At 41.0% G+C, this 266,407-nt stretch overlaps 1 protein-coding gene and 1 pseudogene across 2 annotated transcripts; both read right to left on the reverse strand.

Moving 5' to 3' along the window:
* Positions 1-35,474: 35,474 nt before the first annotated feature.
* Positions 35,475-153,889, reverse strand: LEKR1 (leucine, glutamate and lysine rich 1). Of its 2 annotated transcripts, XM_070403653.1 has the most exons (13): positions 153,824-153,889; positions 150,261-150,350; positions 136,335-136,549; positions 107,316-107,435; positions 99,995-100,170; positions 94,964-95,149; positions 80,123-80,204; positions 70,517-70,594; positions 69,977-70,180; positions 60,395-60,488; positions 55,444-55,608; positions 50,133-50,432; positions 35,475-38,026 (listed from the first exon to the last, which is right to left on the reverse strand). In XM_070403653.1, the coding sequence occupies exons 2-13, from the start codon at positions 150,306-150,308 to the stop codon at positions 37,622-37,624; spliced, it is 2,073 nt and encodes a 690-aa protein (XP_070259754.1). In that variant the 5' UTR covers positions 150,309-150,350; positions 153,824-153,889; the 3' UTR covers positions 35,475-37,621. The 2 variants fall into 2 exon arrangements, with proteins under 2 accessions (XP_070259754.1, XP_070259755.1); XM_070403654.1 differs by lacking the exons at positions 136,335-136,549; positions 153,824-153,889 and having other exon boundaries at positions 150,261-150,347.
* LOC139004562 (U6 spliceosomal RNA) lies at positions 52,038-52,137 on the reverse strand (annotated as a pseudogene).
* Positions 153,890-266,407: the final 112,518 nt, after the last annotated feature.

Raw genomic sequence — 266,407 nt, forward strand, 5'->3', positions numbered from 1 at the left:
GCCCCTACACGTCTCCCCCTCCCCCCAGGTCTTCACTACCCTATTGCCTGTGTTCATGGGCTATGCATATAAGTATATAAGTTGTTTAGTTTATCTCTTCTTGTCCCCCCAACCCATATCAAGGTATGTTAGTCTGTTCCATGCTTCCCTGCTTTGGCTCTTGTTTTGTTGGTCAATTCATTTTGTTCATTAGATTCCACAAATAAGTGAGATCATGTGATATTTGTCTTTCTCAGTTTGGCTTATTTCACTTAGTATAATATTTTCCAGGTCCAATTCTGTTTTGTTTTTTGGTGTGTGTGTGTGTGTGTGTGTTTTAATTTTAATTTTAAAAAATCGTTATTGTTGAAAGTATTATATATGTCCCCCTTTTTCTCCCATGGACCCCTTCTTCTGTTTTGAGTCTCCCCACTGGGCCCCTGTGGTCTGTGGCCATCTCGGCTGCTAATGTGACCTCCAACCTTCCTCGCCTTTCTGAGGGCAGGGGCCTCACTTCGCCTCCTGATAAAGCACTTTCAGTCAACTCTTGGGTTTCTTCATGGCTGATTAAACTGTCTGTGTTTATTCAGGACCTTGCTCCACATTCTGTGTCCGGCTGCTGACCTCTCTGTGAGTTCATTGTGGAGGAGAAAGCTCACAGGGCCGTCCATCTGACTGCTTGCTGGCGGCTCTGGTGAAGATTGGATGCCGGTGAATGTTTAGGCCATTGAAATGTTGGTACATCTTTAAAGCATATGACTTTTTGCCCAGTTAGTTTTCTGAGTACTGTGACAGGGCAAGGCGAGAGGCATGTGAAAGACAGCAGCACGAGGTGGCCTGTGAGTTATAACCACCAGCATCTCCCTTGAACTCACCAATGTCGATCATCTCCCCATTAAGCTACAGGGCTTCAAACGGTCTGTGGCTCCTTTTTTTTCTTTTTCAATTACAGTTGACATTCAATGTTATTTTATACTCGAGGCCCGGTACATGAAATTCATGCATGGAGGGGGAGTTCCCTCAGCCCAGCCTACATTCACTTTAATTGGGGACCCTTCAAAACCTCTCTGCCTGCCTGCCTGGTCACCCCTAACTGCCTCTGCCTGCCTGCCTGATTGCCCCCAACTGCCCTCCCCTGCCAGCCTGGTTGCCCCTAACTGCCCTCCCCTGCTGGCCTGATTGCCCCTAACTGCCTCTGCTTGCCTGATCACCCCTAACTGCCCTCCCCTGCAGGCCTGATCTTGCCCCCAACTGCCCTCCTCTGCCGGCCAATTTGGTTCTGATTGGTCAGTTTCTATGCCAGTCAACGTCAAAAGCTCCGCCTCCTAGGCAGCCATTGGCTCCTTATATTCACCCAGATTTGGTTCTGATTGGTCAGTTTGTATGCCAGTCAGCATTTCTGAGCCTATCAATGGGGCCTGATTAGAAAGGTGGGACTGATCAACAGCCCTGGTGGAGGCCTGGAGAGAAATGGAGGTGCAGCTGTTGGCCAGGCTGGGAGAGAAAGAGAGGCAAGTTCTGATCAATGGCTGCCATAGGGGCTACGGATCAGACCCTGCCTCTCTCTCTGCAGGCCTCTCTCTGGGGCCTGATCTGCAGCCCCCTAGGCAGTCAGTTCTGGGTTGGGGTGCCCGCAGCAGCCCCAGTCTTCCGGTATGGTCCAGTATTATGACCCTGGCTCATTATTATATAGACTAGAGGCCTGGTGCACGAAATTCGTGCACTGGGGGGGGGGGGGGGGGTGAGGTAAGTCCCTCAGCCCAGCCTGCACTCTCTCCAATCTGGGACCCCTCGAGGATTGGGCCTAAATTGGCAGTCGGACATCCCTCTCACAATCTTGGACTGCTGGCTCCCAACCGCTCGCCTGCCTGCCTGCCTGATTCCCCTAACCACTTCTGCCTGCCAGCCTGATCACCCCCCAACCACTCCCCTGCCAGCCTGATAGACACCTAAGTGCTCCTCTGCTGGCCTGATTGCCCCCAACTACCGTCCCCTGCTGGCCTGATCACCCCCAATTGCCCTCCCCTGCAGGCCTGGTCACCGCTAACTGCCCTCTCCTGCAGGCCTGGTCGCCCCTAACTGCCCTCCCTGCTGGCCTGATCGCCCACAATTGCCCTCCCCTGCCGGCCATCTTGTGGCTGTGGGCACCACTATCTTTGAGGGTGTGACAGTCAATTAGCATATTCCCTCCTTTTTGGCTGTGGGCGCCGCCATCTTTGTGATGGCGTGAGGGTCATTTAGCATATTCCCTCTTTATTAGATCGGATTAGTTTCAGGTGCACAGCGTAGTGGTTAGACATTTATACGACTTACAAAGTGATCTTCCCCCAATAAGTCTAGTACCCACCTGGCACCAGACATAGTGATTACAATATTATTGGCTATATTTCCTATGCTGCACTTTACAGCCTTGCAACTATTTTGTAACTACCAATTTGTACTTCTTCATCCCTTCACCTTTCACACCCAGCCTTCCAACCCTCCTCCCATCTGGCCACCATCAGTTTGTTCTCTGTATCTGTGGGTCTGTTTCTGTGTTGTTTGTTCATTTATTTTGTTTTTTAGATTCCATACATAAGTGAAATCATGTGGTCCTAGTATTTATCTGTCTGACTTATTTCACTTAACATAATAATTTCTATGTCCATCCATGCTGTCGCAAATGTTAAGATTTCATTCTTTTTTTAAAGTCCATATTTTTATTGATTGCAGAGAGGAAGAAAGAGGGAGAGAGAGAGATAGAAACATCAATGATGAGAGAGAATCATTGATCAGCTGTCTATTGCATACTCCACCCTGGGAGTGAGCCCACAACCTGGGTATGTGCCCTGACCAGGAATTGAACCATGACCTCCTGGTTCATAGGTTGACGCTCAACCTCTGAGCCACACCGGCCGGGCAGATTTCATTCTTTTTTATGGCCCAGTAATAACCCATTGTATATACGTACCACATCTTTATCCACTTGGCTAATGATGGGCACTTGGGTTGTTTCCATATCTTGGCTATTGTAAATAACGCTGTAATGAACATAAGGGTGCACATATCTTTTGGAATTAGTGTTTTTGGATTTCTTCAAATAAATACCCAGAAGTGGAATTGCTGGGTCATAAGGTAGTTCTATTTTTACATTTTTGAGGAACCTCCAAACTGTTTTCCATAGAGGCTGTCCGTGGTTCTTAATAAGAGCAGGTCTGGTCTTACTGCTTGGAAAGGGGAAAGAGAGAGAGAGAATGAAGCACAGAGAGTTTTACTGAGTGACCAAAAGACAAGCCAGGACAAATGCCTTAAGCCAGAACCCCTTTGACAGAGATTCTTGTCAGCATGACAACCAACCCCTCACCCATAAGCCTGGTCTGGGGCTCCCAGGCAAGCTCAGCTTTGCGCGCCCCCCTCCTCCCCCCGCACCCCCTGCAGCACCACACTCCAGGGCTTGGGTCAAATGCAAGTCCTACTGTGTGCAGGCGATGGTTCCTTTCACTGTAACATGTAACTAGCTGTGCCTCTTAAAATCACATTCTTCTAGTTTGCTTATTTGTGCAGGAATCTTATCTCTCTGACTTGACTGCGAGTGCTTAGACGTGGGGACCGTGCCTCCGAATCTGTGCATGCCTGGGAGCACGCGGTGCATATTTCAGTGAAAGTAGGGATGAATGAGGTGCAGATGGACGCTCTCTCCAGGCCTTCTCTTACATTCCTTTAACGCCACCCCACTCACCTGTGATAACTCGATCCTCCCTCGCCATTTCTCACAATCCCTGCTGCTCCCACTTGCACGCCTGGAGTGGCCTACTTTTTCAGTTTTCCTGTTTGCCCATCTCACCCTTATATCCCTGCCTCGTCTTTACTAACAATCTCATATTGTAAACCCTCAAGGGGCTGGGGGCTCTGTTGAACCTCCTTTGCTTGTCACTTGATAACACAGTCAGTGGCTTGACGCTCAAGGGACCTCAGAATATGGTGCCATAATCAGAGAATCACTGGAGCTGATCACTGGTCCTCTTGCAACCAACGCTTACTGCTTTGGGACTTGGTGTATGTGCTCCGTCTCTATTGTGACTGTCCGGTGATGGGTCCCCCCCAAACCTGTTGTTTGGCGTAGCTGCAAGTGAGTTGGTGAGAGAGGAGGAGGATCTTGGTCCGAAGGCAGTGCTTTCAACAGCGGCACTTGGACATCTAATTCTGTCATGGGGGCTGTCCTGTGTGTCATAGGGTGTTTAGCAGCATCTCTCATGTCTACCCCACCAGATGCCAGGAGCATCCCCCAGTCGTAGCAACTAAACAGGCCTCCACTGGGAGGGACAAACACGCTGGCTGGGAGGCACTGCCCTGAGGGCTGGAGGCTAGAGGCCCCAGCCACAGTGGGAAGGGGTGAGTGTCATAACTAGGTTTCTTCCTCTCTTTGTTTTTGTTTGTTTGTTTGTTCGTGTGTGTGTGTGTGTGTGTGTGTGTGTGTGTGTTTTAGTGTAACCAGCATGGTGTTCTGCCCTGTTCGGTTTGGGGAGAGTCTCAAGATGCACTTAAATTACATAGTACTTCACCACTTGGCCTCTTTCCACCTCAGGGGCCATATCCTCCCCCCCGCCCCCCCCCTCCCGCCCCACAGTCCCCACCATTACCAATGGACTGGACTTCGCTTTCTGTGGATTGAGTCCATCTTGTTTGAAGAATCCCACTGGCTTCTGAGGGGCACACGATGAACCGATAGGAGAGGCAGCTGGCGGGAGGGACCCCGCAGAGCTGCCTGTTGTCCCCAGGCCTGGACACTGCGCCGCGAGGACACCGTGCTTGGGGATTTGCTCCTCCACTTTGCCCATCCAGGAACTAGATCTTTCTCTCTTTTCTGGGCATTAATAAGCCACTGTGAGCAATAATTCACACAAACAGAACTCTCCAGAAACTAGGCTACAAAGCAGACAGTGACAGTCTGGCTTTACAATGCACAACTCCCCGGAGCTCTAGCTGGGGCTTGGAAGGCGGGGCGGGCAGCAGGAAATGTGGTCCAGAGGGCACGAGGGGCCCCAGGCCAGCGGGCTCCAGGCCTCGCTGGGTGTCTGGCTCCTTCTGGCTGTCCCAGCTGCCCAGGGAGCTGACGGGGGGAGAGAGAGCTGAGGCTGGGATCTGAGAGGACAGTGAGAGCTGAAAGATGTGCACAGTCTTCAGGGATCATTCACAGTTTCTGCTTCATTTAAATATCAGTGTCCTGAGGCCGAGTAGACACCTCTCCAGCATGGGCTCCTGTCATCAGGAGGCCGGGAGGCTGCAATGGCTGAGGCTGACGTAGAATCGGGTCATAGGGAGTCGGGGGACTCGAGGGACATTCTCTCTGGGCTGTGGAAGAGCCTGATGAAACAGCCCTGCTTCTGAGGAAAGCTCGTCTCCTCAGGGATGGGAGCCACCCCACCGCCCCAGGGGAGTTGCCCTGGCAGGAGGCCAAGCACCCTGGCAGCTGTGGTTCCCCATCTCTATTTTTTTGGTTAATCCTCACCTGAGGATATTTTTTCCATTGAGAGAGACTGGGGAGAGGGAGTGGAAGGGGGAGAGAGAGAGAGAGAGAGAGAGAGAGAGAGAGATGAGAGAGACACATCTAGTGGTTGCCTCCTGCCTATGCCCTGGAACCTGCAACCCAGGTACATGCCCTTGACCGGGAATCAGACCTGCAGCCCTGGGTCAGAGGGCTGATGCTCTACCACTGAGCAACACTGGCCAGGGCGGTTCTCCATCTCTTTGCCCTCCTCCCCTGTGAACCCTCCTCCTCTGTCACCACATGCTGTACTCAGGGTCTGGCCACCACATTGGCTAACACGGAGTCTTGACATTCTGTGCACAGCTTCTAGAACCCAGGGGTTGGTAGGGATTTCTCCTGAATGGAGCTGCAGCCCAATGGCTGTCCTAGGCCATAACCCCAGGCCAGACCCCGTGGGACACCCCTTCTTAGGAGATGTCTTCTTGACCATAGTCTAACTTTGATCAACATTTCTGCTGAGTGGACAGTGAACGCCATTGTCAAGTTCATATTTCTCCTAATAGAGGGGCAGAGAAAGGTGAAGACATTGTGGTCTCCATGTTTTCAGCCAATGGAAGCAGAATGCCATCTCTCTGTCCATGCCCTCCAAGTGCCTGGCGCTGTCTTCTGAGCCCCGTTCATCAGAGGCTCTCTGGCTCGGGTCCTGGCCGGGCATGCAGCTCCGCTGGGCTGGCAGCACGTCCCTCTGGGTGAGAAATGCAAGGGCTCCACCTGCTTGCTGGTCACGAATTGTGGGTGTAATCCGCTCACCACACTGAGAAGTCCTTTTTGCCACTTGAGTCATTCTCACTCCCATTGCTGGGCCTTTGTCAGAGAGTCCTTTGTCACCTTTGAGGATGTTATTTCTAGGAAATAAAAGAACCGTATGGTCATGGTGAGTGTCACTGGTGAGTTCTATTACTTGAGGCACACTCACTGTAATAGAAAAATATGAATCTGATGAGTGTGTTACAAAGCCTATCACTACCACAACCATCGTCTTTGTCCCCAAACACCACGGTACCTGCACTTCAAAAGCATGTTCTTCAAAAGCCATTGTGTGGGAGAAATGGGATGAATGGTGCCTGTATGACGCTGGTTTCTTTTAAAAAGGAGAGAGAGGAGAATGAAAAAAAAAAAGCCACGCAGTTCCTACAGGGCTCCTGGCAAGTGTATCCCACTGGTCTGGTTCATTGCTGATTTGGTCAGACGTGGTCTGTGTCTTGTCTGTGTATTTCATCTGCGTGGCTTCTTGTTCAGCCCAATCTAAGTCAATGCTCTTCACACTTGCTGAGGCTACATCTGCCTTTCCTTTTGCAGGTGTCTCATCTCAGGGCTTTCACATTTGGTATGAACAGCCCGTAAGGACATAAAAAGGGGCCTGGACACGGGGTCCTGGGTCCTCAGCATCCTATAGAGCTGCTTTGGGGATCTCTAATTTTGCTCACGGACTTCTGGGAAGTGTTTATATGTTACATAGCGATGTAACAATGGAGTCGAGTGCTCAATTGGTGTGACTTTGAAAGATAATGCACAAGGCTTCAGAACACATTTTATGCTTCTAGCAGGTGCCATCGCCACTCCCTCAGACTCCTGAGTGGGTGGCATTATGGGTTGAGTTGTGTCCCTGTCAAGTAAATGGAAGACCTAGCCTTAGCCCTTGAACCTCAGACGTGAACTTATTTGGAAATAGGGTCATTGCAGATGGAATTAGTTGGGGTGAGGTTATGCTGGAGTAGAGTGGGACTTGTAAAAAGAGGAAAATTCTTCAGAGAGAGAAGGCCCTATGAACACGGAGGCAGAGATAGGAGTGATGTGTCTACGGGCCAAAGAATGCTGAAATTTGCCAGCAAACCACCAGGAGCCTGGGGAGAAGTCTGGACCAGATCCTTCCTCACAGCCTCCGAAGGCACCAACCCTGCTGATGCCTTGATCTTCTTGACTTCTGGCCTCCAGAACTGATTGGCAGACCATTGTGTAAGCTACCCAGTGAGTGGACTATGTGCTAGGGGAGCTCTGAGCAAACTCCTCCAGGGTGCCAGTCTTTTTTCTTGCTGGGGGTTTTCACTGGCAGAGATAGAGAACTGTGTGGTGGCAAGAGCTCAGTGTTAGGGTCTGACAGACCCAGCTGTGGATTCTGGCCTTGCCACCTACAAGTTGTGTAGCTTTGGGCACAGATCCAAATGTCCCCATGTGAGGATTACCCAGAGGGTGGGACCGGCAGCCCGGTGGGTTCTCCATAAGATGTTGTTCTTGTCTTCCCTTTCCCTTCTGACCTTCCTGTCCCCAGAGGTCATTTTGTCTGAGAGATGAGGAGTTCAGAACCTGGAGAGGTAAGATGACTTGTCCTCAGTCTCACCACAAGCTGGTGCAAGGCTGGGTAGCAAATCCAGGCCTCCGGCTCACACCTGTACCGTGGTTCCCCATGATGTTGTCTTTTGGGGCTCTCCCTATTATAAAAATCCTCCACCCACTGTCTCCCACAAACAGTTGTAAGAGCGATGACATAGCTGAGCCTCTAGGCCCCACCTGGTGAGAAGACCTGCTACGGAAAGGTTCTTGCACTACCCAGAAAGCCTTCTGAACAGAAGAAATGCCTGCTACTTTATTGTTTACTTTATTCTGCTCTTGACATATTCTTAACATGCAATTGTTAGCATGACGTAATTATTGCCTCATTTAAAAGGGAATATTTTATTCAAAAGTGTTTTGCAATGTTCATTACAGGAAATAAAGGCTTGGGCCTTTTAAGAAGGAACTAATTAGAGTCTGAAGGCCGATCGAGGTTGTAACCACTGCGGAGGCCTGTCTTGCAGGAACACAGCCTGCTCCGTGATCATAAGGAATTAACAGGCAAGACGATGAGCACATTGGATGGTGATGACTAATTCCTGGCACAAGATGGCCCAAGTTCTTCCCCCCAGAACAAAGGCATGGGGGAGAGATGGACTTGCAGATTGAGGAAGGCTGCCTAAGCTTTGACTTAGGACTAGTGAAGGTCAGGCGCTGAAGATCACAGACCCCGCCCTCCCCCAGGAACTCAGGCCCCCTCCGGAGAAAGCGACAGGCCGCCTCCCCATAACTTGCCCAGTGCACCTCTGCTCACAGCATTGCAAACAATCACAAGGGTTTCCCTTCTTCCTTTTACTCTGAGGTCCCCAACCCCAGGTTAAGAGCCATTACCTTCTACATTAGTGGGCCCTTGAACAAGCTAAGGGACACTCATAACTTCTTTTCTATTTAATGACTAGAGGTCACCTTGAAGAAAGCTGTCCAGCCTGGAGTAAAGACTAGTTATCAGTATACTGGTATTGGTGGGAGAGACTAAAAATCAAAGTTTACTGAATGAAAAGAACAGGCAGAGTCAGGAAACCTGGTCGGGTCAATGCACACTCATGTGGCTCTGAGTCAGTTGCCAAGCCTCGCTCAGGCTCAGTGTCCTTGTGAGCACCCGGGGAGAGGACAGTGCTCCCCTCACAGCTCCCCTGGGAGCAGCCAACAGGATAATACCCTGGATCACAAATCCCTATGTAAACTGACTATGAATAGAAGGTGGTATTAATATAAAAAAATAGACGTAGTGACAAAAATACCTAAGCCTTAATACTTTTAGAACTTCATTCTGAATTTGGAGAATTTTAACACAGTCTAATAGAAAGTCTATTTCACAGGGGGTGGGGGGGGGGGTCCCTGTTCTATCCTATGTTTGAATTTTTATATCTAGTGGAAAGCCTAACCTAGAAGTTGCCAACCAGCCCACAAACATGTGTTGTTTTGTCTGCAGGGTGTTAAACAAGTTTTGTTTTGTTTCTTTTTCAAAATCCATTACCAACATTTAAAACTAGAAGATTTCCCATAAACAACAAAACCTAGATTTCAGCTTCTCTTGGGAAAGTAGACACAGAGCTGCTTCTGCTGGCAGAGCTGGTTGGGGTTTCCTCACTGCTCCCCAATCCTGGGCAGAATGCTCCCCCACAACAGTCACACCCAAGGCACCCCAAGGTGTCATTTTCCCACTGGGAGGCCTAGAGTTTCAAATAGCAACTTCCTTGATAGGTGCTCAAACCGGGGTATCAGGTCTCCTACCTGTAGCTGAGTCTACCTGGCCCAGGGGTGGTGAACTTGAATTTATTTCTTGTAAAATGAGCACAGGATCCTTGTGTGGATTCAATTAGATGACACAAGTAAACACCTTGCAAGAATCAACCCTTGGTTGTCAGCACATGTTAGCTCTGAGCAGGAGCATTCCAGACCACTTAGGGCATCACCGAGATTCTGATGAATAATCCACACTTCAAATTCCGGGAGTGGTAGTCATAGTCAGGCTTGAGGTCCCTGTAGCAGCTGAGCTCCTTAGAGGGTCAGGCTGAGGAAGAAGGCTCTTCCTGATGTTATTGTCATAATTAGATGGTTAATTTTAACAATAGGAAAAGAGCAAAGGGGAGGCCAGACATTATAAGCATGGTCATCTGGGCAGCTTCACCAGGAAGCAATGGCTTCATGCTCCCCGGGGAACCAATGGTCCATTCCCTGCAGATCAGTGGGGGAAGGGAACCAACAAAAGGGGAGATAGGTACATGTGCAGTGAAGTCGAGGTGATCTAGGGAAGATGCTTATCTGTCAGTCTAGCCTCAAATCCACACAAGGATCCTGTGCTCATTTTACAAATGTTGGTAATTGATTTTTAAAAAAGATCATTGGCAAGGAGGGTGGTGTCACTGAAAGAGGGCAAAATCTTGGAAAGTTACAATCCCCAAGGAGTTCCCTCTCTCTTGCTTGGGCGCTCACTTGCTCTTTCTTGACCCACATTTGCCTATGCACTTGCCTCCACAGCCATCTGGCCTTAAGCAGCCTCATGGCTCATGGCCATGCAGACTCCACATGCAGGATGCTGGACTGGACTGGACTTTAATATGGAGCAGAAATTCTGGGAAGTGGTCTTCTTCTGGGCCTGCTGAAGACAAGATTGGACTTTTCCCGTGGTGGGATGGATAGAGATGGGACCTGGGAGGGGAATCTCCTCAATTTTAAATAATTGATAAAGCTTTCCATGAAACTCCACCCTCCATGGGGGCCTCAGGAAATTCTTTGCCTCGAGGAACCCCAAGAACTCCACTGCCACTGATCACACTGAGACCATGACTTCTGAGAACAAGTTTGGAGCACTCCTCCCCTTCCAGACTCTCACAAGAAGACCTGGAACCCAAGGTGGAACAGACCCTTAGCATAACACAGATGCCCTGTGCCTTCACTGAATCACTGGGAGTGCTAGAAAAGCTGGCAAAATGTCACAGGCCAAGAGATGTCTCTTTGTTTTAACAAGGTCACAGGTAGCAGATTTGATAAGTCCCTACATCTGCTCCAATGAAACATTAACCAGCGGCAGCTTGGTGCATTTGTTCTGAGCACCCACTTCCTGTGCAAATACACAACTGACTTCCTGCAGACAGCCAGTGGCCAGGAGCCTGCAGATTTGTAGGGTGGCCTTGGCTTCTGTGGGGTGAGAGGGAGGCAGCTGCGGGGCATTGCTCTCACCCTGATTGGCGTTATCTCTGAAGATATCACCAATACCTAGAAGCCAAGCCCAGGAAGGAGCTCACCGCTTTCTTCTCCCTGCCAAGGCTGCCACCCTAGCCTGTTTCGTAGGAAATCGCCTTCTTTCTTCTGAGCAGAAGGGGAACCATCCCTGGGTCCAGCAAAAGATAAGTAAATGATTACTGGCTGCCATAAAAGGATCTCATAAAACATTATGTGGCACCACAAAACGCATCTGACTTTTACACATCTGCCTTTAGTTCATTGGTTGCATGTAGAAGGTTGACTTTAGGGTAAGGCTTGCTTTAGGAACTGGGCTAGCTAAGGATTTGGGATTTCCCCATAGTTTCCTTCTTCATCTCCTGACCAGACAAAAGAAACTCTCTGAGTCACACGTCAAGTGGACTTGTATTGGGGAAATAGTCCAGTTGCTATGATAACCTAGGAGGGTCCTTTAGAATGAAAACCAGGGCTCTCTCTGGTGAGGGCCCTGCCCCAGAGTAGGGCAAAGGGTGGAGTGCAGACCCCACATCAGAGATGTTAAAATGAAAAGAGGTGCATTTTTGCCAAGGAAACTCAAAGTCATCTCCATTCAAACATAACCAAAGGCAGAGATTCTGAATCGGTGGGAGGGTCCCCAGGGAGCCTGGATTTAGAGAAGTCTGGGCTGGAGCACTTGGAAGACTTGGTGGCCACAAGCAGGGAGGGTCCCTGGGGGAGATCCCCACCACTCCCACCGAAGGGAAGCTGTCTGCTCTGCCAAAGGCCGGGATTTCCTAAAATGGCTCCGGTCTCTAGAGTCCCTGGGCAGACACTCTATCCGGATGGACTTTGACTTCTGACTATTAACAATCTTGACTCTTGTCCACATCTGCTTCTAGGAAATCTCACTGGCTTGGATCCCTCAATTGGTACATAAATGAGGACACCTCGCCCCCATAAATCCTAAGCTTGAATGGCTTCCTATTGCCTTTTAGGCTTCCTTACAGACAAACACACACACACACACACACACACACACACACACACACACTGCTAAGATTACCCCCTTGTTCTCTGGGCAATCATCTCTGGGAAGAACCATTTGAACAATGGTTACTGGCACACCTCAAAATCTGGAGAACTGTACCCCTTAACCAATGCACTGATAAAAAACATGCTGCCATTTAATACAGGCTTCTTCTGTGTCTGAAATGTGCAGACATGTGACTGTCTCATGTGCAACATGGTGGTAACCACAGCTTATCTGGCCTAGACTGGACAAAACCAAACCTTACCATTTCTTGAGGTCATTCCCATCTCTAGAATCCATGATTTTGAGGTCCTTCCAAATGTATGAAGCATGGCTCACATGAAATTACTAGTGACTGAACCAAGTGCAGGATCTTACTTAGTTCTGGCCCCAGAAGGAACTTTATAATTTACTTTTTGGGTGAAAACTCTTTTCCCCTTTAAACACTGCATCAAAATGGCAAGATTCTCTACTGAATGTTAATGTTACCACAGCGAAGGAAGGGGGAGGCCATGAAAATATGAAATGGAAATATGTGGTGTGTTATGTAAAGAAAGTCAATGCAACAAAAAGAAGAAGTCGGCCTCATCCACCATTCTGATGCACCATTCAGCTTAGGACCGGCCACCAGCACAGCCCCTTCGGTCCTCTCACACCCTGCAGACTCTGTGTGTCTTTGCTCAGTCTTCCCCAAGCCTTCGGTACCACCCCCCCTCCCACCCCCGCCTTTGTCAGCTGAGGTTTCCTTGTTCACAAAGTCCCTACAGTGCAAATCCTCCTTCGGAAAAACTCTTTGCAGCTGGGAAACTCCTTTATCTCTTCCTCTCAGGTCCTCAGCCCTTCTTAGCTGAGACAGCTCTCTGGCTTATGTTCATTACATTGTGTAGTTTGTACATGCGTCTGACTCCACCGCTGGACTTAAGCTTCTGGAAGGCAGAGATGCTATCTTATCTGTCATTGTTCCCCCATGGGCACTTGCATGGGTTAGACACATTCCATACATTTTTGCAAAGTTTAAGTGAGGAAGGGTGACAATTCCCCCAGTCCAGATGTGTTTGTGTGTATACCATAGATGACTTGGAATGTCATGTGATGGTGGGAGTGCCTTATTTGATGTCATCAGGGGTTTCTCAACCTTGACACTGTTGACATTTGGGCTGGACCATTATGTGTCTGTCCTGTGTATCGGAGAATGTTTAATAGCAGCCTACAGCAGATGCCGGCAGCACTCCCCCACCTCCCTAGTTGTGATGACCTAAAATGTCACATGACATTGTCTGTGTCCCCCTAGGGCAGAACTGGCCCCAGCTGAGAACCTGATGAAGGTGACCCCGAAGGAGGCTGAGAGGAAGTATCAGACAGCTTGCCCAAAGAGGATCCTACACACATGTGCTCCTTACTCCAGTAATCATCATGTGAATGCATTAGCATAAAGCAGCTACGTATACCATGTGGCCAGATATTTTACCCTGATAGCTTGTTACAGTGCTTGTCAAACACTGGAATTTTCTTAAATGGGGTGGGGAAAGAGAACCGGGTAAGGCTCATCCCTTGGGAAACACAAATACCTTTTTGGGAAAGGTCGTAGTCTTGGAGACAGCACAACGGCTACTAGGAGGTGCCTGAGGCCACAGCAAGAAGACCACAAAGGCAGAAAATAACAACAAAAGCTAAAATAAAAAAACATTTTTTCTTAGCAGGTTGTGGGGGATCATCACTGCTTAATAAATGAACATGCACAAACCCAAGAAATGTGCACACTGATTTTGGCACAAGCCCTGGAGCTGTGGGAGTAGATGGTTTGAATATTTTGGTGTGCACGGAGGTAACCCCCACGTATCGTCACCAGCTTCCTGGGGTTGGGGCCATCCATCAGCTACAGAGCATCCCACAGGCAGGTGGAGCTGTGAAGAAGGTCATTTGCTTAAATATGGCAAGTGGTGTTCGAGCAAACCACCCCCCTGCTTTTCTGTGAAGCTATTACACTCTGTCATGTCTGTGAGCTGAGTCGGAGTGATGCCCAAGTGGCCAAAATAGACTCCTGGTCCAGGGCCTGGGGGAGCAATGGGATTGCTTTTTCCCCGCACCGAGGCTGTAAAGATTGATTTTTCCGGCAGTGACTGAGGCATTACGCATTAATGACTACACAGGGACTTTCATTTCACATATTGCACTCTGACAGTGGAAACTGGGTCTGTTATGTAAGGCGTTGGCTCGATGCCCTTCCATGCATGACTCCTTCCTCATCTCATCACTTACCTGCCCGAGGCCGAGGCCTGTGGAGTCCTGGGATGGTTGAGTAAGGGCCCGTGGTTTGGTACAGAGCATCTCAGACCGAGATATGAAAAGGACTGAGGCAGCTGCTGAGGTGAGGGGGTCTGCCTGCCGTGGTAATAGCCATCTGCCTGCTCTCACCTTTAACTTTGTGTTGGCTGCGTTGGGGAACCAAATGGGGGCCTCTGATGAGAAAAACCAAAGATTCGAGGCAATAAGCGGGTGGCAGATACCCCATTCTCCTCTCCGACCCCAGGAGAGACGCTCTCTTAAATCCCTGCAGGAGATCAGTTGAGCTTTGCAAAGCACTGTTTCATCAGAAGCCAAACGCTGAAGCAAGGGCAAGAATGACAAGAATGACAGAGTCTGCTCTGACACACAGGTGTTGACAGAGGAGGCATTTCCCACATGGAGTTTGTTCTTCTAAGGACAAATCTGCAACATAGGTATCAAAAGAGACATGCAACCTGTGCAAGAAGCAGCAGCAATTTGCCGCTCACAGCAGCCTGGAGGAGTCTCTCCCAGCAGAGGTCACATCAGCACAGCTTTGGCCTCTGCCTGGCCACATGGTTGAAGAATCACTTTTAACAGCAGCTCTTCGCTGCGAGGCCCTGACATTAGCATGAGCTAGTCTGCGCGCTTTTATGTGCATCTTCCGGGGAGAGGGTCAGCGCTCTCACTCTGTTCTCCAAGCTTACAGTTACTCTTAACAGACTGAGAACCTTTGCTTTAGAGCAGGGGTGGGGAACCTTTTCTCTGCCAAGGGCCACTTAGATATTTATATCATCATTCTCGGGCCACACAAAATTATCAACTTAAAAATTAGCCTGCTCTATTTGGTCAAACATTTAATTAACTTACCCTTAATGCCTTGGCAGGGCCAGATCGAATGATTTCGAGGGCCTTATATGGCCCGAGGGCCGGACGTTCCCCACCCCAGCTTTAGATAATGTGTGAACCTGATATATAACTGCAAACATGCCCAAATGAAGCTATTATCAGCAAAGATTTGGAGGGAGAAAGGGGCACAGAGGAGCACCTACTATGTGTTCCCGACTGCACGGGGCAGGACTCACAGGGAAGTAGGCAGACAGGAACTTGGCCTCCTGGAGCATGTAGACAACATGGGCTGAGAGTCAGAAGGATTTAAGTGACCCCTGTCCCCCTTAAATTTGGAAGTGGGAAATGAACTTCCAGCGGTTCAGGTGGTAGGATTTAGGGCTGGGCTGGAGGGAGGGTGGCTCCCTGGGGACAAGGGCTGGCTGTGGGCAGAGCCTGCAGGTGCGCATAGACACCCTGGAATGTGGGGACCCCTGAGCAGCACTGAGCCTGCCAGGACAGACACACTTGTGTCTCTGGAAGACAGGCCTGTGACTCACAAGTTCAAGGCAGGAAGCCTGTGCCTCTAAACTTAATGCTCCTGTGGTGCGGCCAGGCTGCCTCCGCACATTAGCCAAGACCCTCTGATGGGGTCTCATGGTTACCCCCCTTAGTTACCCCAAAGCACACTGAGCAGACAAAGCTGGGACAATGGAACTAATTTGATATTTCAGAACAAATGATTGAAGTGTCCAGCATGGGAAAAATCAGAATACATCTCTGCACTTATCCTACGGCTGCAGTCTCTAAATTCTGCAAGGGGTGGGGCCACTGTACCCCTTAATGTGTGGGGCTCCCTTGGGTCCTGCTATGACCTTGGCCTCACTGATGGCAAGGCCAGGGTCCTCAAACAAGTGGGCCTCCCCATGCCCTTCCAGGTGCTGGAAGGCCTTTCTCAGGAGCTCGTGGGGTCTTGCCATGGCCCTGCAGATGTAAAAGACCCCATAGTTCTTTCCAGAATGTGATCTCGATGGCAAAAGGTGACTAGTGAAGAACCACTCTCCCCACCTGGTGCCTAAAGCCCACTTCCCCCATTTCCCAGGGGGGCAAGCCTACCTTCTGATCTCTCTCTGGAATTTTTTGATCAGTCCCATCTGCCACACCCCAAGATGATTACAGTAAGGGAAGCAAGGGGACCTGAGACCAGGGCTGCTGGCCTCTTTCCAGAAAGAGCAGACTCTGCCATTCCCTGGCCTTCCCTCTTGTCCTTATGGCACCTCTTTCCCTTTATGACATTCTCCCACCCAAGGAACGCCTCCCTGGCCCTGTGGCTTTTCATGTCCCCCAAGTGCAATGAGACTGTTACCTTGCTTCAGTCCCTGAAATTTACCTGCCCCATTTTCCATCCCATCACTGCCTGGCTGAATGATGGGGGTTCGGAGAGAAGTTCAGGGCCAATGGCCTTATTTTGATTTACTGGCATGAGGAGTGACTCCTGTCCACTGGCAGGGAGAGACAGGGATCTCCGCTGGGAGATCACCAAGGGAAGCCAGCCTCCTGAACTTATCCCATGTCCTGACCTATGTTCAGTATTCCTCTCTAATAAAAATAGGTGACGATATTTTTTGGTTTCTCTCTCTAACATCATGCTCACCAGGTGGAGGAGTGAGCTCAGAGGCAGCTGGTGGGCCCTGGTTCTGGTTCTCATCAAGACTCCTTCCAGCCCAGCTAGTGTGGCTCAGTGGCTAAGCATCAACCTATGAACCAGGAGGTCATGGTTTGATTCCTGGTCAGGGCATATGCTGGGGTTGTGGGCTTGATCCCCAGTGTGGGGCATGCAGAAGGCAGCCAATTGATGATTCTCTCATCATTAATTTCTCTCTCTCTCTCTTCTTTCTCACTCTCTCTCTCTCTCCCTTCCTCTCTGAAATAAATAAAAATATATTTTAAAAAAATACTACTTCCAGTCCACTTGCTCCCTGGTTGTTTTTAATGAGTTAAAGCCCAGAGTTCCAGATGAAAAAGAAGGGGAGAAGTGAAGAGCCAAAGACTCAGTGCAAGTTAAAGCAGGATTATCTATTTTAATGAGTTATTCATACCTACTTCCAGCGTAGCACCTTACACATTGTGGCTCATGTTTAGTTTCTCATTCATTTCTCATCAAAGCCTAACAGTCCCTGGTTCTCTATTCATTCCCATAGCACCCTACTTTGGTGGGGTGGGGTGGGGAGGCAGGGATTCAGTAAGGCAAATGAATGTGGGCTCAGGGATTAACAATAGTTAAGTATTTGTGCACCTCCCCGGCCAGGTAACATGGTAGATAGTTTTTTATTTGGGCTGGCTGTGCCCTGATTTACCTCTGAGAATTACTTCTCCCACCTATGGGAAGCTGTTACAGTGCCTGCCTGTCCCTGGCCCAAGGGGAGGCATGAGAAACTGTTGAGGTCCATCAGACCCCCCTTCCCTGTCATCTGAAATTTGAGCAAAGTCATCACAAGAAACCTATTGAGCTCATTCATTATTCACAGCGCTGTCTCCAGGTGACCCTGGGGAGGGGTTCTGTGTCTCAGACCCTTGATTCTGTGCTGCTTCCTGCCCATGGAGCTCCCAGTTCCTGCCTGTTCTGTCCTGGTTGCTGAGCCTTGTTCCCACGCCACTGAGAAGTCAGTGCATTTCTTTTTGGTCTACATTAGCCGGGGTTGGTTCCTATTGCTTATCACCCAAGGAGCCCTCACTCACGCCACACTGAACCTGTGCTTCTGAGTGTCCCTCAAGTCACACTTTGTTTCAGAATGTTGCCCCAAAGCTGTGCTAGAAGCCACTGAAGTCTTTCATCTACCCTGACTCTGCAGTAATTATTTCCTAGAACCCGCCTTTTTGGTTGCCAAGCCTATGTAGTGATTGGTTGGTTGTGGTTTATAACATGGCTTTTGGCTTTTTTTTTCTTTCCGGATTTTTTTAGTTCAATTCAGACTGAGCCAGTTCTCTCCACCCTGTCCCGGGGAACAGCCTGGCTTCCCAGGGGCTCCGCTGCTCGATGCTCCTCACACACACGCTGTGGAAATGCAAACGGGGACAGCAGTTTTGCAAACCAAATTGGAAGACTATAATCAAGAGCTTCTAACATCTTTTCCCCTGCATTGGTAATTCAATAAATTCAGGAATTTATCCTAAAGAGTTAGACAAGTTTAAAAATGTGTAAGCATATTTACTACAGTATTGTTTTGTAGTAGCAAAAACTGTCCAGCAACTGGGAAACGGTTAAATAAACAATGGTCCATTCATATGATCCATTAAAAGAATACCCACAGTTTTGTAGGAGATTTAATACTGTGAAGAAAATCCTCACACTCTCTTGTGCACCCGGGGGAAACAAGCAGCACACAGTGTACAGGGTAACGTCCATTTGTTTTAGTCCAACTGTGCAGGACTGCGCCAAAACGACAGTGGGACCTCTCGGTGGGGTGTTATGGGTAGTTTAGTAGGTTGTAAACAACTTGAGGGTAGGAACTGTGCCTTAAGATTATAGCTTTAATTCCTAGCTCAGGTCCAGGCACATAGCTTTCTCCCAAAATAACGAATGAGTTTCTTTAAGTTTTTTTCCATAGTATTGTTTTAAATAATGTACATTCCACATAAAATCAGAAAAAAACAAACCCACTTGAGGTAATAAAGCTTTAGTGCATGAGGCTTATTGAAATCCTACTCATGCTTCAAGGTCCTGTGACAGTTTTTTGTTGTTGTTGTTCATCCTCACCTGAGGATATTTTTCCTTTGCGTTTTAGAGAGAGTAGAAGAGAGAGGGGAAGACAGAGAAATATTGATGTGAGAGAAACACATTGATTGGTTGCCCACTGCATGAGCCCCGACCAGGGCCCGGCCGGGAGGAGCCTGCAACAGAGGTACACGCCCTTGACCAAAATCGAACCTGGGACTCTTTACCGCAGGCCAACACTCTACCCACTGAGCCAAACCGGCTAGGACGTTTGGCAGTTTTAAAAGGTGGCAACAAATATTTGATTACTCCTTTCAAAGAGAGGTGAGGTCTGGGTCCCTTCCCTTTATATGGAACTGCTTCCAGCAGTGAGCACAGTGGAAATTGTGCTCTGTGACTTCTGAGGCTAGGTCAAGTAAGTCTATGCAGTTTTCACCGCTTTTGCTAAGAACATGGGTGTGAAAGCCCTGACCTCCAAGTAAGAGGTCGACCACCTGAGGCTGCTGTGCTGCAAAGGCCATCTGGGGGCGCTCTGGTCAACATTCCAGTTGTGTATGTCCTTCATCCCAAGCAGCTGGCGCATGAATGAAGAAGCCATCTGGGCCCTGCCACGGTGGCCCAGTGGTTGAGCATCGACCTATGAACCAGGAAGTCATGGTTTGATTCCTGGTCAGGGCACATGCCCAGGTTGCAGGCTCCATCCCCAGTAGGGGGCGTGCAGGAGGCAGCTGTTCAATGATTCTTTCTCATCATTGATGTTTCTATCTCTTTCTCCCTCTCCCTTCCTCTCTGAAATCCATAAAAATATGTTAATTTTTTTTTAAAAAAAGAAGCCAGCCGGAAAGTGGATGCCTTTAGCCCCCTGTCCTTTGTGTCACTTCCTGCCAACTGGGGTTCAGACAGCATGGAGCGGAGGCAAGCTGTTCACATTGTGTCCACCCAAATTCCTGACGCACAGACAGCCTGAGCATTATAATATGGGGTGGTTTCACACCACTAAGATGGGAGTGGTTTGTTAGACAGCGGTAGATACCAAAACGGTCTTACTCAAATTTCTCCTTCTCTGAAACCGGCCCTGATCCCTCCTGTCTTCCCACAATCCTAAGCCCAAAATTAGAATTAGTCATTCTTGTCTGCAAAAGCCGTTTTTTATACCTATGCCAGTGTCCTGACTCATCTTGTCTTTCTCTAGGCGATGTGCTCCTTAAAGGAAGCAACTCCTTGAGACATTTTTGTGTCCTTAAAGCACCCAGCACAGTACCCAGCACAGTGAATCTAACTGAGGGTCCTTCTATTCTCTTTATGCCACTAGCATAATGCACGATAGAGATGGAAATTGACAGAAAAGCCAAACTGGTGTGTACGTCAGGCGTTCATGGAATTCTGGCTATCTCCATGTTTCTGGGCTACAACTGGATGTCACCGGGGGATGGCATTATGCCTGCAAACCCTCCCAATGCCTCAGTCCATTTGGGCTGCCATAACAAACTACCACAGATTGAGTGGCTTCAAGGTCAGAAGTTTATTTTCTCACCATCTGGAGGCTGCAAGTCCAAGATCAGGGTGTTGGCAGGGTTGATTTCTTCCGAGGCCTCTTTCCTTGGCGTGTAGCTGGCAAGTCACCTCACTGTGTCCTCCCAGGGTCTTTCCCCTGCACATGCACATCCTTGTGTCTCTGCCTCTCCTTTGGAGGACAGTGATCTTATTGCGTTAGGTCTTACCCTGATGACCTTATTTAAATTTACCTCTTGAAAGGCCAGGTCTCCAAATGCTGTCACATTAGGGATTAGGACTTGAACATCTGGATTTGGGGTGGTGGGCAGGGGGCACAGTCAGTCCATAACACCAAGGGACACAGTGAATTCTTGGTGATGTTGACTGTCCCTGTCGTTGTAGATGTCAGTGAAAGAAATGAATGAGCACAGCGATCCAAATTCTATCCGCAGACACGTTCCTGGTTGCAAATTCCAGGCTTCTGCTATTCTTGCTCCTGTGCCCCTTTAAATAACGGCCTGCTTCTGTAATAGAAGTCTGTGACAACCTGCCCTTCTCGACAGTCAATGACAAGATCTAATTTCAGGTGGGTTTTGTTCGTTAGCTTGCTTTTTGTTCGGTGTTCAAGGAAACCGCAAACAAATCTTCTTCAGTATCATTGTCGGCCACAACACAGCGACGGTGGCCAAGTGACGCAGGACGTGTCGCTGTGTGCAGGAGGCATTCATCCATCACAGCTCTGCCGGTTTACTGAGGCTGAATGAAGTGCGTCGGGAAAGGAGACTGGGAGAGAAATTGCTGTAAGCAGTGGGAGGATGATTTAAGGACATGCAGGAGTGCCAAGAGCTAGGGTGACTAGTAGCTGCTCTTTATAATTTTCTTATCAAATTAATTCCTAGCAACTTCCTTTTTCGTCAATGTCTATTTTTATCATTTTATAACATATTCTCAAAACGAGAGAGAGAGAAAAAAAGAGGGAGGGAGAGAAAGACAGATAGAGAGAGAGAGAGAGAGAGAGAGAGAGAGAATGAGAAACATAATCTCCTACTGAGTCTAATTGGATTGGGGACTATTTTATGCCCATATCTGTGAGCTACACGTGCTGAATAAAGCATGGAGCAAATATTCAAGGTCACACACTTACCCTTTGCAATTCAAATTCAAGTGCACCCATCTTGCATTTTTTGCCCCTTGTTTTCAGCTGGTCTTTGTCACACTACCTTATTGTCAAACCAGCCCTCTCCCACCCCTCCCCCCACCTCATGTGACTGCTTAAGGAATGAGAAAACATTTCTTGTTCAGATCCATGAGATCACGAATGCGCACGCTCCACACGGATCCATCAGCTCTCATTTTCACATAATGTAGCACATTGACACAATTACCACCGGCCGGTGTGGAGTGTTCGAACATTAAAAAGTTCTTTAGGTGAAAATCAGTCCTGAAATACATTTTATCTGCCAGTTGAAACTGGAAAGACTTCTGTTCCAATCTGTGAGAAGTCTCTATCCCTGCTCAACACTCTAAAGCCCTTAAGATTTTATCTTCCTTGAGCCGTCTAAAGGTAGGAAGAGATCCAATTTGCTAAAAGTCCTTGTCTTTGACACAAAGACAAATACCCACTCCTGCGCCGTACTTCACCAAGCAATGATTCATGTTAAAAAAAAACCTGTCAGGATCATGAATTCTCCAGATAAAGTGAACTTTCTTCATTCATTTCAGTGTGTTCTCTCTCTCTGCGGCTTCGCTTCAGAAAAGAGGTATAATTACTATCTTTATGAGTCAGACTCACAGCCCTGCACCTGTTAGGAAATTAAAAAACACTTCCCCCACATCGCATTACAAAGGGAGGCCCATTGTTTTCTTGCAGTTGCGGGTGTTCACTCCTGTGACAAAATGACTATAGTGGAGGCTTTAAAAGACATAGTGGTAATGAGGAACAATGATAGAGACATTTCCAAATGCCAATACATAAAGATAGCAACTTGAACTTGGTAAACTCTGATTTTTATTTTTTTAATTGTTCATAGATTAATAAAAGAGGGTCTGTTTCTCCCAAGCATGACAAAGCAGAAGATGTAGGTAGTTCAGAATTGTTCTCTTGGAACAGACCTCAGGTAGTTCCTTAGGCATTAGATATGGAATTCAGTGCATGCTAACTAAGGAAGGAGATTCAATATGTTTGAGTCTGTTATTGACATAAAGATTAAAGAATAACTGTAAGTAAAACTGACATCATGACTTAAAAACTATCCAGCTCAGGAAGGGGCAGGGTGTGATAAAAAAAAATTACCCAGTAATTTCTTGTCTAAATGCTGTATAAAGAGATAGAGGTCAAAATACTATTGTTCTGCCGATGACAGGTGTAGTGTTTGATCCTGACTCCAAACAAAAGACAGCTTTACAGTGTCAACTCTCTCAACCCAGCCACACTTTCCCTATGACTTCAAAGGGTGTTTCTGTATGAGACTAACTTGAAATGCAGTTTGCATTAGAAATACATGTTGCACAGTCACAGATTGCTGGGGTACTACAGGGAGAGCTCTGCTAACACTCACCCCAGCCCAGCTTACAGGTGACATTTCCAGGCCTTCCATGCACACCAACAGGGAAAAGCAAACAGTAGAGAGGTGGTACTTGCCCTTGGCCAGTGGTGGTAGAATAAGGGAAACAGAGTTGGAAATGCCTAGAAAATTAAGGATAGTGATACAAGTTTTGCCCTTTTAATTTGGGCTTTTTTGAGTGAAGTTTTTTCCTAATTGTTTTCAATCTTTTTTAAAAAATTGATTTTACAGAGAGGGAGAGAAGGAAGGAAGGAGGGAGGGAGGGAAAGAGGAAGAGAGAGAGAAAGAGAGAGAGAGAGAGAGAGAGAGAGAGAGAGAGACATTGATTAATCCTGTAACTTGGGTACGTGCCCTAATCAGGAATTGAACCCCCACCTTTCAGTGCATGGAATTTTATGCTTACATCTTTATAGGAACTCTTTTTAAAAATATATTTCATTGATTTTTTACAGAGAGGAAGGGAGAGGGATAGAGAGTTAGAAACATCGATGATAGAGAAACATCGATCAGCTGCCTCCTGCACACCCCCTACTGGGGATGTGCCTGCAGCCAAGATACATGCCCTTGGCCGGAATTGAACCTGGGACCCTTCAGTCCGCAGGCCGATGCTCTATCCACTGAGCCAAACTGGTTAGGATTAGGGCTATAGGAACTCTTTGAGACCTGGGCTAAGATTGCATTCTTCCAGAAAAGATTTGCATTTGCTCCTCCCAGTTGATCATACAAACATTCTGGGAGCAAAAAAACACACATAGGCACACTCTGCTCCCCCCTCACCCCCAACACACACACACACACACACACACACACACACACGAAAATAAAGCACCGTGAGCGCTGGCAGAAACAGTAGGCAGCAAAATCAGATGTGTAAAGATGATCAGACACAGAACACAAAATAAGCATGTTTGATATGGTAAAGAAATAAAAGTTTGGGAACAAGGAATAAGAGAGAAATTTTAAAAAATCAAGCAGATTGAACACAAGTTGAATAAAATTTTCAACTTTTTCTATTTACCTTTTTAAGAGGTAAATTTAAATAAATTCATCAGGGTAAGGAAAGAGGCCTCGGAAATGATAGAAATGAAAAAATGCAGAAAGATTATGAGGCCGAGTGGAGGAAGATCTGAGATGCAAGAATAAATGGTGAGCAAAGAAACTGATAAATATGTTGGGTAAATCTAAAGAAGTGTTTACTACATATAACTAATAATAACAATGTCTAATTTGTAAGGTTACACAAGCAAGATGCAATTCAAATACTAGTACTGGTCAAAATACAATAGAAATTGGAACGGGGTGAAAACTGTCATTGAAATGTTCTGAGCTTCTTGCGTTGTTTGGATGGAGCATCAGAAGTGAAGTCAGCACAGGGAAATGTCTAGGGTAATTCCTAAAAATAGACATAGAGATCATTGTTTCCAAAAGAGCACAAATAGTGGAGAGAGAAGGAATAATAGGCAAAAGAAGAAAAGAAAAAAAATAACATCTATTCACAAGATGGCAAGAAAGTGTGGGGGGAGGGTAGAGAAATGGAGAGCACGTAATACGATGGAAGAGCAAAGATGGTATTAAGATCCTCTTCTCTCAAACAAAACAATGGGAGTTTGTACTCTCTAAAATGATGGGTGTTAATTTCATCCTGATATTAACAATGGAAAATGAGCATGAGTGACTTTTGAGAATAAAAGGCTTTAACCCACAAAGCAACTTTAAGTTTTGAAGACCTACACCTCAAAAAGGGACTTTTATAAGGCAATTTCTAGGAGCACTCTGATGATTACTAAATTTAGAACATATTTTTATTCTCGTAGATTTTGGCCTTGGACTTTATCTGGAGAGTTTTTTCCTTGTGAATGGCTGCATCATCTGTTCTTTCTCTTTCCTTTTGTACCAGTCTTCATACTTTTTCTCCTTTGTATTTAGAAGGACCTGCTTTTTAAAGGCTACAGCTAGGACACCATATTCTAGAAATAAATCAGAAAGCACAGGACCTAAAGACTTAATACAGAAAATGACACATTTTGGAAAAGGGTTATAATATTCTGCTTCTGCAGGATGTTACATAGCTTCCCAAAGCATCCTTTTCAGAGTCTGCATCCATCCTTCATGCAGGTCTGTTTTGTTTTCCTACCTGATGCTTTCTTTCCTTCATTCTATAATGCTTTATCCAGAGGGTTTAGATATGATGAGATGAATGAATATTTAATGTTTCCTTTTACAATTAACAAAAAAGAAGTAGATGCACTAAAAAATAATTGCTCTTATTTACTTTTTATTAATAGGAGATAGAAAACATTAAACATTTTGAAATGAAGTAAGATGATGATTTTTACTGACTATATCTGAGTCATCCTAACTAATAAAGATCGAATATGCAAATCGACCATGACACCATCACAAAGATGGTGGCGCCCATAGCCACAAGATGGCGGTGCCTAGTCCCTCAGCCCTGCCAGAGTCCCCCAGTCCTTTCAGCCTGCCAGGGTTTTCCCTCTTCATTTTCCCTTGATTGCTCATCTTTAAATGAGGCCAGATCTTAAGGTCAACAGGGTACAGGGACACCTCTCAAGTTTGCTGTTGGTTGAGGGTCACATCCCTTCTCAGAGAGGCAACTGGAAGGCAAGGTGATGGGCCTGGTCCCCAGTCCAATTCACAGCTAGTGGTGTCTAATAAATATACCAACCTCAAAGGGTCTTGGGAGGATTAAATGAAATGATTTTAAAGCCCTTGGCACTGTGCATTGCCCATCAGACAAAATAAATATCAACTATTATCATTGTTGCTACTGCTACATGATTGCTGTTGCTGCTGCCGCTACCAGTATTTATGCACCCTTCTCACAGGCCACACTCTGCTGGTGCTGCCGGGCACTGATCCGCGGAGCCACTGCTGCCCTCGAGAGAATTTCTCTTCCTAACATATACCCCCCACTGCCCTCTCTCCCACCCCCACCACTCACTCATACAAGCTCCTTCTTTAGCTTTGTTTTAGGACCTATCATTTCAGAATGTTCCCAGCAAATTGGCCTTGAGAAGTAGCATGCACACTACACAGCAATGAGGGTCCAGGTTATTGTTGTGACTTTGTTCCCCATGTGCTATGTATATGACTTTTCTTTTCCTTCACAGGGTTTCTGAAGGGATATTGGAAGGGCCTGCACCGAGGCCTGTTAGTGAGATGCCACACCATTTGCACCAGAAATCTAGTCCCTGCTTTTAAACCGGGAACATGAAGTGAGGGCATAAGCCTGATGCCTGTGAAGACGCCCTTTCACCAGGCAAAGAGGGCTCCACACCTTCTCATTCATGCCCCTTGGCAATGAAGGGAACTCCCCCCGTCTGACCTGCAGCGAGACCCTGACCCTAACCTGAGTGGGCTAAGGGAGTATATAGCCCCATTTTTACCATATTTAGATAAGTTCGAAGATCTGAGGTGAAATTACCCTCTCTGGAGGGTTGAGATTAATCCAAAAATGGTCAAGAAAAATGCTGAGACAACATCCTTATCATGTTTCCTGGAAAATTCAAAACCTTTATGAGAAGAGTTGTATACAGAAACCCATGGAATTACATTTGGACTAAGGTTTGTATTAATCCTTTAATAACTGAGTTTCAATAGCATATAGATACATGGTTTCTCCATTAACAGCTTTTACATGAAGGAAGGCCAAAAGAGGCATACATAATAAAAATAAGTAAATGAATAGTTCATAAAGATTTTGTGGATGAGATATAGTCAGGATATAGTCAGGCACATGCCTTCAGACCCATTTGGACACACACCCTTCCCTGCACCCCTCCAACATCTGTCCTGTGTTCCTCTAGGCATGAGGATGGTTGCAGGAACTATGGGCATCCCTGGGCCTTTCATAACTAAGAGTGCACCTATGAAGTTAGCACCAGGAACATTAGGACTTCAGTAACTAAGAATGGTAATATAGAATATATATATATACATGTATACATATATATATATATATATATATATATATATGTGTGTGTATATATATATGTATACACACACATATATATATATATACTACTGAAATGCATCATGACCGATTTAAAGTATCAAATTAAAAATGGTTTGACAAACATTTTCAAGAGCCTTTAATCCAAACTCTAATACTGGTTGTATGACCAGTACAATGGGATGGAGAGATGGCCTTACATATTGGAAGGTTATATTTTTCCATGTTTTACTGTTATTATTCACTAGAGGCCCGGTGCATGAAAATTCATGCACTGGAGGGGGGTCCCTCAGCCTGGCCTGCCCCCTCTCACAGTCTGGGAGTCCTCAGGGGCGGGAGGCAACCCGGCCATCAGGGGAAGGCAACACTCCTATCACACTTCTGCTGCTGCCACTGCCAGCAGCACAAGCCTCGGCCAGCCCTGGTTACCTGAGCCTTGGGCGGCCCTGGACTGCTGGGCAGCCAACATCCTAGGGTTGCCTGCACCTCAGGCCGACCCTGGGCAGCTGTGGGGCTGAGGGCAGGTCCAGCCGCACTGCGCGCCTGCCACCCCCCCCCCACCCCCCCCCCACCGCAGGCTGAAAGGACTGGGGGACTCCGGCAGGGCTGAGGGACTGGGCACCACCATCTTGTGGCTATGGGCACCACCATCTTTGTGATGGTCTATTTGCATATTCGATCTTTATTAGTTAGGATGACTCAGATATAGTCAGTAAAAATCATCATCTTACTTCATTTCAAAATGTTTAATGTTTTCTATCTCCTATTAATAAAAAGTAAATAAGAGCAATTATTTTTTACTGCATCTACTTCTTTTTTGTTAACTGTAAAAGGAAACATTAAATATTCATTCATCTCATCAAGAAATGCAGTGTTGCCCTAACTGGTTTGGCTCAGTGGATAGAGCGTTGGCCTGTGGACTCAAGGGTCCCAGGTTCGATTCTGGTCAAGGGCATGTGCCTTGGTTGCAGGCACATACCCAGTGGGGAGTGTGCAGGAGGCAGCTGATCGATGTTTCTCTCTCATCGATGTTTCTAGCTCTCTGTCCCTCTCCCTGCCTCTCTGTGAAAAATCAATAAAATATATTTTAAAAAAAAGAAATGCAGTGTCAATACAATTTAACTTTTATGCTTAATAATGGCCAAATTTTGTAATATATTTATGTTTTAAATAGTAGTATATTAATAATAACTCAATCTAGAAGAACTTTATAAAGTTATTCATGTGTTTTGTAGTAATTTAAAATAAGAGATCAATAAAAGGTTTACAATCATAAAAATAAATTAACAGTTTTATTTTCAAATATCCATATTCATAATATACTGGTTATCTTTACAACATCCTTTGCAACCATTTAAATTTACAATGAAATGTTTTAGATGTCAACCTAAAAATGTGGAAGAAGTACATGGTTAAAAAATGTTTTCAGGACACATTAGCAAAAATACTGGCAATTCTGGAGGGAAAATGTGGATGAAGCCCTTACCTAACAACTTATTAAATGAGGTAGTGGGTCCTTTTCCCCCTGACCCACTGCTCTCACTAACCTCAGTTTTATACTGAGTACTGTGCATCCCCAGGAAAAAGAAAAAAGATTCTAGTTTTGAGATCCTATGAGAGCCCAGCTTCAACCTCAAACATTTTTTTATAGAATTCTTTTTTATTTTTATTTTTTATTTATTTATTTTTTAAAAAATATATTTTATTGATGTTTTACAGAGAAGAAGGGAGAGGGATAGAGAGCTGGAAACATCGATGAGAGAGATCGATCAGCTGCCTCCTGCACGCCCCGCAGTGGGGATGTGCCTGCAACCAAGGTACATGCCCTTGACCAGAATCAAACCTGGGACCCCTGAGTCCGCAGGCCGACGCTCTATCCACTGAGCCAAACCGGTTGGGCTAGAATTCTTTTTTAAAAATATATCTTTATTGATTTCAGAGAGGGAGGGAAAGGAAGAGAGAGATAGAAACATCTATACTAATAATAGAGGAATATGCAAATTGTCTGGGACTCCATCACAGTAATGACAGAACAGTAGGTTGTGTGGCGCAACAAGGCCAGCAGGGGGGTTAGTGAGAGACGACAGAACAACAGGCTGTGTGGGGCGACCAGGCCGGCAGAGGGGTTAGTGAGGGGGGACCAAATGACTAAACACTAGGCTATGTGGGGTGACCAGACTGGCAGGGGAGTTAGTGAGGGATGACTAAATTACTGAACAGCAGGCTACATGGGGCGACCAGGCTGGCAGGGGGGGTAGTTGGGGGCGACCAGGCTGGCAGGGGGGGTTAGTTAGGGGTGATCAGGTAGGCAGGCAGATGAGCAGTTAGGAGCCAGCAATCCCAGATTGTGAGAGGGATGTCCAACGGCAGGTTTAGGCCCTATCCCCAGGATCGGGCCTAAACCGGCAGTTGGACATCCCCCGAAGGTCCTGGATTGGAGAGGGTGCAGGCTGAGCTGAGGAGACACCAGCCCCCCCAGTGCACAAATTTCATGCACCAGGCCTCTAATCAATGATAAGAGAGAATCATTGATTGGCTGCTTCCTGCACACCCCCTACTGGAGATTGAGCCCACAACCCGGATATGTACCCTTGACCTGAATCAAACCTGGGACCCTTCAGTCCACAGGCCAAGGCTCTATCCACTGAGCCAAACCTGCTAGGTCCAACCTCAAGCATTTTACAAGTCTAGTAATAGAGAATGGAAACTTGGCTGCCCTGGTTATTAAGAAATCTGCTTTAAATCCATGAAAAGAAGTCACTTGAATCTTGGCAGTGACTTTAATTCCTTAGAAGTTTTAGGTTACAGATAAAACTTTACAACCTTAGAATGTATTCACTTTAAGAAGACAGAGGGCAGAAGGTATCTCTTTAGATTAATGTGTTGGACCATATCAAACTTATTGGGAGAAAGGGTGTATTTGACAATGGTACATAATGCAAAGCCAGATGTTCGTATTTTTCAGAAAACATCTATTCCCAGTGTTAAATCTTATGAAAGCCTCTATTTAAGAATATTCCAATATTCTAAATTATATGTCTCTTTAATTCTTGGGTTTGAATTATTATTTATGAGAATAATTAATAGTGGTAACAAACAACCATACAAGCTAAATATCAGCAGTACTTATGGTAATAAAAGGTATTAAAAAAACTTTTTAGTCCAGTGGCAGGGCTCAGTAGTTGAGTGTCACCCTATAAATCTGGAGGTTATATATGGTTCAATTACCAGTCAGGACACATGCCTGGGTTCCCTGCTCCCCAGTTTGGAAGCACGCAGGAGGCAGCCTATCAATGCTTCTCTCACATTGATGTTTCTATCTCTTTCTTCCTCTCTGAAATCAATAAAAATATATTTAAATATATATTTTAGAAAATTTTTAATGGCAAACGAATCAATCCCTTTTATAATTTTCTGAATTCAAAAATTTTAAAGAATGTGGCTGCCCTCTGGTATGAGATGAACTGACTTAATGCTCATAGGCGAGTGAGCATAATGTCTTACTGTGTTAAGTACAGACTTTGAAATATCTGAAACAAGTTCTCATTCAATTGCTCTTAGTTCTACCTTAAAAAAAAAATGAATTGCTCTAGGTATAATACTGTAAGTTACAGTTTTCTATTTAAGTAATTAAGAACTATTTTTAGGGGGAATAATGGTACTCTAATATTTACTTCATAATTCTAAAAAGTTATCTAACGTTCTAAGTTTCACAGGCCTCAAAAGATAATCAGTATTATCAAATTTTCTTTTGGGAATTGGATATCCAATTATGTACCTTTATGAGATTAAAAATTGCAATTATTCAATGAGTTGCCAATGAACAAAATTAATTTTTTTAAAAAATCCTCACCTAAGGACATTTTTCCATTGATTTTTAGAGGGCATAGAAGGAAGAGAGGAGGGGGGAGAGAGAGAGAATGAGAGAGAAACATCAATGTGAGAGAGACACATTGACCACATGCACCCTGACCTGGGCTGGGGACTGAGCCTGCAACCAAGGTACGTTCCCTTGACCTGGGAATTGAACCTGCAACCCTTTGGTCTGTGGGCTGACACTCTAACCACTGAGCAAACTAGCTAGGGCACAAAATGCATTAAAAAATAAATAAATCTCCAATTCTTTGCAGGCTCAGAACCTTGGGTGATGATATAAGGTATCACGAATATTAATTGAATGTAGATTTCCTTGAATTCACTAGTTTCCTGGAGAGCTGCAGATTCACAGCCAATAGGTGAAGAGATAGAATTTGAGTGCTTAGGGAGCTGAGGCCTTGAATGGGCCTACATGTGGGGGTGGGAAAGGGTCTCAGAGCAGCACTGTTTCAGTTAGGCATCAAGCAAGGCTACTTCTGTTTAATGCTAATGCATAGTTCTTGTCGGGCCAATGGCACCACTGTGAGCAGTGATTCTCATTCTTTAATGCATACACAAATCCCCTGAGGATCTCATTAAAATCAGATTTCATCCAGTAGGTTTGGGCATGAGGCCTGATGTTCTGCATGTCTAACAAGCTCCCAGGAGACACTGGTCCTGCTGGACCACCAGGAGTAGCAGAAACTCAGGGCACTGACACTGTTCTTCCAGTCTAGCAACGTGATGTGTGACCAAGAGTTGGGGGCCCAGGCTCTCTCATCTCGTCTCCTATTAAGCAGCTGTAAGACTGGGAAATTATTTAACCTCTGAGACCTATTACCTCCTGTAAAATTACAGGTCTGCACCAGATGGTGTGTCTGGTACCTTCAGAACTATATAGGATTCCTTATTTTTGTCTTAGCTGTGATCTTCTATATGTCCCCTCATAAGTGGCTAACAAACATCAGAACATTTTATTGCATTGTATTATTCCCCAAAGTCACAGCTGTGTTTTGTGTTTTTTGACCCAAGATGATAGCTGTTTTTTATGTCACTTTCCACATTCTTTTTTACAAAGCCACTGTTCTCAAAACTGCCTGGTACTGGCACAAGAACAGACATATAGATCAATGGAATAGAATAGAGACCCCAGAAATCGGCCCGAACCAATATGCTCAATTAATATTTGACAAAGGAGGTAAGAACATACAATGGAGCCAAGATAGTCTCTTCAATAAATGGTGTTGGGAAAATTGGACAGATATATGCAAGAAAATGAAACTAGACCACCAACTTACACCATACACAAAAATAAACTCAAAATGGATAAAGGACTTAAATGTACGACAGGAAACCATAAAAATTCTAGAAGAATCCAAAGGCAACAAAATCTCAGACATATGCCGAAGCAATTTCTTCACTGATACAGCTCCTAGAGCAGTTGAAACTAAAGAGAAAATGAACAAATGGGACTACATCAAAATAAAAAGCTTCTGCACAGCAAAAGAAACCATCAACAAAACAACAAGAAAGCCCACTGCGTGGGAAAACATATTTGCCAACGTCATATCTGATAAGGGCCTAATCTCCAAAATTTATAGGGAACTCATACAACTTAACAAAAAGAAGATAAACAATCCCATAATTTTTAGAACACTATTCAGATTTGCTTTTTCATTTGACTTTAAGGAGACTTTTAATGAATACTGAGTCTGTGAGGTTAGTTCTCTGTTGCCCAAATGGGAATGGAGTTCTTGTTATTTCACATTTTTCAGAGAAGCTGTAATATTTTTAAATAGAGGGTGATCTTTAATGGGAGCCAATCTCCTACATTGCACCCCTGCTAAGGGCAATGGCTGGTAATGATTTTAAAACATTTAGCAGGGAACACATTCTTCCCTTTCTCTGAATAGAATTTGAGTCAGCTGCTTCCTGTGTATTCCCATTACCAACACTTTATTCAGAACTTGATTAATTCTTGTCTGGACTACTGTACTAATCTACCAACTGGTGTTCCACTTCCAGCCTTTTCAACTCTGTAATTATTTCAATACACTCCTGCCAGACTGATGTTTCCAAATGTCCATAAAGTGCATGCCACTTCTGGCCAAAATCCTCTCTGGGCCCTTATTCAACCCCTTCATGCTATGGGGCCGACCTACCATTTCAGGTTCCCACTGCTTCCCATAGCCAAGTATTTTCTACATTTCCCATATCCATGACTGTTTATACATCTCCTCTACCTGGTATACCTTCCTCTGTGAAAACCCACTAAATTCCAGTTCTTGCTTAAAGTGTTCCCTGATCCTTCCAGCAAGAAGATGAACTCGTAAACACCCTGCTTTTGATTCTCTTCTCTACTCAACACCTGCTGTCCTATATTGTAATTTCTTCATATCCTTCCTCACTGACGTCTACTGCACAATTCTTAGGCATCTGTAGTGTGTTTTAATGATCTCTGTAGATTGCACAGTGCTTTTTAAATTTTTTATATCTGTTGAAATGAATGTATAATGAGCTTCAGTATTAATCTACAGATCAAATGTTCAGAAACTGAAGACGTTTAAAAATTATTCATCAGTCTTATCTAGAATTTATTTTGGGGAAATTAATTCCTGTGGCCCAGTATTCTCTCTCTATATATATTTTGGGGGGATATTTAGTAATTTTTTTTTGTACTCAATGAATAAAGCAGTACGCTATATAAATGCTGGAGAAGGGAGAAATCTTTTGACTTTCTGGATCATGGTAAATATTGTCATAGGATATGTGTATTTCAGATTCAACTACTGTGTTGTTGAGACAATTTTATATGTGAATTCAGAATATATAAACATGATATACTCATACTTAAGATTCTAAAGATTTAACACAGTTACATTGGCTTTATAATTTATTACTACACAGTGTTAGTATTTCAAAAGGAAAAGTAGAACTTCTTCCTTAAGGTAACATGGGCACTGCCTTAGGAATTATCCCATTACTGTCTATCATGGTTTGGGGACCATTAAAGGTGTACATTAATTATTTTCTTAAAACACAAAAGTAAAAAAGTTTTAAAAATCCACAATTATTATAGGATTTGTGAATCTTGGGCACATACCAAATCGATTCCCAGTGCCCCATAAGATACAACATGTTGACTGGGAATTTTCAGCTGCAGTGTATTAATCCTTTAGGATACGAGGCTGTTCTACCAGTGCAATGCTGGGATAATCTTAAGAACTGTAAAACTAAAGCTTGAGAAGACAAACGTTCCATAATCAAAGGAATTAGCTATAATTTATCTGTTACGTTACAAAAACTTTTTAGACTAATAGAACATTAAAAAGCTTAGTTTATGATGGGTGAAAAAGGGGAAGGGGTTAAAGAAGTACAAACTGCAAAAAAAATTGTAGTTACAAAAGAGTCATGGGTATGTAATGTACAGCATAGGTAATATAATCAATAATACTGTAATAACTATGTATGGTGCCTGGTGGGTACCAGAAATTTGGGGGGGACCATTTAGTAAAGTATGTGACTGTCTAACCATCATGCTGTACACCTGAAACTAATAAAAATAATATTGAATGTAAACCATAATTGAAAAATAAAGTTTAAGTAATTCAAAGCTACTTACAAAGTGAAAAAACAAGAGTAGATAATGGTGGGTGTGGAAACCTATGAATCTGAACATTGTTTCACATCTGAGCAACAAGCTAATCATTTACCAGCTTTGCTCCCAAAGATGTAAACTACAGTATTTTCTCTTTAATCTTGGAGTATAGTTTTATTTGCTGCTAAAAGACTTTTGATTTCTTCCACCAACTTCTTGTTAGAGTGGCACTAGTCCTCAGTAATGACTGAAAATAGAATTGCAGGAAATATGTATGTAATTCACAAGTCTGTCTTACTAAATTACTTTAAGTTGAGCTGCGTAAAAAAAAAAAAAGGAATTAATAAAAAGGACATTTTAAATCATTGAAAAATACTAAAAAATCTTAGTCTAACATAATTTTTAATATTAATGTGTCTTACAGTCAATTCCATTGTCTGAAAATATAACTTTAAAGCAGTTCTGACTAACTATAAATATAGTAATTTAATTCAAGACTTTTAAAAATTGCTTGAAAAATCTGATAATTACAGAACTCTCCCATCTTTGCCCAACTATATTAGTTTAAGAAGATGAACAAATAGGGTTACACTTCTCTAATAAATATTTTCTATAATATTCATTTTTTGACACCTATAAATCCTTCCATTGAGGTCGTAGAAAATGCATGTCTATAAAGAAATTAACACTTTTAGACTTACTATCCATTATATGCATTTGAGAGCCTTATTTTGCCATAATCACTACTTTCTTAGCATTGCTGATACTGTTTCATGCTTAGATTTTGTTCATCATGATGAGAAAATTAAGGAAAATTTGAATGTGTTCCTAACCCCCAGTTTACATACTCTAATGTTTTTCTTGTTTCTTTAAGTGTCTTTCTTTAAAAGGTATAAACACAGTTTAGACTGTACCATTCAAATCATCTAGGCTGAAATAAATGTAAATCTTGTCTCTCTATTTATCATGGAATTACCACTCTGATATACTTGTGGAATATAACACAGCCTTACTTACTACAGATCATGACTATTCTCAACTATTATTTTCAGAATTACTCATTGTAAAAGCAAGAGCGTAACAACAAACCAAGAAACCAAGTTTCACACTGATAGTCTTTACATCGCTTTAGAAAAGCTTGTGTGTGTCTTTATTTACAAATTTAAATACATTCATAATTTAGCAAAGTGTATCCCCATGGTTCCTGAAGAGAGAGCTGTAATTGCACAATTGGAAGAGCACATATAATTGAATAACAAAGATTGTTGCCCCAAATATTCTCTTATGCTTTTGCTAAAGCTTTCACTAGCTCTTGCCATTTCCCTTAATGATGAGTATTTTCAATATAAACAGACAGACACCAGATCAGAAACACTGAGGTCTAGTTCAGTGGTCTCCAGAATTGGCATGACTACTGACATTATACAAGGTGATTTTAAAGGTATACCAATGAATATTTAGTATTTTAATAGACACACATTTATTTTAAGCATATTAGAAAAAAACTAGCAAATCAATCTCATTACTTTAAAGTTATTCTTCCTTGGGTCGTGTTTCCTTTTTACATACATGTAAAGTTTAAAATGTGAATGCATTTAGAGAAAACATTAGGTAAATTCAGTGTAGGTGTTTCTGACAAAAGTCATGGTGGAGGCCAGGGAATCTTTGGAGAGGGGGAAAGTGAGGTGGGAAGGTTGGGGTCAGGTAACAGTGGTTCTGGTTCTAGCTCTGTAACTAACTAGCTGACAAGTGAGACCTCTTTGGGCATCTAAGGCCCACCCCAGCACCACTATTCTATGACGCTACATTCTCTTGTCAAATGTCATTATAGTGAACAGCAATCTCTGTACAACAAAAATAAGCATTCTAAGCTTTAACACAAAATGTGCTCATTTCAACTAGTCAGGGAAATTAGAGGACCTAATGTGGAGCTTTCTTTGAGGTTAAAACAAACAAACAAAATCTACTACTGGTAGATTAGACCAACCTTTGGATGGTTGGAGATAAACTTGATTTTGCTTAGTAACTTTAGTTTTTTTTGCCCAGGGAAGGGATTTCAAGTACCCCTATCAACATGAAATCCTATCAACATGATAGCCAAATACCAGAGGGTTTTGCCTGCCATATTCACATGTCATATACCATTCTAACCTGGGAGTAAGAAGCCTGAATATCCATGATGCAGTCTGATGGAGGATTTAAGTAAAACCAGTCTTGGAAGAAAAATACACTTCTGGTAGATGGAGAAATAGATAGATGAACACTAGCTTAAGATAGAGTTATGTTTTAAAAAACAGGCAGAGCCTGAAGGTTCAGGATAACTTAAAATAGCTTGTCTTGTTTCTGGTTTAAATTTCCACTCTGGAAATAGAAAACATATTAACCAATTACCCATTTTCAGGGGTAATAAATTTGGAACCTCGATTAAACTGTCTTGAATTAGTTCTCTTCTCAATGGCTTGAGAATACAAGTTCAAATCAAAGCCTAGCTCTGATGCCAAAAAGCATTCAACGTAGAAAATCTCTATGGAGCAATTGTTTCGTGGCCAGGATTACTATTTTCTAAAATAATCTCTATAGCTTGAAAAGTAAACTAGTTTTTCCTTGAATTGGAGTTGCTTGACCCCCCCCTTTTTAAATATCCCCAGACTCACAGGGAAGAATGTCTTCTTAAAGGTTACCTGTCATTTCTTAAAAGAAATCAGATTACAATTAGACTGAAAAGAAAAGATGATGATGATTATGATAATGGTGATGATGAAGAACTCTGTGAATATTTGAACTAAGCACTTTGGAATTTATCTAATTAAGGACCAAAGTACTTTTATTTTCTATTTGGAATACTAATTACATCTATTTAACCCATTCAGCTTAGCAAACAAATGAAAGAACTGCAATGAAACCACTAAAACCCATTTTTTTGTGTGTGTGGAGATATCTCTGCCTGTAATGGTGCAAAAAAAGAAAAAAATGTTCTGGGTGAAAATTTTACCATTGATCTCTGAGAGGGTGTATTTGTAGAGCACATCTGAACATACTTTCCATAAATATAGAAACTGGCCTCTGGAATCACAACAATTTCATTATTTGCTGCAATTTCAAAGGCCTCTTGGAAAATGTGGCTTCCCACCTCTAGGTTTTTTTTGTTTGTTTGTCTTTTTGTTTGTTGTTTTTTTCAATTCTCTTGTTAAGAATGTCTGTAGACATGCACTCTTAATCTGGGATAGCCACGTGATCTTTGTCATCCTCAGCTACATGCACGTTGTGTGGATCTATCTGCTCCTGACTCCAGGTCTGTCACGGCTGATTCAGTCTCCTCCGCAGAAGGGCGGCCAGTCTCTGTCTGTTCTCATTTATTGAAGATGCCCGGCCCCTGGGCGGGTGCGGTTGGAGACTGGGCAGACCTGAGCTGTTGGCCCTCTTGGGCTGAGCTGAGGTTGGAGAAGAAGTGGGTTTCGACACGATGTTGAGGCCTGGGATTTTGGTGCCCTTTTCAGAGTTTGGTTTTGCAAGGCTTCTCTCTCCCTGATGACTGGCTGCAGAGGCGGCGAGGCTGCCGGGGCTGAGGAACCGCGGGGTCACCGGTAAACTTCCACTGAGCCTCCTGAGCTCCAGGAGCTGTTCTCTGGCCTGACTCAAAGCCTCCGTCAGTTCAAAGCGTTCTTCACACTCTCTCCGTACTGTTTCCTGAAGAAAAGTGTTCTGAAATGAGAAAAAGGGGGGAAGCATCCCTGGCTTTAATCAGTGTACCTATGGGTAGTTCTTGGCAATATAAACAGAACTGAACTGGAAATCAGGGGTCTGGTTTCTTTGACTATCTTTGTGGACACTCTGCCACATGGGACAGAAAAGTAAAAAATGCAAATGATTTGTGAAGCTGGAAAACACTTGAAGAGAACATTCATTTAACCCTTGCAGTTTGCAGATGAGGAACAAAGAGCCAGGGTCACTCAGATGATAGAGGTGGGGCTGGGCTGGGGGCTGGTTCTGGGTTCCACTCTGTCCTACCTATGTGATGCCTAACAGTTAATATCTGTAGTGACATTAAATGATTGAACATTGACAGATGAACCAGGTGCTCAGGGTTCAATTCCTGGGTAGGGCACATGCCCGGGTTACGGGCTCAATCCCCAGTGTGGGGCATGAAGGAGGCAGCTGATCAATGATCAATGATTCTTTCTCATCGCTGATGTTTCTATCTCTCTCACCCTCTCCCTTCCTCTCTGAAATCAATAAATATATATATTTTAAAAAGTTTGCAACCTTGTAAGTTTGAGAAGAGTTGCTTTTTATGTCCTTAAGAGAATCTGGAGGCAAGGGTGGAAGCCATGGGATTTACATCAAGCAAGAATTTGAATAGCTAGAACTCTCCAAGAGGATACTCTGAAGCAAGCATGTCAAACTCAGGGCCATGGGCCACATGCCTCATTTATTTGGCCCATGTTAGTCTTTGAGTTTGACATGTTCGCTCTGAAGGGTCAAATCTCATTTGACTGGGATATATCAGAGCAAATTTAAGCTTCACATGTGTGACTGGACTAGAGATCATTAAGGTCCTTACAAATTCTGAGGCTCTACATTTCTAGCTGAAGAGTTGCCCATCTTTCATCTGAGGAATTCACCAAAATTACTTCAAGGCTCATGGTAAGAATTGGGTCGTGGATCAGCCTAATGCCCTGACATTTATGTCTGTACCTTGTCAAAAAAGAGTCTAAAAAGTAACAATTCAAAGTGGTATCTGAATACGTAAACACAATTACAATGATTGTGGCATGAGATTCTTCGACTGAGAATGAACTTCGGTCAGGTTAGCTTGTTTGTAAAAACAGCCGAGACATTCCCGCGTCTGACTCTCAGTGGAAAGCATCCTCCTAGGGGTTTCATGACTAATCTGCTGTCAGTGGAACTAAATTACAGACCATCAAGGAAAGTGCGCCTTCCTGTATTTGAGTTTCTTGTGATTATGGTTAGAACTCCATTCAATTCCAAATTTGGTAATCCATAGTGAGGAATGTGGAGCAATTCCAGATTAACAGTTGCCCTGTCATCTTCTATGAAATCAGCGTCATGCCTGGGTCACACGAAGCCTCACATGTACATATATTATTAACACATGTACAGGATTCATATATGCACATATTATTTTTGAAAACCATGAGGGTTCATCATGTGATTCTAGTTAATTTCTATTCTATTTTTTTCCCTTTGAGAAACAGGAGACTAAGGATTGTGTCTGTGGCATTATCATCTGGGTCTCATGAACTCTACCTGAAATACTTGTTGAAAAAGCAAGGGAAGGAAGGCTGGAGAAGATTAATATGGTGCTACGTCGGGTATCACCTCATTTCCTGCTCCCAAGGACTACGTTTGACAAAGAAGCTCACACTGGTTATGTAACTTGCTGAGAGTAACCCAGCTCCCAGCGGCCTATGCCTAAGTTAATTGTCAAATTAATTATATCAACCATGCAGGGGCCATTGTGTTCCAGGACACTGAAGCAATAAAAAACAGTAAGACATTTAATTTGGTTTTGCCCAAGTTTTCTAAACTTCATGTAAAATGATTAGATTTACAAGTCATTCAATACGGGGTAAATTAGTATGAAAATTTCCTGGATTAAGAAAGCTATGAGAAAGAGTTAATTTTATTTGACAGTAAAAAGACAAAAAATGGATAGCAGTTAGCAATGAGGTCAATAAATTGGTGCGATGAATAATAGGTGCACTAATATAGAAAGACAAAGTGATGGGTGATATGATGACGAGAGTTCTCATTTAAAAGTAACATAAAATTTGATCCAGTTACTAAAATTAAATTCAGATCTCAAAGGAAAGACACAGTGCTCTACAGAAAACATCCATAAAGTAAATCACTTAAAAGCTATCCCAGGCAAGTGACACTCCACTAGAGGAGGAAGTAGAAAGGCAAAATGAACCCCAAGATGTCCCCACAGCAAGTATAATGGAAGCAAAGTGCCCGTCAACTCCAGACTGAACTTGGAAGGGCTGCTGGCCAGCCCAGTTGGGGGCCCACTGCTGTGGAACTCATCCTTCTTCAAGGCTATCAGCTTCCAGAAAAAAGGATGAACGCTCTTATTTCCCACACTGGGAGGACCTCTGAATGAAAAACAGGATCCAAAGTTAGGACTTTTATTTTTGTCTGTTCTGCAAACACTATGAAATCTCAGGTGAATCCCACAGTAGCTGCATATCCTCTGCCACCATTACCTCCTCCTTTAAAACTGAGATTATAATTCTGTGTTGTGCAACAAGCAGCTCATATATTATCACTCACTCACTCAAGGAGTAAAAAAAATGGAAACAAAACACATCAAGTTTAGGGGATTGCTATTTCAGGGGTGGAGTGTGTGTGACAGGGCATGACCAGAGCACACGTGGATATGGCCAGAATCAGTAAGACACATTAATGGAAAATTCCATCATATGTGGAAAAGAATCATTCACTCGTGGTTGGATTGCTTTCAGCAATCGAGGCAAAATGTTTGTCTCTTTTTTAGTTGTCTTTTTGGAAGGTTGTGTTGTAGCAGAATTTTAATATGTGCTTTTATTGAACAACATGGGAAAATGTGTGAGATGGAATATCTTCAGTAAGCTTGAAAATCATGGGCAAGCATGAGAATAATCAGTGAAGCTATAGCATTCTCAGTGTTTCAGGCAGAGTTGTCATTGGCCATATTTTAGTGTGATAAAATAGCGTAACTGGATTGCAACTAAACGGAGTCAAGATGAAAAGGGAAGCATGAGGGAGGTGAAGAAGGGACGGTGGGGTTTTCCAGGCTGAGTGGGCGTGAGTACAAACACCTGGCAGTGGGAGTGGGAGAGGCACGTTTTGGGATGACACATGGCTTAGAATGACTCAATTGCAGAGTGTGCAGGGGAGGAGAGACCAGGACTGAGGCAGGGAGGAGTGAGCAGGTCAAATCAAGCGCAGTTTTGGTAGCGTGCTAATACTAGAATTTTGTTTGTTTTAAATAGAATCACCTAGTAGCTTCTACAAATCCCTATACCCAATGCCAATTAAGTAAGGATCTCTAGGGTAGGGCCCAGCCATCAGTACTTTTTTCTTAATTCCCTAGATGATTCCAATATACCGACACTTAAATTTTTTTTTAAAATTTATTTTAGAGAGTGGAAGGGAGAGGGAAACAAACATCTTGATGTGAGAGAGATACATGGATCAGCTGCCTCCTGCACATCCCCTACTGGGGATGGAGCTGGAAACCTGGACATGTTCCTTGTCCAGAATCGAACCTGCGACCTTTTGGTGCACGAGAGGATGCCCAACCGAGCCACACCTTTCAGGGCTAATACTAGAGTTTTAACTTAATTCTGGGGGCTATTTGGAGTGATTGAAAGGTTGATTTTAAGCAAGGAGCTGGATGGTCAAATTTAGATTAAAGGAAGATCCCTTTGCCAGCTCTGTGGAAAATGGCCTTGAGTGGGGCATGATGGGAGGAAGGGGGGACAGCAGGAGGCCAAAGTTTTCAGGGAGAAGGTTCCTACCCTGAGTGGCTCTTGGTTAGAGGAGGGAGAACTAGCATTCCTGTGTTATTAAGCCATGTGGATTGGTGGAGAGCATTATCTATACATATGTGTACAACATTTTCAGATAAAGGCCGCTTTCAATGAGCTTAAAAATATGGCTCAATTGTACTCCTACTGGGCAAGTAAATGTCAAAATAAAAATATAAATTGGCTCACCATCTGTTGGAAAGTTTTAATATGGCCAATTTTCTCCAGTCTTTGCAAAGTAAGGATGGTTTATTTTTATGTTTGTTTTCATTTTTATCCGTAGAGACAGCTGGATTGCTTTCAACAGTGGAAGAAGCAAGAGAAGGCTTTGCTGGGTAACTTGGTCATTCTGAAGGTGAGAATCCTGTTTGTGATAGAAATGGCTACATCTGGCATAACTTGGGGGAAATGTGCTAGGAAAGCAAGTCCTCATTGAAGAATAAGCACAGATTGGCATTTTGTTTATGCTTTACTAGAGGCCCCGTACATGAAATTTGTGCACGGGAAGGGTCCCTAGGCCTGGCCAGTGATCAGGGCCGATCAGGACCTTCTGGCTGCTGGCCGGGGCCTTCCTTTGTTCCGCGCCACCCCCTGGTGGTCAGCACGCATCATAGCGAGCGATCGAACTCCCGGTCTCCTGGTCAAACTCCCAAGGGGACACTTTGCATATTAGCCTTTTATATATATAGATACCCAGTGAGGTCTGAACCAGTGAGATTACAGTTTCCAACAACCCAAACTAGATATAGCCCAGGGCGAGGGGATGGCCAGCCAGCTGGGTGGGGAGTTCGGTGAGAGGAAGCTCTGTGGAAAAGGTGTGGAAATCAGAAAGAATATGCCCAAATTTCCATTTAAGGCTTCTGCTCAACTAATATGATCAGCCCAAAATACTGCAGAAAAACAGTGAAAATTGCCCTTTGGTAAGGCAGGAATGAGAATCTGAATAGATTTCCAGGAGAGGAGGGGGATGGACGTCAAGAAAGTTATTCTCAAACTTTTATTTGTGTGCTTGCAAACATAACGAACACTGTGAAATAACTATGGCAGACATACCAGAAATGGCAATAGTCCTTGGACTGATCTCACTGTTTAGTTTTCTAGGTGTTGATTACTAACTTTTTACCAAACTACTTACTTAAGTGTGAATGTCCTCTCAACATGTCTCAGTACTCCATCTAACCTATCAGTTTTTCTTTGATCTTAGAGACATACTTCTAAAAACCCTGCATTCTTTTGCTGACCCCATCCTGGCTCTCTAAATCTGTCACACTGTCTGCTGTAATCCTTGGGCCTGGGGATTCCCTCCACCTCTTTCCTGTGTTGGATGGAACTCATTTTCTGATTTCTATCTCTTCTTCTTTCTTTGTTTACTCCCTCAGTGCAGTGTCCTATATCCTTTAAACAGCTTCCCAAGTAAGGCTGCAAGGAAAGTATCATTTTTGAGGAATGTATGTCTGAAAATATCCTTACTTGACCCTTGTACTTGGTTGATCCTTTGGCAGGATATAGAATTCTAGGTTGCAGATAATTTTCCTGCAGAATTTGGAAGCCATTGTCTTCTAGTTTCTGTTGTTGCTGTTAATAATCCTGATGCCATTTTTATTATTGATCCTTTCTAAGTGACTTTTTTTTTTTTATTTCTGGAAGCTTTTAAATAATTATGTTTATTATCCTGAAGGTACTGACATTTCATAATGAAGTGCTTTGGTGTGTTTTCTTTGCTATCCATTATGCTGGGTGGGCCATTTCAATATAGAACTACATGTCCTTTCTGTCCTTGGAAATATTCTTGAATTAGTTCCTCGATAATTTCCTCCCTTCCATTTTCTCTGCCTGGAATTCCTATTAGTGGGGTATTAGATATCCTCGCTTGATCCTCTAATTTTCTTTTCTTCATTTCTTTGCTTTTTCTTATACTTTCTTGGAGATTGCTTCATCTTTATCATCTAACCCAAATGTTGAATTTACTGCTTCAGCTCAGTAATCATGCTTGTCCTTTTTCATAGCCTCCTATTCTTGCTTCATGTATGCAATATCTTCTCTTTTCTTTCTAAGGATGTTAATTATGCTCTTTTTTGAAATTCAGTTTTGCTTCTCATGTTGTTTTGTATGTACTTCACCTAAGTTCTTTTTTTTACTTATTTGTTTGATCCCGGCTTCTGTCTTTCATATTAGAGATGTTCCTCAAATGTTTGGTGATTCTTGCCTTTTTGAGTATCCAAAATGTTACTGAAGTTCTGTGTGCATAGGGAAGGCCTTATTGACTAGTATACTTCTCAGTGAGCAGAGTGGTCAGAGATATAGCCATTTTACTGGGAGACCCCACTTGTTAGTATCTATAATTCTTTTCTTTTGATACAGCTCATTTCTCCAGAGAGAGCTCTTCCATTTTCCTGGCTATCCTATATAATAAAAGGGTAATATGCAAATAGACCGAATGGCAGAACAACCGAACAACCAATCAAAGTGTAATATGCTAATGATATGCTGAGGCTGCTCAACACAGTGCTATGATGTGCACTCACCACCAGGGGGCAGATGCTTCAACTGGTAGGTTAGCTTGCTGCTGGGCCCAGCTGATTGGGACTGATTGAGATGGGCCGGACACACCCTGGAGCCCTCCCTTGTCCCTCCCCGGCTCAATCATGCACTGGTGGAGTCCCTCAGCCTGGCCAGTGCCCTCTCGCAATCCGGGACCCCTCAGGGGATGTCAGAGAGCCAGTTTCAGCCTGATCCTGTAGGCCACTCCATTTGGGAGGGCGCAAGACACGGGGGTCTATGGCTAGCAAGTGCTGCTGCAGCAGCGCAAGCCTCTCCTGATTGGGACCGATTGGGCACGAGCCCACAGCAGGCACAGCGGGGCCCAGATGAACGGGAGGAGAAGGTAGGAGCTGCAGGAGGCATTAGACTGCAGGTTTCGGCCCGATCCCTGCAGGCCAACCAGAGGGGCCCCCACCCGTGTACGAATTCATGCACCAAGCCTCTAGTTGATATATAAGCCTGGTTGTCTGTATTCTGGGAAGTGAGGGGGTAAAGTAGAGTAGAAGGTCTCACCCTTTAATATACATACTTTCACTCTAGCCTTATCCCATACTCTGCTGTATCCTTAGGTCCAAAACCCCTCACATTTTTTTTCTGGAGTGTAAGCCTTTGGTACCAGCCAGGATAGTGGGTAGGGGCAACTTGGGTTTAGGGAGGGCATCTGAGCATCTCTCTGCTCCTTTTATAATCATTCAAACAGTCCTATTTTCAAATCCACTCTTCTCTCCCTCTTTCAGAGGTATCTGGTGTCTCTAATTCCAGGGCCATTACACTGCCATAGCACATAATTGGGTTTGGTCCTTTTAGGATTTCACCCCATTCCCACATTCTCCCGAGGCATTAGGTTTCAATGTCCTATAGTCTGCTAATTTCCTTTCACCCATACTCTGCTTTCCATTTTCCAAAATGTAGTTGACATCTTTTTCATCTGGAGTCAACTCCTCTCTTGTTTTCTTTTCCTTATGAATTTATTCACTTTTTATTAATTTACTGTCATTTTAGTGGTGTTTTGGGATCAAGTAGAGATAAACATATGTATTCAATTCTCCATGTTTAACAAAAGCATCCCTTTCTATTTTTGAATATCTTTCATCGTCATTAGATGGCACAGGAGCTGGTAGAATTTAAAACTTCTGCCCCTTTGTTTTCTTTATCTATAGCCTTAAGACAACAAAATATATTGAATTCTTTGTACTGGTTTTCCTTTGGTGGTTATACGTGAACTGAGATTTTTTGCTTTGCTTTTTAAAATTTACTACATTCTTTTTCTGGATCACAACAAGGCCCATAACAGTGGGGCCACACTGTCCTGACAGGGCTCACATGGAGCTAGTAGGAAGGAAAACTGGCAGCGAAAAGCATGTGCTCTATTTTAACCTGCTTTTAAGTGGTAATGTCCTATTCTCTAACACTTTATGTGTTGTTGTTGTTTTTTCTGACTTCCCTTTCTTTTTAACATTGTGATTTTTTTATTGTGAGTCCGCACCCTCGGAGGAATTTTCAGGGCCCCCTTTCACATTTGCATTTCCCATACAGTTTTATTTTCCATTTTCTCTCTTCTTATTGACCTGTAGCTTTGTGGCTTCACCTTCCTGACCCTTGTTTCTGTGGCTGCTCTCCCATAATCCCCGCTCCACACAGGAATGCCCATTTTGGCTTTTAGAAGCTACGGCTTTCCTCCTATCCTTGAGAACTTTCTTCATACAATGAAAAGCAGAGTCCACCCATTCTCTGGCCCCTTGAGCGAGAGCAGGACTTTCCTCTCCTTAATTAGCTTTCTTATTAGAGCACTAATTTATCTTCATTCTAAAGGGAATTTGTTCTCCACTTAAATGTGGCTTTTCTTCTCTAGGACCTAAGAAATTTCAAGTGTCTGGAATGCACGGCCAAAATAGTGGTGCTTTTCACTTTATATGCTGCAACCTCCGTTCTTTCTGGCCAGTAATGCCAATCACTTTTATTGGCTAATTTCCCATTTTTATAAGAAATTTTGGATGGTGGCATGCTTAACCAGAGAAGCAGTCTTAATTATTTACTCTTACTGTTCATTTATAATTATTTAACTTCTACTGGAAAATCTAGCCTCCTCTCCCCTCTCTTCAATCCAGGAAAAGGAAATTTGCCCCCCCTGGCATGTCCTTAGATAACTTTCCCTGTTGGATGATTCCTCTCTACTCCCCAGTAATGATCTATAATCATTTGTATACCATCTCAGCCTCCTGTATCTTTCAAAAGTCTGCTTTATATATTTTTAAATCTTTATTGTTGAAAGTATTACATATGTCTCCTTTTCCCCCTTGACCCCTTTCTAGCCCTTCCCACCCTCCGCCCGAGCGGCTTCCTTTTACAACTAATGAGCAGGAAGAGCTCCAAATGTAGCTCCTTTTGTCTGAAAACGACATTCACTGTTCACTTTTAGTCATTTCTCTTGCCAAAATTACCTCCAGGGGCCCTGAGATTGGTAGCCCTAAAATGGCCCTCTGTGCCTGCCTGCCTGCTGTTCTCACTCATGTGCAATCCCTTTGCTCTGACTGTGGGCTGGGCTTCTTGACTCGTTTATGATGAGTAGAATTCAGCAGAAGCAATGGGATGTCACTCCGAGATTAGATTACAAGAAGACTGTGGCTTCTCTCTTGGGCACCCTCTTTTGCACTCTCTCATTCTTGCTCACATGCTTGCTCTGAGGGAAGCCAGCTGCCCTGTGGTGAGCTGCTCTATGGAGAGGTCTATGCTGTAAGGAACCGAGGGAGGCCTCTGGCAAGGTGCTGAGACTCTGAGCCCAAGAGCCATGAGGAAATAAATCCTGCTCACAACCACAAAGTAAGCCTGGAAGTCAGTCCTCCCCAAATTGAGCCTTTGAAATGGCAGCCCCTGACAACCTGATAGCAACTTCATGAGAGGCCTTGAGCCAGGGGCACCCAGCTAAGCCACATTCAGATACTTGACCTACAGAATTTATCTATACTAATAATAGAGGGATATGCAAATTGTCTGGGACACCGTCACAGTAACAGTAATGACCAAATAGGCTGCATGGGGCAACCAGGCTGTCAGGGGGGTTAGTGAGGGACGACTAAATTACGGAACAGCAGGCTGCGTGGAGTGACCAGGCCGGCAAGGGGGTTAGTGAGGGATGACCAAATGACTGAAAAGCAGGCTGTGTGGGGCGACCAGGCTGGCAAGGGGGGCACTTGGGGGCAGCCAGTCCAGCAGAGGGGGCAGTTGGGGACAACCAGGCCAGCGGGGGGGGGGGGGGGGGGGGGGAAGCAGTTAGGGGCAACCAGGCCGGCAGGCAGAGGCGGTTAGGGGTGATCAAGTCTGGCAAAGGGGCCAGCTAGGGGTGGTCAGGCAGGCAGGTAGGTGAGCAGTTAGCCAGCAATCCCAGATAGTGAGAGGGACGTCCGACTGCCGGTTTAGGCCCAATCCCAGTTTCCCGAGAGGTCCCGGATTGGAGAGGGTGCAGGCTGGGCTGAGGACACTCCCCCTCCCCCGTGGATGAATTTTGTGCACCAGGCCTCTAGTGAGATAATAAATATTTGTTGTTTGAAACCACTGAATTTAAGGCTAGTTATTTTGCAACAATGGAAAACTAATATAGGTCCTTAAGGACAATTTTTTAACTTTAGTCTATCCTTTTTATATGGTAAGTTTCTGTTTAGGCCATTCTTTCCTCTTGATGTCAATTTAATTACTCAAAATTTTCTTTAAAGTCCTCTTTGAGAGCAGAGAATGGCTGTGTCAATCTTGTTCATAATGGTGGATCTAATACCCAGCACAGGGTAGATGCTCAATATATATTTTGTGAATTTGACCTGTCTTTTTCTACTTGTCCTAGTTTATAAATTGTTCCTCACTTTCCACATTGTCATTTCTTTGGGGATTCTTACAATTCTAGAGCCTAGGAAATTAGAAAACCTGCTGGTCTAGATGCCTTGACCTTTCTCTCCTTTAACCTGCTGTCCCTCCTCTAGAACTTCAACACTCCTGTCTCATTTTTAGCAAAATTGCATCACCTCTCTCCCTCTCAGGGTTTCTCCAGTGGAGCTGAGTCCTGTGTGCCTCCCCTCACCCCTGCCTGCACTGGTGAGGCGGCTCCTTTACTAGGGATACTGTGCTGCCCTGTTCCAACAGGAGACACTCAATCATCTGATCCACTAAGTATCTGGCAGAATAAGTAGTGTGTTTATTGTCATTTTAAAGTAAAAAAAAAGAAAGAAAGAAATGAGGCTTGGAGATGAGTGCTAAGACCAGGGGTCACGAAACTTAGAAGCAGAATCGCTGTTACTCAGGCTTTCCTGAAAGAGGAAACACTTATCAATGAATGTTGGCTCCACCATGCTGTGTGACCTTCTAGAAGTTATTCAATCTTCTTGAGTCAGTTCCTCATTTATAACATGGAAATAATTTCTACTTTTTAGGGCTCTTTAGGCATTGCTCTTGACCCAGCATTCTGTCCATTCCCATTTTGACTTACTTTAATGACTACTTTGCAAAAGATTCACTTTACGAGTATAATGATGGCATATACTTTTTACTTTGCTTGATAATTTAAATACAGCAAGAACATGGTATATTTAGTTGTTAATAATCAATGTTATTACTAGCACTTTCTTTTTATTCCTTTAGTAAGATGCCCATAAAACCAACAAAAATATTACTTGTCATTAACATTCAGAACCTTCCTCCATTTGCCTTTATTTGCAATACTGTCATACATGGGATCACATATTCTGATGTGATATAACTTTGGTGATTGGAGAGTAGATTAATTGCTCAACTGTCTTAGTCAGTTCAGGTTGCTATAACAAAGTACCATAGACGGAGTGGCTCAAACAACAAACAGAATTTAGTTCTCATAACTCCAGAGGCTGGGAAATTCATGATCAAGTCACAAGCAGACTTGGTGTCTGGTGAGGACTTGCTTCCTGGTTCAAAGGTGTTCCCTCCCGTGTCCTCACATGGTGGGAGGAATAAAGGAGCTCTCTGGTTCTCTTTTTATAAGGTCACCAATCCGTTCATGAAGGCTCTACCTTCGTAACTTAAATACCTCCCAAAGTCCCCGCCTCTCAATAATCATCACATTGGAACTTAGGTTTCATGACTTTTTAAGGGACATAAACATTCAATCTATGTTTGTTTCTGCCTAGCAGTTCAGAAATCAGACTTTTGTTAGAAAAAAATTAATCAAAATATGTCTACTCCAGTTTAAATAAAAACACTGCTAAAATAATTATGCATACATAAGAAAGAAGACCAACACATGTAAATTACCTCATAAATTTAGATTGACAGAAAGATAAATCCTTAAAGAAAAAGCACATGTAAGATATATTGTCCAAACATGATCTGAACTAAAAGCAGCAAGTGCTCTAAAAGTTTTTTTTTGGCAAAAATTTAATGTCAAAACCAGCAAGACATATAAAGATGACTAGTCTCAGATGTTTTAAAAGGTCGTTTGCAACACAGTAGAACTGGGTGGTGAGAAAACCTTAGCGATTATGTAGTTCGATATGTTCATTTTACAGAAAAGGAAGCCAGTTCCGAAAGGTTAAGTGACTGTCTAGTTAAGGACAAAACCAGGATGTGATCCCAGGCCCCTGACTAACAGTCCAGAACTTTTTTGCCTGACACCAAGCTGTCTTTTATGTTTGTGTTTGTTTGTTTGTTTGCTTGTTTGTTTTTTGAAGGAACATGTGCTCTCTCTCTAACAGCAGTGGTGCCGTGGTCTGTCCTACCTCTTGCTGGGACTGCTGAAACTGCCGTGTCAGCTGTGTCTGTTCCAGCAGCACTCTTTCCAGTTCAGCAGACTTCTGTTTCATTTCCTTCCTCAAGTCCGCTGAAGCGCAGTCACTATTGTCAATTTCCTTCTTCAAGCGAGACTCAAACTCTGCAACCAGATTTTTAAGGTTTTCAATTTCCTTCTCCTTTGACTCAGATTCTTCAGTATATTGGACATGGGATTCATGGAGCTTTTTTTCAAGAGCGGCCACTTCCAGCCTTAGATCTCTGGTAGCGCCTGCGATTAAGTCTGATATCTGTAAGATAAATCTTGTATTAGTTTTTAGGCAGTATCTCTAGGTAGACACAGAGTTCTGATGGTTTTAAGAGGCTTATTTTAAATAATCAGTTACTCTGCTGATCAGAGGAAAACAAACCCTATGACATATGTAGGCCTCCGAGATTTTCTTTTTAAAAGTTAAGACTAAAACTTTTATTTTTATCACCTTGAATGGATTGCATCAATCATTTGGGCATCCTTGGAAATATATAAATCTCTGTAACTGGATTAAGCTGCCAAGAACAGCTTAAGTTTTTATCTGGATTCACTGTAGAGTGACTTTGTAATGAAAAATGCCCAATGCTTGGGGACCCACGAAGGGGAACACAGCCATTATATTTTATTTGTATCAGACCAGTAAGTTTTCCTTTGAGATTGTTTCCTTTCTTGTCTATAATGACTAGAGGTAGCTCAGAAACTACACCTTCTAGAGCAGCGGTCACCAGCCTTTCGGACCTCACTGACCACCAGTGGTCTGCAGTCCACCGGTTGGCGAATGCTGCTCCAAAGGTTTCCTTAAATTAGCGGTTGCCAACCTTTTGGACCTCATGGACCCACCAGTGGTCCTCGGACCACCGGTTGGTGACCGCTGTTCTAGAGCATTACTGCCCACTCGAACTCTCTGTGATGATGGAAATATTCTGGGATGTCCAATAGGGTACCCACTAGCCACAGGTGGCTATTGACAGTGGTGTGCTGGTAAATGTTTAACAACCGACTCACAAGCACACACAAGCCAGGTCTTATGTCATCTCCACAACATAAACACCCTCACCATGACCAGGTCCAAGCTACCAAGGTGGCATCACTGATCGCTGAGCTAGGAAGAGATGCGCACAATAGGCTCTCACTTGCCAGTACCACTCAATGAGCATTGGAAATGTGGCCAATGTGACTGAGGGACTGAATTTTTCATTTGACTTCTATTTAATTAATTGAAATTTAAGTAGTCACATGTGGCTACCACAGTATACAGTGCAATTCTAGAGGATACCAGACTACTGTAAAATATACTGCTTTTCAAGGTGGTGCCTCTAGGTAAAGAGAAGAGAATGACAGTCTTTAGAAGGGAAAAGACTGCTTGTTTTCTCTCGCCTTGAAAAACAAAACAAAGAACAGAAAACAAAGCAGGAAGAGAAAGCTGCTTCTGATGAAACATATCCTTATTGTTTATGCCACGGATATTGTCAAGTAATACATATTAGGACAACAAGAAACCAATCCATGGAGAATCGGGAAAACATTCAGAGACCAAAGTTCCAAGGATTTTGTGAACTATTACTTAAGAATTAAGTCTCCAAAATTTGTTCCAAATGTTAAATTTACATTAAGAATAACTTCTGCAAGAAATCTATTCACCACACTTAGTAATTTTATAAATTAAATTAATATTCCATGATCTCCAATTAATCCAGGAAGGAAGAGGGTCACTGCTAGTCCTGGACAGTAGTTTCCATCACCCAGAGGAGACATGGCATCAAAACAGAGCAGGTTGTCCCTGGGAGGCAGGCTCACATGGCCACAAGTGTGTTCCGATTTTTTAAAAAGGGAGTCAACGTTTAAAATTCAAAGTGTTTACTTTACAAATCTGGATTTACGAATTTGCATGTTATCCTTGCACAGGGGCCATGCTAATCTTCTCTGTATTGTTCCAATTTTAGTATATCAATAAAAATATATTTTTATAAAAATAAAAAGTAAAATAAAATGTAAAAAAGCAAAAAAAAAAAAAAAATATCTGGACTTACAATTTCTCCTGAAAAACTGAAACCCCTGGCAAGTTGGGGTCTGCCTTTTGACATTCCCCTGCAGATGGGACCCTGAGACAGCAGTCCTGAGGTGAGGGGGGGTGGTGGTAGGGCATGCCAAGGGGAGCCAGTGGTAACCTGGGGGGGCGGGGGACAGGGGCTGGGAAGCAAGAGGACTATTTGGGAGAGAACCTGCCTCAGGGAGGCGGAATCTTTGGTGAGCCAAGGCTCCAAGTTCCCCGCATGTGCCCATTGTTCCAATAGGACTTCACTTATATGATAAAACACAAATTGAAAGATAAGATTGAAGAGTATTATGCTAAGGGAACTAAGCCAGTCAGAAAAAGACAACTATACATGATTTCACTTATATGTGGAATCTAATGAACTAAATAAACTGACGAACAAAATAGATCCAGAGACACTGAAGCATGCAACCAACTGATGAATTTCAGAGGAAAGAGAGGGGGCAGGAAGAGATTAACCAAAGAACTTATTTGCATTTGAAAATCATGCACTGGGAAAGGGGGGTCTCAGCCCGCCTGCACCTTCCCACAGTCCAGGAGCCCTTGGGGGATGTCCAACTGACAGCTTAGAGCCGGCCTAACACAGCAGCTGGACATCCTTAGCCCTGCCACGGAGGCAGGAGAGGCTCCCGGCGCCACCACTGCTGCGCTCACCAGCCATGAGCCCAGCTTCTGGCTGAACTGTGCTACCACTGTGGGAGCTCACTGACCACCACGGGGCAGCTCCTGCATTGAGCGTCTGCGAGTCATAGCGACCAGTCGTTCACCGTTTGGTTGGTTTGCATATTAGCCTTTTATTATTTACTAGAGGCCCGGTGCACAAAAATTTGTGCACTCGGGGGGGAGGGGGGCCCCCCAGCCTGGCCTGTGCCTCTCGCAGTCTGGGACCCCTCGGGAGATAACAACCTGCTGGCTTAGGCCTGCTCCCAGGTGGCAGAGGGCATGCCCAATCCCTAGGTGCAGCCCCTGGTCAGGCTCAGAGCAGGGCCGATTGGGGAGTTGGGGCGCTGCCCCCCGTCATGCACAGAGCAAGGTGGATCGGGAGGTTGCGATGCCACCCTCAGTCACGCTCAGGGTAGGGCGGATTAGGGGGCTGGGGCACCATCCCCTGTTACACTCAAGGCAGGGTCGATGGGGAGGTTGCAGCGCCAGCCCCTGTCACGCACAGAGCAGGGCCTATCAGGGGGTTGGGGCGCTGCCCCCTGTCACTCACAGAGCAGGGCCCATCAGGGGGTTGGGGCGCTGCCCCCTGTCACTCACAGAGCAGGGCCCATCAGGGGGGTTGGGGCTCCATACCCTGTCACACACAGAGCAAGGTCAATCAGGGGGTTGGGGAGCTCCTCCCTGTCATGCACAGAGCAGGGCCCATCAGGGGGTTGAGGAGCTCCCCCCTGTCATGCACAGAGCAGGGCCGATCAGGGGGTTGAGGAGCTCCCGCGGTCACTCACAGAGTAGGGCAGATAGGGGAGTTAAGGCACCGCCCCCTGTCACACACAGAGCAGGGCGGATCAGGGGGTTGGGGAGCTCCCCCCATCAGGCACAGAGCAGGGTTGATCAGGGGGTTGGGGCGCCTTCCCCTGTCACAAACAGAGCAGGGCGGATAGGGAGGTTGTGGCCCCGCCCCCTGTCACACACAGAGCCATAGGGCGATCAGGGGGTTTGGGCACTGCCCCCTGTCACACTGATCCCGGTGCCGGAGCCGGGAGCCTCGCTGCTCCGCTGATCCCGGTGCCGGGAGGCATATTACCCTTTTACTATATAAAATAGAAGCCTGGTGCATGGGTGGGGGCCGGCTGGTTTGCCCTGAAGAATGTCTTGGATCAGGGTGGGGGTCCCCACTGGGGTGCCTGGCCAGGCTGGCTGAGGGGCTGAGGGCTGTTTTCCGGCTGGCGAGTGACTGAAGCTCCCAACCACTCCTTTTTTTCTTTTTTTTCTTTTTTATTCTGGGCCAGCTTGAGCTCTGAGGCCTCGGCTGCTGAAAACATTGATACAATGTTGTGGTCAGGCTGGCTGAAGCCCAGCTGACTGAAAGCCGGTTTCTGGGGTTTTGTTTAGCTTCTATATTTGCAACATAGTTGCTTAGAGTTGCAGCTGAGAGGCTGGCAATTTAGGCGGGGAACGTTGGAGTTCACCATCACTGGAGCAAGCAAGCCTCCCTGCTTGCTTCAGTGCGTGGCTGCCGGCCGCCATCTTGGCTGACAGTTAATTTGCATAAGGATATGCTGATTAGCCAATGGGAAGGGTAGCGCTAATTACCATGTTTCTCTTTTATTAGTGTAGATAGGATATGCATAACCCATCGATAGACAATAGTGCCATGAAGGCCTAGGGAGGGGTGGGAACCAGGTGGAGGGGGACAGCTGGGGGAAAAGGGATATCTGTAACACTTTCAACAATGAAGGGAAACATTAAGAATTTCAAAACAGCATCTGCAGAGCATTACACCCAAACATGAGGCCTTTCTGAGTATGGAGCCCTGTAATACTGCATTTATCATACAATCTTGTAGCCGGGCCTGCCTTTGAGAAGGTTGTACCATATCCCCTGTATACCAAAGCAGAAGCCATCCAATCCCATTTGATGCTTACTTTACACAGACTGTTAATGATTTTATTCAAAATATTGCTTTCCCCACTGCATCTTGGTTAATACACACACACACACACACACACACACACACATGAACACATGCATACTACTACACTCAGGCCTTATAAAAACAGGGAAACCTTAACAAAACTTTAAAGTATATTTAGGACACATTCTTTCAGAAATTATGGAGGTGGTTACATTTTAAAAATATTTCCCTTTAAAAATAGTTGGAATTGAAAATATTTACAATTAATGAAGATAGGCTTTAGTTGTTAGAAAATTTTTAATTATGCCAAACACCTCCTTATCTTTTGATGTTTGATATTTGATGAGTTGGAATCGCTAACGATGCTAATTATTAGTTACATAATTTATGCTGTTTTAAAAAATAAGTTTATTTTTATAAAAAATTCCACACATAGCTGGATTGCATGCTTGTAAAATTTATATCAGCTATTCATCTGGAGAATATCCAAACCATTCTATCTATGTGGCTAAAACAAGGCACAGTGACTATGAGGAAAACTGCTGGAGTTATAAATACTGTAGTGCTCTCAGGAGGAAATAACCAACATCCATAGTGTTAAACCCATTAAGTAATGTGATCATCAGAATGACAGACCTTCATTTGTAGCTCCTCTTGTTCTTTCTTATACTTTTGGATTATTTCTTGGTGTTTTTCCTTTTCAATATCAAGTTCCAGTTTAGCTTCTTCCTTAAAGAGAAGAGCTTGCTCCTCAAATTCAACTAAATGTTGGGCTCTTTCCTTGGCGAGTTCAGCTTCAATCTAAAAAATAGCATTTAACACTCATATAAAGCCATTTTACCATAAAATAAGCAAATTAATCTTATTTTCAGGCTCCAATTTTTTTAAATCCTCACCTGAGGATATTTTTCTATTGCTTTTTAGAAGGAGTGGAAGAAAGAGGGAAAGACAGAGAGAAATATCAATGTGAGAGAAACACATCAACTGGATGCCTCCTGCATGAGCCCTGACCAGGGCCTGGGCTGGAGAGGAGCCTGCAACCAAGCATCTGCATTTGACCGGAATCGAATCCGGGACCCTTGGGTCTGCAGGTTGATGCTCTATCCTCTGAGCCACCACGGCTGGGCCAGACTCTAATATTTTTTAAAATTCTAATTCTAATTCAAAAGATTAATCTAATTTTTAAATTCTAGTATTTTTTAAAAAGTTGACTCAGAACTTAGGCTAGAAAAATTGACCTTGGGTCAAATATTTCAAGATCTTCTAAGACCTGAAAATAAGTAGAAAAGTTAGAACAATATATGATTACAGTTTTGAGAAATACTAATAGCTTTGTCTTCTGTACATTTATACTGTAAACACAGTCCTTGCCAGCAATCCTATTTTTTTAAAAAAATTTGAGGCCCTTAGACTAACTTCTGTTGAAAGTCAGAGGGATATAAAGTACAAATGTTGAGTTTTTAATGGTTCTTTCTTGATGGAGACCATAGATGATCATTTTAATGTGATTGTGGCCAGAAGGCTGTTTAAGGAAAACATGGGTCAGTAATGCCTGTATCCATATTTTGACTCAGATAGAATCACAGTGCTGGAAGGAACCATAGAAATCCCTTAGCTCAATTTCTCAAGCTTTTATGACTAGTGGAAAGGATAAACAAGGATTTTGGATTTAGATAGAGTTGAGTTTAAATCCTGGTTCTGACACTTTCCAGTTGTATGCTGTTAATTGTGACTATACTTTTTCCTGGTGGGGTTATGACTAAAGTTCCCTTCGGGGTCCTTATGAGGATGAAATAGGATGAAACATCTAAGTGAAGCTGTAGCATGAGCAGGGTTATAATAGTCAATGGAGATTACTTCTATGCCCCGATCCCTCAGTCTCTACCATGGAATCCACACCAAATGATTGTCTGCTCTGTGCCTCTACCATAGAAACTGTAAGTCACTCCTTTCCCAGCAGGGGTTTCCATTTTCAGACAGCACTAAGCATTAGGCACTGCTTCCTTTAGCTGAGCCAACATCTCTCTCCCTGTGGTTTTTAACCACTGTTTTTGGCTCTGCTACTGGAGCAAGAGAGAGTCCTGGATTCCTTCAGGCCTGAGAGTTCATCTAGTGAGATTAGAGAAGGGATCCCAGTGACAGGCTGGCTCTGGATTTACACTGTGCCATGATTCTAAATTCTCAGGGGGAGTTAATGCCAGATAACTTGGGAGAAAAACTGCCAAACCTGATTTAGTGAGACTCTGTGGTTGAGGTCACCGTAAGAAGAGGAGAGCTGTCAATCTGCATTTCTCAAGGGAACACTGAAACCAGATTACCAGGAAACAGAGAGATTGCTAAGAAGGTTTGTGGGAAGCCCTTTAAATGAAATAAAATGCAGACAGAAGCCTAGCTCCAGTGTGGGGTCATTGGGTTTACTGTACTGGGTACAGGTCTGAGCATTTGCCCCAAGGCAAAGCAATTATATTTATATTCACTGCAATAAATTCTTTTGGCTCTCTCAAAATCAATTTCTGGATTGTTTAGGGAAAAGGATGCTGGTGATCATTTAGAAACATATAGGGTTGTTCAAATGTGTTGCTCTTGGACTACTAAAGACAAGGAACACCTTAGGGCAGTGGTTCTCAACCTTGGCTGCACATTAGAATCACTTGGGAGTCTTTTTAAAATCCTGATTTCTGGGCCTCATCCTCCAAAATTCTGTTTCTTTGTTATGGGGTGAGGCCACAGCATTAGTAACAAAGAAACAGAATTTCCGGAGGATGAGGCCCAGAATTCAGGATTTTAAAAAATTCCCAGGTGATTCTAATGTGCAGACAAGGTTGAGAACCACTGCCTGAGGGGCACTCAAAAAAAGAACAGATGTTCTTGTGAATTCCAGGTACTTACATCCACCTGCCTCCTGGTAGCCATTTAGGAACTTCACAGGTGTCTCAAATAAAGTGTCTGAACCAGAAATCTGGATACAGAAACCTGTCTCCACCTGTTCTGCCCCCAGCCCTCCCCATCTCAGGACTTAGAACCACCATCCATCCAGTTATTCAAATCATTCCCCTCTCTCCCTTACCCTCCACACCCAGTCCAGCATTAAATCCTGTTCATTTTGCCTTTACAAAATAAAAACTGGATTCTCTTATTTCCTCTTAGTGATTTCTCAGTGCATTATTATAAAATCAAAAGGCCTCTACATGATTTTCTATAAGGCCACTACTAGCCTATATGACACCATCATGTGAATTAACAACGCACCCCTTCCTTAGATGAATTCAGCCTCATGCCAGGCACAGTACTTGGTGAGCAGAGCACAGGCTGGATTGCAGCCCCCTTCTCTCCCTTGGCCTGTGTTATTGTGCAGGGCACAACCCAAACGCCGTCTCTGGCAGCCCTGGACTTCTCCAACCTAACTTTCCCCACTTGACCACTGTGCTCCAGCCACACTAGGAAAGATAAGTCAAGAACACATGAAAGAAGGAAATCAAATGCAAAACATTTGGAAAGATCGCAAGGTATGACTGTAAGAGTTAACGGCCCACCAGATACCCTGACAATATTTTAAAAAACCCAACTAAATAACATTTTTTTAGAAGCTCAAGAACAATGTTGAACTATTTGTTTTTAAAAGATCTATGTACTATTTAAAACTAAGTCAAATTAGCATTCCAGCTATAGGAGATTTATTAATTGCAGAATTTTCACTGAATAGTAACACCATTGTGCATTCGGAACCAATTTTAAATGTTCAGCATGCACATTAATTTTCATTCTTCACATCGAAACAACACTTCAAGTAAACAAAAATCCATGGCAATTAGTAAACATATAGTTATTTTCAAATGTGCCATCCTTGTTGCATAGCAACAGTTGATTTTGTTTTGTGCTTTTTACGTACTCTAAAGTAATTAAGCACAGGCACAAATGGCTGTCTACATTTTTTAATGATAAAAGCACTTTAGTTAAGAAGTTAATTCTAATATGTGTATTATATATTTATAAAGGGAACACTATATTCCTACACAAAGGCACAGTGACCCAAGAAAGAGATGACAATGTCATATTAGTGATTCTTCTTTCTCATGAGAGGACTTTCAGGGAACTTTTTATTCATAGCTTTAATAGCTAACACAACCAGGACATAATTATCATATCTTGGCTTTACTGATCTGGATCTTGATTTACTGCTAAGCTGAATTATAAGATTTATTAATAAGAAGTCATGCCCTCTCAACAAAATGAAATGTTATAGAAAATTATACCTGCCAAAATACACCTATGATGTAATTAATTTATTAGAAAGATATCATGGTTTTAGTGAGAACTTACAGAATCCTATACAGGTTTATTTTCATCATCAAATTAACAGCATAAAGCAAGATCATAATACTCTTATATGGTCAGATGCCAACACTAACTTGGTCTACTGGCTGCATTAGCACCTCAGGGACAGAACACAGTGTTCAGTAATACTAGAGTGGATCATGAAAGCAAAGAGTTCACAGGAGACTGTATCTGAAAGTCCTTCCTGGGGTGTGGCTGAGGAGATGAGAAACTTATACACAAGCAAAGGCAGGAAAGTTTACTCTATCAGTCTAAGACAGTGATGGCGAACCTATGACACACGTGTCAGAGGTGACACGCGAACTCATTTTTTTGGTTGATTTTTCTTTGTGAAATGGCATTTAAATATATAAAATAAATATCAAAAATATAAGTCTTTGTTTTACTATGGTTGCAAATATCAAAAAAATTTCTATATGTGACACGGCACCAGAGTTAAGTTAGGGTTTTTCAAAATGCTGACACGCCGAGCTCAAAAGGTTCGCCATCACTGGTCTAAGAGGAGCTAAGGAGCTAAGGGAAGAGAAGGATCTGTAAGTCTCTATAATACTTTCATGAGTGAAATTTTTGAGTCAAATATGGGATTTACAATATGTCTTCATACATACTGCCGAACTGCTGTCAGAAACGTTGCTGTAGTTTCCAGTCCCATAAAGAATATGAAACATGATCTCACTAGTCCTTCAGTGCAGTGCAAAAACCACTCTATCAAGTGATTGTGTGAAAAATAATCTCTCATCGTTTTAATATGGTTTTTTTATTGTTAGTTAGGTTGATCATCTTTTTGTTTTTTTAAACATGGATCAGTAAAGATGGGGGAATGTGAATAAGAATAGATTCACCAACTGAGGACACGGAGACTAATAAAAATTAGAACTAATTAAAGAAATATGAACTTTAGCGAAGAAAGAAAAAGACCATGCTACAAAATGAAACAAAATAAGAATGAGACACTTAGAGCAACTTTAGTTCATATTCTCAAATTCAATTGTTGCCCATATGAATCAATTTAAGTCATAGCCAGAAAATCAAGGCAAGCAGTTAGTGCTAGCAATAGGTACCAGCTGGGGAAGAAAAAGAGTTGGGAAGGCTTCAGTGCACTGTGCATTGTGCATTGGTCTAGGAAATTCCAGAAGAAAACAAATGTGTGCATAGAAGCAAAGAAATCTATTTGGAATAATCTTCTGGCAAACAAACAGAACTTTAAAGAAGCAAATAAGACACATGCTGATGAAAGCTACATTATCATTACCTTCTCCCTCCAGTTGGCATCATCCAGCCGCTTCTGTCGAAGGGCTTCCTGCAGCTGCTCAATGCTCTTCTGATGTGAAATCAGCATCAGTTCCCTGAAAACCATAAACCTGACAAATGAGTCAAGTCTCATCCCTAATATTCTAGGTTGCACATCTTGGTTCAGAGAATATAATTTCACAACTTAGTCTGTTTATTCTCTTTAGCAATATAGATAGATAGATAGATAGATAGATAGATAGATTCTACTAGATATGATTTTAACTGTTAACAATAATTCACAAACACTGCATAGTAAGGTATTTTCTCAGGCTTAATTTTTGTGTAATAAGTAATGCTATTTTTGCATGAAATAGTAACAACATATATGGATTCACAAATATAGTAAAATGTTATACATTGTGGTTCTAAAGTTTATGACTAAATTCTAACACTAGACAATATTTTGCTTTGCTTTGGTTTTTAAAGGAAACTATGTTGGGATGTGCCATAAAATCAGCACGTTTGTGGTCTCCGTTAGATTTATTTTTCTTTTACTTTCTCAAATGCTGATTGGAACACACCAAATCAAGTGGAGGGTAAATTCTGAGGTGTGATATGGAATAGTACAAAACATTAGAAAATTGAAAACACAAAGGACATTTAACATTTTAATTCACATAAATGGATCCCAAAGCTTAGTTTGTGATCCTCCGGGTGGAGGTAATGTGGGGGATTTGTGTGAACCTTTCCCAGGGGCACCCAAATTAGCATTTGACTATCACAGGTAGTGGCAAAAGCATGCTCATTGCTTAGGGTTCCTTCCTGTTTCTATAATCATGACTCTTCTTACTTTCTATGTAGGAGATTCTTCTCTGTTCCTTATTCCTCTTCCTAAGCCCTTTGTTTTCCATCACCAACCTCTTCCTTTTACTCTGATCCCTTTTCTCAAACTCGTGACTTTCATTTATAACTGCTGCTGGACATCTGTATCCTAGTGATGCATCAACACCAAAGATTTCACACATTAAAACGAAAATTCACCATCATCTCCTGCAATCTTGCCTTTCCTTTTGACTTCTGAAAACCTTTCTTTAACAATCAAAATCTTTGTTTGAAATCCCTGAGTCATCTCCGACTCTACCTTCTCCTTGTTCTACCACATCCATTCAATAACAAGTTCTATATATTCCACTTCCGCCTTGTCAGACTATTTCTTCCCTTCTTTTCCCACTACCAACTTCATTAAGCTTCTTGACTTTATCTTCTGCCTAGAGTATCATAATATACCCTCAATCTATCTCTTAATCTCTATTCTAGTCTCACTCACAGTATTAAAAAAATTTTTTTTACTGTAATGAAAATAGTGCCTACATTTCTAGTCTAGAAAATTTTAAGAACACAAACATAAGAAGACACATTTAACTTGGTAACCAGAAGTATAAATATCACTTGAAGGAAACTGAGAAAGCAAAACTTTCCAGACTTCTCTTTCCAGAAAATGTGTTGGACAAGGTGCCTTTACACTTTTCTACTAAAAATAAATAAAATTATTTTTTATTATAGAAAATATAAAAATTCATCAATTAACTGGACAAAAGTGAGAAAGATAAAGAGGACAAAACTCAAGTGAAAGAATGGACAAAGTATCAGTGGAAAACTACTGAAATCTGAATAAAGTCTTTCGGTTAATTACATTATACCAATGCTAACTTCTTAGTTTTTTGCAGAAAAGTGGCTATGCCATGGTTAGGAAAGATAGGCTAAATGGAAAACATCAACTCTCTGTACTGTCTTTGTGACTTTTATATAAATATAAAATTATTCCAAAAAAAAGGTAAAAAAAAAATGAAATGAATTGGAAGAACCCCAGCAATAAGTAGAGCACTGAAGCTAACTCTCATCTTGAAAGTACTTTCCAAATATGATGAAATTGAGCTTTAAAATTTACAGCCATGAAGGGCACAGGAACAGGATTGACAAAGGAAGAGTCTAAGAGGACATTCACCTGAATGAAGTTGCATCTCAAAGAGCTACTTACAGTATATGTGTGAAATTCACGCTCAGTATGTGTAAAATAAAAATAATATCTCCTCTCAAGGTACAAAAAGGAAACTATTGGCTTTGAATTTGGGTGCTAAGTAGAGGGGGAAATACAAATATCTCATAAGAATTTGTAGACACAAACCAACCCTAATGCAAATTTGTATCCTGAATTCATATTACCTGAGTGGTCCCAAACACTTCATGTTGAAAAGAAAACTTAAAGTGGTGCTAGTTAACCTTGCCTCCAGATGCCTGGTAGGAAAAACACCAATATTTTGGGGAGAAATCTATCTTAAAACTGGGGCTCAAAGAATTTCTACTGATAAAGATATAAGACTTATGAGATCATAGTGTTAAAAAAAATCACAAAACTACTTTTTAAAAGCCACTAACAGGAAGAATGAATAAACACAAAGGTAGCATAATCAAACTCATGAATTCTAAAGTATTAAATTTTCCTATACAGGATATAAAATAAGGATGTTCAATACAGTAAAATAAAGAAATGAGTGATTTAAATGACTAAGTTTGAAAAGAACCAAATTGAACTTGTAGAAATGACAAATATGGTAGCTGAAATTGAAAACTCTGTGAATGGCCATGTAGCAGATTATTCATAACTGAAAAATGAACTGATAAGCTGAAAGGGATATTCAAAGAAAGTATATAGAGTATGGTACAGGGAGTCAAAAATATAAAAGAGAAGTGGCTATATTGAAGACAAATTGAAAATATCATATATATATATATATATATATATATATATATATTCATTATTTCAGAAGCAAAGGAGAAAGGGAAAGGAAGAAATATCTGAGGAAAATATTCCATATTGATGAAAAACAACCACCCACAAATCTAGAAGCTCAATGGATTCTAGTAAGATAAATAAAAATAAATCTTACATCTGAGCACCTGGTAGTGGAAAATTAAGAACATCAAAGTTAAAGAGATCTTAAAAGCCAAAGAGAAAAAAAAAAACTACATTATCTTCCAAGGAACCCAAATAAAATGAAAGCTTATTTTCCAACAGAAACAAAAGAAACCAAGAACAGTAAAATAATATGTTCAAAATCCTATGAGAAAATAACCAGCAACCTAAAGTTGGGTACCTAGCAAAACTATCTTTAAGAATGAGACTGAAATAAAATATGCTCAGATAAATAAAACCTGAGTGTTTAGCACTAACTAAAGGACCTTTACTAAAGGAGCATGAAATAATATGCTTTGCAGAAAGGAATATATTCAGAAGCAAGGTCAGACATGCCAAAAGAACTAGTGAGCAAAGTAACTGACAAGCACACAGGTGTTAACTGTAGATGCTTTTTTATTCCTAGTTCACTGAGAACCACAAAATGCAGGTTGGTGGTTTCCTCTGTGGGAGAATGCAATGCAGTGGAATTGAGGAGAAGCACAAGGGACTTCAAAGTTAATGGCAAAGTCCTTTTTCCTAAACTGAGTGATTGATACATAGATGTTCATTGTGTTGTACTTCTAAATACTTTACACCTATATAAACCTTCTATGTATCTACTCAATATTTATAAAAACAAATGATAAAACCTGAATATGGAATAGAATGTGTATGTGGAGGAAAGAGAATTAAAGGGAGAGACCAAGGTAAGGGAATGAGCAGGTTAGTAGTACGGTGGGGTTTACTGACCACTCTGCACACTAGGAGCAAGGCGGTGTCATCAGGCCTTGGAGGGACAGAGGTGACTTGGGAAGGCAGGGTCCCTGTCCAAAGGGTGCTCAAAATCCATCAATGCAAAAGGAAGCTTTATCTTTGAAGGTTCTGATGCTTGCTCAGCAGTCTGTAGGCTGGAGAACGGCAAGTGACACAAAAGGAACAAAGGAGGAGGACACGGCCATTCCTGTTTCCTCTGCAGACTCATCTTCCTCTACTTGTCAATTAATACTTGTGTTCTCAGCACTTTGTCCTGGCCCTTTTTACTTGCTTCTCTTTCTCTAGGTGATCTTATCTACTCTTATAATTAAAATGCAATAGAGATGCTGACAGCTCCCAAATTTTATCTCTAACTCATATCTGTTTGATGCATCTTACTCATGTATCCAACTCCTCACCTGACTGCTCAAATTTTGTATTTCAGAGACATCCAAAACTTAACTTGTTGGTAATCTCAGAGGCTTACAGTACTAGTTTACTTTTTGCTTGTTAGGTGTCATCTGCTGCTCTGCTCTACTTTTTGTTCCAGGATGCAGGCCAAGGAGCAACTCTTACCTGGAAATGTTGATTGTGTGGTTTATAGAAAAGAAAACTTACCAAAACATAAGACCTGTTAAAGCTTCTGCTTAAAATGATACATATCACTTCTCTTATATTTCAGTGTCAGGAACAAGTCAAACAGCCATGTGTGATGTCAAACTAATGTGGATAGCATAGTCCTCTCACTGGGAAGTGCACAGTAAGCCACCTGGCACTAAGTGGAGTCCATCGCAACTCTGAGATCCTACTGGAAGCCACTATGAGGATTCCCACCCTGGAGGTGGGAAACATTCTTTGCTTAGTCTATGGTTCTTTCAAGTAGAAGTGATTTCTCAGTCCAGTTTTCTCCACAGCTCCTGGCTTTCTTCTAGGATATGTACTGGTCTATGTTGACCACATTAGAAGAGGGCATTAGAGATTCTGCCCTGTTGGGAAACAGCTTTCTTAACTCTCATCCTCTCCATAGATTATTTGCCTTATATGGCAAAAGGGACTTTGCAGATGTGATTAAGGATCTTGGGATATGGAGACTATCCTGGATTATCTGGATGAGTCCTAAGTGTAATCACCAAGGTTCTTTATATGAAAGAAGAAAGTTAATGTGGGGGAAGATGATGATGTGACGACAGAAGCAGAGATTGGATTCATTGGTCCAGGACCCAAGGAATGCCAGCAGCCTCTAATCTAGAAAAGGCAAGGAATGGGTTCTACCCTGGAGCCTCCAGAAAGAACCAGCTTTCCTGACATCTGGATTTTAGTCCCTGAACACTAATTTGGTTTTCCAACCTCCAGAACTATAACAAATTGGTGTTGTTTTAAGCCACTAAGTCTGTGTTAATTTGTTATAGCAGCAATAGGAAACTAATACAATGGTCTGCTTTCAAGTGATATTATGAGACTTCAGGTATAAGATTAGTATCTATAATAGTAAACTTGGTCAAAAAAGGAGCAGCAGTCAATGGAAATAAAGCAGTACTTCACCTGGTTTCATAGAATGTCAGTAACATAGAATGGATGTGGCTGGCCGTATGCTTGTTAGAAGTGGCCTGACAGCAGAGTTCTGGCCATTTCATTCACTTTTACGTATTTCCTAAGCCAGGTTTCCTATTTGAAAAGAGGTCTTACTGATTAGAAAATTCCAAGAAGCATTTTCAGATGGGTGCCTGTGAGTACTTTATAAGTTATATTTACTATTAAAATGGATGGTACTGAATATTTGAGATGCTTGAATTTCAGTCTCCCTGGAGATAGTTATAATTTTTTTTTTCATTAATCCTCACCCGAGGATATTTTTTCTACTGATTTTCAGAGAGAGTGGAAGGAAGGGGGAGAGACAGAGAGAGAAACATTAATGTGAGAGAAGACATCAATTGGTTGACTCCTGCACGCACACCGACAGGGGTTGGGGATTGAGCCTGCAACCGAGGTATGTTCCCTTGACCGAAATCTAACCTACAACCCTTCCCTTCAGTCCGTGGGCCAACACTCTATCCACTGAGCCAAACTGAGATAGGTTTGATAGCTGAGATAGCTATAATTTTGATACCACCAAAAAGTAGAATGCATTTCATATACTTTCCTCTGATGAACCCAGTACAAAACACCCCACTGTTAAGTGTATCCTTTTAGAACAAAACTGGGAAAGTCTAGTATATTAGGAGAGCTAAAATACAGGCCAAGGTTGGAACGATGTTAATGAAGTATAACTATTCACTGAAGTTTCAAAGAATTATTAAGTTCCTTATGAACTTGTGCAAAATATAAGGTGTTTTGAGTGAACTGTTATAAAAATTATAAATTTGCATTTGTGATGGTAAGTTTGCTTGATCTGACTACAGAAATAAAGATGTTCATATGTCTTTGATTCCTCATAACTCCAAAAGCTCTTCAGTGTGAGTCTTCCGTGGGACAAGGCAGAAAGAATAATTCTATGTGATATTACAAACAGTTAACTGTCCTTGATTTACATGCATATAAATTTCCTGGTTAACCTCTCCCTACCCACCTCCCCATCCCCTGGACAAGGTGCAAGCTCTTCCATAGTGTGCTATGTAGGTGTGGTTTTTATTTTTGGGGTCATGAGTATCTTTTTCATGCATATAATCATCTCTATATGCACTAGTCAGTGCCTGTTCCAAGCTAATCAAGGGTGGGTGCTGGGTGGAGAGGGGTCAATGGGGAAAAAAATCCAAAGGGGCATCTGTAATACTTTCAACAATAAAGATAAATTTTAAAAAAGAAACTGATAAAGAAAAACAATACTGATCTGAAAGAACCTATAAAGAATCAGCTTGGACTCTAGTGGGCCTTTCTGCTAGAAGTGTAGAGGAACGATAAGAAATGAAACACAATTGTTAGAGACATAGTCCATCTTTTCCATGTTATAAAAAGCTGAAAATGTTCAGCTATTTTTGGATGTCATGCAGCTATCCAATTTCCTCTTTAGAACCAATGCTACAGATATTGCTGCTTTAGGTTTATAGGAAACAACACAAAATTGGGTCCTAAATTTGGATTGACTTAAGAATCCAATCAAGAAGATTTTCACTAGAATACAGAATTGAACTCCCAGCTCTGATTTTTGGCAAGTCAGAAACACTCTGAGCTTGAAACACTGGGGGCTTCTGAGTTTTAAATCCTGTGATTAGTGGTTTGATTGGGTTTACATTCATTCCCATCCACACATCCAATATTTATTGAGTGTCTACCAGGTGTCAGGCAGTTTTAGTCTCTAGGGATACAGTAGTTTTTTCTTGCCAGTCTTTGGAAATACATTAATGCAATTCCCAATTTTTAGAAGAAATGAAGATCCTGAGTGGTCGGTGTCTTTCTGAAGTGGTATTATTCACAGGAGGCAGAGCTGGCTCCAGCTCATACCAGCCTAGGACTGTCTGCAGTATGTAATGCTGCCTTCACTTTTCATATTTGGGAGAAGGGCTGGCCATCTGTAACATTCTACCCTACAATTTCACCAGATATATTTAATGTTTTAGGAGTTGGCACAATAGGCAAACTAGGATCTACTCACAATTAAGATTATTTATTTTTAAAACTTTAACTTTTAAGTTCTTAGACCGAAAAGAAAATGAGAACCTAATTTCTTGCATACACACAAACATCGAGATTCCCTTAATTGTAGTTAAAAACGTAACTGCAAACAAATGTCAAACCATAATGCCAAATGACAGCTTTCAGTTCTGTTTCACAAGTTGTTCTAAAGGAGATGTCTTCACATTTTCAATCAAAGAGATAATTTTGATTTTGTCACAACTCCTGCTCCGTTAAAAGCAGTAACTCTGTGATATAAGAAGTCAGCCTCTTGCTCTGAGAGCTGTTGATGGAGAGGAAATCAGAGAAAGAAGTGAGTCTTGGGGGGAAAACCCCGATGAGGTTTGTTATTTTGGAATGATATTCCTGAGGACACTTCATTTCATAATCCTTTACACTAATAGGATAGCATCCAAATGGAATCACTCCATGGACTAATAATCTCTATAACTCTAAGAGTAAGGCAGATAATCTTGAATTCAACAGACACTTACTGAGTATCTACATCACAAGTGCAGGGTATAAAAATTAATAAGGTATGATCTTTGAGGGGTTAGCAATGTAAGCAACGATGATAGGGAGGGAACTAATACATTTTGAGCACCGACAATCTACCAGGCGTGATACTAGATACATTAATCTTCACAAGAAGACAGCTGTTACTAATATGCCCATTTTACAGATAAGGAAAATGAACCTTTAAGTGGTTAAGTTGTCTAAACTTGAGACTGGTCAAGGTGAAATACACACCTATGTTTGCTTAACTCTAAAGTCCATTTTAAAAAATACTAAGCCACCCTACCAAAAGCTCACAAACCTTAAAACATTGCTTCCAGCTCCCTTTCTATATTCTATGCTTCTTATTGCTTCTAGTCTCCATGAAAATAGGACAAGCCTCAATGAACACAAATCTTCTCTTCCTCTATAATGTGCTGTGAAATGTTTGTAAGCTCCACTTCTGATTTTACCTGAGAGTAGAAGACAAAACTTACCATGCTGTATTTATTTATAGTGGGTGGGAGAATCCTGAAAGAGTGCAAGGGTGGGGGAAGAAAGCAAGGGGTCGGGGGAAAGGGGACACCAAGGAGGTACCCTCGTTTTTTTTTGCTTTCTGCAGGGCTGGGAGGCCCCTGAAGACCATGTTACAACATGGTTGAGAAACAGCGGTCACATGGACAAAAGCTGACAAAATCGGGCCTTTTAAGGCAGATGCTGAGAGAATTGTGCAAACTGTAGGAGAGGCAACATGAGTTATAAAGGTTAGACACACGAATCCTGAGCGAGAAATTTACCTCGCTTAACCTATTTCCTTATGTGGAAAATGTGCAAACTCACACCTGCTTCACAGGTGAGGGCCACAGCTCTGTGAGCCAGTGCAAATTTAAAACTGACTTCCCCTCTGGGTTGGTGAATCAGGAAAAGTGTTCCTTTTAAGTTTGATGTAGTCCCATTTGTTTATTTTTTCTTGTGTTTCCCTTGCTCAAGGAGATATATCAGAAAAAAATGTTGCTATGAGAAATGTCCTAGGTTTTACTGTTATGTTTTCTTCTAGTATTTTTATGGTTTTGAGTCTAACATTTGATTCTTTAATCCATTTTGAGTTTTATTCTTGTGTATGGTGTAAGATGGTGTAAGATCTAGTTTCATTTTTTTATTGCACGTATCTGACCAATTTTCTAAACACTGTTTATTGAATAGGCTATCTTTACCCCATTTTATGTTCTTGCCTCCTTTGCCAAATATTAATTGGCCATAAAGGTGTGGGCTCTCTGTTCTATTGGCAAAAATATCTAGGAAGGTTGGATGAATATGTTTCTTAGCATCCTTGATACTACCTCAACACCAGAGGTAACTGTGCTTATGGCAAGTCCTCAATAAGAGGTGTTGACAAATAACAAAGAGAAGAAAAGTAGAAATCAATAAAAGAAAAAGTGATATAAGAAGAGTTTTCTCTACTGGAAAATGCCAGACTCTACCAGTGATTGGTCCAAGTAAAATTCAGTAGAGTATCACACGTGGTCTTTTTTAATCTTTTCAATAAAAATCTAACACCAGTGTGGGTTCCAACTCTACTTTCATTAGCTAACTGTATGACTTTAAGCAAGAAATTTAACAAATTTAAGCTTTAGTTTGATCCCTGTAGAGTGAGGTCATGGGATATAATAACCTTTCAGGTGAAATACATCTTTAATCCTGGGATTTCAGAACCTCGCTGTTTCAAATATATATGGAACACTGGCATAAACATTAACTATTTTTGGAAGAAATTATTCTTCACTGCACCTTTCATTTTTCAGTGTTATGACCTCTTCCTTTGTCTGGTTCAGAAGAGTTTTGGTTGTCTCTAGTTCATTTTCTGCAAGGTTAATCCTCCTTTTTATATCTTCTTCTTGCCTTTCTTTTGCAGTCAGTTCTTCCTGTAAAGTTTTATGTAGTTGTTGACAAGCTATTAAAGAGTCTTCTTTCTCTTTAAGCAATCTAGTATGCCTAAAAAAAAAATTAAAAAATCCATCAATGTGCATTAGATACTACATTTTCATGTTTATCAAAAGTATGGAAATTTTTATTTGAGATTATAGATTATAACTTTAACATATAGAAATTAAGAATGCTAAGGAAATAGATCTGTTATTAAAATTTTCCCATCTAGATAGAAGCAAAAGTCAATAAACAGCTTCAAGATATTATAAACTTGAATTAGGTAATATATATGTAAACAATACAATAAGAAAGCCAAAGTACATATTAAATAAAATGTTATTTAAAATGTGGTTTTAAACTCAATTAGTAAAAAATATTAATTAAAATATTTGCAATGTATACCTTGATTCAAAAATAACGGATTCAAATTTCAGTTTTCTAAGTTCTCTTTGACAGTCATCAGCTTCATTAGACTTTTTCCTAAAATAACACAAAAGTGGTTCAAATATTTTATTTCAAAATAGTTAAGGTATAACTGTTTTCCCTTTTTTTAAAAAAAATCTTTAACCAAGGACATGCTTAGAGAGAGGAAAGGAGAGAAAGAGAGAGTGAGAGCAAGGGAAGGAGGAAGGGAGAGAGGAACACTGATGTGAGAGAGAAACATGGATTGGTTGCCTTCCCTCTGCTTCCTGACTGGGGATCAAACTCACAACCCAGGTAGGTGCCTTGACTTGGAATTCAACTAATAACCCTTTGGTACAATGTTCAACCAATTGAGCCACTCCGATTGGGCTGTTTTCCTTTTTGTAAAGGTGTTTTTCATTTATTACTTTTCTTATCTTTATATTCTATTTGTGGTTACATGTGCAGATTTCCTTGAAATTAGAAACATATAGTCTAAGGATTTTTCCTTGCCAAAATAAATCCAATCTGTTGGTATGACTATAGGGTTTTTCTTTATTATTATTTTATTTAGAAAAACATTCTTAGTATCTTCATATTATTTCTTCTTTTATGGCCAAGTAAGCTCCTATCAGACTGTTCTCCATTTAAATAAAAGTCTAAACTTTGGGTACCATTTTTGAAAAAAATGAAAAACCCCTATGTGAAGGTATCGGAAAGTAACCAAGCAGGCAGATTCTGGAGGGATATTAACACTCGGAGTGAGGTGACAGCATGGTTTTTACTTGTTTGCTTAATGATTTTACACTTGAGGACAGGCCCAGTCTACACGCACCATGTGGGGGAAACTAAAATTCTGATAGAAAACTGGTAGCAAATTCACAGTCATTCTGGCCTGAAGAACTAGAGCATAGTGTTTGGGGAAACCACAGCTGCTGTGAAGGATAAACCCTGAATAGGAGAGAGCCAGAGAGAAGGATCCCAAATGCTGCATAGAAACTCTGCCCACATGTCTGGCTGAGCTCAGAACTACATGTGCACAGGGCATATTCCAACCAGCCTAGTTAAAGATAAAAGAACAGAACTATGAGGCCAAAGTAATTGTCTGATAAAGCAACAGCATCCTGCCATTATTTGGAGAAATATAACAGAATCTAGAATCTCCATAACATAACATTCACAATGTCCAGAATAAAAATTGCTCATATAGGAGAAACAGAAAAGCATAGCCTATTCTCAACAGAAAAGATAGTTAATAGGGAATGACTCTGAATTGAACCAAATATTGAAATTCACAAAGATTGTTAAAGGAGCAATTATAATTCTGCTCACAGAATCGACTCTAATTAATGAAAAGATAAGAAAAATCTTAGCAGAGAAATAGAAACTATTGAAAAGAATCAAATGGAAATTCTAAAACTGAAATAAACATTTGTCTTGATCTTATATAATTGGTTTTGTAACAATACTAAAAAAGTTAATATATGAAGAATGATTAATATTCCAATTTAAATTTATATAAACTGTTCATCAAGTCATTATCCGAATGTACCTTAAAATAGCTTATACTGAACAATGAAATGTTACTTAGATTATCAATGGGTTTGCTCTACTTGCAAACCCATTAGTTTCCAAAAAATGATTTTAAAACATCATGCACATGAATAACATTCATTTATTTTTAAACCTTTTTTATAGTAAAATATGATAAAATTGTAAGATATATAAAATTACATTTAAAAATACATAATATAACAAATTATTATTAAGAGAACATTCTTGTAACTACTATCCAGGCCAAAAAAATAAAACTTTACCAGCTACCCTAGAAGCTTCATATTCCTGGTCCCAGCAAAGTCCCTTCACCCTTAAAAAAAAATCCTTGTGAATTTTATGGCTATCACTTTGATTTTCTTTGGGGTTTTATTACCCAAATTTTATTCCTGAACACTAATATGCAAATTGTCCCCTCAGGAGTTTGACCGGGAGAGTGGGAATTTGATCACTCGCTATGATGGGCAACCAGCAGCTGCAGCCAGGCGCTGAGGGAAGGAGGAGGCAGGGAGGCGGGGAGGCCTAGGGACCCTACTCATGCACAAATTTCATGCACCAGGCCTCTACTTTCCAAATAAAATGTTAGGAAAGAAGGAATCAGGAAAAAATTAACATGCCATTAGTAAAGTGGGCAAAGGCTCTGCTCAGGCAAGTCACAAAGGAAAGAATACCAAAAGCCACATATGCAGGGATACAATTTTTTATCAGTTAAACTAGCAACTTTATTTTTCTTTTTTAGTTATAATACCCAGTGTTGGTTAGGAGAGATGGGTATTTACAAATACTGCTGAAAGTTTGTATAATCTTTTTGGAGGACAATAAGTCATTATGCATTAAAAACCATAAAAACATGACATTTGGTTCTAGCAAAAATCCTAAGGAAGTAATTGTGAGTAGAAAGATTTATCTATATGAATTTCTAAAAAATTTACTTATAAAAGTGAAAAATTTGGAAATTCTAAAAAACAAAGGATTAGTAAATAAGTTATGATTCATATGTAGATTGAAATACTATACATCCATTTAATAATAATCAATAAATGTATCATGTAATGATGTGGGAAAGATCATAGATCACTAAGTAAAAATATTTTTAAAATTATATTATTTAGAAAAATGAACTATAAGGCTATATCATAATATAACTACAATGTTCTTTTTTATATATCCCTGTATTTTCCAAGTTTTACATATTTGATTTGAAATCAAACAAAAATGTTACTTCAAAAAATGCTTTGAGACTCATCAGCCCCAGCATGACTTTCATTCTGGGTTCAGACTCTTGTACACACTTTTCCAAATCCAGAGGCAGGGACAGTGCAATTCCTTTTCATGGTTACTTTATTAACTATGTGGACAATTGATCTTGGCTGCATTTTTTTTTAATGCCTGCTCTTTAGAAAGCCTATCATCCCAAGAATTCCCCTCACCATGGTCCGCTCCCACTGCCACTCCAGTTAAGCCATTCTTTCTATGGTCTACCCTTCATGACCCAATTGTTATCTTCACCTTCATTAGGATGGGAGAAATTGGAAGGACTAGAAAGAATGCCTACATCTCTTTAAACACTACATTCCTTCTTTTACTCTCAGCAAATAGTGTTAATCCTTTCTCTTCAAGTGCTTTGAATGAGCCTTCAGAAAGGCCCCTAGTGCTCCTGCCAATCAAAGCAAAGGGAATCAGATGAAATAATTGGATATTTTCCCCTAATCTGAAAGGCAAGGGTCAATACCACTCCACTCCTTTATATGAAATAGCCATTCTCAAACTGCCTCCTTGATATTTCTACTTTGCTATCCAAAGACATCTCAAACTTCCCATATCCATATCTCTTAGAGATTTTCTCACTTCAATAAGTGGCACCAACACAATAATGATACTGAAAGGTAACACTTTATATGTCTAACATAACCCTCAAAGCAGCCCATTTTCCCTTCTTAAAGTTGAGAAAACTGAGACCAGAGAGATAGGTAACGTACCCAGTTGGCAGTGCTGGGATTTGTACCTTAGCAGTCTGGCCTAGAGTCTAGGCTCTTAGTCACTATACTCTATTGCAGGGGTCCTCAAACTTTTTAAACAGGGGGCCAGTTCACTGTCCCTCAGACCATTGGAGGGCCGGACTATAGTTTTAAAAAAAACTATGAACAAATTTCTATGCACACTGCACATATCTTATTTTGAAGTAAAAAAACAAAACGGGAACAAATACAATATTTGTATTTGCATGTGGCCCACGGGCTGTAGTTTGAGGACCCCTGCTCTATTGCCTCTCAGCTGTCTGCCCTGATGCTGAAAAACCCCAAACACCATCCTTTATTTTCACCTTTCCATTCTAGTTCCCTTCGTCCACAGCTGCATCTACTCCATCAGTAAATCCTGTCAGACTGACCTCCAACATAAATTTCTCTTTGTCTCCACACTATAGCCTTACACTAACTTCACCAGTCACATTCACCTGTATGAACGCACAGCTTCCCACCTAGTCTCCCTGACTGCTTTTGTATTCCCACTCCAGCCCATTCTCCATGTAGCAGCCATACTGACTGCTTAAAACAAATCTGATCAATTCATTCGCTCGTCCAAAATTCTCCAACAGTGTTTCATTGCCCTCTGAATAAATCCAAATTTCTCACTAGGCACTGGCGTATTAATTTCTTACCGCTGCTGTAACAAATTACCACAACCTCAGTGATTTAAAACCACCCAAGTGTATTATCTTACAGTTCAGAGGTCAGAAGTCCTTAAATCAAGATGTCACTAGGCTATGTTCTTTCTGGCGGTTCCCAGGGGAGAATCTGTTTCCTCCCCTTTCCGGCTTCTGGAGACCACCTGCATTCCTTGGCTTGTGGCTCCATCAGATTACATCACTCAAGCCTCTCCTTCCATCCTCACATCTACGTTTGTGACTTTGACCCTCTTGCTTTCCTCTTATAAGGACCTTTCCTATTACACTGGGCCAGCCCAAATAACCCAGGATCATCTCCCAATTGCAAACTCCATAATTTATTTTTATTTATTTTTTATCTTTAAATTCTTTATTAGTTAAGGAATTACAAATATGTCATCATCCCCCCATTAACCCCCATCCTCACCCCCCCACTCATGCTCTCATCCCCCTGTTGTCCATGTCCATTGGGCAAACTCCATAATTTAATCACACGTGTGAAGTCTTCTTTGACATGTGAGGTAACATACTCATAGATTCCAGGGAGTAGGACATTAGTGTGTCTTTGGAAATCACAGTGTGTCTACGACAACTGGCCTTCTTCATGTTTCTTGAATTTGTAAAACTCACTCCAAGAATTTAGGGCCTTTGATCTCTCTGTTTTCAGATATTAGCATTTTAGTATTGCCAGCTCTTTCCTGTTACTCAGATCTTAACTCACAGGCCATCTGCTGAGGGATGCCACTCCATCAAAAGTATACCACCGTCCCCATTACTCACATTCCAGTATGCCTGTTGTATATTTTGTAGTCCTTAACATTACCTGAAATTACCTAAATAGCTCCATTGGAGCTTGTCAATCTTGTTACTCCAATATCTAGTGCCTGCACACAACGGTCATGCCACATAATCACCACTCAGTAAGTATCTTGCATTGAATGAATGAATAATGAATGAAGTGAAGTTAGCCTGTTCAATTTGGGATCATGCGAAAAGAAGATCTATACTCTGACAGACACTGGATGCCACCAGGCCACCTATTTGGGAGGCAAAAAGTTTTCAGGAATGACCAGAGAGGTAAGACGAAAATCTAGAAAAAGTTTTTCTTACTTCCAAGGAGACACCAGCAAAACAGGCCCTTCCTGCCTCTGGGTTGGTTACATATGGATGTGGCACCTGGAACTGCAGATACTTCGTGGTCACAAGGGACCCAGACTTGGGTGATGCCAGGCTGAGGGCAGCAGGATGAGGACAGAAGGAACAGCAAGATCTTGGAGATACTGCTGAGCTGCTGGACCAAATAAACTTGAAACCACTACCTCTGTCCCTGTAGCCTAAAGCATCCTAACTGATAAAATTTGTTTTCCAATACATAACAAGTTCTTATAAATACTGGGATATAATTTCTTATATAAAGGAGAACCTCAAGTTCATCTGTTTAAAAACTGCCTCTCTCCCTTAAGTAAAAATACACAAAACATATAAAAACATTTAAAATCTTTAAATGACAAAAGAACCATCTTAAGTTGGATATGTGAAACCCATTCCCACCCCTATCCCTCACAAAGGGTGAGGACTGAAATTTTAAATGAACCTGATTTCACAGTACCTCCCAATTTCTAGAAGTTCAGAAGGTTTGGAGGTATATATATATATATATAAAACCTCCAGTTCATTTACAAATTGTATGTCAAAGTTTTTGAGTGAATTCTTTGGACTCCCAACTAATTTATCATAAAACAATGGCCAAGTCACAAATCTGCCTTTACTCTGCAAATAAAATAGTACTTATATGTGCCTGGGGACCTCCTGAGCTCTGAGCGCCCTGAGCAGTCCCAGGCTCCGATCCTAAATGCCCACCCTACTGCACTTCGTCCCAGGGGTAAAGGAAGGTAGTGGCATAGAGATGGAAATGTTGGGAACAGCCAGCACGGAGAAAGGTTTCCAAAAGTTGGGACCATTTAAGTGGCTCTGTCTTTGATAACTCAAATTTTCTAAAAATGGACACTCTTCCTATTCTCTCATTTTAAGAAGTTCTTATGCAGGCAGGAAGCACCCATTTTATAAATTGAGACAACAGCATCAGCATTTGTGCAATTGTAGAGTGATTTTCTCCAGGTAATTCATTTGATGGACTTTGGTGAGATTATATATTTCTCCCTCCAACTCTAATCTCCTCTGACTCTTACTATTTCTCAGCACTCACATTATAAATTATGTTAGAAACACAATGAACAAAAAATACCACCACAGCATGTGTTCATATTAAGTGGGCAGGCTCCTTGAATATATAGAGAATTCTGTGCACACTTATTTGGTAAAAATCAATGCATGTCACAACCAATTAGCTTTATTCCTTGTCCTTGGTATGTTTATTTCTGTGTTTATCTTCTCTACTAACTTCCCAGGACTCCACTCTGTCTGCTGAGTTTGGTTTGTTCATAAATTCCATTTCAGCTGGTAGGTGCCAGCTCTACCTCTCTATTCCTGCACTGTTCCCTCTTCACTTCATGAGCTCCAAGAAACCTTCTCTCCACAGGAGGCATCCATATGGCCAAAGCCCTCCCTGATGTTACTAGAGGGTGGGGAAAGATGATTTTTCTTCTGGCAATCACTACCTTGTGTATCTTTTTTGTGTTTCTTCTCACCTAGAAAATTACTTCCTGGATCTAGTGAGCCAAGGACCCCCCTGTCCACTCATACCTTCAATCTTAGCCACCATGCACAGAAAGCGAACTATTGTATTTTCTGTGCTATTAATCACAATGTTATAAAGCATGAATATTTGTTTTTTCTTATTTTACAAAAATAAATTATTTTGTTACAAATAATCCAAATATACATTAATTTGATAGCACATTTTTGGAATTTGTTTCTCCTTATGTTGTTAGGAATTTTATTAATGGGGATTGCATTAAATCTGTGTATTGCTTTGGATGATATGGACATTTTAACTAGGCTGATTCTTCCAATCCACAAACATGGATTGTCATTTTCAATCTCTTTAATAATGCTTTATAAGTTCCAGAAGGTCCTACACATCCTTTGTTAACTTTGTTCCTAGGTATTTCATTCTTGTTTTGTTACAATTGCAAAAGGAATTGATTTTTTCATTTCTTTTTCTGAAATTTCATTCTTAGTATATAGAATACAATGAATTGTTGTGCATGGATATTTATGTCCTGCAACTTAACTATATATTTTTTTATTGTTTCTAATAGTTTTTTTTTGTCTTTAGGGTTTTCTATATAAAGAAACATGTCATATGCAAAAAGTGACACTTTTACTTCTCCATTCCCAACCTAGATACCTTTTATTTCTTTCTCTTGTTTGATAGTTAGGAATTTCAGTTCTCTGTTGAATAAGAATGGTAAGAGTGGACATCCTTGTCTTGTTCCTGTTCTTAGAGGAAAAACTTTGTTTTTCACCACTGAGTATATTAGCTGTGGGTTTGTAAAAAATTGCCTTTATTATGTTGAGGTACTTTCCTTCTATACTCATTTTATTGAGTGATTTAACATATTGTTCTTAGGAGTAGTCCATGGTCAATACAAAACATTTGGTTGCTAAGCAATCTAAATATTTATTTTTCTGATGAGGTTCATCTCTAAAACATCAGAACTGAAAACCAGAGCTATCATATTATATACCACAAACTAAAAATATTTACTTACTCTAAAAGATTATATGAATTCTATTTTAGTGTTATAATTATAGATATGCTATATTTATACTGTAAAGTAGTTTTTGAAATTTCTGAAATTCATTTTTTAAATCTTTTTTTATCTATTGAATTTATTAGGGTGACATTGATTAATAAAATTATACAGGTTTTTTCCCCCCACAAATATTTTTATTGATTTCAGAGAGGAAGGGAGAGGAAGAGAGAGATAGAAACATCAATAATGAAAGAGAATCATTGATCAGCTTCCTCCTACATGTCCCACACTGGGGGTTGAGCCCGCAACCTGGATATGTGCCCCAACCAGGAATTGAACCGTAACCTCCTGGTTCATAACGTGATGCTCAACCACTGTGCCATCCTGGCCGGGCAAAATTATACAGGTTTCGGGTATACAATTCTATAATACATCATCTGTATACTGTATTGTGTGTTCACCACCCCAAGTCAAGTCTCCTTCCGTCACCATTTATCCCCTTTTTACTTTCCTCTACCGCCCTCCTCCCCGCCCCCCCCGCCCCCCCCCCCCCCGTTTCCCTTTGGTAATTACCATACTGTTGTCTGTGTCTATAAGTGTTTTTTGTTTTTCCCCTTCTCTTAATCCCTTCACCTTTTTCACCTAGCTCTCCAACCACCCTCCCCTCTGACAGCTGCCAGTCTGTTCTCTGTATCTACTAGTCTGTTTCTATTTTGTTCGTTTCTTTTGTTCATTAGATTCCACGTATAAGTGAAATCATATGATATCGTCTTTCTCTGACTGGCTTATTTCACTTAGCATAATGTTCTCCAGGTCTATCTATGCTGGTGCAAAAGGTAAGATGTCCTTCTTCTTTATGTCTGAGTAGTATTCCACTATGTAAATGTACTGCACCTTTTTTATCCACTTGTCTATTGATGGGCACTTGCGCTGCTTCCAAATCTTAGCTATTGTAAATAACGCTGCCATGATCATAGGGGTGCATATATTTCTTCATTTTTAAACAAAGTAGTGCTCTGAATATTTTATAAGGGCACTTTCTTATCATTTGTTTGCCAATTATTTTATTACTTATATAAAATGTAAGTACTCCAACATTTCAAAAATTTTCAACTATCTTTTGGAACCTAAAATTGGCAATTTTTTTGTTTTGTTTGTTTTAAACATATTTTTATTGATTTCAGAGAGGAAGGGAGAGGGAGAGAGAGATAGAAACATCAATGATGAGAGAGAATCATTGATTGGCTGCCTCCTGCACACCGCCCGCACTGGGGAACTAGCTCACAACCTGGGCATGTGCCCTTGACCGGAATCGAACCTGGGACCCTTCAGTCCACAGGCTGACGCTCTATCCACTGAGCCAAACCAGCTAGGGCTAAAATTTGTAATTTTAAGAAATAACTTCAATATTGTTTCTTCTGGGCAGGTAATATAGAGACAACAATAAGAGAAAAACCTCAGAGACTCTTTCACATGAAGTTACTAATTTGAACGACCAGGGAAAGCTTTAATACATGGATGGATAGGTAAATTTCTTACTGAGGGAAAGAAACATTTCATGTACTTAAAAATATTTACAGGTCCTTCGATATACAATCTAGGCCAGAAAAATAGCTGAGAAGAGCAGCGGGTGACCATACCCACACAGCCGAATCCCTGCAGGAGTCACAGGGGACCCCTGGGGGGCTTTCTAAATTCGTACAGGTGGTTTAAAGTTCACCATCTTACATGAACTTTTCTTTATAGCTGTCCAGCTCGGTCACTGCCTTCTGAAGTTTTAGCCCGAGTCCCTCTACTTGACTTTGCAAATCTGAAATGACACAATATATTCATCTGATTAGGACATTTTAAGTGTCCAGATAGCTTCATAGGGTAAACCACACTCCTTTGGAGTTGCCACTCAGCAGCTCCCAAAGAATCGGGCAGTTAACTGTTGATTCCACTTTGCCTGGATGACCACATGCAGCTTGTCCCTACTCTAAAACCCCATGGAGTTAATGGGTTGTGACAGACCCAATTTGTTGGCCTCTGTTTGCCACAACATCATGCTTATTTTCAAACAGCTAATAGGCTGAATGTTACTCATGTTTCCCAAGGAAATTTATGTAGCCAACACACATATGAATTCCTGACCATGTGGCTCACTTGTGAGACTGCCTAAGCTCCTCTTGTGGCCTGGAACTGAAGAGTATTGCTGAGGCCTCCTGGTAGAACTGAACTAGACAAACCACGTGTGAGGCTCCAGGTAAAGAATTTAACTCTGGGTAGCATCTAATAGGCATTTTAATGACTTTCAAAGCCAAGGAAATGCAAGCAAGAAATTGGCTTCCACAGTCTTGAACTGCAGAATTAAAACAGAGTTTAAGGAAGATTATTCAAACAGCCGTGTCTAACATGTCTGTGGATGCAGAACTGAAACTAAAACACAGGAACAAATGCTTGAATTCTCTGAATCCTGCCATTAGGCTGTGTAAGGGAACTGTGATCTGAATCCCAGCCTCAGAGACAGCCCTTGTCAGCACTTTTTTTTTTTTAATCCTCACCCAAGGATATTTTTCCATTGATTTTCAGACAGTGTGTAAGGGAGGGAGGGAGGAGGGTGGGGGTGGGGGATAGAGAAAGAGAGAAACATCAACATGAGAGACACACATTAATTGGTTACCTTCCACAGCACTCCAACTAGGGCCTGGGATTGAACCCACAATAGAGGTACATGCCCTTGACCAGGAATCGAACCCTCAACCCTTTAGTCTGCGGGTTGACACTCTAACCCAGGGGTGGGCAAACTTTTTGACTCGAGGGCCACAATGGGTTCTTAAACTGGACCGGAGGGCCGGAACAAAAGCATGGATGGAGTGTTTGTGTGAACTAATATAAATTCAAAGTAAACATCATTACATAAAAGGGTACGGTCTTTTTTTTTTTTTAGTTTTATTCATTTCAAACGGGCCGGATCCGGCCCGCGGGCCGTAGTTTGCCCACGGCTGCTAACCACTAAACCAAACCAGCCAGGACTTGACGGCACTCTTTTTGGGGATAAGGTGAAAAACAATATGGAGTAACTGGTTTCTACAAAAAAAATATTTAAAACACTGGAATGATAAAATCCCTATGTTATATCTTCTTGGGTGTTTTAATAACATATTTTTAATAATAAACTTTAAAGTCTTTATGCATGCATACAAATATATATATTCAATCTGCCTTAACTTTGTTTTAGAAAGGAGAGCCATTTTCTTAAATCAGAAAATAAATTCACTCTAAACAAATGTTTTAATTAGAATTTATCAGATATTGGCATAAATTTAGTGTACCCAGTACTTTCACAGACAGTATTTAATTTTATCCCTGAAACTGCCTTGAAGTTGCTAATAGCCCCATTTTCTGATGAGGAAAACATGAGATTCTCTCTGATTCTCTTGCCTGGTATCTTACAATGAGTAACTGCATTAGCCTACAGAGAAACTCAGTAAAGATTTTAAACACTGCTGAGGCAATAAATTTGAGAAGAAATAAGATTCAACAGGACTTACTTGGTAGATAATATTTGTGGGGTACAACTTTCCATTTATCAAGTGATAACACTATATGAGAGAAAATATAAAATAAATGGAGAATTTATTTTTCAGTATAACCCCAATTTGGAAACATAGCAATCTCAGAAATATTGTGTGATGTGTTTTCCTTGTTATTAAGCTCATGTGTGCTTGCAGAGGGGTTCTAGTCACATGGGCACAGCTCAGAGATTTGGACCCACCCTCTGAAGAATACGCAGAGAGGAAGTTGGTGACTGTTGGTGGTGTTCCATGTCCCAGCACAGTGTAGAGTGCTTTCTCCTGTATAATTTCATTCACAGTCGCAACTACCGTGACAGACATCTACACGTTTTATTTTTACCAGTGAAGACTCTGAGGATCAGAGTAATTAACTAGCTTATCAGAGGTCAGACAGCTGGTTAGACGTGATCTTGTGATTCAGACTCAGCTTGGCCTCATTCCACAGTCCTTATTTTTCCAACTCTCTTACACTGACTCAAAATACAAAAGCTAGAAGGGAATATAATATTTCTCCAAGAAAGTGTGGGCAGCGTAGGTTTAGACTTGCCTAGCATATCCCAGAATCTCTAAAGAGATACGTTTTAAGGCAAGTGAAAAGTATTGTTTTATATAAAATATGTAGTAAATCAGTGAAATTTCTAACTCCAACAGGCGATTTATATTTTAATTTTTGAAAGTTTAAAAATTAATGTATTATAATTAAGGAAGATATTAAGACAAAGTGGTGTCATTATGACCAACTTTATGAGACTAACATTTACGACTTCCTGTTAAATGTCCGTTGGTGGTTTGGCAGGATATAATCTTAAACTAGATGAAGCATGGGTCTGAGGCCATGTGACAAATTTTGTTATTACTTCTAAATGCTATTGTTAAGGGGGAGAATTGATTACCTTAAAAATCCCAAAGAATTGATACTTGATATGTGAATTTGACACACTTAATTCTCAATTACCTGATAATTAGAAAAGACAGTAAAACTGGCAGCTAATTCAAAACCATTTCTATAACACTGGAAGTATCCTTAGGCTCACATTTGAATATACTTGGTCATCACAGTTCCAGAATTTACTGGGTTTAATGGAAAATAAACTACACAATCATATCCAACTCCAGGAAAAAAAACAAACCTATTATACTCTCCACTATTCATCTCTCTATATGCCCACCTAAATTTCCCTTTCTCCCTATTTCAAGATAAACACAGACCGCTTAGTCTTTAATTCACAATACCCAATGATTGGAGAAGCCGCTTCCTGCAGACTATTCACTATGTTTTTATAGCATCTCTGAGTAAAAATAAGGAAAGCAAATAAATGTTTTACTTCAAAACACAGAAACCTCTGAAGAGACTGCCATGTGAAGTAAATAGAAACAGGAAATATAAGTAATGTCAACAAATAAACCATATAAGCAGAGAAGATATCACAGATAATTGAAAAAATTATTCATGATGTGGATGAATATCTTTTCATAGCTGCTTTTTTCTTTATTTCTTTCTTTTACTTTTGGTTACATTTTCTCTAGTAAAGGAGGGCTAAGGATTGTTTTAAAAATGCCACAGGCCATATGTTTACTGTCCTGAAAGAGGCGGTAAGCATCCTATTGGTTTATAATTGGTTCTGGTAGACTAGTAGGGTCCTTTTGTTTTTGCAAGCGGAGTGCCCAGTTCCTGTCCTTAATAAATAAAGGAACACAGTTAGGATAAGCAGCAGAGAGATTAAGCCACCTGCACTAGACAGCGCCTTCAGTTCCCGAGGCAAGGAGTTCTTAAATAAGTGTATTGTTCTGTGCAGTCCTCCTCTGTGGTTAAATAAATTCAACTTCAATTTTCTGTCATTCACCATGACATTGGATTATGAGGCAAAAGGCCCTGAATGCCTACAAGAAGAAAAGAAGCATTGGCTTTAACCACCATGCAGATGTAAGGCGGAACCCATGGAAACAATCCAAAATTCACAACATCAAACTCTACTAAGATGGGACGGCGCTCTTTGCAGATATTAAATAAAAAGCAAATGATTTTCAATGAACAAGACAAAAAGAGCTCTTAGCCTCTCTTCATACAAAGCCAGCTGCTTGCTGGATAGCATTACGCAGGCATCAGATCTGGGGTAATTAGTCATTTAAGAGAATCCTGTTATTCTGAAAGGTTTCTAGAACCTACAAAAATACAAAAGGTATTCTTAGTTCTTTTACAGAAGAATATAAAACTTTACAGTCATTTGGAGGGTATATTAAGTTAGTGTAATGTTTTTCTTAAAAAAACAATAAAGAAAACCTTTACAGTGGGAAGATATTTTGAGCTTAAAACTTTCTGGTTATTAAAAATTAAAAACCTGGTTCAAAGTGCTATCTGGAGGAAATGGATTTCAGGTTCACGTAGCAGAATGGAAGAGCAAGCAGGCAGAGGACTGGCACCCAGAGATCCAGGGGAATTTTTTTCAATGAGTAATTGAAAGCACCATAATAATATAAATATTATATTATTCTTCAGAGGGAATAACTGAAGAAAAGGAAAAACAAAAGCCCACTCTTCTTTTAATACACTCCTAAGACCAGATAACATCAAGCTGTTGTGCATAAACTTTAAAGCCAAAATGCCTTATTTCAAATTCTGGCTCTGCTTCCTACTGGCGATGAGAATTTAGGCACTTGAGTTTCCTACCAGTGGTCGGCAAACTCATTAGTCAACAGAGCCAAATATCAACAGTACAAGGATTGAAATTTCTTTTGAGAGCCAAAATTTTTAAACTTAAACTATATAGGTAGGTACATAGTTATTAACTTAATTAGGGCACTCCTAAGGCTTAGGAAGAGCCACACTGAAGGGGCCAAAAAGCTGCATGTGGCTCGCGAGCCGCAGTTTGCTGACCACGGACCTATACAATTGTTATTATGGCAAAAGATTATTCTGAGAATTGAGTGACCTAATATATGTAAAGAGGTGAGCAGGAGCAGGCACATAATGAGAACTAGTCACTGTGAGCTCTTATAACTGGTGGTGGCAGTAACCACCTACCCCTGACTTCTACTCTGAATTTCATCACTTGTCACCTTGAGGAACTTGTTGGGGCCAGTGTCACCGATGGTCATCTTTGTATGGGAAAGAGGAAAAATGAAGGTTTTAACTGTGCATTTTTCTCTAACAATCTACAGAGCAGTTATGGCAAAATGTTAAAACTAGTTAAATATAGATGATATCACACATATTTGTTATAGTATTCTCTATATTTTATGTATTTTACAGATAAATTATTGAAAGTGAGGTCTTGCTTGCGCTGGTCAAGGATGACAGCATGTACTGCACTGAGTCTAATAAACTCAGTTCTGTGTGTCCAAGACACAAAAGAAAACAAGGGGCAGAACCTGGGCGGAGGGTGAGGAGTGAGCTTGAAACAGCAATGAAAGGCAGCCCATTTGATTCTGTGAATAGGGTGCAGCGAGAATCAATTGTAGCTGGAGAGGGATGTGGTAGAAAGAGGGTTAATTTTGCTTTAAAATACGGGGACATGTTCATTTGCATTTGGGAATCCATTCTAGAGGGCACCCACCTTTGTGTGGGTGGATTTCATGTATGCCTTCTAAGATGCTTCTTATGTGTGAATAAATAGTACTTTTTACAGGTGTTCAAAGAAAACGGCAGAAGTAAATAAATCTCACTTTAATTCTTACTTTTTTCACTGCGTGTTATGTGTTTTGAGACTCATCCATATAGCTATACATTAGATATGATTCATTCCTTTCTGACATTTAATCATGTGCATATGCCACATTTTACGGATCTACACCTACAGTCACGAACCTAGGTTGCTTGCAACTTTGTGTCACCACAAATGATCCTGCTGTAAAGCCTTTTACTCATCTTCTTGTGTACTTACAGGGGAGTTTTTCTGCAGTATGACCTCAGAGCGAACTCATGAGGTCACAGGCATACACATAATTAAATAACACTAACTGATTCCAGGACAGAGACTCCACTATCCCCCCACCTCAATGAATGGAGGTGCCTGTTTCCCTAACACTTACTAGAAAGAGCTATTTTTTTTTCTTTTTATCAACCGATAGGGTACAAAGTAGCGTCTCATTGTTGGCTTAATTTGCAGTTTTTCTGCTTACTATTGAAGCTGATCGTCTCATTTTATATTTCTTAGTGATTCATGTTTCCCTTTTTTATATTTGCTTTTTCCGCAGTCTCTTTTCTATCCACTCCAATGGAGCTTTATTCTTCACTCCTCCACAGAAATCAGTCTTCTTAAGGTTACGAATGACCTTCTTTCTCTATTGGCAATTCCAACATTTAATTTGGCACACAGTATACTTCCTCTTTGATACATTACACTACATGCTTTTGTTCCCTCCTTGGCTATTGTTTTTCAGTCTAAATGGATGATTCTCATTCTAAATGTTGGGAAGCATCAATAGTTCAGCCCTAAGCACCTTTCCTACTTGCATTTTCTCCTTAGCTGATATCATCGTCTCATGGCTTTGAATAGCATTTATATACAGGTGTCTCTCATCATCATCATCATCATCATCATCATCATCATAGCAATAAGTGTTGGGTACTTACTATGTGCCAGATACTATATTCTAAGTGCATTATACTCATTTAGTTTTCACAGCGTAAACTAACTAGAATGTAAATTCCCTTAGAGCAGGAACTTTGTTATATTCATAGAGTTTGAGACATGGAAGGTGCTAAAAAATAATTCTTGAAAGAATGAATGCAATTTTGTAGATATTAAATGAAAAATCCAAGCAAATAAATATTTAAAATTGTGGTTAAACTAAACATTTAACCTAAGATTAAATTGCATGGAACATAAAGAGTTGTGCAGTTTTCCTTGATAATACTAATATGTATTTTGGCATTACACTTCAACTATATTATAAACATGTTATTTTATTCCAGTAAGACACTTATGGAGTACATACCTATTCTGTTATAGGTAGGGTCCATACTAATTAGATTCAGTGTATAAATATCAATAAGATAGATTCCTTTTCCTTAGGGAAATTATAATCAAATGCCTCACTTTGCCTTCAATAATGATAAATTATGTCTTAGATAACAATCCAATACCTATTTTAAACTTAAACCTGTTTTATTTTCCACTATGTTAAATGATTTTATTTAGTCAGTTGGTTAGTTAGTTAATTATGTGGCTGAAATGGTGGGATTTCTGATCAGATATAATTGATGTGAATGAACATAATATGCTGCATTTAGATTACATTTATATATACTGGTATATGTATTATTGTACCACAAATTGAAGAGGTTAGCCCTTTACAAAAGTTATATTCTTAAATGAGCAGAGGAAACCTTTGCAGATGTAAGAATATATACCAATAATAGAAGAAAGTTCTTTAATGAGTATTCAACTATATCAATTGCAAATTAACACACTGAAACTTCAGCCAACATTTTACAAAGCTCAGATGGTGATATAACCATTTGGAAAATTCATTCATTTTAGAGTTTATATTTCAGATTTTTAATTCACATCTATTTTGAAACAAGTATACTTGAAGTACATTAACATTTTCTGCATAATGCCAGAAGAGACTGAAATATCATTTGGTGATTTTTATAAATCAGATGCTAGAACAGGTGTGAATATATGTGCTGCTACAAAGTTGCAATTTAGTCCAGATGTAGTTATATGAAAACCAGAAAATTATTAGCTTGGTTTGTGTGAAGAGAAGAGAGTGGGGAAGTGAATTAAATCAAGCTAAGGAGATAATCAGATACTTAAAATTTGGAAATAAATTATACTCTAATATTAAAGATCAAGAATTTACTTCACGTGCAAAAAGAAGGCTTCTAAACCTCCACTGTATTTTTTTATTCTGAACATTAAACCAACCCACTATAACATGAAGATAACTGTAATTTATAGGGGCTTATAAAATATTGCAAATTATGGATGAATAAGATAGGAATCTAAAATTCCATTTTTTTACCCTTGTTACATCATTTAACCACTCTTCTCAAGTGACAAAATTAAGATAATACTTTTTCTATCTCAAAGAAACAATCCTCATGGATTTAGAAATTTCTGAATACTTTAGAACAGTTCTTTGTTTTCTGACAAATATGTACAAATAAATTCACAAAAATATATATTTCATAATAGATTTCATGATAGAGAAAATGGCGGTAGAGATGATAAAACGTTATTATTCAAGACAAAAAAATACTAGTAATGTATATGGAGAACCTGGAGTTAATTAAGTAGGAAGAGACAGTGATTTATAATGAACTGAATATTAGCTGAAAATATTTACGTGATAAAAAAGAAAAAGAGCCGAAACCAGTTTGGCTCAGTGGATAGAGCGTCAGCCTGCAGACTGAAAGGTCCCAGGTTCGATTCCAGTCAGGGGCGTGTGCCTTGGTTGTGGGCACATCCCCGGTGGGAGATGTGCAGGAGGCAGCTGATCGATGTTTCTCTCTCATCGATGTTTCTGACTATCTCTCTCCCTTCCTCTCTGTAAAAAATCAATAAAATATATTGAAAAAAAGAAAAAGAAAAAGACTTAGGGTTAATAATAAAGTAAATAAATAAATGGAAGATAGAGAAGTTTAGATCTAAAAGTATTTACATTTTCAAATAGTCACATCCTATATAATAAAAGGGTAATATGCAAATTGACCAAACAATGGAATGACCGGTTGCTATGACGTGCACTGACCACCAGGAGGCAGATACGCAATGCAGGAGCTGCCCCCTGGTGGTCGGTGCACTCCCACAGGGGGAGCGCAGCTCAGCCAGAGCAGGGCTCACGGCTGGCAACTACAGTGGCAGTGGTGGGAGCCTCTCCCGCCTCCACGGCAGCGCTAAGGATGTCCAACTGCCAGCTTAGTGGGCCTAAGCCATCAGTCAGACATCCCCCAAGGGCTCCCAGACTGCAAGAGGGCGCAGGCCGGGCTGAGGGACCCCTATCCCCCGCCCCCCCCCCCCCCCCACACACACACACAGTGCACGAATGTCATGCACCGGGCCTCTAGTAGCCATATAAACATCAATGTTCTTTAATGAGCTGGTGTGTTTTATCATCAGAATGCTTACAGAGATCCCTGTCTGAGGACTAATTTTATGCAAAACTGCAAAGGGGATGGAGTGCATCTTCAGCCACACAGAGTACTATTCTTCTCTCTGTACCTTTCTCCTTGTGCTGGGTGGCAGTAAAATAAGCAAAGGGCAAGAATTTCTTCAAAGAGTGCTTTCATGCTACAAAACTCCTTTGTGCTAATTGCATTAAAAACAAAAAACTCTACCACTCAACTCCATAGTTTAAAAGTGTTGAGTAAAAAACAAAAACATTTTATAATTTTAAGACTAAAGAGCTCTGAAAGCAACATGGAAATGGGAAAAGATTTATGTTTATTACAGCATAATTTTAACAGAAAAGTGAAAACAACTGTCCCAAAATTGGGTACAATTAAATAAATTATGATTAATACAAAATCAGAACACTAGGAATGTTTTTGACATAGAAAGGTTTCATAATAGAGGAAATGGGGGGGATAGAGATTCTAAAACTCTATTAATCCATTTTTATAAAAATATATATATTCCAGCCTTGAGCCTGGTGTGGCTCAGCTGGTTAGAGTGTCGTCCCATAGACTGAAAGGCTGCAGTTTCCATTCCCAGTCAGGGCACATACCTAGGCTGCAGCTTAGATTCCTGTCAAGGTGCGGGTTTGAGCCCCAGTTGAGGCGCATAAGAGAGGCAACGGATCAATATTTCTTTCTCTTTCTCTTTCTCCCTCCTTCCCTCCAACCTTGAACCCTCCCTCCCTCCTCCCTCCCCTCCCTCCCTTCCTCTCTCTAAAAATCAATGGAAAACGTATCCTTGAATGAGGATTTAAACATATATACAGATATCTATATAGATATATAGATATAGATATAGATATATAGATAGATATATAGATAGATATAGATATAGATATAGATATAGATATAGATATAGATATATTCAAAACTGAAAGTCTTGGAGGATACACAGCAAATGTCTATAACTGTGAATGTTGGAATTTCCTAACCAATAGTAAGCATGGCTTTTTCTTTTTGTAATAGAAAACGAATGAATCATATAAAGTAGCTTAACACTGAACCATGTTAACATACCTACACCCATCTTATATCCCACTTCATAACCTATTGATGGCTGTTCCTGCTCAAGCTTACACTTCATCATATGATAGGTGCCTAATAATATTGCTGAATGAACAAAATAGGTGATTGGTGACTAAATGGGCAGAAGAAAACTTATGTTAAGGGGGTGGGGAAGGGGAGTGAGGTTATATCACGCCACATGTACAGAATGGGAGCAAGAATGAAAGAGCAAATAAGCCCATAGGGCTTTTCAAGAAAAAGAAAAGAAAAGGTGAAGCCTAACACTTACCCCAAGATCCTGAAGGGGATGGTGCAAAGAAACGGCAGAGAGAGTGGCAAGGCTTCCATTTAGCCTTGAAAGAGGAAAACCATGCTGGAGGGGAAAAACAAGGGGAGGAGAGGTGGCAATGGCATGGGTGAGAAATGAGTAGAGAATACACCCGAATTACAGCCGCCCCAAAGGAGGGAGAGGAGGCTCACAGGTGAGACATCCATCCCGAGTTGTGTGCACTCAAGATCACTGTAGAAAATTCCTCTAAGATTCAAACATTTGTAAAGTGAAGATAATACAACAATAGAAGTAACTTCATATGAAAACTTAAAGTTGGGAGCAAATAAAAAAGGAAAAGAAGATAATCTTATAAGATTCCACTGACCAAAGACCAAGCGGCTTCCTACCAGAGACCCCTGCATTAGATCCCATATTCCAATGGTGGCCTGGTCCTATAATGAATTCTCTGGGTTCCAGTCAGGACTATCTGTCTTGCCACTTGTCTACTAATCTTAGGAGAACCGTGCATTTTTTGGTGTCCCCTTGCTTTGGGGTACAGAAGCAGCCCACAGCATCCCAATACCAAGCTGGTCTCTTTCAAGGGCTGTTGATTTCGTGTAACTAAGGATCAGTACAAACCGCCTTGGTTTTCTGTTTGCAATATCAGCACTTCTCCCCTTTTATTGGAAGCCCAAGTTACACTATTCCTACTGGAGCCCAAGGGTTGAAAGGAATCATAAAAACCGGCCAATTCACCACAGTGAGCTCCCTCTGAAACTTCACGCCTGCCAGGAAAGGTCAAGTGGAATTCTGTTCATAGATGCCTTTATCCACCACTCCATAGGTGATACCAATTAATCATAGCCACTCCTTTCCAACAACCTGTTCTAAGAGCAGACAGACTGCTGACTGTTACAGCTAACCAAGGCTGACCGAAAGATACATTAGGGGAAACAATTGAACCTTTGGGTAAACAGGAATTAAAATGTATGGTTTTTGCCTGGCTGGCGTGGCTCCGTGGTTAAGTGTAGACCTATGAACCAGGAGGTCACGATTACATTCTAGGTCAGATCACATGCCCAGGTTGCAGGCTGGATCCCCAGTCGGGAAAGTGCAGAAGGCAGCCAATCAATGATTCTCTCTCATCATTGATGTTTCTCTCTCTCTCTCTCTCTCTCTCTCTCTCTCTCTCTCTCTCTCCACCCCTCCCTTCCTTTCTGAAATCAATAAAATTTAAAAAAATAATAAAATGTATGGTTTCCCTTTGTTATTACAGGAGCACTTAAGGAAATTCTAAAACTTTGATCCTAATTATAATAATTTAGTTTGCTATTACACCAGGAATATGCAGTATGATATTTGTATACTTATTTAGCGGTTCCTATATTTTGTCTTGTTAATTCTCCTATTGCTCTAAGGTAGGCAGGGAAAGCTACCATATTTCCATTACCAATGATGTAACTGAGTCAAAGAAATTAATAACTTGTCCAAATGGGCTGTAAAAGGTATAAACAGGGCTAGAAAGCAGAAGTCTTTGACTCCTAGATCAGTATTTTTTCCTACTGAACATTGCTCATTCTGATATTTTTCATTTAAATAAAGAAGCTATTAACTAAGGAATATAGTACTCATACATGCAAAACATGGATGAATCTCAGAAACTTTATACTAAGTCAAAGAAGCCAGGCACGGAAGAACACATATTACATGGTTCTTATTATATAAAATGTCCAGACTGTAAATCTATAGAGACAGAAAGTAGATTAATGATTGGGTGGCAGGGGGCAGATAAATAACAGTCACTGTTAATGACAGTGAGTTCTGTTCTTAGGTGACAGAAATGCTCTAAGATTACATTGTGGTGATGATTATATAACTATAAATATACTAAAATCACTGAATTATATACTTAAAATGGGCGAATTTTATGATATTCAAATTATTTCTCATGAAAGCTATTTTTTAAAATTCAATAAAGACGAAAAAATATTATAGGCAAAATAATGTCATTAAAATATCTGCATAGTACTTATTATACCAAAGAGCATACTGGGGGGAAAAAACATTGAAGTTTTTTTCACTTGGAACAAATTTGAAAGTTGGTCAAATAAGTTTCTGGACAAAAATTAATGCTGAAGTAATTTATCTGAATTCTGTCTTCCAATATTTGTGACTGCTGACAAAAGTAAAGGACACTTTATTCTATGAGGTGGAAGGAAACCATTTAAGTGGACTGATTTGTGGGTCACAGTGACCTCTGAGCTGAATATTGTCAACTGAGATAAATTGTGCATTTTGGAGGTTATATTAGTGTGACCTAAACATAAAATTACAAAACTTATGTAAATAAACCTTTAAAAGTAAATTTAGTCTTTAAATTTTTATTTCATGTTTATTTTCCTATGAAAAAGGATTAAATCTTGGCATTAAGAGTCAGACTTCTATCGACAGTCTATTATTCACTCCTAAACCAGTATTAAACCATATGCACCATGGTTATCACTTGTATTTAAATTTTTAAGTGTCTATATTTCAAAGAATAAATAAAGAGAAAGTGTGGGGAAAACCAAATTAAAAGTATTTTATATAGAAAATTAATGATCATAAAGACTATATACCTGAATCAAAGTTGAAATTGTTCAAGGTTGATTTAAAATGAAAAAAAAAAAGAACATTTATTTAACTTTGGAAATGAAACAATTATATCAGAATTGGAATCAGAATTACAGTGTATTAAAGCCTAAAGGGGTCTCCAAAGACTATAAACACAGTGTATTATAGTCCAACAAATCAGTTGCCTAGGTGTGAACACATTATTCATCAGGGCTAAGTAGCATGTCAGAATCATCTGGCTAATGTATGTAGGGTCATCATCTTCTAATTCTTGGCCTAGAAAGCTTTCAATTAGTACCACATTATTGGGGGCAGAGGCTGGAAGACATAAAAGAAGTATACTTATATAGCTTAAAATAGAGAAAGATATTTATTCTAATAGTGAATTCTAAAAATAACAGGTATGAGAATAAAATATAAATTAAAACAGTATATAAAATATTAGAAGAACTTTAAAAATGTATTTATAAGAAAACACAACGATAATATAGTATTAAACATAAGTTTAAAGTTTCAGGGTATAAAGATTATATTTCTCCAAACTCATTTTACTAGGCCACCATTACCCTGATACCAACCAGATAAGGATACTACAAGAAAAGAAAAGAATGGGCCAATATCACTGATGAACACAGATAGAAAAATCCTCAATAAAATACCAGCAAACAGGGATTTGTTCCAGGATGCAAGGATGGTTCAACATCCCTAAATCAACCAATGTGCCCTACCACATTAATAAAATGAAAAATAAAAATTATATGATCATCTCCATAAATGCAAAAAAAAAGCGCTTGACACAATGCAAATCCATTTATGATAAAAAATTCTCACCAAAGTTGTTGTAGAGAGAATGCACCTCAACATAACAAGGGCCAAGGAGATGAGCATAAGTGTTGGTTTGCTTTCACTCCCTGCCATTTACAAGCTGGGGGGTTGAGGGGACGGACAGGCATGTTACCTTTCTGGCCTTGATTCTCTCTTCTGTAAGACATGATACTTATACTGGCTTTCCATGGTCACTGTGAGAATTGACAGAATTATCTTATATACAGTGCTAGCATGGTGACTAGTACATGTTAGGTCTTTAAAAATGTTCTTATGGTTAGTCTAGAGCCATGATGGCAAACCTATGACACGCACGTCAGAGGTGACACGCGAACTCATTTTTTTGGTTGATTTTTCTTTGTTAAATGGCATTTAAATATATAAAATAAATATCAAAAATATAAATCTTTGTTTTACTATGGTTGCAAATATCAAAAAATTTCTATATGTGACACGGCACCAGAGTTAAGTTAGGGTTTTACAAAATGCTGACACGCCGAGCTCAAAAGGTTCGCCATCACTGGTCTAGAGGCTAACCAATAAAGACATTTTTTAATTATTTGGCTCCAATCACTTGATATTTGGAACACCTAAGCTATTCATTGCTAATAGCTTAGTTTTGCTAAACCACTGCTTTTATCATATCATTCTCATGATTATCCATTCTCAGTGATTCCACACTGCCTTCAGGAAAAGATGCATGCTCCATAGCCTTACTGCCAAGACATCCATTCCTCTGAGGTAGAGAGAAACAAGGTGCCCAAAACACAATTTTAATCTTTTCCTTTGGGAAAATGGAGTGCCTGAAAACTTGGATTCACTTTGTAAACAGCATATGCTGTATTTTCCTTCAGTGCTCTAAGCCACCGGTCCACTGGGATAATGACACATTAAAGTAAATTCACTTTGTTTTCCTGAAGTCTTAAAACATCTTTAATATCCCCACTTGCCTTACCACTCTAAACAGACTAGGAAGAAAGGAATGACAGTGAACATTGATCACAGACAGCCATTGGCATAGTTACTAATAATTAGGCATATTTGCAACACAAGATAATAAAAAAAATAATTTTATTGTGATTTTAAGAGAAATAAAAATTTAGACATTTATTATGGACAGTTGCTAACATGCACACACACACACACACACACACACACACACACACATCTTTTACCTAGAACATCCTTTTGTAAGTCATGGCATCTGGTTTGCAGGTTCACTTCCTGTTGTTTAGACGCCTCAATCTGCTGAGACCTCAGAATGGCTGCATCTGACAACAACTTCAGGTTTTTCATTTCCTCTTCTAAGCATACCTTATTTCTGTGGGACACCGCCAGACTTTTATTTAGTATCTCTATTTCTGCAAAGAAAATTCAGAGTTTACAAACAGACAACACTGAATTATACTGTTCAAAAAGTGACTATTTTCTTTTAGAAAGTTAAAATTCATATTTGAAAGCCAAGATGACTTTTTCTGAGAGCATAATGACACCAAATCCAAAGCTTTTGTGGTTATTCTGAAAAAGAAAAAGAATTGTGTAGCTAAACTATGCATTATACCTTTTAGGTTGTTCGGGATTTTTTTTTGTCTTTAAATTGTACTAAATGGCAATTTGGCCTGCTTTTTAAATACTGACATAAATGAGTAACATATCTGTGTAATGTTCTGGATTTTACTGAAATTAAATTGTTTTCTTGGCAACATGATTCAGAAAGGTAAATTTAAATGTGCTAGCATGAGCTGGCTGGATGGCATTTCTAGGAGAGTAACTAGGATACATCTATACAAATTGAGTAAACTGATGAACAGAGAGGATCCAGAGACATGGAAGCATGGAACAGAGTGCAGAATCTCAGAGGGAAGGTGGGGGAGGGTGGCTGGGTGGGAGTTAATCAACCAAAGACCTTGCATGTATATATGCATAACCCATGGACATGGCCAATTAGGTGGTGAAAGTCTGGGGTGAGGGGTGGGGTTGGAGACATATGTAATACTTTCAACAATAAAGAATTTTTTTAAAAAATCAAATTTTGAAAAAAGATAGCAAGGGTGAAAAGGAATAAAAGGATGCAATGTCCAAAACTAATGAATTTATGGACATAAAGAATTAGTTAATATATTGTAAAGATTTTCACAATACTCTATCCCCTCAAAATGAGACCAGAATCTCATCATAGCAATCATTTGTCATTCTCCTATCTACTTAGATCAATAAAAATAGGCCTTCACAGCATTATGTAGATTTAAAGGTACTAATTTCATATAATTTCATGAGAAACGCATGGAGCATGTTATCCTTCAGAATGATAATTTATTATCAAGCTATCTTTTCATCAGCCTATTTAGCAATGCTGCCTTAAATCACAGTATTAAGATATACAAACACACACAATAATGACAAAGTACTACAAAATTTGTACAACCACAATTAATTGAAATGATGAATACGTGAAAATCTGGACAGCCTGCTTTTCCAGAGAGTTCATTTGGCATTCCTTTCCTTGCTTAGGTCATTCTGGGCCACATGATGGGTGTAACGTGTGATAAGATGTCAAAGGAGGTTGGCTGGGTTTATTTGGTTGTAGAGCCATTACAGCAAAAATAGCAGCCCCACGGGCCAGTGAGGACCAGAAGCAGAGATCAATGGGACAGATCCGCAGCAGGTAATATGGCCAGGAAATGCTGACAGGAGAAGGAACGCAGTATGCTGGAACAGGGAGCAGAGACCAGGGCACTATGTAGATTAAAGGAGGGGGATGAGTACAGTCAGGAACATGGTCCAAGGAGAGAGAAGCAAAGTGTCTTTCTGTGTGGAAAACGTTTGTCCGGAAGACAAAGTGGCATGTAAGACAGACTAGGTCAGTGATGGCGAACCTATGACACGCGTGTCAGAGGTGACACGCAAACTCATTTTTTTGGTTGATTTTTCTTTGTTAAATGGCATTTAAATATATAAAATAAACATCAAAAATATAAATCTTTGTTTTACTATGGTTGCAAATATCAAAACATTTCTTTATGTGACATGGCACCAGAGGTAAGTTAGGGTTTTTCAAAATGCTGACACGCCGAGCTCAGAAGGTTCGCCATCACTGGACTAGGTCATGAGCACAAAGGGTCTGGCACCTTCTGCACTTTTAATTCTTGCTCATAATGGAAAACTGGAGAAATAAATTGGCAGGAGCCATTGGGGTCTACCATATTCCAGTAATTACATAAAAATATTTTTCCTAAGGACACTTATATGCTTCTAAAAACTTACAGATGCACACACATTTGTGTGAGAAAAACTAACACACTAGTACATAGAGCTTTAGAAAGAAAGAATGTTGTAATTTTTCTTCAGATCTGAAAAGTCTTCCTGCGTATTTTTATAGCCATAAAGGTGGCGTCTTGTGACTAACTTGTTTGTACTGTACTCTAACCATCTATGCTTGAGTCAGCATGACACTGCAGAGGGGCACACGCTGCCAGAATGATACCGCTTAGGCTAGCAGGCTGACTGTTAGTGGGCACGACTGTCTGGCTCTAAACTAACTACTCATGTCAACATGGCTTTCTGTCTGACATTAAAAGAATAAGAATCTGCAATGCAGATTCATTTGTCAAATATATTCCAACACATGGGAAAGTACAGCAAGATTTCAAAACTAACAAGAGCTTCAATGTTTCCAACATGGAATTAAGAGAGTAAACTCAAGGGAGGTGTATTAACTCACCCACAGAGAACCACATATCCCTGTGGCAATCTGGTGTCAAATATTCAATCCTACCTTCGTCATTAATACAATTTCATGCTTGTCAGTCATGTGTCCCAATTTGGGGTTCAGAAATTATGATCTCCACCAGACCAACCTATTCCAGTCATTGTTCCCACCTTGTGCTTTCCTTGTTTTAGGACCACCTTCTGTATCTGTCTGAATTTAATTATTAAAATTTAAAAAGATATTGGTCATATACAAACTCATTTCTTGAAGGCATATATCATGTAACAAAATTAGGAAACTGAAGTTCTATGGTTAAAATTTCTTTTTTCTAACATTACACTATATAAAAAATTTAAAACATATAGAAAAGTGGGAAGAATTGTACATGAACACGAATATACACACCATGTAGATTCTTCAATTAACATTTTACTATATTTGCTTTCTCACATAGCTACCCATCTATCCATCTATCATATTTTATGTATTTCAATATAAATTGAGCCCTCAGTATACTTCACTCCTAAATACTTCATTCAGCATGCATATCAATAATTATCACTCAATATATAAATTCCTTACTTTTGAGTATAATTTACCTACAAAGAAATACACAAATCTCAAATGCAAAGTTTTTAACAAATGCACCCACTGTGTAACCCAAACCCCTATCAAATAGAGAGCAACACCACCATAGCAGAAAGTGCCCTGGTGCCCCTTTTCCAGTCAACCCTCCACTCTAAGATAATTAATGTTCTGATTTATCTTCCTCTGTAGAACAGTTTTGCCTAGTCTAGAACAGCCTATAAATGGAATCATACAATATGTGTTATTTGTGTAAGGCTAATTTTCAGGAAGTACAATATTTTTTAGATTTATCAAAGTTAACTCTATTATCAGCAATTCATTCTATAGTTCATCTTTTAAATTTTCTTTATTGATTAAGGTATTACATATGTGTCCTTATCTCCCCCTTGCCCACCCCACCCCCAGCTCATGCTCTCACCCCCCTGGAGTCTGTGTCCATTGGTTATGCTTACATGCATGCATACAAGTCCTTTGATTGATCGCTCCTCCCTACCTCCACCCTCCCCCTACTTTCCCTCTGAGGCTTGACAGTCTGATCGATGCTTCTCTGTCTCTGGATCTGGTTTTGTTCATCAGTTTATATTGTTCATTATATTCCACAAATGAGTGAGATCATGTGATATTTACCTTTCTCTGACTGGCTTATTTCGCTTAGCATAATGCTCTCCAGTTTTTTGAATATTTTATCTGTCTGTGACTTACCATTCATTTTCTTAATGGCATGTTTGATGAGCAGAAGTTTTAAATTTTGATGAAGTTTAACTTATCAATTTTTGTTCTTCTATAGCTCTTCATTCTATGTCCTATCCAAATAACTTCTATTGACTATCAATTTATGAAGACATTTTCCTATTTCTTATAATTTTAGCTTTTATACTTATGTGATTTATGTTGAATTAATTTTTACCTACTATGTGATGTAGAGATTAAGGTATATTTTTCCATATGGGTGTTCAGTTGTTACAGCATAATTTAGCGATAGACTTTCTTTTTCCCATTGGATTGTTTGGTGCCTTTGTTAAAAGTGAAATAATCATATAAATAGGGGCCATAATCTACCATCAGCATCCTATATCAGAGTGGTAAATTTCTCATAACCCATGAATCTGCACTGACACATTATTATCACCCCAAATCCACAGTTTACATTGATATTCACTCTTGCTGTTGTACATTCTATGGGTTTTGACAAATGTATAATGACATGTATCTACCATTATAGTATCATACAAAATATTCACTGCCCTAAAAATCCTTTGTGATTCATTGCCCTAAAAATCCTTTTTAGGTCTGAGGGAAAATTATAGCATTCTTTCTTTCTAAAGTTTTATGTACTTCATTACAACCTATCTATTCATCCTTCCCTCAAACCCTGGCAATTACTGATCCCTTTTCCATTTCCATAGTTTTGCCTTTTCCAGAATGTCATTTAGTTGGAATCTTACGGTACAGACTTTCAGACTGGCTTCTTTCACCTAGGAACATGCCTTCTCTCAATTTTTGACATTTTCACCATATGTGCCTTGTTTGGGTCATTCTACAGTATTTTGGGATAGTTATTTTGTCCCAAATTTATCATTGTTATCTGTGGGAAGGCTGACCTAATATAAGCTACTCAGCTATTAACAGAAGAAAAAGTTTTAAAATGCAAATCAGTACATATAACAGAAATAAACAGACTTCTGACCACAGCTTAAGAATAGATGTATCACAGCTTACCTTAGACCAGCCTATATTTACTGAATTTCAGGGTTTCGGTAAATCATAATGACCATCTAGTCTGTCAGCCAATAACAAGTTTAAAAGTTCATCATAAGTCCCATCACATAAAATGCAATATCAGTATTTCATTACTCACTACGTACTACTTACATAGAAAAAAGACAATTACATTATGTATGTAACAAACCTGTCAAGGCTGTTTTACTTATGTATTTAATTTGAAGAAAAACTTCTCCTTTCAGTGAAGTCCAGTTTTGAAAATGGTCATATATTTCATTTTTAATGCTGGTTATTTCCCTTTTAGTAAAAGTAAGTAATGAAAGAGTCTTATTCCAGAAATATTTGTATTCCTTCAATCTTTGACTGTAAGGTAGTAAAAACAAAAGATTTTAAAAATTGCAAGCACAGTAACAAATATTTCTTTGAAAAATAGTTTTCTTTAAAAAAATGGGTTTAGAGTGACTATAATCTACTGTCTAAATAGGGACAATTTTGAAAGTGATGTGCTGTTTGTATTTTGCTGAGATGACAGATAGAAACTGGAAACATCCCAGAAAGCCTAAGGTTTTCCTAACTCATTTCCATTTTGTTATCATTTTAACTATAAAGACCACTATTTTTATATGCAACTAGAGGCCCAATGCACGAATTTGTGCATGGGTGGGGTCCAGCCGGCCCGGCCCGATCAGGGCCGATTGGGTCGGGCTAGAGGGAGGAGACTAGGGAGGTTGGCCAGCCCCAGGTCGAACTCCCAGTCTAACTCTCAGTTGAGGGGATAATTTGCATATTAGCTTTTTATTATATAGGATTATTATATAGGATGATTCTATTAATCTTTTAAAATTAATTTAACAGCAAACATTAAGTGAAGAAAATTAGGTCAAAAGTGACTTAGTCATAGAGCCTATATGAGAATGTTGTGTTCCTAGATAGCATTCTTCCAGCATACCATGGTTCCACAGGCAGTTTAAAACCTGGGGTAATAATAACAAAACCTTTAAAAATGACTAATCCAGTGCTGCTTCACGAAATGCCATAGCGCAACATAATCACAGTGATTTTTTTTTTTAAACTTCAGATGTCCTGGCTATAATTTACCTAAAATCAAGGAAGATGCAGACACAGACCTGGGAGTTATCACCAAAAAGATAATGAGTGAAGCCATGGAGCTGTAATTATTTGGTTATTATTTATCCCCCTGAGTAGACTAAGATCTATGATGCGAACGCTATATATGTCTGTCTTGTTCATCACAATCTCCCTAGCACCTAGCACAGTACATGCTCAACACATATTGACAAATAAATAAATGAATGAAAAAATAGATGACTCAGTTGGAAGAATGAAGAAGCAAGAACTGCTGAGGATAAAACAATGGACAACACTAACATTTATGGGACTTAAACAGAAAAGAATTCCTCAAAGGAGACTCGGGAGGCACAACCAGTGAGTTAGAAGAAAACCAAAATAATATTATCAGGAAAGACAGGGGATAAGACAATTTAAGGGAGAAAGTAGTGGCCAGTGTTTGAGGCCCCAGATAAAGGCTGAAAAGACTCTATTGTATCTGGTATTAAGGGGGCATTAGGTGATCTCAGAGAGAGGCATTAGGTAGGAAAGAACTGAACAGCAAAGCAGAAGTGAGTAAACAGGGGGCTATGCAGTAGCTACAATTCAGAACACTGACTGAGGCACCAAGAAGAGAAAGAGGACGATACAGAGCAGAATGGTGTGTTAGAATGGGGGACACCTGCACGTGTGTACACAGCTGGGCACAGTATTTGTGCAGTCACATAGGCTAAACAGACAGGAGATGCACTCATTTCTTGTGCAAAGTCCTAGAAAGGACGGATGTAAAACAGAGACTAAAAGATTAGCTTTTGCCAGGAAGAACAGGGGTGGTGTGATTATGGGTGGTAATGAAGGCCCACCTAGTGATCAGAAGCCACAGGGGACGCCGCAATCAGCAGGCAGAGCTGGGAGCCGAGAGAGAAGTTGATTTCAAAAAAGGACAGAAAGAGTCCAAATAGACCACTAACTGAAGAAAGCCAAAAGTGAGGATGGGAAACCTGAATGTGGAGCCAGAAACGGGCAGAGGCAGACAAGAGCTATGAACCACGTCAAGGTTAAAGGGCTAATGGGCCTGGTGTAAGGCAGCTGCTGGAAGCAGGCCATGTACAGGCTCTCGAGTGATACAGAACAGACTGGATGAGGACGCAGGTGCCTCTGTCGGGAGAAAGGCAGAAAACAGAAAATTCAAACTTCTTAGTTAAGAGCAGATCCATTTTTGTGAGGCCTAAATCTTATATGATTGGTGGTGGGTGGGGGGAGGGCTTTCTCGAAAAAAAAAGAATACAAAAAACGATGACGTACAAAATTAGGTTTAAAAGTGTGTAATTAGTTATAGAATGAGAAAAATCATTAAATTTAAAAATAAGAATTTTAAAGTTGATAAATTCCATCAATATCACAAAATAAAGGAAAATATAATTTTTTAATAAGTAACAGTTCCAAAATACTTTTGCCTATAATTTTTTGCTTCATGCTCTATAAGTACCTCTTCATATGAGAATCATTTTATAATAATATTTTCTATGGAAAAAATATAAAGATTATACAGCCTTTCATCTAGCATGGCCATTAGCTTTTTATTATTGATAGTTTAGAAAAATTCTTTCAGTTTCATAGCTAACTATTGATAATGTCATTTAAATACTAATTGCTGTCATATTTGGAAAAATCCTTATCAAAATTTTTCATAGATGATTATAAGATTTTTGGCATTTCAAGTTTTTTGGGAAAATAACTAGTCTTAAATTATCTTTGAAAGAATGAAATGCACCCTAGCTGGTTTGGCTCAGTGGATAGAGCGTCGGCCTGTGGACTGAAGGGTCCTGGGTTCGATTCCAGTCAAGGGCACATGCCCAGGTTGCAGGCTCAATCCCCAGTAGTGGGCGTGCAGGAGGCAGCCAATCAATGATTCTCTCTCATCATTGATGTTTCTATCACTCTCTCCCTTTCCCTTTCTCTCTGAAATGTGTGTGTGTGTATATATATATATATATACACACACACACACACACACACACACACACACACATATATATATATATATATATATATATATTGGCTTAAAAAGAAAAAGAATGAAACTCATGAACCAGTTTATCTTAGATGTCCTTGATGTGGTATAATATGACTTTTATGTTATATTCAGTGATGTTAGTAGTTTTTGTCAAATCAGCAAGAAATGTAAATATTTCTCCAAAGTATTTAAATAATTAACTATTCTTCATTAAATGGATTATGAAATACTCTAAGAGCTCTTATTGAAAAAAGTATTTCTCTTAATTCATTTGCTTGTGATGTAACATGAAAAAGCATCATTACCATTTGTTTATGCCAGAATAATTTCTATTGCAGAAATTGCTTATTTTTATTGCTTTTATTCCATTAATTTTTAAAAATTCATGAATATCCAAAATTTTAGTCTGTAGTTCCTTAATTGTGCTATTGAAGCATTCTAAAATGTCTTTCTAAATGGCAGTTATAACAGAGTATTCCCAACTCATCTTTCCCTTACAGCCCCCAAATGCTTATGACTATTCCAATGGCATATTGATGTTAGAAGTGTAAAAGAGGAGAAATCAGAGTAGAAAAAGACAGAATTTTTAATCAATTACTATCAAACTATCTTACTTTGCTGGGGGCCCTTCAAGAACCTTGAAAGGGGGTCCTGAGTAAGGGGTTCTGAAACTTAAACATTATTTCATTCACAGTAAATCTGCACGTTGTGATATCCTTAGTTTTCTCTGTGAAATATGAGGCAAGACAGAGCTACTGAGAGATGCGTAGCACCGGGAAGTCTAAACAGAACAGTGAGGATTTAGAATAGTATTGGAGGGCCTGGTGTTTAACAATCTGTGCATTAGAATGAAGACTGAGGGCTTTAAGGATAATTAAATGAACAGAGGTAAAAGGAGTTGAAGTATAGTAAACTCCTCTAGGCAGAAACATCCTCTATGTAGAAACATTCTCTATGGAGAAGCATCTTCTATATCCTATACACACACACACACACACACACACACACACACACATACTAAAACTAATAAGTGGGTTCATCAAAGTCACATGCATACATGATCCACATGCAAAAATCATTTTTATGGCTGCATAACAGCAATAAATCCCCCCCCAAATTTAAGAAAACAATACCTTTCATAACCAGATGAAAGAGAACAAAACACCTAGAATAAATTTAGTAAAACGAGTGCAGACTTGTATATTAAAATCAAACATTTCTCAGAGAACTAAAGATCTCAATAGAAAGACATACCATGTTCATGAATTAAGATTCAATATTTTTAAGATGAAAATTAAATTGATCATCAGAATCAATGCTATACCTATCAAAATCCTAGCATGCTATTTTGCAAGAATGAATAAGCTGATCCTAAAATGTATATGGAAGCGCAAGGGACCCATAATAGCCAAAACAATCTTCAAAACAAAGAAATTTGGAGGACTTATATTTCTTGATTTCAAAATTTTCTAAAAACTACAGTATTCAAGAGAGCGTGGTACTGACATAAGAACAGACATATAGATTAATGGAATAGAATAGAGTCCAGAAATAATTCCCTACATTTATAGTGCATTTATTTTAGGTAAAGGCACCAAGACAATTCAATAGGGAAAGAATAGTCTTTTAAACAAATGATGCTGGGACAATTGAACATCCACATGAAAAAAAGATGAATTTAGATCCTTGCCATACATCAGTCATAAAATGTAAGAGCTAAACTATAGAAGTGTCAGAAGAAACTACAGGAGAAAATCTTTGTGACCTTTGGCTAGTCAGAGTTCTTAGATACATTATCAAAAACATAACCCATTAAAGAAAACATTGATACATTTTATTTTATTAAAAATAACTTTTCCTCATCAAAATAGACTGTTACAAAAATGAAAACATGAACAATAGGCTGGGAGAAAATATTTGAAAGTCATACTTCAAATAAAGGACTTCACCCAAAACATATAAAGAACTCTTACAATCCTATAATAAGAAAACAGACCATTGACAAACTAGGCAAAATATGTTAATGGATATTTTACCAAATAAATACGCAAATGGTTAATAAGCACAAGAAAAGGTGCTCACCATCATTGGTCATTTGGGAAACACAAACCAAAGCCACAATGAAATATCATGTCACACCCACTAGGATGGGTATAATAAAAAAGACAGACAATAAGACGTGTTTGCAAGAATTCAGAGGATCTATAATCCTCATTCCTTGTGGGACTATAAACTGGTGCAGCCACATGGAAAATACTTTGGCAGTTTCTTAGAAAGCTAACTTTAAATTTACCGTATAATTCAGTAATGCCACACTTAGGGATTGACCCAAAAGAAATAAAACATACATCCAAAGACTTGTACGGTAGCATTATTCATAAGTGTCAAGTGGAAAGAATCCAAAAGTCCACCAACTGGTAAATGGATGAGTAAATTGTGGTATATCCGCACAATGGAAACGATTAAAGCAATAAAAACAGAAACAAAGTGCTGATGCATGATACAACATGAATAACTCCCAAAAACATAGTGATAGAAGCCTGATGTAAAAGACCACATATGATATGATTACACATATCTGACATGTCCCCAAAAGTGCAAATTTATAGAAACAGGAAGAAGGTTGCCAAGACTGGTGGTAAGAGCAGAGATTAAATGCAAATGGCATGAAGATCTTTGTGGGTTGCACAACTCAGTAAGTTTACTAAAAATCATTGCATTGCCACTTAAAATGTGTGGATTTTATAGTATGCAATTAGGTCTCAATAAAGCTGCTTTTTAAAAAGTCAAGTGATTTAACTATGGGATTAAGACAAGAAAAAAAAAAAGCCAAAAAATGGTTGGGAAAAATCAGAGAAAAATACTGGAAACCTTAATGAGGCTGAAGAGTTGACTTGAAAGTAAGAGAGCAATGAGGAGAGATTTTTGGGAACTGGCATGAAAAATTTCAAAGATGACAGAGTCTAAATAGTTTTGCAAATAAAAATGACAAGTACTTTATATTTCAAACAATTTTTGAAAGATTAATAATAGGAATCTTTTAAAAGTAAATATAGGTAACTTAGAAGACTTGTGCCAAAGCTATTGTAGAAGCCAAGCTTGAATACTGATCATCCTGATGGAAATGGCGAGTTGGGTTCAACTGCTGACTCAATACTAGATTTCTAGGAAACAGCAGAGAAGACAAAAACGGTCACTTGTTTTGTGAGTAGACTCATTTATTATTCAAAGATTATTTATTGCACATCATGCATGTGCAAGGCATTTATGAAAGGTAAATAGCCAGCAGGTTATCACCAGGTGGTGTGTAAAAAATTATTAGCCCAGCCCTGGCTGGTGTGGCTTAGTTGGTTGGAGTGTCGTCCCCTACACCAAAAGATGGTGGGTTTGATTCCCAATCAGGGCACATACCCAGATTGCAGGTTCAATCGGGGCACATGCAGGAGGCAACCAATCATTATTTTTCTCTCACATGGACGTTTCTCTCTGTCTCTCTCCCTTATTCTCTCTAAAATCAATTTTAAAAAAAATTATTAGCCCCCCACTTTAAGCAATAAAAAAAAATTTAAAAAACATAGATGTTGTATTATAGAATTGTACACCTGAAACCTATGTAATTTTATTAACCAAGGTCACTCTAATAAATTCAATTAAAAATAAATAAATAAATAAACAAAAATAAAAAGTCAAAAAAATTATTAGACCCCCAAATTTTTGAAAATAGAACAATGTTTCTGGCAATAAGTAGTAGATGAGAAAAAACGAAAAAGAACCTAATGTTTAAAACATTCATCCAGCATATTTTTTAGTCATCCTGACCCTGTGTCTATTTGTAATGTTCACTTAACTTACTTTCCTTTTCTAAGAGCTAAAAAGTTACTCAATTTAAAAATTCATTCTTTCTAATATTCTCTATATATTCAATTCCCTTTAAGAGTTAGAAAAGAAAATGTACTTTAGAACACTGGATTTTAACTTTAGGTATCATAAACCTCCAAAGACTATACACAAGCAGAATTAATATCATTTATGTTGAAGATTTCTAAATTTAGCATTTTTATTACTATATTTAGAAAGTTTCACTATTCTATTATTTTTTTATGCCAGGAAATAAAACACACCAAGAAATACTGGTCAAAGGGAAAATGTATTATTTACTGTGTTTTCAATCTGAAAGTCAGTGCAAAATAAGAACAATGTGTTTGCCTGATTTAAATTTTATTGGTAAAACTATTCAGTTGTGATCATGGTAAAAAAAACAAAACAAAACAAAACAAAAAAACAAGTGAAGTTATTTCAACTTTTTTCAACCACACTGAATATAGAAACTATACTACTACATGGTGTTTGAATGTTTATAAAGTTAGTATTAAATGTATCTTTTCAACCTTTATAATTTTCAATTAAGTAAAGATAATCTTACCTGAAGACTTGTGATTGTCTCTGTTTAATATTTAACTCATGTTGTAAATGATTCAATTCTTTCTGTAGTCTTTGAATTTCATTTTGCTGATTTTTTAACTGCATGCTTCCAGCTTGGATTCTAAAATTTAAACAAACACATCTATTACAAGCCTAAGTATTTCCTCATGCATACTTTCTTAAATTAATATTTAAGCCGAAACCGGTTTGGCTCAGTGGATAGAGCGTCGGCCTGCGGACTGAAGGGTTCCAGGTTCGATTTTGGTCAAGGGCACGTACCTGGGTTGCGGGCACATCCCCGGTGGGAGATGTGCAGGAGGCAGCTGATCGATGTCTCTCTCATCGATGTTTCTAACTCTCTATCTCTCTCCCTTCCTCTCTGTAAAAAATCAATAAAATATATTTTTAAAAAATTAATATTTAAATACACTTTAAATAAAAATAAATAAAAGAAGAAAACTGTGCATCTCTCTATATATTTAATGGGTGTATAGAAAAAGTATGGAGAGACACATATCAAACAGCCATTACCCCTGGGAGGACAGTAAAACTGATGGGCAGTGGACAAAGAACACTCAAGGGAGGTATAACTTTTACTATCTTTCTTTTGTACTGTTTGAATTTTTACAATGAACACATATTTTTACTTGAAATATGAAGTTAAATGTAACTAAAGAAATATAAACCTATTTTTATTCAAGTAAGACATAGATAACTTAAAATGTCAATTATTAGATTAAAAGTTTTAAGAAAAAAGTGATCCTTGACCTTTACCCCAATTCCCACTGCCCAAACCAACTACTTTAACTTTCTTCCTGTTTATATTTACTTCTATAATTAAATACTATGCTTGTACTGTTATTTATTAATATTTCATTTTAGGTATTATCTAGTGAATTGCAATTTAGTTAAGATATGGTTCTGCTACATATAACTGAGACCTGAATATGATGGCTAAAGATACAAGAGTGTATTATCTTGCATAAAACCAATGTACTGGTAGCCAGTCTAAAGTTGATATGGTAGCTTTATAGTGCCATCAAGGCCTCAGGATCCTTCCAACTCTCTGTTCTACATCTTTGGTGCATGTAGTTTATTTTCATAGACGATGATAATGGCAGAAATTCCATCAATTACTTTCCCATTCCAGACCACTGGCAGGAAGAGAATAATGGCCCACTCCGTGCCTTTTAAGGAGATTTCTGGAAGTAGCATTAAATACTTCTGCTAAACTTAGACACATGGCAATACCTAGCTGCAAGTGAAGCTGGGAAATGTAGTTTTAACTGGGAAGATTAGTCCCCAAATATATATCCACAGTTCTATTACTAAGGAGCAAGGGAGAATGAATATTAGGGTAGGCAGCCAGCAGTCTCTACCACAATCCTAATGAAAGTTGACCTTCCTACACATATCTACACACCTCCACTCCTGTACATACACACGCAGCATTCCTGTCCTCATCCTCCCAATAATGATCAATCTTTTATTCAGTAATTACATTATTCTTCACTAATGAGCCACATGTTATGCCATGATCACATTTCTTTTCTTGTACATGTTTTGTTGGCCCCATGGATTAAAGACCATCTCCTTTTCTTCTTTCTCAGTTCTCTGTGTACCTACCACTGATACTTCTTGCGAATCTGACAGGTCTGATTCTCTTCTCTCAGCACCTTGACAGCCAGTAGATAATCCTTCCATATCATTTCTTTTCCAGAAGACAGCCTTCCTAGAGCTCTCCATTCCCCTGCTCTAGTCCGGGTTATGCTCTGGTTAGACTATTCAACTGTCATCAGAGGACTCCACTCCCATATCATTTCAGGGACTCTTTCATGTGAGATCTGCATTCTGGTTCGAAAGTCTTCCTTCTTGGTTTACTCCTTTGAGGTGGAATAAGCCCTCGAGGATCGTTCTGTGCATTGGGAGATACATTTGAGACCTTGAATAACTGAAACTGTCTTTCTTTTATCTTAGACTGGACACTTTGGCTGGATTCGGAATTACAAATGAGAAAAATATTCTTCTATATAAAATTAGGGCACGGTTCTACTGTTTCCTAACTTCCGCTGCTGCTTCTGAAAAGTCCAATGACGTTTTAATTCTTGCTGCTCTGAATGATACATGGAAGGCCCTTCATATTCCATATCTACCTCGATTCAGAAGCTTTGAGATCTTTCTCTTTTACTTTGTATTGTAAATTTGATCATAATATATCCTCATGTTAGTCTTTTGCCATCCTCACTGTGCTGGGCACATGGTATTTGCTTTGAAAACTGATTTCTTTAGTTCCAAGAATTTTCTGCTAGGATGTATAATTCCCTCCTCCTCCATTTTCTCTGTTTTCTTTTTGGAGCATTTTTATTTTGTTTTGGGTCTGAGATCTCTTGGAAATATCTTCAGATTTTCATAACCTTTCTTTATCATCTTACCAATTTTGACATTTTGTTCCACTTTCATTATTTTCCATCCTGCCTAAAAATTTTAATTTCAGCTATCATATTTTAATTACAATTCTTAGTAAGGTAAGGTTGCCATTTTACTACCCCTTGTTCTTACTTTGTGAGTACAATTTCTTGCCTTTTTGAATATACAGTATATTAAGTATAGTGTATTTTTAAAGTTTTCTGCAGCTCACCACATTGTTTTTTTCCTTTGTTTTGCTTTTGTCTTTCAAATCTAAGGCTTCCCTTAAAAATATGAAGATCCTTACTTAAATGAAAGACTTAAACCCATAAAACTACTAGAAGAAAAAATAGACAATAAACTCTGACATTTCTCTTAGCAATATTTTTTTTTCCTGATATATCACAAACAAAAGAAGAACCAAACAAATGGAACTACATCAAACTAAAAAGTTTTGCACAGTAAAGGAAACCATCAACAAAATGAAAAGAAGACCTAGTAAATGGGAGAAGATATTCGCCAGTGATAAGGGGTTAATATTCAAAATTTATAAAGAATTAATACCATTCAACATCCAAAAAACAAACAATCCAATTTAGAATTGGGCAGAGGACCTGAACAGACACTTCTCCAAGGAGGACATACAATGGCCAATAGACATATGAAAATATGCTCAATATCACTAATCATCAGAGAAATGAAAACTAAAACCACAGTGAGATATCACCTCACACCTGTCAGAATGGCTATCATTAATAAATTAACAAACAAGTGTTGATGAGGATGTGGAGGAAAAAAAAACCCTTGTACACTGTTGGTGGGAATGCAGATTTGTGCAGCCACTGTGCAAAACAGAATGGAGGTTCCTTAAAAAGTTTATAATGGAACTGCCTTACAACCCAGCAATTCCACTTCAGGGTATATATTCAAAGAAACCAAACACATTAATTTGAAAAAATATATGCACCTCTATGTTCATTGCAGCATTTACAATAGCCAATATATGGGAGTAACCCAAGTGCCCACCAATAGACAAGTGGATTTGAAAAAGTGGTGGTACATACATAAAATGGAATTATTACTTGGTCACAAAAAAAGAAATTTTACTATTTGCGACAACATGGATGAGCCTAGAAGATATTATGCTAAGTGAAATAAGTCAGACATAGAAAGACAAATACTATATGAACAAAGTTAACGAACAAACAAATTAAAACAGACTCATAGACACAGATAACAGATTGATAGCTGCCAGAGGGGAGAGGGCCAGGTGAAAAAAAGTAAAGACATTAAGAAGCACAAATGGGTAGTTACAAAATAGTCACAGGGATGGAAAGCACAACATAGAAAATATAGTCAATAGTATTGTAATAGCTATGTAATAGCCAGGTGGGTACTTGAACTATCAGAGGATCACTTTGCAAATTATATGGTTGTCCAACCACTATGCTGCAGAGCTGAAACTAATATAAAATAATATTTAATGTCAACTGTAACTGAAAAATGAAATTTTAAAGAATCAAAATAAAATTATAGCTGTAGAAAAAAGCCTGAAGATCTTTTGTTGTCTATTCATATTTATGAATGAAGCATTTAAAGGACAATTTATCCAGTTTCTATAAGGAATGTATAAAATCAAAGTTCAGGAAAATATATACAAGACAGATGCTTCAAAATGATGAAATATATATTAATATTAATAAATAGCAAAACATTAAATGGGTCAACCCTTTCACTTTCATAAAATTTCCAATCCACCAAGAAAAATGATAATCATGAACTTTTGTATACCAAAACATACTTCAAAATATGTAAAGAAAAGTCCAATAAAAACAAATTAATGAAGATATATTAACACATTTCTCACAGAAATGGACAATGACATGACAAATAGTTAAAGATATTGAGGATTTGAATAACCTAATTAACAAGCTTGATGTAGGGATATAACTGGAACATATATCTAATAATTATTTTTTTCTAAACAGATAATCATAAAAATTGATAATGTAATCAGCCACAATTGAAATTTTAATATGTTCTCAAAAAGAAAAAATATACATGTCCACATTCATTGCCCACAACAAAATTACAGGAAAATTTTAAAACGAAAAGGTAGTAAAAATCTATATACATGGAAACTGAAACATATATCTAATAAACTTTGGGCCAAAGAGAAAATAAAAATGGAGATTATAAACTATTAAGCAATAAATGATAATGAAAACACTATATATTAAAGTATCCAGAGGAAAACATACCTTTAAATGCATTTATTTTTAAAAAATGAGTGGATATTCTGAATGTCATGATCCAGGAGAAAGGTACAAATGGCAAAAACAATGCATGTTCAGAAGCAAGGCCACCCCAGTAGCAATGAGCATATCCACTGTCTACATCTTGGTTTCTCAATACCATTCTCCAATCAGAGAACCCAAGCCATAATTAGTGTCATTATAGGGTTGGCATGGGAAAAATTTAAGATGAACCTAGAATATTTTATGGTGCCAGGAAGTAAGGAAGAGCCCAGAGGAACACAGGGACATGTTGAAAGGATATAAGTGTCACCTGAGAGGACTACTAATGGCCCAAACTGGAATAATTGCACAACAGAATAAATAACTATAGCACTGGATTATAACCCACAAAATAAAAGTGAATGAGTTTACATGGATAGTAATAAATAACTAAATAGATAAATAAATGAAAGAGAAGGAACTGCTCTTTCTCACAGAGAAATTTCAATTAATAAATGTAGAAGAAATGAAAAAGAAAACCATCATTAGAAGAGCAAGTAATAACTAATGCAGGCAAAATCTACTGATATTTGCTTAAAAGGTGGGCGAAAGTTTGAGGAGAAACAGAATATTTGAATATTCTCAAAGTATCTACCTCAAGATATTTGTTAACTGAAAAGGTGTTTGCCAGGTTTGTTAACAGTCAAAGAACCTGGCAAACACCACCTTAGACAAGTGATCAAGGTTAAAATCACCTGTAATAACATCACCATCACATACATTCTGATATGGTACACTGAGAAGGGCACATCACTTCCGTGCCGTTCTCACCAAAAATGAATAATCTCATTATGAGTAAACAACAGGCAAACCTGAATTAAGGGGTGTTCCACAAAATAACTGACCAGTACTTCTCAAAAGCCTCAGGTCCTGAAAACAAAGAAAAAGTGAGGAACTGTCACAGATCAAAGATGACTAAGAAGATAGGAGCTCTAAAAGCAATGTATGACTCCAGATTGAATCCCAGACTGTAAAAAGAAATGTTAATGGCAAAACTGATAAAATCAAAGGAAGTATGTAGTTTAGTTGATAGTATTCTACTAGTTTTAATATTTTAGTATTTATAATTGCACCATAATTATGTAAGGTGTTAACATTAGGGGAAGCTGAGACTATGGGAAATCTCTGTGCTATTTTTGTAACTTTCTATATGTCTAAAATTATTTTAAAATAAAAAGTAAAAAAAAAACACTTGTACATATTCAATGAATGATATGTACATGTAAAATGTATCTGTAGTATAAATTGTGGTGTAAAAAGGTTGGTGTATTTTTAAATTTGGAAGCTATGCAATATTTTAATAGCAAAAATAAAAGGAAACAACCTTCATTAATACTGCAGTGACATTTAAAAATTCCCAAAGAATTTTTTTGACAAGATATCACATGCTTTTCATTTAATCATTCAAAGAGAATAAGGAAAAGTAACGTACTGGTATTTATTCAAAATTCAACTTATTGCCTGCCATACTCCAAGAAAATTATCAAATATTTTTCAACTACAAATTTTAAATCATATAAAAAAATAACCATCGAAATATTCTTACAGTTAAGAACCCTACACTACTTTTGGCCAATTATTTCTGCTATTAGTCTTTTCTAGGATTTATATTAAAATCCTGCACTGCCGTTAGGAAATGTAATGTTAATATTTTTCTTGTGAAAGATCAGCAAGGCCACACCAAAAGATCCACGAAGGGAGCTGCTAAACATTGTTTTCTCATAACAACAACCTGGCACATTGTCAAATCCATAGAGTCTGATGTAGCTCATTTTCAGTTGTCTATCAAGCTGCCCCCATCATGGCCTTCAAGAGCCATGGACAAAAATTACAGCTCGGGAAGTTCTTCCTCATGCCATTCCTCCACCAGGGTCTGGAAGACAGAAACTACATTATTTCTTTCAGATTTCTCCCCTCTCCAAAATACAGAACCTGAAACCTCCCCTGACGGCAAAGGCATTACTGGGAATCCAGAGCCCCTGAAGACAGAGACTCCCCTATATATTCTGACCTTACAAGGCTCCGGTTTCCCACAAAGGGCTCTTTTGAGAAACAGAAGCCAGCTGAGGAAGACGTCTTCAAAGTTTTTGGATGGCTCCTCCACTGCAAACGGGAAGCAATCATTAGTAGGCCCGAGGCACTTCAAACAAGCTGACCGTCAAACCAGGCTAAATCTTAGCAATAATTCTCTCCACTCAGAGTCTCATCTGAGTCATGCATTGATTCATTCATCAAAGAACTTCAGTTACTACCAAAAGCTGGTTGGTGTGTCAACCAACACTAAAGGTAAGTCCTGCAGGCATGCACAGAATTTGAGTACAGAGGTCTCAGTCAAGGAATATGAATGGTAAAGGATGAGTTAGGGTCAGTGGGAAGCAGAGGAGGGCATAACAAGCAAGGGATTCTAGAGGAGCATTAGCCAAAGCACAGAAGCTTGAGAGAAGATGGCATTTTTCTGTTTAATTCTCAATGGTCCATGCAAAGTGACAAGAACTGAAGGCAAATGAGATTGTGTTGAGCCATGGTATGTATTTGCACTTTTCCCTTAGTGCTACGGAGCCCTGGAGGATTTGAAGTAGGAACCAGATTTGCATTTTAGGAAGATTGCTCCGCCAGAAATTACCTAAGAAACTTCCACCAAGACTTAGGCCCAGGAACATTTGTGTCCCTGAGACCTCCCTCTCCCATCAGTCTGTTCTCCCACTGAGTCCCCTCCCTCAGAATGCTCCATTTATGGATGCTTTCATTGATTGCGAACATCAATTAGCTCCCCTCCGCATTGCAGTGCTTATTCTGTCTCACAGCTATGGCCATGATTTCCCCACTTGGTGACTCAACCTCTTGCCTTTCTTCTTCTGTCTTCCCCCCTGCTTGTTAGGACCAATTCTGACTTCAGGCCCAAGTTCAATAAGCCCCTGACCAACTCTCTGCACCAATTCATTCTTGTTGATTTTTTTACTCTCCTTTAATAAATAGGCGTATGTCTTTTTTTTTAAAAAAATCTTGTATTCTATTGGTAACCCCACCTGAGATTAGATCCTTAATATTCTCTTTCTAGGCTAGGACCACAGCCTTGCAATTCAGCTTCTCTGTCACTAACTGAGTGATTAGACTTTTGTATCCTCCAACATGAGCTCTGCTATCCATTGAGGTAAATGATTAGTGCTTTGCCTTAACTTTTCTTGTTAATGACTTTCCCAGACATATCAACCCTCTTGAAATTTCAAAAGGTGTGTGTATGGGTGGGGGTGGTAGTAAAAGACTATACTCATACAGAACATAAGGCTGAGGCTGTTTTCTTTAGCACCCGTCCTAGCCAATAGATGGGTATAATTCTAGGTTCCAGCCCCTTCCAGTAAGCAATGTACTTGTCATAAGAAATCAAGCCATGTTCAGTGGAGTTCAAGGAGGTGGTGAGTAAATTTATTCTAACAATTCTCTGATGATAACCTGGTTCCTCAAATTGATCATCACTGACATCTAATCTTATATTGCATGCCATAAAGCAATCACCTTTTGCTTCTGTCTTAATAACCTTTAAGACTTTCCTTCCTTTATCTAGATTAAAAAGATTCATAAATCTTTCCATTTTTCTATTTTTAGAAACTAAACAGTTTTGGGACTGTCTTGTAGTATTTATAATTTATTGAGTATAGAATTGTGTAACCCCCAAAGATAAATGTATATACTTTTTGCTTACCCTTAAGTAATCTTGGGTTGTACTCCCAAAACGAAAATTTTCCTGGAGTGTAGTAGTGTAAGCAAACACAAAGTTGCTTATCTAGCGTCCCATAAATACTTCAGTTCTCTTTGCTAAAAAGAAGCATTGCTTTTAGAAAATAACTGCCCATATCTAAGGTTGCTGCCTCTTTTCTCAACTACCCGTCCGTCAAAGTCATGCTGATCATGCTGAACTCAACTGACAGCAGAGAAGCCTCAGAGCTGCCTGGGAAAAGGAAGGCCGTAGTATTACAGTCTGATTGATTCCAAATATACAACAGAGAATTCCTGATAGAACTAAAGGTTGAGCTAAATTTTGTCTACATTATGTCTGATGAAAATATTAATACCTGTTTACAAGCATCAGAAAAAATATTTAAGTATGAATTATTTGTATTTAAAAATAATTAAAAATTATAATATTAGCTTTAGGAGTTTATTAAAGCAAATTCATTATGTATTAAACCGCACAGTGCTCTGTTGTCCTTTTTTTATTAATTATATGTACTTAAATGAATTAAAACAGCATTTATATAATATTTTATCACTTAGATATTTACTCATTTAGATTGCTCTTGGCAAATAATGCTGAAATGTGAGGTCAAACTGCATATATTGGGTCAATTATGTTTTAATGTCTCAGATTTTACTTATCTTTATTTTGGCATTTAAATAAATAAATTAGGTCAGCATGCAATTTTATATGTTAGCATTTCATTGATATTACAATGTTATTTCTCAAGATCATATTTTCCCACAGTTAAGAAAACTTTTATAACAATGATAATGATAACAACAAAAATAATAATGAACTCTGCTGAGCATTTACCAAGTGACAGACACCGTGTTTAATAATTTAGATGAGCTGTCATATTTAAACATCACAAAATCCCTATGATGTAGATCAATTGTCAGCCCCATATGACAGATGAGGGGATGGAGAAGCAGAGAGCTAAGCAAGGTGATTGGGGCCATGCAAACAGCAAGTGACAGAGCTGGGATTTGAACCCAGGCAGCCTGACTATTGTCCTGCTACTAATGTGCAGTCGACTGTACTTTGCTCTGCCTTTGTACTTTTGATTCTTTCTTTGCACATAATTTTAGAAGATGAATTTTTATTTGCATTTTGTACTTTGAATTCTGCCTTGATTAAATTGATACTTAACAGGGATTGACAGGAATTGAGGAGTGTGGAATGGCGTTACAAAGAAAGGGAATTGAGCAGCAGTTAAAAACCACAAATGTATGCACTGAAGAAAAGGTAAGCAGAAGATTAACTTTATGCCTATTTCCAAATATTTGTGTGTGCTTTTTAGCATCCCCTCGCAAAACTCAGAGGTTCACAGAGAGAGAGAGTTCCGTGGTAATTCTCACGAACCTTTGTTTTCATGGGCTTAAAATGTTTTCACAATCAGCCCCAGTTAGTCTCTGTCTTTCAGCATGGTAAGAATTTGGCATGCTGCTCCTTTCCTCCTGAGAGCGCAACCCGAATGCTTGCCAGAGCACTTAATATTCTAGCTTCCACAGCAAATCGCTTTCATCTCCTTCTAACTGCCTCCAAACTGACTTCAGATTCAGGCAAAACAGAGAAAGGCACTGAAGAACAGAAGCACAGGGGTGAATGTCGTTGCTATTTTTTTTTCCACTGAGATAAACAAAACATGCTTATAATTATGTGACACATAATTTTTATAGTATAATTCTTGCTGTCAACCCTAGAAAGCTCTCTAGTTGTCTTCCCTTCCACCATAGCATTGAATACCGGGCCGGTATTATGGTGTAAATGAGGTACTAAATGATTGGCAGTAACTCATGGGCAATTTTGAGTTTTATTTCATTAGCCAACTTTTATTTTTCCTTTAAAAGAGGATAGAAAATGGAGAAAATTATAATTTAATCTTCTAGATATAAAGATATGAGTGAGTAAAATATCTGGCCAAAGAAAACATTAATAAAGAAGTCTATGACTTCGCATTTACAAGAAAATAAACTTTCTTTTTCAGAACATAAGAGCTATAAGGTTATGGAAACAATTTATCAAAGGCATAAATGTAACATGCTATGTATTTCAACTCATAGTCTAATTACTTTTCATTAAATTTTTTTAAAAAAGTAAAGGAAAACAGGCTTGTGTTTGGAATGTGATGATGTGACACTGGTGAGAAAGACCTAGAACACTGTTTATCCAGACTTTATCGTCTGACACAGAAGAACAATGGTGACACATATTCCCCAAAAATGTTGCTTTTAACAGACACAACACAAAATAAAGACAGGCTAAAAGCAAAAGGTTGGAAGAGAAATAAACGTAAGCAAAAGAAAAGGGGCAGCAGACATAGCACGTTTAATTAGTTGTCTCTTTCCCCAGATGAGCAGCCCCCAAATACACTGGACACTCTTAGTAAGCATTTCAATCCTTTTATTTTTGTTTCTTTCTGTGCTTCTCCAAAATCTTCTAGCTTAATACCAGAGAAAGCCACTAGCTTAATTTTACAAAATTATTTATTTTGCAAAAATGAAATTACTAACAAAAGGATAAGTCTCCAACCTATGTATGGCTCTGTAAGAGAGTGCTGTGGATTTGGCATTAGTTCTGCTTCCAGGCTTGAGTTTTAAATATTTTCTGCTATTAGAACTGGTCATAAACACTATCATCTCTCCCAACTGTACATTTGCACTTTAACAGAAGTGTTGGTCAACTGTTTTGTTTTACTTTATTTTCCTTTTCCTTATCTCAATCCTCTTTCCACTCCTAACTCTCCTAACTTCTTTGACCATCTCTTACGCAATCACATTCAACTGGATAGTTTCATCAGACACAGTGAAAAGCTACGTGAACTGAGACCACACGTTAGACAAAATTACATGTTGAAAACATAAACATTCATTCCCTCCCCTGATTATATCATTATGTTCACTGTTATCATTATTGTATTTGCATATTTAATGACAAAATATGGACTGAAGAACTCTCTTGAGTTTGTTAAAATAATAACATGAATGATAAAAAACATATATAAATAAATATTCAAATGTCTTTCTCAAGATATACAAAGTTAAGAAATAATATCATTCATGAATAAATGAATGAATGAATGAGTTAACTTAAATGTTTATCTACAGATTTTTTTTAAATGATGGGGAGTTGTCTAGAGTGGGGGAGGATCAGAAGCAAAACTCTTATCCCAGCAACTTAATACAAATTTATGCCCCATTTTTTATTTTAAAACTTTCTCATAGATACAAATGACTCTAAATTAGATAAAAAACAGAATTAAAACTCATATGATTATATGAGTTACTGTTTGTTTTCCCCTGAGCAATTACCAGGGGACAGTCATCAAAATACCACTAATGCAAAACGTATAAATTAATCATTCAAATATCTTTCAAAAGATAATTCATAATTCACAGCTACATTCTGATGCCCACACAAAATATCTAAAAAACAATCCACAATATTAATGAATAGATGTTACTAAATATGAACTCTTGCTCCCTGTTTTTTTTTTTTTAAATCAACCTGTTATTTAATAATATAAAATTTGTGAAAAAAAAATGTTCTCTGTACAGTATAAGTCTTTTGAACACAAAGGGTCCTGAAGGGAAAATAAGCTTTAAAAAATGTTTGTTAAACTCATCTACATAATCATTGGCACAACAAAAATGTATAATTATTGCAGTGTGAATTTCTTTTTCCTCCTCCTCTGAGCCTTGATTATGTAAAAGCTAATACCACATTTAATATGCATCTCCCTTCTTCCCAGCTTCATTGCCACACTGCCCCCCCAGCTAGGGCAAGGAAAAGGTTAGACACCATTTTCCATTCCTCCTCTTTTTCTGTCTTTTTGCTTCCCTCGGGCACAGTGTCCCTAGGCATAGCGCCTGCTGGCTGGCAGCAGGTGAGCTACATCCCTCCTCTTCTGAGAGCAGATGATTACAAAGCCCAGGAGTAATCATACAGTGACAAAATTCAATATAAAAACTCATGTCCATTAATGGAAAAATGGAATATAAACTCCAGGAAATTATTATGATTCAGTATTTTAAATTATATTTGAATGATACACTTTCCAATGTGTCTTTGACATTCATCTAAAATCACGGAAAAGCAAAGCCAGAATATCTTTCACAGCTCTCTAAGCACTTATCTGCGTACAAATATTAGAGGATTTAGCACGAGGGAGGTTGCCTGCTGAGAACAGAAACTGAAATGCCAGGAGGCATATTAAAAACCAGTGTAAATGATGCAATTCATGGCAGACAGCCATCTCTAGGCCTACATGCATTTATTGTTAATAGAAAACAGAGGTGGCAACAAGAGATACATATTCCACTTCTCCATTCTTGACATACATATCATTTATAATATAGAACAACACAGAAGCATGATACCTTCCAGGAGATGTGTAAACATTCTTATGTTAATACAGTGGTAAAATCAAAATGAAATGTCATATGAAAACCTTGACTTCAAGATTCATTTCATGTTTCAATCACTCAGTATATTAGCAAACACCTACCATGTACCCATCATGGTGTGAGGTCCTATGAGTAATACAAGGGAAGATAAAGGCAGTTATTGTTCTCAAGGATTTTGACGCATTAAAAAAAACAAGACTTGCCCTGGCCAGTGATACTCAGTGGTTAGAGCGTCGGCCCACACACTGAAGGGTCATAGGTTTCATTCCTGGTCTAGGGCACATACCCCTGGTCGTGTGCAGGAGACAACCAGTTGATGTTTCTCTCTCTTTGTCTTTCCCTCCCTCCCTTACTGCCCCTTCCCTCCCTCCCTCTTTCCCTCCTTGCCTTCCACTCTTGCTGAAAGCAATGGAAAAAATATCCTCAGGTGAGAATAACAACAACAAATAAGGCAAGACTTAAGTACAAACACCAACAAAAACACAAAATAAGACAGTACATACTTAACTGCTAAATGGTTTATTGAAAAATATAAGTGCTATATAATATCAAAAAGATCATTATGGATTAGAGTAACTGGAGATAACATCATTTAAAAAAGGATCTTAAAGAATCAAAATTATATAACCACAAAGGAAGAAACAGAATGGGATAATGGAGGGGAAAACCACATACAAACACAGTGAAATGAGAATGGCCTCAGGGAGTTTTATACTAACTCAAATCTATATAAAAATTATATGGGGTGGTGGACACACAAGCAATATACAGATAATGTATTACAAAATTGTACACCTCGAACCTATATAATTTTATTAAGCTATGTCATTCCAATAAATTCAATAAAAGGTAAAATTAAATAAATAAAAATGAAGTCCAAGAAAAAAATGTTGCTGGGAGGAATAACTAAGATAATATAAAAAGGAAGGTCACACAATTACAGCAACAGGAAAAAAATTAGATATAACCAACAAATTGTTTAACCATTAAACAATTTTGTAATTTATTGCTAAAAAGAAAGACTACAATAATTTGAAAAACTGTAAATGTAATTTGTCTCTGTTGGCATGGAATAGAGAAAGAATACTCTCAGGCCTGGCCACAACTCCAGCTGTGGCTCCGACTCTGAGGAGACAGCCAGAGTGAACTTGCTTCCAAGTTGTGGCAAACATTAAACAAATAATTCTAAGTATAAAGAACACTAAGGCCCTAACCGGTTTGGCTCAGTGGATAGAGCGTCGGCCTGCGGACTGAAGGGTACCAGGTTTGATTCCAGGCAGGCAGGCAGAGAGTTTAGGGGTGATGATCGGGCAGGCAGGCGATCAAGGGCATGTTCCTTGGTTGCGGGCACATCCCCAATAGGGGGTGTGCAGGAGGCGGCTGATCGATGTTTCTCTCTCATTGATGTTTCTAACTCTCTATCCCTCTCCCTTCCTCTCTGTAAAAAATCAATAAAATATATTTTTTAAAAAACACTAAGAAATGGACAACAATGTCATGGAACCCCTGCAGGGTCAGAAAATACCTGTCAGAGGATGTAACATGTAAGCTAAGACCTGAAAAGGGCAGTAGGGAAAAGATAGTGGAAGGGTGAAGAGTCCCCAGTAGAAGATACAATAGTGCCTTTTAGGAACTGAAAAAAAAGTCTAAGGTGACTAGATAAAAAAGAGTGAGGATAACCAAGGGCCAGAGATCATACACAATCTCAAATCATAAGGCGGATTTGGGACTTTATTCTTCTAAGAACAATGCAAACTGTTGCAGGTAAAGTAGTGGAGTGTAATGATCAGATATGTATTTTGACACAATCACCTGGGTTGCAGAGTAAAGAATAGATTAGAAATAGGCAACAGGTCATGTAGGGTAGGTAGATGTTCAAACAGAGAATGAACCAGGATGATGTCTATATGGATTGAGAGACATATGGAGAGACTCAAAAATATCCAAGAAGAAGGTGACAAAATAGGAAAAATCAAGCATGGTGCCCAGGATTGATGATGTCATCATAATTACAGTTTGTTATATGAGGAATTAAAATATTATATTAAATTTACATATATATATATATATACACACACATATATATATATATTTTAGAGGCCCGATGCACGAAATTCATGCAAGGGGCTCGGCCCCTGCTGCCATGGCTTCATCAGTAAGGATGTCCGGTCTAATTAGCCTATTAAGCTTTTAATATATCTATAATAATAAAAGCATAATAGGCTAATTAGACCAGACAGCTGAACAACCTTTCAGACAAAGTCGCAACAGAGGGGGCCAAGGCAGAGGTGGTTAGGGGCGATCAGGCAGGCAGATGAGTAGTTAGGGGTTATCAGGCAGGCAGGCAGAGTGGTTAGGGGTGATTGGGCAGGCAGGCAGGCAGAGTGGTTAGGGGCAATCAGGCAGGTGAGCAGTTAGGGTTATCAGGAAGGCAGGCAGAGGGGTTAGGGGTGATTGGGCAGGCAGGTGAGTGGTTAGGGGCAATCAGGCAGGCAGGCAGAGGGGTTAGGGGTGATCAGGCAAGCAGGCAGAGAGGTTAGGGGTGATGATCGGGCAGGCAGGCGAGTGGTTAGGGGCGATCAGGCAGGCAGGTGAGTGGTTAGGGGCAATCAGGCAGGCAGGCAGAGGGGTTAGGGGTGATTGGGCAGGCAGGCAGAGTGGTTAGGGGCAATCGGGCAGGTGAGCAGTTAGGGGTGATCAGGCAGGCAGGCAGAGGGGTTAGGGGTGATCGGGCAGGCAGTTGAGTGGTTAGGGGCAATCAGGCAGGCAGGCAGAGGGGATAGGGGTGATCAGGCAGGCAGGCAGAGAGTTTAGGGGTGATGATCGGGCAGGCAGGCGAGTGGTTAGGGGCGATCAGTCATACAGGCAAGTGGTTAGGGGTGATCAGGCAGGTAGGTGAGCAGTTAGGGGTGATCAGGCAGGCAGGCAGAGAGGTTAGGGGTGATCAGGCAGGCAGGTGAGTGGTTAGGGGCAAACAGGCAGGCAGGCAGAGGGGTTAGGGGTGATCAGGCAGGCAGGCAGGCAGGTGAGCAGTTAGGAGCCAGCGGTCCCAGATTGCGAGAGGAATGTCTGACTGCTGGTTTAGGCCCGATCCTGCAGGGTCTCTAGTGTGTGTGTGTACACACACACACCCCTCACAACAACCCTATTTAATACTCAGAATAACCAAGTGACGTAGATAGTATTATTATTCCCATTTTATAGTGTAGGAAACTGAAACAAAGAGTATCTAGAAATTTGCCCAAGTCCACACCACTTATGGAGCCAAGATTCAAATTCAGGCAGTGTGTTGGCAGAACCCAGACTTTCAACACTACCTAATGCTGCATACTGGTGATGGGGAAAACATTTCCTGAAGTTAAGAACATAAGAGTGGCATGAAAATGAAGAAAGAGCTAAAGAAATAGCTAGCATAAACTTCAGATTAAGTTTGTTTGTTTGGAGAGTCTTGAGCAAATGTTGTTGGAAAGGAAGGACTATCTAAAGAAAGAGAAGGTAAAAATATTCTAGAAAGAGGAATAATAGTATCAGGTTCTTGGAAGCTCAAGGAATTATCTCCTGTAGACCTGGAAGCTCAAGTACAGAGTGTGGTTAGTTGGAGTTATCCACATTAGGGGTTTTCCAGGCTGATATGATGGAAGGATAATGGGACAAGGAACTTTAAGATATTGTCAAGGGAATGGTTGACATCATAGAGCCAGGGGTGGGCAAACTTTTTGACTCGAGGGCCACAATGGGTTCTTAAACTGGACCGGAGGGCCAGCAAAAGCATGGATGGAGTGTTTGTGTGAACTAATATAAATTCAAAGTAAACATCATTACATAAAAGGGTATGGTCTTTTTTAAATTTTATTTTAGTTTTATTCATTTCAAACGGGCCGGAACCAGCCCGTGGGCCGTAGTTTGCCAACGGCTGTATAGACCATGGAAACTAAGTTGGACTTCAAAAGAAAGTGGTAACAGAAAGAGACAGAGAGATGGTAGAGGCATCAATAGATTTCAGGCCGCAATGAAACTGATCAAGTTGGAAGGTGAAGCGTGTATGAACAAAGAATGGGTGCCCAAATTAGTAATTTCAGATATGGAGCCACTTTGGCTAGTGGAAAGAATTTTCCATCCTCACCACATCTTTAGTTTACTTTAAAAGCAGGCCAGTAACACATGAAGACGATTTCTGGTTGAGTTCTTCACATTGTTTCCAGGGACAGCTTCCCTAACAGTTCTGTGAACTCAACCAACCTGTCTCTTGTTAATACTGGATGGCTTTTTGTACATTTGGGTTTCCTCACTTGAACAAGCAAGGGTCAAGATCTGGTGTGCCCTGTCCCTTCAAAACAGGTCTCCACTGGATGGCATGAGAGTCTTCATGCCATCGCTTGCCATAGCCACATTTGTTGGGTATCTTCAACTAGTCCATAGTGACATTACAGAAAAGACAAAAATAAAGAATTTCATAAGCTGTGTGAGCACTATTGTTTAATCTTTTTGTTTGTTTAGCCATCTATAAAATAGATATAACAGGAGTTGCTGATCATACCTCACTCAATGAGTTCATTCATTTCCCCCAATTTGAAATTGTTCCCATTTAGAAATACATAAATAATAAAGAATTTGAGAAAAAATAAACTGCACACTTTTTGAAGATGTATTAATTCAAACCTGCAGCAAATTAAAATAACATGATCTGACTTGTTTGTTCAAGCCTGGTGGTAAGTGAAGCAGTAAGGAGGTGGGTGGAGAGAAGAGGATGGAGAGAATGCTAGCAGAAAGGCAAGCCGGGGCTGTGTTCTTTGGAACCATCTTACTGCCTCCTCAATGAGCAGCAGCATGGAGCCCAGCATTAGAGAGGCAGCCATCTATTGCCCATTAAGATTTGCTTCAGATACACAGATCATGCAGGTTCTCACTAATGCCTGACTGCCCTCCAAATTATCTCCTGGAGACCTCTTGCAGATTCCTTCCAGAGCTAAGTCAGCCTTGCTTACATAAACACATAAACAAATTAAATAAATAAAACACACTTCCCAACCCCTGCTCCCTTCCCACTCCTACAAAAAGGCTGTGAGTACAGAAGTGCCTGGAGCGCAGGTAAAAGGAATTATAGGATTGACACATTTGGTTTCTTGATTTTCATCCCAACACCACTCTCCCCTTTCCCGCCTATGTTGTTAACTTTATTAAGGCCTTTTAAAATGCCTCATGTCCTTTTTGGAAAGAAATGGGAATCTTCTATATATATAAAAGGCTAATATGCAAAGTGTCCTCTCAGGAGTTCAACCGGGAGACCGGGAGTTCGATCACTCGCTATGATGTGCACTGACCACCAGGGGGCAGCGTGGAACAAAGGAAGGCCCCGGCTGGTAGCCGGCAGCCGGGGAAGGGAGGCCCTGGCCAGTAGCCGGAAGGCCCCGATTGGCCCTGATTGCTGGCCAGGCCTAGGACCCTACCCATGCACAAATTTCATGCACCGGGCCTCTAGTAATAAATAAAAAGTAACAATTAAGTTTTAAAGTTAAGCTTTCTATAACATCTCTACTCCCCTGAGCAGAAACACAGGGTGCGGACCTAATCAAAGTTGGGCTTGGCATTTTAAAGCCCCAATTAAACTGGAATTAATTACTGTGGTAGCACTGAAATTGGGATATTTCTTAGACCCAATAATTTCCCTTGTGATATTAGGCAATATTTAGAGATCCAAAGTAGGTGGGAATGTGATACTATCTATGGGGGGAGAAACTGTATGCTATTAACCTTAGTTAACACACATGGAGGGGCGTGGGGGTGAAACATAACTAACTGGATTCCTGCCAGGCACAGAGTAATGTGACTATCCTTCCTGTAGCTGCTTCTCTGACCATTTTATAGACAAGTAACAAAAGTACAAAAAGATTTCAAGACAACATCATGGGGCTAGGTAATAGCAGGGCCTCCACTGTTTAACCATATCAAATACTGCTTCCCTTCATTCATTCTCATAATTCCCACTAGGATTTACTCCAATACAAATTGTACTTTATGTTACAGTGATAAATAACGAATCATAACTACGGAAAACCCAAGGGTGAAAGATAAATAGAAAGACTACCGAATGTCTGGGACTGAAACTCTACAATGCCCATTTAAAAGCTTAGGGGGGAAAGTTCTCCTTTAAAAAGACAAAGCAGAAAAATATGTACCTTGTTTTGGTAACCATGTTGCTATAGCAATAACATAATGATACACAGAAGGGCTTTCAAAGTTATACTGGTAATAAAAGATATACATGTGTACATAGGTCTATCAGTGTTGTTGACTAAATATCAATCTCCGTATCTAGTAACAAGGAAACCCATGTAAACATTATTTATACCAATAGGAAAAACACTCGTCAACTTCTGTTTACGGTTTGTATGTGTCCACAGAGAGAAGGAATAAAGGAAAACAGTATCCTCTATACCTAAGAACTTTGGTCTGAAACGTAATCTAGCTGGTGTGGGAGAATAATGAAAAGATGATAGATAACAGGATTAGCTGGTCTTACATGGTGTGAATAAAACTTGCTAAGGTTTCTCAAACTTTAAGTAGCGCCTAGTACAAATATCAATATAATAAGTGCATATTTATACTTCTAGACTAAGAAAAACATGATACAAACTTCTAGGTTTAATTTATTTGTTAACAACCCTGTGTCCACTGGAGGCATTTTTCAGAGGCCTGAAAAAAAAAATGCTTTTCCAAATGGTCCTCAACCTTTTTCCTGCCTTCCCCACGTGCCCAATCACACTCCCATCAGCAGCAGCTCTCGTTTCACTGCAGAGATTCTCACTCTTCCCCAAAAGGGACAATGAGAATTTCAGAAGAGAGGTGAGGGTTTGAAAAGGCTCCCAGAGATTTGAAATGATTCCCTGAGAAGTATCCCCCACGTGATAAGAACTCTACTTCTACACTAGTTCTTTGTGCTGTAAAATCTTGGTTATTTAAAATTCAGTTGTCCCAAACATTTTTGACATGTCTGCCTTACAATACTTCCGAACACAGCAGAATACTGCGAAAGTAGACAAAGCACGGCCTGGACAAAGACATGTACAAAAGATATATATTTATTTTTTGAGATATCGTTCTTCTTCCTCTCAAGGAACTACAGTCAGCATGTACATGTGATTTTCCAGAGGAAAATGTGATGGTCAGGTGAGGCAGGCCCTGGAAGCGTCTTCTTCCTGACAACAGAACCTGAGATTATTTCAGGAAGCAATGAGCCAACTCCCTGCAGTCAGTTCACCACACTGCCCTGCAGTTGTGGGAGAGCCTTGGATTTCCTAATACAGGCCTTTCCTCCGACTCCCCGCTTCGTATTCCTGACTTCTGGCAGTGCACGAGCCATTGTGAAATCATGAGAACCAGCGCGAGGCAGAAGGCCTACTCACTGAGAAATGCAGTGAGAGATGGGAAGGGGCTGGGTTCCTGGTGACATGGCTGAGCTGCCTATACCCCTTCTTCTTGATTTAAGAAACAAATAAACCCTTGTCAATTTAAGCCTCTTTCTGCAGATCACATTCCTAACTGATATAACTGGTCTATGTGGGAAATATGTCTGGCAGGGGAAGATAATAATTAACAAAATCTCCCTTGTTTTCCCCATCACCCTCTACCCTAGCCAGCTACACCTATTTCCTCCAACTCTTGTTTATAAACTCAGAGACACTCTCTGTGTTAATTTTATCCCAAACTGTGGACTCAATCTGGTTCTCTGAACCCTTCCATGGGCTGATGCTCCCCACCTGACTTACGTGGCTCACCCGATTTGTGACAACAACTAACTATGTCCAGCAGAACTCTTAAGTCTGGTTTTTCATGGAAAGGTCTATCCTGCTGCTCAAATTTCCATGCACAGTCTCAATTTGGCATGAGCAGAGGAGAGGCCAAAGAGGACATGTTTAGCAAGCATAGAGAGATGCATTTATGTAACTACTGACTTTTGTGAACTACCTACTGACATATGTGAGAATTGAGTCAAGTATTTTTTTTAAAAAAAGGTCTTATTCAAAGCAATATTTAATTTGCCAAAAATCAACCCAAGGTCACAACCAAAACGAAATAGCCCCAATTACTCCTAGGTCCTCCCTCTTAAAACTACAAAATCCTGATCATAACACACAAGCAAAGGAAGACTCTGAAAGATGGAAAGAAGGCAGGTGGCCTTGGGACTTGACAAATACCGAAGCAAGGAGATCCCTGCGTTTCCTTATTGTCTCTCATATGTCCCAGGCAGGGTCCTTCAAAAGTCTCCAACCCAGAACTACCTACACGCCACACTAAAACACACACACACACACACACACACACACACACACACACACAAAAAACATTCTCCCAAAAATGTCTGATCTACTTAGCTTCTCAGGAGAAGAGTGGCTCAACAACAGAAAGCATTCTTTGCAATATCTTCTCCAGCCAAACATCAACTGTAAACTGTACCTCCCCACTTCATAGCTTCATCCATAGCTTCATCAGGGCTGCAGCTGAGCAAGGAGTTAATCTTCCACACCATACCACCCCTGCCCCACAGAAACAGGTAGTGCACCCCCATCCACCTGGCTGGTGTGTCAGTGGGGTGAGTTGGAAGCTGATTTTTCATTCTCCTATTGCAGAAGTAAGCTATGTTTCCACTCCCCAAACAGAATAGTGTCAGCGAGGCCAGTGGGGAGTTGAGCCTCCATCCAACCCTGCACCAATGAGTCTAAACAAAGCAGTACACGTTGGTAGAAGTAAGTACTCCACTTTCCTTCTATTCCTTGTGTCAGTGAGGTCCAGTGGGGAACTAAGCCTCCATACCCAACTGGCAGCAAAGAGGCCAAATGAAGCTGTGAAAACCAGGACTAGCAGCACTCCTCATGCTGCTCCCCACCCATATCCTGTCAGAGGGTCTCAGTAGAGAGCCTCCAGCCCACCCTGCACCAATGAGGTAGAATAAGGTGCTGAGAGACAGAGGAGTCAACACTCTGCTTCCCTATCACTGGTGCCAGTGAGACCAGCAGAGAGCTGAGCCTCCACTTGCATCTGGCATCAACAAGGAAGAATCAAATGGGGGAAGGCAGTGCTGGTTGGCATTTTCCTATCCCTTGGTGTCAGCAGGGCACAGAGAGGAGCCAAGCTTCTGCCCCTACCCTGCTGCAACAAAACATTATGAGTCAGTCTTCTGATTCCCTGCCTCCCTGGTGACAGTAAGCTCAACAGCAGGGAGCTGATCTTATATACCCCTGCAGAGACACAGGCAGTGCAAGCTGCTGATCTACTTTGGCTGGAAAGATGTGAATGAGGCCAAGGGGAATAGGTGACCTTCACTCCACCAGTCTGATACAAGGCAGTGTTGGTAGGACAGTAGGAAGCTGAAAAAAACATACCCACCTGGCTATCATGCTATACCTCAACAGAGGGAGTACCTGCTAAAAATGTATGTATTCAATAGGATCCAAAGTCTCAAAGGATAACCTCCAAAATAAACAGGATTCAATGGAAAATCAATCATCATGACAGAACCAAGAAAATCATAACACTAATGAGAGAAGACAATCAACAGACCCTACACTGAGATGAATCAATGTTGGAATTATCAAACAAAAATTATAAGGCAGCCATCACAAAAGTTATTTTTAAAAGTAATTAAATTTTTCTTGAAAGAAAACCTCAAAAAGAAAAAGAAGTTACATTTTTTTTTTAAAAAAGAAGAAATTATATAACTGAAAAAAACACAGTAACTGAGGGGAAAAAACCTCACTGGATGGGTCAATAGCTGAGTATAATGACAGAGGAGAGAATGACCAACCTTTAGGATAGATCAGCAGAATGCACCCAGTCTGAACAACAGAGAGAAAATAGACAGAAAAATAATTAACAGAGTTTCATGGACCTGTGGGATAATAACAAAAGAGCAAATATTCATAAGTTAGGAATCTGAGAAAAAGAGAGAGGAAGTAGCTCTAAATAATATTTAAAGAATTAATAGCTGAAAACTCTCTAAATATGACAAGAGTTATAAACATAGTTTCAACAATCTTTGGGAAAGATCCTATTCTATCCAAAAAGATAAACCCAAAGAAATCCATGCCAAGACACATCATAATTAAACCACAGACTATGATGTTATGCACCTGTATTGCAACCACTAAGAAACCTATACAAAGCAATATACTAAAAATCACTATAAAGAAATCAAGCTATAACCTTAAAAATGTTCAAGAAACCAAAATAAAGGTAAGAAAAGAGAAACAGAAGAAGAGAACCAGAGAGAACAAACTACACACAAATAATAAAATGGCATACTTAAATCCAAGCATATCAATAATTACCTAGCCCTAGCCAGTTTGGCTCAGTGGATAGAGCAATGGCCTGCAGTCCCAAGGGTCCCGGGTTTGATTCTGGTCAAGGGCACATGCCCAGGTTGCGGGCTCGATCCCAAGTAGGGGCATGCAGGAAGCAGCTGATCAATGATTCTCTCTCATCATTGATGTTTCTATCTCTCCCTCTCCGTTCCTCTCTGAAATCAATAAAAATATATGTTAAAATAATAATAATTACTTTAAATGTGAATGGTCTAAATACACCAATTAAAAGAGACTGGCAGAGTGGATTTAAAAACCCATGATTCAACAATATGCTATCTACAAGACTCACTTCCAATTTAATGACAGAGGTAAGTTGAGAGTAAAAAAATGGAAAAAATACAATGTAAACAGTTTATTAAATATGCAGTAGTGGCTATATTATTATCAGATAAAGTAGACTTCAGGACAAAGAAAAATACCAGAGAAAACCAAGTGCATTATATGACTAAAAAAGGATCCATCCACCAGGAAGGCATAGCAATCCTAAATGTGTTCACACCAAACAACAGAGCTACAAAATTGTGAAGCAAAAATTAAAGAACTCTAAGAGAAATAGACAAACCCACAGTTAGAGTTGAGGACTTCCAATACTGTACTCCTAGCAACTGATAAAATCATTAGACAGAAAATCAGTAAGGACATATTTGAACACAACAGCAGCAGCAATCAACTGATCTAATTGACATCTATGGACTACTTCATCCAACAGCAGCAGAATACACATTCTTCTCATACTCACATGGAACATTCACCAAGGTAGACCACATTCTGGGCCATAAAACACATTTTAACAAATTTTTAAAAATTAAAAACATATAATGTCTATACTCAGACCACAAAGGAATTAATCTAGAAATCAAACAGAAAGCTGGGAAATCCCAAAATACTTGGAGATTAAACAATACACATTTGTGTGTGTTTTATTGAATTTATTGGTTCACACTGGTTAACAAAATTATATAGGTTTCAGGTGCACAATTCTACAACACATCATCTGTACACTGTACTGTGTGTTCACTACCCCAAAGCAAGTCTCCTTCCATCACTGTTTATCCCCCTATACCTTTTTCTACCACCCCCCTTTCCCCCTGGTAATCACCATACTGTTGTCTATGTCAATGAATTTATTTATTTATTTATTTATTTATTTAATTAAATCTTTATTGTTCAGATTATTACATTTGTTCCTCTTTCCCCCCCCCCATAACTCCCCTCCTCCCAGTTTCCACCCCACCCTCCGCCCTCACTCCCCACCCACTGTCCTCATCCATAGGTGCACGATTTTTGTCCAGTCTCTTCCCGCATCTCCCACACCCCTTTCCCCCCCAAGAATAGTCAGTCCATTCCCTTTCTATGTCTCTGATTCTATTATAATCACCAGTTCATTCTGTTCATCAGATTATTTATTCACTTGATTCTTAGATTCACTTGTTGATAGATGCATATTTGTTGTTCATAATTTGTATCTTTACCTTTTTCTTCTTCTTCCTCTTCTTAAAGGATACCTTTCAGCATTTCATATAATTCTGGTTTGGTGGTGATGAACTCCTTTAGCTTTTCCTTATCTGTGAAGCTCTTTATCTGACCTTCAATTCTGAATGATAGCTTTGCTGGATAAAGTAATCTTGGTTGTAGGTTCTTGGCATTCATCACTTTGAATATTTCTTGCCACTCCCTTCTGGCCTGCAAAGTTTCTGTTGAGAAATCAGCTGACAGTCGTATGGGTATTCCCTTGTAGGTAACTGAGTTTCTTTCTCTTGCTGCTTTTAAGATTCTCTCTTTGTCTTTTGCTCTTGGCATTTTCATTATGATGTGTCTTGGTGTGGTCCTCTTTGGATTCCTTTTGTTTGGGGTTCTCTGCGCTTCCTGGACCTGTAAGTCTATTTCTTTCACCAGGTGGGGGAAGTTTTCTGTCATTATTTTTTCAAATAGGTTTTCAATATCTTGCTCTCTCTCATCTTCTGGTACCCCTATAATTCTGATGTTGGTACGTTTGAAGCTGTCCCAGAGGCTCCTTACACTATCTTTGTATTTTTGGGTTCTTTTTTCATTTTGCTTTTCCGGTTGGGTGTTTTTTGCTTCTTCGCATTTCAAATCTTTGACTTGATTCTTGCGCTCCTCTGGTCTGCTGTTGGGAGTCTGTATAATATTCTTTATTTCAGTCAGTGTATGCTTACTTTCTAGATGGTCCTTTATCACACCATCGAGGGTCTCATTAGATTTCCTGTACATCTCATCAAGTTTATCGACAGACTCTAGAAGCCTCTTGAGAGACCTCAAAAGTGTGGTTCTGAACTCAATATCCTCCCTTGATAGTTTTGTCCTGTTTCTTTGTCTCCGCATTTTTTACGCTTTCTTGGTACACCCCCTAGTGGTCTTTGTGCGCAGTCTTGTTGTAGTTAAGCCTTGATTGTTGTAGTTAATACTAGAGGGACTTGGCCTCCACGCCGACTGGCTGTGATAATCAGCTGTGTCTGCAGTGGAAGAACTTGTGTCCTCTAGGGAGGTGCTAATCTAGCCTTTGCCTGAGGCTATCCGGCAAATGCCTCTGTGCAGGGCTTGGGCGGGGCGGGTCCCACGGGATCAACAGGGCGGAGGAGGGAGCTGTTATGGCTGCTCTCAGTCCGTCCCCAGGGGCTCTGCCTCTCTGTCCCAGCAACTACTGCAAACCTCGGAGGGACCGTAGCCAGACAGTCCTGCTTCTCCCGTTTGAGTCTGGGTCCCTAGAGACTCGCCCAGATCTGGAGCTCAGAGTCTGAGGCTCCCTCCGGATTGAAACAGACAACCGCACCCTCAGCCACCAGCCCGCGCCGCGCGCACTCCGCACCTCTCGCATTCCGCACCTTAGTATTTTACTTCAGCACTGCGCCTCCTCTGATTCTCGGTTCCTCCTAGTTGTAGAACTTCCATTCAGCCAGCCTTCCTGTGGTTCTGGATGATGTCCGTTCCATCTTTTAGTTGTATTTTTGAAGTGGCTGTTCGAGGCAGCAAACTCTGGCGTTAACCTATGCCGCCATCTTGGTTTCTTATTTATTTTTTAAATCCTTACCTGAGGATATTTTTCCATTGATTTTTAGAAAGGGTCAAAGCGAGAGGGGAAGACAGAGAGAAATAACGATGTGAGAGAAACACTGATTGGTTGCCTCCTGCACGTGCCCTGACCAGGGCTCAGGCCGGGGAGGAGCCTGCAACTGAGGTATGTGCCTTTGACAGGAATTGAACCCGGGACCCTTCAGTCTAAAGGCCTACGCTATATCCACTGAGCCAAACCGACTAGGGCCGTGGTTGGCAAACTGCGGCTCGCGAGCCACATGCGGCTCTTTGGCCCCTTGAGTATGGCTCTTCCTAAGCCTTAGGAGTACCCTAATTAAGTTAATAACAATGTACCTACCTATATAGTTTAAGTTTAAAAAATCTGGCTCTCAAAAGAAATGTCAATTGTTGTACTGTTGATATTTGGCTTTGTTGACTAATGAGTTTGCCGACCACTGGACTAGGGCAATTTTTTTTTTCCTTTTTTGTTTGATCCCTCTACCCTCTTCACCCAGCCCCCACATCCCTAATAGCTGTCAGCCTGCCCTCTATCTATGAGTCTGTATCTATTTTGCTTGTTAGCTTATTTTATCATTAGAATCCACATATGAGTGAAGTCATATGGTACTTGTCTTTCTCTAACTGGCTTATTTCATTTAGCATAAGGCTCTCCAGATCCATGCATGCTGTCACAAAGGGTAAGATTGCCTTATTTTTCTGGTCGAGTAGAATTCAATTAGATAAATGTACCACAGCTTTTTTGCCCACTCACCTACTGATGGGCACTTGGGTTGCTTCCAATCTTGGCTATTGTAAATAACACTGCAATGAACATAGGAGTGCACACATTCTTTCAAATTAGTGTTTCAGATTTCTTCAGATAAATTCCCAGAAGTGAAATCACTGGACCATTAGGCAGTTCTATTTTTAATTTTCTGAGGTAACTCCATACTGCTTTCCTCAGAGGCTGCACCAATTTGCATTCCCATCAACAGTGCACGAGGGTTCCCTTTTCTCTGCACACTGCCAAATTTGTGTTTGTCGATTTATTAATGATAACCATTTTAAAAACTACATGGCTTATATACACTGAGTGGCCAGATTATTATGACCACCTGACGTTTGTAGGCAAATTAGCTATAATTTTCTGCTGAAGTTGCTAGAGGGCCAGATCATTATAAACGTCTGAATAGCACAACATACCTAAGTATCATTGCTGATCAAGTTCATGCTATCATGTTGATGGCGTATCCCAATGGAGATGGCTTCTTCCAACAAGACAATGCACCATGGCACAGTGCTTGTATTGTGCAGGAGTGGTTTCAAGGACATGAGGGAGACTTTGCCTTGCTTAGGTGGCCCCCACAATCACCAGATCTCAATCCAATTGAGCATTTGTGGGACGAAATTAAAAGAGCCATCAGGCAGCTGGTTCCACAACCATCAAATCTCACAGAACTGGACAGTGCTATTCATCAGGCATGGTGTCAGATTCCTCGCATCACCTTTCAACATCTCATGGAGTCAATGCCAAGAAGAATCGCAGCAGTATTGAAGGCAAAAAGTGGCCCAAGGAAGTACTGATGGGGTGGTCATAATAATCTGGCCGGTCATAATAATATGGCCACTCAGTGTACATTACATACATTAAATAAATGTATCTATAATAAAGGTAAAGGCACAATGAAAAATATGCACCAAATCATTAAAAGTGGTTTTATCTCCAGCAAAAAGCAATCAGCAGGATAAAAAGGGACTTTCTTGCCTTTTCTCCCATATACATCTTTTATTTTAAGTGTTTATGTACTTAAACAACACATAAAGAAAGTAAAGTGTAAATAAACACCAAACAAAAGAATCTCTGACAGGCAAGAAAACCACCAAATTTTAAATTGAATACTTCAAGTTTTTTTTTCCACTCAAATAGTATGAAACACTTTGTTATTCAGATTTGAAATTTAAAAAACTATAACAAAATTTTCTTGGTAAAGAACTACAAAATATTGGACTCAATTGACATTTAATGTAATTATTAAAATTGTAATAAAATGTAATAGAAGTACTTAATCCTAAGAGATTTAAGAAAGTTTCTATTTTTGTAAAGACATGATGATATTCATTAAATTCATTAATTCAAGGTTTACTAACACCAACTGTTGATATTTTAAATGGAGAAATATTCATTCATGGGAAAAAGGTAAAGCATAAAACTCCAGAAAAAAACCTTCTCTTAGAAGTGTCTGTACAAGTTCATTGAAGTGTCTTGAGGCAGACTAAATGGATTAGATTTGATAGTGTTAGGAACCTATTATTTAATTTTTTTCCCAATTTCCGTGACTTAGAATCACATGCCACATTTAATGTCCTGGCATCCTTTTCAAGTCATAAAAACCTTATCCTGAAATCTAAATATTCAAGGCCATTTAAAACAAAGGTTAGGCATCAGAAACTGCCAAAACTCACCTAGTTTTTGACAGACAAATCTTAATGATAAAATTAAGATATACCTGGGGAAAAATAAAACTTAACCTATCTCAACTTATGGCTACTAAATTAATTGGTTTCTAATCATTCTGAGAATAAATATATGTCTAAAAGAATGCTCAAACTATAATTAATAATTATATTTATTAATTATTAATAATTAATAAAAACTAACATGTATTCAAGTATAAATTATACCTAATACAGAGAAATTCTAGAAGAACATTGAAAGTCTATTTATTGTCTGTACTTTTCTTCAAACTAAATAAATAATAGAAAAGAATAACATATTCCAACCTTTCTGTTTTGGAGTCATTGTCAATTTTGTATTGTTCAAAATCTTGGCTAAGAGAATGTAGCTTTTCTTGAAGTTTCTTTTCACGTTCTACACTTCCTTGATAAAATTTCATCTCTTTTTCCATCGCTTTCACTTTTTCTTCCATAGCTTTAAACTCATGAAGAATTAGATAGCTCACTCCACAGTACTTACAAACTTTTTCTTCAGGGGGCATCTAGAAAATAGAATATACATTTACTAAAATGGTATTTTTAAATTCTGAAGAAATGAAGTCCAACAGAAGATGTTATTGCAACTATGCTTGTCAAATGAAGTAAATGTATACTGTACTATGACATGGAGTGATAATTATGACATTGCTTATATCTGAATACAATTTTTTAAATTGCCATGATATTGATTCTGACACAGAATCTTGGAATTAGAAAAGAATCCTTCAGAGTAATTATTTTTCCATGGTATCTCTAAGAAAGACTTGCTCTTGAAATATTTTCCATAAAATAAAACAAAAATGATGAAAACATCGTTACAATTCTTGTTTTAAGATGAGTTTTCCATGGAGTGGGAAGAAAACACTGGCCTTTCACTGCCAACTGCACCATGATTCTGGAGATGCCTCTTGGCTTTTTCCGATCTTACTTTCCTCATTTATAAAATTAGGCCATTGAAAGAAATGAACTCTCAGTTCCTGTTCAGTGTTAACATTTTATGATTTTTGCAGAGTTTTACATTCTATCATAAAACCACAAAGAAAAAAATACTTTGGACCTAATCTCTTCTCCCTAAATTAGTTCTTTCCCCTCAGGGAGTTATGGTTGTACTCATTTTATAGATAAGGAAAGGGAGACTATTGAAGTTTATAACCAGCTGGTAGGTGGAGACGTGAGGATTAAACTCAGGTCTATTTAAAACCAATACCCACGTCTGTAACCATTTGTGTCATATTTATCTGCAAAGTGGATGTCAGCTAAATCCTCTTACTCTCTTCAGATATAATGTCCACATATCTCTAGACAACACTGGGGAGGTGAAAACTAGAATTTTAGTAAAGTCAAAAGAGAGGTAATTATTTTTTCTGTCTCAAGTACATAAATATTTTCAAGTAGCCTTTACTTGTCTTGCTATTCACAAAGGAAAAGAGACAGCTTCATTAAATATTTGCTCCAGGGCACTAAAAAGAAAACAACACTTGGGTTATAAGAAAAGTACTTACTCCTAATTAACCTCCCTCAAGACTGTAGAAATGACTCCTGTAACCAAGAGTGAGGCCACCTTGTCTGCTTATCAATGCTATTACACAAGACTAGGTGAAAACAAACTAATAATAAATTTTTATACAGTAAAATTTTGCACATTTAAACTTTAATGATAAAAATGTCAAATGTTAGAATGGTTATTATCAACAAGAACAAGTAATAACAAGTGTTGGAGAGATTGTGGAGTAAAAAGAACTCTCATTCACTGCTGGTGGGAATGTAAATTGGTACAGATACGGAAAACAGTATGGAGGCTCCTCAAAACATTAAGAGTATAGCTATCTACCAAAAAAAAATTGAAAACACTTATTCATAAAGATAGATGAGCCCCTATGTTTATTGCAGCATTAGTCACAGTAGCCAAGACAGGGAAACAACTGAAGTATCCTCCGATACACAATGGAATACTATTCAGCCTTAAGAAAAGATGAAATGCTGCCATTTGCAATAACATGGATGGATCTTGAGAATATTGTGTTAAGTGACATAAGTCAGAAAAAGTTAAGAACCATATAATTTCACTCATGTGTGGGATATAAAACTGAAAGCAACAAATGAACAAACAAGAAAAACAAACAAACAAAAACTCATAGACACAGATAACAGTATGGTGGTTACCAGAAGGAAGGGGGCTGGGGGACTAGTCAAGGTTCAAGGGGGTAAAATATATGGTGATGGAAGATTATTTGACTTTTGGTGGTGGGCACACAGTGTAATATACAGATGATTTATCATAGAATTGTACATTTGAAACCTATATAAGCTTATTAATCAATGCCACCCCAAAATATAATACTGTAGAAAACCAATGAATGACTTCATCAATCATCTAACTGCCACTGATACCAAAAGTGTAGATTTAGAAAAGAACAGGTTTGAAAAAAATCATAAAGATAACCTGGTTCAAGCCCTGGATGCGTTCACTGAGTCTACTCTTACCTAGATAAGTTTTCAATACCCCAGATGATGGAAAACTACATTGTAAAGCAGCTTGTTGCATCTTCTGACAGTTTGTCTGTCAGGAAATTTTCTCATGCTGACCCCAAATCTGCCTGCCTAGAGTGTCCACTGGCCCTAAACCTCCTAGTAACCATGTGGAACAACCACAGGCCTCTTTCTTATATTAGAAGACAGCTATAAGGAACATTCCCTATCTTGTTTTCCCAGGTCAACTTCCAATTCCTACAGCTGTTTCCATTATGACATGGTTTTTACTTTCTTTCACATTCTAGATATTTTTCTCTGAACTTGTTCGTGGGTTCTACATCTGTTTCAAGTATGGTACCCAGAACTGCCTACTTCAGAGTGGCTTGTCTCACTGAAGCAGAATAAGAGAGTACTCAAACTTCCCTCTTTCCAATAGCTCATTAGTAGTATCATTAATAATATCTTCTAATGCAACCCTAGATTATAGTGATCTCTTATATTTTTAGCAATTATGCTACTACTAGAGGCCCGGTGCACAAAATTCATGCACGGGAGGGGAGGTGTACCTCAGCCCGGCCTGCACCCTCTCTAATACGGGACCCCTCGGGGGATGTCCAACTGCCGGTTTAGGCCCGATTCTTGTGGGATCAGGCCTAGACCGGCAGTCGGCCATCCTTCTCGAAATCCGGGACCGCTGGCTCTTAACAGCTTGCCTGCCTGCCAGCCTGATCCCCCTAACTGCTCTCCCCTGCCAGTCTGATTCCCCTAACTGCCCTCCCCTGCCAGCCTGATCCCCCTAAATCGTCTCCCCTGCCAACCTGACCCCCCTAACTGCTCTCCCCCATCGGCCTGATCTCCCTAACTGCTCTCCCCTGCTGGCCTGATCACCCCTAATTGCCTCTGCCTTGGCCCCACCACCATGGCTTTGTTGGGAAGGAAGTCCGGTCTAATTAGCATATTACCCTTTTATTAGTATAGATTATATACTATATCTGTCTATTATGTTAAATAAAGCCCATTTTTAAAAATACTGCAGTGCAAAACCATGTCTCGTTATACTGAATATACCAATCCACTCCTTTCCAGCTTTCTTACAGATCTACCTTCCACAGTCCTGGCTGTTCTATGTGGTAATGTGACTAAACGCCCTCCGCTCACCCACCCTACCCAGGGCTGGCAGGTGGAAGAGGAATGGACATCACACCCAGAAGAACTAAGCCCTAAGCTGGGAATGATCCAAATAGGCCTGTAAGTGTTGAAGACACAGACATTTAGGAAACCTTTAGGGCTAACTACCCAATTATCTTTGCAACCAGCCTACATTTATTCATATTGTCTTCAGGAATATTATGACAAAATTTGTCATATGCCTTCATAAAATCCATATATTCTGTGGCTACTCCAGTTCCTGGATCTGGTAACTCTAGAATTCATGGATAAAAAATGTTGACTATGACAAAGTTGAGGATATAAGTCCACATCATATCTATCTCCATGGTTGATGCTGACACATTACTCAGCATATTTCGGGTATAACTCTTCAACTTGTTATTCAACTACCCAAATATCTTTGTAAGCAGCCTATATGTATTCTTATTATCTTCAGGAATATTGACAAAATTTGTCAAATGCCTTCAAAAGGTCCATATATTTGATGCCTACTACTGTCCCTGGATCTAGTAACTCTACACAAAATGGAATAGAGCAAGGTCTACCTTCTGGTTGTCCTAATGAACATAAAATTGGCCCAATTTTATTAGTTCTCTAATACATCCTCACAAATCACCCTTTGATAGTATATTTGGAATCCTGCCTGAAATTGAAATTGAGTTCACTGGTTGTAGCTTATGGTTGTTTTATACATTGAATAGCATTTGTATGTTATCCTCTTACTCTCTGTGTGTCCTCAAATCACCTAGAGTGGTTCTGCAATCCCATTCAAAGGAATATAACTCATCCACATCAAGAGACCTAAACTAATTCAGAGCAGATGGATATTTTTTTGCAATCCCTTTGCCCATTGTGAGTTTTGGTTCCTTCTCATCAATCTGAAAATTATATTGCTTACTCCAAGGCACCTTCATCCTTAACCTTTTGCCTATTAATCACAGTTCTTGCCTTACTCCTGGCAAAGCAGCCTATCCTTAGTCTAAAGAAAACTCTTGCTGGGTGGAGCTTCTTTGCAGCCTGATGTACAAAACAGAAATAGCATAAACTTCACAGTTGTGAAAGCAATTAGAATGTTATTCCACCCTAGCAATTATGGAGGGAAGCTAAAATAAATGAAGTAAAATATTTTATAGAACAGGTCTTCTGAAAGTTCAGCAAAGAAAGCCAAAAGATGGTATCATTATGATCTAGGAAACAAGACAATCAAATTCTAAAATACTAGGCCCATATGAGTGGCCTCCAGACTTCATCCAGTACAACCTGAATCACTAAGTGATCTATGTTAAATAAGTATAATTAACAAAAGTTTTCAATGCTATTAAATTGTAAGTAATTTTCTGTATGTAAAACTGCAACAGGAAAAAAAAAGTAATAACACTTTCAAATTCTTGGTGTCTATAGAGCCTAATTACTTAGGGCATTTCTGTGAAATTTGAGAAGATATGATGTACTATAATTATGTTCCCAAATGAAATAAAAGTTATATTTTTTTTGTGAAATATAATTTGTGCTTCTTCCTTATAACTTGGTGTTATATCATCTTGTTTTGTAAGTAAAATAATGACATGCTGTCATTCTTGACAAAATGGCTGTTATTAGCAGGATATCTTTGCTTTCTAGAAGCTGTACTTTGGAAGAGCATTGACAAATGCAGTATATTAAGCAAATGCAGAGCCATTTAAAAAATAAATTTTAAAATAAACTTCTCAAATGCAGTATTTGTACTTCTTAAATTATAGTTATTTAATACAAAAATGCACCTTTTTTAAAAGGTTAAATTATGCTTTGAATCCTTTTCAAAACTCCTGTCTGTGCTTCAACTAGAAAAGGCACCCAGTAACCCCTTGCTGCCCAGTTGAGGCATTCTCTGCTCCAACAATTGTTCCTCCCTCTTTTGTCCCACATGTCCAATGCTTACAATGCTTGGTTAAGGAGAAAAGAAACAGTAACAGCAATATAAACTGTTTCCCCTTCCAAGAGGATCTGCATTACAAAGATGCCTTTACTCAAAAACAGTGAATGTCTGGCTAGAGAATTTCACTCAGATTGGGAGAACCATTTTGAGACAGAACAGTGGACTTTTTGAGCCACACAGAGCACCTGACCATTTCATAAGCCCATTAGGATCCTTTGTCATCAATAAGTCAACTTGCTGTACCACAATTTAAAAATCAATTCAGTAAAAAAGCATCTATAAAACCCCCCACACCTGCATTACACTTAATGGTGAAAGAGGGAGTGATTTTTCCCCTAAGATAAGGAACGAAGCAAGGATATTCACTCTCTCTGCTCTTACGCAACATAATGCTGGAAGTTCTAGCCAGAGTAATAAGGCAAGAAGAAGAAATAAAGGGCAGACATATCAGAAAGGAAGAAACAAAACTTTCCCTATTTGAGATGACATGATTGTTAACCCTGAAAATCCCAAGGAATCCTATCCTATATAATAAAAGCCTAAGTAGTGTCACGCCCTCATGTGAGGTCGCCACAAGATGGCTGCCACAAGATGGCTGGCAAGGGAGGGCAGTTGTGGGCGATCAGGCCAGCAGGGGCGGGCAGTTGGGAGGGACCAGGCCTGCAAGGGAGGGAAGTTTGGGGGAGGACCAGGCCTGCAGAGTAGGGCAGTTGTGGGTGACCAGGCCAGCAGGGGCGGGGGGAGGGGGCAATTGTGGGCAATCAGGCTGGCAGGGGAGCAGTTAGGTGTCAATCAGGCCAGCAGGGCAGCTCTTAGGGGCAATCATGCATGCAGGCAGGCGAGCGGTTAGAAGCCAACAGTACCAGATTATGAGACAAATGTCCGACTGCCGTCAAACATCCCCCAAGGGGTCCCAGATTGGAGAGGGTGCAGGCCGGGCTGAGGGAACCCCCTCCCCGTGCACAAATTTCGTGCACCAGGCCTATATAACAGCCTAATATGCAAGTTGACCGAACAGCAGAACCACCGGTGGAACGACTGTTATGACACGCACTGACCACCAGGGGGCAGATGCTCAACACAGGAGCTGCCCCCTCCTGCAAGACCCAGGCCAACCAAGGCAGGTGCAGTGGGGGCCCCCCCCATCGCCCTGCCGGTCGCCCCACAGGTGGGCCCTGATCACTGGCCAGGCCTACGGACCCTACCTATGCACTAATTTCATGCATCAGGCCTCTAGTTCACATTAAAACTCCTGGAACTAATAAGTTCAGCAAGGTCGATGATTCAAGATAAACATACAAAAACCAATTGTAGTTCTATATACTAACGATGAACATGTGCATGATGAAATTAAAATTACAATTGCTCAAAAAATGAAGTGCTTAGGTATAAATCCAACAAAACATGTACAGGACTTGTACGCTGAAAACAGATGGTAAGAAATCAAAGATCTAAACAAATGGAGAGACATATTCATACTGTGTTTATGGGTTGGAAGACACAAAATATTGAAGATATCAATTCTCCCCAAATTTATATATACATTTAATGTCTTATCAAAATTCCAGCCAGATTTTTTTTATAGAGAGACAGGATTGTTCTCAAATTATATGGAAAGGCAAAGAAACTACAAGAGCTAAAACAATCTTGAAAAATAAGAATAAAGTGGGAGGAATCATTTTATCTGATTTCAAGACATATAATGCTACAGTAATAAATATTGTGTGGTATTGGCAGAAGGATAAACAAAAAGATCAATGGAATAGACTAGAGAACCCATAAATAAGTCTATATAAGTATACTAAATTGACTTTTTTGGAAAAGGTGAAAAAGCAATTTAATAAAGAAAAGATAGCCTTTCAACAAACAGTGCTGGAATAATTGGATACCCATAAGTTTAAAGAAAAGAACCTCAACCTAAACCTTACACCCTATACAAAAATTAACTCAAAATGAATCATGGACTTAAGTGTAAAACATAAAAACATGACTTTAGAAAAAAAAAATCTAGGGTAAAATCTTCAGGATCCATATGAAGCAGAGTTCTTATACTTGACTAGAGGCCTGGTGCATGAAATTCATGCACGGGGGGAGGGACAGTCCCCTCGGCCCAGCCTGCACCCTTTCCAATCCGGGACCCCTCGGGGGATGTCTGACTGCTGGTTTAGGCCCGATCCCAGGTATCAGGCCTAAACCAGCAGTTGGACATCCCTCTCACAATCCGGGACCACTGGCTCCTAACTGCTCACCTGCCTGCCGGCCTGGTTCCCCCAACTGCCCCCCCCCCCCCCCTGCAGGCCTTGTTGTCCCTCACTAACCCCCCTGCCGTCCTTGTCGCCCCACACAGCCTGTTGTTCAGTCGTTTGGTCATCCCTCACTAACGCCCCTGCTGGCCTGGTCGCCCCATGCAGCCTGCTGTTCAGTTGTTACTGTAAGGGCATCCTGACCAATTTGCATATTACCCTGTTATTAGTATAGATACCAAAAGCATAATCCATAGATGGAAAAACTGATAACCTAAATTTCGTCAAAATTTAAAACTTTTTCTCTACAAAAACCCTGTGAAGAAAATGAAAGGATAAGCCACAACTGGGGGGAAATATTTGCAAATCACATATCTGACAAAGGACTACTATCTAGATTATATAAAGAACTCATAAAACTCAACAGTAAAAAAAAAAATCAAATTTAAAAATTGTCAAAAGACATGAAGAAATATTTCACCTAAAAGACTATACAGATGCCAAATGAGCACATGGAAAGATACTCAACATCATTAATCATTAGAAAAACGCAAATTAAAACCACAGTGAGGTATCACTACACAACTATCAGAAAAGCTAAAACAGAAACTAATGACAGTGCCAAATGCTGGTAAAGTGCAGAGAAGCTGGATCATTCATACACTGCGGATGAGAATGTGAAATGGTACAGCTTCTGGAAAAGTTTGGCAGTATTTTAAAAAACTAAACATGCAACTACTGTACAAGCTAGCAATTGCACTCTTGGGCATTTATCCCAGGAAAATGAAAACATATGTTCTCATAAAAACCTATACGCAAACATTTATAGCAGCTTTACAAGTAATTGCCAAAAACTGGACAAAACCCAGATGTTGAACAGGTTAAATAAACTGTAGTACATTCATACCATGTAATACTACTCAGCAATAAAAAGAAATAAACTATTGATACATGCAATAACCTGAATAAAGCTCCAGAGAATTACAGAGTGGAAAAACTAATCCCACAAGGTTACATCTTGCATGATTCCATTTATGTAACATTCTTGAAATGACAAAATTATTAGAGATCAAATCAGTGGTTGCCAGGGGTCATGGATTAGGCCTGGGGGATAGAGTGGTGTAGGTGTACGAAGGGGGAGGTTGAGGTGAATGTGGCTATAGAAGGTCAACAGGAGGAATCCTTGTTGTACAGAACTGTTTTATATCTTAATTGTATCAATGTTGATAGCCTGGTTGTGATACTGTAGTATTGTTTGCCAAATGTTACTTACCATTGGGGGAAGTTGGGGGAAGAGTACATGGGATCTCTTGGTATCATTTCTTACAAATGCATGTGAATCTACAATGATCTCAAAATAAAAAGTTTAATTTAAAAAAATAAGCAAAGTTTTAAAAATCAATATGGGACTGAAATACCAAAGATTATTCCATAAACAAATTTTATTGAGCAATTTCAAGAAATGTTGGCTTCATACATAAACACACCTGTGTTTATCTACATATACTTCCAAAGTATATTTCCTCCAATACCTACTTTTCCACTGGGAAACCCCACCTTAGTAAACTCTGTGACCTTCCATAGCTAGCCAACAAAAGTATTTTGGACTATAAGTTCACAAATGCAAATTTGTTTCAAGATTCATAGTCACATTTTTTTAAAAACCGTTTTTCCTAATAACCTATCTTGGATAACAATATCCAAGTGAATAGTCTCTCCAAGAATTACACAGCTTCCTGCTTCTTCTCTCGTTAGGTTTTAAAACCGCAGTTGCTTAAAAACACAGCATACATACCTCCACACACATATACACATATCATTACTTTTCCAGAACAATAATGTTAACAATTCTATGACCATTTTCTCATTTTTCCCCCCTCTATTTTAACTCAATACAAAATCTGGCTCTAGCCACAGTGGCCCAAAATGACCTGGAAAATTAAGTTTATTTTTCCTGGCAATGACAATCTGTGCTTGGAAATATAAAACTGTTATTCTGAATAAATTTCAAAGTTTCAAAGTACTAAAATTACTATACCGAAACAGGACAAAATGAGCTGTTGCTGCTAGAGAAACGGACTGTTATCCCAGAAAGAGCAGTGTGCTCTCCAACCACTTCTGTTTTATAAAATAAACAACTCTGGTCTCTTTATTTTACTTTGTGTCCTCCGGTAATAAATATCTTCCCTGAAGCTAAATTCCCATTACAAATGCTCATTTTCTCACGAGAGAGAGAGAGAGAGAGAGAGAGAGAGAGAGAGAGAGAGAGAGATCAGTTTTACTTTGCAAAATAACTGATTTTTCCACTCATTTGTTGCAGTTGTTTTGATTTCTGTGTATGTCCCCAGGCAAAAACGACAAAAGGAAAGTTGTTCACTGCTTTTTTTCTAAAAAAAGGGAGTCCCCTGTGTCTCTAAAATAGGTAGACATTCGAGAGAAGAAGAAATATAGAATTATTACTTTGCTGATCTGTGTTTTAATTGTGGCAATAAAATCCTAAACATAGAACTGTACTCTCAATACAAGTGCATTCTGCTCTCAGCAAGCTGGATGAACATTCTAGCAAAGCTGCTAGCTTCCAGAGGTCAGAGACAGGTTAAGAGTCAGCTCAATCTAGAGGGAGAGCAGATTTAAAGATCTGATCTAAGTACACACAGAAGGAAACTGCAGAGTCTGGCAGCAAAGGGGATGAATGTGGTCTTGCTATCCAGCCCTTGGGCCTGTTTTACATTTTGTGCCACCTGGGGAGATAGAAGTCTGAGATGTATTTTATGCTCAGCCAGAAATTGTGATAAAAAGCAAAAAGACCTAGGGATGAAAGTCAAAAGATTACCTTATTCTTGCTTCCCTATGATTCGCTAAAAAGATGAGATCAAGAGGTAGCCGATTTTAACAATTTTAGTCTTCTAGTCGGGTAATGACTTCTCTAATTATAGCTTATCATCAGAAGCAGCATTCTTCTCTATACTTTCCCTTCGGTGGCCATCTGCTCCACTACCTCTAATTTTTCTTGCAACTTTTCTACTACTACCAATTTTACTAGTAATAGCACAGTGTAGTGCAGTCATTTTCATGTTCTTTATTAAGTACCTTCCATGTAAGTTATCAATCACCCTATTTCCATATCACGTAGCAAAAAATAAAGAGGAAGGGCTCCCCTCACCTTCTCTTCCCTGATTTCTACATTAACCTTCCTTGCATGAACAGAGAAAGAAAAGAAGAAAAAAAGGAAACACACAGCAAGGGTTTCTCTAGAAAGAAGAACCAGCATAAAAACTAACACCAAAAAAGTTAACAGAAGAACAAGGTAGGGGCACTGATCCACCCGCCTCATATTCTTTTTTTACCCAGTAAAGAAATGGAGCACAATTTCCAAGCCACAATGAAAAAAAAATTTGTTTTCTTCATTTTAATAATGAAGTATCTATACTAATAAAAGGGTAATATGCTAATTAGACCAGATAGTCCGGATGTCTTCCAGACGTCCTTGTGGACGTCCTTCTGGACAAAGCCACGATGGCGGGAGCCAAGGCAGAGGCAGTTAGAGGCGATCAGGCCGACAGGGGAGAGTGGTTAGGGGTGATCAGGCTGGCAGGGGAGAGCAGTTAGGGGCAATCAGGCAGGCAGGCAGGCGAGCAATTAGGAGCCAGCGGTCCCAGATTGCAAGAGGGTGCAGGTGGGCTGAGGGATCCTGCACGAATTTCATGCACCGGGCCTCTAGTTAGTAAATAATTCTAATCCAAAGTATTCTTATTACCACTATATGCTATATGCAGGGGGGCAAAAGTAAGTTTATAGCTGTTAGTACACAAAACAGAGTTCATTCTTGTATTATTTATTAACTAGAGGCCCGGTGCACGAAATTTGTGCACAGGGGGTGGGGGCGTCCCTCAGCCCGGCCTGCACCCTCTCCAATCCAGGACCCCTCGGGGGAAGTCCAACTGCCGCAGGGATGGAACCTAAACCGGCAGTCAGACACCCATCTCGCAATCCGGGACTGCTGGCTCCTAACCACTTGCCTGCCTGCCTGCCTGATTGCCACTAACCACTCTATGTGCCTGCCTGATCATCCCTAACCACACTACCTGCCTGCCTGATCACCCCTAACAGCCTCTGCTTGCCAGCCTATTCACCCCCTATCTGCCCCCCTGCCGGCCAGGTCGCCTCCTAACTGCCCCCTGCCAGCCTGGTCACCCCTAAATGTCCAGAAGGAAGTCGGATGTCTGGAAGATGTTACCCTTTTATTAGTATAGATTATTGTATTATTTTCCATATGAACAACTGTAAACCTACTTTTGCTCCACCCTGTATCTATTTAACATGATTCTGTTTAGAATGAAGTATGCAAGCTGACTACATACTGCCTGATCACTAGACAATTTAACAAGTACGTTATGGGCAATCTAGATAAATCAAACATAGTTAAGAAGTTGTGGAAAACAAATAACTGACTTATTCTTAGACGGTGCTTTAAGGGGCTGTGGGCTGCATGTACACATTTTGGTTGCTTCATAATCAAGTACCCAGAACAATGCCTGGCACATATAGGCACTGAGTGAATATTTGTTGTAGAATTGTATCTAACTTAGATTTGAAAAAGTGCAAAGCTGCACTTCATATGGTAAACATTCAGCAGGACAAAGGTACCATCAGAACACTTGTCCAGGGCCTTAGGCAGCTGCGCTTCTCCTAGACTCACCGCTTCTCTGCACTGCATGGAGAGCTGCTTGCCATTCCTGCTTTGAGAATATAACTGCAGATTTATGAAATGCTTGGTTTCAGCATCTTTAAACAATTTACTTATAAAGTACCTTAAACATGGAAAAAAACATTCTACAACTCTCATAAAAACCTTGCCAAAATAAATATATACTTTCTCATATATTCAAAATATTTACATTGTTAAACATTCTCTAACTTGGCCAGCTTTTTCTCACCAGTAAGCTGTTCCCTTAGCCTAGCATGCTCTATTGCCTATCTGTCTATAGCAATACTCTGCCTTCAAGGACCAACCCCAGTTCTACTTCCTGCATAAAGCTCCTCCCTTGTCTATCCCAATACTTGGGGATTCCTGTCCCTACCTCCTCCTTTCCTATAAGCTACTATCTCATATGACATTTAAATTATACACTGTCTTCTGGAGTTGTTTTTTTCATCTCATTATAGATCCTCTTCCTGACAGATGACTGGAATCTGAAGTATGGGAATTGTTTCTTGCAGATGGCTTTGTTTTCTTTTCATCTCTACCACACAGGGTAGTATATGGAAGGAATTCAGTTGAGGGAGAGAGGAGGGACATTCCATGTCTACAAACACATAAAAGCAGCATTTCTCAGGTAAGCATAGCATAGCTGAGCTCTCTTTGTGCTTTCTATCTCTTACATCTAACTTGAAAGGTAAAGCAAATTAAATGCAGAGGTTGAAAAGGTCTTTTCTGGTAATTGGACTTCCCTTCCAGTTCCTGCAAGGCTGCAGTTTATATAAATCTGAAGAACCTACAGTAACAGTAAGCATCAAGTTAAATCAATGGTAACAGGAAGCCCAAAGCAACATGAACAAAGAATAAAAGCATATCTGAGAGCTGACTGCAATTTTTCAATTAAAAAATAACAGACTGTTAAGAGTTGACTGTAGATTTACTGAAAAACCTGAATGATTAATGATAGCTAAGGTCTGAGATTTAATTCACAATTTGTCGATCAGTTTCAAAAAGATATTTTTAAAATTATACTGTTAATAATATATGCAATGCCAAACTAAATATAGGAGTAATGAGTTTGCCTGAGGACAGATATGAACTAACAGGGAGAAGAACAAGAAAATCTGAAGAATTGTTAACTAGATTAAATGAACTGATATATATATATGAAAAGGCTTAAAACAGTACCTCGTGCAAGAATTAAGGTGAAATTGAAATCGACACTAATATAGAGAGACTTCAAAACTTAGCATCATAAAAAACTACAAAGCTAACTATAATTTTTGTGGTGGTTTATTACTAATTATTTGTTTTGCAAATACAGACTAATGATCATTTAAAATTTTAAACAGACTCATTGATTTCAGTTTGGTTTTTTTTGTTGTTGTTTTTTTTTTTTTTAAAAAAAACAACTTCTTTCTGCAAAGCTGCTAGAAAATACCTAAATATTACTATCAGGCTCCACAAACACCTGGTCAAATACTGTGCTGAAACTGTATATCTGCCTTTGTTCACAGGTCAAATACTCTGCACTGAACTGAATTCCACAATTCTGACCATTAGGATTATTCCCTTCCCCACTCCATCAATTCATTACAGATGCCCTGACCAAAATAAATACAGAACCTCTGAATTCACTTGCCCAAATTTTAGAATTATCTACCTGCTCACATGTTTCCAATGTTGTTTTGTAATAACACAATATAATATCATACCTTTTGGATTTCTTCAGGTAATGCATGCATGGGAACGTGACGATCCATAATTTCCCAAAATACACTGAAGGAGCTCTGAAGTAAAATAATCTAAAAATATTGATGGCAATAGTCAGAATTGAATAATGTAAAAAAATTCAAATTAAGAGATATAAATTCTTGGTAGTATTGGAAGAAGAATGGTGATAACTCTTTAAACAGATGTTTATTTCATCAGTGTTAAACAGTACAAGTGGGGTCTTCTGTTCTATTAGGCCAATAGAACAGAAAAGACCTACAGAGACTGCTGATACTAGCTGCAAATATTTTCTTTCTTTAGAGACATATGCAATACTTTCCACAATAAAGAATTTAAAAAATTTTTAAATGTATACACACTTAACAAAAAAAAAAGAAATTAATAGTTCAATCGTAATTTCTGTGGTGGTTTAATACTAATCATTTGCTTTGCAAATACAAAATAAGGATCATAAAATTTTAAATGGAACCATTTATTTCAAGAATTTTTTTAAGTTTTTTTTCTGAAAAGCTACTAGAAAAATGTGTAAATATGGTATTTTAGTTTGGCAGACAAGAAAAGCAACTGTGACATGAATGTAGTTTAAAAAAATATATGATCAGCTTAAATATGATATGCAGGCCCTGAACAGAAGAAACATCAAAGTATGAGAAGCCAAGTGTCAATTTTAACTAAAAATTAACATTTTTATTATTTTTGTGTAGGTATTTTACTTTTAATAGATTTTCATTTTATAATAAAATAATCCATATATATAAAAGCCTAAGCGACTGTTAAGACTGAACAACAGAGGAGCTGCTCAACGCAGGAGCTGCCCCCTGGTGGTCAGTGCACTCCCACAGCCAACCTCCCACAGCCAGTCAACCTCCGCTGGTCCCTCCCCCCAGCCAGCAAACTTCCTGTGGTCCCCCGGCTGCAGCTAGCAGGCCCCGCCTGGCAGCCAGTAGGCCCCCAGGCCCTGGCTGGCAGCTGGCAGGCCCCGCCTGGCCCAGCCCTGATTGGGACTGGGCAAGATGGTCCCGATAGGCCCTGATCGCCAGCCAGGCCTAGGGACCCCACGTGTGCATGAATTTTGTGCACTGGGCCTCTAGTTCTATATAACACTCTATCACTACATTCATAAAACCACACAGAATGGGAGCATTTGGGTTTTGTGTGTGTTTTTCTAATCTTTCTCAAATATGGAGGAAGAATAGACAGTCCAATTTCATGAGTGAGAGATGTTTATACATACCCAAGGAGTGAGGGGGGGCAGCAGAGTAAAATGATATAGGCCCAATTCCACAGCAGGGAACAATGCCTAGGGGCCAACAGTTGTAGACCAAGAACAATCTAGGAGAGGAGTATTAGTGAAGGCTCCTGAGGTGGTTTGCTTTTGATCAGGGTAAGATTTTGACAGGAGAGGCCAAGAAGTCTGAGATAGCAACTCCAGCCTTTCCAAGGTAGCAGGTAAATTGTATGTGACAAAAAATTTTATAGTAGCAGTATTTTTTGTTTTAATTATGCAACTATTGGTAGAAAATAGGATTCCCTCCCTATCCCATTAGCATAAAATCCCTTGTTTTAATGAGCTGCTGTTTATAGCAAATAATTAATGATCTGTCTTCCCATATAAATATAGTGTGTGTGTGTGTGTGTGTGTTTGGTAAAGTTAACTGCAGCTGGCTGTGGGGTAAAGTTAACTGACATAGTTAACATTGGCCCACATGACCAAGTACATAATAATGTGATGTTTGGCAGACTGTCACCGTGATGTGGCAAGAGCTCATTATTCACAAAAGGCTCATTATTCTCATTTCTGCCATTTTACAATGTACTCACCAATAGTAAAATAAGATGGCATCAGCTTAATTAAACTCTATTGGGAGAATTTCTCCTAAATTACTACCCACAAAATTCCACCCACAAAATTATTTGAGAGCATGGATCTAGTGACAGTGTAAACAAGGCAGTTTTGATTTAGAACCTTGATTGTTTGTAAATTTTTCCCAACTTTGTGGTCTTATTCTACCAAAGGAGAAGAATTGGCAGGTTCTGATTATTGAGGGAAAATTAAAAATAAAATATTCTGCTAACCCAGAAAAATCTCTCTGTAGCAGATAGCAATTTCATTATTGAATATGCATTTAACCAGACTGTGAGGCACATCATAATCTATCTGCTAACGAGATTACAGAGACAGAAAGAAATTCCACTTTTTATACAACCAAGCAGATACAATCCATTACAGTGCCAGCGGTTCTCAACCTGTGGGTTGTGACCCCTTTGGGGGTCAAACGACCCTTTCACAGGGGTCGCCTAAGACCATCCTACATATCAGATATTTACATTACGATTCATAACAGTAGCAAAATTACAGTTATGAAGTAGCAACGAAAATAATTTTATGGTTGGGGGGTCACAACATGAGGAACTGTATTTAAAAGGCCAGAAGGTTGAGAACCACTGCTTACATGCTTGTTCTCAAGATAAATGGTAACTTGTCCTCAATACAGCTTGCTATACACTCTCTAATAGTTCATTTAAAATCACCTGGTAACCCAAGTAGCCATCTATTCTAGCTAATTGCATCTGTTCTAAGGAATGCAAATCTCTATGACAAAGTAGGTGGTAGCTAGAAGGCACCTAAAGTAAAACTCTAGGAGATATGGAAATAGGGGAGTTAATTTCCTTGATATTTACATTTTAAAGAAATGGCTCCCCGGTCCTCAAGGAAAACATGATGGGTCTTTAAAAGTTTTGCATGCATATTAAAGGAAGAGAGGGAGCATTCACAAATAAGAAGTTTCTCCACATCGGGAGGGGAAAGGTCTCTTTCCCTTTTGGCCGCAGGGAAATTTGTTCATTTTAATTTTCCCTTACATTACTTTGCATGTTTTATCAAATGAGCCCCTTTTATTCTTTCACTTTAAACTCGTGTCGGCTGCCCGTTGGCAAAGGTGCAGTGATGACTGGCAGCAGCTATGTAAGGTGTCTCCGAACCTGCTCTCTCTCTCTCTAACAGGGTCACGAGGAAAATGTCAAAAACACAGCAATGCTCTTGACTGTTCACTTCCGATTCCCTTCCCCACGCCAGGGTCACGATGGGCCGTTAGCTCCCGTCCCGTTTCCAGGCCGGTTCGTACAGAACTATCCCCCTGGCGTGAGTCACCCAAAAGGAGCAGGCCAGGGTCAGGTGAAGCGGGAGTTGTCCTAAGACTTTCTTGTGCGACGGACTTTCCCAAACAAAGACCAACTGCGAGGCCAGCCAAACTGCTGGAAGGCCTGTGAAATGTGTCCCTGTCTAACCCCGTTCCCGCGGGACCCGCCGCGGCAGGAAGAGGAGGCGGAGGGCGCGGCGCGGAGGCCGCCACGCACTGCGGGGGGGAGTGGATGCCGGGCCAGGCGGGCGGGCTCGCGGGGACCAGCCAGGGGCACAGGATGGGACGCCGCGCCGCGCCCCGCTTTCCGGCCCTCTCCCGGTGCCGGCACGCCTCCGCGCCGGAACTGCGTCCCGGGGAACCGGGTCCCCCCGCGGTTCAGGAAGCCATTCGCCGTCTCTCACCTAGACCTGGACGCCGCCGGGTGCGAAACGGCTTCCCCAGTCTCCTGGGAGACCGCGCTGCACGTCGGCGTGACGTCAGGGCGCGGTGACGTCACGGCCCACGCGAGGCCCCTGGCTCGGGGCGGAAGCGGGGTGTTCGCGTTGAGGTCCGGGCGAAGGGCTCATCTGACGCTGATTGCGCTGGAGGCCGGACGGCGGGGAGGGCTGCGGGGTAGCGGGCAGCTGTGGTCGGGGGTGGCGACCGGAGGACGCGGGGAGCGGGCCCAGCCCTGCCTCCTGGGTTGGGATCCTCGGTGGGTCGACCTCTCGCCCTGGTCCTGGGCCCGCGTGGAGGACGCGGCAGTCCCTTTTCTTGGGCGGAAAGGGGAGCGCTGCCTATAGAGGTCAAGGGTGTGCAGGGGACTCGCTGGTCTCTGAGTGCAGCGGAGGCGAGTTAATTGAGAAGACGTTGGTAACGTTTTCGTCCTAGTCCAGGAGTAGTGGAAATGAGAGGTTCCGTTCTAAAGCTATCTTGGGGGAACTTAGAGGCATATATGCAAAGCCCATGGACACAAACAATTTTGTTGAAGGCCCGGGGGTGGGGGTTTGGGGGTGGGGGCAGGATGGAGGGAGCTGATGGGGAAACAGAGGGAGGGACATCTGTAATACTTTCAACAATAAAGACATTCTTTTAAAGTTATCTGGAGACCCCCTGGTCCACAACTTATTTCTTTTTAAAAGACTGCCCACCCACACACGTGTCTGACTTTCTTTCCTTCATTCATAAAGCAGGTATTTGTTGACAGCCCACTATGCGACCAGCACTACCTACCAGGATGGGGTGAAGCTCGGGGACTGACTAACCCACACAGGGGCAGACATTGGTATGATTTGCAGGTGACTCATTCATGTCCAGATCTCTCCCGTTTTGAAGATTATATGAGGTCCAAAATGCAGCTCTTCCAAGAAACAAAATATCCACTACTCGCTCACAAGGGAGGGAGGCTTGTCACTACTGAATGAAGGTTGAATGAATACAAAGAAAATTCATTAGAAAGTAGATTGAGAAAAATGATCAAATGTTGCAGAACATTGCTGGAACAGGAGTCAGACTGCTGATTGATAGCTATTATTAATGAAAATGACAGCATGACGTTCTGAACACTTCTAAAAGCCTTGTTCCTCAAAGCACTAAAAGTCTTGGAAATAACGTGTAATACTATCAACAATAAAGATATGAAAAGGAAAAAAAATTAAATTCTTGGAAATAAATGTATGTACCCTGTACACTTTAACCTGACTGTTATTTTTGCCCCAATGCCTACCAGCAACTTTCTGTTTATACAGAAAGAGAACATCTTTATACTCAAGCATCTTTCTTCATCTGGGGGAGAGAAGCACAGAGGACTGGACAAAGAATTAGGAAGGCGGAGGACAGCCAGTGAAGTGGTCAAGTACAGCCTGCTTATTGGCCTTGAGACCAATTTTCCTTCCCTTGTAAATGTCCCTTAGACCGGCACTGTCCAATAAGAGAGCCACATGCGATTATTTAATTTAAATGAAGTACAATAAAAACTTACATTCCTTTTTGCAGTAGCCATATTTCAATCTTCAGTAATTATAAGTTGCTACTGCGAAAGACAGCACATATGTTTAGAACTTTCCATCATCAAAGAAACTTCTGTTGAACAGTGGTAAGCACTATAAGAATTTCAAGGATAAAGTTGATAAATTGTACATAGCTTTTGTTAAAGAATAGCAGTTAAAAGATCACAACATGATGAAGAGTGTGACAGAGTGTTACAAAATAGGCTTATTAAAAAAGTAATCCAATAAGCTTCTCCCCAGTGTTGGTGTGTGTTTTTCTTGGCTCTCAGTTGGTGTCGGTTTCTCCCTCTGTCAAGGTTTCTTTCCCTATCCTTTTTCTCTTTCCACTTCTTTCTCTCACCACATTATTGGCCATATTGACTGAAGTAGAGTTTAAAATATTTCCATTATTGGATATATTGAATAAAGTTTTGTTTTATCCTATTCTTCAATTTTTTCATTATCCTGTTCTTAAATTTTAAATCAGCAGTTTCACTTTTTTAAAAAAATATATTTTATTGATTTTTTTTTACAGAGAGGAAGGGAGAAGGATAGAGAGTTAGAAACAGCGATGAGAGAGAATCATCGATCAGCTGCCTCCTGTACACCCCCAACTGGGGATGGGCCTGCAACCAAGGTACATGCCCTTGACCAGAATCGAACCTGGGACCCTTCAGTCCACAGGCTGACGCTCTATCCACTGACCCAAACCAGTTAGGGCAGCAGTTTCACTTTTTACCATATCTTTAAAAATAATCCAGGGAGAACCAAGTTACATTTAACCTCTTCTGTGACCCTTTATTATTTTCCCGTGTGGGTCAATGACCTCTGAAAAAAATGTCCCCTAGTTTGGGGAACAAAGTCTATAAAATTACTAAACTAGGGCTTTCCACGTGGTCTACAGACCTTTGTGTTTTAATATTAAAATGTAAATACAGTGTCTGTACTTTTGTTTCTGTTATGAATTTACCTAAGATATTTATCCCGCAGGGCATTGTCATTCATCCCATTCATTTTAATTCATAGTATACTTCCTCCTCTCCTTTCCCCCTTCCCTGATGAAAAGCATGTGAGAGAATAGGTACTTTATCTGCAAGTCCGATAAAAATACAAGGAAATCTACCCAAGATTGCTAATTTCAAAATGAGCCCAGAATTGTACAAAGGGAGCATAGCAAAACTACAGTTAGCTCACCTTATTTTCATCCCGTGAGTCAGAACAGAGTGCTATCCCCTCAAAAGTTTGAATAAGCCATAACCGGTTTGGCTCAGTGGATAGAGCGTCAGCCTGCGGACTGAAGGGTCCCGGGTTCGATTCCGGTCAAGGGCATGTGCCTTGGTTGCGGGCACATCCCCAGTGGGAGGTGTGCAGGAGGCAGCTGATCGATGTTTCTAGCTCTCTATCCCTCTCCCTTCCTCTCTGTAAAAAATCAATAAAATATATTTTTTTAAAAAAAGTTTGAATAAAATGGTTGTAAGCAGGCCTTCCAGGGTGGCAAACACAGCTTCCATTGCTACTTCTGGGTTCCATCCAATGCAAGTACAAAATTTTTAAAAAGCTAACATTTATTGGGCTCATTCTATCTGCCAGGTACTTCATACATGTCTTACTTATTGAGAATACTCCCAAACATAACTCAGTCAGATCCTACTTACTGCTTATTTTCGCCCAAAAGATAGAAGTGGCCAAATGCATGGCCCAACCCATGAGCACTGAAGTGGACTTGGACTGAATGTGAGATTAAGCAGAAGCACATGGGCCTCGTGTATTTGTATTTAGTGGACTCTGCCAGCCAGCCAGTACCCACAGGGCATCAGCCTACTGTGGATTGGTAACATATGTAAATACCCAAAATGTGTTTAATTCTGGAAACTTAATGTTGTCTTAGACTTACTTTCTTCGTGTCTTTTCAAACACAGCTTCCAGTTTTCAAAAAAAGGGGTCAACTACAAGTAACCACTTGCTTTGTTGTACTTACCCCAACACATGTTTCCCACCAAGATGTAGACTGGGTTTTCTTTCCTAGTACTGGTATGTTTTTGTAACTGTTCACCGACATTTAAAGTTTTGGATCTCTGTATAAAGCTACTTTGTGTATTTTGAAATCCAAGTAACTGGTCTGGATGGGCTCTGACTACAAAATACTATTTTTTGGTTTATACGCTATATTATTGAATCCATTCTGTGTGCAGTGTAAGCTTGAGTACCTACTAAAATGAAGGTAAAAATGTTTAAATAGCATTTCTAAGAGTTCATATGTATTGTCATCTGTACAGGAATGACTTGTGTACTGAATTATTTTTGGCCCTAAGAATATGATTATTGAACAAAATTCCCACTCTCTACCCGATAAACACATGTAAATTAGCCCAACTCCAGAAATGAACTCAGATTAGTTAAACCCCCTGCCCTGGCCCTTTACTGGTGGTTTAAATGGAATGGACTTATGACCCGATTCTGACCAAACCAGCTCCAAGAGAGGGTTGCTGGAAGCCTCTGGAAAAGTTCTTTCTTCTTAATGTTCATCACAGCCTTGTTTATAATGTTTAAAAACTGGAAATACCAAAACGTAAAACAAATTGGTTTATCAAACAACAAGACGTGCAGCTATTAAAAATGTTGATGAATGTCCCAAGTAGATTTTTCTGTGGAAAAAAAGCAAGTTAAAAATAACATCATTGTAAAGTGTATTCCAAATACGATTATAAATATACATTTTGTTAATTATTTCTATCAATGTATATTTTATTAGGATACCAGAGTACCTCACAGAATCAACAGAAATGCTGAATAACCCAGCTTCCAGAAAGCAGGAAACAGGACTGCCTTGAGAACGTCACATAAGAATTCTGGAAGTCTAAAAAGCCACAGAGACTCTCAGCCCTTTGAGTCTATTGCTCTATGAAAGTTGGTCTCCTCTACAGTCTTTGCACATGGCAGGTCAGTGGTGGCCGACAGTCCAGTTTTGCCACCAAGAGAAAGAGAGGAGGCTTCTGTTCACTCCCAACCTACAGTTAAAAGGATGTCGGGAAATGGCTGGCACCTCTTGGGTCACACATCAGCTCCTTGACCAAATCCCGGAAGCCAGAAGGAGGCAGGTACATGCCTCCTGACCAACTGTGGGAACCAGGGAGGCCAGGCCACACATGACCACGCCTCCCTTCCTAATTACATGTCTAGAAAAATAGGGGCAGAGTCTGAAGAAGAGGGACAGTTCTGTTCCAGAAGGAAAGAGTCCTAGACCGACAAACATTCCTACATAAACTTAAGTGAGCATCAGAGTTAGCCGGGAAAACATGTTACAATTACACAGTGAGTTTTGCTCTCTCTTTCCACACAAACTGGGAGGCAAACATGTGTATTTTACAGTGGATACTAGGTATCCTAACCCCAGAGAATCCCCCTCTTCAATAATGGTGTGTTACTTGTGTAATAAATTGTGCCTGTGTGTGTGTGTGTGTGTGTGTGTGTAGCTAGGCATTATAGGCTTACGGGTAATAATAGGGAAATAAGAGCATAGATCCACCAAATCAAAGTTTAAACAGAAAATAAGCTAATGTGGAATTTTGCGAGCTTTCAGTTGCCTGGAGTGGTTTGTACGATGAATCTGTCTTGGTGTTCATATTTTTGTCTTGCCCTCCAAACTTATCAACAAATCTCCAAACACTGGAATTATATAAATAATATGTCTGAGCAAAGTACACATTTTGTTTATGGGATCTTGTGAAAGAACTTAGATTCTGACACTTTATACATAACATCTGTAACTTTTTCTTTCATTTTTTTAAATGCCCGTGGGACTCTGGAGTCGCCGTTTCAGGGAGGTCCTCGCCAGTTCCTGTGCCAGAGAACTGAGGCACCTCTGATTTTAAAATAAAACACACTGGGAAGTACGCTTGCAGGAGGCATGACAGCATGCACGGAGCCATGCCTGTTATTAATAAGCTTCGTGCAGAGGAGACAAAACTTGCGTGCCCCGAAGCCGGCAGCCTGCGCTCCGGTTCCCTTCCGTGCGAGTTTGCCACGCCAGCCGCACCTGCGCGCCCTGCACGCGTAAAGCTGGCCTTGGACCGCCTCCCTGGCCTGGCTGCTCACTGACCGAGCAGCTCTGCTCCCCGAGCGTTTCACACATCCTGTCTGAGCGGGTTTTATGACCGAGTGTTACCCACGCTCCGATAACAAGGAGACGCTGTGTCCTCCCCGGGAACTCACTCCCCGTCCCAGAAATATAGCGTGACTCCGCGCCCCGCCGGCCCGTAAAAGTGGAAACCGGCGCCGCCCTCCAGCACCTGCGCCTCCCGCCCCGCGGCAGCCAGGGCCGCCCCGGGCACGAAGTGCGTGCGGCCGCCAGGCAGGCAGGTCACGCAACCCCGAGGCCCCGCCCCCGCCGCCTGCTCTCTCCGCTTCCGTGCGCGCTCGGGCTCCCCGGGGGCCGGAACCGCCTCGCGTGCCGACCCGGCCTCCTAGTCCTGCCAGGATCCCAGACTCCGCTCCGCCCCCCGGCGCGCCGCGTCCCCAGCCAACTGCAGCCCGAGCGGGCGATGCCCCCAACTTAATGCCGGAAAGTTTCCACCTCCGCTGCTGCAAAGCAGACACCTCCGGGGAAGGAGGGCGGGAGGGCGGGGAGACGCAGGCGAGGAATCGGTCTCGCCCCGGGGACCCCACTCAGCTCCCTTGGCGGCTCTGCGCCCGCCGTGCCCGATCGCTCCGTCGGGGGGTCCCGGGCCGGGCGGCCGCAGTAGCGTGGCAGCCTCGCGCCCCGCCCTTTTGCGCAGGAGGGGGCGCGGGCGGTCCGCCAGCCCCCAGTAGGGACACCCGGGAAGAGACCCCCCACAGCGCCCCGCCGGGGGTGGGGGTGGGGGTGGGGCTGCTGCCGGGAACCGGGTGCGCAGCAGCCGAGCTGCGTTGCCAGGCGACTGACCCCGGCGACCGGGCGCCTTCTCCTGACCTCGGGGTGGGGTGGCAGCTGTGCCTCGGGGGCGGCGAGGGGCAGGGCCCGCGGGGGCTGAAGGGTGCGAAGGCCGCCGCTTGCAGCGGGGCGGGAGGATGAGATTCGTGTTTGACGTCCGGGGCCAGCTCTCTGACGGCTGAGAACCGGCGCTGCCCGCGGTGGAACGGGCTTCTGCTCTGCGGGGCCGGAGGGCGGGCGGGCTGCACGCAGCTCCCGGGTGGGCCGGGCCGCCGGCGCCTCTCACGCTACGCCGCGTGCAGCAGAGGAAGCGCGTGTCGTGACGCCCGGCGATGAGATCAGTCTGAGTTACCGCCGCGTCGGGCCGGGAAGGGCCGCCTGTCACGCAGCTGCCGCCTGGGCCGGTGCCGGCTCTGCCCGGGTGGCGGCAGCGGGCGCACCAGCCCTTCCAGGCAGTGGCCGTGGGGAGCGTCTGAACGCTTCCCAGGGGCGGCGAGGGCAGGGGAGTGGAGCAGAGGGGGCAAGGGCGGGGGCGGGGGGGGCGAGGGCTGGGGAGCTAGAGAAGATGTGTACAAAATTCGGCTTGCACAGTTAGGGGAGTGGATGCTATGAGCAAACCGGTTTGCGGTTTGCGAGGCACACACGGAAAATGACCCCTTGTGAATCAGTGTCTTGCACTGCGCCCAGGAGTAGGTAACTGTCTAAAAAGCACTGCAACAGGGAACTCAGAGGTCCTGGAATGTGCCTTGAGCTTGTTGCTATTACCTCGTGTAAGAGGCGCTGCACACGGCTTGCCTATACGTGCATGAAATTGCATTTATACAGTGAAGTCTGGAGGCAGGCTCTGGCGAGGGGGATAATTGTGAATTCAGTAAGGGAGAGTACAAACAGTAAGGTTACTGAAAAGGACAAATGAACTGAAAAAAATTCAGACCATGACACGAGGAAGCCATTACATTCATCTTTTCATGGTCTTGAACATCTTGTACGAACTCAGCTATAATACGCAGCGGAAACCTCTAATTAGACACAGAAAACGCAAGTATTTAGCTGTGCCAGGCAAGCATTGAAAACATAAGCTTTATGGACACATGATTAAGATCCATAGCATAAGAGGGAAGTACATCTTTTTTTAAGTTCTCTTTTTATTTTTAAATATATTTTTATTGATTTCAGAGAGGAAGGGACGGGGAGAGAAAGATAGAAACATCAATGATAAAGAATTATTGATCGGCTGCCCCCTGCATGCCCCCCTCTGGGGATTGAACCTGCAACCTGGGTATGTGCCCTGACCGGGAATTGAACGGTGACCTCCTGGTTCATAGGTCGATGCTCAACCACTGAGCCATGCCAGTTGGGCGAGAGAAGTATATCTTTAAATTTTTTTGTATTTCAGTCATTTCCTTAGCATACATGTGACTCACTGGTAGGTATGAAAGTATGAAACAATTAGGATTAATCATTATGTGCAGAAAAACCTCTGCTCTAAATTTTAAATAATTGTTATGATCATTTTTTTTACAGATTGTACTGTTTATATGATGTGAGTTCAGTGAGGAACTAGAGGCTGAGCCTAACTGCCTAACGAACTATGTCAAATGTTGAATGAAAGGAGAGATGAGGGAAAGAATGAATGTGTAGCCATTATTCTTTGATGGATTAGAGCCGTGAACGAAAGTGTCATGCAAGAGTAACGCCAGCCCTACCACTGACTCATGTGTGACCCAGTGCAATGGGAATAATGCTGACAGCATACCTACTTCACCAGAGGGGTGGGAGGACCTATCCTTACTCACCAGGTGCTTGGAGATCTTTGGAGGGAGATGATCTATTCATTCACTATCAATAATACATCACTGTTATGACAACCATATATAAAATAGCAAAAGTGTAAAATAATGTTTAAATACAACTGTGCCACCACATTTTTTCATGTGTAGTCTATCAGGTACTGAAATACAGTGTGGGAGGCTGTATCCTTTCATAAAATATTTGGCTTATAGACATTTCAATGGTCGGTGGACAAGTAGTTCATGATGTGCAATGGAAGTTTGTAAAAATAATCCTTATTCGAGTAGTTTGTGGTGATGGTATTTTATGAGGATTGAAACCTCTGGACTGTGAAGTACCAAAGAGAAAACTAATTTATGATAGATTCCTAATTTGATTTGTGTTGAGAGACCTTCTTGCTATAATCTCCTGTTGCTCGATGACTGAAAGTCTAGGATTAGAGATTAACTCAGTCAACATTTTAAGAGACCTACTGTGTGTCAGGCATTGTTCTATGTTTGGGATAGAGCAGTAAATAGACAAAACTGGCTTAATGTTTCAATGTTTTTGGTCTCTAGTTAAATACAGATCATCTTAGGAATAGCAATACCTTACGTACATCTTTGGTTCCTGGTCTTTCCAAGAGACCCCTTGAGAGGGAAAGAAAAAGTCACCACAGAGTGATACATGGTATTAACTTGAATCAAAAGGCAGTTACCATCCTTAATCAGTCTTCTTCTATTTAAAAAATCATAAGAAAACCATGCAATACTGTCTGTTTTCATCATTCTCCATATTAAAGTTGCCCTCATCTTTCTTAATGTCCTCTGCAATCATTTTAAAGTTATAAAAGCCGCCATTTGTTTGTTTTAACCAGGGTTCCATACACTTGCACAGTTTGTTGACTGTATGTATGATAGCACCTGGCAGAGGAGTTGGGTAGGCATTGAACTCTAGCCTCTAGCTTCACCTGCCAAGTCATGTGTTTTAGGGCTGAGGAAGGGGTGTCTTTTTCTGATTTGAACAAAATACCACAAGGTTTCAGTGGTTCTCTTTGTTCTTCCAAGTTCTCAGGCAACTAGCTCTCACTGCCCCTTGAGATGTATTTTCCTGTTGTATTTAATAGCATTGCTGTGTTATGAGTAGTAAGACAGGGAACATTGGGGGACGGGGAATAAGTGAACCAACCCCTATCAGCTTCCAAGATGTCCAATGAATATCTAGATAAATGAAGACTAGCCAATGCATGTTGCCCTGTGAGATGTTCTGCAGCAAAAGGCAGCACTGATAGAGCAACAACTTGCCTTTTCAGTTTTAGCAAACTTGGAAGAACTGTCAACTCACAATAGGTTGCCTCCATATTGCATTGCAACTAGAGAACATGATAAGTCAGACAGTATGACTCAACCCTTTGGCCAGGCTCATTTGTAGAATTTGGTATCAGATGATTTGATATAGGATATATGTCCTGCTGAACCCTGGGGATGGCCTTGGGTATTAAAGCATTTTCCTTTTCCTGTTGCTCACTTCCCCATGGTCTGTTGACATTATGTCATGTTACAAACAATGAGTGGTAGGGGCTGCAATGTCAGGATGTAGTGACCTGATTAGTCCAAACTCCTGCAGGGGAAATGTGCAAATAGATGAGCCCTAACAGGACCTGAAGAACCATGTGGTTTTGAAATCCTGGGTGCATGAGCCACACCCTATATACACCTTAAAACTCTTGGTGCTTTGAAGATATAATTATTGCTCAACAACTCCTAAGACAGAGTTAATTAGATCTTTGTATGATTTGATTATAATAAAATGAGTTTAAATGCAATACTGAAATGTGCCCATGTGTGCATAATATAAATATATTTTAAAACTTGGAATTGATATCATATAAGAGCATAAAAATGACCCAACTGCATTAACACTTTTTAAATATAGTTTCTTTCTAACAATAGTTAAGCAGTTAGTTTTGTAGCTTAATATATAAGTCTAAAGCAAATGAAACAAATGAAGGGATATGAGTACTTTGCACTATACAACTGATCCTTTCACTTAACAAGTAAAGATTCCTGTAGTATTTCTTAATTATTTATTATTACTTACAAAAGCCTTTAGAGAGTATTGCTTCGAATTTTATGCAGCTTCAAGGTGGGGAAACAAAGAGAATAAATAAAATATTCCATAAACCCTATACCTACCAAAGATAAGAATTAAAAGCAATTGTAGAACCTTAGACATAGAAGACACTTGGTAAATGTAGTTTATTACTGTAAACTGATTAATACAATTTCCTACCTCAAGACGATAAATGCAGCATACAATAGATGGTTTCCTGTTGGAGGACAGAAACTGCTGCTTGTTGTTATTTGCATTGCTAGTACCACCCAATCCATGATGGTTGAATGAATCAATTAATGAATGAGTATGAGAGAAAACCCATAAGAACTAACCTCCAGGTGCTCCACTCTAATCCACGGGCCCTCCCAGTTTCTCTCTTGCTAAATGCCTTCCTAGATTATTGATGTTTTGCATGAGCAATCAGGAAAAAGGAAGCAATCCAGATGGGAGGCTAGCTGTGGTCAGATGCCTCTGAAATGAAAAAAGTATTTGCAGATGTTTCAACAAGTGGAAGGGTCGGGCTGAGTCTATACTACAGGAAACAACTTCCACACCTTGGGGCTACTATAATAAAGGTGTCATCACTCACCAGCACAGTATTCTGTTGGAAACTTGAAAAGGCATCCAGGGTTGGAATGCTGCATGAATCCAGACTTGCCCCAGGAATGCCACAAGTGATCAGAACTAAGTATAGAAATTAATGTGATTTGTAAAAATAGCAATAAGGATCATGGTTATCTGAGAATCAAATCCTTTAATCACCTTAGACAGAACTAATGAAACTAGAAGAAACCATCATTGATTTTGAGAGTCTCCTTCTAAATTAGTTGGCCTTTGGCTTTTGGAGAGCAAAGTTCAAATTCCAGTTCCTGTCTGACAGGAAAATAAGTCAGACACAAAGTAGACAGATAGTCTTTTAGACTCCAAACTGAAACAGCAGGCCATAAAGGAGATCTGAGTCTTTGTTTTTAGAGTTGCTGAAATCATTCAGCTAATGTGGTAGTTTTCACTGTGCCCTTTGAGACTGTTCAGTTTAGATTTAGCATATTTGTCTTTGTTGGCAAATCCGTTCAAATGTAAATGAGAAATGTTATCTTTTCTAATGAAAAAGTTCTGAATTCTATATTTTGTGCATGCCCTCATCTGGAGCATGAAAATTTTTTAGCTTCATAGCAGATGTTGTTGCACCTGGTTAGAAATACCAATCGCTTAATAAGATAATAATAAGATACAAAGGCACCTTTAAAAAGTGCTCAGAACTAAGCTTAGCAATTTACTAGCTCTGTCTCCTGGTCATATTAGTACCTGAGCCTACTTTCTCATTCTAATATGGTAACAATTGAAGAGTGGTTTTGTTTTTGGCTTAGTGGGCAAGGAAGAGATTATTTTCTAAGACAATAATCTGACTGCTTGGTGGCATTAGATTTGTTCCATAAAATTATAAACTTTTAGCTGGCATGGCTCAGTGGTTGAGCATCAACCTATGAACCAGGAAGTCATGGTTCGATTCCCCATCGGAGCACATGCCTGGGTTGTGGGCTGCATCCCCAGTGTGGGGCATGCAGGAGGCAGCGGGTCAGTGATTCTCATTATTGATATTCGTATCTCTCTCTCTCCCTATCCTTTCCTCTCTGAAATCAATAAAAACATATTTTAAAAAAATTCTAAACTTTTAAAGTGAGAAGATCTTATAGTAGCATAGCTATGGACACTTGCCTACTAGAGATAATCTATATATCACATGCAAATGAAAGTTTTTTTAAAAAATTATAAGGAGTGGAAGAAAATACTGGCACTATTACTAAAATTGACCAGGATATTTGGGGAGAAGAGAAAAATTAATTAACCCTAACATTATTAGAGAATTATACCATGTTACTATTCTAATGAATTCCCCTTGTTCAACATTGGATTTCATTATACCAAGACTAAATGCCAATGTTGGCAGCAAATCCTAGTGTCTTTTTAAAAAACAAAAGAACAAAAACAGGTGTATCAGACTTGCTGAGTCTCCCTATTGTAGAATTAGCTCATTAGAGTGATAAAGAAATTTAAATGTCAACATCAAATTCCTCATTTTATGGATGGCAACAAATTCATATAATTAATTTATTAGAAAACGTTGTTGTTGTTGTTGATATTATTATTACAGGTGCTATGCAAGGCACCAGTCTTGGTTCTGGGGATTCAGCGGTTGAGAAGACAGATGTGATCTTTTGTCCTGAATCACACAGTTAATGGAGGAGCTGAGACCAGAAATCAGTCTGTGGATTTCTAATTAAAAGAGCTTCCATTAATCAAGTACCGGCTCTAGACCAGGCCCCAAGTGTTTCACCTATGTTAAGTTATGTAATCTTTCCTAACCTGAATTTCTTTATATATGGGGCATGTCTTTCCACTCCTGGTATCTCCTTCAACGTGGAGGGAATTCCACTAATGTGATAATTCTGGCTCCTCTGGCTGCCTTATTTACTCTGCCCAAGAGGAGATAAAGTGACTTCTGAGTTTGGAAAGAGTAACAGTGCATGAGTAGCCCAACCCCACTCCTTCTCTTTCCTTTAGACCGAGCTGCCTGAAGGGAATGCTTGTTCTTCTTTGCTCTTCCAGGCCCAAGATGAACAGAGCAGAAGAGGGCTCTTCAGGTCCTGTAAGTAGGGAGACAAGTCTCAGACTGGGGTTTTAAATTAGGAAGCCCACTTTCCCACAGGTCTCAGCTCTTTCATCAATAAAATCTCTGTGTGTATGTACAAAGAGAGTAAATTACCATGCAGAAAACAGCCCAGTTCTATCCAGTGTGCATGTCTGTGCCTCACCTTCTGACCCACCTGCCACAGCATCCAGGAAATAATGTCTTGAAATAATATCAACATCACCTTCTGGAATCACATGTCCACGAAGCAAAACAGCTTGCACAGCAGCCTGGACCTGTTGCAGATGGCACATAACATTAACCAGCACACCTTCTAAACAGATTTGGCCCAATTTCTAAAACTGTGAAGGTTTGCTATTGGGCTTTTTTGGGAGACAAAGTGGTGAAATTAAAGAACATGGGATTTATAGAGTTAGAAGACTTAGATCTGTGTCTGCTCTAACTATGAACCTCTGTTTTTCCTCTAAATTACAACCCAGATTACCTTACCGAGCTCACACGGTTGTTTGAGGCCCACAGAGGAAATGGATATACAAGTACTTTGTAAACTATAAAGAACAACATCAACAAAAAGGCTTAAAGGGGAATTCTTTAACAGTTCTCATTTTTACTATGGATTTTCAGCTTGACTTCATATACAAGTGGTCTGGTTGTATGGTTAGGTGGTTGACAGTGGTCTCAATGGTTATTTGAAGTCTGAGAACCACTCTACCAACTAAGCACTCTCCTCTCCCAACCAGCATCATTTACTTACGTAATGTAATTAAAACTAAAATCCTCTCTTGCATTGTCTGCATTTGTACTGTTAGCCTTTCCATTTGGCACTACCTCACTCAATGACCTCCTTTGAATTGGAACAGGTTTGTAAAATGCTTTCCCATTAGGAAGCAGCAGCAGTACATAAAGGAATTGGAGTAGAGCTGGGGAAGGATAAAAGAAAGGATGAGGGCAGATAAAAGGCAAAGAATAGTAGTAAGCTTCAACCGGCTGTAAGTTTCAACCAAAAGAACTTGATAAGGGAACTGAGGAGGGAGCAGAAGGGGCCAGGAGCAAGGAAACATTGTTTCAAAATGGCATGTTTTCCTTAGATTGTTTTAAGGCTTGTTCCCTCTGATCAATCTGCCATACCTCAACCTGAAAGTCCGAAGAAATGGATTCCAGCACTGATCTGTGACCATCCAGCTGTGTGACCTTGAGTATGTAACTTTGCCTCCCTGGGACTCATGTACCTTATCTATAAAATGAAAGCTTTGGACAACTGTTCTCTAAAGCTACATGAGGAATATTCTATAATGATAGCAAAATCCCTTGATTTCCCTCCTCTTTCAACATTTCGATCTTATCTTCCCGCAGGGAAAAAATTATCTTAGAAATGGACTGAGAAATAGAGGTGTATGTGTTTAGACGCCAAAGTTATGTCAGGACATCTTAGGCCAGAGAGAAGCATTTCATAAAAATTAAAAATGGCCGAAACCGGTTTGGCTCAGTGGCTAGAGCGTCAGCCTGCGGACTGAAAGGTCCCAGGTTCGATTCCGGTCAAGGGCATGTACCTTGGTTGCGGGCACATCCCCAGTAGGAGATGTGCAGGAGGCAGCTGATTGATGTTTCTCTCTCATCGATGTTTCTAACTCTCTATCTCTCTCCCTTCCTCTCTGTAAAAAAATCAATAAAATATATTAAAAAAAAATTAAAAATGAAGAGTCATCCAGCTATTGCACACTATCATATTTGAACCATTTCTCTTATGAACAAAGAAACTCCCCAATAAGTTGTTCCAATTATATTTGTAGCCAGACATGCTCACCGTTCAGTTTAAACACTGTCGCGCTCTACAAATCATACTGGAAATACTGAAGAATACATACCAGCATTTAAAGCAGGCCTCCATTCCAAAAGCAGACAGGCTTCTTGACAATTGCCTCGAGTCACTAAGAGAACAAATGGATAAAATATGTACCATAGTTGTTAAATCCTCAAAACAATACATTTTTCTCCTGTGTGTGGAGGAGGCACCTTCATGTTTTTCTGCATGGTGATAAGTCTGTTCGCTGCAGAAGTAGGCTTAAGCAACTGGAATAACAGAAAGAGGTCAGCTATACGACCTTGGGCATTCAAAACAAAACAATTTGGAGAGGAGGATTCACTGGCTCGGTATTCATCCTTATGAGAATCTGGTGGAATCAAAGGCATTCCTGTGTCTTTCATGTACTTTAATAAGCTGTTAATAACTTTGGCATGTATTAAATAAAATTCCACTCTCAGAACCAATAGATAGTAATACTGTTGCCATTCTTCTTGTTTATACAGATGACCTATCCCAATCACTCCTTTCTATTAAACACGACTCGTGCTTCCAGAACTAAAGACTATAAGCATGGCTATGTGGCTGGATATGGGAGACCAGAGAAAATGAATAGATTTGGAGATGAAAGAGAGTACCCAGGAAAGACCATGGTCTTTCAACTGAGACTTGGACTCGAATCCTGGTTCCACTAAGTCTAGGCACTTAAGCTCTCTGGGTGTGATTTTCTTATCTGTAAAACAGGATTACTCTGTACCTCGCAGTTGTGAGAAATCATACTCCATGTGAAGCACTTAACAGGCTCTCATTACACAGTGGCTGTTCTCACTATTCCTTTGTCTCAGTGGGGCCAATAACGCTGTCCTCCTTGTTTTACATTTGAAATCACACTCCTTCCAGGTCTTAACACCTACAAAACTGTGCTATTTTAGGAAAATTATATAATATTCTTAAGATTACCTGGGAAAATAGTGATGGTCTTTCAAATAGAATCTATCTTCTGATATTTAAAAAGAAAAAGAGGGGGAAGGAAAGGACTAAAGGAAAAATAAGAAGTCAAAAGAAGGAAATGAGTAGAAACAAAAGGAAAGAAGAAAAATAAAAGAATGCACTGGCATGTAGCCACAGTAAAGGGTTACTGAAGTCCCCTGATGGCTTTTATGAACACCTCAAGGCTTCTCTTGCTTGACTCACCCAGACGTAATTGTCTTTTGAGTTGAAATGCCTTTTTCCAGACTATCACATTTCTAATCATCCTTCCAGGTTCTCACAGGATCTCACCAGGGGACACCCTATGGGCCCAGCATCTTGGTAAGGGCTTTATTTGAGTTACCTCATTTACAATGGACAGTAGCTCTGAATAGTGGATAATATCAACCCTTGATACAAAGAGGCAATGAGGAATTTCGTCACTTAGCCAGACGAGTCAAGCCAGGAATGGATCCAGAGCTGTAAGATCCGAAAGTCTTCATTTTGTTCTTCTCCATCACAATGCACATGTCCCTGACCTTCTCCATCAGAATTAATAGGCCTTTTCTCCACTCTTGTTCTGCACGTGGCTAATCCCTCTATCCCAATGATTAGTTCACTCCATTTGGATTTTAACTTACCACTTTTATTATCGCTTCTGCCAGTTCTATACCATTTATCAAATGTCTGTCAAACATCATCTAGAAAAATACTGGATTATATCCAAGCACTAAGTAAACTGTAAATATATATAATTGTAGCTGGTTCTTTTTATTATTACTTTGTTTTTAAATTGTGGTAAGATAAGACATAACATTTACCATCTTAATCATTTTAAGTGTAGTTTAATACTATTAAGTATATTCACATTTTTGTGCAATTATAAATTATTTTTATGAATGTTGGTAATTTCCATAGTGCCTAGCACATGTTTGCTGAATGAGTCAGGACTTTGCTGCCCAATCCCAAAACTGCCAGTCCCCAAATTTCAATGTTCCTGAGTCCATTGTGCCCTAAGGGATCCTAGGTGACGCTGTTGGCAAGGACAGAGTCAATATTTCTAAGGCAAATTTTAAAAAAATATTCCCTACCTAAGAGCTGTCATGTATCCCAGATCTTTAATTTATTTACTAATTTTCAAAATAGGTCATAAATTCATATGGTTCAAAATTCAATAAGTATAAAAGAGTGTACAGTGAAAATTCTCCAATTCACACCCCCAGCCATCCTTGCCTGGAGACAATCTTTATTATCCTTATCATTTTAGGCATATACAAGCAAAAACACATTTGCTCTGCCCCACATGTTATACAAATTGCAGCGTACTGTCTACATTACACTCTTTCGTACCTTGTTTTTTCAGTTAACATATTTGAAGGTCATTCCACTTAGTACATTTATTTTTTTTACACTTTATGGATACATGCTCATTAATCACATAACTTAATAATTTCCCTACTAGTCAACGTTCAGGTGGGCTTTTTTGGCCAATCTTTTGCTAATAGAACGTTACTACAATGAATAGCCGGCATATGTCATTTTGCCAGTGCGCAAGTATGTCTGTTGGATAAATTTCTCAACTCGAAATTATTGGGTCAAGGGTGTGTACGTTCGTGGTTTTAGCAGACATTGCTGGAGATTTTTATGTTGCTGCTTCCCCTCCCCACCCCCTAGCAGTTGAGAATTACCGCAGTGTAACGACAGATGTTACTGACAATGGCAGTGTGTGTTCCACATGTTAACAGTGTGAAGGAAAAATAGAATCACTACCCACCCTGGCTTCTTTTGGTCACTATTTCCGATTCGTGAAAGAGAGAATCTGCTTGGCCAGATTTGTCATGTCCAGCCAAGTCTCATCAAGGTCTCGCAGAGTCACCAGCCCCCCGGTTACTTAGCACGGATCACGTGCTCAGCTACACTGCAGTCTAGGGGCTCAGGGTCAGCCTCATGAGCTGGGGCTGCCTCTCCAGCAGGGGCTGGGGACAGAACAGTATCCCTTTGGAAGGAGCCTCAGGCAGGCAACACTGGGATTAGGATATCTATAAAGGGAAGATAATCCCTATTTGCCCAGGAAGGTCCCAGGTTGTGTCTGTCATCCAGCATAATTATCAATCATGCTCCCTTTCAAGCTTAAAAGCATCCTAGTCAGATTATAATTGACTAAAATTACATAAGGCAATGCTGTTCATACTGTGGGGTTTGTAAAGCCTGTGGAGAGATGTTCAGAGGGAAAGGGAGAGGCCAAGCAGGTGGGATTCAGGTCCTATTGCCACTGACTACTGTGACTAATAGGGGTTTAAGCTTATAATAATGAACACATTTCTACCTAATAGTAGTTACGTGGCTCTCAAAACTTTTAAATCAGATGCACTTGTCCTCTGTCTACTGACACATATGTACTATTGGGCATTTTCTCCACCAAAACAGATCATCCACAATCTCTTGAGGCAGTAATCCCTTGACCTCAGGAGATAAAACATCTGCACTTACTACTTATTTGACAGTGCAGAAGGGGCAGGCCTTGAACTAATGGACCACGCACAGCTTTTAACACGAGCTTCCCCGGCAGCACTTTCACCCCAGACAGTCAGAACACGGAGTCTGGTCTAGGTGAGAGGATGGGCAAGAGTGACATTGCGAATACAGTTCAGAGATGCTGCTCTTTGATTCATTTCCAAAGCGGGATACTTCAAAGCAAAGAATAGACATGAAGGAAGTCAGACGCAGCTTGCCACTGCCCCTTGGGTTTTTCCCAGAGACACCATAAATTTGATGGTCTTGGCTGCCTGAAGAGAGTGAGACATCTAAGAGGTCAGGGGAGCCCCAAAGTGTGGTCTCACTATCTTTCAGACCTCCAACCATATTAGCAACCGGAAACACTTTATGCTACCATATAAGGCCAAAATGTAGTTAACTTAGCAAGCTGTTTCATTCAGGCGAATATCCAAACACTAGACCTTGAAATGCTTGCTATGCCCAGCCTGGGGCAACCTCTCCTTATCTACACCTGGGCGGCAGGGTGGAGGAGTTTTTCACTTATTTTGCAGGCAGGCCCGGCCTTGGTCTACCACAAACATATTTAGCCTTTAAGTTCTCAGACAAACTCTGGGCCTTCTCCTGAATTAACACAGGCTAAAGGACATCTGTGTTGATTCTGATCGTCTAACTCATGCGCCAGGTTTTCCATTTTGTTAATCACTTTGCCTCATCTCTTGCTGATTACTCGTGATTGCAAAAGCCCAGCTCTTCAATTGCTGCCTGATTCTTGTCCTGCAGAACTATTCCTTCTGTGCAACAATTCATCCCTTACACACATGCAACTCTCATCATTTTCTCCTCATTTAAAATGTTTATTCTCTCCACTTTTGTTTCCATCATAGCCATATGTCTTCTTACTAGCTCATCCAACTATCTCACAGCCTTTGTACTTTCTGAACACAAAGGAGTCAAGAATGTTCATAAAGTGTCCCAAATCTGTGCACCATCACGACAAACATGGCCAGTGATGAAAAATGACACTGACAACTGGTAATGTCATTAGTCCATGCCACGCAGGGCAGACGATCTTTTTCTCTGGAGCATACTTTTGTTCTCATCTATGGAAATACATTGGTTTAAAAAAGTAGCTTCTTTTCCTCTTTCTCCTTGTTTCACTTCTTTCTTCCTTTACTCAATCCCTCAACCAAAGATGGTTGAAGATCATTTGTAGAGTCCAAAGAAGCTGATTAGGGCTTAAATGACAGAAAGAAAAGAAGTATAATGGGCAGTGAACACATAGGCTGCAAAAGGAGCAGTCCACTACTAACTTGGATTTTCTAGATGCCTAACGTTAGAATTCAATTTGTATCACTTTGAAAAAACAAATACAAGTCCAGCTCCTCCCTACCAGCCTCTCCCAATGGGGAGGACTATATTATAGGAGGAATTATAATAAGAGGAGATTATTCTTCCCACACTTCAATATTATTAGGTTTGGCTTTCTGGCTTGCTTAGACTAATGAATGTGAGGTGAAGGGACATGTGGCATTTCTAGAGAAAGCCTTAAAAGCCATTGCATGGTTTTGCCATTGCTTTTCTCTCTGCTAAAAGGTGACCAATGTGTCATAGGTCGATCTTGCTTCTTCAGTCTAAGTCCCAAAATGAAGATGATGTGGAACAGAACTGAAGCTGACCTGCTGATAACATGAAGGAGAAACTGAAATAAATCAGAAAACAACTTTTGATGTAAACCACAAAAACATCAGGTGGTTTGTTATTGCAGCATAATTTGATCTGACTGATAAAGCTGTGAATTCCAGAAAGCAGAGAGAGAGAGAGAGAGAGAGCAGCAGTAGGGATGTTTGGGAGGGGGAAAAGTCAAGGAGATTGTGGCACAATGAGAAAGGAGGGTTAGGTGCCAGTCAGACATCAAGAAAACCTCCAAGGAGAGCAATATAGGCTCTGACAGGAAGATATAGGATCAAGGAAGCAAAGAAAACAAACCTGCACAATGACTTTCCTCCAGGAAACAGAGAGAAGAAAGACACAATTCAGAATGCATTAAAGACCAAAAGTTCCTTATTCCTGTTGTCTATAGAGCAGAAATGAAATAGTCTTTTAGGGCACCGACTAAGAGAAACTCCAAGCCTTTTCTTCCCTCTGGGCCAACTTTGACTGCCTGTGGTGTGATTGAAAACCCCAGATGGAATTCTTCTGTTATTCCACACAAATCTCACAAGGAAGAGTACCATTTTAGAGAAAGCATGGAAGTTGTGGTAGTTCGGGTTCCCTTGCTGCCTGGGCCCAATTTCCATGGTTACATGCAATCTAATGAGCTTGCAGAGCTTGGTTGGGAAGCCCAGGCCCTCATTGGTCTATGGCTCAGGGGAAGGTGCTTTTAAGGTACTTTCCCACTTTTCTGTATTCTTCATTTCTTCTGTGATTTGAATTTCAATTGATGTTGAAAGCCAGGGTTTTTTGTGTCTCTCTGCAGCTGAGAGAAGTGTACTCTTAAAGGCCATTTTCCCCACAGGTTGAGGATGTTGTATTCATTGTTAACATTGTTACGGATATAGATAACCCCTACCTGTACCAGGTACAGAACATGACATCCCAGACACAGGTATTGCCTAAGTCTCTGGGATGCGGGAGGGCAGGGTTCCCTTAAGGGTGGTTCTCAGAGCATCAGTAGCATCTGGAAACTTGTTAGAATGCAAATTCCTGGGCCTCATCAAACACCTACTGAATTTAGAATTCTGGGAGTGAGGCCCAGCGAGCTGTACTTCAGCAAGCCCTCCAGGGGATTCTGGTGCACACTTACATTTGAGAACCACTGCATTAGGGACACGTCTTTCTCAAGACAAGTCTTACTAGCCCCAGGCTAAGACTCAGATCAACTGCACACCCTTCTCGGAGCTTATGAAATGATCATCCGCTCCTGGTTGCCAGCTGGGCCTCACTATCTTCATAGCACATCTCAGAGAGGAGGAGGCAATGGGACCTGAACCTTCCTGTGCCATGTTAAGCACCTTAGCCAGCACCTCTTAGTCAACCCAGCTCAGGTCTAGGCCAGCTCTGGGAGCCACAGGCAAATATAGCCTTAACTGCACTCATGTCTGATGTCTACATAAGCCAAAAGAGGCTGCTGATAAAATCGACCTTGTGAGGTCCCTATTATCTCCATTCTACACACAAGATGTGGATATGTACATAACTTGCCACAATTGCAAAGTTAACAAGTGATAGAGTTAGGATTAAAATCCAGTCTGTCGAACTTCAGAATCCGCTGGGAAATTGTTTGGAACATTCTTGGATGTGCACTTCGAGAAGCCTGCTCTGAAACATGCCATCTATGCCGATTTGACAGCAAACGTCCAATGTGTCCTCTCGGATCAACCTGCTGTCACCAGTCATTTGGTTTTCAAAATGAAGCAGTTGATCCCAACATGAATAAATGAAGATCTATTTCAAATTTCAAGACAGATGTCTTGTTATTTCTCTTCAACTGTTTGCTCTTTAAGTTTTTCTCCAAACCAAGAGGCAAAAGATGCCAACTTCCCCTGAACTCCAAACTCTACACATCCCCCTGGAATATCTAACGGGCATGTCACACTGAGCACATGCAAACAGAACTCTTCATTCCTCATCCCCCACCTGCTCCTCCTCTGCTCTTCCCTGTCTCAGTAAACACATCGCAGTGCAAGCCAAACTCTGTAGAGCCATTTCCTGTTCCTTTCTCTATATCCATCTACTACATCAGCAAGTCCTGATGGTTCTACTTCCAAAATATATTCTAAATCTGTATACTTATTTCCATTTCCTCTGCTACCACCTAGTCATCATCTCTCATCATCATCTCTCTCCTGTACTAACTACTCCCTCCACCTCCTAACTAGATATCCTGTATCTACCCTCCCACCTCCTAAAATCTGTTTTCCACACATTTTCTGAGTGAGGTTTTAAAAATACACTGGCTTATGTCACTCTTCTGTTTAAGTCCTCCAGTGGGTGCCCATTACATTTGGAATAAAACTCAAATCCTTCCCTATCTCAACAAGGCTTCGCAGGGTCCAGCCCCTGACTATTCTCTGACCTCCACTCCCCCTGGCTCACCTTTGACCACCCCTCCTCTATCCCCCCTCGCCTCCTTTCTGTTCTTCAGCAGGACAGGCTCAATGCTGCCACAGGGTAGCAAGGCTGTTCCTTCTGCCTGAAAAATTCTTCCTTGGGACCTTGACTTGACTTCCCAAGATATCACTGTTCAGTTCCCAGAGCAGATATCATTTCCTAAGAAAAACTTTCTCTAATCACCCTCTTTAGAGTAGGGCCTCCACACCCCATCATAGTACCCATTTATTGCTTGCAGAGTGAGGGGAACAGAACATGTACCCCCAAATACGCTGCTCTGGCATATTGATTTTGAGCTGAAAGCAACTGAAAAATCACCGACGCAAGAAGAGCTCTCTGCCCTTCCCCCTTTCAGCCTAAAAGCAGGGCAGAAATCTCCAGAGAGAAGGATGTCCTCCTGGTACCATGAAGAGGAAAATATTCTTATTCCAAGAGATGGAGAGTTGATGACAAGATGAGTCTGCACAAACAAATCTTATTAAAATAACTGTTATCTTCCACTGGTTTCCTAGTCACTTTTCCTCGTGTACCACTCCCAGAAGCTCAAACCCCTTTCCCTTTTCTAGTTCCTTCTCTACAGCTTATCCCCTCTTACTGAGATGCTATTTAAGCCCTCAACCCTAACTGCTTCTTTGGGATTTTAACTTCTTTCCTATGAAGCACCCCCAATACCATGTAAAAATATCAACATCAAATAAAATGTGTATGCTTTTCCTCCTGTTTATTTGTCGTTTGTTAGCTTAATTTGCAGGCCCCAGTCCCAGCCACACAACATAAGAGAGTAGAAGAAAAGTTTTTTCTCCTCCATAATAGCACGTATCTGTCAAAATTTATATTGGTTATTTCTTTATTTACTATTTTTATTTCATGTCCTCCCCACTAAAATATAAGCTTAATGAAGTAAGGGGATTAATTGTCCTGGTCACCACCTTATCTATAGGCCGGGCACATAGTTGGCACTCAATAAATATTGTTGAACAGCTGAATATGGACAGAGATAATGTAGTTTAAGCCTCAAGGAGATCGAAATTTCTGAGAGAGAGAATGCCAACGAAGAGCCCTGCTAACTGACCACTGATAGAATTATTTGTTTCGGGCGGGTCGTGAACACAGGCCAAGGCACCACCTTAAATGAGCATTTACTGAATGCAATTGAAGATAATAGTTCTTCTAGTTTAAAGAGAAAGGAAGATAACTGTGAAGATTGAAGGATGACAAAATGAACTATCAGAAGAAGGCACTGTGAAAAGCACACAGCAAGAAGTCTAAAAGTAAAATAAATAGCAAAGAGTAAAAGCCTGATTTTAAGAAGTAATTTTAGCACAGAAATCTAGGGAGAGAAAAGGGATGGAGGTGGGGCCAGTGAGCGAGAGTAAGATACCAAGAGTGAACAGAGAGCAACAGGGACAGACAGAAAGAAGAGACAGAGAAAGGAGACAGAGGAATTAGGTAGTAAACCATGTTCTCTTCAACAGTGAATTCAAACTAACTCTGGCAAATAGCATATATAGATACTAGAGGCCTGGTGCATGAAATTTGTGTGCGGGAGGGGGTGTCCCTCAGCCCAGCCTGCACCCTCTCCAATCTGGGGCCCCTCGAGGGATGTCCAACTGCTGGTTTAGGACCGATCCGACTGCTGATCCCGCAAGGATGGGTCCTAAACCGGCAGTTGGACATCCCTCTCACAATTTGGGACTGCTGGCTCCCAACCGCTTGCCTGCCTGCCTGCCTGATTGCCCCTTACCACTCCACTGACAGCCTGATCGACGCCTAACTGCTCCCTTGCTGGCCTATTGCCCCCATCTGCACTCCCCTGCAGGCCTGACCGCCCCCAACTGCCCTCCCCTGCTGGCCCGGTTGCCCCCCAATTGCCCTTCCCTGCCAGCCCGGTTGCCCCCAACTGCCCTCCCCTGCCGGCCATCTTTGACCACATGGGGGCGGCCATCTGTGTGAGGGTGTGATGGTCAATTTGCATATCACCTCTTTATTGTATAGGATATTCAGTGGGGAGAAGAGTAGTCAAAGGAATATTTTATTACATTCGCCCAGTCAGCAGTGATAACAGACCTCCAACATTAGAGGGTTTGCACAGTTACATCACCCACAATGCTCATGACGGCCTCTTCAGGTTTCACGTGCTAACCCAGCCCTTCCCATGAAAAGCTTGCTGTGGTTGATCTGACGTGCCCAGAATACAGTGATACCTCTTCCCCTGCAATCAATAGTTTATTAGACAAGACATATCTATAAAGTGTTTGAGTAGGGAAATGCCAAAGCAGAAAACCAAGTGATTTTTTAAAACATAAACTTATCTATAATAATAAAAGCGTACTATGCTAATTAGACCAGACATCCTGCCGGACAACCTTCTGAACAAAGCCAGGGCTGCAAGGGCCGAGCCCCTTGCACGAATTTTGTGCATCAGGCCTCTAGTTTAAATATAAGAGGTGTTACATACATGCATACACATATTCTTTTATATACCAAGAGAGCTTCATAACATGGCTTATATAGAGACTATTCTAAATAATCAGAATATCATTTTTGACCATTTCTGCTTTAAGTTAATATTATATGAAATACATTTTTTGGTGATTCTTGTTGAAAAATAAGTTTTTAAAAAATAATAAGGGAAATTATAAAGGGAAGGTTATGAAACAATAAATTTAATAAGAAGTACTCTCCTTGTCAAACTAGGCCTGTGATAGAGAGGAAATGAATTTAAAGAGATTTTAAATTGCATCATCTCTTTCTCTCTAATCCACTTACACATGATTTGATGTCACTGATGTCAGTTTATTATCAGTGTAGTGGCTGAGACACATTAGAATCAAACAGCGCTGTATTCACATTCCAGCTCTGGCATGCCCTTGCTGGATGAGTCACTTAATCTCTCTGAGCCAAGCTTTTCTCCTCTGTAAGACAGGGGCCATAGGATTGCTCTAAGGACACAATAGGACAATGTATGTAAGACATCTGGCACAAAGTAATGTGCACTGTACAATCCTAGTAACTTTTTTTTTAAATCTTCACCTGAGGTTATGTTCCCATTGATGTTAGAGAGAGAGAGTATAAGAGAGAAAGAGAGAGGAAAACATTGCTGTGAGAGAGAACTATTTATCCATTGCCTCCCATACATATCCCAAGCAGGGATCGAACCCACAACCTAGGTGTATGGGATGATGCTCTAACTAACTGAGCCACCCAGCCAGGGTAGTCCTAGTAATTATTATTAATTAAAATCATTTAATAAATATTTATCATGTGCTTTGGCATGACATTGTTCTAGATGCTAGGGGTAGGCATCAGGGCTGGGGATTATACACATTATACACAAAGCAAATCCACAGGCCACCATTTACATCATCATCTAAAGGGCCAGTGTACCCTGGAGCTGGTAGGATACAACCTGGAAAATAAAATGGGTAAAGCTTACAGTCTAAAGAAAGGAATAATATTTATTATTGACTTCAAACTTTACAAAAGCCTTATCATTCAACTTTAGAATAACTAATTAGTAAACCAATACATACTATTTAAGCATTTACCAAATACTCAATGCTAAGCTAAGTGGAATAGATGATGTAGAAGGAGTAGAGGGTTTGTTTTATTTTTTCAATTAAGCAGTTTAAAATTCAGTTCAGGAATCAAGGGGAACAAAATATATTTAAGTGCTAATTTACACGCTATAATTATATACAGGCAGACCTCACTTTGCATGGTAGTCTGGGGTAGTAAAAATGACTATGCAAGCTGAAGCCTTGCAAAGTGATCTTTATTACTCAATAGAAAAAATTATGATTATTTCATGACCTTTAGAAAATTTTGTGAAAACATTAAAAACTCTGTAAGGTCAGTTTAAATGTATAGGGAGATAAAAAAATAGTAAAAAAAAAAAAAAACTAACCTTGAGTAAACTATAATTTAAAACACTAGAAATGTTGAAAATTAGAGTATTTTAGTGCCTTGTAAAAATGTCTCAAGGATAGTTTCAACAGTACTCACCTCCTTCTCTCTTCTCACTATATAACTTACTATACATCTTTTCTACACCTTGGCAAGACTGTTATATTCCTTTCTAAGTCTGGATCAGCTCCCAACATTTTATCCTTTGCACATTCAATGTCATGAAATCTCTCCAAGAGTTTCTTTAATGTGAAGTAGTTTTCTGGAGTCACTTCCTCTGGGGCACCATCATCCTTCTCATCACCGCGACTTTCCTCATTAATGTTGCTGAGTTCACCTTCACTAAGTGACCTTGGCTGCCTGTTAGAGGGGTTCACACTGCAGCCGTGTCAACAGTCCATGGTCAGCTGTTTCTTCTTTACCTCCACTCACACTGGTGTCAAGTTTCACTTCCAGCATTATTTCTTTTTGTTACTTTGGTGCACTTTCTTCTTTGTTGGTCAGTTCACTCTTTTGATGAACCATTTCTGTGAAAGATCACAGGTTTATTGCTGGGAGACAGGGAGGCAAGGCAAGTGCACGCTTTGCTATCTGTGGGTGAGCTCAATCACAGGTGCGAGGTGACCATACGGGCTTGGGAGGAAGTGACGTGGTTGGTCATGGCTCATAACGCACATCTGCTATTTACTTAGTGATTAGTGTACTGAAGTGCTAGGAGCACATTTGTACTTTATGAAATTATAGTTTAACTATGGGCCAGGTGCACGAAATTTGTGCATGGAGGGAGGGATTCCCTCAGCCCAGCCTGCACCCTCTCCAATTGGGGACCCCTTGGGGGATGTCCCACTGCTGGTTTAGGCCTGCTGGCTCCTAACTGCTCACCTGCCTGCCTGCCTGATCACCCCTTACTGCCTCTGCCTGCCAGCCTGATCACCCCTAACTGCCCTCCCCTGCTGGCCTGGTTGCCCCTAACTGCCTCTGCCTGTCTGCCTGATCACCCCTACCTGCCCTCCCCTGGTGGCCTGGTTGCCCCCAACTGCCCTCCCCTGCCAGCCTGATCTCACCTCCAATGGCCCTCCCCTGCCAGCCTGATCTCCCCTCAACTGCTCTCCCCTGCTGTCCAATTTGGTTCTGATTGGTCAGTTTCCATGCCAGTCAGCTTCAAAAGCTCCACCTCCTAGGCAGCCATTGGCTCCCCAGAGCACCCAGATTTGGTTCTGATTTGTTGGTTTCAATGCCAGTAAGTGTCAAAAGCTCCAACTGCTAGGCAGCCATTGGCTCCTCACGCACCTAGATTTGGTTCTGATTGGTTGGTGTCTATGCCAGTCAGGCTCAGAAGCTCCTCCTCCTAGGTAGCCATTGGTTCTTCACAGCACCCACATTTGGTTCTGATTGGTCGGTTCCTATGCCAGTCAGCATCTCTGGGCCTATCTCCAGGCCTGATCAGAGAGGCGGGGCTGAACAGCAGCCCCAAGGAGGCCCAGCTGCTGGCAAAGCCCTGAAAGAAAGAGGGAGAGAAAGAGAGAGGCAAGTACTGATCAACAGCTGCCACTGAGGCTGTGGATCAGACCCTGCCTCTCTCCCTGGGTCTCAGCCTCCTGGACAGTTAGTGCTGGGTCGCCATGGCAACCCAGCTCTGACTGAAGGACTTCTGGGTTGGTCAGCCTTAGGTTGTGATCAGTCGTTACAATCCTGGGCTTTTACATATTAGGATACTAGAGGCCTGGTGTACGACATTCATGCACTGGGGAGGGAGGGGACCCTCAGCCCAGCCTGCAGTCCAGGAGCCCTCAGGGGATGTCTGGCTGGTGGCATAAGTCTGCTCCCCATGGGGAAAAGGCCTAAGCCGCATTCAGACATCTTTAGTGCTGCTGCAGATGCAGGATAGGCTCCCACCACCACCATTGCCTCGCCAGCCATCAGCCTGGCTTGTGGCTGAGTGGCGGTCCCCCTGTGGGAGCACACTGACCACCAGGGGACAGCTCCTGCATTGAGCATATGCCCCCTGGTGGTCAGTGTGCATCATAGCGACCGGTTGTTCTGCTGTTTGGTCGATTTGCATATTACCCTTTTATTATATACGATACCATTAGTATAGTAACTAAAGTTTGAACTGTGTGTGTTATTAGGGACTGGTGTTATGTAATTAAAAGGTGCTAACTGACATTGATGCACTTCAGAACCATGCAGAAGACTGCTTCTTCTACATTATTTTTGTTGGTGTTTAGCATATTATTGATGGAAAATATGTCCTCAGGAGAGAAAGCAATCTCATATGTTATTACTGAATTGGATTCAATCTGAAAGGTTAATAAGAGTAATACATCAAAATGAAGTGTTAAACATGTACCTTAAGGTCACATAGAAAAAAATATAATAAACATCTACTAAGTCACAAAGACCAGAACACCCAATATACAATAGCATGGCACTAGCGGACAAAGTCCAGTGGCTTCTGATGTTTTCTGACACTTTATTTCACCTTGTTTTCCCTTCTATTTTTATCTTTTCTTCTATTGAAATTCAGATATATATATAAATATAATATATTTTATTAAAAGTAGCACCACAGAGCCTGACTTTTATAAAAGTACTAGAGGCCCAGTGCATGAAATTCATGCACTTGTAGGGCCCCTAGTCGCTACCAGCTGCCAGCCGCATACTCTCTCCTTTCCCCTGGCCACCTGCCACTGATGGAGCCTCCCTCCCTTCCCCCTGCCAACCCCGCCCCCTGGTCAAACTCCCGGATGAAATCCTGGTCAAAGGGACAATTTGCATACTATGCTTTTATTATATAGGATTATCTTCCTACTCTTTTTCTACCCTTCTACCAATCCTTCCATCTGTGTATATGCAGAGAAAGCATCTGGGTAATGGTTTTCTAATTTTAATAATGAGAATATCATTATTATCTAGTCATAATATCATTATTAAGTGGTAAAAAGCAAGATGATATTTTTCATGTTCATATTTTTACTGTGTGCGTTGTTTGAATTCTTCATAATGTGCATTGATAAACATATTTAATATTTACAAAAGCAATGATGTTATTCAAAATCAAAACAAGAAAAAGGAGGCATTTTTTTAAAAAAAATTGAAAGAAATCCTGTAGAATTTTCCTGAACGACCTAATTTACTCAGAATTTCCTTAAGAAAGGCACAATTTGACATTTTGAATGGTAAAATTGGTCCTTGAGCTTTTTTCTACATTCATTTTATGAGCTTGATTTTCTTTTTAAGAGGAATTGACAATGGCCAAGTATGGTACTACTGAACAATCAACTGCTTCTTCTTTAAATAATCCCTATTCTGTGTTTTGCTAAAGCAGTGATTCCTCTGCTGTTGAAGATTTTATCAAATTGCGTTTTTGTTGATGGATTGTAAGCTCTATGGCAGCCAGGGACCATGTCTCTTCATTCTTGCATGCAGGCACTCAGTAAATACTTGCAGGTATGAAAAAGAGGTTTTTTTAATTTTTGTTGAAAGATAAAATTAATGCTGTGCTAAATTAGTAAAGAGCTGCTTTGAAGTCTGCCTATATTTTTGTTTTTTGTTTTTTGTTTTCAAACTGAGAACTTTCAAGTTCAGGACTCTCAGCCTTCTAGCCTGTAGAGCGAGGGTAAAGATTCTAGGAAAATACTCAGATTTACGTTCAAACATGAAGTGATCATCAACAGGAAGTGAAAATTAGAGAGAAGCCATCCAACTGATTCGAAGTTTTATGTTTGTTTACATTTTGCTTCAAATGACACTTTCTTCTAGCAAAACATATTAGTGTATATTACATTGATATAGAATGTCTGCCTGCTTCAAGCAAGCTGTTTATTTCCAGACCCGACTTGACAAATGAGCTTTGTGGGTTTTTCCTTGATTGAACAGATCAATTTCAAAAAACAAAACAAAACAAACACCCACTTACACTGTACTCTTAAACTTGATGTAGACACACTCAGGGCTTGGTTTTTTGACTGGTTTCTCTTTACATTACCTTCTGGAAGTTTTGCTTCTCTGTTAGCCTTTGTGTTTCAGAAAGGAGTTACAAGCTTCTCTCCTGCCCTGACCTGTCACTCCACAAGGCCTCTCTCATTTTGTATTTCTAATGTCTTGTAAATGTGTCTCATGATCCCCAAAAGTTAATATTTTGATAGTCACCTAGGCCACTCCCGAAATAGCCTCCGACTTTGAAACTGGACAGTTGCTCGGGTGTTTCTCCTCTGGATGTTCTGACTTGCATCAGCTCATCCTGTTAGTGTTCGTGGTACTTGCTTTCTCCTCTTCATTTCCACCACTCCTGACTGAGCCCTCATCCTTTCTTATACCTGGATTTGTCCAGCAGCCTTCACCCAGAGCTCTGGAGACAGACAGACTCAGCAGATAGACAAACTCCCACCCACCATTTGCCTCCTTGTTTCTCTGCTCTCTGGCATCTACAGCACCTCCCCCAAACTGACTGTATTTCATCAGCTTCCAGTCAAGAACTTCCCTATCTACCTCTTATCAAATGTGCTACTTTCTTGTTGGAAACTGTTCATTTATAATCAAATCATGCACTTCTCTGTGGCAAACCACATTTCACTTCAGACTCCTTAGCACGGCCTAATGAGTATCTGCCTGTCTTTCAGACCTCACTTCCTCCCACCCTTGCCACAGCTCGCGCTGCGATGGCTCACTCGTTTCTCTCTGTTCCTTTCACCCAAGTCCCTTTACAGGAGGTTTTCTTCTGCCTTGAAAGCTTTCGCCCAGATTGTGGCATGATGGGCTTCTCATCATTTGGAACTCAGTGCACATGCTGTCTCCTCAGAGAGGCCTTCCCTCATCGTCCTGTCTAATGTGTACTCACAGCTGCTACTGTCACCTCTCCTAGCTTTATTATATACCTACTACTTTGTATTATTTTTCACTTCTTTATTATCTGTTTGTGCCACTAAGGGGAAAAAATAGTCCACAAGAACACAGCCCTTGGCTTTCTTGTTCACAACTGTGTCCCTAGGGTCAAGAACAGTGCCTGGCCAACAGAGTTCAAGGAATATTGTTAAATGAATTATGGTGACATAATTTTTACCCCCTGCCAAGCCATTGTCTACGGTGTCTTATATGTCCATTTGCATATTCTTAGTCACTTGTTTTCTACATTCTGTTCCCTTCTACTAAATTCCTTTGCTTTTACTTTTTATCAATTTGCATCATTCACTTCCTTTAAGATCCAGCTCAAATGCCACTTGTAAAAGCCTTCTTGAATTCTTCCTACCATGAGCAGTCTATTATTTCTCCTTCCCACAGAGTTACCCCCATAATTTTCATGATCTTGTGCTAAAAAATGTTTTTAATGTGTTGCTTTATAACTATATATATATACATATATATTTTTTTCTTTTTGAGTCATCTAATTGTTATCTTGTTGAAAAAAAGGTGTCGCTGAGAGATGAAACCTTTGGACTGAGAACCCTACAGAACAATTCCATACTTGGGACAGGCCATTTCCCACATCTGTGACATGAAAGAGTGAGTCTAGACCAGAGATTGCAAAATGGCAGCCCACAGGTTGAATAAGCCCCACAGATGTGTTTCATTTGGCTTTAGTAAAACTCAAATGAGTTGGCAATGTTTAAAAATTGGGAAATTTTTAGAGAACTTGGAATTCTACCCTCTCTGGGGGGAGAAAAAATAATCAACAGATCAGACAAGAGAACTACATTCTGCATGATGGCAACTCCACTGAGAAGGAGTAGGGACTCTCTGACCTGACACGGTGCCCAAATGGCCTGGGCACTTCACTTGTTTACGTTAACTCTGTTGGAGCTTGAATATGCAGCCCCAAGACTGTATTATCTCTGAAGTCCCTTCTGGCTCTACATATCTATGATTCTGGATAAGTACATCTTGTCTCTCTATCCAGCCTTAAAACTTCTGGAAGAACAGTGTCTAGTGCTTTTCCTTTGCTTGTGAAGGTAGTGCCGGGCATAAAGGGGATGCTTGAAAGTTGTTTGTTGTACATTAAGTTTAGTTATATACACAAGTATGCAGTAAAAACCAGATACCACCTAATAAAAAATTTATTACAAATGTTTGGTTGGCTTTTATAAAGCAATACACCCTATCAAAATGGAATTAAAAGACTGATACAGAGTTTATGTGATATGGAAAATTTAACTCTGGACAGATATCAACCAAATGAAGTTTCACTTGGGCAGCAGAAAAGAAATATAGTTCCTCCGTCTCCTTTCTCTGTGTGCAATTCCCGCTAATGGCTCATTGTAGTTATGCAGATGCATCAAGAGCAGAAAGTACTCTAGAGATGGAAAAATATTGCTATTTGTCCTCCCAAGTACTGATCATGTGTTCAACAGCTGGGCCTTGCTGAGACCCTCACTTATTACAATACCAATAAAATTACCTTTGCTATGGTCCCACAAAACCACAAAATATTTGGCATGGTTCGGGACCACTGTATTTAGTAAATCTCATTATTCTTTTTGCAGCAATTTATTAACTTTTAAGGGGAACGCATCTCACTGAAATATTTTCCATGGATTAACAGCAATAGCTCAAAAATTCCACACCCAGGTTTGGTCATGCATGGTACACTAAAGCGAATGGAAGTCCCAGTTCTACAACGGAGGGCAGATTTTGTACCAGTGTTGTCAAACACTGTGGTCCGAACACTTTCTTCTCCATTTTTTTTTTCATTTTATACTATAAAGAGTACTCATAAATGACATAAATATTGAGAAAAGATTGCATTCCTTAAAACTGTCTATAGTAACAAAGGACATAGCTGATACTATGCCATTCTTATGAATACCAGAGTAAATCTTTTTAAATGAAGTTTGGATAACTGTAACACTTGAAAACATTTTAGAAATTTACATTTATTCAGAACATTATGTATTCGAGAGAATTAAAAGACAAATAAGTTAAGCTGATTAAAAACTGTAACATTTAATTTGGACATTTTTAATCCCTAATTTTTTTTTTATCATGTGCGCAGAGACTGAGCTGAAGTGTACTTTTGTACTATGAAAAAAAAAATGGCTCAGTAAGTAGATGAATAGTATAAATAATATTTGAAAGGAAGCCTTTACTTACCAAAGAAAATAATTTGTTTTCCAACACTTGAGGTTTCTTTTATTTATAAAACACTCTATTCAAAGTGTGGGAAAGACCAGAACTTCTTAAATATGCTAATCATTTTTATCTCTTTACCAAATCAGAGTCTGAACTGCCAGCACTTGTCAGTTATTTTTTCTGGTTACTGTATGTACTTGAAAATGGTAAAACTGCATTTCCTTTCAGATAGCCCAGTTGGTTCAGATTAGTGAGTTTTTCTGTATGTATTTATATTTTGTGTTTGGATCATTTTCATCTTCCATTGATGTCTAAACCATTGTAAATTATAGTTTACATATTAAAGAAATCTAGTTGCACCCAACAGTGAAAAGTATAGTGGAAGAAATCTTCCTGCAAACTGTGAGATGTTAACTTTGCTGGGCCTTAGTTTCTTCATTTGTAAAATGGAGATCATAATAGTACCTATTTGCCAGGAACATAAAGGAGATTAACAGAGAGAAGGCAAACACTCTCTTAGTAAACAAGGCCCACATTGTCATCATTTCTAACATGTGTTGAAGATCCTATGTAATATATTACACACTTTTAATTTATACCGCATTATCCCCATGTTGCAGACGAAGCCACTGAGGCTCAAGGAATTAAGAAACTTGCTGGAGAGCTCATGTGTTGAAGAACCATGATCCTAACTGCTTCTGCTTGTAACCTGGCTGTGAGCAGGGCACTCCTTGGCTACAGAAGCAATCTTAGAAATTAACTGACCTAGATAGAGTCAAAATCATCCATGAGTAGTAACTGGTTGTGAGACTGGTTTTCATATACCCTTTGCAGGATCAGCCTCCCTATTTTGAGACTGTACCCTGTGCAGGGAACATTAGTCATCGCCTGCGTATCCACTCCTCCACACTCCGACGCTCTCTGTTATGAATGAAGTCCTAAGAATTTCTGTCTCATTACTCCCCAAGGATCTTCAGCCACAATCATTTCTGACTTATATTTTCATTCTCCTGGTTAATTGCTTTCATCTTTCTGTTAGGCTAGCTGATGTCTACCTCAGCAAATAACTTCGAATCATTATCAAGGAGCAAGAAATTGTTTGGATTGTAGATTGGTTTACAAATGCTACACTTTCCAGTTTATATCACTCCATGACCCAGTTACCTGTGGGAAGACATGAAAGCAGAGGAAACTCCCCATAAAACATTATTTCCTTAGATCCTTTGCCCAACTGCCTGAAAGTTAACGGGAAGAAAGGCATACTGGTGGTGGTGGTAACAACAGTGACACTGTTATGGAGGTGGTGTGGTGGTGATCGTGATGGTGGTCATAGTAGTGGTGACAACAGTGATGGTGGATTTTGTTCAATCATGTTGTCACCTCATCCAGCAGTAAATATTTGCATGAATGTAGGCTTTCATTCTACTCTAATAATTTGAACTTGTCTTGTCAATGTTTCATAATTTATCAGGAGCTTATGAGGTTAAAATTGAGAATCTCCAAATAAACAATACCTCTATTTTCCTCAAGTGGTATATCTTTATATGTGTTGCTGTTTTGTAAGGTTGTTTTTTTGTTTTCTTTGAAATTTACATCTTCTACTATTTGCTTAAAACAAGTGCTTTTAATTTCAGGCCAGGGATAAAATGAAACCATGTCATTCAGAATTCTAGGGTGGTACCTGTGCTAACCAAACTGTAGACCCCCGAGTGGATTATAAATATTTTATGGAGAAGACTATATTATGTATGTCATGTTGAATAGCTAAAATATTTAGGAGAAAAAAATGTAATTCTGAAAGAGAGTTTACATCAAAATTCTCAAAGCTGCCTTATCGAGGTATTCTATTTTCTCCCCACCACTTAAATTTTTCTTTTTAATTTTTAAATTACAGTTGACATTTAATATTATATTAGTTTCAGGTATATAGCATAGTGGTTAGACATTTATATAACTTACAAAATGATCCCCAGATTAGTGTTGAGTTGTATGAGTTCCTTATATATTTTGGGTATTAACCCCTTATCAGATATATCATTGGTGACTATTTTTAGTGGGTGTTCTTTTGGTTTTGTTGATGTTTTCATTTGCTGTGGAACGACTTTTTAATTTGATGTGAGTGGGGTTTTTTTTAAATTAATTTTTTAAAAATTTATTCTAGGAAGAGAGGAAGGGGAAGGAGAGAGAAACAACCATGTGAGAGAGAAACATAGATCGGTTGCCTCACCTACACACCCTACTCAATGATTGAACCTGCAATCTGGGTATGTGCCCTGACCGGAATCGAACCCCAACGACATTTCAGTGCATAGGAAAACACTCAACCAACTGAGCCACACAGGCCAGGGGGATGTCGATGTTTTGAGCATGCTCAATTTTAGGTCTTAAAGAGAGGCAGGTCAGGAGGTGAGGAGGACCACACCCTGTGGAAAAGCCTTAGAACTGTCTCCAAAAGCACATAAAGGACTGTGAGTAAAGTTTGAGCAGGGAGCAGAACCAAATCTGCTGGGTTCTTACGGCTTTGTCTGGTCTTGCAGTCTTTGACCTCAGGCTCTGTGCAGCCTCCTTCCTGCATCTGTAAAATGGAGGAATGCCACTCCAGGAACTCTGCCCTGCCTTTTCCCCCAAGGGCCCGGAGACTACACATTATAAAACGCACAGATCCTTTGCTTTAGGTGTGGTTAAAAGAACAAAATTATTATCATTATTGGGCGTAACTTTAGTCACTCTGCATCACACCTTCCCCTAACTATGAGTCCTGGGTCTGCATGTCTATTGCCAAGAGAAGAAGGTGACGGAGAGAATAGGAAAAAAAAAAAAACTTCAGCTGAAATGCTGAATTTTACAGTTTCCTACAGCCTGTCTTCATAGTCACCTGCAAAGCTACAATTTTGGCACTGTGAACTGGCAGCCTAATCTAACGTTACTGTATCTTGGATTATCAGAGTGTCTCCCCAAGTGCCCAAACCTGCTGCATTCTCTTCCTTCTTCCCTCCACACTTCATTCAACCATCTGAGTCTCCATGAGCACTGCTCAATCCAGCAGCCAGGAGCCAGCACGGCCACTGAGCATGAGAAACGAAGCCAGTCTAAAATGAGTGTAAAATGCACACTGGAGTGTCTTCTGTAGTATGAAAAGAAGAATGTAAAGTAGCTCATTAATAATTTTTAATATTGCCTGCAGGTTGAAATGATAATATTTTGGATATATTGAGTTAAATAAAATATAGGCTTTGAATTGGTTTTACCTGATTCTTTTTACTATTTTTTAATGCGGCTGCTAGAAAGTTTCATATTACAAATGTGGCTTCCATGATATGTCTTTTTTCAAAAAATATATTTTATTGATTTTTTACAGAGAGGAAGGGAGAGGGATAGAGAGTTGGAAACATCGATGAGAGAGAAACATCGATCAGCTGCCTCCTGCACACCCCCTACTGGGGATGTGCCCGCAACCAAGGTACATGCCCTTGACCAGAATCGAACCTGGGACCTTTCAGTCCTCAGGCCGACGCTCTATCCACTGAGCCAAACCGGTTAGGGCGATATGATATTTCTAATTCTATGGTGGTCTGGTCTAGTCTTTGCATTAATATGCTCTGTATATATATATACTAGAGGCCCGGTGCACCAAAATTTGTGCACTCAGGGGGGAGGGGGGGGTCCCCCAGCCCGGCCTGTGCCCTCTCGCAGTCTGGGACCCCTCGGGAGATAAGATCTGCTGGCTTAGGCCTGCTCCCGGGTGGCAGAGGGCAGGCCCAATCCCTAGGTGCAGCCCCCTGGTCAGGCTCAGAGCAGGGCCGATTGGGGAGTTGGGGCGCCACCCCCGTCATGCACAGAGCAGGGCGGATCGGGAGGTTGTGATGCCACCACTAGTCACGCTCAGGGTACGGCCGATTGGGGGGTTGGGGCACCGCCCCCTGTCACACTCAAGGCAGGGTCGATGGGGAGGTTGCGGCGCCACCCCCTGTCACGCACAGAGCAGGGCCGATCAGGGGGTTGGGGCGCTGCCCCCTGTCACTCACAGAGCAGGGCCGATCAGGGGGTTGGGGCGCTGCCCCCTGTCACTCACAGAGCAGGGCCCATCAGGGGGGTTGGGGCTCCGTACCCTGTCACACACAGAGCAAGGCCGATCAGGGGGTTGAGTAGCTCCCCCCTGTCACTCACAGAGTAGGGCCGGTAGGGGAGTCGGGGCACCACCCCCTGTCACACACCGAGCAGGGCGGATCAGGGGGTTGGGGCGCTGCACCCTGTCACACTCAGGGCAGGGCCAATGGGGAGGTTATGGCTCTACCCTATTACACACAGAGCAGGGCCAGTGTGGGAGGGGTGTTGGGGTGCCACCCTCTATCACCCACAGAGCAGGGCCAATCAGGGGGTTGGGGTGCCGCACCCTGTCAAACACAGAGCAGGGCGGATAGGGAGGTTGTGGCCCCGCCCCCTGTCACTCACAGAGCCGCAGGGCGATCAGGGGGTTTGGGCGCTGCCCCATGTCAGGCTGATCCCGGTGCCGGGAGCCTCGCTGCTCTGCTGATCCTGGTGCCGGAAGGCATATTACCCTTTTACTATATAGGATAGAGGCCTGGTGCATGGGTGGGGGCCTGCTGGTTTGCCCTGAAGGGTGTCCTGGATCAGGGTGGGGGTCCCCACTGGGGTGCCTGGCTAGCCTGGCTGAGGGGCTGAGGGCCGTTTTCCGGCTGGCGGGTGACTGAAGCTCCCAACCGCTCCTTTTTTCTTTTTCTTTTTTTTTTATTCTGGGCCAGCTTTAGCTCTGAGGCCTCGGCTGCTGAAAGCCGGTTTCTGGCCTTTGTTTTTCCTTCTGTATTTGATACAATGTTGCAGTCAGGCTGGCTGAAGGCTGGCTGACTGAAAGCTGGTTTCTGGGGCTTTGTTTAGCTTCTATATTGGCAACATAGTTGCTTAGAGTTGCAGCTGAGAGGCCGGCAGCGGCAGGTGGGGAACGTTGGAGTCCACCATCACTGAAGCAAGCAAGCCTCCCTGTTCGCTTCAGTGCATGGCTGCTGGCCGCCATCTTGGCTGACAGTTAATTTGCATAAGGATATGCTGATTAGCCAATGGGAAGGGTAGCGGTCATATGCTAATTACCATGTTTCTCTTTTATTAGTGTAGATATATATATATATATATATATATAATCTCTTTAGACAATAGCATCTAAAAATGTTTAATCTTTTTATATACATATCAAATAGTTTCAAATGGATTATCAACTAAATCCTGCATTTTTAACTTTTATAAAAGAATGAATTTATGTATGCAAAACAAAGTCAGTTGTACTGGAAATTCAAAGCTATTAAACCATAGGAGAGATCATTGGACAGCTATAGCATTACAGGGGCATGTAATAAAAGAAGTGGCACTAATCCTTTTTTGTATCATAGACCCATTTTTGTTCCTTAAACAAGTATTTATCATATGCCTACTGTATTCAAGACTGTGCCAGGCTCTAGAAATACAGCTGATAAATCTGATGACATTTTAGACACTCACCCTAGGAAAAAAAATGCATATACAGGTTTACATTCAATTTCAGGCTCTTGAGGATTTTCTGAAATCCAACCATGTCCAAGTTCTAAACCTAAGAAAAGAGCATGGCTCTAGGGCCAGACAGATCTGGGTTTGAATGCTGAGGTGACCTGGGGTTGTAGTGTAAATTCTCTTAAGTCCTATTTTGTATAAGACATGGAACAAATAGCGGGGTAGTATGAGGATTAGCCTTGGGACATACAAAGGTCTTTTTTGCACATTCCTTCCTAAGCACCTAAGCAGATGCTTAATAGGTCATAATTTTGATTTCTCATCTTGCCTTATATGAGAAAGTGGCTCAAAGAGGTAAGCTCAAAGATGGATCCTTTGTGTCTGAATCTTTCTTTCTCTGTCAAAGTCCTAAATTACATAGTAGCCCTAGAGGTTAGTTGCTGAAACAAATATTTGAGTTTGGTTCTCCGGTCAAGCCATGACCTGCCAAACAAGACGCCCAAAGTGGCGAGTGAGTCGTCTGGAGTAATGTGACTACAGAACTGAGGACACATCTGCTGACACCTTGACGGATGCTGTGTGGTGTACATAACGTTCTCCTGTGGTTGGCAAACAAATTTGTGCCTGCAAATTTACAGAGGGTTTCTGTTTGGGAAGGAAGTGTTTTTTGTTTTGTTTTGGTTGCTTTTTTGTGTGGGTTCTTTTTGCTTGTTTTAGAAAACTGTCCTTGTATGTGTATATACTTCTTACAGGCAACAGCAGGCAACCTCCAGCTGACAACAAGCCGACTTTGAAATGAAAGTAGCCTTAAATGAGTAAGAACTTGGGCTAAGAAGCCAAATGCCATGCTATTCCTACACTGCTTGTTCTTCCAAGGCCACGCTCGCTCAGGAATGACCCATCATCCAAAGCATTAAGTTAAAGGTAGAGTGACTCACAAACTACTGGGCGGTGAGGAGAAACCAGCCTTGTCATAATTTTTCAGAGTCTTCTTTCCATGCACGAAAACAAGTTACCCATGGTATTTTCGTGCATCAGTGTTGCTGGGCATTTTCCAAATGCCTCTTGAAGAACATTAAACAGGAAATTGATGCCACAGGGCAAATATTCGTCCTTCCCATCCTCTCTCACAAAAACAAGTACAGATTTGCTGTGGCGAGACTGGCTTCCTGCAGTGTGCTGTTGCTTATTCGATTTCACACTAGAAGGAAAAAAAAGATACATTCTCTGTTTCAATTTAGAGCATGTTGAAAATGGCTGAAATGCATAAACAAAAAAGTTTCCCTCCTGAGAGCACTGAAGTATAGCATTAAATGCTTTATAAAATCACAAAATTCCAAGGGTAATGATTGTTTTTCATGCTTATTGATGGAAGTCAATTTGTAGCTCATTAGACGCACCAAATTTGGTTTACACAGCATGTGCTCTAGTTCTCAAATGAAAAAGCCTTTGAGCATTTGGCCCCTGCAGCCTTTCATAGAAGGATAGGATCTCTTTCTCACCTGTTATCGTGGTCTTTGCTTAGTGGCCTCCTCAGCTTCCTTTTTTCCCTATTTACCTCCTTATCAACCAGAACCTGTCTGGGGATCTATGAGGTTCTGGAAAAACTGAATCTACTTCCAGCTGTGAATTAGGTCCAACTATTCCATTCATTCTCTCCCCTGGCCATAGAGATTTGTTCAAAGGGGCATGTGACCTAAACACAGCCAATCAAAGTGAATCTTGTTTTTTGCTGGGGAAAAAAAAATTCACACAAGATAAATTCTGTTTTCTACAGGGATACAGGATGTAGTGAGATAGAGAAGGAAAAAACAAAACAGTAAGTGTTTAAGATTTAAGTCTCATTTCTGCCACCAACCAGCTATATGTACTTGGATTACTACCACCTCTCTGGGCCCCAGGCTCATCATCTGTCTAAGGAAAAATTAGGCCAAAGGATCACTCAGGTCCCATATACCCATGACTCCTCTATCTCTGAATGACAGCACCTACTTTTTAAAGTTAAGCCTAGTGGGGCCAGGAGTACCAAACCAACTGACTGACAGTCAACTAAATTGAGAATTTATTAGATAGAATGTTCTCAAAACTGTCTAAAGGTCAGTGAACTAAAAAATGTATTTGGCCTTTCACCGAATCTTGGCTTAGATTTGTTGTTATCTCCAAAAGTACCCAGAAAGGCATTTAAAATCATAACATTTCACATAGAAGAAAAAGTATCTCTATAATGCAGCATATATGGAGACATTTAAGCATTTTTTTCATTCTGGTGAAATGAAAATGGAAAAGACATGACAGTTATCCAATACACACGGTGGCATTTGCTACACTTTCTTGGTAATGAAGCTGATGGATGTAAAACTAAAAATAGACTATGGAGAGAGAAGAGTCTCCCATTTGGAAGATAAGATAAATCAGTAGGCCCCTGGCGGGACCACAATAGATGGTTATCACCTAAATAACTCCAAGAGGTATGGCTCACATTGGGTCGATATGGGTGGTACCCTTTGGACTTGTACGCTGCACAAGTTGCAAAATGGTCCGTTGAGACCCCAACCGTGAGAATCTTAGTGATATCTTTCAGAATACTATGTGAGCTAAATACTTCTTCAGCTGTCTGCCTGTGTTACTAGCTCTTCTCATGATATTTCAGAACAAGTAACTATTCAAAATATTAAGCATATGGAAAAATTATTTCAATTGGGCAAAGAACATATTTTCATTTATTTAACCAACTTTTGATCACTAGCACATCCAATTACAGTAAACATTCAGTAGTAAGAACTGCCTGGATTTTAATCTTAGCTTTGGCATCTATTACTAGGCGTGTGAGTTTGGGAATGCTATGTAACCTCGCTGTGTATCAGTTTCCTCATATATAAAATGGAGATAATATGAACATCTACATCATAGGGTTTTATAAAAATTGAATTAAACATGTTCATATTTTAAAGTACTTAGTGCCTGACACCTCGTAGTACTATGTATGGATTTGTTAAATAAATAAGTAAAATACATAAGTACATCTATATTATCCTATACTAACTATTCTAGCATATTCTATTTGTTAAACAGATTGTTGTATTAGCCATAGTACATTTTCGGTTATATACCTAACTAAAATATTACTAAGGCAATAACTAAAGCTGAGAGAAAAATAATATATCGAGAATTTTTTAAACTTCTTCTCCAAAATAGATTAGACATGAAAAAATATGAGTTAAAGAACTGCATTTTTAACAATAAAGTATTGTTTAATCTTAAAACAAAGAGGTAAGTTCAGTATTTGGAACATAAATTAGATTTTCCAGTCAAGGGGAAAAAGAATACCCGGATGAATATTTTCTTATAGGTTTCATTGCTTCTTCCAAAATCATAAGGATAAACGTTTTCATAACCTCACTATGGTTCATTTCATTGTGAGCATATATAAACTCAAAGAAGTTAAATTTCTCTACTAATTTTAATTTATTACACAAATAGCATAACAACAATCATAGAAGGAAGGAAATGCCATTAGCACTCAAGTACTACCACATCACTCTTTCCATTTCACTTTGCTCCTTTTATACCAAGTCCATTTGCCTGCCCATTTTTGCAGGTGGCTGGAGAAAAAGCAGGATGCTCTGTAAGCCTCAGTCATCTGTTTTCTTTCCTTATCACACCACATTTTCCTCTGGGAGAAGCTTATTGTCATTCAGCAAATATTTATTGAACACCCCCTATGCGCCAAGCACAGGTGCTGGGGATGTCATGATGAACAAGACAGTCCTAGTCCTCAAAGAACTTAATCATAGTCTGAAATAAATATGTAAACCAATAAAGAAACAAAGTAATTTCAATCTTTGGGGGGTCAGGGAAGGGCCCTCTGAGGATATTTGAGCTGATAGAAGAATGAAGAGGTTGTAAAAAGTCATGCAAAGAGCTGAAGGCACCAGGAACAACCATGCAAAAGCCCCAACTTAGGAAACAGCTTAGCATATTTAAGAAAGCAAAAGGAGGCCAAGGGAAATGGAATTAGTGAGCAGGGATGCAAGAGGTAGGCATAAGTCTTTGTAGGCCCTGCGAAGTGGTTAAGATTTTATTCTAAGTGCACCAACAAGCCTTTGGAAGAGTTTAAGCAGAAGTAGTACACGTTTTGTCTTAATTCTTAGGTTACTTTGCTTACTGAAAAGTGCCTTATGGTGAGATAAGAATAGGAGAGAGACTCATTAATAGGGAACTGCAGTAGTCAAATCAAGGGAGAATGGAGTAGAGGGACTCCAGATATAAAGGGTGTTCCAAAATTCACGCAAGAAGTAATTGTGATATAAAACACAGGTTTATAATGAAAAATTATAAATTTTTAATTGATTCATAAAGTATACAGCATAAGGTTATATATGGAATAGCACATTGGGTAAATGGCCTCCACAGCTTTGCTGGCACATACACAAAGCCGTGGTCTTCATTGGTCTTCATTGGTCTTCATTGTCCCTGCTCCTGGGCCATAATTAGTACTTGGTAATGCTTATCAAATTGAAGGGATTGAAATCAAAGGGCAACAGATATTAGAATCTGATTCAATAAAACAAGTAAAATTAGGCTTTTATTTTTTGTTGTTGTTGTTAATGCTCACGCAAAATTCAAATCTTGCGTGAAATTTTGGGACACCCTTTACTTTAGGTAGCAACTACAAACTCCCTTATGAATTACATGCAGAGGATAAGGGAAAGGGATGCATCTAGACCAGGGGTGGGCAAACTTTTTGACTCGAGGGCCACAGTGGGTTCTTAAACTGGACCGGAGGGCCGGAACAAAAGCATGGATGGAGTGTTTGTGTGAACTAATATAAATTCAAAGTAAACATCATTACATAAAAGGGTACGGTCTTTTTTTTTGTTTTGTTTTATCCATTTCAAATGGGCCGGATCCGGCCCGCGGGTCATAGTTTGCCCACAGCTGATCTAGACTGATTGGGATCCTCATTTTTGGGTTAAGCAACTGGGTGTAGATGGAGGTGTTTACTTAGACTGGGAAAGGATCATATTGAGGACAGTACCCAAGAGTTTTTTTTAATGTGCATTTAGTTTGCAATACCAATTTGGTGCTTAACTGGAAATGTAAGTTATGTGACGGGATACATGAGTCTAAAGTTTGGTCAGTTATGTATCTGGGAGTCATCAGCACCACATAGTAACATTTAAAGCCATGGAACCAGAAGAGAAGTAAGGAGAAAGAATTGAAAACCAAGCCCCTCCAACTTTCAGATGTCAGACAAAGGTGAAAGAGCCAGCCATGAAAATTTAGAAGAGTTCTGTGATTTGGTAAGAAAATCAGGACAGTGTGATGTTTCTAAAGCCCAAAGCATAAATTGAGTCAAAAAGTAGAGAGTTCTTATCCATGTTGAATGCTGTTAACAGGTCAAGTAAAGTGAGAATGAAGAAAAATCCATTGGTTTGAGCAATGTGAAGATTTTCGTGATTTTGACAAGATCATTCTAGAGAAGCTCTAGGGATTGAAACCAGAATGAAATGGGTTGAAATTGAATGAATTCAAGGAAATTTCAGTAAAAATACAAACAGGATAATTCTTAAAAATTGACAAACTGATTCTAACATGCATATAAAAAAGCAAAGGACCAAGAATAGCCAAATCACTCTTAAAAACCAATGGAGGATTTTTAAATATCAGATAGCAAGACTTGCTAAAAGTCTAAAGTAGTTATGAACATTGATATATGGACAGTGCATGGCAGATTATTCAATAAATGAAATGGTTGGTTATCCATACAGAAAGAGCAAAATTAAATCCCTACCTCACACCATTCTAAAATATCAATTATAGGTGGATTGAGAATATAAAATAAAGGGGAAATTTTTTAAACTCTCATAAGAAAATTTTATGACCCCAGAGTAGAGAAGAATTTCTAATATAAGACACACAAAATTCTAACTATTAAAGACTAATAAATTTTACTACATTAAAATTAAGAACATCTGTTTCTCAAAAGACATCAAGAAAGCAAAAACTCAAACCACAAGCTACGATAGGAGGAGATGTTTGCAAGAACTATAACTAGCAAAGGATTAGAGTCCAGAATATCTAGAGATTTCCTACCAATCAATATCAAAAGACAAGTGACTTGATAGAAAGGCAATGAACATACAAAAGAATGATATGTTAGAGGAGTCCCTAATGGCAAGTGACATGGAAAAAAATGTCTAACATTTTTAATAACTAAGAAAATTAAAATTAAGATGATAATGGGATAACATTTACACTCACTAGACTGACAAAATTAAGAAGTCAGACAATACCAGGTGGTGGAAAGAATACAGTCAACAGAAACTCTGAAGAATACTGCTGAGAATTCAAATTGGTATTATCAACTTGGAAAGCAGCATTATCTTACAAAGTTGAACAATCATAGAGCCTATAGCCTAGCAATTCTATCCTAATGAAATAGATGCTGGGTTCATAGCCTCCCTGTTCATAAAAGTAAAAATGAGAAACAACACAAATATCCAATGAGCAGAAAACATTAATAAATTATAGAATAGTCTTACAATGTAGTACATTTAACTGTAAATGGATGAACTGCAGCTACATGAAATAATATGAAAAAATCATATTCTATACATACAGCATGTCATTTTTGTAAAGCTCAGAAACAAAAAAACCACACATTTACATTGTTTGGGGATATTACCATTGTGACCCCATGCCAACACCGGGCTTCTCTGAGAGGCCAGCAGTTTAAACAGGCCGCAGCTAGGGAACTGAGGGATAAACTTTTTGTTCTGGAACTTCTGGCTCACGGTCTCAGGAAATTCATAGACACACACACACACACACACACACACTTCCCACCCTGCCCAGGTCTGACCCAGAGGTGGGAGGTGAGGAATGGTCACAGTGAGAACACTTGAGTCTGACATTCCTTCTCAGCTGCTGAAGGCTTTTCTTTTGTCCTGTGGATCTGGAACTTGCCTTATATCCTAGCCTGTGTATTATTACTTTATGGCTCATTAGAATAAACTATAGTTTTTTGGCTCTTGATAAAGCTTTTGGAGTTTTGAGTCAGTCTTTTTCTGCCTCAAAATGCCAGACTTGTGCAAATCTAAAGGGCTTGGCCTCGGGCTATTTTGTTTCTCTAGGGAGTTAAAAAACAATTTTGAAATTCAAAAATCAAGGCAATAACCTCTTTGTTCCATGCTGTATCAAATCTTCCCCTTCGTAGGACAATAAGCCTCAGGCTCAAGGTCTATTCTGAATGAGTGTGAGGATGAAAAAAAGAAAACAAAAACCTGAAATACAGAAAGAGAAAAACACAACTAGAGATATTTAAAAATATTACCCTGATCGTTAGCCTGGGCTTCCCTGCCTTTTATGCCACGTGGCCCCCTGCTACCTAACAAGTGCACTGCTCAATACTTGCCCAATGCATTTTGCACATTTGCGTTCCTGCTATAACTGATATCAGTGCTTGTAATTCCCAAGAAAGCCAAGCTTGTAATGGCATCATGCCTTTGCATGCGCAGTTTCCTTCTGCCTGAAAGAGGCTCCCTGTAAGTCAGCCTCTTCACTTTATAAGATTTAAACTCTTAAGCAGGAAATGAAGCTATTTTCTGTCAGCTCCAAACCCACCTTTCTTCCCTCTTTTGTGACCCTAGGATTGGAACTAGGGAAACCATTTTTTCTCGTCTGTCAGCAGAATTCCTTTTGGTTTCTGTCCATAGGAGGCGCTAAGGGGAAACCAGGAGGCATGAGGAAGTGGAAGGGACCTGTTTTTTTTTTTTATTTGCTCACTTTTCCTGCAGTGTCATCTGGCAATGACTGTTCATCCTGACAACGGCAGTTGTTTCTAGTCTCCAGTTTCTTTTGACATTCCTAGGACTAGTTTCATCCCACCGTCCTCAAAAACACCAGCCGGCCAACAGGTCTGAGTCACTGCTCTGTGAGGCATCTTTCCGGGCTCCTAAATCCTGATAACCCCAACCTCTTTGCTCAGACCTAGGAGGTGTGAGTTGCTTCCGAAAGTTACTATCTCTGTGTTCCCTTTTCACATTTTCAGTTCTCCAAACCTGGTTAATGAATTCCCTACATTACATTTCCTCTGCTGAAATTCTTAATGTGTTTGTTTTCCAGACTGATAGTTGTCCTCTGTTAAGTGAAGGGTAGCAGAATATGTCACCCCAAAGTATGCCACTTTGATACAAGGATTATTTTGAGCTGAAGGCGATTGAGAGGAAACAGATACAAGAAAAGCTCTCTGCCCTCCCCCTATTTGCCTAAAAGCAGAACATAAATTTGTTAAGGTGTCCCCCCCCTCCCCTCTCTACCAGGAAGGACAGAAGTTATCTACTAGTACATAATAAACTTTACTAACTAGCCCTTATCTCCCATTAGTTCCCCCCTATATTTAACTTCCCACACTTTGCTGCCCTTAGAAACTCAAAGTCCCTTTTCTTTGTCTTGTCACTTCCTTAAAACACTTATTGTGCTTTTAAGATTCTATGAAGCCTAAGTTCTAATCACCTCTTTGAGTTACTCATCACTGAGTATTCCCTATTCCCATGTACTATACGTGCATTCATAGACTTCTGTTTTTCTCTTGTTAATCTGCATTTTGTCAGTCTAATTTGCCGTGCCCCAGCCAATAAACCTAAGATAGGTAGAGAGAAAACCGTTTTTCTCCCCTACCAAGGACTATCTGATCTACTTCCTCCCCTATTTGTTTTTGTGTTTCCATAGCACCTTATAGAGGGCTCCTTTGAAGTGCTTATCAGAGTGTTACAATTATTTTCTTCCATGACAGTGTCCCAACAATGATGTTGTTAACCTCTCAGAAGCAGGTATCATCTTTTATTCATCTTTATAGTACCTGTGTCTATCACAATGAATACACACTCTGTAAGTGATCCTTGAATTAACAGATGAATGAATGAAAACATAACTATAACAGTCATGTGTTCTAATCTGTTAAACCTTAAAATGACACCTCTTTATCTACAGAACAAATCCCAAGGTCCCTTCAATTTGGCCCCTGCCTGCCTCTCCAGCTCCATCTCTCTCCACCCCTGTTTCCCCAGCCATACTGAATGGCTTACAACTCCCAGCACACACCTCAAGGCCTATGTCTTCACCTTGCTTTCTTCCTGAAATGCTTGTTCATGTCTGAAGATTCCCAAAGTGCTCTCTAAATGAACTTCCACGACCTTATAGTCCTGATATTATTACCAAACGAGGGTCTGCTGCCTGATGCACATAGAAGTCTATGACACTGTTTTTTGAGAAAAGAAAGAGTGATGTACTTAGTGCTGAGTCGACTAGCAGGAGACAGGATGCACCGCTCAAATCTGTCTCCCTAATTTGGGGTCTGGACAAATGTTAAGGGTTGGGGAGAGCAGAGCGGCATGAGGTAATGCTGGCAGGGCGAGTTTGATTGGAGGGTTTTAAAACTTGGACAATTATGATATAGGGTCAAGGGGCAAGAGAAAGCACAGAGGAATTCCAATCTGTCAGGGTGTGATGGGTCAGTTCTAAATTTGTCCATATTTGGTCTAGGCACTGGATCTTCCTTATTGAAGGACCTCTCTCTTCCTAAAAGGCTCCAGGTGGCCACATTTTCATTGCTTGAGTTCCGTAGCCTGAAGATTCTTGGTTCTGGGGTCATCTTGAGGACAGGGGTGGCACATGTGCAGTGCTGTCACCGTAAAATAACTCAAAAATGGCATTAATCACCAATCTGCTTTCAGGGAGCAGTTTTAAGCTGATCAATGTGATTTGTGTGCTGTTTCAATGTCTGCAGAAACCACAACTAAACTCCAATTAACTTTTGGCTTCCTTGAGTCATAAGAACAAACAGAGTAGTCGAACTCCCTTGCAGGTGTAAGTCATCTTGCATCCCCTTTTCAGATTAAAAAAAAAAAGCCCAAAGAATTTAACTGCTGTGACTCCTCAGGAAATCTTTCTCTACTACATTCATTATGATTTGTATGTTCTCCCTCCTTGAAATCTATGCAGATCTGACTTGAACTCACTTTGCACTCTTCGTTGACACAGAATGTTGAAATAAATCTCTTACAACCTGCAAAAGACAGCTTTCCTCAACTTAGCTGATCCACAGAATCTAACCAGGAGATATCTAATGGAAATAAATGGCTCCCCCTTCCAACTCAACAAGACTGTTTTTATTTCTATGTTGTCATTGTTGTTGCATCTAGAGCAGCGGTTCTCAACCTGTGGGTCGCGACCCCTTTGGGGGTCGAATGACCCTTTCACAGGGGTCGCCTAAGACCATCGGAAAAACACATATATAATTACATATTGTTTTTGTGATTAATCACTACGCTTTAATTATGTTCAATTTGTAACAATGAAAATACATCCTGCATATCAGATATTTACATTATGATTCATAACAGTAGCAAAATTACAGTTATGAAGTAGCAATGAAAGTAATTTTATGGTTGGGGGTCACCACAACATGAAGAACTGTATTAAAGGGTCGCAGCATTAGGAAGGTTGAGAACCACTGATCTAGAGTTAAAGAATATCCGCTTCAATTTGGAGAAGTTGCTCTGGGCTACTAGTATACCACATGCCCTGGGCATAGTTTGTAGATAATAAAAGGATCGCAGTTTCCTCTGCTCCCTCAGATTTACCCACAATTTATCAGAAGAAAAGGCATTCATAAAGCTACACGTTTCTTTTTTTATTTTTTCCAGCCAGCCAGTTCCTCCTATTTCCTCTCCAAAAGAACATGCAGCTGTTTATAGAATGCCTCTATTTAGAAGTCCTATTTAGGAGGCAAAAGGAAGCTTCAGGCTTCTCGTGAGTTTCGGCATTCTGCATCTTTGCTTCCAGATAATGCTTCGTGAGTGGTGATGAGAATAAATGGTATATAACTGTTTGTAAAGGGAAAAAGAAAGAGTAAAACCAATGCCACTGCCCCTGCCAGGAGAGATCAGAGTCCTCCCCAGGGACTGCTGCTTAGGAAAGGTGGTGTTCCAAGGCAACCAGCCCTCTTTCCTGCCAGCTCATTGGCTGGGAGCCAGGACTGTCTCGGTCCAGTGTAACTGGGAGGGACTGTTTTCAAGGGGAGATGGAGGTCACTAATCAGGGAAGCCCTTATATGGCTATCTCAGCATTTTGAAGTGATGTTAGACCTCCAAAGTGTTGAAAATCAAACAGGAATGTTCAGTCAGGGCAGCTGGTCACTGTTAGAAAAGCAGATTTCACCACACTATTCTTCTTTGGATGAATTGAAGTGGTGAATGTTTCACAATGTCCAAGTAATCTGATAAATGACCAGAAAGTCATGACACAATGCAATGTATATTTTAAATACAAGTCAGAATTTGTCATTTTATGAGAATACTTCTTAAAATGAGTGCAATGTTCTTTTATCATAATTATAGCCTCAGGTTAGTAAAGAGTAGCATTTTACTCCTTTGTAATCATGATATCAAGCAGCTGTGCATTCAATATTCAACAAACTTTTATTGAACACCTACTATGTGCTAGGCTGATACTGATTTAGAATCCCAATTCAGGCCCCATTCACTACATTTTTTAAAATGCAAAAACTAAAACTAACATGCTATACTTTTAGGTCATTTCCCGAGTCAGTGATCTATTATTTTGTAAGCTGGCAGAGAGAAAATTGCCCAGGCAATTTCTGCTACTATTTTAGTGAGAGAGTCTTAGTTCTGCAAATTCAGCCCTGAACGAGAAAAGATCCCTGTTCATGCCATTCTACCGGGGAAAGCAGAATATAAACAGGTAATTAAATAATCAAAAAATAATTTTGCATAATTATAAGTGCTATAAAAAAAACATGAAAACAGGATGCTGTGATAGAGACTGAAAAAATAAGGGATAACTACTTTAAGGTGATCATGGAAGAACCATTCAAAAGGGAACATGTGAGCTTAGACCTGAATAATGAGAAAGGCCCCAGCCATGGAAAATGTGGGGCAAGATGAGGAACATGCAGAGAAACCCAAAAGATAAACTTATACCTTGGTGCATTCAAGGAATAGGAAGAAGGACAATGTGACTGTAGGGCTGGGAGTTAAAGAAGATGTAGACGAGGTCATAGAGATAGGTAGGGGCTGAATATTGCAAATCCTATAGACCAGTGGTCGGCAAACTCATTAGTCAACAGAGCCAAATATCAACAGTACAACAATTGAAATTTCTTTTGAGAGCCGAATTTTTTAAACTTAAACTATATAGGTAGGTACATTGTTATTAACTTAATTAGGGTACTCCTAAGGCTTAGGAAGAGCCACACTCAAGGGGCCAAAGAGCCGCATGTGGCTCGCGAGCTGCAGTTTGCCGACCACTCCTATAGACCATTGTAAAGTACAAATGGAAAACATGAAAAGATTATGGAAGGCTTTAAGGCCCAAATAGCAATTTTGTCCTATACCCTCAGCTAACCCAGCAGACACTGTAGGAGCAGGAGAAGCCATCTGCGGTTTCATCCTATGAGGGCTAGGTGCCTCTCCGCCTCCCCAAGTACAGGATCAGGGCCAAGATTGTCCCTAGGTGAGGCCCAAAGCGGGAGGTCAGAGGCCTCTTGTGGAACTCACCATGAATTGGTCCCCCAGAAATACAGAGTCACTGCTTTGATTGACACTGGTACTGTGAACATTTGCTTCTGTTACAGAGAACCCTGCTGGCTTTGCTGGACCACCTACAAAAGGATGGACAGTGAATCTGCAGAAAATCCAAGGTCTGGGCACTGCAGTAAAAAGTTTTTGGGAGTCAAATGATCGGGGAAGACCTATATTGTCATAGAAAAAGTACAAACCTACCCCATATTTTAAAAAAGTAAAACAAATACATGTTTTTGTGGGAATTCTTGGATATTGGCAAACTTTTATACCCTATTTGGCACAATGCCTTCACCCATTATATTGCTTAGTTAAGAAGGGACATATGGGACTGGGGAGCCCCAAAACAGGCTGCCTTTGAGAGCAAAAATACTGGTCAAACAGGTGAAAGCTCTTGGGTTCTCACAGGAATTTTTGCTGTTGGAATTAGATGTGTCAGTAACCCCAGGAGACATGGGTGAGGCCATACGGCAAAAACAGCAAAAGGAGTGAGTGCCCCTGGGATTTTGGTCCCAACTATGGAAGGGGACAGAGATCAGATACTCCAGGATACAGCAGCCAGAGTGAGAACTTGCCATCAAGGGGTGGATCGACCACATGTTCCATTGGCCAGCCTCTGCCACGGCTCAGACTCCTACGCTGACTAAATGGCCTGCCCACCTAGAGCAGAGGAGTGCTCTGTCTCCAAAGATGCAGCCACTATGAGGCCCTCTAAGTACAAGCAACCGCCGAATGCTGCTGCTCCTGTCCCTGTATTGGGCCCTGCAACCTGCAAAGTAGTAGCAGGAAGTTCGATTGGAGCCCGGTACCCTGATGGCACTCGTTGTGGTAACCTGCCCACCTGGATGGCATTGGCATTCAGCCGTCCACTGGTACTCTCTGGGTGGACACAGGAACACATCAAGCAGCCAGTGGGCCGAGTTAGTAGCGGTCTGGTTGGTAATCACGCATGAACCTTGGCCTGACCCTGTGTACTGACAGCTGGGCCGTTCTGAAAGGATTGACTCTGTGGCTTGGCCATGATAATAAGGGCACCAAGCCCTCTGGTCCCTGGAACCGGGACCATTTACTGGAATTTGCAATGAGAAGTTCTGCCGGTTGAGGCAGTTACTTCATGGCCCTGGGTGGGGAGGAACTGCTCAGTCTCCAGTAGGACCCTGTCATCCTAATGCAGTCAGGGCCCATGGAGACACATTATATGTGGACTGGTACATGCACCATTGAAAGAGGGGAGGAGGTGGGGGTCCTGGTCAGGCATATCCCCCCTCCTATTTATCTCCTTAAGACAGAAAGCATCACCTTTCCCGGAAACACATATGGTTTGCACAGCCTGGCCAGATTCCCAAGGCTGTGGTTACATTCCAATCCAAAGATCAGGCTATGATCTCCCAGTTCAAGTCCCTATAAATATTTGTCTTTCTGACCTCAGACGTCCACTGTTGCTGTGGCATCCAGATACAGGGAGGCACCTCTGCCATCATCCCAACTGAATGTTGTGCTTATTATACCAGATGAACCTGCTAATATCTCTCCTATGTTAATACATATGAAATCTCAAGTAAATGCTTCAAGTGATCCAACCCCGAGTCTAGGCAGTCTGGTTCAGGTCCTGGGGAACATGGTGGGGAAAAAATTGTTACCAAAAAAAAAGTATGTAAAGCTATGGGAGGACAGAGACATAGGAAGCTTAGGAGCAGTCATGACACACTCTAACAGTCGAAGTCCAGGACAGTGGCCAAGGAAGTAGGTACAGACCTGGAGGTACCGTGGGTAAATGGAGGCCGCACACTGGGCATAACACACATTAGAAAAGGGGTGAAAGGTGCCATACCAATGCTGAAGGCTGCAGCACTGCTGTCTGCAAATGTTCTGCTGTGGTGGAAATAAAGATGAAAACTGTCTGAGTTAGCAAAGGTAATGGAAAAACAAATGAAGATCTTTATTCCATGGGGGTATTTACAATAAGCGACTGTCTCCGCATCACTGGCACCCGGTAAGCAGTTCTTTGGAAACTGAGTTGTCTCAGCATGAGGGTGCCCTGCGTCCCGGGATGAGTTTGGGGGACAATACAACACACCTGCATTTATTCAAGACTTGGACAGTCCTGTTCAGTAATACTGAATGCTTTCCCCAGAGCTTCTAGAAGTCAGAGAGGGGTGGGGATCCTACGTATGTGTGTAAAATCTCTGGGTGGGTTCTACAGATGTGATGGTCCAATCTAGTCAGTTCTTAGTAACCAAGCCCATAGGTGTCTTCTACAGGGACTGTGCTCATGTCAATATGATAAGTGAGGCAGGCCAGCAGCCACCAGGACAGAGTCCACTGGCCCAAGAGGTGACCAGGGGCTTTGGAGCCAGGCCTATCTGTGTTCAAATCCCAGCTCTGCCACTTCCTGGCTTTATATCCGGAGACAAGTTACCCAAGATGACTCCCAAATTAGGTCCCTGCCAGCACAATATGAGAATGCTCACTTCAAGTCCCAGTTTCTCCTCCATACAGTGATGACAATCCTGCACATGCGTGTGAGATTTCATGAGGCACCAGCTGCTAAGTGACGAGTCCGGGGCCTCAGTGAGTACTCAGGAGGTGCTCAATAAACCTTGGGCCTCCCCTTTCTCTTTTCATCCTGGCAGATTGTGGTAACACACTGTAACCCACGAAAACCCCAGGTAATCTTGATCCTGGCCCCACTTGCTACATTACTTTTGTGAATGTAAAATGTTAAACAAACATGTTATGTTTTCAGATCATCTCTGAGTCAGAGATCCTTTTGGGGAGCCGGAAGAGAGAGAATTGCCTAGGCAACTCCTCCTGCTATTCCAATGTGAGAAAGAGCCTCCGTCAATGAGCAGAACCCTGTCTCAGTCTGGTTCGTTTTCTCAACATTGCTATGCTGCGTGCAACTTCCTATTTCAATGCTAGAATTCGAGCCCCATATCCAAATTCAGTAACAACAGAGAAACTTCTGACCAACCGCTTGCTGGATTTCTATATTGTACATGGTTCAGTTACTTGTCACAATCATTGCCATTTTTTTTACATTTAAGTTATTAATTCCACTGATAGATCCTGAGACCCTGCTGAGCGCCGGACATGGTCTAGACACTGGAATGACCGTGAGGAGTGAGATGGACACAGGTCCTGCACTTGCTCCTGCACAGGCCAAGGTTAACAAACTGTTCCCCTGGCTCAGAAGTGGCTTTCCTTCCCTGCGGCAGTCCCAAGGGGGTCTTTTACTTAGACAGAAACTGCAACTTGTTGAAGATTCCCGGAATTGCTTAGAAATATGAACTAAAGGCTATTACCCTCTTTTCCCAGACAGCTATCTCTTTGATGAAGAAATAGGATCTGCTTTCTTTGCATGTGTGTTTTTAATTATAAAAATAACACATGCTTGCCTGGAGATGTGTTCATCTCCCCTACGATGGGAAGCTTCTCCTCCTTGCTAGAGGAAAAGCTATTAACTGCGAGAATTTGGTGTCTACACTTCCAGACTATTTTTCTGAGTAGATAGAAATACCAATCTGTGCATACCTACCCACACAGTGTTTTGCTTCTTTTGTTTTTACAAAGATAATATATTTACATACTGTCCTGTAAAGTGATTTTTCACATAGCAATATGTCATAGATGTGTTATCATTTTCATATATTAATCTGTGTGAGACGTGCCTCTGGTTCATCTTCATAGAAAAGAAACAGCATGTGGCCAGGCGGTTACTAATTTCCCCAGAGCAAACAGGATGTGGGGGGTGGAGAGAGGGTATGAGAGCTGTGCATGTGGAGGGTAGCACATTTTCCAGTAAGATTCCCCTAGACCAGTGATGGCGAACCTATGACACGTGTGTCAGAGGTGACACGCGAACTCATTTTTTTGGTTGTTTTTTCTTTGTTAAATGGCATTTAAATATATAAAATAAATATCAAAAATATAAATCTTTGTTTTACTATGGTTGCAAATATCAAAAAATTTCTATATGTGACATGGCACCAGAGTTAAGTTAGGGTTTTTCAAAATGCTGACACACCGAGCTCAAAAGGTTCGCCATCACTGCCCTAGACAAAGGGAGGTGGGGGCAACTAGAAAAGGCCTCAGTCCATTTTTTTTTAAATAACCCAATAGGAGATAATAAAATCTAGGCGATGCTTGGGATAGTACTCAGCCAATGAGGAACTGGAGGAGGGACTCTCTCACAATAGGATAAATATCGCCTTGCTAGTTAATTCTGGTGTGCCTGTGACCAAAGACATCTGTTTTTGAGACTGTATTACTTAAAGTCTTGTTTTCGCCATATTTCCTGTCTCGGATTTCATCCTTTGAATTTGGACAGGTGAGCATTTTCTCACAAATCTATCTATGTTTTAGTAGGCTACACAAAAGCAACAGGATAAGTAAATCATAGTGTGTGTTTTTTTTTTTTTTTTAACCATTCTTCTATTGATTGAACTTTAGGTCATTTCCAATTTATTGCTATTAAAGATAATTATTTAGCAAATTTTCTTACACATATATTTTCACATTTATGTGAGCTTATTTGTGGAAGTTCATTTTAAACTTCCATGACATAAAACTGCCTTCAAGAAAGATGACACACAAATTAGGTTCCTGTCACCCCATATGAGAATGCTCACTTCCTCCCTCTTTCCCTAATACTGACTGTTGTTATTCTTAAGTTTGCCAATCTGACAGGCAAAAAAAAATGAGATTTGCTTTTAGTTTGCCAATTCTGGTTTCCACTCTGATGTGTGAAAAGCTTGAGTCACCATTCTCATCCTTACAAGAAAAAGCTGGAAAAGCTGGAAATCAATGACTTTTCTTGACTCTATCAGAGAATTGAAGTTTCAAGGCAAACCACACCCTGAAATCTAGAGACAGGTGTGTCCAGAGAGATACACAGAAGCCACTGAGCCATAGGGTGGAACCACTTAAATTCACTAGTAATTGTAACAGTTTGCTGAAATCTGGGTGTGGACTAGTGTGAGAGTGAGAAACACCTGGGCCTCAATCATAGGGGGCCCCCACAATTTTTAGGTCCTTCCCTCCAGGGAACCCCACCAGGTTCTCTTGGTGAAGATCTAAGAAAGAAAGCTCCTCTTGGCCCTGGCAGGGGGATGGGAAGAGTAGCTGGTATATAACCCCCTGGATTCTTCTCCATAACAAAGGCCTCTTCTCCAGGGGCCATACTGAAACCCTATCCCACTTGGAGGAGGAGGTTTCCACCCCATTCCAGGCCTAGCCTTCCTCTATTTCTAAAACAAACCCAAAAAGCAGAGTTAATAGAGCACCCGGAATGGAGTTTGGGGATGGAGGGTCCTAATACTCTGGAAGGAGAAACAGAGACCCTTATGACTACAACAAACACTAAACCTAGCCCAACTCCAAGCCAGATTAATATAAATCCTCACACTAAGGGTTTGTTCACTTCAGTACTAATTACTGATATAACATATCTGGCTTTCAACCGAAAATTACAAGGCATACTAAAAGACAAGACAAAACACAACCTGAAGGGACAAAGCAAGCATCAGAACCGGATTCAGATATGACACAGATGTTGGAATCATAGACAGGGAATTTAAAGTAACTCTAGTTAATATATTAAAAGCTCTCCTAGAAAAATAGCATGCAAGGCCAAATGGGAAATGTCAGCAGAGAGCGGGAAACTGTAAGAATCAAAAGAAATACTAGAAATGAAAAACTGTAATGGAAATAAAGAATGTCTTCAATGGGATCATCTACTGGACATTGAGGAAGGAATTAATGAGAATTTAAAGGTAGTTCAATAGAAACATCTAGAATTAAAATTCAAAGAGGAAAAAAGTGAAAAACAAAACAGAGCATTCAAGAACTGTGGGACAATATAAAAAGGCTATGGTGTTATTGGAATACCAGAAGTAGAAGAGAAGAAGGCAGAAAAAATATTTGAAATAACAATGTCTGAGAATTTCCCAAAATTAATTACAAACACCAACTCCCCACAAATCTACAGGACTCAGAGAACATCAAACAAGATAAATACCAAAGTGTGTGTGTGTGTGTGTGTGTGTGTGTGTTGGGGCAGGGGAATAGGTTGGGGTGGCCAAACTCAAAACCTTATGTAGGCATTTTACTTTGCATGTGTTTCATTTATAGTGCAGCTTGGAATCCAGGCAATTTGTGTTTTTTATCTAAATTATTTGTTTATATTTCATGATTTACAGGAATTCTTCATGTATTATGTATAGTAATTCTTTATTATGCATATGACAGGTATTCCGTAATTTTATCTATGGTATCTTTAGCCATACTGAAATATTAAAAATGTTTGTGATCAATTTTATCCTTTTCCTTTATTGATTTCTAGTTGTTGTTTTATCCTTACCCAAGGATATTTTTTCCATTGATTTTTTTTTAGTGAGAGGGAGGAGAGAGAGAGAGAGAGAGAGAGAGAGAGAGAGAGAAACATCAATGTGAGAGAAACACATAGATTGGTTCCCTTCTGCAGTTCCCCACCTGGGGTTGGGAATGGAGCCTTGCAACTGAGGTACATGCCCTTGTTCAGGAATCGAACCCTCAACTCTTCGGTCCATGGGCTGATGCTCTAACTACTGAGCACACCAGCCATGGCTGATTTCTAGTTTTTATATGTTGCTTAGAGATGTTCTTCAATTTCCCCAAGTTATAAAAACATTCTTTTTTTTGATACTATGAATACTTTTTTATAATTAATGTTTGGATGTTTAATGTATATGGAATTCATTATTGTATATGGTATGAGGCAATACCTCACTTTTTTCTACTGAATAGCAATTTTCTAATACCAATTAGCAAATAGTCTAGTTTCCTCTCCATAAAATGCCACCTTTATTATTAAATTATATTTTTTGAAAAACTTATTATTTTTCTTTTTATGGCAAACTATTTTGAGGCCTCTTATTCCAGTTTAGTAAATTACTGATTTATTTCTGTGCTAGAATTTCTTTTTGTAATCACTATAGCTTTATATTATGTTAGAATGCTCTGTTTGGTAAGGTATCTTTTCTTGTTGTTCTTTTTCAACTTTATCATAGTTATTCTTTCTCTTTTGCCCTTCTAGGTTGTTTTTTTTTTTTTTAGAATGAGCAAGTCAGTGTCTCTTAAAAAATGCTAATGGAATTTTAATTGGAGTTGATTAAATTTATATATTAATTTAGGAAAAAATCAACAGATTTATAATCTTGAGTCTCTCCATCCAATAAAAATGGGCAGATTTACCATTATTCAGATCTTACTTTATGTTCTCTTGAGTTAAGTTTCATAGTTTCCATAAATTTTCTTTATATGAGGCTTGCATGGTTCACATTAGGTGTATTCTTTTTATGGCAGATAATGTACAGTTTTTGTTGCTATTGTAATTACAATTCTCATTTGAATTATATTTTCTAATTGGGCCCCCTTTCTCATTTCTAATATTAGTAATTTATGCTTTCTAATTTTAGTTTTACTCAAATTACCCAAAGATATATCTTGCATTTTACTTTATAAGGAACCAGCTTTGTAGTCTACTATTGAATTGTCATGTTAGTTTAGTTTTTGCTTGATTTTCCTCTGAATTAATTTCTCCTTTTATTTTTATAATTTCTTTTTTTTACTTTTTCAAAATATTTTATTTTGTTATTTTTCTTAGATTCTTGAAATAATATTAATTTTCAGTTTTTTAAATATCTGAGTCTATCTCCAAATATTTTTAATTTTTCAAGAACTAATTTTTTTTCATAATAGTTTATTTTTGTTTAATGGAGGCAGTATCTTTTTAACTTCTCTAAGAATCGTAATAAAGCTTACCTTACAATGATTATATATTTCTCAAAAAATTCTGTTTCTTTGATGTTTTTTCCTCAACTGATGGTAGAATCCTTGTTCCTCTAATAGTTCAAAGGCAGATTCTGATTACAAGGGTAATAGCTGAGAAGGAGGTAGGTGTGTAGCCAGGTGGACTTTCACTTAAGATCTACAAGTAAATTATTATCTAGAGCCCTCATCTACTTCTCTGGTTCTAGGGCTCAATGAGAATTTTCAACATGAGAACTTCCATTTTCATCTAGAAAGTTCTATCCATGACTTGATCCTGGTAACAAACATCAAGCAACTTCACTGAGGCTGAGATTCGGGAGCAGCTGTTCTGTTATATTTAAACTAGTGGCCCAGTGCACTAAATTCATGCACTGGAGGTGGGGGTCCCCCAGCCTGGCCTGTGCCCTGTCACAGTGCAGGAGCCCAGCGATCCATCACCCCAAAGAGATAGGCCTCCGCGAGCCTCATGTCCCTGGGCTCATCACCAGGGGCGGAGACGCGAGCCTCACACAAGTCCCTGACACTGCAAGTCCCTGCCCACCTGCGCCTGCTGCATATACAGCCTCCTGCTGATTGGTCATTATGCGTGAGGGTGTCACAACCATTTGCATATTAGCTCTTTATTATTTAGATAGTTACCTGTCCCTGCTCAAGGCTCACTCTTTCCTGAGCATCAACTACATCTGATCTTGTGCTTTTACTGAAATTCTGCTAAAAAAACAAAAACACCTCAACTTTAAAAACATGTCTTCTTTTCATCTCCATGGGCTTTCATTTCTGTTTTCTTTGTTTTGGGCGTTAGCTGCCAATTTCATCTTGTATACTTTTAAAGAATTTCTCATTGTTCTGAGTCTGCTAATGGTACCCTTTCTAGTTTCTGAGCTCTGTTGTGGATTATTCTTACTTTTTTATATTTCTTGTGTCATTTCCATGAGGTTTTGGGTAAAGTATTTAGTCAGCCATGTTCAAAGTCTTCCCATCATTTTTTTTTAAATTTTTAAATATATTTTCATTGATTTCAGAGAGGAAGGGAGAGGGAGAGAGAGATAGAAACATTAATGATGAGAGAGAATCATTGATCAGCTGCCTCCTGCACACCCCACACAAGGGATTGAGCCCAAAACCCCGGCATGTGCCCTGACCAGGAAATAAACTGTGACTTTCTGATTCATAGATCGACACTCAACCACTGAGCCAGGCCAGCCAGGCCCACAGTGAATTTTTAGCCAATGTAAACAAAATATAAAGATCCAATGTCTTCAGTGACTATATTTCCCAAACCCCAAATTGGTGCTTGAAAACTGACAATTGAGTGTAGTTTTAAAGAAAAATATATCAAATATTTGAAATTAATATTGCTATGGTAAATTACATTACCAGACATATAAGCTGTACATATAGTCAATAGTGGCTTTTTAAAAAAGTGTTTGTTTAGTCCACCTATAAGTTATGTGTATTCTCATCACATGTATTTGAATATCTGGTCATTAAGTTTCTCGTTCCCTTAGTAGGAATAGCCTGGAAGATATTCTGCAGTGCAAGAGTTAAGGGATTAATTCAGCTCAATGTTGAATAATATTTTAAGGGCATGAGAGGTTGAGAATAAGAAATACAGGAAACAGCAGTAATATAAGAAAAATATCCACCTCTGGAAATCAGGCATACAGTACAGAATATTTTTACTATAAGATTAATTTTATGATGCAAATTCCTGCATGTCCTCATTAAATGGGCTTATATTTGTCACAGGGAAAAAATAATGTGACTGTTAAGAGAATGATGAGAGTTAAGTCTTAAGTGGGATGACTCATGAAAAAAAAAAATAGAGTGAAAAAAATTCAGAAGGGCCTCATTCACCAAGAGCCGAACCTTTTATAAGGTTTAACTTTCACACTTGAGCAGTTTGTACATTTGCTGTGATTACCACCAGGGCTTCATGAAAATCCTCTGATTTTCCTAGATGAGAATCACCATCAGTCTCTTGTCTGCCATGTGCTGCTACATGACTTATCTAAACTGAAAGACGTGAGCCCTTTAGCATCTTCTCTCCCCAGGTCTAGATAGTTTCGGGAATCTTTGAAATTGATGGTGTCATGGAGCAAAGATTTCTGGTCAAAGAGCAGCATCTTTCAAAACAAACTGATTGAGCCTCATTCCAAGCACACCTTTTCCTTGTTGCTAAGTTGAGATCCATTCCTTCTCCCCACCTTATTTGAGAAGATGCCACTCATTGGGAGTTGCCATAGAGTTACATCTCCTATGGCAAAATTACTGACGGAGCATTAAGAACAGGCGTCTACACTACACCCACAATTTCATGAAATCTGCTCCACATGTAGGGAACGCCATACAGCTGGAATAGGAAGCGGGCCCTAAAACGTTCACAGCCTGTTGCAGCTGAATGTTTTCTCTCTTCTTCAGAAGATAGAGTAATTTTGATCTGTTTTCTCTGAATTTCAAAATTCCAGACAATAAAACGTGATGGAGACGGGGAGACGAGGCGAGCAAGCAATTCCACAATGTTTCTAATGCAGGAGCCACTCTCCAGTAGGCCACACTGTGTTTGCAAAGCTTTACTCTGTCACATCTCAAGGCATGGAGCCTGTGAAGATCTCCCAGGTGGAGTGATGACGTGGGCAAAGGGGAGAAATACATCTTATTTTAAGTCTTAACTTAGTCCCAGGAACTGTGCCTGCACCGTTCTCAGTCCAGAACAGCAGAGAATTCGTGTCCTCCTTTAATAAAAAGAACAAAAACAACAACAAAAAACCTCTTAAGTTCTGTTTTTTTGTTTGTTTTTTTTACCAAACCATGTAAAACAACAACCTATCCAAAATGAATCATAGGAAACCCACAGTTCTCAGCACATGTAAGTCATATTATAGAGAGTCGTAAGTAGCATATATAAATCTAAAAATTCAGGGTTTTTTTTTAAAAAAAATATGTCATCTTCTATCTTTAATTCCAAGGAACTGTTGAGGGCTATTCATTTTTGAAGATCAGCATTATTTGGGTGGCAACCGTGGAAGGCTTTCCTTTACGGGGGAGGCAGTGATTCATCTTGCCTGACTCAGGCGGACTCAGGGCAGGCTTGCTGATTCTCTCAGAGGAAGAGTCAGGGGCGCTTGTTAGCAAGCACTGCGCCTTGTCAGAGACTCATTTGTTTGATGCATGGTTTTTAATCAAACGCCCTCTAAAGAAACTGCAATGTCTTTCCTAAAACGTTTCTTTGCAAAAATCGACTTCTAAGAGCACATCTGATCCTAGGTGATATGCTCTCATTTGTGGAGGGCTGCTGTCCTTTTATAAACTGCCTTTCTATTTATTTCTACGGCCATGCTCGCCCTTCTGTGAAGAGTACCCGGGCCCAGGTTCTGCTGTGACCCCTGGTAGTGAGAGCAGGTCCTCACAGATGCGGTACAGTTTCCCGGCTGTGAAACACGTGTGGTCACACGGAACTCTCCTTACTTTTCCGTCTCAGGATCAGTGGACTGAGTGGGATGGTGCTGACATAAAAATGAAACGAAACATCTGAGTCTAACAGAGTCTAACAGCTGCACAAAATTCGGACTCATGTAAACCGGCCTGACATCACACTTCGGCATGTGAGTTCCAAGAGTATTCTCCATATGGCGCTAATACAATGACATGCCTACAAAGTCCCCATGTTTATGGCGTGAGGCGCTGCAGAGCTGAGGAAATGAGACCAGGAAGCCTACGCCGTTGGCTTTGGGTAATGTCTCATCCTCAAAAAGCCACTCAGGTTCACCAGGGACGAGAAGCCAAGTTGGGCGTGGGACTAGCAGTAAGCTTTGTGTTGGAGGTTTGGAGAGAGGTCTTACCGTGTTATTTGCCTTATTCCATGGAAAGATAGCTGTGGGAATGTAAAGGAGTTGCTGAAGCCAGCTTACTCCCTCCTGGCAATCAGAAGGCAGGTAGAAAGGGAAAAAGAGGGCAGACATAACAACTCAACACAAAATCCTGGCAAGACACAACAGTCATTTACTGGGACGCTGGAGTTGTGCCCAGAGCACCTGGTGGCATTGATCAGATCAACAACACCCCACACTGACCCACCGCTATAAACAACAGCCACACGTGTTCTCCTCCTGCTACAGGCGGGGGCTAAGGCATTTGGCAAGTAGTTCTGTGTTGCTCTGACAGGCTATCCATGTGGCCTAGAAACAATTCTGTTCTTATTTAATTTTTTTAAAAGACTCAGAGTCACTTGTTTATCTTCCACACAGAGGAAGAATTTGGAAAATGTTTAGCGGGAGCTTGGCTGGCCCTGTTTGCTCAGCATCATGCTGGATGGCTTACCTCACCATCAGCTGCTAGGATCAGAGAATACACACTACACAGGTAACATTACAAGTAAAATTCAGTGGATAGAGCGTCAGCCTGCGGACTGAAGGGTCCCAGGTTCGATTCTGATCAAGGGCATGTACCTGGGTTGCAGGGACATCCCCAGTAGCGGGTGTGCAGGAGACAGCTGATCGATGTTTCTCTATCATCGATGTTTCTAACTCTCTATCCCTCTCCCTGCCTCTCTGTAAAAAATAAAATATATTAAAATTCACCTGATGGATTTTTTAAGATTAATGAACTTGTTGAATGCAGCTCCAATGTGCATGAGAGAATTAGTAAGTGAATACAGGAGGTTGGGGCCTCTCATATTTTGCAGCAACACCTATACACCTATTGGCTATATGTGATAGTGCATTCTAGCTCTGTTAGACACTATAAATACAGAAGGCAGAAAAAGATGTACCAGAGATGGATTTCAAGAGTTGCAAATGTGTCCTAGCCAGTTTGGCTCAGTGGATAGACTGCCAGCCTGCAGCAACCAATTGATGTGTTTCTCTCACATTGATGTTTCTCTCTGTCTTTCCCTCTTTCTTCCACTCTCTCTAAAAATCAATGGGAAAAATATCCTCGGGTGAGGATGAAAAAAACAAACCCAAAAAAAAAACTTAAAAAAAAAGAGTTGCAAATGTGAAGGCAGAAGATCTCCGGGCACTGGTGAGGATTCCATGGTCTTAGAAGGCAAGGGAGAGAAAAGAAAGTAGGGGTAGGGGAAATCTCAGATCAGCAGAGGAATGAACATTCTCAAAGTGCTAGAAAACATTTCAAAACACAAAGCTACCAATACTCCATAGCTACTTTTTTCCTCCAATGAAACCTATCTTTAACTTTCTTAAAATAAATCATTGGCAGAACAGAATTACATTAATAGAAGATCACTTTGTAAACAATTTGACTAAAATGTATTCACGCTGTAAAATTGGAAGCACCTGTGATTTTAATTGACACTTAAGCAAAATATAAGTTAAAAAAAAAGGTTAGCTTAAGAATAGGATGATTGTGTAGTGCAATGTAAAATCAGTTTTAAAATGCTCCTCTACTTTGACCATCTCTGCTATTGCTCTCCTCCATGGTGATGAGCAATGTAGGGATGATTGCCAAAGAAAAGCAAGTAGGTTTGTGAGGAACTCTAGTCTAATCTCCAAAGAACCCTAGGTGGTGGCTTAGATCAACCCTACAGCTGCTGAGGTCAGAGAGTCTATTTTGGAGTTCTATCCAAGTTCTAGAGCCTCCTCTAATTGCCCCGACTGGAATTCAACACACTGTGCAGTGTTAATGAACTGTGCGGCCACATCTGCCTCTGCCGAGCACGCTGCAGGCCTGCTGCCTGCTGTTAGGTTACCGCACACTAATTATCTTTCAGGTTTTCTGCACATTCTTTTTTCAGCAAGGCAGGCTTGCCAACTTGTCAATAGGGTATTACCCTCTATAAATGAAGTCACTTTCTTCCTGCCTGAGAATGCCCACAATGACTTTCTCAGGGACCTAGGAATAGAAGCAAGATTGTACCTTTTGCTGCCCCTTTAATTTCAAGGAGGAAAAAAAAAATCTCTGTAAGCTAATATATAGCTTCATTGGTGATTATAGCACTGTAAGCTTCTCTGATTTAAACCAGAGAACAAGAAATGTCACCATTCTCAGCTGGTAAGGAAGAAAAAACATGCAGGTGGATGGGGTGAAATTTAAGCAGACTTGGGAAAGAACTAATCGTTTGGAATTCTCCACTGGAGATGTGTTTTGACAATTCTCTGGTAATTTCCTGCTTGGGTTTGCCCACTTCATGTTAATGCATGAGGCAGCATGCTACAGCTGTAAAAGCATGGTTTCGAGGTCAAGTGTCCCAGTCCTGTCACTTTCAGCTAGGCTAGTCCCTTACTTCCCTGAGCTCCAGGTTCTACATCTGATTATTGGAGTAGTGATACCTAACTCAGTGAGTTGCTGTGGGAAATAAAATGGTAATGAAACTAGAAGTGCTTTATATTACTGCCCTGCTACTTGCTGGCTGTGGACTTTGTGGAAATTACTTAATCTCTGTTTCTTTATCTGTAAAAGGGGGAGAATAGTACTATCCCTCACTTTAAGTTGTGGTGAGGATTGCATAAGCTAATGCATGGAAAGTGCTTGGAATGGTGCCTGGCATACAGTATGCTACTACATACTTGGCTTTAAATGTTTTCTGCTATTTCTATTTACCTGATCAGATACATATGTTGTCTATTTTTTTCAGGTGTATTTCACTTGATACTAATTTAAATACAGCAGAACCTATATTTATAATTTCACTATTACTGAGTATTTTGTGAAAAGCACTAAGGTGCTGTATACAAATATAAACTAGAGTGGATGGTTATTTATTTTGCAAAAGCGAGTAGTATGGCCATGCTTCAATTCAATAATTCACTTTTCTGTTCCTGGAATAAAACAGTTCTCCAAAAATATCTAATTCTTTGTATTGGAGGGTGGTATTTAGAAACCAATACCATTGGGAGTAAGGAGTTCTTCTTGTCACCATTTCTAACGCCTCTCAGTGGATAGAGCCAAGGGGTGTGTGTGTGTGTGCATGTGTGTGTGTGTGTGTGTGTGTGTGTGTGTACTAACTCATGCATATAAACACATCTATATTTCTGTACCATTTTTCTGTATATATTTAAAGTTTTTAAATTTAATATTTAAAACTGAGTCCACATTGGCACCTCTGAACACAGATAAGCACCAGATAAGTCATTCTAGCCTTCCCTGTTATTTTATATGTCACTTCTTTCTCCAACAGTGAAAAACCTGGCTCTCATTTTCTACAGTATACTTAGATTTTTGTTTAACCCAAGTATACAAAATAAGAAGTGTCAGAATTCCTAACCCATGCCCCTATGAGAAACAACTGAAGCGCAGTGTTTGTGTTCAGTACGTTAGCCTTATATCAAATCAAAACACTGTCTTCCAAAGTCACTGAGGTCAGCCCTTCTCTTCTCCATCCCCTTCAGTGCGCTCTGTGACTGATTCATAAGTTCAATGCATTTGTCACAATCTGCATTCCATCTTTTCTTTCACATCCTGTAGATTCTTTCACATGTAGTAAAATTCGCTTTTTGTGGTGTACAGTTGTATCAATTTCAGCCAAGGCACACGGCATTACTATGAACCATGGTTCTATACACAATAACTCCATCATCCCTGCTGCTCCTTAATAGACAACCCACCCCCAACCCCTGATCCCTCAGCTACTCATCTGTACTCTTCCGTATGACTTTCCCTTTCCAGAGTGTCATGTGAATCGAATCAAACAATTCTGGATCTGGATTCTTTCACTTCACAAAATGCACCCATGTTGTTTGGTGTCTGGTGGCATCTATCCCAAGTAAGTACTTTGCATTCCCTTTCTCTCTGCAGACATTATCCCTCCCTAGGTTCGGGGCCTGTTTTTGTTATGCAACTTCAGTTCTCCAATTGGTGTAAAGAAAATCTTGCGAATTTGAAGTTAATCTAGTTACTTTCATTGTAAAGGGTGAGAGTGATGTTCCTTCTAGCTCTTTACATCCTTACTTTCATTTTAATGAAAAACAACAACAACAACAAGCACCTGTATTCTGTTAAATGACTATGTAATCTATTTTTTAAAACCAATCTCAATCCCTTATTGTTGTACTTTGAGGGAATTTTTTTTTTTTTTTTTTTGCTATGATGAACAAGGTTGAATGACCTTCATAGGTAAACCTATCTTTCATTATTTACTTTCTAGTCATTTACAACCTAGTGAGCAAGAACAAGCTGGCATATCAGGAACGTTAAAAATGTAAGGTAGCATAAAATGAACATGCAAAATATCATTCTAGGATGCAATAATGACAAGGAGTCATAATGGAATTACAATGAAGGCTCACATTTGTGTAGAAGTTAACAGTATTCTTCATGCTTATTAAACCTTTTGATCCTAATAATTTCCCATTGACCCTATTAAGAATATGAGAACATTGTCTCCTTAGAGGATTTCAGAGGGTTAACCAAGGGCTGCAGAGCTACTAAGTGATAGAGCTAGGACTTGACTTGCTGTGTTAGGGAAAGTTTTCATAAAGGAGGATGGACCTGACCTGAAGGATGAGTAGCTTTATGTGAGGTAAAAACAGGAGAAGACATTTCCTGATGAGGAGGTGATGTACACTGAGACACCCACATAGCATACATAAACACTGAGTGGCCAGATTATTATGACCACCCCATCAGTACTTCCTTGGGCCACCTTTTGCCTTCAATACTGCTGCGATTCTTCTTGGCACTGACTCCACTCCATGAGATATTGAAAGGTGATGCGAGGAATCTGACACCATGCCTGATGAATAGCACCGTCCAGTTCTGTGAGATTTGATGGTTGTGGAACCAGCAGCCTGATGGCTCTTTTAACTTCATCCCACAAATGCTCAATTGGATTGAGATCTGGTGATTGTGGGGGCCACGTAAGCAAGGTAAAGTCTCCCTCCTGTTCTTGAAACCACTCCAGCACAATACGAGCACCGTGGCATGGCGCATGGTCTTGTTGGAAGAAGCCATCTCCATTGGGATATGCCATCAACATGATAGGATGAAGTTGATCAGCAACGATACTTAGGTATGTTGTGCTATCCAGACGTTCCACATGAATTAAAGGGACCAAACCATGCCAGGAAAACATGCCCCAAACCACAACACTGCCCCCACCAGCTTGAAGGGTTGTACTCATGCATGTGGGGTGCATGCTTTCATGCCGTTTCTGCCAAATTCTCACTCTGCCATCTGCATGATGCAATTGGAAACGTGACTCATCGGATCACATGACTTTTTTCCAATGCTCAACTGTCCAATTCTTGTGTTCCTGTGCGAATTGGAAATGTTTTATCTTGGTAACTGCAGACAGCAAAGGTGTTCTAACAGGCCTTCAGCTTCCATATCCCATATGATGCAGTATACAGCTAATTTGCCTACAAACGTCAGGTGGTCATAATAATCTGGCCACTCAGTGTATATCCATGCAATCTACAGAAGCACGGCTTGAGACCAAAAAGGGCTTGAACCAATGAATTTCATCATAGATGTGTTCTTGTTCTTGTTTAGAAGAAATGACAGCCATATCAGATTATCTAGGGATTAGCACAAAGGGTTTGATTTGAAAGTAGGAAGCCTGCAGTTTGGCTCGTCCCTGACGCTCACTGATTGAGCCCAGGCACTCCACCCAGCCCTGGAAGGGAACCAGCCTCTCCTTCACCCAACCAAACAGGTGTCAGGGCCAGGGAGACAATCTCCTTACCCCTTTAGATCTTCTGGCTGGTTGAACGTTTCAAACACCGTACAGCAAATTAGCAGGAGAAAATAAAATTTTAATACATGCCTACGGGGAATTCATATAAGCACAAAAATTCCAGAGACCGTGACTCAAAATGAGGCATATATGTTATTTTGGACAAAGGAGACAAGGGGGAATGGGGACTGGGATTTCAAAGAGGAAATTAACCAATTCACAGTTCAGAAACAACGGGACAAAGGAGCATCTAGAGAACAGATTTTTGCATGGGTCCTTCTTGTCTACCATACTTGATTCGGGTATGCTAACCTGACTATGCTACGGTGATTCTGCTAAGGTTCTTTTTCTAAAGCAGGCTTGTATGTCTGAATCTCTTTAGGCAGGAAAGGGGGAGGTAAAAAAAAAACAACACAACTCTTCCTGAGTTTGTTGGATTTTCATTGTTGTCAGCTAAACATAATCTATCTGCACGCCAGGGTGGCACATCCCAGAGAGACTCAGCTCCTGATGACCCCCAAGCAGTGCTCAGTATTTGGGTGGAAAGGAGGATGCATGCCAGCTGTTCCAAAGCACAGAGGGAAGCAGGAGATGGGGTTTTCCCCTTCTTCAGTGAAATCAACCTGACCTTCTGGTAGGAGAGTCTGTCTTGAATAAGAAATGGTTTAACCAAATCACAACAGGAAGCAGCTCTGGTTACAGCCCAGTTTGCTCCATGTCCTAATGAGTGAACAGAGCACGCAGTGCCTACCTCCTGCAATGCTGGGCGTCGCAGGTAGTTGCCCTGAGGGGCCCTTGGCGAAGGGTGCTGGACTTTGCCTTTGGGATTTCTGCTCTAGAACAGCCGAACAGAGAATGACTGTTCGCCAAAGGGAGAAGCCGGAATCCAATCATCGGCAGCCCTATCTCTAAATGTAGTTAATTTCTATTTAATTGGCTAGTAACCACATTTAAAATAAACACCAGTTGGTAATCCAAAACAGGAGGGTCAAGGATGAGCAGTTGTGGCAGCAGGATAGAATTACTAGGCCAAAACCAAGTGGGGGGAAAGTGAGAGACATTCTGTTTCAGGGAAACATGTTTGGGAAAAAGAGGGATTGCTGACAAGCAGCTGTGGGCCTCTCCGAGCTCATAAAGATTTATATCAGCCTTTACTTGCATTTGTTAGCCATCAATAAACTTAGTTTAATTACCAACGAGTCTTTCATTACAAAGCATTTATTCCTTTATTCAATAAAAGTTAAAGTTGTCGAACGGAGTAAGAGTTTGGCACATCCTGGAACATTCTCAGTGACGGTTACAGCTTGGACAAGCTTCCAGAAAGCCCTTCAGCTCCCAGGGCACTTGCTGACTCCAACTCTGCAGGCAGCCCAAACTCCCGGGGTGGGAGGGGGTGGGTGTGTGAAATCCAGAACTGGGCAAGGCACACCTCACAGCCAACCCATTTGTAATCCCTGCCTTTTTGCACCACCCAAGATGTACTAATGGGTCGTGTAAAGACTCATCCTTCACCTGTGCTATTCCTCACAAGAGGGAGAAAGGGAGAGGGAGAGGGAGAGGGAGAGGGAGAGAGAGAGAGAGAGAGAGAGAGAGAGAGAGAGAGAGAGAGAGAATGAGAATGAATGAGGGAATAAGGGGGAATGGAAGAGAAGTGATAAGAATAGCTTGAATCAGGAGCCCCAGGCTGTGAGCAAGCTTCAAATGGAACGGGGTAATCCTTTTAGGCAGAGATTTGCTCGTTAAACTTTGAACTCAAACCTTTGTCCTCTCTCTCCAAAGTACAGGACACATGTCTCCTTTCTAGTGAGCATGAAATGATTTCTTCTTTTTTACTTCATTGGAAACCGGAATTGATTTCTTTACAGATAGCATTTACATCCCTGTTCAATGTGCATTTGATTCATTTGGAACCAGTGCATTTCCATCCCTAAGAGGCCCTGCGAGAATCTGTTCAGATGGACCATGTGTGTGCATGAGGGTCGCAGTAAGTAGCACTTCTCATCCGAACTCCTGCCTGGAGATGTTAAAGTGCTTTTTAAAATGGGGACTAATAAGGCCACTCAGCATTTACTGTTTTCTAAGAGCCTGAGCTAAATTAATCCTGGCACACAACAACCTCGAACGGTAAAAATCATCATTCCTGGTATTTTGAAAGCAATTGCTGATCCACAAACAGGGAGGTAATGTACCCCCGAAACCAAGATTAAGACTCCACTCCCTTCCTGCCATCAAAGGCCAGCTTGTTTGTATCCAGGCATTCGGTCGGTGGGAGTGGCCACCGCCCAGGAATGGGAGGCCACTGCACCACGGAGGCTGTGGGAATGCAGGGTCAGTGGTGGGGGCTGCCGGGGTTTTGTTTACTAATTACATATTCTCCCTGTAAGTGGTCAGGCATCAGCCGGGCCTCCCGCTCAGGGATTCAAACCCAGCTGAGGCGTGCCCAGGAGGGCTGGCTGCGCCCAGGCCACCCACACACCGGCAGGTCTGCGCACATGGAGGCCAGTTCCCGCTCGGCATTAGCTAAGGCGTGGATTCCTAGTCACATCTGCACAGCCAGAATGAAAGCCTGTAATTTCCATAGAATCCAGTTCTTTGAGTTAGAGCTGCACATGAACGTTTGTTTTATTTTTCTTTTCAAGGTGATTACACATGATTTGGTGGTGGGGAAAGCCTGAGCGATCAAGGAGGGAAGAGGCCGGGTTTATGATTGAAAATTATGCAGCAAAGACCTGCAGGTCCCTGTGGAGGAGTGACAGCATGCCTTTCTCACGGGGACCTCTCCAAGGAGGAAAACAGCAAAGGTGGCTTCGGGGAAGACAGTTTAATTCTTAAAAGAAAGCAGCACTTTACCTGAGTGTGTTGGGTGGAGTAACACAGAAATTGTAAAACGGGGAATCGTAAAAATAGTCTGTAAGGCCAAACAGAAGTCAGCCCAAAGCCCGGTGTGCATTCCCAGGGTCCTGCTGGGCTGTGACATTTGCATATCAGCCTCCACTCTCTCCCGCAGCAACACCTGGTTCCATCCCATGAAAGATGGCTGACTATTTTATTGACTAAAGAAACTGGAGTTGGGGGTGGGGTGAGGTGGGGTGGGGATTGAGCCAAATAGTAAACAAGTTCAGAGTGCTGTATTTTAGTTCTGTTTATGTTTTATACATGGAATAGTTTTATTTTTTTTAAAATTCAAAACACTCAGCAATTCTGCAACTTGAGGGGACAACTACAAAAGTTTCATAGCAACATTTGGACACTTGAAAGATGATTTCAGGCACTTAAATGCTGATACATGAGAAGAGACAACTTTTATTAAAGACAACATTTTAGCAGCTGGATACAGAGATCAAAACCAAGAGCAGGCATTTTAAATTCATATTGTGAAACGCCTACAAAAATATTCTTCTGTCGGCTTTGAGATGAGGAGTTCATCTTTTCATCTGATCAAGTAAAAATATGCCCAAATTCCCGAATAGGTATTCAGTGAGTGAAAGGGGGTCAGGGTGGGGAGATGTGCTCTCTTTCGGCAAACACTCTGCAGACTCATCTAGTCAAAGGTCCCCGTGGTCTGGGCCTAGTGAGAGAAAAGGGTGCTCTCTCCCCAGCTCAGCTTTGCAGGGATCAGCTTTCACAGATGCAGGCAGGAGAACAAAGGGCAGGCTTTATCAGCCTGTACCCCACAGGCCCGGTGCTGGGCGAGCTCCATTCCAATGCCCATCACATGGTCTCTGCGGCATAAAAGCCTTTTAATAATTCTGATTTTGAATATCAAATTGAAATGAAAAGTGCATTTCAGAAGGTTGGGCTCCATCCACATTGAAGAACGTGTTCTATGCAAACAGGTTGGGCAGGCCCTGACTCCTGGAGACCTGTGGTTCTCAACTTGGCTGCACATTGTACTTCAGTCTCTACCCCCGCCCCATTCCTACCCCCCACACTCCTCTCAAAAGAGCAATGTTTTAATTGACCTAGGGTGTGATGTGGGGGTACAAAAAATAACTTTCCTCCCACCTTCGAAGTTCTTCTCACTGGGCTAATAATCAAATTAACACAAGACAGATTAACAGGAGAAAAGTGTCTGTTAAAAAACAAAATTCAGCTGAGTAAATTTGAAGATCTAATTGGCTTTATTAAGCAATTCATGAATCGAGCAGCATCCCATCTGGCAGCTAGAAGGGTGCTCCAAACATTGGGAATTATCCTGTTTGTAGTTATCATAATAATCTCCCCAACACTGTATTCTCTCAAAAGCTTTAAATGCATGTTCGCAGCTGCTAACTGCCAAGGAAGTGATCTCTCTGAAACAGGAATGTCAAAGCGGGAACAAAGAGAATGAACGATTTATGAATTATAAACCTGGAATCTGGAACTGTAACCTGTGGATGTCACAGAGGTTAAGCAGACACATCATGCCATACCAGGGATCCACAGAGCTATAGAATGGTAGCCGAGAGTGACACGAATGCCTTAATTTTCAGCACTTTTCTCAGTTAAACTAAGAGTATGAGCAAAAGGGAGGAATTGTTAACGAAAAAGTTACAAGCCCAAAATGGTGTCACTCATGCTAAAAGCCCATGTTACTACTGTAAACCAAAATTAATTGTAGACTATTTTAAAAAATAATAAGCATTTATTTGAGCCAAAGGAACTGCAGCTCAGGAGACACAGATTCAGGTAAATTACACTTCACAGAGGCAAAGGGGTGACCACTTTTTAATAGTGAAAGTTCTCACCCAGGTTCTCAATGAGATCCATTTTATGTAAATGAGGCATCCAATTATGCAGTTCTGATTGGACGGGGCAATTCTCTTTCATTTCTTCTGTAGAAAGACAAAGCCACGGCTTTCTTACAGTAGTTGACTCAGATGGTTTAAACAAGCAGGGCATAGTGCAGGAAGCCAAGAGCTCAGTCTGAGGTTCCTCCCGGTGTACAGAGTGTGTGAGGAACCCCTGTCAGCGAATAGCTGCTAGACTCCTATTATTCATAAAATGCAGACCTTTGGTTGACCCTGGGGAGTCCACCCCAGTAGATAAATTACTTCTCGGGGTACACATTAAATGAATTTTTCTTCTCGGGGTGTACATTACCATACCTAGATTTAATACCTGATCTAATTGCAGTTTCAACCTCTCTCAGAAACACAGTCTTAATTAACTAGTCTGGAATTTCTGCTCAAGCAGCAGTAAGGTAATCTGTCACATAAGCCCTCTCCATTCCCTCCTCCCCCCATAGAAAGAGAAGGCAATCTACATGATCAAAACAAAACACCAAAAACACACACACAAAAATGAAAAAACACCTTTCTCTTCTCTTCCCCCAAAGAAAAGATGTCCGGGCCTAGTAATAATCCTTTCTTTTCTTTCACTAATAGCTCACTTGCCCCACCCTGCTACTGTGCAAACCTTCCATTTTGTACCACCCTTTGGCTCCCCTTCTAATTGCTGGGTGGATGCTGCCCAATTCATGAATCGCTTAATAAAACCAAGTAAATCTTCACATTTCCTTGAATTTTGTTTTTTAACATGTCCAAAATATATTGCGGATGTACATGTGGGGGTGCCATCAGATATGAGACCCAAAGACACATTGGGCAGTTGAGGTATATCTGCCATTTTGGACAGAGGAGAAGTGGGGCAGGGATTTTAGATTTCAAAGGGAAAGTGGGTAATTCACAGGAGGACAACATGTAATAAACAAATTCTTTCCTGGCAACCCCAAAACAGTGGGACACAGAGGGGAAACTAGCAGATTTTTCCGTGTATCCTCCCAGTCTGCCATGCTTAATCCACACAGGTGGTTAGGGTGACTATGCCAAGGCCAATATGGTAAAGTGAATATGCAAAGATTCCCCTCCTGGAGCAGGTTTTTCTATCTGAATTCTCTTAGGCAGAAAAGATGGGGGAGGGTGTGTCAAAGGTTCTTTCTGAGTCTTTTGTCTTAAAAGACACAGTTTGGGATGGCAAAAGTTTGGTACCCTTCACTGGCCTGGGCCTCAGGATTTTGGAAAGCTCTCCAAGTGATTCTAATGTGCAGACGTGAGAATAACTGTAGAGTGGTTTAATACAGCACTCAAGGCCTCACATAATCCAGACTCAGCAAACTTTTTTGACCTTCTCTTACTCCACCTCCATCTCAGCATGAATATAAGTCACACAGACTTTCTCACTGTGCCCTGAATGTACTTTGCTCATTCGTATTTCCAGGCTTTCTTCATACACACACATTGTCTCACTCTGGGCACCAAAAAAAAGCCCAGATCAAATGTCTTCTGTGCAGCCTTCTCTGTCAACCCATCTTCACCAGTGAGTCCCTCCTTGCCCTGAGATCACAGAACACTTTTTGCATAGTTTTATTTCAGTATTTCTCACATACATGAAAGATATCTGTGTATAGGTATACCTGCTCCCCCTCCCCAACAGAATGTGTACTGTAGTCTCAGCAATAAGCAGGGTATGGGTTTCTATAAATGCTTTATTGAATGAGTGAATGAATGAATGAATGATGTACAGTTATTGTACATTATTGATGTTCCACCACATTGAACCCAGTTCTCAGACCAGGGTCTGCTTTACAGTCTCTGAATCAGTAATTTGGGGGTGGGAGATCTATATCTTTGCTTCTCTAAGTGGGGGTCATAGACCAGCAGTGGCTACATTATCTGAAAGCAAGTTGCAAATGCAGAATTTGCATTTTAACACGATCCCAGGCTCTTCTGTCTCGGGAACTCTTGTTATGGAAGGTAAGTTTTTCTTTTTCTTTTTCTTTTTTAAACCATTTAAGCCATTTCTGATCCTTTCAACCAAAAGCACTCATTGATATATTGAACATCTACACTAATAAAAGAGAAACATGCAAATTGGTGTCACTCTGCTACATCCACCAGCCAATCAGGATGGGTATGCAAATTAACCCAACAAAGATGGCGGTTAATTTGCATATGTAGGCACGGAGTGAAGACTGAAAACTGAAGACTACTGAAGACTGAAGACAACTGAAGACTGAAGAGGCTTGGCTTCTCTACTGCAGCCAGAGCGAAGGCCTGGGTCCCGGGTGCCGGAGGAAAACCGGTGCTGGCAGCCAGGGGAAGGAAGGCCTATTGCATGAATCTCTTCGTGCAATGGGCCTCTAGTCTTCCTATGTTTGTTAAGTCAATAAATATTTAGTACCTATTATGAGGCACTATGCTAAGTTCCTTATACGTATTATTTCAAACCCTCAAGCAATCTATGAGTTCAGTATTATTATTCTCATTTATAAATTAAGAAATGGAAACTTAGAGCAATTAAGTGAATTATTAAGTAAATCAGTTGGTACATGATAAAGCCAGAATTTGAACCAGGCCTGTGTGACTCCAACGCACATGTTTTTTCCACTCTACTTTGCTTCCTAGTTTGGATAGTGTTATTACATGAGACTTCAATAGATTGAGTTCTCAACTTTATAGACTCAGGACTCCTCTGCATTCTTAAGACTTATTGAGGATTGAGGGGCTTTTATTTATAATATTGACTATCCTATATAATAAAAGGCTAATATGCAAATCGACCAGTGGAACAACCAGTCACTATGATGCTCACTGACCACCAGGGGGCAGATGCTCAACTCAGGAGCTTCCCCCTGGTGATCAGTGTGCTCCCACAGGGGGAGCACCGCTCAGCCAGAAGCCTGGCTCACGGCTGGCGAGCACAGCAGTGGTGGTGGGAGCCTCTCCTGCCTCTATGGCAGCACTAAGGATCCCTCGGGGGATGTCCAGGCTGAGGGAACCCCTCTTGCCCCTCAGTGCACGAATGTTGTGCACCGGGCCTCTAGTAAACTATAATTGAAAAAAATAAAATGAAAAAGAAATGTATTTTGCATTCTAAAAAAAGAGAAATGTGTTTTCATTTATTTAGGTTTTATCTACTGATGTTTAACACATTAAAACAAAGAAATTTAATTTATTTTAAAAAATAGCATTAACCCATATAATGCTATTGAAAGTAACATATTTTCATGAAAAATTACTATATTTTCCAAAGCAAAACAAAATAGTGAGAAGAGTGACATTGTTTTACATTTTTGCAAATCATTTTAACATCTGGCTTAATAGAAGACTGCTGGGTCCTATCTGCTTCTACATTCAATCTGCTGTGATGTATTGTTTTAGTTGAAGTACACACACAAAAAAATCTGACTTCACAAGGATATGTCACTGGAAAAGAGAGAAGTGTTTTATAAGCCTTTTCATATAATTGATTATATGCTTTGAAGCTATACCAAAACTACACAAGTGTTAGTTTCTTAAGGGTTAGTTGCAATGTGGAACCTGAAACCATGTTACAGGTGCACAATTTTGTAACAGCAGGCATTGATCATTTGGAAAGTGTTTTCACTGAGTTAGGCAGAGCTTCCAAATGTTGACACATTATATTTTACAGTATCAAAAATTGCATTTATCAATATTGCCATTGATATCATCATTAAAGTCTCTAAATATTGTTAAGCTGTGAAGCTCTTGGCAGATGATACAAGTTTTCCAAAATTCTAATATTTGCTCGAATGCTCAATTTTTACCATTGGCAACAAATACTGTCAGCTATTTTCTTTGAAGTGACAGTCTTACTTGTTTACTTTTGAGTAAATGTCTGCCAAATACCAAGTCTGAATAAGTATAATTTGTCTCTCAGCCATTCTTTCAAGTAAAAGCAGTGTTTCATGATAAAAGCCATTAGTTTAGCTTGTGAGTCAGCAATGGTGCAGGTACTTTTCCTTGGCGACAAACGTGGTACTTCATGCACTGGACATTCTTTCTGCAAATTTCTCATGTCATTACACAGAAAATTAAAAGACATGTACATAAAGGTTGAGAGTTAATAAAATGAGTAAGTTTAATGGTTTCATCAAGGACTTTCTTGAATGAGACTGGTAGGCTTCTCTGCTTCTGTGAGTGTGTGGTTGTAAAGAATGCAGGGATGGCCCTAGACGGTTTAGCTCAGTGGATAGAACATCAGCCTGCGGACTCAAGGGTTGCGGGTTCGATTCCGGTCAAGGGCATGTACCTTGGTTGCAGGCACATCCCCAGTTGGGGGTGTGCAGGAGGCAGCTGATCGATGTTTCTAACTCTCTATCCCTCTCCCTTCCTCTCTGTAAAAAATCAATAAAATATATTTTTAAAAAAAGAATGCAGGGATGGCCCTAACCGGTTTGGCTCAGTGGCTAGAGCGTCAGCCTGCAGACTGAAGGGTCCCAGGTTCGAATCCGGTCAAGGACATGTACCTTGGTTGTGGGCACATCCCCAGTGGGGAGTGTGCAGGAGGCAGCTGATCAATCTTTCTCTCTCATCGATATTTCGAACTCTCTATCTCTCTCCGTAAAAAATCAATAAAATATATATTTAAAAAAATGCAGGGACGACTGGCACAGTTAGGTACCACAGTCTTGATTCGTTCTAAGGCACCAGTGGTTTTCTCCACCATTGCTTTTGCATCATCAGTGTAAATGTCAATCCATTGGAAAAGGTTAATGGCATCTTAATATTATCATGAAAATAGTGTTGACCTCACGGGCCTCCTGAACGGGTTTGGGGCTCCCCAAGGGTCCGGAGACCACACTTGGAGAACCACGATACTAGGTCATCATTTGGTAATGACACCTATTAAGAGACGTATGGATACAAGATCATTATTGCAAGGGCCGGGAAGAGACTAAGTTCTGTGTCACATCATGGTCTGGCCTCTGCATGTGGGCCAGTGTCACTATTGCCTTGGTGGCTCCCAATGCATGGAGTCACTGACCGAGGAGTCCAGGTGCTGAGGTGCTGGTGAGGCCTTGGCTGGAGGGCACAGGAAACTGGCTCCCCCCGTCCAAGTGCTGCCCATTACAGACATACTCACAACCATCTACTTTGTTTCTCTATTCAGCCTGTTAGGCAATTTAACTTGTCCTGGGCTTAGAAATGCACTATTTAACACGATCTAATTTCTGTTTATGATTCTTAAAATTAGTAAAGTTGTTAAAGCCCTTTTCTTGGGATAAAATTTCTCCGATGCCAAATAACCGTTAAATAATGAAAGTTTTGTGTCTTTCTGCGGGACATCAGGTCTCCCCCTCCCAGCAGCCTCTTTCCCCCACGGCTTGCCTGAGGCAGGCAGCTCAGCCACACAAAGCACAACTCTGGGGGCGTCTCACTGAGCCCTTCCCTGTTTCCAGAAAAGAAACCCCATGTCCTTGAGCCAGAACTGATGCCCCAGGGGCTGGGATTTTCCTTTCTCCCACTGACAGGGCAAGACTGACAATGGTTTGCTTGAATCCCTCCAGTGGGAAAAGCCATCCAGAAATTCAGCCTGCCAGGCATCTCATGCCAGAGAGACTGCCCCTTCACTCATCAATGACTGCAGAATTGGCTTGGGTACTGCCAGAAGGGTTAAAAAAGGATCCGTTCCTTATTAGCAGTGATGTCTGGGGCTGACTCAGCCGGGGGAAAAGGCCGGTCACACTCCTGACCTGCTGTGCTCCCGAATGAATGTCTTAATGTGCAAAAGCACGACAGGGTCCTTTCTGCGTGGCTACACTGTGGTGAAGAAAACATGGCAGGGAGGAAGCGCCTACATCATTGGACAAATGGCTCCGAGCCTTAGCAAGTTTGTCCCAATATTTGACGTAAAATGTTCTCTCCTTTAAAGTCTTCCAGACCTTCAGCACCCCCCACACCACCCCCTAAACACAAAAAACAACTGCATCAGTACATTCCTCTTCTCACATATGTGCTGGGAACACAAGCATTGTGAAGATCTCCTTGGCTCTCGGTCTTTAAATCTTCCAGCAAATCCACCCCACCAGCCCAGAGCCTTGGAAGGAAGGAGGAAGCAGGGGCTATCTGAAGTATGGCAGCAACCATCTCAGGTAGAAACTATAGTTTAACTTTAACCCTGCTGTTTGGCTTCTGTAATAGAAAAGTTACTTTGATATTCTGAATTGTATAAATCATCCCATTTGATTGAATGCCTTATTGATTGTAATGTGAATATCCCATTGATTGTGATCTTACTGGTTTTAGAAAGCAAATTCCTCTGTACCTGGGAACCAGGACAGCACAATTATCCCAAGACCTGAGGGTTCCAGATAATGTTACCCTGTCAACTCAGTGGTCCCAAGACCCAAGGGCTCTAGATAATGTGTTTCTGTCAACTCAGTGGTCCAAAGACCCAAAACTGTAATTAATCTTTGTAGATAACTAATCGGCTCAATCTCGCTTCTGTAACTGCTTTGTGCAAACCAGGGTCCTCATTCCAAACCCTGGGATGTAATCAATACCTTTGTGATTTTTGCTTATATAAATCTGGTGTTGCGGCCATCTTATCACTGCGAGATTTGGGAGAGCGAAATGCCCCCTCGTAGTCCCGGATTGCAATAAATGTGACTCTTTAATTCGACTTCTTGGGGCGTCCTTGTGTGATCCACGGGGTACATTACAACAATCGACATACGTGGGGTAATAATTTCCCAGATCTGGATCTAGCTACTCTTATCTGTGTGACGTGCCTGACCTCTGTGCTCTAGAGTTTGAGTACAAATAGTATCCCAAGTGACCCTCCTTGCACTCCCCCACCCACTGCCCTTTGACTGTGAAAATGTGCCTTTGGAGATATTGATTTCAAGCTGGTTGTTCAGAAACAAAAGACTCAGAAAGAACCTTTGACCTTCCCCCTTTCCGGCCTAGAGTTGGAGCTGGGAAGGCCTGTGGGAGTCTCAGCATATTGACCTTCGCATTAGCGAGGAAGGATCCAGTTAGCTAGATTCCCCGGTGGCCCTCGCAGAAATCTGTTTCCTCCCTGTTCGGCTCTGTCTTGACTACCTGTAAACTGCCCGTTTCCTCTTCAGAATCCCAGCTTTTCTCCTGTGTCCATAATGGCATGTGTTTGGAATGAACTTCGGGTCTCATTCTAATGGCACTCCCAGGCTCCCAAGCGTGCATTTATATCATAAACTTAGGACATTTTCTCCTGTCCATCAGTCTTCGTGAATTCAATTTTTAGCCTAGCTAGAAGAACTTAGAAGTTGGAGAAAAATGGTTTTTTGTTTTGTTTTGTTTTGTTTTTGCCCCCGTAACTGTTACAGTGAGCGTTTGCTTGGTACTTTAGCTCTTATTATTATGTTGGCAGAATAATAATAATAATAATTATTATTATTATTGTTATTACCTAAGCAGCATTCTGGTACATTATTTCTGTCTTGTACTAGAAGAAGGAATGGACCGATAAGTTGGGGAAATGTGTGTTCTAGTTCTGCCACTAAATGGTGATAGATATTGGACAAAGCACATGCCTTGGGCTTCACCTGGAAACTGGGGGTTGGGAGAGAGCTACATTTCCAATGGTTCATAAACCTGCGGAACAGAAATACATTGTTAGCAAGGCCCTCATTCCAGCACCTCCTTCTATGGTGTCCCCTATGCTGAGAAAAGTTTTGGGTCTACTAGACTTGATGGGTTCTAGATTCTTGTCAATTCTAACATTTGTTTTCTCTCTCTCTCTCTCTCTCTCTCTCTCCTCCCCTCACCCCAAATGTCAAGCCTCTTCTCCCTCCCTGCTACTAGATTGCACTTAACTTGCCAAAGTATCTGTGCCTTCTGGGTGGTCCACATGGTTTCAGGCCACGCCCACCTCTCCAGGCTGTAGTCTGGACCTTCCACAGCTTAAAAGAGACTGCGACCTGATGATTTTTAAATTCTCTCCCTAATTTAGAGGAATGAAGTGGAGGCTCATAAAAGCCAGGTGGTGGCAGGGTTAGTCCAAGGACAGCAAACAGGCCAGGAGAAGCCCCTCACTCTTCAGGTGCTACGTCCCAGCAGCCATACTGGAAGCTTCTGGAAGAAGAGATTCCTGCCAGTTTCCAGAGGAGCAGATGGCCCCGCAGCACTGCTTGGGGCCTCCCCACACACAGGCACTGAGGACCGTCTTAGCTTCCTACTCCTGGGACCAAGAATGACGAGCTCCCACCTACACTGCGGGCGGAATGTCTGGGAACTTGGAGAAGTCAGGAGCGCAAACATTTACTCCCTGGAGGTGTAATGTTGGTGCCACTGTGCCCAAGGACAAAAATGCGGTTTCCTACATCCCCTGATCCTGTAGGGCACACACTACAGATTAAATGGGAGAAAAGGAAGTAAAAAATATATAATAATAAACCCAGACAGAGAGAGAGAGAGGAGAGAGAAATACTGTGCATGCCAGTCGGCTATGCATCTGTAGAAAAAGAGGGAAAAGGGAAAATCTGGGTGGCTTTCGGGAAAACAAAGACAACCAAATAGAAAAGAATTCAAGAACACAGAGAAGTGTGAGTAATATACATGAAAACACAACATAAAAGCGGGTCCATTCATGTAAAGGTAAACATTAGGACATGGACTCCGTGTGGTAACTCAAAATGATCATTCCCTCTGATGTTTACCCCAGGAGGCTAGTAAAATCTCTCATTTACAACAGCATTAGGTATATAAAGAAGCATTAAGTATATAATTTGCCCATAAGATAAATACTGAAACAACATATTAACAACTGAGACAGAATTCTGACCACATTTTGTTTGTATATTTCCTTCAGCCACTATTTTAAAAAGTCAAGCCACTTGCAGTTAATGCACTTATTCATCTAACCCAACCACAAGAGAAGTTAAAATAAAATGATAACATTGGTCAAGGAGTTGGCATGAAGAACTGAAGGAAAAGACCTCAGCCCACCAGAAGGCAGCCCTGGCAGAAGTGCCTAAATGCTTGGGGCAGCGTGAGGACGTGAAATCTTAGGACAGTCAGTCGTTATATAACCTGGGAGAAATTTCCCTAAATTTCCAAGCCTCGGGGTTCTTGCAAATGAAGTGGGACAGTGGCTCTGTTGTGAGCACACAAACCATCTAAAATGCCACCATAATTCTAATTGAAACAGTGAGTGAAACCTTCTCATCTTTAAGAATCAGTATAATATTTTTTTAGGGGAAAAAAAAGTTTTCCCTAAGTTAGCCAAACCACGAGGAGAGAGAGGGAAAAAAATGGCTGACCAAACTGTCATCTCTCTACCCTCTTTTTAATAAAGAGACAAGGCAATCGCGTTGTATATCTTTTACTAAGAATTCTTCTGGGATGCTTTCCCTGTCCATTATAAATAAGTTGCAGCATCCGGTGAGTTGAAAGAAACCACACTTCCTTTTGGGTGGGGAGGGGGTGTTGCTTAGAGAAACCGCTCCTCTTACCTGTCACAGGAACGTGTGGCCTATTTAAAGGTCGCAGGTGTGTGAGAACAGATGGTATTGAGAACAGGGACGTATTCAGGCTGCAAAAAGACTGCCAAGAGCCGCTTGAAGGTAATGCCTTTCAGAGGGATGGTGTTTTCCCCTTTCTCTTACTCAAGTGTGTGTGGGGAGCAGATTCTCCGTCAGAATCATGTCCTGGTGATTTAGTGTGTGTGTGTGTGTGTGTGTGTGTGCAGATACTTCAAAATACAGGCCAGCTCAGAAAACCGCCTTGCACCCATGCAGAGAGCCTCCCTGAGAATGGGAGGTGTGGAATCCCTGCTATCCGGTGTTTGAAAAAGAGGAAGGAGAGAGAGAAATGGAAAGAAGGGCAGAGGAGCTGTCTCTGCCTGGGGAGGGTGCGGGTGGGGGTTCGGGTTGAGATGCTGGCACCAGCCTGAGCCATCCCTGCAGGTGTCTGTGTGCAGGTCCCTAAGAATGGCCGCCGCTTGGTGTGCACCCTGATAATGTGCGTGGGTTGCCAGGAGACTGAGTGCGATATTGGAGAATTGTCCACACCCCAAAACACGATAAGCTGACTGACTAGCTCCAGCTTCGGATCTCCCCACCTCCACCCGCCTTCAGGGTTTGCTTCACCAGGGAGATTCAACTGCCACAGAGAGGAAAGGAAAGGGAGAGAGAGGGAGAAACATCAACGATGAGAATCATTGATCAGCTGCCTCTTGCACACCCCATACTGAGGATCAAGCCCACAGCCCAGGCATGTGCCCTGACCGGGAATTGAACCCTGACCTCTTGGTTCATAGGTCAACCCTCAATCACTGAACCACGCCGGGCAGGCCCTGAAAGTGGCATTTTGATCCCAAAAGACTCAATCTCTGAGGCTGGAACTTCCCCCATTGTGCACCTGTTAGTCACCAGAGACTAGAGAAGAGCTTAACCCTCCTGCCTGGCCCACTGTGCTGGCAGCCCTTCTGCCTGGCTTGCTGGAGGTGGGGCAGCCCTGCCCACTGTGAGGACAACTGAACAGGGTGACATTACCTGAAAAGCCAGGGAGCTACTGCCAGTGCTGGGGTCTCTCTCCAGCTTCTGAGTGTCAGACACAACCCCCAAAGGCCAGCAGCTCAACCAAGGCCACCAAGAAGCTCACAGGATCCATGGGGATCCACACTTCCTGCTCAGGGCAACCTAAACGAACAAACAAAAAAACAAAAAAACGGGGATGGGGATGGGGAGGGTGGAAGGAGAGTTTTCCTGCTATTTTATAACTGGCCTTAGAAGCCCTAGCTGAAAAGAAGAGGTGCTAAATGCTTCACATTCAAACCAGAAGTCCTTCCCCACCTTCTATCCACTGAGCCAAACCGGTTAGGACCCCCCTCCCCACCTTCTAAAAGGCAACAGATCAGGCTTCCCCTGTCCACACCCACCACCATCTCACTGCTCCTTTTGTGTGGGGAGGAGCTGGAAGAGGTCATCTAGGTCAGCAGCCTTGGGCAAGGTTCTTAAGGAGAAGTGATGCCCTCCCACAGTCCATTCCTGCCCCGGGTAGAAGGAAATGGGAGAGGAACTGCCAGAAGGGAGAGCAGCCTTTCACTCCCGGGGAGCTCTGCTAAGCTGTGGACTTTCAGATCTACCCCTCTGCCTGCCTGAGCAGGAGACGGTGGCAGGAGGTCTGTGTCTGAGAAATACTGGTGTTGAGCTGCATTGCCAGGATCCACCCCAGAGGACTGCCCACTGGCTAAGGGACCAGCAGTGAGAGGCTGTGTAGTGTGCCACCAGGGCAGAGCTGAGAGGAGGCAGAAGAGGCCTCGGGGAGCAAGATCTTCCACAGCAGGGAACGCTGTGTTCCCGGCTTCCCTACCCTTCTCATTCCAACAGGCTGGAAGATCTTAATACTAAGTGAGAGAAGGGTGCTGGCATAGAATTCGGAATTAGACATGAGAATGGGATTTTTAATGGGACTGAAGGTGACAAGAGAAAAATGGAATCTGCCTGAGATTGCTAAGGGAAAAGCTTTCACTTTTTTATCCGTTAGTTTGTTTTGTTTGGAGCAAATCAAATTTGAAGGTAGTGATTGGAAAAATTAAAACCATTTCATGGTAAAACCCCACTGAGTTGGGGCTGCTCCGTGAACCGTTTTGTAATCATAAGCAGCGAGGGGTGAGGGACTGACGAAAGCTTGGGCTAGATAAGCCTCTAGATGAGCAGTTCTCAACCTGTGGGTCACGACCCCTTTGGGGGTCGAACGACCCTTTCACAGGGGTCGCCTAAGACCATCGGAAAACACATATATAATTACATATTGTTTTTGTGATTAATCACTATGCTTTAATTATGTTTAATTTGTAACAATGAAAATACATCCTGCATATCAGATATTTACATTACGATTCATAACAGTAGCAAAATTACAGTTATGAAGTAGCAACAAAAATAATTTTATGGTTGGGGGTCACCACAACACAAGAAACTGTATTAAAGACGGCATTAGGAAGGTTGAGAACCACTGCTCTAGATCCTTCCCCAGCCTGAGAAACTGTATTAAAGGCAGCATTAGGAAGGTTGAGAACCACTGCTCTAGATCCTTCCCCAGCCTGAGATGCCAGATTTGATTGTAGCAGGGCATCCATTCGAAAGAGGGCCTCGCCCATAACTGGGATTCAGCTGTGTGTGGACGTGCCTGTTCGGAGGGGGATTAGTCAGTAGTCAGTCCTCGGCTCCAGTCTCAGTCCTAAGGGGAAGGTGGGAGGAGGTGCTGAAAGTACAACGTGAAAGCCTCTTGCATTAAAAGTGGGTAAGACATTGGAGTTAAAGCATTGCTCTAACCTCACATTTATCTTAGTGCAAACTGTGTGCTCAAGATTAGAAGTTGTTTTGGGGTTTTGTGTGTGTGTTTTGTTTTGTTTTGCTTGGCAACCACTGTATCTACAACTATGCTGTCCAACACAAAAGCCACTAGTCATATGTGACTACTTAAATATAATTAAAAATTCAATTCTTATTCACACTAGTCACATTACAAGTACTCATTAATCACACACGGCTTGTGGCTACTGTGTTTAATAGTGAAGATATAGAATATCTCCATCTTCTCAAAAAAAAAAAAAGAAAAATCTATTAGGCTGCTCTACTTCAAAGAAAAGGCAACTTGTCCCAATGATGGGAGAGAAAATGGCCACACTGGACTTCTGGGCTCTCATGTAAAAAAATTATGCCTTCCAAATTTCTTGGGCAAGTCAAAGGTTAAAGTGACATAATAAGAGGGGCCACAGCAAACCCTGAGCTCACAGAAGTCCTTGAGGCCTGACTTCTGCTTTGGGAACTTAAGGGCTGCTCTGAAGGAGTCGTCAGGACCAGGATAGCCCAGTCACTTAGCAGGGGCACTGATCCCAGGGAAGTGGTGGCGGTGCCTAGCCGAGGTGATGGTGGTACTCAGGAAGGTGAGAGTGATGGTGGGAGGGATTCCACTATGACAATCACTTCCCTTCCCAGAACTCTCAGAAACTGAGTGAGACTTTGATGGACAAGAGCCTGATATGTACACATGACAGCATCCTATTTTTCTCACCAGGAGCAGGAGGCTAGACGGAGCAGAGAAGGTCTATTAGTTTTTAATGCTTTGTAACTAATTACTCCAAAACTTAGTGGCCCAGCACAACAACAATGAGTTATTATCTCTCACAGTTTCCCACCGTGAGTGAGAAATTTGAGATTTGTTTAGTACAGTGGTTCTAGTTTGGGATTTCCTATGAGGCTGCAGTAAAGATGGCAGCTGGGCTGCAGTCATCTGAAGGCTTGACTGGGGCTGGAGGGTCCACTTTCAAGGTGGCTCACTCAGAAGCCTACCTAAATGGTGCTGGCTCTGCGTAAGAAGTCTTAGTGCTCTCGACGTGGAATTCTTTCTATGGGCTCCCTGAGTGTTCTTACAACACTGTGGCTGGCTCTCCCCAGAAAGAGAGCTTCAAGGGGCCAAGGCAGAAGCTGCAATGCATGTTTTTGATCTAGCATTTGAAGTCGCACACCATTATTTCTGCTGTATTATTTTTTTTTAGAATTGATCTTTTAGAGAGAGAGAAAGGGAGAGGGAGAGAAATAAACATCACTGTGAGAGTGAATCATCAATTGGCTGCCTCCTGCACACCCGCAACCGGAGATGGAGCCCGCAGCCCAGGCATGTGCCGTGACTAAGAATGAAACCTGAAAGCTTTTGGTGTATGGTCTAACGCCCAACCAACTGAGCCATATAGGCCAGAGCACACTTCTGCTGTATTCTGTAGTCACACAGACCTGCGCTAACTCAGTATTTTAATACTACTCACGGATGTAAATAGCACTAGGAGGCAACATTCACTGAGGCCCATTTTAGAGGCTGGCCGCCATGAGGTCACACAGAGCCAGAATTGCATATTATCAGAAATCTGACCATTGCAAGCAACAAAAATCCAACTCCAATGGTCTCAAGAGCTCATAGGGTGTGGCTCAGAGGCTGAGCGTCAACCCAGGAACCCATAGGTTGCCTGTTAGATTCCCAGTCAGGGCACATTTGCAGGCTCAATCCCCTGTAGGGGGCATGCAGGAGGCAAAAGATCAATGATGTTTCTCTCTTATCGATGTTTCTATTTCTCTATCCCTCTCCCTTCTCTCTCTCTAAAAATCAATAAAAACAAATTTTTGAAAAAATTGTCTCAAGAAAAAAATATCAAATAAAAGAAAATATATCTTCTAGCACATGTAACTGAAAACTCTTGATATGGTGCTTAAATTATGTCCCTGGGGTTCTATCTCATTCTCAGATCAGCTTTCCTCTTGTAGCAGCATGATGGCTACCAGTAGCTCTAGGCTAACATCCCCTGTTTAAAAGAGACTGCCTCTTTCCTGTTAATACCAATGAAAAGCCCAGTGGGGCTTCCATACCATGGTCGGCAAACTGCGGCTCGCGAGCCACATGCGGCTCTTGAGTGTGGCTCTTCCTAAGCCTTAGGAGTACCCTAATTAAATTAATAACAATGTACCAGCTATATAGTTTAAGTTTAAAGAAATTTCAATCATTGTACTGTTGATATTTGGCTCTGTTGACTAATGAGTTTGCCGACTAGTGGGCTAGAACATTTATCTCTGAACCAATACTGTGATCCCTTTCAGATATGGTGCTCTGATTGGCCAGGCTTAAGTTGTCATCACCCATCCCTGGATTGGAGTGATGTTATCAAAAGAGGAATGGGTGGTGCTGGGCTAGCAAAATCAACTACAGTTCACTACATCTGTATCTGTCTGTTTTTATAACAAAAAATCACATCATATCACACTCCCTGCCTTAGGATGATAAAGACTGACAACCCAGAAACACATCATTGTTTCATTTTTCCATGACCTTTCTTACAGAGCCAGAGATAAACACTCCTTGTGAGATTTGTTTTGCACAGCCAAGACTAGAGATGTCTCCTGGGTTGACAAACATCTGGAACTTCTAAATCTGGATGGTCCTCCAAGGACTGGGCTTTGGTTTACACTGATCACAATACATCACTTCCAATGTTCTCTAGTGTGTCCCTCCCAGGAGGTGGAAAGAGTAACTTCCCAGCAAGACCTTAAAGTTGTGTAATTAAAACTTCTTTATTAGAGAGAAATATGACCTAATATGGGTAGGGAATGGTAAATACAGTAACAGCTCATTCATCTAGACACTGGAGAGCTGATTTATAATATACTCAACCCTTCAAAACACAGACTCTGTTCCTGGGTGGGGGGAGGTTTCTGCAGATTAGATAAAGCACTCATGCAGTTGTACTTATAAACACTCATTTGGAGATTTATTGATTTTAATTGAGCATATAAACATATAGTCTGGACATGTTTGATTTTTTCTAGTTCCCAGGCCCACAGTAGATAATAAACAACAAACTGAATAGGGTGTGGCATGGAGCTGTTGGAGACAGTCACCGTGTTGTCAGCAAAGAAGGTCGTACCTGATGGTTTGAGTTGCTAAGACTTCGTTCTCACTGTTATTTACTTAACACTGGCAGGCACTATGCTAAACACTTCCCATGTCGGGTCTCATTTAATCCTGACAACCGTATAAAGTCAGGGCAATTTTTCTCATTTTATAGATGGGAAAACAGAAGCTAAAGGGTGACGTCAAGTTATTAAGAAAAGGGTGTATGTTTGTTAACACCTGTTTAATAAAACAGGTGGGTAGGTAGCATCTTTTAGAATACTTCCTCCAAAAGTTGCTCACCAGAGACTTCTTAGGGCTTCAAGGGAGAACTGGAAAGTTCACTTACAAGGTATCTCTTATCCTATGACCAGGCACCATGAAGTGGCTCTGAGGTGCTTTCTAGGTCTGAGATTCCTGGAGGCCCGAGTCTCTAAGATCACAGAACTTTATAAATGGTTCTGAGGAGGTTGTCTATTAGAACTGCCAATGTCCCTATTGTGTGCCTTCAGAGTCCCCTATCAGGGTCCAGGACAGGAAGTCTGGCCAGGGGTTGACCACACAGTCTCTCCTCAGAATGATTGCTAATAATGGACCCTGGCACCTCGTGGTGTCTCTGATTCCTGCAGCTGCACTTCTTTGGCCCACCTGACGTCTGGCTGGAAGTCAGAAGATCCACTCCTACCGTGGGTGCCCACAGGCCTTCATCCCCTGACTCAAGATTATACAGACACAAAGAATTCTTTCTTTGAGGAATGTCGTCATCTTTGGACTTGAGATCAGATGCAGGGATTAGTGAGGGTCCTGCTCTCATTCTTTTCCCTGCCCTTGGTTCAGCTGGTTGAGAAAAGAGGCCATGGATTTGAATGTTTTCTTAGCCTTGACAAGCAAAAGGGAGGGGGACCCAGTGTGTTTTCTTCTCTCACAGGGCATATTAAAGAGGCCCTTCTGGATCCTTCTCAGTGAGAGTGGACATGCTATTGGGAAGGATAAACATTTGTCAACAATGTCAGGAGTCACTGAGATTGTGGTTTTCATAGATAGGTGTGTGTGTGTGTGTGTGTGTGTGTGTGTTTGTGTGTGTGTGTGTTTGCAGATATTCACAACCCAATGCAGTCCCCCAGGCCTAAAAATAAAGCTGAAATCATCCATGCCTCTTTGAATGCCAGTATCTCCAAAGGATTCAGGAGTTACATGGATGGTTTCCTGGAACTCAGACTTATGATATGAAATGATTCGCTTTCTGACCCTTGGCAATTCGAATCGCCCATTGTCCTTTCTAGCCTGGATCGGGCCCTTGCATCCATTCAGCAGACACTGATTGCACTTGGGCAAGGAAGAGGCATGGAAGAAGACAATCCAGGTATCAAAATTGGCCTTTGGAAAAATAGGATTGATTCCTAGAATCAAATCCTCTGCAGGAACTGGAGGGCGTGTTGTCCTCTTTCAAAGACATTTTCAGACTTTACTATGTATAAAGATCAAATCTACGCCCACGAGGGCGTGGTGTTGGCTGGTGCTAGAGGAAATTGGGAGGGAAAGGACGTTGATTTCCCCGCCTTCCTATTTTGCAATATTTTTACCACCTTTTAGCGATTCCCTGGCCCCAGATTTCCCTGCTCTTAGGACATCCTTTCCCAGCAGGGGAGAAACAAAACTATGTCATAAACTAATAAATTCAAAGGAAAAGAATTAGGAATGTTTTATGTTGGCTTAGAAACAGTATGTTTTAAAAGACAACCTCTAAAGAGCAGGGCACTTTGGAGAAACAAGTTTTTTTTTGTTTTTTTTTTTGAGAGGAGAATCCAAGAGTCATCAAATGAAAGAGAACTGGATTTCCTAAGTTCTCCTTCCCATGAAAATCGCCTGGGGGTAAAACCCAGCCTTCCCCAGCCTCATTCCTGATGTGGGCGCTCTAGGAGAGGGACCTGTCTGTGTCCCAGGTCACTCTTGGGACCAGCTGAGCTTGGCCCCTGGTCTAGGGAATCATGTTGTGGAAAGTTGTGCTTCTTAAGGAAAGACAGATTTGTGTTTGCTCATTAACTCTGTTACTTAACAGGTGACTTGAGCTAATCATTTAGCCTCCTTGAGTAAATTGGATTAATTATCCTGTTTCCGCAGGGCTATTACAAGGCTTAGAAATCATGCATGTAAAGCAAAAGCCTGGCCCATAGATCCTCAGATCCAAGGCTAAGTGCTTAGTTATTGATAGTTCTTGATCATAATTAAGTAATAACTTGGGGGGGGGGAGGGACTGGGGAAGAGCCATGGGGTGGGGGGAGGGACTTATGTAATACTTTCAACAATGAAAATTTATTTAAAAAATAAAGTTATTAATCTTAAAAATAGAATTTGCACATGTGAAGTGTCTTTGAGTCATTTCAAATGGGTATCCAATCTTTTTTCAAAAAAAATTATTTAAATCCTTTCACAACATTTAAATGTATAGAAAATAGTATACTTATGCTTCCTGTACCTATGACCTAGCTTAGACAAGGATCAACGTATTACCCCACCTCCTTGTAATTCTGTTCAATTTTTTAACTGATAAGAAATATAATGATCCTTATGCTTGGAATTTTTTGAATCTTCTGAGAGCTGATGTTACCTTTTCTGGGGAAGGGGGAAAAACTCACTGAAAACCCAGTGAAAGTCAGCACAGTGACAGGTAAATGATAGTGACTCTCCTCAGACAACATGCTGCTCCTACAAACTTCATCATCGCAACCCTGGCCCCAGGCCCACCAGGTGTCCACTGCCTGCCCGCCCCACAGTCAGGGCTGCTGGTGCCGTTGTAGACTTAACTCCAGCCAAAACAGAAGTGTTTCCAAACCCACAGAGGGACTTGCCCGTCTGAGCACAGGAAGAGGGTGACACTGGAATAACCACTAAGTGGATTCATGTCCAGCCCATCCCTCCAGCCCGACTTCATGTTTTATGCAGAAAACTGCGTGTCAGAGCAGCTCTTCTCAGGGTGAAGGAAGCCCTGATGGGGCTAAAACCCTGGGCCGGAGGCTGGGCGACAGGTCTGCCATTCAAGAGTGCCAAGGCCATCGCTGGCTCCTTCCTTCCCACAGACCTGAGGATGTGAGCAGGTTTGCAAGGTGACCTGCGGTCCTGGTCATCAGCATCTAAGATCACTGTTCTTGAATCATCAGTCTGATGTCCCCAAAGCCCCAGTGAGAACCCATAGCTCCAGTGTTTTTTATTCATAAGTTGATCTTGAGTGGAAAGCAAACCAGCCTGTTAAAGAAGGACACTAGTCCAAGCAAACAAAATATAAATGTGTGTGTGTGGCGGGGGGGAGGGGGGGAGGATAGCATAGTTTAGAACTCAGCTCTGCTGACTGTTCAGAGTACAAATCAGAATCCAGCATCATCTAGCTCTTATTCTATGAAACCAGGAAAGAAGGCAGCGCCTGGGACTCAGGCGGCCAGAGAGATGCGGCTCTGAGGCGCCCACTGAAGTTGCAATGTCTGGGACCCAGGAAGAGAGAGCACCGGGTCTCAAAGTAATGGCCACCTTGTGTGGTTTTGTGGTTTTGTTCTTGCTCTGCTCCCCTCAGGAATTTGCCAGGAACCCTCTGAGGAAATATCCCACATGCAGTCAGACACCTTGCCCGCAAAAGGCTGCAGGGCATCCTCTCCCATCACCGAATGCACAGGCCTCCCTGGCTTTCCCACGGTGGAAGCCTGGCTTCCTGTGAACTTAGCCCAGAGCGTGCCTGTCACCTACTAGCATTCCCACTGGATCCTGGCCTCCCGCTGGGCCTGATAACCCGAAACAATGCACTGTGACTGCAAAGCCGGAGACCTCTCTCTCCAGCCAGATGGAACTCTGCTTTTCAGTCACACCAGGAGGGCCTGTGACGCCCTTGGAACACCTCAGAGGAGAGGCCAGAAAGGTATCACTTTTTACTTAAAGGACCAAAACCTGTTCATCGTGGTTAAGAGCAGGGAGGGGAAGAAGAAGCGAAAAGAAAGGAGAGGAGGAGGGAAGGAAAGAAGAGTCAGAGAGCAGCGAGAGGCCCAGCTCCCAATTTATGTTGTTCAAAGCAAAAACATTTCCTTTGTTCCCAGCCAGTGTGGCTCAGTGGTTGAGCACTGACCTATGAACCAAGAGGTCATGGTTTGATTCCCGGTCAGGGCATATGCCCAGGTTGTGGGCTCCATCCTCAGTGTGGGGTGTGCTGGAGGCAGCCAATCAATGATTCTCCCTCATCATTGATGTTTCTTTCTCTCTCTCTCCCTCTCCTGTCCTTTCTGAAATCAATAGAAGTATATATATTTTTTAAAAATTTCCTTTGCTAGGACAATCTATTTTCCTTGGGATAAAACTTGCCATGCAATCTGAGGTGAGGAGGGGTAGCAAGTTCACTAAAAGAGAGTTTCCTTTTAACGGTGGGAGAATCCCTAGCAATGCCACATCTTGCCACCCTGCCAATCTTCAAAGATCTTTGTGCCTTAACTACATACTGAGTTTACCTTTGCAATTTTGGTTGCCCAAATAACTACAGTGGGGCCTTGACTTACAAGTTTAATTCGTTCCGAGACGGAGCTCGTAACTCAAATTACTCCTTTGTCAAATCTTAAAGTGAACGAGTGAGACATGTGATGCTGGGCTGATGTTGTGGCATTCACTGTGATGTTCGCTGCGCCAACTAGCGGTGGGGTATCTGATGCTGGCTCGTAACCCGAATTTTAGCTCACAACTCAAAGCAAAAAATCGGCTGAGAGACGGCTCGTATCTTGAAAAACTCGTTAGTCGGGACACTCGTAAGTCAAGGCCCCACTGTACATAGCTTTCTCTCAGGCCTTCCATTTCAACGTTGCTTTATTGATTATAAATCATCTCACCACGATATCTACTACTTCCCTAAATGAGGAAAAAGATTGAACAGAATAGGGGCCGGGGATAGAAGTTGAGTCATTAACTTCCACCTTTCCCCCACCTCTGTCAGCAGCCCCAGGACCACCGTGCATCTTCCACACCCTACTTAGCTCCACGGACACCATCGCCATATCAAATAATTCCTGGGGGTCATGCGGGTAATGGCAGGTTCCACCTGGAGTGTCTGGCCACGTGCCCACAGCTGCTGGCTGCCCAGGGCTTCTCAGAAAATAAATGCCTCCCAGGGGTAACTTCTTGTTCTCTTCTGTGTAAATGAAACTCATCAGTCCTGGAAACTGTTTGCCCACGTTGGGCAAGTCATTCCTCTTTTGAAGGGATTTGAATAAGGAACCAGAGACAAGGGCTCCTTCTTGCCCTGAGCCTGCCCAAGTGTCTCTCTCCTGGGCCACCTGGCTCCCTCAGCCTCTTACCTTTGCACAGCTGGTGTCGACATCAGGCGATGACATGCAGATCTCCTGAAAGGCAGACAGCAAGTAGCCAGGCGGAGGCAAGTTGCAAAGCTCACTTCGTTTACCTGTCCTCACATCTACGTGGACTTCCCAAATGCTGACTGGTGGCTGATTCCCACACATCCCTGGAGGCAGGCCAATAGCTTCACCCCTGCTTTGTCAATGAAGACATGAGCACAAGGTGGAATCTGGCAGGCAGTCCAGGGCCACACAGCAAGCATGTCAGCCGCACAGCCAGGCAGCACTTGTGGGCAAGGCTCCTGTCCCTCGGGTCCCACCCTGGACAGCTTTACCTCCTCTGAAGAGCAGGTACTCATGGGGTAGCTCAAAACTTGACAAAGGGATAAAACACTAAACAAAGCACTTTTTAAAATGCGGGACTGATTGTGTACTCACACCTGAGCCTTCCAAAGCCTCTAGCTCTGGCCAGCCTATTGGTGCAGATGTAAATGGGAGCTTCATAAAGGCAGGGAGAGTTGATGTTTTCTTGGCTATTGATCCCCAGTGCCTAGACCTGGGCCTGGCTCGTTGTAGGGGGTCAATAAAGATTGGTGAACAGTGAATGAATCTCAACTGCATTGTTAGCCTTTGGTGCTAACGGCTGGGCCTTGCCTGGCAGGTGCCTTTGTGAGCCGGGCACTCCTTACCCACCTCACTGATAAAGGCCATTTAAATAGGCTTTTTGATTGAGTTTCTCTGAAGAAATCACAGAAGATTGCATCCAAAATGGCCTCTGCTACAGATGAGGAAGCACACATATTTTGAAGTAAGATGATTGGTTCAAGCTTCCTCAGTTATCCTGATGTAATGCTATGAACTGAATTGTGTTCCCCCACCCCAATTCATGTGTTGAAGCCCCAGTGTGATGTTATTTGGAGTTGGGCCTTTGGGTGGAAACCTCATGTTCTCTCTCTCTCTCTCTCTCTCTCTCTCTCTCTCTCCTTCTCTCTCTCTCATTCTGACATAGTGAGAAGATGGCCACCTGCAAACCAAGAAGAGGGCCATAGTGACACTCTGTTCTTGGACTTCAGCCGCCAGAACAGTGAGAAAACACCTTTCTGTTGTTTAAGCCACCCAGTCGATGGTCTTTTGCGGTGACAGCCCAAGCTAAGACAATACCCCACACTGGCTTTTCTAATGTCTCAGTGTTAGGCTACAGCCATAGCAACATTGGCCACCCTGTCCACAGGACCTGACAGAACAGTTCTGTAGAGGATTCGGTAACTACAGAGAAAGCCATGTCCTCACTACTGTTCCCTTGGCTCTGGAAGACTGAGTTGATACACAGGTTCTTGTTAGGTGTTCAATTGAAGGACAAACATTGTAAAGACTCTTAGCCTTCCTAAGGCCTCTCTTAATTAAAGGGCATTTTGTTTCAGAAAAAATCTCAGTGGATCATCTGAATGGAAATTATAACATCATTCCTCATTCCACATGCTAGGGAGTATGTGTTTCTCTATATCTTCCCTCCCCCCGCCCCACCCCCCAACCAGGCAATTTAAGTTACTTGTGGGAAAATTCTTATTTCCTGGGCAAAATCTAAGGCAGGAAAATAGATGTTTCATAACCTATAAGGAAAAATAGATATTGGAGACTCTTAAGTGGGACCAAATTCTAGCATCACTTCTTTTCAAAATCTTACACATTTCTTGAACACAAATATGCAGTTCATTTTTCTTTGAGGGCATTTTACAAAAGGTCTAGAAAATATATGCGGTGAAAGGGAGTGTCTTGAGCCCGTCAGATCAATGTTGGCTTTTACATTTTAGAAATCATGTGATTCAAACAAACTTTGAATGCTCCAGTCACCCGCAATGCAGCATCGTGCTCTCCTCCCAGCCGCGGAGAGGGCATCTAACCAAATACCCCAGTCTCGGAGGGTAAGGGCTTTGTACAGCCCTTAGAGCGAGGGCCCTTTTGTGAAGTGTTACAGTTGGAAGCTTCCACTTGTAGAGCCCGGGTCTGAGGAGAAACCACTTGGCGACTCAGAAAAGTCCTCCTGCATCTGGTGCCGCTGGTTCCGTCCCTGGCTTTGCTGAGATCGGAGAAGGGCACTCTATGAAAGGCAGCTAAGAATGACTTCCCTGGAAGGGGTGTGTCCGGCAGGGAAGACGTAGAGAGGTGAACACATGAGGCTTTCTTTGGACAGACAGCTCTGCACTGGCTGCTTTCTCCAGTGTCTACAGATCTGGAGGACCCTGCCAAGAGGAGACTTGAGGGATGCTCCATGGGGGTACTCAGGAACATGGAAGGGGGGTGGGCAGCTAGAAGACTTGTCTTTGAAGCTGCACTTTCATAGCACTGGAAGCTTGAGGAAACATTCATTGTCCATTTAAAGACCTGGGGAAGATGACTAATAGGGATGAAGGGGGTCTCAATCCCCAAAGCCACCCCATGGATGGCATGGAGGCATGAAAGACTAGATGCAATTTCTCTATGAGAAACTAAGTCGCACACCTCTAAGTATTCTGAGAAATGCACATTCTTTGGTAATAAATAAGGACCTACTTCATGTGTTTCAGTAATCAAGCCTGAGGAATATTTTCCAGTGGGAAGATACATGAGAGCCCCTGTATCTCCCAGAATATACAGGGTGGGGAAAGAGTAGGTTTACAGTTGTTCGTGTGGAAAATAATGCAATAATTAATCCATAATAATACAAGAATAAACTCTGTGTTCATACTCACAACTATAAACCTACTTTTGCCCACCTTGTATAAGGTCTAGAGAGCTCAAACCACATTTTCATGTCTTACTGGTGCCAAGCCAGTGAATGGCTGGCAAGCAATGTTTAGACCAACAGTCATTATTAGAGTTTCCCACATGGCTGAATCTAATTAATTAGGCCTAGCAGAACTTGCCAGCCACACCCGGGACCCAGCCCAATAACCCTCAGAGGATTTAGAAACACTCCTCCCTCAAACACTCATTTATTACGACCTGTCTTCCCTGAATCACCTCTACGGCAGATGCCACCTGATAGAGCTTCCTCAGAACAGGGTGCTTTATAAACTCAAAGCCAAAGCCGTCTGCTTTATTTTTCATGAAAGAATCTCTGTTCTCTTGATAATCATAGCTATGGTGCTTGACACTCAAACCACTTCACAAATATTAATTTCTATTCCACAGTTTGTCCAGACCAAGGATTATGGGACTTATTTTTCTTCAGGCCCAAATCAAAGGACTGGACAGTTTCTACCAGCCCCGTGTTTTGTTTTGTTTTTCCCTTGAAATTAGTGTGAGCCTTGTTTTCCCTCCAAAGCCTGTAAGATATTCCCAGAATGGGTTAGAAATTCCTTTGAGCCCTCCACCCTCCTGGCTTTCTTGGGCGGGGTGGGGTGGGGGAAGGGCTCTGGGAAGTTATTCCAGAGCAAACTCACATCCATGGAGACCAGCGGTACCTTTGGACTCAGAGTTTTATTCGACACACATGTACTGAGTGCTGATTCCATGGCAGGTACCGGTGCAGGCACGAGGTGAACAACATAGGCCGTCATGCTTTCTGCTCTCTCATGGCTCACCTTCTAAGGGGGGTGGCAGGGTAGTGGCAAACAATAAACACGAAAGCAAAGTAATTTCCAATAGTGACAAGTTATAGTAAGACCCTACAAAGGATAATGGCTTAGAGAGTGACTGGGGATGTGTGTGCTGGATGGTCAGAGAAACATTGTTGAGGGGATAACACTGGACTTGAGACCTGAATGATGATGTTATGCTAACTGTGTCATGTTCTGTTAGATACACTTCTGTTTAAAGCAATTCCACAATGGCAGAAACTCAAATAGAACGAAGAGATCGATTAGGAGAGCATTGTCTTCTCATACTGTTCTTGTTTTGTTTTGTTTTGTTTTGTTTTGAGATGGGGGAGCTATGCAAGAATAACTGGTAAATTGATTCAGTCTCTAAGGAGGTCAACATTGAATATCTATCAAAATTAAAGAAGTACTATCTTTAGACCCAACAACCCCTACTTCTAGTAATTTAATCTATAGAAATAATGGCATTTATGCACAAAGATGTATATATAGGGATATTTGCCACAGCATAGCTTGCAATAGCAAAAGACTTTGAACAACACAGAAGTTCATCATTAGGGGAGTGGCTAAGAAATTATGGAACATTCATATGAGAGAAACTGGCAGTTGTTAGAAAGAATGAGGTTGAGCTCCAAGACAAATTATGTGAGGAAAAGCAAGGTGCAGGAACTGTGCTCAACATGCTATCATCTTTGAAAAATAATATATACACATAGATATTATCTTTGGGAGGGTATGTAAGACACTGATAACAGTTTTTGCCTCAACAGGGGCTGGGGGAGAATTAGGGAAACTATATATTTTTTGTAATGTTCTCACTTTTTACCTTTTGCATATCTTAGCTATTTAATAAACATGTTTTGAAAAATAAAGCATTGGAGTATAATTCTATATGTAATATTCATAAAAAGTTCTTTTCATGTGTACTTATATATCACAGTTCCAACTGGAATGAATTTAAGTGTTAAAAGTGGAAAAGCTCCTAGAATTAGTCACTTTCTTGGCTAACTCAACATATGGGCATTTCTCAGCCAGGGCTTGGGCCTGGTCTCTATGATGAACTTAGGAATCGTTTCAGAAAAGGCATTTTCTCTTAGGATGGACATGGTTTTTGGAAAACAATGCACTCATTTCTATCCATTTAAAGACCTCAACAACTAACCGTCGACCAATGTTCAGACAGAGAATTGAAAAAAAGGTGACTTTTCTCGAAAAAGACTTTCCAATGCATATACAATATTACAGTTTGCTTCCTTCTAAGTTAGAACAGGCCTGGGTTTCTAAGAACGAACTTGTTCCAGCAAGAATGTTTTTCTAAACTCTCACAGCTATTTCATGTTCTGGACCATTAATGATTATGGACTGATAAGAGTCTTCAGCTACCAGTAAAATTTTAAGAAATACGATGGAAATAAGATGTTTTTCAGATGTCTCTTATTCCAAGCCCAGTCTCTGTGGCTTCCTACAATGCTGTGCCAGAGAAGGAGAGCAAGTAGTACTTACTACTCCTCCTGGGAATAAAACCTGCCCCACGATAAATAAATCATTTGTGCATATAAAAGTTTTATTTGAAAGAAAAATTGCTGTCAATAACCCGAAATAGCTGTGGAAATGACATTCAGTATCTATTTTTAAAAAATGCATTAAATATGGATCCAGTGGAATCGTAAGGAATTAATTCGCTTGGAGGCAAAATTTCCATCAGCATCAAGGTGGCTGTGAGACTCTGGCAGGGGCAGAGCCTGGGGAGTGGCCTGCGGTTTGATGCCAGTGGGGCTGCAGGAAGGACAAATGGCTCATTAGAAAGAAGCCTTGGTAACAACACCCCAGAGAACAGCTGCGCGTGAAGCTGAGTCAGAAAACATAACCCTACGGAGGAGGAGCCAAGAGGAACTGCTCGCCCTCAGCGGTCAGCGCGTGGATAGCAGCTTTGAGCTTATCATCTGAGAAGTGAATGTCATCAGTTCTTGGCAGAGTCTACCCCTCTGTGAAGCGGGTTCAGATGCAAGGTGTTTTGGACACTTGCTAGGCTGTTGGTCTTACGCTGCAGCATGAGCCCAGCAGAGCAAGCCAGAGTCAGGATCCCAGGAGCCTTACCAGGCGGCAGGCCTGTTATCTGTGCCAACAGCACCTGATCACTGGGGAGGAAGTTATTAAAAAGTGGGTCGTTGCCCGGCCAGCATGGCTCCATAATTAAGAGTCGACCTGTGAACCAGGAGGTCATGGTTCCATTCCCAGTTGGGGCATATGCCTGGGTTGTGGGCTTGATCCCCAGTGTGGGGCATGCAGGAGGCAGCCAATCAATGATTCTCTCTCATCATTGATGTTTCTATCTCTCTCCACCTCTCTCTTCCTCTCTGAAATCAATAAAAATAAAAATAATTTTTAAAAAAGTGGGTCACTGAAGAGGGCTGGGCCAACTCCAGGTCAGGGTCCCTTGTCCTCAAGATCAGCTTTCAGGGAAGGCTTCTGTGGCCCTTGAGGTCACACACCCTCTGTTGTTCTTGGAGAAGGAGGGAGAGGGTTGTGGTGTGGGCCCTGGCTAGTGGAGGTGGAGAGAGAGGAACCTGAGAGAGACAGAATAATTCAGACAGGACTCTGGAAATCACAACTGGACGTGACTCTGTCCCAGGGAGGGGCTGCTCTAGTACAGGCAGCAAATATGTTGGACAGTCAGGTGGAGATTGGTGTGACAAGTATAAATAATCTTGGAGTTGGACTTGTATTTCTACCTTCTATTTTTGAGATCCCTCTTTGGAGTCACTCAGCCTAGTATTGGTTGACTTTCTGTATGAAGCATACTCTGTCTCTAAGGTCAAGGTCTTTAGTATCAATGGTTCAAGCTACAGATTTACTATTCCATAATTTGTCTTAGAATCAGGGTTGGAAGGGGCAGTAGAGATCTGACCCACTCATTGTAGAGATGAGGAAACCGAGGGCTAGAAGAGTTAAGGAACTTGGATGATGCTATCAGAAAAGCTGGGGCTAGGATTCAAGGTTTTCTCCACCAAGCAGAGTCCTCTGCTATTTGAAAAGTAGCATTAATTTCCTGCTTTTGCATTCTGCTCACACTTCTATTTATTCACTGTGTTTCAAATTATGTGGTCCATTTCCCTGCCCCAAAGAGAAGTGACTATGTTGGTTCAGCAGAAATTTTCCAAGAGCTGAGCTGAGAAAGGGAGAGAAAGAAAGAAAGAAAGGGGGAGCAGAGGGAGAGAGAGCAAGAGCAAGAATGCAAACCTATACATCAGAGCCTACAAAGGTTAATGTGACCAAAGGAATGTTAATCGACAAACACTATCCAGATTTAACAACACTCGAGACATTATAAACTGACACCCGTACAAACATATGAAATACAGAAAATAGGATTAACCTTGGTCTTCAGGGGAGGTCATGCCTGCTTAAGGGCAATCCATCGTCAGCTGGCTGATATCTTGATATGGCCTAAGATTTTGCACTTAAGTATGGCAGGCAATATTCATGCACTGCCAAGTGAAAAGGGATTTGGTATTTTCCAGTTCAATAAATGCAAACAAACCACATAATTTGGCATTAAGTAGATTGTGTTTTATCAGACTTTTCCAGTCCTGCAGTCTGTGTTGATCCAATCAACTAAATTATTGCCACTCTGGTTATCTGTGAATAAAAAACACAATTACAATTCCTGGGGCCTTACCTGCCACCTCCGCCTGTAACACGTCTGATGGTGGTGAAATATCCCAGTCTGCTGAGTCATAGTCATTTTCTCCCTCCATCACTTAGGGTGGGTCCGTGATGCACAGTGACAGTTTGGGGACATAAGCTGCCTAATATTTTTATGTCCCAGTCTTATCTTGGCTAATCTCCACCTTATTCCTTAAGAATGGGAATTCTTCTGCACCTCTGCACACACTCAACAAACATTACTGATCGAGTGTTCATCATACAAAGGTACTGAAGATACAAAGGTTCCCTCCAGGAACTCACAGTCTCGTGGTAAAGATATAGGTCTAAATAAATAATGAAAAGGTTGTGTGGTAACATAGTGCCCGGGTGGTGATTGGAAAGTCTGTCCAAGTGCCACAAGCCCTGTTTCTTCTTCCATTAGTTCGTCTCTGTACTCCTTGACCTTCATTCTTAGAGGCAGCCGTCACGTTGACACCCATCCGGAAGTTGGCTAGTGTTAGACACCGGAAAGGTCCCACACCACCTCGCCTTCATCTCACTGGCCATTTTCATACCTATCCCCTGCTTTCACAGGCAGATGTGAGGAAGCTTTAAGTCAATAAAGGGGGAAGGGGAAGGGGGTGTAAACGATGATCAATTAAGATGAAGGACAGAAGTATTGGAACATCACTTATATTCATTTTTATGTAAGAAATTTTAACATATGTAATACTTTCAACAATGAAGTTGTTTTTTTTTTAATTCAAAAGAAAAATATTAAATTTCCCCAACTTTTAACTTTTATGACACTGACACCCTCATTAGGCCTGTCTGTTGGATGGGCACATATCAAGTAGGTGTGGTACCCTCAGGAAAAAGTGAGTTCTCAGAGCAGAGGGAGGCATCTGCAGTCTTTTGGCTGTCAGATATTGGAACATATTTCAGGTTATCAGTGGTTGGTTGAGTGGACTTAAGAATTATATTATCCAAAATCTAGGGTTGCCAAACTATGGCCATGGTCAAATCCAGCCTGCTGCTTATGTTTGCAAGTAAAGCCATGCTCACTGATTTACGTACTGTCTGTGTCTGCTTTCAGATAGCAGTGGCAGAGTTGAGCAGTGTGGGGGTCAGGAGTCAGTCTCCTGGGGATGTGCCATTCTGGCATGAAGATTATTTCGAGCTGAAAACAATTAAAACCCAACAAACTCAAGAAGAGTTTTTGTTGTTGTTGTTGTTTGTGTGTGTGTTTTTTTAACTTCCATCCCAACTCTCCTTGCCTAAAGAGATTCAGATAAATAAGTGTATAAAACAAGTAAGTGTATCACAGAAGTACTGCTTCAGGAAAGGAACCTTAGGATAATTACCTTAGTATTTTCACTTACGCACATATGAAATTAAGTGTGGCAGACAGGGAGGATACAAGCAAAACTCTGCTGCTAGATTCCCCGTAGTGCCCCTTTGTTTCTGGTGGCCCTGCAAGAATTTGTTTAGCAAACGTTTGCCCTTTCTCTCCTACCTGTGAATTGCCTACTTTCCCCTCCCTTAGTCTAAAATGACATATATACCTCATTTAGCCTCACTGTCTTTGGAATTTTCATGCTTACGTGAATTCCCTGTATGCATACATTAAAATTTGATTTTCTCCTGTTAAACTGCTGTATGTTATTTAAATTATTCAACCAACCAGAAGAACTAAAGGAGTAAGGGTCAGTAGTTGCAACAGAGATTGTATGGCCTGAAAAACTGGAAACATTTACTATCAGGCCCTTTACGGACAACATTGGCCAAGTTCCACCCACAAAATTGTTCAATTTTTGAAAATTTTTATAAGATGGGGAGAGAGGATAGTGGCCATGAAAATCTTGATATCACACCAAGGTTTACTGGTTATTTCATGACAAAGTTCTTAAAAGAAAGGTAGAATTAAAGATGAATTATGCATGTTTATTTTATGAAAACACTAATGTTTCAAAGTTGCTGGCCTTTTATTCTGATGACAAGTAGCTGACTCTAGTGACCAAGAAGATATTTTTGAAAACAAAACAAAACAAAAAACAAACACAAAACAAAAAAACCCCACACACATTTAAACTATCGTTTTAAGTGAAACTATCTTTTCACTTTGGAACAATGTGTGAGAAATGATTGTTTATTTCACAGAAAACCTTCTGTGGAGAGAACATTTTGAAAAAAAGTATTTTGATGTGTTCCTCCTTTGTGTGAGTGTGCTTCTAAAAAAAATAAGTGTATCACAGAAAATTGTTCATATGTATATTCTTAGACACTTGGAAGCAGAATTTTTTCAGTTTAAAAGCCATCTAAATGAAGAGTTTCAATAGAATTTGAAGCCATATGTTAAAATTACACAAATACAACACTTTTCTACTGGTTTTCAAAAATGACTGGCATCTGGAAATATGAATATTTACTAGCTGAATTTCAACAGAAATCTTTGTCTAAGGAGGTTAAGAATGAAAAAATGAGCATCGTGATTTAGTAAGCTCACTCAATGGTGGACTTCTTTTCCCATATGGACATGTGTCTTTTGTGATATACTTTTCCCAGCTACTATTATTATTTTGTTTTTAGCGAAAACAAAAAAATATTTGTGTACATTTAATAAATATAAAAAACTACATTTCTTGTTTTTAAATTTTTTAAATCTTTTATTTTATATTATTTACTTCATCTTTTTCTTACTCAGTTCATATCTATTTTTGTGTCAGTTTTATAATGTATGTAGTTTGTTAGTGGAGAAGAAGATATATGCAATTATGAATAAATAAATATGTATACATTGGGATGCATGCCTCCCAAATATTTTAAAAAAAATAGGAATGTATCATTACAGTGTTTGGAGACCACTGACTTTGAGTGTGAATTTGGAATTTAGGTGACAAGTTTAAATAGGGCTCTGCCACTCACTGGCTACATTCTATTGATCAGAATAATTTATTATAAGTCTTATTTTCTCAACTGTAAAATTGAGATAATTCCCGTGAGACACTTAATACAGAATCTAACACATAGTAAATGTTCAATAAATATTAATAACTGTTTGATAAACATCAGTAAACAATATTATTGTACCTAAATATCTCCACATTCTCCAGTCTTCTAGGGTCACCCTTTTCTTGATTATCCCAATAGAATAACTCAATCCCTCTCATCTCACTTATTTATGGGAAGAGCAGCATACATCCCTGAATTTCTACAGAGGGTGCTTAAATTCGGGATAGTTTCATTTTCCTGCTGTTTGCTTGGTGCCTCTCTCCTGATTCAGTTGTCCATCACCTGCAGGCTTCTGTCCTGCTCCTTCTCCACACGTCCCCAAGAGTGGACATAGCCTCCTTTCCAGCATTTCTTAAGACTCAAGGCTGTTGTAAGACTTATGACTTCGGAATAACACAGGGTAAATACAGTTCAGAACAGTAAGCAACTTAAAATTTAGATATCACAGTTCCCTCTCTAAATTCATGGACTACTGCCCACTGCTGGGAATGTCTTGCTGATTCTGTACAGCCCTAGGCCCAGACTGTCTTCCTGTTGTTGGCACAGTTCTTTCCCTTCAGAGAACTTTCTGCCTTCTTAGTTCTTCCTTGAATTCAGAGTCCAGCCTGTTTCTCAGACCAGCACAGCCTACTCTGTTATGCCAAGGTCTTAAGCACAGCTTCAGTCTGGGCATTAAACTCCTCTAGGAATATCATTAACACTTATGAGTGAATAACGCTCCCTGAAGTTGTTCAATAAGGAAGCGCTGACCTTTTCCATCAAGAGTGGAGGTGGACGGGAACACTTGACTTTCAAACTCAATAAGCCATTAATATCACTTCCTAAATAAAAAAAACCTGGAGTCTTTCCCGAATTCAAAATTATCAGATTGAATTCTGAAAGCAGGGGCTCAAGTTAAAAAATTTTATGCTTCCTTTCTCCTATGAGTCTTTATAATGGATCTGGGCAATAAAAAATTGTATTATCCCTACTTTCTAGATCTTTTTTTCTTTTCCTTTCTCTGTAATCAAGTCCTATAGGGCTTGATTTCTTCCCCTTTCCAACACCACCACCACTAAAAATAACAATACTATCATCACCATCACCAGCTTTATGACCCTTATGACCCACATAACAACTTAGATCATGACATCACTGACCCCACTATCACCCTCACCATCAGCATATCATCTTCTCCATCAACACCATGGCTACCGTCACTCACATCACAGTCACCACATCATGAAGGACCACTGTTATCACCTCAGTGGTTATGATCACCATCACCATAGCCATCTCTACCTCCTTGTTGGCTTTTCGGAGACCCTGTGGCAATTCTGTGAAAAAGCTGCCAAAGCTCTCTAGAGATTTTATTTTGGGAATTCTATAGGCATGTCTTCCAGCTGTCTGCTTCCAACTTTTTTTTTTTTTTTTTTCTCATTAGATACTTTTCCCCCTGTTTCTATAGAGAGAGCTAGAATAAAACCCGTATTCTATTCCTGAACTCTTGTTTGTATACAGCCCAAATGCAGGCTTTAACATTGGCCTCTTGAGACTTGGGTCTGATCCTGAGCCTCATCAAACATATGGCCATGCTTCTGTAACGGTTTTCTACCCTTTTCACCCTGCTGTCTCCCTTTGTCTTCAGAGAAATCTCCTTGCTCTATTTTCTGGTCCTGGAGAGTACGTCCACCATCCAAACAACTCTAACCCTTGAAAAAGGGGTGTGTGTGAAGTGTAATGTGAACCCTTGCCTTTAGAAGCTTCTGTATGCCGTTGGCCATCCTATGACAGAAACCCACCCAAAGTTTTTCATCCACGTGGGACCCCAGGAAGAGACTATCTGCCACTATTGGAGCCAGTTGGTTCCTCATCTACTCTGCCCTCTAATGTGAGGTTTCTGTTGAACCAAAACAGCAGGGATGGGATGGCTTTTCAACTGGTGGATGTATCAGAACAATGGTGGAAGCTCGTAGTTTCCTGATCCACCACGCCCCCGGAGTGGAGAATATGAGCGTTTAGCATGCCTTCACAAATAATATCAGACACAAAGCATAGCCTTCCTAAAGGCTTTTAATTTTCTTCTTGAATTGAATATGGTCTAGTATAGAACAGGGAAGGAATACAAATTAGGTTTTTAAAAATAATAATGCTTTCCCCGTGATTAGGAGCACAGCTATAGTAAGAGCAAGAAGCAAAATTTTAATAGAATACCTGGACATCTTGAGTAACAAATCAAACTAACTTTGGTTCAATTATTAGACTGAATGAAAGTGGTGTATAGCATAGGTGGCAGCAGGCTAGAAGTAAGATTTTACTGAAACAGAGCCAGATTCATTCACTCACACATTGTCTATGACTGCTTTTGTGCTCCAATGGCAGGGTTGAGTAGCTGTGAAATTCTGTATGACTCATCAAGTCTAAAATATTTACTCTCAGGCTCTTTTAGAAAAAGTTTGTTAAGCCTTGCTCTAAATAACAAATACTTTTCTCTTCCTGGAACTGGCAGGAACATGAGTTGTACTGGTCTTTCTTTATATCATAGAAGTAAAGGCTGATATCCCAGTTAAGGCATTAGAAGTAGGGAGTAGTATTTGGTCCTAACCAATAATATAAGTAGCCTTTCAACTATCAGTCAAGTTTACTTTATTTGAGATTAGAGCTAAGACCCCAGCTAATAATAGTCTCTTTGCTCTGCTTCCTTTGGGCAAATACCTCCTCAAAGATCTTATGGGAAGATGAAGTGATTGATCCAAGGCAGAACTGGGTTTGCCCAGAATTGGATATCTCAGTCAGAATACTGCCTGGTAACACCTTAATTCCATTAGATGTTGGTTTGTCTCAATGGCGAAAGTTAGCTGAGTTTGCTTGCTGGGAATGAATGAGATGATTTAACTTTATCATCCTCAAGTAGGCTTATCTCACTGCCAGGAGCTCAAGGCCTGTCCTAAATTCTGAGGGATGAAAGTCCATTTCTGATGCTGCTCATTGCCAACCTCATGTCTCTTCCCAAATTTTGATTGAGAACTAGTCTTTCGTTGCAGTTCCATGAAGGTGGGAGGTTGGCTTTGGTGTAAGAGATGTAGTAGACAGAGTTAACTTTTTGTTTTCATTATATTGTGGTTAGCTGTATTTATTATCTTTTTAGTTTATAAATATATCAATCTTCAATTTGGTCACATTCAAGTCCTTGGACTCAAGTAATAAGAAGTCAGCATTCTTACTGTGCTAAATGTTCTACATAAATTCTCCTTTAATCCTTCTATGGCCCATGAGGTTTTTTATTATCAAGTCTTTGAGATGCTAATCTGCTCAAGTACCCCACATAGAGATAATGATGCTAGGATTCCAACCAAAGTGTCTAACCAGAGTCTTTGTTCCTGCCCCCCATGCTGCAAAGGTCTTCTAAATGTCAGTCCATAGGAAGACCCAAGTCTCACATTAAAAATAGCTGCATTTAGAATCTGGAAGTTTCATAAACCAGATAGTAGTAAATCCAGTTTTAAATCTTTTTATAGGCTTTTTGAAACATCGTTTCTGCTTCCATATCTATTTGGTCTTTAAGTAAATGGACACCTAGAGTCTTTGTGAAAATAGATTGAAAAAGTTTCCCAAGGAGTGCCCTTTAATGCAATCTCTTGACTTAATCTTGCAAAACAACATGTGTGACAGGTAATTGCTGGTTTTTCTCCCCAACAGCCATTTTCTTTTTTCCTAACCAAACCCCAATTTTGTTCAGGTGACTAGACAATTGAACCAGTTGACTACCTGCTTCATGGATCACTCCCCTGCCCTAGAGAGTGAATGTTGGTTAGTCCAAATCATTTGTAGTGATTCTGTCTCCTTGCCAGGGATTGCTTTAGGCATGGGCATGTAATGCAACCAGGACAGCAAGACAAAAATGGCAGTCCTAAGTGAAACAAGCCAGTCAATGAAAGAAAAATATCACATGATCTCACTCATTTATAGATAATTAAGACCATTATAAACTGATGAGCAAAAATAGTTACAGAGGCAGAGCAACATCAAACAGACTGTCAAACTACAGTGGGAAGGTCAGGGAGGTTTCGGGGGGTGGGTAAGAGATCAACCGAAGGACTTGTATGCATGCATATAAGCATAACCAATGGACACAAGACACTGGGGGGTATGGGAGGCTAGGGGAAGGTCAAGAGGAGAAAAAAAAGGAGACATATATAATACTCTTTGTAATACTTTAAGCAATAAAAAAAGAAACAATAATAATAATAATAATAATAATAAAATGGCAGTCCACTGGGGTGCTTTTGTAAAGTCTTTCTAGGTCTTGAAAGGAAAAAAAAGGCACTAGATTAAGGTAATTTCTTCCTACTTCTCAATGTTGCAAATGAGATGTAGAATTTAGGGCCAGAGCAGTCATCTTGTAATCATGAAGAGAGAACCAAGAGAATCATTCAAAATCTTTGGAAATATTGCACCTTTGGAATAACCTGTTCCCAACTGCTGTTATGAGAGATAAAGAATTCATTATATTCATTCTGACAATGACACCTTTATTTACCAAAACAATCTGATTATTGTGACCCTCTCTATAAGACTCTTTTGGAATAACATACAATAGAGAAAAGCAAAGCTAATTGGATGTTCCTTTTGATCAAAGCAAAATTTCAAATGAGGTCTTCTGCTAAGAAGTTCCTGATTACGAAAAAATAACAAGCTGGCTAAGAGTGGAGTTATTTTTAATAAGGTTTGAGACTTTAACAAAGTCTCTACAATTCCTTAACAACTGAACTAACTTAAAGGAAGCTACTTTATATCCTGGGTCACCTGCTCTCTGAGTTGCCCCAACCTATAAACCCCACACTCCACAGTGCCCTTTTAAGAAGGAATTGTAGGGGGTTCTAAGAGTTAATCAACAGATATGTGGGGTGTTTTTTTTTTCCTTTTCAACTAGCTGTGTACTCTTTCCTATGTAAGAACAAGAGACCACTCAAAGGAAGTTGGAATATGCAAAGTAAACCCGCTATAAACAACTTCAAATGCTAAAATTTTCTATCCCTACATCTTTTCACCAATCAATTCTCTAAAGCAATTTGCTTTCATGAGGACTGGGCTATCTAAGTATAGTGCTTGTCTTTATTCAGTATTTAAGTACCTCCTTAAAGAAGCCTTATTCTTTTTTAATTTTATTTTTATTATTGAGGTATTATAGATGTCCCCCATTCCCTCCCCATCCCCTGAGCCCTCCTCAACCCAACCCTGCCCCAACCCTGGCCTTCATCTCACTCACTAATGTCTATGTCCTTGGGCTATGCATATATGCATATAAATTCTTTCTCTCTCCCTCCGTGCCCCCCCGCCTCCCCCCCTCCCCCCCTTAAGATCTGTCAGTCTGTTCCAGTCTTTGGACCTATTTGTCAGTTTATTTTATTCATTAGATTCTACATATAAGTGAAATAATATGGTACAGTATTTGTCTTTCTCTGACTGGCTTATTTTGCTTAGCAATAATACACTCCAGGCCCCTCCATGCTGTCTCAAAGGGTAAGAGTTCCTTTTTTTTTTTTTTTTTTTTTTACAGTTGCATAGTATTCCATTGTGTTAATGTACCACAACTTTTTTATACACTCATCTACTGATGGGTACTTGGGCTGTTTTCAGATCTTAGCTATTGTAGACAATGCTGCTATGAACATAGGGGTGCATATATTCTTTCTGATTGGTGTTTCAGGATTCTTAGGATATATTTCCAGAAGTGGGATCACTGGGTAAAGAAGCTTTATTTTAAACAAGGTTTGTACTTAATATATATATATATATATATTTTATATACAGACATATATATCACTCTTGGAAAGCTATTGGTAGTCTACTCCCTTAGAATTTCATATAATCTTCTAAAATTTCCAATAAGCATTTGAATTTTTCATATTTGGAGTGCTCTTTTTAATTATTAATTTATATTACAACTAGAGACCTGGTGCATGAAATTTGTACACTGGGCGGGGGAGGGGGGAGCATCCCTCAGCCCAGCCTGCACCTTCTCCAATCTGGGACCCCACAGGGCCTAACCGGCAGTCAGACATCCCTCTCACAATCTAGGACTGCTGGCTCCCAACCGCTCACCTGCCTGCCTGCCTGCCTGATTGCCCCCTAACCACTCCCCTGCCAGCCTGATCAATGCCTAACTGCTCCCCTGCTGTCCCGATCGCCCCCAACTGCCCTCCCCTGCTGTCCTTATCACCCACAACTGCCCTTCCCTTCTGGCCGTCTTGTGACCACATGGGGGCGTCCATCTTGTGCAAGGGTGTGATGGTCAATTTGCATATTACCGCTTTATTACATAGGACATTCATGCACTCGGGGGGTGGGGGGAGTCCCTCAGCCAAGCCTGTGACCTTTAGCAGTCCAGGAGCCCTCGGGGGATGACCTACTGATGGCTTAGGCCCACGCAGTTGGACATCCTTAGTGCTGCTGCAGAGGCAAGAGAGGCTCGCTATGCTCGCCAGCCGTCAGCCCAGGTTGTGGCTGAGCGGCACTCCCCCTGTGGGAGCACACTGACCACCAGAGGGGCAGCTCCTGTGTTGAGCATCTGCCCCTCTGGTGGTCAGTGCACACCATAGCTACCAGTCGTTCCGTCATTTGGTCGATTTGCATATTACCCTTTTATTATATAGGATAACTTCCTAAAGATTCTTCAACATAATTTTTATTTTAGTTATTACTGGTATTAGTTTCCTATTGCTGCTGTTACAAACCACCACAAACTTAGTGGTTTAAAACAATACAAATTTATTATGTTGTAGCTCTGGAGGTCAGACGTCTTAAAATCAATGTGACAGTGGGGCTGTGTTCCTCCTGGAGTCTCTAGGGTAGAATGTTTGCTTACTTTTTCTAACTTCTAGATCAGGCCACCTGCATTCCTTAGATCATGACCTCATCCTCCATCTACAAAGTCAGCAGCATAGCATCTTCCTATTTCTTTCTGACCTTCTGTCTCCCTCTTATAAAAAAGAACTTTGTGATTGCATTGGGCTCCCCAGGGTAATCTCCTCATCTCAAGACCCTTAATTTAACCGCATATGCAAAGCCTCTTTTGCCTTCTAAAACAACATATTCACAAATTCCTATGATTAGGACTTGGATATCTTAGAGGCATACCAAAGTCTTTATTTGGAATAGGATGTCTTTATTAGGCCTTCCATACCACTACTTCTATTATTACTACTGCTAGCAAAAATTTGCCAGGAACTATGCTAACTGCTTTACATTCTTCATCTCAATTAGTTCATAAACCACATACTAAGATTGTGTAACTTTCTGAGACAGGCTTGTGACTAAGCCATTGCTGATAATGACAGTAATTCATCACAAAATTGAGTAATAATGATAGAAAAATCTGCATTCCCACTCCTATCGAGCACTGACTTGTATATGCCTACAAGTTAATTATGAGATCACAAACTGTATTTTTACAAAAATGTAGTCATACGGGTAGAAATTTGCATTTAGAAGAAATTCAGCTACATTTGAGTCACTGGAAGGAAAGCTTGTAGTTACTGGGTTCAGTTAGCTTAGATCATTGAGACCAATGCTAATTAGATTTATGGTTGCTACTCCTAAATGGAACAGTTTGTTGCACTTAGCTTAAGAGACTATATGCATAACCCATGGACATAGACAATAGTGGAGTAGGCCTGGGGGTGGAGGATACAGGGTAGAAGGGGTCAATGAAGGGAAAAAGGGGACACCTGTAATACTTTCAACAAGATAAATTAAAAAAAAAAAAAAAAACTGTCTTAGACCCTTGACCAAGATGCTATGGAATGCAAATCTTCAAGTAGGACCTTTGTCAGAAAAGTGTGGCTTAATGCACAAAACCCAAAAACTCATCACTGCTATTCAAACCCAATTTATAAACCGATGGTTGCACAAGAATTTGTTAGCATTAAAAAGTCCCACATTATCATGCAATTGAGTAGCATCTGTTTAATGTACTCTTGCCACTCAAATCTG

The sequence above is a fragment of the Myotis yumanensis genome, unplaced genomic scaffold (genome assembly GCF_028538775.1).
Source record: "Myotis yumanensis isolate MYYU_CA2020_CCGP unplaced genomic scaffold, mMyoYum1.0.hap1 SCAF_2, whole genome shotgun sequence".
NCBI lineage: Eukaryota > Metazoa > Chordata > Mammalia > Chiroptera > Vespertilionidae > Myotis > Myotis yumanensis.

Excerpts from the sequence above, each read along its gene's own strand:
- LEKR1 (XM_070403653.1), bottom strand. The coding sequence starts at position 150,308 with ATGGATCGTCACGTTCCCATGCATGCATTACCTGAAGAAATCCAAAAG. Across the intron at positions 107,436-136,334 it reads AATGACTCCAAAACAGAAAG|AATCCAAGCTGGAAGCATGC; the intron begins GTTGGAATATGT and ends TTTAAATTTTAG. Across the intron at positions 38,027-50,132 it reads TTCAGCAGTCCCAGCAAGAG|AACACTTTTCTTCAGGAAAC; the intron begins GTAGGACAGACC and ends TTCTCATTTCAG.